A 262,647-nucleotide genomic window follows, 5' to 3' on the forward strand; every position below is an offset into this window, starting at 1 on the left:
CGGGCAGAGAGCGTTCTGTGAACCTCTGTTTCAGGGCTGTGTCTGTGGCCAGATCAATCAGTGACTCTTCTGCTTCAAGAGACAATCCTGCGTTCTTTGCAGAGAAAGGATTCCGTATCCATTCATCTCTTGCTGACACTGCACCGTTTTCAGGAAAGTACTCGCGAAACTGTGTCGTCATTCCATCAAGATGAGCCTGAATGACCACACATATCTCAGCCTTAGCAACTGTGCTGTTGTTCAAAAACTCCTCTAGAGCAGGAAATGCCTCAAAGTTTTCGTTTTCCAGACGAGATTTCCACAAGCACAGTTTTCTGATCCAAGCCTCAAGTTTGTCAGAAAGCGTGAAAACTGATGTGTTTTTCCCCTGCAGTCCTGCATTTAACTCATTGAGCCGTCTGAAAACGTCAGCCAGATAAGCTAACTGTGCAAGCCATTTTTCTTCAGAAAACTTAGCAGCTAGAGGAGAGCCTTTCTCCAATAAAAATGCCCTCACCTCATCGCGGAGCTCGTAAAGGCGACTTAGTACGTTACCCCTGGACAGCCATCGTACCTCGCTATGGTACAGCAGCTGGTGGTGCTCTGATCCCATTTCTTGACAGAGAATTTTGAAAAGTCGTCCACTTGTTGCACTTGCCTTGATGGAATTCACAGCACGAACAGATTCATCCATTACCAGTTTGAGATCAGCGGGCATTCTTTTAGCTGCGAGAGCTTGTCTGTGAATCATACAGTGTGTCCACAATGCAAGCGGGGCAACAGCCCGGACTTTTGTGACTAGCCCACTGTGTTTGCCAGTCATTGCTCGTGCGCCATCTGAGCATATTCCCACACACTTGCTCCAGTTAATGTCATGGTCACGTACGTAAGTATCCAGCAAAACAAAAATCTGTTCGCCAGTGGCTCGTCCGGGAAGGGGGCGACAAAACAGAAAATCCTCGCCAATTTCATTTTCTTCGACAAATCTGGCATAAACAAGCAATTGTGCCTCTCCAGACACATCTGTAGTTTCATCAAGCTGCAAAGCAAAGTACACACTTGACTTTATCTTGCTGATAACCTGCTCCTCGACATCTTTTGCCATACGGCCAATTCGGTTAGCCACTGTATCATTTGAGACTGGTATTAATGCTAGCTGGTCTGCAGCACTTTTTCCACACATTATTGAAACCGTTTCTTTAGCACACGGTAAGAAAAAAGTCTCACCTAGTGTGTGGGGCTTCCCAGTCTTTGCAATCCAGTGTGATATTACAAAAGAAGCCTTCAGAGCCTTTTGGTTAACAGTTGTGGCTTTTTGGAGTAAAGGTTTCTGGCCTCTTAGCTCCTGCAGTTTACGTTCAAAAAACTCCACAGGTTTTGACTGCAACGCTGAGTGCTTCGTCTGCAAATGGCGTAGCAACTTGGACGGCTTGAGACTTTCCTTGGCTAGCACTTCGCCACAAACCACACACTGCGGCCGTGCATCCTCTCCTTCGCTTGTCTGCGTAAATCCATATTCTATGTACTTTTCGTCATATTTTCTCGCTTTCTTAGTCTTTTTTGAAGTTTCTGGAAGCGGGCGTTTTGCCTCTCCACCTCGACCTTCTAAAAACCGCTCCATTTTAATCCAGCCTGGACTTGCAGAGCCACGGTGCGCATGTGTGAACCTGAATCAAGATTGAGATCGAAGAGTCGAGTACAGCGGCGAATGAGTCAGTTTGAATCAGTGAAAAGAAAAAAGTGACCTATTTTACGCATGCGGTACCTTGAATCATGAGTTGAATCAATGAGTTGTATTTACTCTTTTTTTTATCTACTTTTAGTTTGACGCCCAAATCTGATTCGTCGCAAATTTAGCTGAAAAAACGCGACCCCCCTGGAAGTATGTCGCGACCCCCAGGGGGGTCCCGACCCCCAGGTTAAGAACCCCTGATCAAGAGGAAGATGGATGATCATAAGCCGTCAAACCAAGCTGAACTGCTTTAATGCTGCTTTTGCATCAAGAGTGGCATAAAGTTATCCAAAAGCAGTGTGTAAGACTAGTGGAGGAGAACATGCCAAGATGCATAAAAACTGTGAAATAAAAAACAGGGTTATATTGATTTCTTTTTGTTTGTAAGACATGATCTTTAATCTAATTTAAATATTTTTTTTGCTCTTCATATTAAACTATTATAATTAATAGTAATAAATAGTAATGCTAAAGCAGCAGCAGATAGACTTCTTCTCCCCCGTGTCCCACAAGCCAGGTAACATACACATAAAAAAAAAAGTGCCCTTTTCCCCCCCTGAGCACTTGCCCCCCAAAATGTCTGTGCACGCCACTGTTTTTAGTGTTTAGTGAGTCTTAAAACAGTAAGCACTGAACTCTGAAGACCAATGACCCTCGAGGCGGCAGCAGTTCTGCTACCCTGTCAAACCGTGCCACCCTAGTGAATTTTAACTGTAAAAACACAACATGCTGGCAGTAGAAGTGTCGATGTGATATATGAATAACCTAAATCGCTCTGTCAGGATAAAGTTAAGGCAATATAGGTGATCAATAAACATATATATATATATATATATATATATATATATATATATATATATATATATATATATATATATATATATATATATATATATATGATATTTGTATTACTTTTTTACACGGTTGTAACACTTAAGCAAACGATGACTGTGAGTCCAGATTCTACAATGCACCCGGAAAAAAAATTATTATCAGTAAAACTACATAACATAAAACGACATAACCCAGGTCCAGAAAGTAAAAATCCAACACAGGGTTTTGTACCCTGCAGCAGAGCAGCCCAGGCAGTTGGTACAAAACCGTGGGTTGGATTTTTACTTTTTTATTCTCGTAAAAATACAACTTTATGCTTGATATATTTTAACTTTATTCTCTTAATATTACAACTTTATTTTCGTAATTTAAAAAACATGTATAAACAATATTTAAAAACTTTATTCTCATAAAAATACAACTTTATTCTCGTAATATTACAACTTAATTCCTGTAATATTACAACTTTATTCTCATAATATAAAAAAAAATATATATAATTTTTTTTTAAAAACTTTATTCTCATATAATTACTTCATTCTTATAATATTACAACTTAATTCTTGTAATATTGCAACTTTAATCTCGTAATATTACGACTTTATTCTTGGAGTCAACTGTTTTTATTTATTTATATATTGGCTCTAAAGCGCCCTCGTACTGCAGGCCTGTGGAATTTTCCTTTATATTTAATGTAATTATTCTGAGCGGGTTATGGAGCGGGTTGGCCGCTAGATGGCGACACATTTAAAGGCCACATGTGGGGTGATTTAAATGTGACCAAAATAATACGGATTAATCTTTTGTTTATAACTTAACTAACACTCGGTTTATTTATTTATGTATTTGCTTTAACACACTTTCAGACTGAGTTCAACCATAATTCCTGACTGTAGCTCCAAACACGAGCCGAACACATACGAGGTTTTAGCACAACGAGGAAGTTCCAGCTTCTCTAACCGAAACCAGTTTCGTGTGTGTGTGTGTGTGTGTGTGTGTGTGTGTGTGTGTGTGTACACACTGTACAGTAGAGAGAAGTCGACATGCTGGAGCTGCTCGTCGTTGTTTGTGTCTCAGACTGAATTCATTTGGATTAAATTAATCCGGTTTGTTTCTTTGTCTTTTCTATTTATTCAGATACTCAGAGCTCAGGGTGAGAGAGGGAAGTAGGAACAGAGCTGTGTAACATTAGCATTAGCTGTTTACATTGTAAACACTGCTTAAACTGTTTAAACGTGTATTAAAGTTAGATATATTACTGTTATAGGCTGTATTTTAACCCTTATTTAACTGTACTGAGTTAAATGTGTGGTACACATGGTTGAATTACTAGTAAAACACTGTGTCTGAGGTGACTGTGAGTAAGAACTGATGTTATTTACCTTTCTCAGGTCATGAGACCAAGTTTAGCTAACAGTTACTCTAAATACAGTTTCCTCCATCATTCCGAATGAATAGTGAATCACACAGGTGTTACTGAGTCACTAAAACACAGGTACAGTATAATATTACTGCCTGCTGTTCTAGTAAAATAAACCCAGTTTATTCAGTCATTCAGTACAGATAGATTTTTTTTAAATAAACTAAAGTTATATCACTTTTGTACCCTTAATTAACACTGAAATAACACTAGCTGACAGCACTCCTTCATCATATTTAATATACAGCTCTGGAAATAAAATACTTAAAAATTATTAATTTCTCTGATTTAAATATTTATGTTAACTTGTGTTTGTTCCTGAGGCTGGTAACTGATAAACTTATCCTGTGCAACAGAGGTAACACTTGCTCTTCCTTTTCTGAGGCGGCCCTGATGAGTGCCAGTTTTATTATAACATTTTAAAGATTAAACAACTTAAAGATACCTTTAAAGTACTTTTCAGATTTTTTTCAGATTGACTGACCTTCATTTCCTAAAGTTTTTATTTTTTCTTAGATTGTGATAGTTTAAGCTAGCCTAGCTAAAATATTTGTCAGAGCAGGGAAGAGCTTTTTTTTTGCGGTAGTAATATGAATGTAATTTAGCTAACCCTTTAAAATAATAAATATGAATTTAGACCCAATATATTACTGCAACACATTACTTTCTTTACCTCAGAGGCAGCAGACTGCATATACATGGAGGCCGTGAGTAGCCAGAGGTTTTTACACGCGTAACCATATATATATATATATATATATATTGTTTTGGGTCAGACATGTATATGACATGAATTTCTAAATATGTATTTCACATACATATTTTATGGATCAGACATATACTGTGTGTCAATACATGAAGTTGTTTCAATTTCAAACAGGTTTCATGTGTATAATATTCAGCTCTGGAAAAATTTAAGAAACCACTTTAGTTTCTGAATCAGTTTGATTTTGATATTTATAGGTATATGTTTGAGTAAAATTAACATTGTTTTTTATTCTGTAAACTACAGACAGCATTTCTTCCAAATTCAACATAAATATATTGTCATTTAGAGCATTTACTTGCAGAAATAAGAAATGGTCAGATTAACAAAAAAAGATGCAGAGCTTTCAGACCTTAAATAATGCAAAGAAAACAAGTTCATATTCATAAAGTTTTAAGAGTTTAAAAATCAATATTTGGTGGAATAGCCCTGGTTTTTAATCACAGTTTTCATGCATCTTGGCATGTTCTTTCCACCAGTCTTCCACACTGCTTTTGGATAACTTTATGCCACTCCTAGTGAAAAAACTTAAGCAGTTCACCTTGGTTTGATGGCTTGTGGTCCATCTTTCTCTTGAATATATTCCAGAGGTTTTTAAATAGACCTGTAAACTGTAAAAATGTAATGTTTTACCTTTTTTAAATTCACATACTTACTGTTTATATTAATTATATCAAATAACACATTTAAATACTGAATTACTGCATTTTCATCTTCATCACCACTCTGAATGTGTTGTTTAAAAATTTGGCTACACTGTGGGCGGCACTGTGGCTTACTGGTGAGCATGTTTTCCTACCAGTGCTGGGGTCCTGGGTTCAAGTCCCTATCTGGGTTGAGTTTCCATGTTCTTCATGTGTCTTAGTTGGCTTTCATCAGGGACTCTTTTTGCACGGTTTTCTCCAACAGTCCAAAAACTTGAGATTGCCAAATTGCCAAGAATTTTGATTAGATGTGTGAGGGTTTTTGTGTGTATGTGTGTGTATGACGTAATGCTCTGGGACTATGCTATAGGTTAATAATTTGCATTCAAAATGCAAAACAGCTACTAGTTAGCACCATTACTCCACACATTGTTCCTGTTACAGAGCATGAAAAGTGCTGTCAGTCCTGGGTCTGTTTTTCTGTATTAAATTTTTTACTTATTTATTTTTTTGCAGGTGGGCTCACCATGACGGCAAGTACAGCGCATCATCTTTGGTCCCTTGATGACAATCTGGGTCAGGGAGCGACAGCGAACGTCTATAAAGCCCGAAATAAGGTTTCTGTAGTCCTCCAGACTTTGATCTTGAGCTCTCAGACATTGGAGTGGTGTCTTTCTGCAGATGCTTTGACCTAAATACAGAGGCAGAAGATCACACGGTGTATCTGTGACTCCTGTGATGTCAGACTATCTGATGTCGTCTAACCCTTTAATGTCTCTCTGTAGAAAAAAGGTGAGGTGGTTGCGGTGAAGGTGTTCAATGTGGCCAGCTACAGCAGACCGTATGAGGTCCAGATGCGGGAGTTTGATATGTTGAGGCGACTGAATCATGTCAATATCGTCAAACTCTTCGCCGTGGAGGAGGTGGGTGTCTGCAGGGGCTTTGTGACGTTTCTTCTCCCACTCCTCACGCTGTGTGGGTGGGACTTCATGGGTGCTCAAGTTAATTTGCATTAGTGTATGTTTATGTTAGGGTGCTTGTCCTCATTTTTAAAGGTATCTGCACTGAATTGTAGGTACAATCTGTAAAAAAAAAAAACTGAACTGAAATCTCGCTTTATTTGTCTTTTTAAAGATGCACTTGAACCCCAAGCAGAAGGTTCTGGTGATGGAATTCTGTTCAGGGGGAAGTTTGCTGAATGTGCTGGAGGAGCCAAAGAATGCCTTTGGTCTGTGTGAATCAGAATTCCTTATAGTGCTACGGTGTGTGGGTAAGCTTATTATTATTATCATCATTATGAAATATTAAAGTCATTGTAAGCCTGGATAAGTTAAATTTAGTTATAAAATAATTAGAGGTAATGTTTGCCTTTAAAGCCACATTCAGAAGGGATTAGTTTCTCAGGGGGACGTCTGTGAAAAATATTTCACACTTCACTTCTACTCAGTGATAAAACTCTTGCATCCGGACTGCAATTGAAAAAACAGGAGGACCAGTGAGTTTTTTGGCTTTCTCGGTCACATGACGTCGCATTCAGTAGCTCCTCCATTTCCACTTGCTGTTGTGTTTACATGCATTCGCCGTGGAAATAGCTATTTTATTAAATGTGAGGTGACGTAATTAAAATTACCAAAGGACCATGGAGTTCAGCAAAAAACAGTAGATAATTCAGCCTGTAATTTTTTCAGAGGACTTTTCTCTGAGAAAAACATGTACATGGTTGTTCCGGACGGGAATAAAATCACAGAGGACCCCCCCATAAAAGAGAAACTTACCCCAGGACCCCCTGAGAAACTAATCCAAAAATTGGTTAATTAGATCTAAAGTTTTCAGTTATTTTATTTTAGTTTTAAGTTTATATTACATTTAATATATTTTTTTGTTATAGCAATTTCTTGAATAAAAATTATTTGTATTAAGTCTTCTTTTGGAAGTTATCAGCTCAGAAAATGATGCTTGTTCTTTCAGCCTACAACACAGATGCCAGGCAGTTAATAATACTGTAATATATTCTCTACAAGTTTACCCAAGGTAGCCTGGGGGGGGATCACTACACTCTGAAGTTGAGTGTCAGAAACTGGGGGATACACTCAGTATGCAAATAGATTTAAAAAAAAGTGGTAAGCGGCAAAAGACTTTTATTTATTTTTATTACATTGATTTATATCAAAGATCACCTCACTCAAAATAGTTGAATAATGTTTAGAAATATCCAGTTTCTCATATAATAAATGTAATTTATTTGAGTTCATAGAAGTTGTGGGGTTACTATCAGGTATCACTCCAGCTTCCATAATTCAATCTGCATAGCATTAGAGCGGGGTTTTAGAAAAGTTCAGAAAAGTGTATAACATGCCTGTTAGAACTGCAAAGAGGGAAACCGACTCTACATTAACACAGGGTTCATACAGTCATAAAAAACCTGGAGAAGACATGGAATTTGAAAATAGCAATTTCCAGGCCTGAATATGTTTTGGAAAAATATTTTTCTGTATATTGTATTTTCTGTTTATCGATGGACAAAATGTATTTTAAGCTAACAGATACATCAGCTCATAGTTAATTCAATATTTTAGCCCTACATAATGAAGCTCTCAGGATCTGACACATTTTATTATTAAAAATTGTGTGTCAAGATTTCAGCTTCGTTTTAGACCTACTACAATCAATTTTGATTATAGTTTTAGTTGATATTTGATTTTATTGTCCATGTCTGCACTGATGTTTTAAAAATCATATGGTCATGATAATTTGCCTTGAAGGCATGGAAAAGTCATGAAAAAAATCATGGGAAGTTATTGGTAAAACATGTATTGTCCTGTACACCTATGGCTTTAGAATAGTATGTCAGAAAAGCTTTTGTAGAGATTTCCCAATTGATTTTCTATATATTGTACTATATATGGACATCTCAGTTCAGCTGTTGAGTCCATCTGGTCATCTGTTTGGGTTTCCTGCTTCTAGTTCATGGCATAAAACATTTACGTGATAACGGGATGGTCCACCGAGACATCAAGCCAGGAAACATCATGAGACAAGTGGGCGAGGACGGACGCTCCATCTACAAGCTCACAGACTTCGGTGCTGCTCGAGAACTGGAGGACGACGAGACGTTTATGTCCATATACGGCACAGAAGAGTACCTGGTGAGACTGGCATTGGATATAACTACTGTATACAGCTCTGGAAAAAAAATAAGAGAGCACTTAAAAATGAGTTTCTTTGATTTTACCAAATTAAAAACCTCTGGAATATAATCAAGAGTAAGAAGGATGACCACAAGCCATCAAACCAAGCTGCACTGCTTGAATTTTTGCACCAGGAGTGGCATGAAGTTATCTAAAAGCAGTGTGTAAGACTGGTGGAGGAGAACATGCCAAGATGCACGAAAACTGTCCTTAAATAGCAGGGTTATTACACTAAATATTGATTTCTGAACTTTTTGATTATTTGAGGTCTGAAAGCTCTTCATCTTTTTTGTTATTTCAGTCATTTCTCATTTTCTGCAAAAAATGCTCTAAATGGCAATATTTGTATTTGGAATTTGGGAGAAATGTTGTCTGTAGTTTATAGAATAAAACAACAATGTTAATTTTACTCAAACATAAACCTATAAATAGCAAAATAAGGTAAACTGATTTAGAAACTGAAGTGGTCTCTTATTTTTTTTCCAGAGCTGTATATACCTGTTTAAACTGGTTACAATCATGAAAGATCATTCTAACTAGTGCTCTTCACGAGCGATCACAGCAGGCTTTAATTTAATATTCCATTATCTCCTACAGTATTAGGTCTCTTTCTCTCTCTTGTTAAATCCTCTTATTTCTGTATCAGTATGACATCAAAGGCTTCAGATTAAAACTGAGCTAGAAGCAGTTTTTGATTTCTAAATCCTCAGCAGCGTAATCATACAGACAAAACATTGTCCATACCATCCTATATTCTTATTCTGATATGCTGATAATTATGGGCTGGAGACCCTGCTGACTGCAGCTTATCTCCTGTGTGCAGCATCCGGACATGTACGAGCGGGCGGTGCTGAGGAAGCCCCAGCATAAGACCTATGGCGTGACAGTGGATCTGTGGAGCATCGGCGTCACCTTCTACCACGCCGCCACGGGCAGCCTGCCTTTCATACCGTTTGGCGGTCCACGCAGGAACAAGCCTATCATGTAAGCTTTGTGTATGCAGTGTATGCAATGGACATACAGGGGTTGGACAATAAAACTGAAACACCTGTAAAATAATTTATTGTCCTGACGGTCAGTTCTGGTGGAAACAGGAGAGTTGAGGTGCACATTGAATTCTGCCGTGATTTGGGCAGCCGTGGTTTTATGATTTTTGGATACAATCCGGGTTAGCACCCGAACATCCCTTTCAGACAGCTTCCTCTTTTATCCACAGTTAATCCTGTTGGATGTGGTTGGTCCTTCTTGGTGGTATGCTGACATTACCCTGGATACCGTGGCTCTTGATGCATCACAAAGACTTGCTGTCTTGGTCACAGGTGCGCCAGCAAGACGTGGACCAACAATTTGTCCTCTTTTGAACTCTGGCATGTCACCCATAATGTTGTGTGCATTGCAATATTTTGAGTAAAACCGTGCTCTTACCCTGCTAATTGAACCTTCACACTCTGCTCTTACTGGTGCAATGTGCAATTAATGAAGATTGGCCACCAGGCTGCTCCAATTTAGCCATGAATCCTCCCACACTAAAATGACAGGTGTTTCAGTTTCATTGTCCAACCCCTGGAAGTGTTGAGACACATGCTAATTTACTATTTCTTCAGAAATCATTTATATTAAAAAATTTTTTTCTAGCTTTTGGTGGAGTAATTGCCTCTATTGTCCATAAAGAGACTGCACAAGTGGGTTTGGGAGGGCAAAGTATGGGGTTCGCAAAATTTTCTGGGGCCTATAAGGCTAAAGGCTAAAGCGTTGAACAGTCTTTAAAGTTGGGGTGGGATTCCTGAAAGCAAATGCATAATAATAAAGCCATTGTCGTCCAAACCAGCTACTCCTTACAACATTACTCATTACCTCCCACTGTACTGTCCACTGTGGGTGGTAATATTAGTCTTCCATGATCTATTCCCGGTGTACACATTTTGTAATCAATATACAGTACATACTGCTGTTCCACGACTTTTGGAATGACAGTATAAGTGTTGCTCTCTGTTTATATTTAAGGCATAAGATCACGACTGAAAAGCCTGATAAGGTGATAGCAGGAGTGCAGAAGGTGGAGAATGGAGAGATTGAATGGAGCTACCAGTTGCCTGACTTCTGCCAGCTTTCAGAGTGAGTACAGGGTCTAGACAAGCTGTATAGGTGTGTGCATTTATTTGCACATCTGTGTTAACAATGGTGCAACTTACAGTAGCCAGGGTGTCCACAAATATTATGACAAATACAAGTGCATCTCAAAACATAAGAATATCATTGAAGAGTTACTTTATGTCAGTAATTTAGTTCAAAAATCATGAAAAATCAGAATATTATATAAGTCCAATTGGTACCTTTGCCCAACCTTGGCACTTGTGTTCCTGCAAAAAGAAAATGTGCATCTCCATTAAAGTTGTCAGCAGAAGGAATTGTGGTCTTGATAAAACACCGTGGATCAAAATCAGCAGATTACAAGGCTCACCAAACCATCACTGATCATCAGTAAATTTTACATTTCATTTTGAAATCAAGGGAGCGGAGTCTGGAGGAAGAGTGGAGAGACACACAGTCTAAGCTGCTTGAGGGCTAGTGTGAAGTTTTTCACAGTCGGTGATGGTTTGGAGAGCCATGTCTCCGATCCAGATTTCATTTTCCAGCAGGACTTGGCACACTGCCCACACTTCCAAAAGTACCAATTGGTCTTATATAATATTCAAATTTTTGAAGACATTGATTTTTGGGTTTTCATCGGCAGTAAGCCATAATCATCATAATCATCGACAATAAAATAAATAAATGCTTAAAATAGATCAGTCTGTGTGTAATACCTCTATATAATATATGAGTTTCACATTTTGAACTAAATTACTGAAAAAAAGTCATTTTTCAGTGCTATTTTATTTTTTAATGCACTAGTGTGTAGTATAGCTTTACACCAGATTCAGCAAGTAGACAAGTAGATCTTTAGATGTTAAAATTAAACTCTGTATAGGAGATATGGGAGACCTTTGAATAGTACTTCCAGTGAACCCTGCTTCATAACATTGTTATAATAATACGATTACGATTCTGTGATTCTGTGATACTTAATATATTGTAAGACAATTCTCTACGATACTTCGCAGCATCTGTGTTGTAGAAGGATAAAATAGTCCTAAATAGGCAAATACCAGGAATTGTGGGTTTATTGGAGTTAGCTTCACTAAATTTGACGTTCAGTATTCTTCCCAGCAGTTTTATTTATTTTATTCATTTGATTTGCTCAGCAGTATAGAGTAATGAAGCAGTAACTTTAGAAAGTCAATTTGGAGGGCAATATTTAGGTAGTTTACACGAGCTATGTTTCAATAATAAATCGATAGTGTATTGCAAAATGAAAACGGTACGATATATTGTGATATCGATATTTTGTCCCACCCCTAGTAAAAGTATGTCATGGAAAATGTATCAAGCACTAAAAAGTGGGAGTTCTGAGCACATCCATATTGCAATGCTAAATCAATGTATCGTTCAGCCCTAATATTGCTGTGTCCTTATCCTGTAGGGGTTTGAAAATGCAGCTGGTGCCAGTTCTGGCCAACATCCTGGAGGCCAACCAGGAGAAATGCTGGGGTTTTGACCAGTTCTTCGCTGCTACCACAGATATCCTCCAGCGCATCCATATCCATATCTTCTCTCTTCAGCAAGCCACAGCCCACACCATCTACATCCACTTCTACAACACGTTAGTAACCCAAATTCCTCCTGTATAGAAGTTAAAATACAAGTACTGTATGTAAGGATTATGGGACCACTGATATATAGGAGACAACTTGATGTCCTTCAAAATCATGATATTTTTGAGAGCAGTATTTAGACTTATCATAAAGTTTTGCCTCTTGTTCATTTTATCTAGCGCTTCAATCTTCTTTGAAGAAGTCCAGGCTCAGACTGGAATTGTACCAGAAGTCCAGCAGTACTTCTTTCAAGGTCATCCGCTCCCCATGGAGCCCAGCATGAAAGTGGTCAATCTGCCGCCCACCACGCCAGACCGGCCCATTTTCCTGCTTAGCAGACGACCCGAGAAGATGGCGGTACAACCTCCTAAAGAGCGTAAGCCCTGAAATGAGACATAACATAAAAACCACCAACATACTGATTGATTATCTTTATTTACAGTGGAATCTATAGTATTTTTTATTTGTCAAGAGGAAGTATCTACAGGTGCATCTCAAAATTACTTTATTTCAGTTATTCAGTTCAAATGTGAAACTGATATATATTATATAGATGTACTAAACACTGAGTGATCTGTTTTAAGCATTTATTTCTTTTATTGTTGATGATTATGGCTTACAGCCCATAAAAAGCAAAAGTCTGTCATTTTGGCAGTGTGGACAGTGTGCCAAGTCCTGCTGGAAAACGAAATCCGCATCTCCATAAAAGTTGTCAACAGAGGGAAGTATGAAGTGCTGTAAGATTTTCTGGGAAAACACTGCACTGACTTTGGACTTGATAGAACACAGTGGAGCAACACCAGCAGATGACATGTCTCTCCAAACCATCACTGATCATCAGTAAATTTTACATTTTATTTGTAAATCAAGGGAGCAGAGTCTGGAGGAAGAGTGGAGAGACACACAGTCCAAACTGCTTGAGGTCTAGTGTGAAGTTTCCACAATCAGTGATGGTTTGGAGAGACATGTCATCTTCTGGTATTGATCCACTGTGTTCTATCAAGTCCAAAGTCAGCGCAGTGTTTTCCCCGATTTCATTTTCCAGCAAGACTTGGCACACTGCCCACACTGGGTTTTCTTTGGCTGTAATCCATAATCATCAACAATAAAAGTAGTAAATGCTTAAAATGCATCACTCAACTATAATATATATGAGTTTCACTTTTCTAACTGAATTACTGAAATAAAGTAACTTTTCAAAGATATTAACATTTTTTGACATGGACTTGTAATATACAGGTATAACAACAATCAAAATTTTCTTTGATATCTATCTAGAGCCCTAAAAGTTTAGCTGTCAAGATGCAGGAAAACATGCATTGGATCGAAAGCCCTACTAGTAGGAAACAAAAATGGAGGGCATGATAAAAATAATCGTGACCAATCCTCTGTTCAGGAAAATTATCGTCAGATAAGTCGTCTACTAAAATAGTCATTATCGTAGTTGAAGCCCTAATCGTGATTGTATTGGTTTTGTTATTGTATTAACATTACAGAGAGTTTCTTTAAATATCTTTAAATGTCGGGTTATATATATTTTTTTTACCATATTGTCCAGCCCTAATAGTAGTTGTCATTCTCCACTTACTCTCTCACTTTCTCTCCAGCTGAGACACCAGTCATGCCCTCTAGGTTTGATGTGGTGGCAGATTATGCCTTCTCAAAGGTGAGCAACCTACCTTTTACTGACTATTATTGTATTGAAAAAAATGCATGTGTAAACATTTTATTGTGTATCTACTTTAATGTTCCTGATGAAGACCATGGTTCGAGTCATTCAGCAGTTTTTGAGGATTGCACAGATTCTACATAAGCACCGAGACCTCATTCTACAGGGATTCTATAGCTATATGTAAGTAGTGCAGACTGGATGGGTATTCATTTGTATATTGTAGATTTACACTGTGTAGAAAGTAGTCCAGTTATGTTTGCTTGCACATGTACTGTAGACTCATCTTCAGATAAAGTCGATGCACTCAGAAGGAATCATCTATCAGGAAGAAAGATTGGTGGGTAGTCGGGGCAGACTTTCATAAATCTGTGTACCATACAGTCTTTATTACAGGCATGTTGACAGCCCAACGTAACATTAAAGTGGCAGTCTGTATTTTTTGTTTCTAAACTGTAGGCAGAAGCAGGGGAGTGAAGAAGGGAAAAATATTGTGTTTAATGGTACCAGTGTGCTGGCTCAGTTTTACTGAACGTGAGCGGCTGGTGGAGCAATGGAGACTTCAGAAGGGGAAACTCAGAGCTCAGTAGCTCATTTACTCATAGTAAAACCAGAGTGTGTAGCTGAAGTGAAGTTTCTGACTGAGTACGCTCTCTCACTCTCTGAACATAACCTGGAATCTGATTCATCCGTTCTTGTCTTGTTTATGAATAGTTTAGCAATTCGGCACTTCCTTCTGGGTGCAACTAGTTTTGCAGCCTTTTCTTTGACGATGATTGTTCACAGTGAATCTGGTATCTGGTATCTTCTGTTTTTCTTGTCTTCATTTTTAGTGAAAGTGTTCGTATCGAGTGCAGCAACACAGCACACAAGATCGCTATGGTGAACATGAAGCTTATGTCCTGCCTGAGCACAGAAGAGGCACTTCAAACACTGTGAGAACCTACGCAATCTTTCAAACTGCTTTTGGCCTTTTGCAATCAATTGAAGCTGCCCAGGGGCTTCTGCACTAAGAAGTTGATTGTGGAAATAGAATAAGGCTTTTTTTTTGTATGAATGTAATGATTATACAGCTCTGAAAAAAATTAAGAGACCACTTCATTTTCTGAATCTGTTTCTCAGATTTTGCTATTTATAGGTATATGTTTGAGTAAAATGAACATTGTTGTTTTATTCTATAAACTACGAACAACATTTCTCCCAAATTCCAAATAATAATATTGTCATTTAGAGCATTTATTTGCAGAAAATGAGAAATTACAGCTACTGACAGATCATTATTACAGCTAAATTGCATTTACCCTAAACCACAATGTATTTCAAGATGATCAGTTAATTTAAGACAGCCTATCCATTTCAGTTTTACACAGTTTGAGACATGAAAATCTAATGAAATCCATTCCTGCTGAAATAAAAAATAAAGATGCAGAGTTCATATTTATAAAGTTTTAAGAGTTCAGAAATCAATATTTGGTGGAAATACCCTGGTTTTCATCACAGTTTCCATGCATCTTGGCATGTTCTCCTCCATCAGTCTTACACACTGCTTTTGGATAACTTTATGCCTTTACTCCTGGTGCAAAAATTCAAGCAGTTCTGCTTGGTTTGATAACTTGTGATCATCCATCTTCCTCTTGATTATGTTCCTGAAAAATGCCAGTTGGAAGGATGTCTCTTGACAGAGTGTATTTTAGTGTGTTATAAGTGTGCTTTTTAATAGGGCAGTAGGGGAAGCACATTTACGCCCTCTTTTTTTGCTTAGTTCTTATCTGTACATTCTTAAGCATTTTTTTGGGGAGAATAATATTTTGCATAGATTATAGTAGTTATTATGTTACTCTGAGTTGCTATGATCTCATACATCTTCTAAAGATCACTGTCTTTCTCCTCCCTGTTCTTATTTTGACCACCAGAGGCCAGTTTTCACCTGACATTCCAGATTCCTTCGACTGCAAGCAAAAGCTTCGCTTGGTAAGACTGGTGCTGTGGTGGGGAAATGGGACAGTATTGTGGGAAGTGTGTGTGTGTGTGTGTGTGTGTGTCATGGTTATGCTTTTCTCCAGATCCAGGAGAATTTGCCTGTGTATGGCAGCAGCATCAGAGAACACCAGGGCAAACTGCACCACCTGCACGTGGAGCTCGCCAAGCACTCTGAGACTCTGGCTGAGGACAAAAGGTAAACTGACTGAAGGCCATTACAGCTACTGACAGATCATTATTACAGCTAAATTGCATTTACCCTAAACCACAATGTATTTCAAGATGATCAGTTAATTTAAGACAGCCTATCCATTTCAGTTGTACACAGTTTGAGACATGAAAATCTAATGAAATCCATTCGTGCTGACTAATTTCAGTGTACAGAAGATGGAGACTCTTTCGGAGAAGATTGCGGCAATTCATCAGCAATATCGACAAGACAAATTAGCTGACAGTGAGTATATTCTATATTTTCATATTAATAATAATAATAATAAGCATTTGACATGAAGTTTATAGGATTTACATAAAGTGTGCAATAATTCTTTAAACAAAATTAGGCAGGTGCATAAATTTGGGCACCCCAACAGAAAAATGACATCAATATTTAGTAGATCCTCCTTTTGCAGAAATAACAGCCTCTAAATGCTGCCTATAGCTTCCCATGAGAGTCTGGTTGAGCTTCTGGTTGAAGGTATTTTGGATCGTTCTTCTTTACAGAACATCTCCAGTTCCGTCACATTTGATGGTTTCTGAGCACGAACAGCCCACTTTAAATCACACAACAGGTTTTAAATAATATTCAGGTCTGGGCACTGAGATGATCATTCCATTCATGTATTTGTTTTTCTGCATGAATGCCTCAGTAAATTTTTAGCAGTGTTTAGTATTTAGGGCCGTCGTCTTGTTAAAGTATCCAGCCCCAGCACAACTTCAGCTTTGTAGTATAGAGTATAATAGGGAATAAAGGTAAGTATAGAGCAGGGGTCAGCATTAGGCGGCCCACAGGCAAGATGTGTCTCACAAGCATGAAACTTTTGGCCCGTGAGATTGTTTGAACTATAATGAGCGATAATGAAAAAAAAAATATATATATATATAATGCTTCTCTGGCGAGCTTTTGATTATATTCCTCCCCTGTCTCTCTGCCGCGCTTGGCATGAATTTAATTCTCTTTTCTGCCCGTTCTTGGGCTCCCTATCTCCTTACAAGGGCGTTTTTTTTCCTGGTCGTGTCCCAATTCACTAGCCAGGGCAGTGGTAGTGTATTGGACTTAGGTTCGATCTTGCGTGAGGAATGGAGTGTTTATTTATGTATTTTTTCCTTCCTTCTTGGGTTTACCTGTTTTGAATTCAACTATTCTGCAGTTAGGTTCAACAACCCTCTGGGCTGGAGAGCTACTAGTCTGCTCTACTCCGTCCCATTACACTTCGTTTACCAAAACAGAATATTTTTTTTTTGTGGCCCGCCACGTAATGGCTTGGAAAATATCTAATGTATGTAAAAGTAAAGGTAGTGCTATATGTTACAGTAGTTAATAAATGTTTTTGTTTATTTCATTTTTTTTTTTTTTTATTTTCAGCCTTTAATTCTTGGAAAAAGCTGATTTGCTGGAGTTTTGATGTTACTAGCTTTGAGTAACTGACCCTCTTGTGTCAGTGGGAGTGCTGGGAGCCGGGTTTTGATAAGTCGGCTTGGCCTGGTTCTGAGATTAGTTCTGCCAGTTGGTGCCACTGCAGGAAAACTCCTGGACTCAGCCTTATCTAATGATGCGGAAATGGGAAAGCGCAGCCCGGCAGGGAGTCAAGCAGGGAGTCGGGGAGGCAGCAGAATTTCTCTTCCCCATGCTCTGCTCTGCTGATAACATTAGATATGGTGCTCTGGAGAGACCACTCCACAGCTTTGCTGGGATTTGATAGGACAGGACTGAATCCGGGAGAGAGGCATGGCTGGAATTCTGATGTCACAGATTAAAGCTAATACTTGTTCCTCTTCTCTTCTCCTCCAGAGCTTAGTTACAACGACGAGCAGATCCACAAGTTTGAAAAGTGAGTATGGGATCGGCAGCTCGGACGGCCCTGTACTGACCTGTACCGACCTGTATTGACCTATACTGTGGTTGGAAGAGCTAACACTGAGCTGTGCTCTCTGTAGGTTAAACCTGTCATCCCACATTAAGAAGGTGAAGGGGCTGTTTCGAGATGACTGTCTGCAGAGGTATCAGGAAGTCCTGGCTGCAGTGGGGGTGTGGAGCAGGTAAAGAGTGACGATAGCAGATGAGGTCACACTGGATTACATTTAGATATACTGATATACTGTGAACTAAAACCTGATTTCCTTACTTTAGACTTTTTTCATGTTACCTATACCCCATATGAAAGTGGCCCAAAAAAATGTCAGATTTAATGTATTTTCTTTTGCAGTGCACACTGCCACACAGATAACACATCATTATCACATATGATAACAAAAATATCAAGGCCCTGTCAGGACTCTGTCAGTTACAATGTTCAATATTCTTTGTTTGTTTCAAATGTTTACAAAAATGCCTTAAATATATTGTTTTAAATAATATGTTTAATAAGGAATTATCAGAAGCAAAGGCTAGACGAATAGAAGAATTTGTAAAAAAAAAAAAAAAAAAAAAAGTTTATCATGGTTATTGTCAAAAAGTATTGCACACCCCTAGGTGAGACTTTTCTGAAGTTTTATTTTTGAAGTACTAGTGCATCTCAGAAAATCTTTATTTCAGTAATTCAGTTCAAAATGTGAAACTCATATATTATATAGATGTATTACACACAGAGTGATCTATTTTAAACACATATTTATTTTATTGCTGATGATTATGATGTACAGCCAATTAAAACAAAATCAGTGTCTCAGAAATTGTTATATTATATAAGACCAATTGGTACTTTCGGCAGTGTGGGCAGTGTACCAATTCCTGCTGGAAAATGAAAACCGCATCTCCATAAAAGTTGTCAGCAACTTTAGGTCACTGTCTGTAATATATCTATATAATATATATGAGTTTTACATTTTGAACTGAATTACTGAAATAAAGAAACTTTTTCACTGATATACAAATATATTGAGATGCACTTGTACCACTTTGGGGTCCTGACATTTACTTATATACTGCGAAATGTGATTTAGACATTTGTGTGTGTGTTTGTGTGTGTGTGTTTGTGTGTGTGTGTGTGTGTGTGTGTGTGTGTGTGTGTGTGTGTGTGTGTGTTTCCACAGTTCGCTGTATGATGTGCAGGCACGGTTAGAACAGTTCAGCGGTTTCTTTCTGCAACTGATTGGAGATCTGCAGATGTGTGAGAGACATCAGACCAAGGTCAGCCTAACAATTTCTCTGAAACTCACTTAACTTAAACTGTGTACTTTTTAAATGCCAGTTTTACAAAAGAATCTTATCTTTCTGGGGAATTCACTGTTAAAAGTAATTTTGTAGCATTTCTATTGGTCCATTCATCAGGAACTGCACAAATCCTGATGAATGGACCAATAGAAATGCTACAAAATTACTTTTAACAGTGAAAATCCAGTCTGGATTGTTTTGTGTGAATGTTTGTTTGGTAAAGCGAGGTGAGAGGTGACAAACATTCACACAAAGCAATCCAGACTGTTCTCATACAGAGTTTCCCAATGGTGGAACAAACTACCTTCCACTACCAGATCAGGAGAATCTCTCACTATCTTTAATAAACTCCTGAAGACAGAGCTCTTCAAAGAGCACTTACTCTCCTAACACCTCTAACACACTAACTACTTCTAACCCCATTTCCCTCTTCCCCTCCTTCACTCCTCTATCCTATTATTACCCTTTGACCTTCTTTAGGCCTTATCTAAAGATGTTTTTACCTTTAACTTCCATTACTTTTGTACTTCACTATTGTAAGTCGCTTTAGACAAAAGCGTCTGCCAAATGTAATGTAATGTAATGTACACTGACATGCCGAAAGTAATTGGACAACAGTCAGTATGTAAAGAAAATTATGTGAAGTGTTAACTTACCAGGGTATGGCTTGAGAATGCCTATACCTTTATAAGTTTTGAGGTGTTATCTTGTGAGTGAGGCTGAACAGTTGCCAGAATGCTCATGGCAAAACAATGTGAATTACAGGTGCATGTCAAAAAAATAAAATATAATTGAAGAGTTAACCTTTATGGACATGCAGATTTCATTTTCCAGCAGGACTTGCCATACTGCCCACAATTCAAATTTTCTGAGACACTGATTTATTTATTTTTATTGGCTGTAAGCCATAATCATCAACAATAAAAGAAATAAACGCTTAAAATAGATCACTCTGTGTGTAATACATCTATATAACATATGAGTTTCACACTGGAGTGAGGTGTGATAGTGGGTGCCAGACGTATTGGAAATTGTATTTCTGTTTCAAGTTGTGTGAATATTTAACATTCCTCTGTGAACATGGCAAAAGTCATGAGACACGATACCAGTTCCTGCCCAATGACACAAGACATTACCTATATGGCTATTCACAGCCCTGCGGTTCCTCTGTTGATGTTATGAGTTTATGATAATAATTATGAGCAGCAGTCTGAGCTCTGCTGAATAAAGGAGGCTCTGTCTGGTCATTGGATCATTGTGCAGGTTCTGGAGAGAGCGCTGGTAATGGGTCTTCAGAGACCGGCAGGAGCAGAGGCCGGAGACGGACTGAAGAATAAAGACCACATGATTCTCAGGTGGGTTCCTGCCCTGGATGAATAGTCACTCTCAATAGGATGCATTATACGAGGTCCAAAAGCAAACAGAGACCCCTGTGCAATTAGTGAATCCAGCTATTTTATGGTGCCCCCCGTGCTGACGCTGGAATTCAGTAGAGCTTAGAGCTTAGTGGTGAAGCAGGACAGTTATCTGGAGTGAGGAAGCTTGTTTCATCAGGTCCTGAATGGATCCTGGGGTAAAGTAGATTATGTGATCCGAAACTAATCGTACATACTGTATATCACGTACTGCTCTGGAAAAAAATAAGAGATCACATTTAAAAATGATGGGTTTTTTTATTTTACTAAATTGAAAACCTCTGGAATATAATCAAGAGGAAGATGGATGATCACAAGCCATCAAAACAAGCTGAACTGCTTGAATTTTTGCACCAGGAGTGGCATAAAGTTATCCAAAAGCAGTGTGGAAGACTGGTGGAGGAGAACATGCCAAGATGCATGAAAACTGTGATTAAAAAACAGAGTTATTTAACCAAATATTGATTTTTGAACTCTTAAAACTTTTTGAATATGAACTTGTTTTCTTTGCATTATTATTTGAGGTCTGAAAGCTCTGCATCTTTTTTGTTATTTCAGACATTTCTCATTTTCTGCAAATAAATGCTCTAAATGACAATATTTTTGTTTTGGAATTGAGGAGAAATGTTTTTTGTAGTTTATAGAATAAAACAACAATGTTCATTTTACTCAAACATGTACCCATAAATAGCAAAATCAGAGAAACTGATTCAGAAACTGAAGTGGTCTCTTAATTTTTTACAGAGCTGTATATACGTATCATATAATGAATGATTGGTAAAAATGACAATAATATGGTTATTCAAAATTATTTTTTGGGACAATATATCATCAAAGTATGTAAATCCTTCCCAAAAAAGTAGAAACTGTTACCAAGGCAAAAGTTGGACAATCAGAATATTAATACCTCAGATTTTGAACAGACACAAAAAACATAAAACATAAAAACATAAAAATAAAACATAAAAATAATAATCCATAATGTGCCTACTTAAATCTATATTGTGTAATGTTTTGTATTGCAGGATGAAGAGATTAAGAGATGAAATGGAAACAGTTGCAAGAGAGCTGCAGAATAACAACCATATGATAGAAAGGTACGGAGTCTTTAAAATCAGAACCTCATAGATAGAGGCTTCTTCATGTTCTCACTCTTAGAATGAACATGATAAACCTAGTCAATCTGCTCATGTGGGTCTGATATGGGTAGAACGTGAGCTATGTGGGTTCTGCATGAGTTCCCTGTGTGTTTCAAGTGGGCACTGGTTCCTTGAGGGGATTACTACAGGCTTCCCAAATGGAGCCCATCATGATAGGGCCCATCACTGGCCTCCATATGTGGGGCCAACATGGAACCCATGAACAAAAACGATGCAAAGTTGGCCTGAGTAATAAATCGCAAAAACTGAAATATTAAAAAATATTTAATGCAATTTTAAAGGTTGTTTTTTGATTAATTTTAAAATGTCTATTTGTGGTCTCCATTATGAATGAATGCCAGGTGATCCGGTATACTGTAATGGTGCTTTAGTCTAGTGGAGAAGCGGAGGGGGGAAAAACTATAGAATTTCGGCTCTTGCTCATAAATATTCATACATGGAAACATATCACCTCTGTTTGTAACAGTGACAGTTAGAACAAACAGATAGAAAAGTTAGAAACGTTTTAAAATAAAAACATTTTTACACTAATAATAATCTTTGTCTCAATGTCTCAATGTCATATGTTATCTCAGAGTCTCTGTAAAACGCAAAATCCACCGGAGATCCTATGTAAACCTATGTAAACACACAGGTGGGTAGTCCAGGTCTAGAAAGTAAAAATCCAAAAGTAAAGTGAAAGTTTTTTGTCTGAGCTGCAGCAGAGCCGCGCAGGCAGTTGGAACAAAAACCTGGGGTGGATTTTTACTTTTAACTAGTGTAAACAGAACTGTTCTAAACATATACACTTAACTGTCTCAATTGTACTTCGCCGATGGAGCTACATCCAGTACTTTTGGATGGGATGACTTAAGGGGGTAATTGAGGTCGGGTGGTGAACTCTTGTCATCATTGAATGCGAGCAATCAAGCAATCAAATCCTCACAGCTTTTTAAAAGCATTGATTTCAAAAGAAACACTGAATTAGCAGGTATCCTAATATTTTTGTTTATACACTGCACAAAATGCAATGCTAATGTACTATTTTTCTTTTTTCAGTATTAGCGTATTTAACTCAGCACTGGTGGTGGATCCCAGTTTACCCCAACCCCCAAACCGACTGTGACGAACGCCACCTAGCATCCTAGCGACCGAGCTAACAAACTACTACTCTTCCACACTGCAGCTTTAAAAAGGAGATGAACAAGGGAACGAAGAAAAACAAAAAGCAAAAGGTCAACTCAGCACAAGCCTCTGCATCTCCATTTCCTCTTTTATATACGTTTGACTTAAGGATTATCAACGACTCGCACTGATCCACAACTCCAGCCACACCAGCACCTCTGCTAATCTCAGTGCTCTCTGTGTTAAATATTGATGCCTCCGTTTATTTTTCAGCATCACACTGTTCGGACTATTGCACAGCTGTGTGAATAGGTGCTAAATATGTCACACATACGGGTCTAATGGATTTGCTTTGATAGATAACGATGCAGCACAGCTCATTTAATTAATGTATTGATCCACGGAGGAGAAGCTGTGAATAATAAGGAAAGATTAAAACTTGCCTGACTGGGAAAAAATGTGCTGCACAGCTGCAAAAGATGGGAAAACACTGTATGTTGTTGGATCTAAGTGGTTTTAGAAATGTAAATATTGGCAGACAGGCACACAAACGCACATACGGGGCAGTTTCAACCAAAACCCAATTAGCCAATTAGTCTTTGGACTGTGGGAGGAAACCTATGCAGACACAGGGAGAACATGCAAAGTCTACACAAAAAGACCCAGGTCACCCCAGCCGGGAATCAAACCCAGGCCGTCTTGCTGTGAGGCAACAGCGCAACCCACTGCGCCACCATGCCACCATGACATGAACACCATTGTACACTGTTGAGCTGAAATGCTTTTGAGCTCATAAGGTGTAAGCAAGAAAAGATTTGCCTTGTTTTAGGATGTAGATTTTTTAAATAGTATAAAGAGGACAAAAAAAAGGCAGTCTTATTCCAACACGCCCCTCTCCATTCAACCATAGCATTAGGACCACAGATATTGGGCTGTTTTTGGGCAAAGAAATGCTTATTCATTTTTTTATTAATTATTATTATTAATTATTAATAATAAGACCATTGGATGCTGTTGGGCCTAAATGGTTTAAGGTTTAGAAATGGTGTAAAAAGACCAAAAACGTGTTCTTATCTCACATCCAACTTCATGTTTTTCTGCAGTCTTTGATTTTGAAATTCATTTGACATCAGACTTTTTAAGGTGTTTACTCCTCTGTGTCTTTAAAGGCTGTTCTTGTGTCCTTTGTGGTTATTTCGAAACTGTGATAGGGTCTAAAAATAAAAGGTTTAAAATGGTAATTTAACATTCTGTTTTTTTTTTATATAAAACTAAGAAACTAATGTCTCTACTAAAATTGAATATATATATATATATATATATATATATATATATATATATATATATATTCAATTTTATATTTGTAATATATCATTTAAAAAATCTACATTTTGAACAGGATAAACAGTTGGATCTGTATTTTATCACTTGAGTAAAGGTTCTTACAGTAAACAGCAGCTGTCCGGCCTGTGTGAGGGAAAGCACCAGTGGAAAATCACCCCTAAGGACATGAACCGTTTACCACAATAAAGCTGATATATATATATATATTTTTTTTTTTTAGATGAATAATGTATTCTTTTCAGTACATTATTTTTGGGTTGGCCTTGGGTGTGTTTATTGTGGAAATGAAAGACGATGGTGATGGTCTGGGTTCCCTTGAGCCTGGTGCGGGGGAGGCTTTCGAAAGTGATGTGGGGGGAAATCCTGCCTCTCAGGGGAACTACTTCGTGATTGGTGGAGACCAGGCTGTGGTCAGGCAGGGGCTGTCTAATGGAAAGTTTGTCATCTTTCTTTGTGGTTTGATCAGCAATAACAATACAATATTTACTTTAGGACTGATTATCTAGCTGAACAAGAGGCATTTTAATTTTTTAATGGATTTGAACCTTTTAAAACCTTATTTTTAGCTGGTATCAAAGTTTATACAATGGAGCTATTTTCAAGAATCTATGTTAAATGTATTTAGATAAACATTTTCTGGTTTAAGACTTTTTTTGGTTTATATATATATTTTGGTTTTAATGTGAATGTTAACTTTCAATGTAGAGAATAATAACAAATAAAGCAAAACTAAAACTGAAAGAAAATGGGTTTGTAGTAAGGCTGGGTGAAAAAACAGATTTCATTAAACATACAAGTGGTTTTTAATTACAGTGGCTCACCCAGGCTGGGCATAGAAAGGATCTGCTTACTTGCCACGTACAGTAGATACAGATCCCTCTGTCAGACGAACACTGCTGGCTAATCTTGCTCTGTACTGTATGAGGTTCCCGACCAAAATACCTGAAATGGCAGATCTGTGAGAAGTGATGCCAGAGTGGTTATATGTTTTCCTATTGTGACTTCACAATAAGGGATCTATTAAAATGTCTCATAGAAGCATATGATTTCTGACACCATACTCTTTCAACTGATGCATAGAAAACTGATGGATGAATTTTTTCATGTCTCTCCAAACCATCACTGATTGTGTAAACTTCCCACTAGACCTCAAGCAGCTTTGTCGGTGTGCCTCTCCACTCTTCCTCCAGACTCTGGACCCTTAATTTCCAAATTAAATGTAAAATTTACTGATGATCAGTGATGTTTGGAGAGACATGTCTGCTTAAAATAGCTCACTCTGTGTGTAATACATCTATATAATATAGGCGTTTTGCATTTTGAACTGAATTACTTAAGCAAAAAGTAACTTTTTTTCAATAATATTCTAATGTTTTGAGACGCACGCGTGTAAATCTATAGTAGTAAAAGTGAAAGTCTTTTTTACAGCCCCCCCAACCCCCCTTTTTACCCTGCAGTGACGTATATGCAGTGGGCGTGTCCTTCAGTCAGTGTAGTGTGGGGCTTTCCGGGCGCTGTAATAACGGAGGAGGGAGGGAGGCGGGGCTCTGAGTGCTCGCGAGCTCGCCGTTTAAAGCGGTTTGGAGTGGAGTGGCGCGTGGCAGTCTAGTTTACACACACATACACGCTAGCGCGCGCACGCTGAGGATAATATACACATAGCCTACACGTACAGTCGCGCGCAGCATGGCCTCCGCGACAGTGGGGCAGCCCCCCGTTCAGCACCACCTGGAGCCGAGACTCGCGCGCCACGGAGGCGGCAGGCGGCTCACGCGGAAAGTGATCCGGACCCGCAGCGCCGAGTTCGCGGCGCGAGACAACGCCAACGCGAACAACAACGGCGCGGGGCTGCCGGAGGGGCTGCGGCTGCGCGGGGACGTGGTGCGGCGCGCGCGGAGCGAGAGAAACCGCAGGGAGGCGTGGTCCATCTTCAAAACGCCGGAGCCGCGCGCGGGACAGGGCCACCTGTTCAGCACGCACAGCATCGCGAGCCCGGACTGGTGCGACGCGTGCGCCAAAACCATCCGGAGCGAGGCGCGGAGGTGCAAACGTAAGTGAGAAAACGCTCGCGCACAGGCGCGTGGTGGTTCGGGTGGGCTGGAGAGTGTGGGCACGGTGTGTGTGTGTGTGTGTGTGTGTGTGTGTGTGTGTGTGTGTGTGTGTGTGGGACACACTGAGGGCAGTGACGTCACTGACGTCAAGTAGAAATTAATATTCCGATATTAGTCATGTGATCTTCTAATATCAGTTTTCATTTCTGTTGGTGTGTGTGTTTAAAAAAAGTTGGGAGAGTATGAAAAATGACCCAAAAAATCATGCTATTTCTCAAAAAATATTTCATGTTTTGTCTGCTCAACATAATATAATTTTAGATAAAAATATTCTTTATCAGTCTTACATTTGAGAGATGTAAAGAAGAGTACATTCATTTAGATCTTGGACTTGCTGACTTCAAGAACAACACATCTTTTTCAAGGGCATCTGCTCATTTTTTTGTTCAACAAGACAATGCAAAACCATATGCTGCTTTGGTATGATGTTGGAGTGATGCAATATTTGAGATGCCCTTTGTTTGTGGATTGTACATATGTAAAATTGACTGGACTTGCCTGTCTGCAGTCCTGACCTCTCCTCAATAGAGAGAATATGTAGAGAATGTTATACAAAAAATGTGACAGACGTGTCCCTGAACTGTTACACATTTTTAGAGTTATTTACAAGAAGAATGGGACAAAATAACAAAATCTTTTCTCAATCAAAATCAATTTCTGAATTCTAGCCCTGCAACTCATTCCAAACAACAATGAAGGGGTTGTAAATCATTTACTACTTTTTAAAAGTTGTATGTGATCTTTCAGGTGTTTTTTTGTTTCATCCATCCTTCCCTTGATCACCTCTTAAAGTGTGTAACATTACGTGTGTAACATTAGTTCTCATTGTCACGTTTTCACATTGTCAATTCCAAATTCTTCACACATTCTCTATTATGGACAGGTCAGCACTGCAGACCCAGCAGTCCACTAGCCATACCCCCTTCTTCCACAGCCATGCCTTTGTAATGAGTGCAGCACATGGTTTTGCATTGTCTTGATGAAAAATGGATAGATGTGTTTTTGAAGGCAGCATATGTTGTTTTAAGATCTGAATTAATGCACTTTTCTACATTAATGCTGCATTACAGACCCTGGCTGTTGGGCTTGTTGCTGATAACAGTCTGCATGGGCCTTTTCATTTTTTGTTCAGAGCTTACAGAGTCAATTTACACATTTTAAATATGTAATGTTCGGTTCCAGAAGCTTCTGAAACCAGAGAATGCCATTTCTGCACATGGTTAACATATCAGTAATATTTTCACACATTTGTTGACAAATATAAATACTGTCTGCCCTTTGTGGATACTGTTTTTTTAACTCATTACTCATACCTAACTGTTTAAAATTCAGGAATGGATGTAGAGTATATTAATAAATAAGTGTGAAAAGTTGAGCACATAGGACATGAAATAATTTCATGCTGTCCGCAATCAAATAAAAAGCAAAAGAAACACTTTTGTTTTTACATTTTTCATACCGTACCAACTTTTTCTGGTTTGCTGTTGCAGTTCTACACATGAAATGTTGTTTTTGAGTACTGTTTGGAATCCCCCTTTATGGAAACTCCAGTTTTACGGCTCAGCTCAAACTTAATCTCCTGCTTACTGTCCAGCACTGTGGAGAGAGAGAGAGAGCGAGAGGGAGGGCAAGAGAGCTTGTGTTAGACAGTGATTGATTGGATGGGGGCAGGATGGGGTAAGGAGGATCACTGGGTTAAGTCCTGATCACGTGACGGTTTTGTCGTCTCCTCGGTCCGGCTGGTATTTCCTGCTGTCGGGACAGTTTTTGATGGGTTTGGGTTGTGAATCATGTTGTATAATTGTCCCGAGCATTTCATCAGAACACAGCCCTCAGATAAGGGCCGGGGTGGGGGGGTTTACAGAGGGATGCAGGGGGCTCCCCAGCAGAGGTCAATGTTTGTTTTTTCTGTTTTGCTCTGTGTCATATTTGTAATGTGTGTAACTGACAACTTCCCTCTTTCATATGTAAGGGGTCGACAATATGGCCCTAAAATAATATCACAATATTTCAGGATATTTTTGCAATATCATTATTTATTTTTGGCGATGTGAAAAATTGTTTGAGGAATATCTTACTGCAACAAAAAAAAAAAAAGTTTTATTTAGTATAAATATAATATTTTCATAAATAACCATATTTTTCGCACTATAAGGCGCACTTAAATTCATTTCATTTTTCCCAAAAATCATTAGTGCGCCTTTTAATCTGGTGTGTCTTATGTATGAATTCTACCAGTCAGGTTGTAAGGAGCAGTTAATCCACTCCACCAAATTGCAGTGTTTTTACCTGTTCAGAGGGGAGTATCATCGGCCTGTAGCCTGCTGCTAACCCTGGCTGACACTGCTGGAGTAGAATTAGCATTACCCGCTAACCGCTCTCACTATCTCCCCATTCAGAGGGGAGTATCATCGGCCTGTAGCCTGCTGCTAACCCTGGCTGACACTGCTGGAGTAGAATTAGCATTACCCGCTAACCGCTCTCACTATCTCCCCGTTCAGAGGGGAGTATTATCTGCCTGTAACCTGCTCCTTACCCTGGCTAGCCCTGCTGGAGCGGTTAGCCGCTAATGCTACTCTAGCTTCGGTGCTGGAAAACTAAATTGAAACTCTTGAATAACACTGCAATTTACCAGATTTTTTTTGCACTATAAAGCGCACTTAAAATCCTTTAATTTCCCCCAAAATCATCAGTGCACCTTAAAATCTGGTGCGCTTTATGTATGAATTCTGCTAGTCAGGTTGTAAGGAGCAGTAAATCCACTCTGCTGAAGTACAGCTTTATACAGGAGTTTCAGTTTAGTTCTCCAGCAGCATTAGCATTAGCCGCTAACCGTGCTAAGCGCTAGCTCTTTGGCTGTCCAGAGGTGAGTATATCGGACTGTAGTGTGTGTGTTTACCGTGTCAAAACAAGCTACGTGGGATAACCTGCTAGCTAATATTGGCCTGTCTTGACGGAACACTCAGCATTAGCCACTAATGCTCCAGCTTTTGTAGAAATACTGGAATTCTAACCTTCTTGGATATACTCCTTAACAGTTTTCTGGAGAAAAATCTGTTTAGATTAATATCCAGTGCTCGTTTCACTAGTCTGACTCGTTAAATTTATTATTTTTATTTTTAAGAATTATAGTTTTGTTTTCTTAGCTTAGCTTTACATGTTTTGCAACCCAGCAGCGAGTCCTGCTGAATTAGAAGAAAAACATTTCTTACTAGAAAATAGACGTTTATTGATATTGCACCTTATAATCTGGTGCGCCTAATAGTGTGTAAAATACGGTAGTAGTGGAATTTTCACAACTGGACTTTGCAGTGGTAGCATCCTATCATAGAGCTTTTTTTTTTAACTTGTCAAAAATGTTTGCGATATTATTGTATTTGATACTATATGGCCTCCCCCCCTTGAATGCGATTATTATAAGGGGTGTCCACAGACTTTTGGACATATAGTGTAATTAGTATGTATGTGGGTCTGCCATGCTGCCCCTCCTCTATATGGCTAATTAGCCTCAGTGGGTGTAATGGGAGTAATGGGAGGCCTTTGAGCCAGATAAACATCATTAGAAGGGCACAATTACCCTCTCCATCACACACAGCCGATTTAGAAACACTTACTCTTCCTGTCATCCCAACACACACACTCTCACACACCCAGGTCTGTTCTCGATTCTCTATTCTCAGTTCTACTCCAGTGATGTGGCACATAAACATAAGGAGGCACCAAATATTCTGCAACTGATAATTATGTCTGGTTGGGAATGGCAAAAAATAAATAAATAAATAATAATTTATACAGTAATGTAGAGTAATGACTAATTTATTTTAAGTCTCTAAAAGTGTATTTGAACCTGGACTAACTAAACCTACCTCTTTAACCAAACTGCTTTTTTTTATTCAGCTAAAAAGTCTGGTGTTTTACGAGTTGTACTAGTATAGTAATGCTAGTTGAGCTAACTAGCTGTAGCATTTGTTTGTTTACCAAAAGACTGGCTGGCTGCCTTTCACCACTGTGATTAATTTGATGTAGTACTGTCAGAATGCTGCTTGAGGAATCAAAGGGTGCCTGGAGTCATAAAGCTCTAAAATCTGTGTGCTATACTACATTGTGAACTGTAAAGTTAATGTTAGCAGGTTTAATCTACTTTTCTCTCATCTCTCCCCTGTCTGTCTTTCTTTCTCTGTAGAGTTTATAACTGTGATTTTACGATGTCTTGTAACATTCTGAAGCAGTGGTGGGCCAGTTCTACAAAATACTGTAATGTTTCTGCTAGTGCATCTCAAAAAATTTGAACTTAAAAAGTTACTTTATTTTAGTAATTTAGTTCAAAATGTGAAACTCATATTTATATATGCATATAATATATATATATATATATATATATATATATATATATATATATATATATATATATATATATATATATATTTTTTTTTTTATTGTTAATGATTATGGCTTACAGCCAAAGAAAATTTGAATATTAAAAAAAAAAACAATTGGTACCTTTGGCAGTGTGAGCAGTGTACCAACAACAGCAGATAACCATCACTGACCATCAGAACATTTTCCCAGAAATAGTTGCATAAAAATGTCATTTTAAGAAAATTTTAAGCCACTTATATACTGATAATACATTATTATGCTTGTACACATTACTTATAAAGCACAGTTAGACTTTAATTATTAGGAAAATATAAAGTATTAGAAATAACAATGTCAACAAACAAGTTAAATTTTATCACTAAGAAAGTTTATGTTTATATATTGTACCATAAGTCGTTAATGTAATTATAATAGTGTGTTTGTGTGTGTGTGTGTGTGTATGTGAGAGAGTTAGAAAGTGAAAGCTGCGACTCCTCCATCTCCCTATCCTCCTACCCTGACTGTATCAGATCCAGCATTCCTTTATTATGACCGGCTGTCTCCACAATAACAGTAACTGATAGTGAAAGTCTAAAGGTGTTTAATCAGATTTCTCAGAAGCTCAGAGTGTAATATAATAGTCTTGGGTCTCAGGTTTGAGCTAGTGAATCGTGTTTTGGAGTGAATGGATCTGCAGGTTAAAGCACGTTCAGAGAGGAGGGTGCTTTTGGGAAGAGCAGTGGAGAAAGTGATTCCCAGAGCAGCTTTTATATCACAGTGCTAAACAACAACTCTAGTCAGAGTAATCACATCGTGCTACCTTACAAAAAGAGTCCTCAGGTGAGATCAGCGGCATGCAAAAGTTTGGGCACCTCTGGTCAAAATGACTGTTATTGCAAACAGTTAAGAAACACAATCATTTTGTATTTTAATCAAAAAGTTTTTTGTTTTCATCTTTTACACTTTCAAAATAACAAAAAAGTTTATACACCCTTAATATTTCTTACGTAAATTTTATAATATCATATAATATACCACAATACAACACAATACAATTTGATACAGTATTCATATAATACAATACAAAACCATAAATAGTAAAAAAAAACAAAACATTATTTTAAGTGATGAAACAAAGTGATACAGAACAATGTAATACACCTCGATACAAATTTGATATAGTATGATACAATACAATAAGTTTTACAATATGAGAGAACACACCTCCATACAAAACTGATCATTTACAGTACAGCATGATACAATGCGCTACACTCTGGTACAATACAAAACCATGATATAAAGTAATACGATATGATAGAGTACACCACACAATACAAACAATACAATATGATAAAATACAAATGATTCAATACAAAACACTACAGTCTAAGTGTATTGTTGTGTGCAGTTTGTGTATATACAGTATGTTTACATTGTGTGTATAGTGTGTGCATACGTGTAAACAGCATTTGTGTATGTGTACAGTATGTGTGTGTACAATTTATGTGTATACAGTATTTGTGTGTGAGTACAGCATGTATGTGTACAGCATGTATGTGTAAAGTGTGTGCATACAGTATGTGTATGTACAGTATGTATGTGTATACTAGGAGTGTGCCATATCGCATCGTACGCGATCATATCGCCAACATTTTTAAATATCGTGAACGATATTATACCCTAAAAATATCGTGCCATATCACCCACCCTAATTATCAAATCACACTGTTCTCATTTTCCATTATATATCTCCTAGAGACAGATTATATCTGTCCACTATCATTTATTTTACTTTAACCCTGGATATATGGAGATATTTGGAGTGCATTATTAGTATCATGCCATTCTGCATCATTGACCTCTATTACAAATCTGATTCAATTCTTGTACGTTTTAATGTCTCAGGTAGGGGTGTGACACAAATCGTATGCAATAATTAAATAAAATTTTCATTTTGTTGCAGTAGTGTATTCTTGAAAAAAAAAATCATTAATTTATATCGCCAAGAGTACCGTTATCACAAAAATACCATGAAACATTGTGATATTATTTTAGGGCCAAATCGCCCACCCCTAGTGTATACAGTATATGTGTACAGTATATGTACAGTATGTGTATGTGTAGTATGTGTGTGCATACAGTGTGTGTATAAGTGTGTGCATACAGTATATGTACTGTGAGCACATGATTTCTATGTGTACAGTATATGTGTGTGTATGCAGGTGTGTGTGAGTGAACATGAGGCTGCTGGCGGTGTGTGTGCGCAGTATGTGTGTACAGTTTTTTGTGTGTACACAGTATGTGTGTGTGTATACAGTTTGTGTGTGTGCATACAGTATGTGAATGTGTGTGTGTGTGTGTAAGTGAACCTGAGTGTGTGTGTGTGTGTGTGTGTGGTTCCAGTGCTGAGTTGGCAGCGTGTCAGCAGAGCTCTGCAGGGTTGCTGGTTGGTGCAGTGCGCTGCTCCGCTAAGTGTAAGAGGACAGTAAAGTGAGTTTAGAGGAGACTGAGCTGGTCAGGATGTTTAGGGGGGTTTAGGGGGGGTTTAGGGGGGTTACACTCTCTCTGCACACGTTAATCATAAAGAAAGGAGTTTTTTTTTCAGTTTGATACTTACACCAGGCAACACATAGTCTGTTATTAATGACACATTAGATTTTATATTAGCTTCAATAACATTTCTGCTGTATCAAAAAAAAAAAAAAACTGGATATCTTAACATTGATGTAAAACTTCAGTACACAAAGTAAAATAAAGTTCCTACATTAAAATAGGCTTTTAAGGGTTTATTCAGTTCTTGGCTTTACTGCACTCATTTTTTTCAGGCTAAGAAGTAGTTGGGTGTGTGCAAGCACTGTGGACCTCTACCTCACAGTACCTCACTTTGCCTTGCTCTACCTAGCTTCACCTCATGCTACCTCACCCTGTACCTCTCTCTACCTTATTCTACTTTACTCTACCTTGCTGTCCCTCATATTACCTCACTATACCTCACACTGCCTTGCTGGACAGCGCTTTCCCTCAGTCTGCTTTACTGTACCTCACCCTGCCTCACTCTCTTTCACTCTACTTTGCTCTACCCCATTCCTCCTCACTTTATGTTCCTGTTCCTCACTCTGCCTCCAGCATAGTTATGTTAAATGAGCTCAGCCTTCAGTGTAAAGAGCTCCCTCTGTTGCTGCATGCGGGTAATGCAGTTATGACTTTTTCTGTGTGTTTATAAAATCAGGACAATATTACAGCTCTACTGAATGTATAGGACACTGTAGTTATTTTTGTTTTTCTGCATATTATACTCTTTTATCTTCCTTTTAACCTGTTCTTTAATGGTCAGAATCCAAACTCACCACTACAGTGTAGTAATATTATTAGGATGGTGGGGTTCAATACTAAATAAACTAAATAATAACTCATGTATCTGCTAGTTTTTTGCCATTACACAGCCCTGTTGACATTGAATCCTAGTTTATGATCTGCATCCTGATTGGTCTCCTGGTCTGTTAGATCCGGAAATTTTCAGGACAGCAAATTAAGATGCAGTACTGGGTCAGTGTGAACTGGACTCCGCTTTTACAGGCAGTGAGGCAGAACACTGTGCTCTGATCTGCTCCAACTCTCATATAATAAAGTGTGTGTGTGATTAGGATTCTGCTGCTGCTGCCTGGCCCTTCTCTGTACTGCATCTTCATCTTCTAACCTACTTAGTGCTTAGAACAGCCATCTCTGCATGATGGAGCAGTCAGAGAAAGAGAGAGGTGGTGTGTGTGTGTGTGTGTGTACATTATGTGAAGTAAAAAATTAGGACCCCTGCTTATATATTGTTTATCTAACATTTCAGTGATGTAAAGAAGAGTTTATCCTGCTTTTGGTGGAGTAACTGTCTCTGCTGTTTAGAGATAGAAGGCATTTTACTAGATTCTGAAGGGCACTGATGTGAGGATGTGATTGATTGCATTAAGCGACATAAGTTCCCATTTTAATCTATATAGATCGATATGGTTATTTAAGGTATGGATATAAATAGGTATGAATATTGATGAGTATGAGTATACATGGGTATGAATCATGATGGCATGGGTATGGACATGTATCAATATAGATTATATATTATATAGATTAATATTATATAAAACCAGTGGGTACTTTTTGGCAGTGTGCAAAGTTCTGCTAGAAAATGAAAGCTGCATCCCCATTAAAAATGTCAGCATGATTGTTAGCTTGCAATGTTAATTGCAAAGTGAACTGGTCTAATTGAAGAAAATATATTAGCTCTAAATGTTGTTTATCACTGCCAGATGCCAATATAAGACCTGTCAATCAATAGTTAGGCCTGCATGCATGGCATTTTTTGTAATACTTCAAAACTGGATGGGTATGAATGGGAAGGAAGATAGATGGGTTGCAATATAGATGAACATGTGCATGAATGGAAAGTTATAGATCTTTATGAGCTTGGACATGGGAATAAGTTGCTTAACATTGCACATCAATCCATTATGTGTATTACTACACAAACTAGTCTAAATGAAACTGCATCAAGTATCAAATAAACACCATTCCATTCTGCCATTATTTGCAAACTATCAGTGGCTCGATTGTCTAATGTGAATAGAAGGAAAGAGCAAAAACAACCCAAACAGAAAAATGAACACACAGGAAGTGAGCTGTTTATGGTATGAACATAACCGCTGGCCCGGCAGCTCTCTCTCATCCAGCTGTATAATTACAGTAAGGGCTGGGAGTTAAATAGGGATGTTCAGCTCTGCCTACACTGCTTCTTCACCACCACTGCCTCTTAAATACACCATTTCCCAGAATGCCAAGGGAGCAGGCCACTTCAAAACAGTGTCAGTGCTAAATTCAGAACCCAAAACAGAAGAGTTCTATTGTGCTGCAGAATCGGACCCCACAGCAGTGATCTGGGGGAAACCTGAGCGTAACTACAGAGCAATGGGTTCTTGACCCGACACAACCTTGAGCATAACGCTGTTCAGAAAAGTCATGTGATCAGATGTTTAGGTACACAAAGAGCATGGCATTTAAAAAACGACATTAAGCATAAAAGCTTCTGACTGCAAAACACTGCTGGGATTTTCCCAATATGGCCAGTTTCATCTCTGAGGAACCACAACCACAACAACACAAAACAAAGCAGAGCATATGAAAAAAAAGAGAGAAATCCTCACTTCTTTGAAGCGTTGGATTAAATGATCAAGAGAAAAAGGAACTGAGTGTCTTCAGAAAAAAAAAAACAAGATATTCATATTCAGACAGACAACAGAGTAGATTTTGCTTTATTCTTCTGCTTTCTTCTTCTTCTTATTCGGCTCTATCCCTGTTTATTTAACACTGCATTGAAAATCTTTTTTACTGTTTACTAAGTAATTCCATGTGTCCCTTAATTGTTTTCATGCATTTTACTACTAGAAAATTAATTAAATAAAGAAATAAAAAGAAATATTGAATAAGAAGGTGTGTAGTACGTTTGACTGTTTCTGTATCACCTCACAACCTATACAGGTGTGGGACCCAAGCTTTCCTCTGAGGAAAAGAACAGTTCATAATCAGTTTGCATCTTGCTGTTGTATAATTTTTGGCATGTCAATATAATATCTATAATTAACTGAAACTGTAAAAATGTTGAATACTGAATACTGAGTATCGAATATGTCATTGCAGGTTTTTGTTTCCATATTTTTCATTATTGCATTAATTAAATATCCTGACCTGACGTTGTTCTTTCTTAACCTGATGGTAAATCTGCTGATGGGTTTTGATATACTGGTACACTGTGTTTGTATCTGGCTGTGTGCTGAGTCACTGCAGTGCAGGAGTGATGATGAGGAGGGTGAGGAAGGTTTCTCAAGGTGAGAGGCAGGGTAAGTTCAGGCAGTCAGTTCAGACACACACTTTCAGACAGCAGCCGTTGCCACCTGTCGGGTAGCGTGAGCATCAAAACCTTCTAACTAAAGAAAGCCTGTCTCTACCCATCAACCCTAACGGCCCTGAACACTGAACCTCTCTCGCCCTCTCTCTCTCTCTCTCTCTCTCTCTCTCTCTCAAACCCCATCTCTCTCTTTTTTTTCTCTCTATTTCTCTCTCACTCTCTCTCTCTCTCTCTCATACCCTGTTTTTGTATTCCTCTCTCTCCTCTCTGTCTCTCTCTCTCTCTCTCTCTCATACCCCATCTCTCTCTTTTTTTCCTCTATTTCTCTCTCACTCTCTCTCATACCCTGTTTTTTTTATTTCTCTCTCTCCTCTCTGTCTCACTCTAACTCTCTCTCTTATTCACCCTCTCTCTCTATTTCTCTTTTCCTCTCTCTCTTGGTCTCTGTCTATCTCTCATACACACTGTCTTTCTCTCTTTCTTACCCTTTCTCTCTCTATCTCTGTTGCTCTGTCTTTCTCATACACATCTTTCCCATGTATTTTTCTCTCTCTCTCTCTCTCTCTCTCTCTCTCTCTCGCTAATACACATTCTCTCTATCTATTTCTCTGTCTCTTTAACTTACACCTTGTCTTTGTCTTTTTCTCTCTCTCATTCGACTTCTCTCTCTCTATTTCTTTCTTCCTCTCTCTAAGTCTCTAACTCTCTCTCTCATTCAACTTCTCTCTATCCATTTCTTTCTTCCTCTCTCTAAGTCTCTTTCTAACGCTCTCTCTCTCATTCAACTTCTCTCTCTCTATTTCTTCTCTTCCTCTCTCTGTCTCTATCTCTCTCTTACACTCTCTCTTTCTCTCTCTCTCTCTCTCTTACATCTCTATTTCTCTCACTCTGTTTCTCTTTAACTCTCTCATACACCCTTTCTCTCTGTCTCTTTCTCTCTCAATCTCTTCTCATACACTATCTTTTCTCTCTCTCTCTCTCTCTCTCTCTCTCTCTCTCTCTCTCTCTCTCTCTCTCTCTCTCGTTATCAGGCACAGTCTGTCTTTACCCCTCTAATCTGGCTCATTTTAAGCGCAGAGTCCCTCCCCCCTTTCTGCTCATCTTTTTTCTGGATGATGGATGGATGCTGCATGTCTGATCTTGAGCTTAATCCCTGCTGGAGTACGACTGTGTTCATCCCTCCTGCAGATGGATTATGTCTCGTGCATGGCAGTCAGACGTCAGATTAATTTCTGTAATTAAAAGAAATCCAGTAAGACTTAAGCATTAGTGAGACGAGTAAGTGATGTCTGGTCATATCAAATATATAAAATCTACAGATATTATATAATATTGATTACCTTCTTTAATAAACCTGACACTTTGGAAACTTAGTATTGTCTACCATGAGCATCTAAATCCCATAATGAGCACTGTGCCCAGTGTTCAGCTTCACTCACCAGAGATCAACACACAAACATAGCTGTGGTGTATGTTCTTAATGCAGTCCCCTGAAGTAACACTTCATAATCAATTTACATATTGCTGTCCAATGACTTTTGGCATGTCAGTGTATTGTATATGTGCACCAGTAAGTTAAAGCTAAAAATGTGACTCCAGTTGCTGAACAAAAGTCTGTCCTCTGCTTTTCTTCTTAGCTGAGGAGGAAACACCATCTCATATTTCCAGTGTTTTTGACCCCTGTTCACTCATCAATCCAAATATTTAGGATTGCTAAAGATAAAAAAAACAGGAACTCCATTCCAGTTGCATAACTGTACAAAATAGCACTTAGTAAACATAATATAAGTTGTTATGAGGCTCCATTCTGTTACATCTTCATTGACCCATTAAAGACCCCTTTAATTACAAGGGGCCTGTATATGGCCCCCACTTTTCTATGGAATTTCTCTCATCCCTAAGGGCTCCAGGGGGCCTAGATCAAATCATTTAGGAGTAATTGTTAATTATGTTGGTATTTGTGTCTGTAATTAGTAATCAGTGGATTTGTCTTTTGTTAAGCTACAAAAATTGTAGCCTAAAGTATAATACATTTAATATGTGTACAACTTTACATTTAGTCATTGAAGCTACCAGTATGACACAACTCTCACTATATGTTTAATCTGTTGATTAAAATACTTCAATTTAAAAGAGGCTGGTACATTACAGACTTTAATCTAATGAATTGAAAATTAATTAAATCTTCATTTTTTTTATCTTTCATAATACAGACATTAGTTTTTTTTATTATATGTAATGCAGTATAACTAAACACAAATGAAGAAGTTACTTTTAAATATCATTTAAGAAATGTAGATAACATAGATAATATAGGGTAGATAATGTGGACGATGTCCACTCCAGGTTTTAGTTCTTTGCACTATTACCTGTATACACTATTAATACATCATTACATTGTTACATACTGGATATATTATGATTTGTAATATTGGGCATATTGTAGATGATTAATTATAAAATACTGTAAATGACTTGTGTTTTAAAGGTGATTTTAAGACGTTAAAGTCTGTAAAATGCGGTACTATAAATACACAATATTAGCATTTATTGATTGGTACAAGAAATGTTAAATTCTGCAGGAAAAAAATACTAAAAATACCACATCAATTTAATTATATTTGTTTTATTATCTTTTTAATGTGGCAGGTTGAAAACTTTGCAGTAGCACCCAAGAGCCTAGTATTAACAAACTTTAACCTTTTGCTTGGCAAGAAGCATCATTTATTATTTTTTTATTATTTTAAATTAATAATAACGAATAAGATTACAGTATTTTTTATATGTAATGGGCTATTCATTTAATGCAATTAGCAACTCTAATAATACAATTCCAATATTAATAATAATATAAGCCTGTAATTTTAGGGGTCACTTGTCTAATCTGATTGAGTACTCTAAGTGGTTGTTTGAGATGGACTGAGTTTAATTTTAGATTGTGTTGTCTTTGCTGCCCTGTCTCTCTGTGGCTGGATGGAAACAGTGAAGTCACTGCCGAAAAGTGGGTGGGGCTGGTGATGTCATGGGCTCTGCATTGTTTGATATCGCAATATATCTAGTCAAAAAAATAACATTTGCAGTGTAAATTTTTCCAATACCGTGCAGCCCTAATATATTGTCCCAAGAATTATTGCAATTAATGATTTTATTGTCAATTTTAAACAAACATTTGAAAAGAAGTTATAGGTGTCTTTGTATTACATAATTGAACATTGTAAAAGACTACTGCAGCAGTTTAAGCTGTACTGTGTGCCTGCTCATCTGTCAGAGAGCAGAGAAGAACAGAACAGTGCCTGTAACTCTAGTAACTCTAAAGTAATCTCTTCTAAGGTACACAGACAAAATCAAGTGCAGCAAAATATATGTTAATTAAGTCATGATATATGATATTGTGACCGGCCTAGTGCTGAAGTCCGCCTTCCACTCTCACCCATGTCTCGCTCAAACAAACCTCTGTTTCTGGTTTTATTTGGAGTGTGTAGGTTGGATCTTGCCCCACAGGCCCTGTACATATGTTCTGCTGCAGGAGGGACATTTCAGTGGTCAGGAAAGCACAGCCGAACCTTGTTCGGATGCTTATTGAACAGGAGAGATATTGTGTTTGGCTTTTCAAAGCCCCATTCACTCGCCTTGACAGACGCAGGAAGCTGTTCTTCAGTCTGCAGCTCTCTTTAACTGCTCTGAATCAAAGGTAACCAACCATTAGAACCTCAGGACAAGACCTCGACCACATTTAGGACTGAGACTTTACAGGTTTTTTATTATCCATTGTATATTTAATGGTCTTTAACCAATCTTTGAGGGGTACAGGTAGAAGCTGCAGCCCATCTGTTGCCCTGTCATTTTTTGTTAGCAGACTTTGTCCTAACCTTGTGAGGTCAAGTGCTATATTTAGCCTCTATAAAAAATACCTATGTTTGCTAATATACTCCCAGACCAATATTGTGGTCTTACAGACTAACATAAACACATTGAAGGGGCCTAGACAACACAGATTCTGTTGTCGTCTTTTTAGGACCCATTATACTTAATTATTAACACCCTACTTTAGCCATTAGGCTACATTAGAGCATCATATTTTGGATTAATGGATAAGTTTGAAGTATGTTATGTATTAAGTCACGTTATAAAGGCCCCTATAAAGACTTGAGGGGTTATTAAATTACTTAGGGTGGCCTATTTTCCAGAGGTCTCCTGCTGTGTTCATAGGCTCCCTTATATCAATACTCAGTAAGTGAAAACAAAATACTTTAACCATTACTGTACATTAGTGCCATACTAGGGGTCCCTCAAAAATGAAATGTTTTGGGCCAGTCACCACAGATTTATTTTAATCCAGTGTTGCATTCATTTTTAACTAAGATCTTGCATTGGTGATGGTAGAGTCTTCTCCAGCAAACCCCAAAGATTCTCAATGAGGTTAAGGTCTGGACTCTTTGGTGGCCAATCCATGTATGAAAATTATGATCTCATGCTCCCTGAACCACTTTTTCATAATTCCGGCCCCATGAATCCTGCCATTGTCATCTTGGAATATGCCGGAGCCACCAGGAAAGAAAAAATCCATTGATGGAATTACCTGGTCTATATTCAGTATATTCAGGTAGTCAGCTGACCTTATTCTTTCAGCACATACTGTTGCTGAACCTAGATCTGACCAACTGCAGCATCAACCCCACATCATTTACTTAGTTAAATCCAGGTGGCGACTTTTTTTTGGCCAGGCAGTGTATGTTAGTATATGTTGAGTAACTGTGTCTTTCTAGTTTTTGGAGCATTGCTATGAAGATTTGTTTGCATTCAGTGAAGAGCATTGGCTGGGAGCACAGTGCCAATAGAGTCATGTTTTTAATCTGCTCTCGAGACTCTTATTACTAATTTACAGGTACTAGACAATGCATGTGTCTGTTTGCATCAGCTAAGCATTAGAAGCACTGGAATCACAAATATTTGGTTACATATAAGTTAAGTGGATGATGATATGCATGATTATGTAACGCTGTGATTTGGCAGGTCAGGATCGGTGTGTTCTCTCCTGCTTCAGAGTAAGGAATAGCGAATACAGCGCTAACTGTAACAGGACTGTGGGGAGTTATGAGATATAATTAGGTCACCCTTGACTTTCTTACCGTCCTCTCTCCAGTTCTCTGGATCTTCTTTTAGCAGTAGGAAATGAAGCTTCTACGCTTCCTCCTCATAAATCCATAGCATAATAAAGCTGTCTTAATATTTATTTACACATGGATGTTGTTGCTAAGCTTGTGTAATTGAATCTTAATGACTTGTCGAGATGGAGACATGTGGGTGGCGACAGTGGGTGGCAATGGGCTACTGGTGGAGAATGTTGGCTATTTTTGTGTAATTGCCTGTGCCTGTTGTTTAGGATGTGTCTATATCTGAGTGGTGGGGGGGTATATATACACCTTCACTGTCCTCCACTTGCTCATCATCAACATTATTATAATCCAGAGCAGCGCTGCATAACGTTCTTCCTGTCTGCTTGTTTATACATAGTTTATACATCCAGCAGCAATTCATTACCACAATTAATTTGCATTATTTCTGCAGTTTAAAGTCAGGATTGTACATGGTGGAGTCTTACTATCCTGTGATGATGGAGAAAGAGAGAGAGAGAGAGAGAGAGAGACAGAGGCTGAGGGTAAGAGAGTGAGAAAGAGAGAAAGAAAGAGGCTGAGAGAGATGTGGTGTGAGACACCTCTCTATCTACACTGGCTTTCTCCATCTCTGTCTCTCTCTCTTTCTCTCGTTTTGTCTCACTTACAAACTCACTCGAAGGAAGTGGAGCAGGCATAGGTGACGACATAGAGAGAAAGTGTGGAGGACGAGCGAGGGAGGGAGAGAAAAAGCGAGAAAAGGAGAGAGATGGAGGGAGTGAGCAAAAGAGAGAGAGAGAGATTGTGTATCTGTAGCTTTAAGAAGGCTATGAAAAGCGCTCTGCAGAGAGGACGATGTGTGGGTGCTGCATCGGCCTGAGCGCACTCCGCACTGCGTGAGAAAACGAGGATGAGTGCGAGTGAGTGAGTGAGCGAGAGAGACAGAGGGATAGTGCGTGTGGTTGTGGGACCTGGAATATGAGTTAGAAATTGGGGAGAGAGAGAGAGAGACAGTTTGTGGTCAAGCGAGCAAGAGAGTTAGTGATCAGTGAGTGAGGTACGGGGTAACGCATGCATGTGTATGTGTTGAAGTGAGAAGGGATATTGGGCGAGAGTAAGGGTGCAGGGTGGCACAGGGGGCAGGGGTGGGGGGTGTTAAACCGGAGCGCGCCACTAAAAGCCCAGCGCAGCCCTGCGATGGTGGAGGCACAGCAGCAACTGGCACAGGCAGCCCTCAGCGCAGCGCCACGGAGACGCCGGCCCCCAGCCCCGGCCGAGACCGCACCTGGGGCCAGCTGGCGTGGACCTGGAGCTGGGGTCATGGACGCGGCCGGCCACAGATAGCCCCGGCCGGCGGCATGAGGGCAGCCCACGACGATGCGGCGGCCGCCGGAGCCTGCTTCACCCAGGTGTCCCGCCGCATTGGACGCCTCTTCAGGCGCCTGCCCAAATCGCGCTCCTGGTCCGAGGGGCTCCGGCTGCTCCGCAGGTCCAGCAGCAGTGGTGCCCTGGTGCTGGCAGGTGAGAGGCGAGTGGAGTGGAATGTGGCTGTATGTAGTGGTGGAATGTCAGAGTGATCTTGTGTTGGCAGAACTTCATATAGACTGTTTGGATTGGAGAAACTTGTAGAAACTATTTTGAGGTTGCCTTGTCTCGTCCTTCCTTGTCATATCCAGAACTTGTCGAGGTTGCCTTTGGGTTTGTGAAACTTAAAGAGGCTGATTTTGGATTTAAGGAACATCTCCTGGCTGTTTTGAGGTTGGCAGAACTTGTAGAGATTGATGTTGAATTTATCGGAGGAATCTGAAGAGGTTGGCTCTGTGGAAATTGTAGACTGGAACTTCATATAGACTGTTTGGATTGGAGAAACTAGTAGAGGCTAGTTTTGCATTGGAAAAACTTGTAGAGACTATTTTGAGGTTGCCTTGCCTTGTCTTGTCTTGTCTAGAGCTTGTAGAGGTTGGCTTTAAGTTTGGGGAACTTAAAGAGGCTGATTTTGGATTGAAGGAACATCATCTGGCTGTTTTGAGGCTGGCACAACTTGTAGAGATTGATGTTGAATTGATCAGAGAAACCTGTAGATATTGGCTTGTGGAAATTGTTGACTGGATTCAAGTTAGTAGAACTTGTAGAGGCTGGTTTTAAGTTGGAGGCACATCAACTGGTTGTGTTTGATTGGGTTGATTGGACTTGTAGAGGCTAGATTTGAATGGGTACAATGTGTAAAGGCTGGTTTTGAGTTTTTAGTTGTAGGCTGGTTTTGAAAATTTGTACTTCTATAGGTTGGTTTGGGATTGGAGGAACTTGTAGAGGCTGGTTTTGGATTGGAGGAACTTGTCAAGGCTGAATTTGGATTGGAGGATGTGGAGGCTGGTATTAGATCTTGTTTGAGGGTCTGCTGGCTGTTTTGAGCTAGGCAAAACTTGCCTAGAGGCTTGTTTTGTTTTAGAGGGACCTGTATGGACTTCCTTTGGGGTTGTAAAACATTTAGATGCTAGTTTTAGGCTGTGTAGAGAAAGAAACTTGTAGAGAATGGTGGAGGGTATATAAGAAGCTTTTTATCTAAGGATGTGTGGGCAGTGTTGTTTAAAGGTAAATGCAGGTAGATGAAGCTTGTGTATTTCAGACTGTAGGAATGCAGTAAATTCAGTAAATATGGCTTTAACTGAGGGGCTTGGCCGAGACTTCCTAAAATAACCCAGTTTTATTCTATAGGGAGCATCCCCCCTTCATTGTTTTCCGCCCACATGCATTAGGTCTGAATAGGAGTGGAGACGGTCATTGATCCAGTGTGCTGGCGGTATAAAGCCCCTGTGGTTCTCGAATGGTCCGGTAAACAGAGAGCAGGCGGAGAGAATGTGCCAGTGTCAGGAGTATCACTGTTATCACACGGTCAGCCCAATCACGACCGTCCACTCTGCTTCTACACACTGCAGGGCAGGACACTGACCACAGGGCTTCTGATATCAAGATGGCAATAAGTCTGTAATTAAGTTAGTGTTTTTTGCATTAGTGTGACTTCAATAGGCAAGACTGATACTGTTTTGCATAAGATTTATTATTATTATTAATATAGAAAGCCAATTATTGTGGCCAAAATACTCTCATACAAATACGTCTGTAAACTTGTGCCTAAAAATTTAAACTTCTCAAAAGGACACATTTTTTGAGCTGAAAACATAGCAACACCTTTGCCACCACCTTTGTCAACCACCTAGCAAGACCTTTAGCACCTAGCTTCTATATCGTAACACATTTTAAAAGCTGCAACACCATACCAACTTCTTAACATCATAGCAACCAACACCTGTATCATAGTAAAACCTTCACAAACACGGAGTAACATCTTAACAACGGTCTATCAGAACCTTACCAACCACCTTGCAGTATGTTTGCTCAGTTGACCAGTCACAGGTGAGGCATCACCTAGGTGTCTCACCGCATTGGACGTCTCTTCAGGCACCTTCCCTAAATTGCGCTTGTTTCTAGAGTTGCAACTTGTGGAACTACTATGCACAATTTTCGGATTGCTGTACATGTAGGGGCTGATTTTGGATTGTAGAAACTTGATGGTAGAAGATCGTTTTGTAGTGGAGAAAATTGTAGAGACTGTTTTGAGGTTGTCCCGTCTTGTCTTGTCTTGTCTAGAACTTGTAGCGGTTGGCTCTGGGTTTGTGGAACCTATAGACGCCAGCTGCTGCAGTCTCCTTTGCCGTTACATATAGTTAGATTTCTGGGGAGGTGTGCGCCAAGCTATGTCGTAAACTACTAGGCAGCTACACATAGCGTACAGGTCGGCTGTGGAGTAGATTTGACACAGAAATAAACTTGCCTTTGGCAAATATCTAGCAAAACCATAGCAACTACATAGCAACACCTTCACAACCAACTCCCATAAGGAAGCAACACCTTAGGATCCACCTAGAAACACCTCAGCAACCAACACCTATAGCTGCAGTGTTTTTTGTTTGTGCTTAGTCTGGTGTTCTGCTGAAGCTGTGTGCTGTCCTACGCTGACTCCTCACCCATACCTTATCCTCATCATTCTGTGAGGCATTCAGTGCAGCTGCCCCAAAAGCCCTGGCTACTTCAAACAAATCTGATCTCCAGTGCTGACTTTAGCCAGACGCTCCTGACAGCAGGCCAGAGGGAGATGAAAACTGAATTCCGCATCGATCTGGAACAGAGACGTCTCCTCGACTCGACTCAAGAAGAGCAGCGAGGCAGTGAAGGAACCTAATGAATACAAACTGATCTGCTTTAGGGCGTGTTTAGCTTCCTCGCGTCAACTCTCGCAGGACTTGCAGTCGATTATGTAATTTTTTTTTTCTTCTCAAGCGAAAGCTGAACACCTCGAGACGCATCTTGTCCCAGATGCTTCAAGGTCAGACTGAAGGATGGAGGCTGGATAGAGTGTCCCATATTAATGTTGGTTAAGTGAATGAGTTTGAAATATGGTGTGCATATATCTACAAATATCTACTACAAACTAGTATTCCCATGTCTCATGACGTTTGCCATGTGCCGAATAGGAATAGCATTGCAAAATATTGCAGGACAGTTTTCTACAATACTTTACGCCATCTGTGTTACTGAAGAGGATAAAATACTCCTAAATAAAAGCAAATACCAGAAATTAAAGGTTTATTGGTGTCAGTTTCACAGAATTCACAACAAATATTCTTCACTGCAGGTTTACTTCATTCATTATTTATGGCACCATGTGGAGTAATGAAGCTGTAACTTTAATAAGTAAAATTGGGGGGGCAAGTCTTATCTAAAAATATTGATATTTGACCCCTACGTATCGATAACAATAAGATAAATCATACAATATATCATTATACTGATATATTGTCTCACCCCAACTCCCTATGGGAACTAAAGAACATGGTATTAACCTGTGGGATGCCACCAGTCTTGATTATTACCATGAACTGTGGCACTGTTCACTGTGGCTGGTAACATCTAGATTATGTATTGTTTGGGAACAGCCACACTTGTATAAATTGTGAGGTGTTATCTTGTGAGTGAGGTTCAACACTGGCTAGCATGCTCATGGCAAGGCATCAGGAATTACAGTATCTACACTTCAGAATAAAATGACCCAGATAGAAGTTTGGAAATTACATTTTCAAAGTTGCACAATGTGCAGTTAACATTCCTCGATTTGTCTCAATGTGACAAATGTACTGGGAATACACCATAGACTACACACTAATATTACCACCTACAGTGGACAGTGGTGCAGTAGGTAAACAGAGGTAATGGTTGTGACCAGCAACATCTGGTTACAATCATCCATGTGAACAGTTAAGTGACTCTGGCAGAAATTATCATCACCTCCACATTTAAGCCTGTGTTCTTTAGCTTCCATGGGACATGGCAAAAGTCATGGGACACAATGACAATGGTTCTAGTTCCCACATTTTTTGCCATGTCAGTGCTAAGAGCTGTATGAAGTTTCTGCTTAATGTAGCTTTAAATTGATGTGTTTGGTCATATCCTCATAAACAGCAGGGCATATGGGATGACGTTACCGGTTTTCTCACCCTCGCTGGTACAGGACGAGGTTGGCGAGCTGATGTGCTATCCTCCCTCACACTCGCTGAGTCACCACAGACGATGACACATGCAATTTCGCACTGTCAGTGTGAGAGAAGTGAGCACAGGGTGGTTTAGAGAGGCTGTTGAAAGGTCTTGGATGAATACTTTTGTTGAGGAAGGAATATTTTAGTTCTACGAAAGAAGCAAAGATGCATCTCTTATAAATATTAATAAGATGAATCATTTCATATTCATTTAAAACCCTGTGACTCGAACTGTAGCTGTCTAGGTTTAACATTAGCTTTAGCTCTGCAGGTTTAGCTTTAACTTCAGCTCTCCAAGTTTAGGTTTAGCTTTAGCTCCAGATATCGCTTTAATTCTCCAGGTTTAGTTTTAGCTTTAGCTCCAGGTTTAGCTTTAGCCCTCCAGTTTAGCTTTAATTCTAGCCCTCCAGGGTTAGCATCAGCCCCCCTTGTTCATCTGTAGCTCTCCAGTTTAGCTTTAACTTTAGCCTTCCATGTTTAGCTTTAGCTTTTCAGTTTAGCTCTCTAGGTTTAGCTTTAGCTTTCCAGGTTTAGCTTTAGCTTTTCAGTTTAGCTCTCTAGGTTTAGCTTTAGCTTTCCAGGTTTAGCTTTAGCTCTCTATGTTTAGCTATAGTTCTTAAAATAAAGCTTTAGTTCCCAAGGTTTAGCTTTAGCCCTCAAGGTTTAGCTTTAGCTCGTTAGGTTTATTTTTAGCTTAAGTTCCAGGTTTAGTTCTAGCTTTAGCTCGCCAGTTTGGCTTTAGCTATCCAGTTTAGATTTAAATTTAGCCATCCAGGGTTAGCATCAGCCCTCCTTGTTTATCATTAGCTCTCCAGTTGACCTTTAACATAATCCCTTTAGGTTTTGCTTTAACTTTAGCTTTAACTTTAGCCCTCTGAGTTTAGCTACATCTCTCCAGTTTAGCTTTAGCTCTCCAGGTTTAGATTTACCAAGCCACCAATATATTACATTCATTTGAATTTTAATCTCACTAGTACTGTATTTGTTACAAATGATGGCACACTTAGGGCCTTGTTTCAGTCAAAGTGTCACTTTTTAAGCATATGATATATTGCCCCACGTCCTGTAGCCCCATTTACTATTCACAGTAGACCTTTAGAAAGCAGCTGATACAAGCTGTCCATGATGAATGTATATTTGCTTATTTTGCATGTGTGTATTTGTGTGTGTGTGTGTTAAACACTGATAAGGTCCCCAACAAAGACTGAGGTGTTTTCAGACTGTCTACAGTGATCTAGCATACACACTGTCTTTTGTACTGGACTGCACTTAACTCTAATTAGCATCCATTCAGAATGACTGGCTTTGTGTCTGAGGATACTGCTGTATTATACAGCGTATCTTCAACAGAACAGCATTAGCATCCTCTTTGTCTGAGTTATCTGTGCATTTGTTACATTTCCCTTCCAAATGCATACTCTTACTGTGGGGATCTAGTAAAATCAAAATAAATTGGAAGCTTAAGTGCTCCATCAGCAGCATTAGCTTCTGGCATAATGTGGATGTGTCGAGTTAGAAAGCATTTTCTTTCAGAGCTGCTGAATTAATATTAATAATTTTACTTAACTGAGCTGAGTATGGACATTTTATTACAGAGCATGGTTGCACAATTTTAATAAGGCGCAAGTGCCAAGAATCTTAATTTTACTTATTATACTACACACATCATCCATAATATTCATACCACACTTAAAATCCTTGGGAGGAACCCATCCTCCTTTGTGATGATGATATATGTAAGTGACCCTCTTTGGACACCTCTAGCATGAAGTTGTACAGGCTTTGTATGGCATCCTGTGGTACATTTACCAACATATGTTTCAGCTGGGCCTGTAGATCCTGCTGCACACTTGTATGTTGCCTAAATCAGCAATCCAGCTGGTCCCATAAATTCTTGATTGTTGATTAATCTGGTGGAGACATTCATGGGGGAACTCTTGCTATGTGTGGACGAGCATTCTGCTGCTTAAAAAAAAGCTAGTTGGAAGCCCTGCCATAAGAGGCAACACATGTAGCTCCAAGAAGTTCTGCACATATTACTGAACTGTTAGTGTCCTTTGTATCACTACCAGTGGTGAAGAACAACTGTCATATGCAATGGCTCCACAGATTTTTGTTTTGGTTTCTTTTGCACTGAGTGTAGTTTTAGCACTAATGTCAACAATAAAGAAAGTTCTGAAACTTCTGTCAGTGTTGGTCCGAAAGAGAGAGCCAGAAGGTAACATAGACATTAGAGGGCCTTAAAACACTTGTATCCATGTGCCCAATGTCTACAAACTTTTGCAGGATATCAAGAATTGATAAGAAAAGATAAAAAAAAGCTGATGTCCGTAAGTTTTGGGATTTAGGCCCCTCTCTGGAGAGAATAGGTAATTGCACCGAGCAGGTAGAAAAATAATTTTAAATTGGGCGGGTGGGATGCGGTCTCCTTTCAGAGCGGATGAATCTGATTCCAGGTTATGTTCAGTCAGAGAGAGAGAGAGAGAGCGCACTCAGTAAGAAACTTCACTTCAACTACACACTTTATTTTTACTATGAGTGAATGAGCTACTGAGCTCTTGAGTTCCCATTCTGAAGTCTCCATTGCACCACCATCAACTCGCATTCAGTAAAACTGAGCCAGATCCTCTTTTAGAGGCTCTACGTGTGACGTAACTACGTAGAGAAGTGTGACTTGGCCAGAAGAACTCCTACGAAAAGAATTAATATATTAAGCTTAGTTGAAACTAAATAATATGGACTGGCACTTTAATACAGAATAAAACAACAGCTAAATATGTTGGGTTATCCCTCACCCTCCACTTCTTATGCATTTCCATCCAACAGGACAAGCCCTACGAGACTAGGCTGCATTTATCACATGTTAAAAATACTACCCATGGCTTAAGCCTGCCAGTAAAACAGCACAAAGAAGCCAATGGAAAAGACCCAAAAATGCCAGAGTTCCTAAAAATGAATGACAGCTTGTGGGGGCAGGCAGTTACCACTCTGCCTTTACTGCATTTATCCTGTTAACCTGTTAAATTTCAGTCATTATTAGCTGTGTAGAATTAATGGGTGGAAGACAAGTGCAGTAAAGTCCCCTGAGGGAATTCCATTTCCTGTTCCAGACCCAGTGTTTACTGCCTGGACTCTGGGTTGTGTGTTTTATTAGATCTTGTCTTGTGTGTTTTTTTTTTCCTGTCTCACTGGAGACGTTTCTTGGTGTCGGGGTTAAGCCTGTTTTTCCAGTGCCTGCTGGTTGGACTGAGTGAAACAGGGCAAATAGAGGCAAAGACAAGGACAAGGAGACTAACAGAAGTTTAAACAGTAGATGTTTTATGTGAACTGACTAGGCCTGTCACAATAATTTAAATAAATAACTGCTGCGTTGTGATATAGTTTATGGACATGACCTCAAGAATTTTCACTGACCTTACAATTACCAATTACTTGGCGAGAAGAACACATTAACATGAACAAGCTGGTGTGTCTCCTAGATGCGTGAGATATGGCCGTAAAATAATATCACAATGTTTCAGGGTATTTTTGCAGTAACAATATTCCTGTCGATATGACAAAACTGTAAATTAAGAAAAAAAGTGAGAGTGGTCCAGTGGGCTAAGCGCTGCCACTATGATCGTGAGATCGCTGGTTCGAATCCCGGTCATGCAGCTTGCCATCAGCTACCAGTTCCCTGAGAGAGCACACCTTTCTCTCTTTGGGTGGGTAGATGACAACCAAAAGGGTGATGTCAATCAGCACAAGGTGTCTGATGGGGATATACAGCTGAGTAGCAGCTACATAGAAATAATTTCAAGAATACTCTACACTACTGCAACAAAAAGAATTGTACATTTCAATTGGTAATACTGTTGCGTATGATATAATATATGGCACACCCCTTATTGAGATTTTTTACCAGATTGTAACAGAAGTCAGTGATCCAACAGCTACTGATACTAATAATAAACTCCATATATCCAGGATTGAAGTAAAATAAATGATACTGGAGATTAATGTGAATTTTCATTTTTGCTAACATAAATATGACCAGGAGTTATTCATATCAATTTCTATATATTTTTTTCATTTCATTCATTTTTCTCCGAATATCATATATAGTGTCGAATATCATTACAATCCGACACTTCCTTCTATTCTTTTGCAGTTATTTCTTTAACGATGAGTGTATATGATAATTATATATGTGATATTATTAAATTATAGTCATAAGGTTATCTTGGCAATAATATTGTTTATTATTTTTATGACAGCATAGCGTCCAAACAAAAGTAGTTATTGTGATAGACCTCGAGTTAACAGTATGTGTTTATATGAAAGTCCGGGTGAGTTATAGAGAAATGTAAACTGGCCAAGCCAGGGCATGTTTGCCAGTTTGGTGCCAGTAAAACAGAGCACATTGTTGTTTTCGTCTTCAATGTTTGCATTAGAAAAGTGGGATTTCCCCCAGGTGGGTCGCAGAGGTGTAGGGGAAGCTGAATGGGAACAGAGCCGGGTTTGTGTCCTGTAAAGGAGAGGGTGTGGGGGCTGCCCTGCCGGTCTAACAGCCCTCTGAGGTGAAGAGTTTAGTGACAAAGACCAGAATCACCAGGGTGGTTTACAAGCACAAGCAGGATTTTGCAAGATTACCCAGAATGCAGTGATGTTCTAAGAAAGGCTTTTATTTTATTTTATTTTTTTAAGAAACAAAAATGTTTACATTACAAAAAAGGATGGAAGATCTTCCAAATAGGAAATCTTACTCAGTATAGCTTGTATTTTATATGTTTAGACTGGCATTAGAAAATGAATCAGCTTATTTCTAGTAGGCCTCTTACAATGAGATTTTTGTGGACAATATACCGTCCCAGAAATGATTGCCATAAACAATATTTTTCTAATTTTAAGATCATAAAATTGTACAAAAAGTCAAAAAAGTGAAGTGTAATTATCGTGACAGGCCTAATTCCTAGATATATTTTGTATTTGTCATACATAATTGTATTGTCATATACAGCTCTGAAAAAAAAAATAAGAGAGCACTTAAAAATGATGAGTTTCTTTGATTTTACCAAATTGAAAACCTCTGGAATATAATCAAGAGGAAGCTGGATGATCACAAGCCATCAAAACAAGCTGAACTGCTTGAATTTTTTGCACAAGGAGTAGCATAAAGTTATCCAAAAGCAGTGTGTAAGACTGGTGGAGGAGAACATGCCGAGATGCAAATAAATGCTCTAAATGACAATATTTTTATTTAAAATTTGGAAGAAATATTGTCTGTAGTTTATAGAATAAAACAACAATGTTCATTTTACTCAAACATAAACCTATAAATAGCAAAATCAGAGAAACTGATTCAGAAACTAAAGTGGTCTTTTTATTTTTTCCAGAGTTGTATTTGTAATTTGTCATACAATTAGCAGCTAATGCTGTATGTTTCAGGAAATATGCTGAATGCCAGATACAACAACCAGTTTTACAGCAGCACAATGTAAAGTTGTGAAGTATTATTTACGTTTACATTACTGCAGTACCAGCCATGCTTTATTTTCCTTTTATGGACAGCTTTACACATGCATTTGTTGACAAGCTGGGAGATCCAGAAGCAGAAGTATCTAAAGTTAAAAAAAGCTTGTGGACTGAGGTGGTAGAGTAATATTACAGGATTTTACATGTATTTAATATGACTATAGTATAGTTGCAGGATTCCGGCCAACATGCAATAGTCTTAATGCTTTAGCTTTCTGTTCTTGGCTGCTGTTGTGGCTCATCTGCCTTGTTCTTAGTTCTCCATGTTCTTAGTTGAATTTATGCATAGCTCTTCTGGCCTATTATTGGCTGATTTAATAATGGCAGGAATGAGTAGATATATAGTAGTGTTTCTGATAGAGCTTGATGAGTATATTGTATAGGTTAGGCTAAGAAGGAATAATGTTAAATGCTGAGTCAACTCATCTTTCTGAATATTTGATGATTATGAACTTGATGGAAATGCATCAACTGCTGCTCTTTGGAAGTAACCTACTTTAATGAAATTAAGTTGGGCTGATGTTAATTAAAAGGGCATTCTTATTAACAGAGGTCAAGTTAGAGCTATAGATTTTTCTGGACCTGCTAACCCTATTACGGAAACACTTCTTTTTTTTTTTTTACTGATTATCCAGAGCAATTAGTTCAGTGTATACGTTTTTGTATGGGTTTTTGAGAGACAATTCCGAAGTAATTTAACGTTTGACATAAGCGTTTGGCAATGCTGACACAACAGGCCGGGGTAATGTTCTAATTCAGACCTAATTTGGCTTCATTAGTGCCACTGTGGCACATTTATAGGGGTCAATTGCCCAACAAGACCGTGATTCAAGCCGTTCGTCCTTGCGCCACTTCTGCTTGGATTTATGGGAAAGGTTACAGGGTCGGGTTTCTGCACTTGGCAGTGAGAAAAGGGCCAAATATGTTGCTGACACAGGCAGAAACCAAGAGCGAAAGAAAGAAAGAGGGTAGGAGCGAGAGAAAGAGGTGTCAGCGGAAAAGCGCCGGTGCCTGGTGACCATCAGCGTCGGCTCTGATGCGAGAAAACTGCTGATGGAGAGAATGGCCTGAGGAGATCAGAAATGTCAGTGGGTAGGTGGGGGGGCGGTACAAGAGGGGCACAAAGAGGCGTCAGAAATCCAGAATTCTCCTCCCCTACTGGAGTAACCCCCTGCATTCCAGGTGCGTCAGGGGAATTTGGCGAAGCCCTGAGACGTCACAAACAAGTACTGCTTTGTGGTCATCTGACAGACATGGGTGCATGTTGAATTTATAGGGAAGTGACATGTTGGAAAGAGAAGTGGGGCTTAAAGGGACAGACCCAGGGAATGTATCTAACAGTACAAAGATGGGAGTTGACCTTTTAATTCTGAGGAATTTCCACACTAAAGGATAAATATACCATATATATACCACCAGGAAAATGTTGTTGATCTGGCAGGGCTTTTCCTTGGAAGGTCTTCTGACATAATTGGTCCTTAGGGTGCTTTTACACCTACCTTGTTTGGTCTGGAACCTCGTTTCTGATCAATCCAACCATGGTTCAGTTATTTTGCAGAGTCAAAACATTTTTAGAACAATTGCATGAAGTTAAGACAGGATACAATCACACATTACACCTTAGAATGAGACAAATAACCAATGGTGTGCCAATATTTGACTCTAAACAGCCTTACTAAAAGCAGAGAGCCAGATGGTAACTGACATGAGTGCAGCCTGAGACACTGGCATCCATCAATAACCAAGTGCTCTAACCACTGAGCCACCATTATCCCTGAACGTTCACTTTACAGATCCTACTGTTACATTACTTAAGAAAAAAATGAGGAAGGGGGGGTTAAGATGAGCTTACTGTAAATGCAAGACAATGATTCTGCCTGAAATGAACTGTGATTGTTCCAAATAAGACTTTCTAAGCAACCAATTATGGACATCCATGTATTCTATAACAGCCTAACAAAAAGGGCAGAGACGAAAGGTAACATAGACATAAGTGCACCATGAAACACCGGCATCTATTAATAACCCCCAGTCCTCTAACCACTGAGCCACAACGACCCACACACTGCCCTTAATTTCGGAGTAAGATCGTTATGTCAGTGCAGAAAATAGAAAAAACAAAGTAAGGGTGGTTTAGATGATCTCATATCTACTCAGATCTTGATCCAAGCTCTTTGTTCACCCTGAAATAAACTGGCTGTTATCTTTTTTAAAGCAACCAATTCTGGGCATTCACGTTTTCTGAAACAGCCAGAAGGTAACATAGAGACATGAGTGCATCCTGAGACACCGGCATCCATCAATAAGCCACCACTGCTCCCAAAAACCTATATTTTAGCGTAAAATTGTTACGTCAGCAAAAAGATTCTGTCTTTTTCATGGCAATCAGTACTGAGCACTTATGTTTTCTATAAACAGCATAACTAAAAGGAGAAAGTAAGCCAGAAGGTAACATAGACATGATGGACCCTGAAACACTGGCATCCATCAGTAAGCCACCACTGCTCCCAAAAAAACATTTATTTCAGCACAAGTTGTTAAATCAGTCTAAAAAAAAAACAAAAAACAGGGGAAGTGTGGTTTAGCTAAAGTTACTCTAGATTCTGTAGATACTCTTGACCTTTATTCAGCCTGAACCGAATGGTGACTGCTGTCGTTTCACTTCAAAGAAGACTTGGCCTTTTTGTCAGGGCAAACAATTCTGGGCACTCACGTTTTCTTGTGGTTGTGGGAACGTTTACAGCGTAGAGTCATGCCACTTTTCCACCACTCTACCCTTCCCACATGTGCTTTTCAGTCTTTTTAGCCCAAGAAACAAGAAACCGAGACCTTAGCTTTACAGAACATGGAAAGAAACTTTCTTCCAGCTTCTGTATCCTGCTGTAAGCGATTCGGAGCCTTGCCGAAGTCCGAACACCGAACACATCGATTGCTTGAGAGTGCCTTTCCACACCACAGACAGACAAGGTTACCTCTCAGCTTACAATCCCTACGCCTGGCTCTGTCCCGGCAGACAGATTAATGGATTTTCCCCCTGCCTGCATCCTCCCCTGCCTGCATCCTGAAGATCCATGTTTCAAATACAGTCAAAGAGCCATTTCATCCCTGCTCATCTTCTGTATTACCATCTCGTGCCAGTAATTAGCACCATGGAACCGTAGGCCAGGGCTTATTCTGATCCTCTCGACCCCTCCCACCCCCCTCAGCTTATCAGGTTAAAGAGGGCAAGAAGCAGCAGGGAGAGGGTGCATGGACGTGCTTAGTGCGCGTCATGCCCGGGGCAATAAAGGGGTGGGGGTTGAGGGGTGGGTGTTTGTGGGAGGTTTAGTTAATGAAGACCTCAAGACCTCAAGGCTATTATTTAAAATCTGCATGATCCTGTTTGGGGCATTTACCACTTCACCTCCTTGGAGATGGCACTAACTAGCATGTAGGACAAATCAGTTGCACCTTCTAGACACTAAACTAAACCAGTTCCAGAATGTTCTGTATGGGCAAAAGTATTGGAACACCTGCTTATTCGTTGTTAATTTTGACATCAATGGTATTCCATTTTTTTTACATTGGTTTTGTTTGAGTAACTGGCTTAAATGTCCACTGAGGAAAACTTAAATGATGGACAAATCAATGTTGAACACTTCTTAAAGGAGAACTCCAGTGTAAAATGAACTTTTGTTGTAGTAAAACATGATAAAAGGTACTTACCTTTTGTTGAATAGCACACCTCTGTTCTCCCACAGCGTTCTGAGATCCAGAAATTTTAAGTTTGTCTAAACCCCCTTCAGACTGGGTGATAAATTGCTTTTTCCACCGTTATCCAGGCTCAAAGTAGCTCCACACCTCCTTGCTAAACTCCAGAGAGCCCTGACATTTAAAACGAGGCATTGATAACTTAAAAAGTGCACAAGTAGCTTATTAAAAACACTGTTTACATCCTATAACGCAAGCTTCAGCTCCGGGTTCCGCCATTACTGAACTGAAAATGGCATAGACATATATGTACATAGTCTATGTATATATATGCTTGGATAACGGTGGAAAAAGCGTTGTATCAGGGCCAATTATGCCCCGAGTCACCCAGTCTGAAGGGTGTTTGGACAAACTGTTTCAATTTCTTGATCTCTGAACGCTGTGGGAGAACAGAGGTGTGCTATTCATCAAAGGTAAGTACTTTTTATCATGTTTAACTACACATAAAGTCCATTTTACATCAGAGTTCTCAATCAGAGCACCATCAATCTAGAGAACACAGTTCTACAGTTCAATGTTCCACAAAACTCATTACTCTGGGCTTTATACACCTATAATTACCCTATGCTTGGGCTCAGGCATTGTGTGAGTAGGTTATTTAATAGGTTTATCTTCTCTAGAGAATCCTATTGTATATATTCTATTGGCAGTACATCTTTACAGGAAATAGACAAGCAGATAATCATTAACCTATTGGTACCATGTATACTGCCAGGCATGGGCTAGCTAACAAAGCTTTTGGGATGAGCTGAAAATTTGTGTATTAGGTAGGGTGGGTTAAAGGTCATCCAGATCTCACTAACCCTCACAACAATGTTCCAAAAAGTAGTAGAAGTCCGGTAACACCAACTTTTGTTGATTTATGTTTGTTGAGTAATTGTTGCATTAGCCAACAAGTGGCTAATTAGCTGTATTGGTATTAAGCTAAGGTTACTGTAGGCAACAGATGAAGTCCAGAGTTAGCATGAAGCTAACAGTACTTAGTGGTGTTGCTTAACATGCAGCTACTTTACAGTATTGATCTCAGGCTTGTGTTTCACTACATATTGTGGCTGAAGCAAACTGTTGTCTTTAGCCTGAAGCTAACAATGGACACTAGCCCACAGCTGTAAAGCTGTATTGTAGCCCAGCTGGTTTAGACTAAGGTTGCTAAGGTTGAAGGTGGGCTACAGAGCAGGACGGAAGCTCATCTCACCTCCTCCCAGATACGTATTTCCTGATCCAGGACCATGCTGTTTGCTTTGGACTCCCTCTCGAACTCCTTTTCACACCCATTCAGCCCTGCTGATGCGAAGTGTCTTGCCAAAAAAGGTGACCTCTCTTTTCCGTGGGAGCTATCAGTGTTGCTGTAGGCACTCCCGGGCACTCCTGTAGTGTGCTGACCCTGGTGTGTCCAGTACTGATAATCCACTAAGCTGTCCAATCCAAGATACAGTATCATTACCTTAGAGTGATACTTTATATACAAACAAAAGCTCAACAAAAAGCCTAGAAACAGCATATTGTTTCTGTCCAGTTAAAAACAAGTATTTTATTTTTGTTGAATTTCTAGTTTACAAAATAATTACATTACTTTCCTTTACACTGTGTCAAAATGTATTGATGAATGGACTGAAAGAAATGATTCAAAATGACCTGAAAGTAACTCTTAACATTGACTAACACTGAAAGTTAAGGTTTCATCTTTCTCCTACAAAGTTCATGTTTTTGAAATGTGTGTTTTTTATGGAACTTTAAAATTGACCTAAAATAACTTTTTTTTACATTGACTTCTACTAAGAGTTAAGTTGCTGTTTTGGAGATATATAGCTTTGGAAAAAATTAAGAGACCACTTCAGTTTCTGAATCAGTTTCTCTGATTTTGCTATTTATAGGTATTTATTTGAGTCAAATGAACATTGTTGTTTTATTCTATGAACTACAGACATTTCTTCCAAATTCCAAATAAAAATATTGTCATTTAGAGCATTTATTTGCAGAAAATGAGAAATGGCTGAAATAACAAAAAAGATGCAGAGCTTTCAGACCTCAAATAATGCAAAGAAAACAAGTTCATATTCATATAACGTTTTAAGAGTTCAGAAATCAATATTTGGTGGAATAACCCTGTTTATTTTATCACAGTCTTCATGCATCTTGGCATGTTCTCCTCCACCAGTCTTATACACTGCTTTTGGATAACTTTATGCCACTCCTGGTGCATGAATACAAGCAGTTTAGCTTGGTTTGATGGCTTGTGATCATCCATCTTCCTCTTGATTATATTTCAGAGGTTTTTAATTTGGTAAAATGAAAGAAAATAATAATTTTTAGGTGGTCTCCTTTTTTTTTCCAGAGCTGTATGTTCTTCATTGGTTTATCTGCTCTAGATAGTCCTATTCTATGGGCAGTATGTATCCACAAGGAAATTATTGGCACCATGCATACTGCTAGACGTGGGCTAGCTAAACAATATGTTTTGGGGGAGTTGGGCAGTTCACTCTTTTTAATACCCTTGATTTCAGAAGAATTAAACAGGTTAAGATTGAACAGGTGTCCCAATACTTTTTAGGAATATTAGTGAGGTTAGAATATTACACAATTCCAAATGTTGTACATTTCTAGATTACACTTGGCATTTGGCAGGTACTCCCTATGTAGATGATCTTGAAAAAAAAAAATAATTCAAACACATGCATTTATGAGCATTGCTACCACATTGGTAGTAGTTGTGGTAGTGGTAGGGATTCTAAAGCTTAGCACAAAGTGCCAATTCTGAATTCGTAACTGCGTGGCTTTAGTAAACCCAGCTGATTCACTGCAAAGGCTTTTATTTTTTGTAGTCTTGGCCAGCTGTATCTGGAGCGTTTCCATCGCTGCAGAAACTCGTTGCCTGGAAACCTCACAGTTGTAGGTAAAGAGTGAATGAGAGGCTGGGTTGCTGTCGGCCTGGGGTTATGTGTACCATTTGTTTTTGGTGGATCTGAGGGCAGCACACGCTTTTTGTCTGTTTTTTTATTGACATCCTGGTTTCCAGAACAACTCTTGTAATTACAGATGTTCTTTTTGTTCTCAGAAATAGAAATAGTGCCCTAATGGCCAATCCTGGGACAAGTAATGCGACAAGTAATGCGTGGAGATGCTCCACCAGGGTAACCTGATAACCTGAAAAAGTTCATTGGCAGGCTTTGTGGAAGAGCTGACTGCATCAACTGTATTTAATGTTCCTGTTCTGCTGGTGTCTGCTGGTGGGTTTTGGCATTGTTGCGCCATCTAGTGGAATAATCCGAGAACATTTATACTCTGCTGCACCTGATGAGGGAGTTTTAATGAATTGAGGATCTCACGCCATATGAAGCCACCAGAGGGAGCCAGCGCATAGATTTTTCTGGCCTTGTTGCTGAAGTGGAATTCTACAGTTTTTTCCACAGAGCTTCTTCTCAGAACACTAGAGCGGTAAACTCTGTGTATGAGCATATACAGCTCTGGAAAAAATTAGGAGACCACTTCAGTTTCTGAATCGGTTTCTCTGATTCTGCTATTTATAGTTATATGTTTGAGTAAAATGAACATTGTTGTTTTATTCTATAAACTACGGACGGATTTATCATTTAGAGTATTATATATTGTCGTCTAGAGCATTTATTTGCAGAAAATAGAAATGGTTAAAATAAAAAAGAGTTCAGAAATTAATATTTGGTTGAATAACCCTGTTTTTATATCACGGTTTTCATGCATCTTTTCATGTTTTCCTCCACCAGTCACTCACTGCTTTTAGATAACTTTAAGCCACTCCTGGTGCAAAAATTCAAGCAGTTCAGCTTGGATTGATTTTTTTGTCATCATCCATCTTCCTCTTGATTATATTCCAGAGGTTTTCAATTTGATAAAAACAAAGAAACTCATCATTTTTATGTGTTCTCTCCTTTTTTTCCAGAGCTGTATGCCATTTTCCTTCAGTATTTTAAATTTGTTTGATTTGGCGAGTGATAGAACCCTGTGGGACTCCACACAGTCTGATAAGCTTAACAGCTATGCAATAGATTTTGACTAATAGTTAAAGCCTAAGAATAATAACTGTTTAAGAAGCATTTACACTAAATACTGGAATATTGTTGTGAAAAACTGATTATATTTAGTGACAATTACTAGACATTATTCACTTCTTTTCACCTACCGTTTTTTTGTTGTTGTTGTTTTTTTTTTACACTATAAGGCCCACCTAAAAATCCTTTAATTTTCCTAAAAATCTTTAAAGCCTTATGTATGGATTTTAATAGTCAGGTTGTAAGGAGCAGTAAAGCCTCTCCACTGAAGTACAGCGTTATACAGGAGTTTTAGTGAAGCTTCTCCAGCACCAAGTCTGGAGCAGCATTAGCATTAGCTAGTAAGCACGCTTAGTTCTAGCTCTTTCTCCGTTCAGAGCTGAGTATTTCGTACTGTAGCCTGCGTGTTAACCATGTTAAAACAAGGTACATGAGACAAACCAATAGCTAATATCGCCCTGGCTTACCCGAACACTCAGGGTTCCTCAGTGTATCGCTGTTGGGTGCTAAGTGTGAGTGGAAGCGCTTTACTCACCCAAATAAACAGTTTTCAGTAGAGAAATCTGTGTAGATTAAAATCCAGCACTCGTTTGACTTTAAAATATATGTATTTTTAAGAATAACAGTTTTGTTTACTTATTTGTATGCTTATTTTTTCTTTAACTTAGTTACCCCTCCCCACCACCACCCAGCGGTGATACCTGCTGAATTAGAAGGAAAACATGGCGACACCCCTGTTCCTTACTAATGTCACACAATGCGACTTATAATCCAGTGCGCCTTGTGTATAAAAATAGACCAGAAAATAGAAGTATGTTGATAGTTGCGCCTTATAGTGCAAAAAACACGGTCCTAAGGATACTGTATCATTTTTTCACATGGTGGAGCTAATCAAATGAATATTGGTTGTCAAACTCTGTGAAACAGACACCAATAAATACTGTATATATTTCTGGTATGGCGTGAAGTTTAGTAAAGAATTGTCTTGCAATATATTGAGTATCACAGGATCACCGTATTGTGATATCATCATTATTGTGCCCTGAAATTCCCACCTCTATTTAATATTCTGTGAATACACTTTCTGTTCAGTATTAGAAGAATGCTTGGTATTGGGGAAATGGTGCCCTTAGACCACCTTATGCTCCAAAGCTGAGAGCAAGGCAGTGACCTGTGGCTGGATGAGTGTATGAGTGTTTTTATGTTGTGTTAATGAGTCTGTCCTTTGAGGTTGTTTTTTTTGTGTTGCGATGAATCACCATCTCTTTTCTGTGTGTGTGTGTGTGTGTGTGTGTGTTGTTTTGGGCATGACTATCCGTAGCTGCACTCCCAGCCAGATGCCTCAATTGGCCTTTTATCACTTTGAGGCCTTGCTTAAGTGTTTTCCTTTAGGCATCCTACATGACTGCCAACAAAACCCTGCATTTAATGCGTTTTTGTTCTCTATGTGACCTTGCGTTTGTTTATCTCCATCCACCAGACTGCAGCTACACGTGTCACCTGGAGTGCGAGGGCCTAGTTCAGCTGGACTGCAACCAGAAAGATGGGCAGACGGAGGAGACGTCCACCAGCTCCCCCTGCAGGCCGTACTCCATGCCACTGGCAGTGAAGGTAGGTTTATATTAAACAGACATCTGAATATGCAGGTGCATCTCAAATAATTAGAATATCATTTAAAAAGTTGTTTATTTCAGTCATTCAGTACAAAATGTGAAACTCATATATTATATAGATGTATTACAAACAGAGTGATGTATTTTAAATCAGTGTCTCAGAAAATTAGAATATTATATAAGACTAATTGGTTCTTTTAGCAGTGTGGGCAGTGTGCCAAGTCCTGCTGGAAAATGAAATGCTCATCTCCATAAAAGTTAGTTGTCAGCAGAGGGAAGCGTGAAGTGCTGTAAGATTTTCTGGGAAAACACTGCGCCGACTTTGGACTTGATAATAGAACACAGTGGATCAACACCAGCAGATGACATGTCTCTCCAAACCATCACTGATTGTGGAAACTTCACACTAGACCTCAAGCAGTTTGGACTGTGTGTCTCTCCACTCTTTCTCTAGACTCTGCTCCCTTGATTTTCTAAATGAAATGCAAAATTTACTGGTTATCAAATGATGGTTTGGAGAGCCTTGTCATCTGCTGGTGTTGGTCCACTGTTTTATGGAAATTCAGATTTCATTTTCCAGCAGGACCTGGCACACGTGCCACCCTGCCAAAAGTAACAATTGGTCTTATATAATATTCTAATTTTCGGAGAAACTGATTTTTGGGATTTCATTGGCTGTAAAGCCATAATAATCAACAATAATATATTCAAACGCTTAAAATAGATCACACTGTGTGTAATACATCTATATAATATACAAGTTTTACATTTTGAACTGAATTACTGAAATAAAGTAACTTTTCAATGATATTCTATTTTTTTTAAATGCACCTGTAAGGCTGAAAGTTTGATTATAATGATAATTTAATACAGTAGAAGTAAGTTTAGAGTTTGGAACTCCTGCTGGATGTTCTGGACCAGATTAGTTAGTGCATGCTTGAGTATCTCTCAGGGTTGTAGCTGCTGTGAATGGTGGGAGGAACGGGGTCAATCTGGACTGTAGTTGGTCAGGAAGTGACAGCGCCGGTGAGGAGCAGCAGGGGCCTGCCAGGACCCATCTACATCCACAAGCCAGCTAGCGAATTAAACTTGCAATGTACTTGGTCTGTTGCCGTTGGCAACTGTAGAGAGGTAAAGGCCCAGGAGACCAGTTGTAGTGGCTGGATTAAACCACTGTCTTTTTCTATCATTTCTCTATGTGCCATTTTATTTTTATTTTATTTTTTTCAAAAGCACTGGGGCACCAGTGAACTGCCCACTCTTTTTTTTTTTTTAACAAATGATAGATTTGCATATATTTGATGAGAACATTAATGAGGTCAGGATGCTGAGTGATCCACACTTCATCCACCTCATCCCCTACTACCTAACTTAGCCCATCATTTTGTGGATACCCACAAGTCTCAATTTCAGGGTCTATAGAACAGAGGGTTAAGGATCTTTTTTACAATATGACTTGTAGTGAACGCAGCACAGCTCGCACGTGTAAACAGCATGGAGCTGCAGTGACAGCGTTTGTTAATAGCTGTGGAAATGAGCGTTATCTGGCTAATATATCAGATTAAACTGCACCTTATCAGCAGGTTAGCTCAAATAAATGGAGTATATTTGAGAGCTGGGTCAGATCGAGAACGGATCACATTGTCACCACAAGTGAACCACTCCAGAGTTCCTCTAGCAGGTCTTGGTACAGTTGTTTTGATCCGCACCCGAGTGCGATTACTGTTTTCACACCTGTTCAATTGAACCACACTAATGGTACAAACGAACCAAAGTTTGTTTTAACCAGACCAAGTAGTGCTGGTGTAAAACAACAAGATACCTTGACAAGAACCAGATTGTGATGGCTATATGACTGGAAGGTCATAACATCTCCTAATCAGGCAGGTCTTGTTGGGTTTATGTAGTATGCAGTGATCAATACCTACCAATAGTGGTCCATAGAAGAACAACTTGCTATCTGTGGAGGTCTAATTAAACCATACATGGCAATAGTCATATGCTCCAGACAGCACTATTATATTGGCAATATTTCTCTACAGGGACCAGACAAACTGTGTGTGCATCTTTTACCTTCACTTTTATAGACCCTACAGCTAGGCCCTGTGGGTCTTTACAAAATATGCTATGCTCTTACTTTTACTATACAACAATTTATAGTACCTTCTGTGCTATGATGAAGAACATAACAAAAGATTAGGGTTCAAAAGGATTTATCTACCTGCATTCAACAGCGTTTATCTTAATCTTACCCTCCAGTCCATTTCTCAACATTATATTCAGTTGAACAGTTTCAACCTTTTTCTAAACCATCTTTTCCTTATACCAGCATCTCTCCTCTCTCCAGTGCATGTTTCTCATCTGCCTCTCCTGACAGCTTCTATTTCAGCTCTGTCAGTAATGAGAGAGAACCCAGCTGGCCTGGCCTGTCATGGAGACGGAGAGCTGCTGAATGGAGGCCTGTCAGCTTTGGTCATTAGAACCGTTTCTCTTCAGGGCTAAAACCCGCACTAACGTTCCCGTGCAGTGGACGGCATTTCGCGCTATATGCTCTTTCTCACCTCTTTATTTATGTCTCTGCATTAACCACATGACAGATGGGCTGTACAGATCACAAGTGTTTAAGCTGCAGTATCGTAACTCACCTCTAGAGGGAGGCACTGTCTCTGTCTGTCAGTGTTTGGCCTATTTAGGGCCTGTTTATGATAATATTGGATTATTTTAATGGATCTTTCTCCTGTATGGTGATGTAAATGTGAGTACCCTCCATTATATGAGTGAAACCTAATGGATGCCATTCAGAGGAAAGCATCCGAGACATTTTGTAAAGGCGTAACTCAATTAGCGCTACACAAAAGCTTTGAATTGACCATATGCTTTTTAGATTGACATCATTGTGTTGGGGCTTTCAGGTCCAGAGACTTTTCTCTTTTCTCTTTAGCATCGCTGCTCATTAACCTGATCAGACGCATTGAAGCGGAGCCAGTCTGGTCTGAACGGAAGATCTGTCACAAGATAATGACATCACAGGCACTGTCAGTGGTCTGGACAGTCTCAGTGCAGCTCAAGGAGCCTGTATTTAGAGTATAGTAATAGTAAAGCTGAGGGTTTCCACACAAATGCTTGTTAAATCATCATAAAATACGAAAAAAAAAACCCAGAAAATCCAAACCGCCATTTGCTGGATGGAATCGTCAGCGGCAATACAAACAATAGGAACACACTAAATTTGGAAAATGTTTATGCTGTGATAAAAACTATGATCTCAATTATTTTTCATGTAGCATTTTATATGACCCTGCCTGGTTTTGGACTCCAGCCTTAAATGTAGATGAAATATTTATGATTAATACGGCTAATACTGTGTTAGCCGTGATGCTGGACGAGGCTAACACTGCAATAGAGATTCCAATACCACAGTAGCAAGACTGAGCGTATGCTTAGCAAAGCTAATGCTAATGCAGGGGTAGAAATTCTGGCAAAGGCCAGCAGCAGGCATGGTTGTGATTCTAATGGTACAATAGCAATGCTATAGTGATTCTGAGCAATGCTAATGGCTCGGTTGAGAAGCTTATGTCGTGTAATGGTACGAAACCAATGCTAATGGCACACTAGCAGTGCTAAATGCTAATGGCACAGTAGCTATAGTAACTGCAATGCCAACACTGCAGTAGATAGGCTGGGTAAGGTTTGCAGCCGGTTGCCGATGTAGGTACTGTAAATGCCTCACCTCAATAATGCTCTCCTAGTTGTTAAAAGCTATCAAATCCTTACATTACCGTATTTTTTGCACTAAAAGGTGCACTTAAAATCCTTTAATTTTCCAAAAAGCGTCAGTGTGCCTTATGATACCGTGGACCTTATGTATGAATTCTACTAGTCAGGTTTTAAGAAACAGTTAAGCTACTCCACTGAAGTTTGGCGTTATACAGGAGTTTCAGTTTAGTTCTCTTCAGCATTAAGAATTAAGACTGGAGCAACGTTAGCATTAGCTGCTAACCTTGCTAAGCTCTAGCTCTTTCACCATTCAGAGGTGAGTATTATCAGCCTGTAGCCAGCGTGTTTACACTCAGGGTTCTTCAGTGTAGCGCAGTCGGGTGACATTAGCATGTTAATTACCCATTACCTATTTCTTATTAAGAAATAGTGTGTGTATGTATATTACCACAATCACGAAAATAACTTGGATATTTCTAGATTTATTTTCATGCATTTTTGTGTTTTTGCTAGTTATAAAGCCAGCTACTGTGGCTTAGTGGTTAGAGCACTGCTTTAATAATTAGTCACATGGTTGTGGGTTCAAGACCCAGGTCCCTGAGCAAGGCACTTAACCTTTTTGACCCAGGAGCCTCATAGCATGGCTGACTAGCATTCTAAAGGACTTTTATTATAGTGTTCAAGTATTATAACAACACACAGTATGAACAGTCAATGACAAATATACCAATAATAACCAGCCAGTAACCAGTCCTAGCTAATGCTATTATTTTGGACATTCAAATGGATCTTTCTAGGTATAGTAATGACTATACGTAGACACAGGTACTAGCATAGTAATGGAAATTACTAGGCTATTATTCTTCGCTTTTATCTAAAAAATATAATCATGTGATCTGTTTTAGCCCCACTGTGCATTTCTTCACTGCTCCTTCACCCTGATTTATCTCTCTTTCTTTGTTGTTTGGAGAGGATGAGTAATGTTCCCACTGAGCGCTTTGCCCTGATTCCCCTCATATCATGCAAGCACAGTCCTCCACCCTGAACTCCCATGCCCTCAGCAGCAGCACACAGCTCCGCTAGCCAAATTTAGCACATAGCCTCAGCATTAGCATTAGCCCTCATGGCCTCGGAGTCTCTCCTAGAGCCTGTGTGCTCTCCACTGCCATTAGAAACACATTACCAACTTGCTAATTTGGGAATTCCCGAAAGCGTGCATACATAGTGTTCGTCAGTAGAGTGCTGCACCCACTGTTGCATTACTGGAAATTGGAGGCATCAACGATGAGAGGGAAGCAGCTTAAAAAGTGGAGGAACATTATGCGTGCAAGTAATCATGGTACTTAGAGCTCTTATTTATCAGAAAATGATCTAAAAAGCAGAGACAAAGCAGGGAGGAAACCTAGTGCAAACAATACACAAGCAGTATGTTTAAGTTTATCCCAATTTTTACATTTGTTTATAATTTATTTCTAATTTTATCTCATTTTCTACCAATTGCCTATTTGCAGTTCACATTAAAACACCATTATTCGCAATGCCTCTGAAAATAGGAAGGTTAGGACAATTGCATTTTGTTTATTTTTCTGGTCTTTTCATTTATGGTTTTCAAGCTGAACGAAATCTACATTCTATCTACTGCAATGGATGCTGATCATAGAGTAGCTAGCTATGCTAACCCAACATTTCAACTGGCTATTTAATTTTATGTTATTTATATTTGTTTAGCATAGCTTAATAGATATAATTTTTCCAACACAACACAAAAGGTTCAGACTGTCGTAGGACACAGTATTCTGTGACGTACATCCACCAACTTCCAAGGAAGGGAAGCTGAGTCTGTGGCTGTCTATAGGTCTGCGCTTACCCTTCCGTGGAAAGAAACCAACACCAGAACATCTTTACCAAGAGAAATGTCTCAGTTGCACTGGTGAAACAGATGGATTGGGTGCTGTAAAGGTTTTCTTTTTTTTCTTTTTTTTTTCTTTTTTTTTGTAAGAGTTTTATGACTTACGTGAACTACAAGGCCAAGTGCTTTTTGCATTAAACGTCTTGATGTGTAATTGCGTTTTAGCATTTTAAGAATATTGTAACCTTTATGACTCCACCCCATTATTTGTGGCAGTGAAACTGCATAAATGCCAGTTTCAATCATGAAACCCACTCATTTTTGGGGGCAGAGTGAGCCCTGGTTGCACCTGAATCCTGCCACAAAAGGCTCAGTACTTTTGCTGTACAGAAATCAAAACAACATGCATAGATTAAAAGCTCCAGCTTCAGCTTCTGTCGCCTCAGAGTCTTTGTCTTTTCTGGCGGCTCTGTGCTCACTCATTACTGTCAAACGGCAACCTCACACTGTCTGTGACTCCGAGGGGCGAGTTAGGAGATGTCCCCCCGCTGCGGATCTCAGTGTTCAGTCCCTGGAGCATTGTGGCTTGGGCTGTTCCTGGCTTCGTTCAACCCTGTTAGAGCCCACCCCAGGCACACTGTACTCTCTAGCTTATCCAAACCACAGTCTGCCCCCTTAACGTGCCCTTAAAGTCCTCTCTCTGTGCCACTAATAATCAGCTTTCTGCATCTGATGCTGAAGCTCAGAGTTTATATAACCTCTATATTAGAGAGATTTGTTCTTATTTAATGGAGAATAGCTGATTTTATTTGAAGTGTGGGGTACATCCACTGAAAGCACAGTGGATTTTGTAGTCAAACTGGATACGACTGAGAATTGATTTGAGGGATTAGAGTGTAAAAGGTTTTTAGACACTCCCTTACAAAAAAAAGTTGTCTGATTAGATAGAGACAGACATTTGCCACAAGAGGATGTAAAATGCTTCTCCCAATAGATGATAAAAAGTCTCAAAGGCCACATTTGGGTATTATACCTCTTGGTGAGACATTGTTGGCTGCTAGGCATTTTTCCAAGGGCAAATCGTTAGACTGAGAGAAGAAACATTTTAGTTTCAACTAATTTCCCAGCTCTCTAGACTGTCCGTCAGCCAGCCATTGTGATCTTTGTTTGCAGTGGTGTTAAAAATGTGTGAATGAAAATAAAAATCTTGGACTGCCACATCTGGACTTTTATCATCTTTAGAAACAAAACCTGGTTCTCTGGGATCCAACAATGGACAGGTTCAGGTATGGAGGCCAAGGAAGTGTTGAAATATGTCAGAATCATTCCTGGGAAACTGTTTCTGTCTGTGAATGCACAACCACTGCTGCATTACTGGAAAATTGGAGATATCAACAAAAAGAAGGAAGCAGCTTAAAAACTGGTGGAACATCATGCGTGCAAGTAAGCATGATACTTAGAGCTTTGGTCTTTGTTTGCAATGGTGTTAAATTGTGTAAATGAAACTTTAGGGCTGCCACATCTGGACTTTTATCATTTTTAGAAACAAATGCTGGTTCTGTTTGAGATCCAGAAATGGACAGGTTTAGGTATGTAGGCCAATTTTGCAATCTGGCAAAATCATTCCTGGGAAACTCTTGCTGTTAGTGGGTGAGCATTACCCTGCTGAAAAATGCCAGATGGAAGATCTGCCATGAGAGGCAACACATGGTTGCAGGATGTTCTGCACAAATCCCTGAGCTGTTAGTCAACTGTATTAATACTATCGGGTTGTATACAATGCAATGGTCCCCCAGATCATCACACTAGCAGTTAGGGCAATGTGTCGCTCCACATCAAAGACAGGATTAGCTTGGGGATTACATGTTTTATACATAGTTACATAGTTAAGTAGATTTATACGCCATTAACCAACTAAATCTGTGATGTTGTGGAAATATGTGATTTTTTTTATTAACAGAGTGATTAAGTTCTCAAGAACTGTGGGTTAATGTAGTTTAATTCATGGTCAATTCATGATGACTTGTAACATGTTAAATAGTACAATGACTTTCGATATGTCTGCATCAATTTAACGTTTTTGTTTGAGGCTTCATTCTTTCTTTGGCCTTGAATGAGTTCTATTGGCTTCGACTTTAGTCAGCTCCAGTTCAAACAGGCCAATCTCATATCTCATAGACTTCCTTTTTCCTGTCGCTCATGCAAGGGGACCACAAACGTAAACCAGCCTGCTCAAACACACCCAAACAAATGGGCATATTTGCATGCGTTCAAAGTACACACTGTATGTTCGGAGAGAACTTCAGGGAGGTTTCTGAGACAGGGGAGGTTCAGCAGCAGTTCTGCAGAATTTGCTTTATCTTGTTTTATCTGTGTAATTTTTTGTATGTAGGCCGCAGCTTATCGAGCAAGTTAGCCTCCCCGTCACTCCTTCCTGTTTGTGTTCTAATTTCTGTCTTTCATTTCTCGAGACCAAACTGTCTTCCTGGTTCACACTGCATGGCTGCTAACACTCTCACTCGCTCACTCATTCACTTCAGCTCTCTCTATTACCTTCAGACTTTCTGAATCACAAGTCTTTTTCAGTGTGTTTAGCAAGTACCATTGTTTCTGGAATCAGGTTTTAAGTGTGATGGAAGGGCTGGATTATGTGTCTAAAATGAATATCAGAATATATATTTCTTAATTTTGATACGGTAATGATACTGTATAATTTCAAAATCAATATGGATGGTATAAACGATATGTCATTGCCTGTAGTGTTGTCAAGACCACAAGAGCAGAGTCTGAGTCAAGATCAAGCATTTTAGCCGTTGAGTCTGAGTCAAGACCAAAACATCTAGCAGTCAAGTCTGGGTCAAGACTGAGACATGTTGAGTCTGAGTCAAGATGAAAACCTTAAGCAGTCAAATCAGCAGTCGAGTAAGAGGCAAGACCAAGACTTTTAGCATTCGAGTCTGAGTCAAGACCAAGACGTTTAGCAGTCGAGTCTGACGCAAGACCAAGACTTTTAGCACATGTGCTCACATATACTACATGTAGTATACCCTGTTTTCTTTACTGTGTAGAATCATGAGGAAGCCTCTCCTCCTCCTGCTGTCGCTCCCTTTATTTCCAGGAACAAGTTGGCAGGCCAGGCTTGCTCTACACATTGTAGGACTGCCCACAAGATAAAAACCTGTTGCCAGGGTGTCCTCCAATCTGCTCATGAGATTCTACAGCGCTAGCGAGTGGGAGAGCGAGGGAAAAGCCCGGCAAGACCATTCCCTGACCTTGACTTAGCTTACTATTTTGCAATAGTAGAGGAGAGGAGAGGTTCAAGTACATACACATCAGATATTTGGTCTGCAGAAAGTGAATTAACAGGATTGAGTGCACTGGATGTCTTCTCCATTAGACTGAGGCCTCTGAAATGCAACTGGTGACTATAGACAGTGTGAACACTCTCATAGTGGCGGACTTTTGAGCAGTTGAGGGTAGGGCTGCAACGATTAGTCGATATAATGTTGACAATGTGGCATGGTGCCAAGAGGTTCATGTTTATCTACCCTAGAGAATCCTTCCCAACATGTCCAAGACAAAGACATGGAACATTATTTAAAATTTAAACGCACAGGTTCTCATATCAGCTCTTGGATTTACCGGTCATCTGCATAATAAGTGTGTTCCCTAAAGCCACACCTGATATAACTAATTACCAAATGGTTCCTGCGTTGGAATGTGCATGGGCGAAGGTTCTTCAGTACAATGTTAGGAAAAACGGAGCTGTAGGAATGGTTAACTAAAACTAACTAAAATTGTTCATTTCAACAACAGATGGAGATCTGATAAACAAAACATTGTAACTCTACAAGGTGACATAGTGGATGGTAGGCATAATTGTGTCAAGATAAAAAACGACCATGCAAATGTATCTGAGGGCTTGTCACCTCCGTACTGTATGTGTGTGTATGTGGTAGGGAAGGAAATCAGAGCCTCTGTGCATTATTAAAAAGAGATAAAGTAGAGGCAGGGAGGTGTCATGGCTACCGATGAGGGGTATCAAACGCGGGTCATATGGTGGCTCTAACTCCGCGTTTAACACCAGCATGTAAGAGGAGACAAATGCCTTGGAGGGGAGTCAAGTTTCTCTGACACAACTTGACCAAATGAGCTTCAGCCATTTTATGAGTTTGTTTCACTTGTTTGATTGCACGCAGGTCACTGCAGGGAGAACATTGTGTTATCATGGCAAGGTCTGCAGCTCTATTGTGCGGGATATTGGCTTGGTTGGTGATTGTAGAGGTTTCATCACTCTGTAGATATCGATTCCAGTCTGTTTCTTGCAGAACTGTCCATATCCACTTAAGTGTCCAGCTTTTGTTGACTTTCCATCCAGCATTGCTTAGAGCCCAGTTCAAATCCTATATCTGACAGTGACAAATGAGGCTGACTGGGTGTGCATCCATTTTTCTACAGTTTTTGATGAAACTTGGCAGTAAGTAGGTCTTCTCTGGCTAGTCCACTCAATCTGCCCAAGCCTATACCCTCTTGCAGTTTGAATGCACCCCAATGGCAGGGCAATTATTCTTTGATTCAGCCCACTCTTCTTCTATTAGATTGATTACCTTCTTCCCAGCAGTCTGCAAAAAAGCGACCCACCACTAGTTTTTCTAGGGGCCATGATCATTCTCCAGTAGGGTAAAATCAGGATATATCGATGCCTGACGGTTGGGGTAAGAGAGATGGCTGGGGATGGTGGTTCTGCCTTTTTGCCGGTCAATAGCCAAACCCCCTGGAGGGCAATCTTCATCTCTTCCATCTTCTCCCCGTCAACCACCTCATTGATTATGATAATGCAACCCAAGGCCTTTGCTTGCTGTAATTTGCCATACGTTTGTAGACGATGGCTTTTTTTATCTGCTGCCACCCCAATGCACCACCAGCCATCAGCAGTTATGGATGCGTTTGTCACTCATTCCAAGGATCTTGGGGTCTTTGCTGCACCGGCAGAAAACACGAAAGAAAAGTGGTCTGTCTCTGAGGCATTAGCCTTCTGCTCAATGAGAATCGAATGAAGCTCCAACAGAGGAAATCGACAGTGGCTTTCAAGCTTCTGCCATTTAAAGGGGTTATCTGTTCTTGTCCATTTTACAGAAGGTCCGAGAAGTCTTTTCAGCAAGCTCTTTATGGAAGAGTCTGTCTGTTGGAGAAGGTAGGTCTGAACATGGGTAGTGCTTACAAATGTTTCTTGGAGCAAAACCTTGGAAGAAGCATTTTTGCAAGAGATTTGGATTGTAAAGAATCTAGGAATCGATTACATCAAGTGAAGATAATTTTTTGGCACCTCATCAAACCAAAAGCTGATCCTGGAGAAGCCGTTTTTTGTGTTTACCCTCCAGCCCACCCTCTAATTCAGCTAATCAGCTCATTAACTAGCCCTTTCCGAGTTACCAATATAATATGCTGGACAAGGATTTAGCCAGGTCCAAGGTATAGCATCATTCAAAAAGACATTTGTAGCACCTCTATTTTATTTCAGAGTAAATATAAAGATGCTAATGAATTGCTTTGTTTTGAGCAGATCTGTCACTGGAGCCTTTCCTGTAGTCAGAGTTTAGTGCCATCTCACAGACGTATGGAGATCATCAATAAAACCAAATGAGAGGATTTTTCTTCAGTCCAGGTCATGATGTCCTCCTGATATCTGCATGCATTTCAATGCCCTTGCAAAGCCTTGCCGAAGGGGAATAGTTCCAGACTAATGTTTGGAAGCGTTTGCTTTCTCATTATCTTGTACTCAGCTGGTCTTAACCACTCAAGGTCAGGGTTAAAGGTTAAGACCATGAGCCCTGTTTGGTTCCAAGGGGGGGATAAGAGGTCACGTTAATCTATGAGCTGCATCAATATAAAGCCAGTGCAGGTTTTAATTTTGGGACGCTCTTGTATTGATTAGGGTCTTGTGCAGGTCTTGAGTTTGCAAATAACAACATTACAAGGTTTTTACTCCTAACGTTTTTCTCTGGACTGAATAAGTTAAATTAAAGTTGAATAATCTTAGAACAGGGTCCTGTGTTAAAGAAGGTTCTGTGTTCAAGACTAGTGTATATTTTAGTGCAGTTTAGCTTGGAGCAATGGCAGAGATGGCATTTGTCCACAGCTATAGTAATTATACAGGCAGTATAACAGGTTAAACTGCAACAGAACAGCTGCAACTACAACTTGTGAAGTACATATGATTGTTGGGTTGGATCAGGGTTGTTTTGGTCCACACCCAAGTTTGATTACTCTGTTCACACCTGCCCAAACAAATTTCAACTACCTGTAAAGAGATCCAATTTAAGTCAGTATTACTCTGCAATAGATAGTTATACTCTCATCTTATTATGACTAAAAAGCAATGGGCTGATTATTAATTATTAATAGAACTCTTAATAGTGAGCCATACTTTATGAGGGCCATTAAATGGTACCTGTGGCTTTTAAAGGCTCCGTGCTATGAAGTGTTCTTGATTGAAGGTGCTATAACTGTGTTAATGGCTACAGTTCCATTTGGCAACTGCAACTCAGGAGTTACCACCTTGTGCCTTGTTCAGCACTTTGCATATTAGTATAAAGTAGGATATATGGGACTATGTTGCAGGTTGGATCATGCTTTTTTTTACCTTTTCGAGGTCTCTCTCATTTGTTTGCTTATTCACTTACACTCATACAAATACACATTCATTCTCTCTCCACCATTAAGAGGAAGTGGCTACGGTTGAGCAGTTGCATGCAGGAAGAGAGAGAGGGGAGGGAGGAGGGGCAGGAGAGAGAACGATTGTGAGAGCTTGCAGGCAGATAGCAGACTCAACCACAGATGGTAGAGTGAGGCAGCAAGAGAGAGAGAGATAGTGAGGGAGGCAGTGTGCAGGAGGAGCGAGTGAGAGAGCAAGCGAGCGAGTGCGCGGGAGGGAGGTGTAATACGTCAGCTTTCCTCTCTCCAGCTCTGTGAAGCAGGCAGGCAGAAGCAGGTTGATTCCCTCCGAGCGTTCTCAGCGATTGCTTTAGTGTCACTGGATGCAGCACCTCATTTCCTGCAATCTCTGCAAAAGGAGCATTGCAGCACCCAAACGGCATCCTGTGCTGAAGCTTCGGCGCTTTGATCTTGCAGCAGGGCTTGTGTCTGTACGAGCCATTCATGTCATTTCACCAGGACTACATTTCATCTTCCGGCATCTTCATGTTGCCGGTTTCCTTGACCAGTCGAGTCGGCAAGTGACAGGCAATTGCTGAACTGAGAGGGACTCTGGATCTTTAGACGCACTGAGCTTTCAACACCTCTTGTCAGGACCTTGCTTCTGCTAAAGAAACCTTAAAACCTTGGTTTTGCAACCTGCCGAAAACAGGAACTGAGCATATGACACCGGTTTCAGAGTCCGCTCTCGTGTGACCTGAGTGAAGAGCCTGCTGCTAAAGCTTGATAAGCAAATAACAGAAGAAGCAAGCAAGAAGAGCTATCCCTTCCTCCGGTTTCCATATCCGAACCCGCATCCATATCTGTTTCTCTTGAGGTGACCGGAAGCTCTGACCCTTCACCTGAGCCGGCAGTCCTCATTGCCCTCTCCTTCCTTCACTGCCTGGAGCCTGGAATGGTGCCGGGGGCCCCTGAAGGCCCTGGAGCCGCCCAACCTGGACGTGGCCCCGCAAATGACCGGCAGCAATAGCATGAGCAGCGGCTACTGCAGCCTGGATGAGGAGAGCGATGACTTTACCTTCTTCACCGCCAAGACCTCCTTCTTCCGGAGGCCGCATGGAAAGCAGGGGCCCAAGGTAACATAGGGTGGGGGTGACACTAGATGTTCGTGGGAGTAGGGAAACAGGGACTTGGAATGCATGCATCATGCACAACCATTACAAAAAAAAGAGAAGTGCATACGAGTTTAGAGCGGAAATGAGGTTGTGTACTACTTTCTTGAAGTTTCTTAACTGTTTCTCAACCAGCCAGAAGTTTACATCTTTATCAAAGCAGTTTGAGGTGTTTTTCTACACTATGCAGTATACTGCATCCATACTTGAAAAGGTGGAAACTTAAACAGTAATGCTAAAGTACTGAATATAAATCACGGAACATAATATAATGTTTACAGTGTTACTGGTTATGGAAATCTTGCATAACGGAAATTTGAAATTGAGAGAAACACTGTTGTTTTGCTCGAATGAAGGTTAACCTCAAACAGAGCAGAGGAGTTAGTTTTTCCTCTCAGTTTTTTTCTCCTTCTCAGTAATGTATGCTTGATGTCATAGCAACAGCTTCACAGTTTCTTCCTGTATGTATTACCGGTTTCAACGGTCATCCATTTCTTTGCTGTCTTCAGTAATATACTTCTATTTAATGTTGTCCAAACCTTCACTCAAACTTTCCAGTCATTAAATTTGTAGTTTTTTTAGGTTTGATGAGTGAAAAGGGAGCATCGTGAAGCTATGTGCTTGGCTTGGAGATGGTAGTTTGTGGGAGTTGGGTCAACAGTTTGGGCGGGAGGCAAGATAACACAGTTTATCTGGGCTTTCCCCACAAAGGAGATTCTGCAAGACCTTGCAAAAATGTCAAAGGTCAAAAAGAATTTATGAAAATTTACATTATTGCATGATTCTTTTGGTGCAACAATTTGGATTGAACTTGCCTTATTGTCAACATTTTTTTTATTTAAAGTCAAAAGGAAAACATTTTCTATAAGGGAAGCCATAAAGCTGTGTGGCTGGGCTTTAAGATGGTCTCATGTTGTTGTTGATGGATTACAGTTTGGGCGGGAGGCAAGAAAACACTGTATCTGGGTTTTCTTTTTTGCAATGAAGAATGTTCTGCAAAGCTTTTTTTTTTTTTTTTCAACACTGGTCAGGTTTGTTTCCAGCACAAGTTGGGTTGAATTTTCTTCATGATCAACTTGTCATTTAATCTTCAAAGTCAAAAAAACTTTTTTCACAGTAGATGAGCCAAAACGTCTTGTCTATGGCAATGATTTCCAACCCTAATCCTGGTCTCTCATTGAAGCCCACTGCTCAGCACATTTTAGTGTTTGTCCTGCCTAAACTTTAATTCAGTAATGGTGTTTTCATGAGCCGGTTAGTAGGATCAGGTGTGTTGGAAGAGAGGAAAACACTAAAAAAGTGCGAGGCTGTGAGCCTTCAGGACCAGGGTTGAGGGACACTGGTATATGGCATCCCTCCAAAGGCCCTGTTTGACACCTTTATTTTTTACAGTGTACATTTAATTAAAGTCCAGACTAATTTACTTTCTCTAGTCACCACCGTGAGATAAATAGCCTGCACTCAAGTATGCTTCTATATATCACTGTGCAATGCATGTCTTGACCTTCGAGACTCCTTCCCTGACATATGCAGCACAATGGAGAAAATACACTCTCCCCAGGTTTCTCTAAAGTACTGAAGGAAGGAAACGTCTGCCTCTCGTTGTAGAAAAGCCAGTCCCTCCCCGTGTGAAGGCGGTGGTATTTCTTAAAGCTTGAGTTGTGTTCATAATGGCTGCATATTAAACAATACTCACTTCAAGTCAGATTCAGATCTTTTATTATAAAAGGGGAAACCCAGCTGACAAAAAGCAAGTGCTGGAAGAATTAGTGCTTTTCTTTTCTTTTCTTTTTTTTTTAATGTTACAATTAATGACAATAGCAGACCCCTGCAATATTGCGAAAATATTAAATTGGGACAACTTGCCCCCTCCAGCTGTCAATGCAGCCAAAAAGGTTGCACTGATTATTAACAGGGGATGTAAGGAAAAAACAAAAGATTGCAAATGGCAAACTAAACAACAGTGATTGGTGTTTTTGCTACATATACAGCTCTGAAATCCGTTTCTCTGATTTTGCCATTTATAGTTATATGTTTGAGTAAAATAAACATGTTGTTTTTTGATTCTATAAACTACAGACAACATTTCTCCCAAATTCCAATTATTGTCATTTAGAGCATTTATTTGCAGAAAATAAGAAATGGCTGAAATAACAAAAAAAGATGCAGAGCTTTCAGACCTCAAATAATGCAAAGAAAAGTTCATATTCATAACGTTTTAAGAGTTCAGAAACCAATATTTGGTGAATTAATCTTGTTTTTTAATCACAGTTTTCATGCATCTTGGCATGTTCTCCTCCACCAGTCCTACACACTGATTTTTTGATAACTTTTTGCAACTCCTGGTGCAAAAATCAAGCAGTTCATCTTGGTTTGATGGCTTGTGATCATCCATCTTGCTCTTGATTATATTCCAGAGGTTTTAACTTTGGTAAAATCAAAGAAACTAGAAATTATTATTTATATAATTATTTATGTATTACTTATTTATTATATGTTTATTTATGAATTATTATACATTATTATAGTTACTAAATTACTTAAAAATACATTTGCTTCAAAATTGTTTCCACCACTGCGTCAGAATTTTATGAAATGCCATGAAATTGTATGTACAGAACTTTGCAAAACTTGGTTTTATTTTGAAATGATGGATACAGGAAGTGCTGAAAGAGGGACAGAGAAATAAGGAAGTCAGTGGGGAAAGGAAGAGGAAAAGGTGGATGAAACGTGATTAAACTAACATCGAGCTAGTTAAAAAAGAATATTTACAGAGTAAAATAAATCCTGTCACAGTAGATCCGATGTAAGGTGAATTTAGACAGAGAAAGGCAGACGGTTTTGTGGTAAACAAACAAATGCTAAGGCTAAGCTAACTCAGCTAATGTTAAGCTATATAAGCTAGCCCTGTACAGCTTTTACCTTTTAGCTCGAAAAAAGCCAGTATGTGAAGACAAGTATTAACTGACTAAAATGATACTGAGCATAATAAGTGCAGCTAAATGCTTCGGTTCATTTAATCGATGTAAGCAGCATGTAAAAATTAACTTCTTATTGGCACTTTATATAGCAGTTCTAAAATACACAATGCTATGATATGAAGGTGTTGGGGAAGGGAAACTGCAATGCGAACTACAGGTTATTACAGGATATGAAATTAGTTTTATGCCATGACTATTGGATTCAGTCACAGTGTGTATTATTAAATTTATAATAATGAAAGCATCATAGACATCTGAGGTAAAAAAAAAAAAAACTGCTTGATTCAGGAGATGATCAATTAGACGATCCAGGAGTTTCCTGAGAACATTCTTACACTTAAAAAATCTATAGGTTTTACAAAAGGTTTTTTTAAGCGATGCAGCAGAACAGAAGTGTTCAAATCTGTAGCTTGAATCTAGTCTCCATTTTTTTGGCTGGATACTGCATTTAAGATCCAGATTTCATAACCTTGACCACTCGAGAACCACTGTTAGTTCAAACAATCTGTCTGAGTTGTTCCTGTGTTTTACCAGTGGTTCTGTGGATTTTAAGAGCTAACACTAACCCTAAACTTCTGAATGTTTTATAGAACCTTCACTTCATGTAAAGTTCTTCTTTACAAGTTTTAAGATCTAAATAGGTCACAGGTCCAAATATGTATTTTACAAAATGTGATTCTTAAGTTGTTCTTCTATGGCATCAAGAACTTTGAGAAACTGGGTTTAAAGATCTCCAGAACCAGAATTGACTCCCCTGTTTGAATAATTGTAAATTTTCACACCTGAAAGTCAGAACCAAGGGTTTTGTGTTTGTTACACCTGGTCTTTCTGTACTAAACATTGATTGGTTTAAATAGGGGCGTACTGCATCGCTAATCATTAAACTGTCAAATCAGCGAGCTGCCATTCCAGATTTTGCTTCCCTCTCAGATTCTGTCTCCCATTGAGTGCATCCTCTGGTAGAATGAGCATAACAGATTCTTCTCATATTTCTTTTATTTATGTTTATAAATAAGGGTAAATCTACAGTTACAGTAGATACAGGCATCACCAGCGTAATCTGTTTTACCAATACTACTGTGTGAGACGGCTGTATGCCAGGGGAAATCATATTTTAGCACAACACAGCTTCTTTTCTTCTTTTATATTGTTTAATGGGTGGAAATAACCTGTCTTAACTTTCTTTTGATTGGTCTGAACCAACCAAAACAGAATAAAGTCCACCTGTTATGGTCAGACAAAATTTTGCACCTTTGGTTTCACACCTGTTGATTTGGTTCAGACAAACTAAAAAGTGCAAAGGTCTGGACTAATCCAAAGTAGTTGTCATAGAAACCACTAGCCACTAGCTAATTTACCTACTTGCATGTCTGGGGGATTTCAGGTTATTTCAGAACATCACATTTCTCCCATAGACCTACAGCATGTCAAAACTTTCCACCAACCTAAAACATGTCCAAACTTTCAGCCTTATTTTTTGTTTAGTCTGAACCAAAATAGCAGGTGTGAAAAGTGCTGCAGACCATGGTCTTCACCAAAGAACCAAAATTTGTTCCAACCAAAGTAGGTGGCCTTGTTCTGGATCTACTGAATCATAGTTAGATTTGTCTGCAGTTTGTAAGTGCTTTTTTTATATTGTTCAGTCTTTGCACCAAGTACAGAAAATTCTCATTTATTAAACAATAGAAGAAGAAAAAGGACCATTGGTGATTTCTGTATCTACTGTAACTGTAGATTAACATTAGTTGATGAACAGAATTGAAAGGGAGGGGAATCTGAACTCGAAGAAAATCTAATTCTAGCAGGGGCAACTTACCAGCTGAACTGAAAACATGTTGGCGTGCAACACACACCTTTCTACAAACCAATTAGTGTTGAGTACAAGAAGACTCTGCCCACATAGATGATGACAATGGGATATATTGAAGTTCTTTAGTGCTCTCAGTCACTAAACTGCTGTGTGGAACTGATACAAACTGGACCAAAGGTATTGTCTACAATGTACCAAACACATAAACCTTGGTTTAGACCTTGATCCAGTCTTTAAGCTGTGAAAATGTCCCCAAATCTCCTCTCTTCACCTGGACTGACCATGCTTACCTCAGCCTCTGCAGTGTCAAGTTTGGAAATAGCTGTGTTCTTTTGAATTATTCATCCCCTCACTCCCCCTCTCCATCTGGGATCGGCGGTGTGGATGACCAATTTAGGGCACCTGAAGGCCGCAGCTTTGGGTTGCCAAGAAGACAGTGCTTTAGTCCTTTTGTTCCATTGTTCCATTGTTGTCGGATTACTGTAGGTGCTTGGCTATGAATGTTGTTTTAACAACCAGAATGGGAATAGTGTAGATTTGTTTGGGTTACCAGGATGTGGCTTCTCGTGCAGGTCTGGTTGCCAGGATGTGGCTGTCCTACATGCAAGAGTTCCAGTTGCCATTGTTTTTACTATATACAGTGTTCGTTTTTGTTGCCGAACTGGTTTCACCTTTCTTCAGGGTTCTGATAAGGGTTTGTGCTTAGTTTACGTAGCATCATATAATTAAGTGGATTGCTACACCATTTTTCAATGTTCTCTAACAGCAGGTGAAACTATTTTCATGTAGGTTTACCTCATTAAAAATATAGTCCCTTCTGTTTTCAATACAAATATAAACAATTGTGAAAAAAAACAGTCCATGTAAAATAGTAGCATTGCCATCTGAAACACTTTCTCAGTTTCCTTAAATTCTTATCGTCTAATGTTTAAATATGGAAATCTATGCAAATGTAAAGGCTTGTCTTTGGAGTAGTCAGTCTATTCCAGTGTCTAAAAGAGCTTTCAGAAAAAAAATTAACATTTTTTCCCTGGAAAAATATCTGCGCCTGAAAATTTGAGAAAAGTAATTCTAATAAAATTCTATACTGAATTTGTGCACCTAATGTATTACATATATAGTTCTATATGTATCCTAAATAAGTGTTAAAATTGACTATACTCTATAATATCTTTAATGAATAAAAACAAACAAAAAAGTCCTATTTTATTAGCAGGGCACATCTGTGCACATCTGTGTCAGCAATATTTAAGCAGATAAATCTTACAGCTATTTATATCTAACAGCTATTACATACATTTTTATTTTTTTGTCAATATCGTTTCCCCCACTACTATCGAAAGACACTGCGCCCTCTAGTGAACTTTTTTTTTTTTTTTGCCAAACATACCTCTGCCAATTGGTATAGATGGCACAATCAGGTTGGGTTAAATTCAACACCTTCTTCTATAAAATAAAGTGACTCTGGCTAGAACCCTACAGAAAAATTAGACCACAGGAAAGCGAGCAGTACGTTTATCTCACAGGTGTTTCTTTTCCTCCGTCTCTCTCAGCTCATGCCTCGCTCCCACTCTCTCCCTCATTCTTGTGCCAAACACTTGTGTAGCTGCTTGTTTTGGGTAATGTGCTAAGCTCTGTAAATGATTCATAAAAAATCCCCTCCGCCACCCTCGCGGTCTAGAGCTGTGAGCGCCGTCTCTGCTGCCCTGTGGACGGTGGCGTGCCGCTGTAGTGCCACGACCGAGCATCAATAAACATACGACATAATGAGTGCTATTAGCTGCTTCGCACGACGACACCATCAAAGGCTCTGTCTTAATGATGTGTGTATATATATGTATGAGTGTGTGTATGTGTGCTGGGTGTGTTCGTGAAGAGATGTGCTTATCTGTCTGTGATTACGAGTGTGTGTGTGTGTGTGTGTGGTGTCTTGAATGTGGCACAGCTCCTTGCTTTGAGGCTGGCACCGATCCACTTTGCTTATGCGGGCATGCAGATGACTGGGCTTTGCATGTTCGCGGGGCTGTAAAATCTATGACTGCAGAGCGAGCAAGCTTCTCCCACTCAAGACCTAGTAGCAAGAGTGTGTGCGAGTGTGTGCGAGTGTGTGCGAGTGTGTGCGAGTGTGTGAGAGTGTGTGAGAGTGTGTGAGAGTGTGTGAGAGTGTGTGAGAGTGTGTGTGGGTGGTTGGGAGGGGGCTGGACGAATACCGAATATCTCTACACTGCAGCATATTCCTCCATCTCTATCTGAAAAGCAGAAATAGCAGGAAATAGTGAGATAGGATGCTTTGCTTACATTACCGTGCTAATGCATCAATTAGCTCATGCTACTTGTTAGCAGCATTAGCCCTTATAGATTCAATTTGAAGGTAGCATACAAAAATATATTCATTCATTCACTCATTGTCCAAAGATTGCTGCGCCCACAAGCAAGGTTTTCACTTTAGTTGGATGGTCTTATTGTAGACGCCTCTTAGATGCTCAATGGATGTTAAAGCCTGCTGCTAACCACAGCTAGCACTGCTGAAGCAGCAAGTGCAAGCTTTTTTTTTGCTGTTCAGAGCTGAGTATTTCGGACTGTAGCCTGTGTAGTATGTTTACCATGTTAAAACAAGCTACGCTGGATAAACTGCTAGCTAATATTGCCCTGGCTTACTGAAACACACAGGGTTCCTCAGTGTAGTGCTCTCAGGTGGCATCAGATGCAAATTGCGACTTCTCTGTGCTAGCACCAAGGTGGTGGAATGAACTTCCACTTGTTGTCAGAACAGCAGAGTCACTCGCGGTCTTCAAACGTCGACTGAAGACACATCTTTTCAAAGAGTTCCTAAACTAAAAAAAAAAAAAGTTTCTAGGGTTCTAAACATGATGAAGCTCTGTGTATCTCTTGATCCTAGTCAACAAACTAGCTTTGGATATTTGAAGTAACATCGAAGCACTGTTGTAAGTCGCTCTGGATAAGGGCGTCTGCTAAATAAATGTAAATGTAGCGGTTAGCTGCTAATGCTACTGTAGCCTTAGTGGAAATCTGAAAATCTAAGCTTGCTGTAAATAAACAGAAGCGCTTTACTCACCCAAATAAACAGTTTTTAGGAGAGAAATCTGTGTAGATTAACAGCCAGTGCTCGCTTAAATTTAAAAGAAAGTTTTTTTTGTTTTTTTTAAGAACTACAGTTTTGTTTACTTAGCTTGGCTTTACTTAACTTACATAGGTACCACCACCACCACCACCCAGCGACAAGACCTGCTGAATTAGAAGAAAAACATGGCGATAGCCTTGTTTCTTACTAGTGTCACATATATATGCACCTTATAATTCAGTGCGTCTTATGTATGAACAGACCAGAAAATAGATGAACATCAAAAGTGCACCTTATAATACAGTGTACCTTATACTGCGAAAAATACGATAATACAAACGCTTAGCTTCAGCTTAAAGATAGTCTACCTCCATAAATGCAGTCATATGTCAATCAGTTGATATGTAAGGATGCTACATGTCCATTGGGCTCGATTCCATTCCACCATATTCCACCCAAGAAAGAACACAGCATGTTCACTGCGAATTACAGCTTGAAATATGTGTGCCTCAGGTCCACAGCTGTAATAGGAAGTGAGCCATGGTTTCACCGCTTCCGCTCGCAGATAACTGGGCCTCTACCCAGTAACTCAGTTCCTCACCCCAGTGACGGATCATGCCTGACATTGGTGCTGAGAGGTGGAGCATTACAGTACATTAGCAGCAGCGATAACATGCTAGGGAGCTTTCATTTGAAGAGGTCTGGGCTTGAAGCTTCAAGCTTCTTTAGAGCTTTGTTTTGTCAGTTCTTGAACTTTAAAACATCATATCTAGGGTTGTTTAAAACTGTTCAGTATTGTGTAATTACATTGTGTAGCTTGAAAACATGCTTTTCATGTCCTAAAACATCCTGAAAATATGCAACAGTTGATGTTAATGCTTTGTTGGTTTTAAAGTGTTATGTTATGTAAAAATTCTGACAAAATCTTTCATCTTCCGAACCTCATATCAGTTTTAAATTGACATTATAGATTTCCATTGTGCTATAAATGGTAATATACAGTACTATACCATCATTCTGATTTATTATAAATTGGAATATTGTAACAGTTGTGTACCATTGGTGGTGTTATTTGGCTGTGGCTCTGGTTCTTTTACTGCTTTTCCCCCAATCAATGGTGCTAATAAAAGTGTATTGTGCTTTTGTTGGAGTAGCTGTCTCTGCTAGATTTTGGTACATTAGCTTTAGAGCATTGGAGCCAGTACCATTCCAGTGGGTCCAATTAGGTTCAGTTATTGGTCCCACTTTATAAGTGTGATTACATAACCTGTACAACTATAGTTAATCTGTAACATTGCATACTTCACCAATAGTTACACTGTTATTACATGAATGGTTATTGTTTAACTACACAGTTAATAGAGATACTTTACAATAAAGTGAGACCCAATTGTGTACCACAGAGAGTCCTATTATATTGGCAGTACTTCTCTAGAGGGACTAGATAACCTGACAGTAAATGGGTTCAACTTAAAATAGCTGAATCAGGGATCGTAAGGTCATGAAAAACCTGGAAAAGTCCTGGAATCTGAAAACAGCTATTTCCAGGCCTGGATAAGTTTTGAAAAAATAAAAATACTCAAAGTTTTGGAAAAGTCATGGAAATTTGCTCTACAAATCTTTGTGTTTTAGTTTATCGATGGAGAAAATCTACTTTGATCTAACAAATACATCAGCTCAGAGTTTATTCAGTAATTTAGCTATACACAATGGAGCTCTCAGAATCTGAGACACATTTTATTATTATAGATTGTGTGTCAGATTCATTTAGGCCTACTATAATTAATTTCGATGGTAGTTTTAGTTGATTTTTGGTTTTATTGTTCATGTTTGCACTGATGTTTTAAAAACCGTGTGGTCATGAAAATTCCCCTTGAAGGCATGGAAATGTAATGAAAAAATCATGGATTTTTAACATTGGTTAAAAAGTGTATGAAACCTGTGAATGCTCATTCATAATAAGAGGTCTCTGTAAACAGTTAGATATAAAATTAACTTGAAATGAGATAAAACATTACTAAATTACAAATTGTACAAATTGCCTAGCCTACATATTGAAGCCTAAATGCTGATTGCGGCCAAAGGTCATCTACTGAAGAAGGCTTAAGTATCTTCCTCAAGGCCTGAGACTGACACTGCAAGCATTGTGTTACCTAATCAGTAAAAGAGGCCGTGTGCCGGGCTGAAGGACGGCCTGCCTGACAGGCGCTGACGACATCGATGCCACTCCGATAACATAAGGAGGCCTCTTCTCCCTCGGCTCATGCAAAGTAGCACTGTAACATGAGATTCGGGCTGATTGCACGACAGGTGTCCATTGTTCTGCACTGTAGGCTGTAGTTACGCCCTTAGCGCTTGCTACGCTGAGTGTTTGTTTTATAGTAAAACAGGTCGTTGGCTGTTGATTTGAGGAACTTCGAGTGGGTTTGTGGGCTCATACAGTGAAGGTCATTTGTGAATAGAAGAACTGTTGATGTTAAGTGTTTTTGAGAGGCCCTTGCTCATGTAGTGAAGGTTTGGTTTGGTTTTTCTCATTTGTCTCGCTAGCAGGTGATGCCAGGTATTATGGAGTTACGTATATCTTCTTCTAACCGTCTAACTGTTTTGTCATTGTGGTGCTTTGTTGTATACAAGATGAGATACGGTTCAACATGGAGGCATACAGGTTCTTTGTGGAATTCTGCAGCACATTTGCACTCTGATGTTATTAAAATATTTGTTTGTTGCCCTTCAGTGAGAGGATAAACTTGTGAGTGTTAAATGTCCTGCACATATCAATCTGAGATCATAGGGTGTACTCACACTAAGCATGGTTTTGGTTGAATTGTGCTGGAGCAGGGTTCTGCCCCCTCCCCACTCCTTTGGCCTTTCCGTTGGCCGTTCCGCTTGCTGAATGCTGCACCCCCACCATGTAAAGCACCCTCTCTCGGGTGCGCATACACATTGGCTTCTTGATAAAAGCAGAGATAATCCGCTTTAACAGGTTAAATATACGCATCAAAAGTCACAGTTACATGCATAGTGATATAGCTCGCGCTCCCTAGAGGGGGTGCTTCTCCAGGCGGGAGTGCTGAATTCAGCACAACAACGCCATGTTTGTTTACAGGAACCTTGCATCACTGTCATCATCTTGTTGGATAGCGCTCACACTGCTTGCGTGCCGTGCTTAAGTCCAAGTGAACCGAGGCAATCACACTAGTCAAACGAGTCGTGCTTTGAGAGGTAACCTAGTTAGAGGTTACCTTGTGTGAGCACACCCTCATTCATGACACCACTGCAAAAAAAGGTGATGGAGGCTGCTTGACAGAAGAACAGCCATTCTAATAGCAAGCAGTTTAATGAAATCACCATTCTGCTTCTCTCGGTCTAGTGATGTGCCCTCTCTTAAAGTCTGTCAACTGTAACCGCCCTCAGTTGATAAAAAAATGTTCATGAATTTTGTGGTGGTCTCGAGTATGAATTGTGTTTTAGTTCAGCTTGTTTTAGTTCGGTGGAGGAGTGGGCGGGGAAGAGTGACAGTATTTACTCAGCTCTTACTCATGAAATTTCATGACATGGAAAAAAATCACCAAGGTAGGCCAGGTTATGAATCCTAATTTACAGGTTCACGTCAGTGCAGGGGCTTTTTTTCTGATTCATTAGTTTGTTTGTTTTTTTTTTTGTTTTTTTTTACACTATTTTTTTAAATTGGCTAATGCACAACATAGGAGTAGAAAAAATATTTCACATGCAGCATGCATATGCAACACTTAGTGACATATTGCATTTGAAAAAGAACAAGTACTAAATGGTTTCTAGCGAAATTACACCTTTAATATCTTTCAATGCCCCATAGAGATTGCATGTCTAACATCAGCGATCTCTCACCAAGAGGTACACTACCCAAAATAGCCTCTGAGACCCGCTATATAGGGCACTGTGGGTGGCAACTGCATGCCCTCTTGTGGAAAGACCCAGTGTCTTATCAGACCACACCTGTAATCATTTACATACCTGCCTGAGCTAAGTTTTGTAGCAATTCTGCGTAAACTATTTCAATAACTTTTATTGGGTGGTGTGTCGATTGATCTGATTGACTTGTACCATGACAAAATCTGGCTCTGCAGCAGCAACAGCCCATAATAACCCTTAGCGCTGTTGCACCTCAACAGCTTTTTGCACTTTTTGCAACGTTCTTTCACCTGCTGTGGGGCGCCCATAGTACATAGACAGGAAATGGTACATAGACAGCGTTTGATTTTTTTTTGTTTTTCTCACTTTCTCACTGCAGAGATCAGAGAAACGAGTCTCAAGAATCGTACAAGACTCAGCTCTTAAACGACAGAGGAAGTTGATTCTTACGAATGACAAGTTACGAATGATGGTGGTCAGTTCTTTGAAAATGTTGAGAAATGATGATGATGCTGATAAGATGGAGAGATTGCATTGGTTCAGGAAGTGATGCAGGTTATGGTCGTCCACAGTTCTTCTGTATAAGGCAATGTTGGTGCAGCAATTGCAGGTTCTGACCCATTTGCACCACTCACTGTGTTACAAGCGTGCGTAGAGCTGAGCACCATTAGAACATCTTGGCAGTTTTGTCCCGCAGTGATGAGACTTGTCTTTGTCAGGTGGTACGCTTGAGTTGGCATGTGTGTTTATGTGTTTGTGTGTGAGTGTGTGTGTGTCTCAGATGTGGGTCAGCTCCCAGTGTGACATGAGATACAGTAAGCGGGAGAGATATGTAGGAGGCAGGCAGCACAGCGCCCACTCATTCACCCACGCAGACACACACACATTTTCCCATGCCATCCAGACCCATATCTGACTGTAGTCTTATCGTAACATTGCTGGAAAATGTAGCAAAAACTCAGGGAGGGAGCTGGTTGTGTATTCCTTTGTTGGTAGTTTTTTATTATAAATGCATTGACAAAGCTGCAATGACTCCTTAAATAACAGCAAACTCAAACTGCTTTACCTGCAACAACAGGGTGCGCACATGATGTAGCTAGGCTGGAGGTAGTGTGAGGTAGAATGAGGTAGTGTGAGGTAGAGCGATGTAGAACTCAAATCCATGATAATCAAAGTAATTATTGTCTGCTTATACTATTCGTATTCACTGCTACCCACTGATTACGCTGCAGACTGTGCTCACACGACGTAGCTAGGCTAAAGGTAGAGTGAGGTAGTGTCAGGTAGAGTGAGGTAGAGCAATGTTGAACTTAATTATTGTCAGCTTATACTGTTCCTATTCACGGCTACAACTCACTAGGCTGCAGAATGTTACTTACACGAGGGAGGTAGAGTGATGTAGCTACACAGTGTTCTGTGCATCTAAAACCCTTTAATATATAGGGGCACCTAAAACCCTTTAATTGTCCCAAAAATTTTCAGTGTGCCTTATAATCCAGTTTGCCTTATCTATGAATTGTACCTGTCAGGCTGTAATGCTGCTAACAATGTTAACCTTTCCTGTTTAGCGCTGCTAACTGCAGCTGGCTATGCTGCTAACATGGGGCTGGCTAGTGCTGGTAACTGAGGCTGGCTAGTGCTGCTAACAGCGGCTGACTATGCTGCTAACGAGGTCTGAGTAGTGCTGCTAACTGGGGCTGGCTAGCACTGGTAACCGTAGCTGGCTAAGCTTCTAAATGTGGCTGGCTATGCTGCTAACTGCGGCTGGGTAGCGCTGCTCAGAACTGGGCGGCACGGTGACTTAGTGGTTAGCACGTTCGCCTCCCAGCACTGGGGTCTTGGGTTCAAGTCCCTATCTGGGTGGAGTTTCCTCCGGGGACTCTGGTTTCCTCCCTCAGTCCAAAAACATGGAGATCAGGTAAATTGGATACTCTAAATTGCCCAGTGTGTAAAGTGTGTGGTATGTATGTAGGTTTGTGTGTGTGTAAGTGTGTGTGTATGACTGTGCCCAGATATGGATTGGCACTCTGTCCTGGGTAATTGCTGTAGTGCCCGATGCAGTCTTCCAGGTGGACGGTCGTTTCCAGTTGAGAGTACGCTGTGCGCTATTGGCTGCCGCTTCTCACTGGTGTGTGGAATGAGTGTTAATGTGTTATGTGCTTGTGTGTAAAACATGTTAATTGTAAAGCGTCCTTGGGTTTCTAGAAAGGCGCTATATAAGTTAAACTTCATTCATGCATGGCCTCCACATGGCTGGACACGTAATGTAAACGCAGCACTGACAGCCTGTTCAAAGCTGTGCACCTCAGTTCCGCACAGTTTTGCGCAGATATTTCCAGTTACAGCCGGAATCACGCTTTTAATCCCAGAAAAACAATTATATTTACCTTTTTAAAGGCCGTTTAAAGGCTTGATTATTGTTTTTCTGTTTTGAGTGCTCAGCTGACTCTAAAGCACTGACCAAGCTCTCGGTCTGTCGTGAGACAGCACGCGGATGGGGACGGGGCTGGTGCTGTCAGGAGTCCTGCATTGTTTAATATCGCAATATATATCACCAAAAAAAACGATGTGATGTAAATTTTTTCCAATATTGTGCAGCCCTAATTCTAATAATGCATTCCAAATATCTCCATATATCCAGAGTTAAAGTAAAATGAATGATTCTAGACAGATATAATCTGTCTCTAGTAAATATATAACGGGAAATAAGAAAAGTGCAATTTTTTCTTTTGCTAAAAACGTAGTACCCTGATTTGACAATTAGGGAGTGATATGTCACAGTAGTTCAGGGTATAATATTGTTAATGATATTCAAAAATGTTGGCCATTTATTGCATACAATATGATATGGCACACCCCTAAATCCAAGCAATTATTAACAGTTTATAATATTCCTATTCACTGCCCCCCACTGACTACACTGAAGACTGTTCTCACTGTACGTAACTAGGCTGGAGGTAGAGCGAGGTAGTGTGATGTATGAATCTAGCAGGATAAACTACAGACACTAGAAAGTGAGTTCTGCATATAACAAAGATTTCCTATGTTGCAGTGTGTTTTATAGTGCGTGTTGTAGAGTGTGTGCGTGACCATGCCGGCATTCTGTCACCGCCGTGAAGTAACAGCTTGTTGCCTTCAGCATCGCGGCGTTTTCCGTCTTGCGCCATATTTCCCCGTCGCTGATGCTTTCTGCCAGTGCTGCTTCCAACCAGATGAGGCTCTCTACTTACAGAGTGTGATCTAAATACTAATGTATTTTAAGGTTTGAACATAAATATTCTGTCCCAGCACGACTATAATTAAAAATCTGTTAATAACTGTTTAATTTGACAAACAAAATTATGTCAAAAGCAGACTAAACAAGCAAACAACCTGTTAAACTCTAGTTGTAGCCAGACATAATTTTTTTTGTAAATCTGAATAACCTGACAAAATTTAGTTTAAATATGGCTACCCTTAACTAGATCTAGCTGTATCACAGCAAGGTTTTGTCAGAATCTGACTAAGCTGACAAAGTACTGTTAAAAACCAACTGCAACATTCCAAATATTTGTTAAAATCTGACTATCCTGATGACTATCCTAATCTGTCAAAATGTAGCTAAAACCAAACAAAATTGTCTAAATCTTGCAAAAGGTCTGTCAAGATTTTGCTATAACCTTTCAAAATTCTTTTGAAATCTGACTAATAATACAGAATTCTGTAAGAAATTGACTAATTTGCCAAAACCTGTCAAAACCTAGCTGTATTCATACACCCTTCTTCTGAACCTGACTATAAACTAACCCTCACTAACCTGAAAAAGTTCTATGTAAATCTAAATAACCTGACAAAAATTCTTTTCATAATGATATAAGCTCATAAAGTTCTGTCTAAATATAGCTTTATCTGGGCATGATTTTGTAAAAAAAATATTGTTTAAACCAACTGAAGCCTTTCAAAGATTTGTCAAAATCAGACTTTCCTTATAAAATTCTGTCAAAATTTAGCCATAACCAAACAAAATTTGTTTAAATCTTGCCAAAGGTCTATCAAAATTTAGCTATACACCTTCTATTTTATTCTATTTAAATTTAAACAATACACAATTCTTTAAAAAATTGACTAATATGCCAAAAATCTGTCAAAACCTAGCTTCATCCATATATACTTTTGTCTGAAACTGACTATAATCTATAAGCTTTGTCAAAATCTGACTTTCCTGGTGAAATTCTATCTGTAGCCTTTAAATTTAAATCTGACTAACAAAAAATATTTAGTAAAATCTGACTGATTTGCCACAATTATGTCAAAAAGTCTGAACCTCTTTAAACCTGACTGTAACCCTCTTAAAATCTGTTTAAATCTGACCAATATGACAATTTCTTTTTAATCTGATTTTTTCTTTCTAATCTGACAGGTTTGTTCGTACTTAACTGTAATCAGAGAAAAATCCATCCAAACCCAGATATTTTACAGATTTTTATAACAATGCCTACAAACCTAGAAGTTCGAAGAGTCAAATCAAATGTAAACAATAAAGAAATTAACCAGACTGTTCTGTATATTAGCGATGATGTTCAAACTCAACCAAACTTGACTGTTTCAACCAGTCTTACTGTGTTATTCTCCTTCTGTACTTTAATCTGAATGAAAACACTTTAGAGGCCAAAACAGAGGTCTGGACTATACCTCGTCCCCCCATTGTTCTAATCTGCCTCACTTTCTTCAGTTTGTGCGGGTGAAAGGAAGGGTGGGAGGTGGGTATATTTAGCTGCGTTGGGGCCACACAAATGCAGGAATTCCTGAGAGAATTGCTGGAATGTGTGAATATGAGAAAGAAGGAAGAGGATGCTGCAGAAATCCAAACTCACTTGTCTTTGGATGACAATGAGGATGTCTCTGTCATCCACTGCACAGTCGAGAAATGGAGTGAAACGTAGATAACCTGAGTGTAACCCTACTGAACTAAGAGATGTCACTCTTAAAAACAATGGGATGGAACAGTGTTTCTTGTAGCACCATGCCACACCCCCCTCTAATGTGTCACACAACATAACCCTTAATTTATATAATTGTTTAGCAAACTCCCTTTTGCTTACCTTGCTTGTTGTCACTTAAATGAATCAAACAAGTTGACACAAGTGGTGCTCAATATGTACTTATTTGCTTATTATATGTATTATATGCTATATATAACAGGTGCACAATGAGTTAGTCCTCATCATGGATTTGCTATACCAATAAAAGTATGACCCCATGAAACTTACCTCAACATTTGCCCACCATGGGCATTACATGCAGTATTGTTCTTTTCTATTCCCTGAGTTTGAACTTTCTGCCATGAACTGAAGAACTACACTGAACTGATGCACTATGAAAAAAAGGGGTTGAGTGCAAATCCCATTCACAAAGAACCTTGATAGGTCTACTAAGCACAGAGAAAGACCAATCAGGATTATCCTTGTCACACTCTTGCTACACTTGTCATTCTCTGACACAAGCAAGCATAACGTAATGTACATTATACCACTGTTAGTTCCGACCCTGCGATGTGATTGGCTGAGAGGTGTTCTGTAAGTGCCATTATCAGCCGGTAATGCACTGTAACCGAAGCTTTCCATGTATTACTCCATCACGTACAGGTAACCTATTATCGATGCAGCGCTTACAAGCCAAACAGCACAGCTACCTACAGAGCAGCAATGGAACTGTTTTAACTCGCAAAGCAAACAGATTTTCTCGTATTTTCTCATCCTCTTTAACTTAAAATCTTTCAGTAAACAGCGATAATGGAACTGTGGTATAATCACAATAATACACTCGAGGTTCGTGCTATAATAATATAGCACGTGTAATATTGGCACTACTGTGTTGCGGTCATAGGCACGAGTCTCTCGTGTATTATTATTGCTTAAATATGTAATTTGCAGGCATCAGGGAGCCATCAGGGAGTATGCAGGAGAAGTGGGATATCCGGATTTCTGGAAACTTCTGAAAGTATGGCTTGTTCAAAAGACATTTTTGTAAATGAGATGTAACCTTTAAATGTTCTCCACATTATGTGAAGGGTTTTCTTTCAAATAGACATTGCTTTAAAGCTGTAGAGAAATCATATAAGCATTCGCTGGAAGTCATGTGGGAGCACTTCGAAGCAGCAGGGCAAATCCGAGTGCCTGTTACTGCACAGATCACTGCCCAACACGTCACAGGAGATTTTCCCTCTCAGCCAGACAGCGAAAGGTTACGGGAGGATGCGCTGGCTCTGGATTTTACAGCCCAAATGATGGGGAATATTGTTAAGAGGCTGTATGTTAGTATCTTCATAAATTTTCCTCATTACTCTACAATTATTGAGGATGATACATAAGAAAAAGCACATAACTTATAACCAATGCACACACTGTACATTATGTCCAAAAACCTGTAGACACTACTTCACACCAATTGCACCTATTGCTGACTCAGATGTGCAAATGCACAAACTCAGCTAGTCTATTCTAACCCTAACCCTGTAGGACAAAAGTAATGCCTATAGAATAGCACTCTCTGGAGCTTGAAAAACTAGATGAGCCTACTGGCACCAAGTCTAATGTAAGACATGGGCTAGCAGCATTGAGCTGTGGAGCCAAAGAGGAACTGTGTTCTCTGCAATGATGGTAATCCATCCAATACTTTTGAATGAGTTGGTGGTTGTTAAAAGTCAATAGTCATGGGGCAGCAATACATGTATAGAGCATAAAGTGTTCCCTGTATAGGTTCTGAGGTGTTATCCTGTATATGTTCCAGTAAGTGAGGTTAAACATTGGCCATTTCTGAAGTTGTGCAGGCATTTCAAGGTCTCCTTCTGCTAAAATCCACTTTTTCTTGTTGTTTGTGAAATACAAACTGTATCTCTGTAAACATTTTGTCCTTTGAGTTTTAAAGCTGAAAAATTGTCTGTGGGGAAAGGTGGGTAGGGGTTCTCTGCTGCAATGCTATTAGCCAATCAGAGGCATGCATACATGTTTGCATGTATAAATATTCATGAGCAAGAGCTAAAATCCTGTCCTTCTTCAGAGACCACTAATCCAGTGATCTAAAGCAGGGTTATACAGAAACACCAGAGCACTTTTTTTCACAAAAAGAAACGGCTCATATGGCATTCATTCATACTAGAGATTTTAAAATAAAGTAAAAAACAATGAAATGAGATCTTTAACGTTCTCTGTGATCCACAATGTCTACAGTGGACAGAAAGTGCAGTAGATGGTAATGATTGTGACCGGCAGTGTCTGGTTAAATTGTCCTAGTGATCAGAGAGTAGCGAGAGAGTAGTGATTCACCCAATGCAAGAAATCACTCATATACATCCACATTCCACATGCAAGAGGCTTACACACATTTCCTGCAAGTCAGTGCAGAGTTCTATAGAGTCCATGGAATGTGGCAAAAGTCATGGGACACCCAAAACTAGTCCTGGAACCATGATTTTTGTTTTTGTATGTCAATGTATAGCAAAGTGAAAGTGCACCATCCTAATTATTGAGATGAATTCCTTTTGAATGTGTACTCAGGCTCTCAGGCTGTATGTGTGTGTGTGTGAGAGAGAGAGTGTGTGTGAGAGAGTGTGTGTTTGAAGCTTCACTCAGCTCAAATGAGATGAAGAGCGTCCAATGCCCCGAGGATCTCCATGAATAAATGATCCTCCTTTTTTTCATTCTTATTCTTTTGCTCGTTCTTCGATGAGGGAGGGGAAAAAAAACGGAAACACACTTTGCGTGAATTACGGAGGACGTAGCCAGCAGCTAAAAATATCCCACTCAGGATCTTTGTTGCTAAGGCTTGCTCGGTGACGGCTACGATCTGTACACCCCCCACTATTAAACACCCCCTCAGATGTGCACTTCTTCCCGGAAGTGGAATTATGAAAAATCAGGCAGCCAGATTTTTTTTCCCACATATTCTTGTATCTGGCTCCTGATGTGTGGTGGAGGAGAAGAGGAGGAGATGAGCAGTTACGTAATGCTCGTTTCTGAAAGATCTTTTAGGGGAGGTGGGGGTAAAGGTAGAAGAATCCCAAAACAGAAAGAAAGAAAGGAACAGGGATGGAAGAGAGAATGAAAGCTAGGTTTTATCAGGCAGAACTCCTTTACGGAAGGTGTTTTCTTAATGATATGGGTAATATTTCTTAATAAAGGATGCTGGTATGAGTGAGAAGTGGGTCTTGGAAGGGAGTGTGTGTGAGAGAGAGAGAGCAAGATAGAGAGAGAGAGCAAGATAAAGAGAAAAATATTAAAAGATTGAACCAGGATAATGACAGCTACAATACAGTACAGTTGTCCCCACCTGTCATTAAATTTCAGGGAGTCTCCTGCATTTTAACAGGGGCTTCCTGATGCCCGCAAATTATTTAGTTATATACAACATCCCGGAAATTATTTTTTAGCGCAAACGATTGAGAGCCCAATATATATAATATATATTGTATATAATATATACAAGACTGGACAGGCTATACAACACTTAAACACTGGTCAGAGCAGTTCAGCTTGCTAACCAGATTAGCTGTTGACAAGTATAATGTATATTTTAGTTTGAGTTTGAAGGTTTAGCTGGTCTTCACAGGCATGATCTTCAACCTCACCAAGCTAAACACCCAGTATATTTAGCATAATTAATCAAACAGTTGTATGATTTATTTATGTTTATTTAGTGTGTATTTTTATAAAGTATATTACATTAAAATTTAAACATAGTTTTAATGCTTTTAAGTACGTTTCCTTTTCACAAGGGCAGCCATATTTGAAATCCTTTATGTTACAACTCGGTAAGTTCATTCAGTGCTTAAAAATTGGTCCGACTTCAGGTTCCGAGGTTAGAGGGTGCTCACATGGTGTTTCCTGGTGATAAACTTATTTTAAGAGTAAAACTGAAACACATTAATTCAGCTATGTTCGTGTTCACACACAAATCAGTGTCAGATCCACATGCTGATTGTTTTAGTTGATTATAGCCCCCCTATGTCTAATTGTACACACTTGCACTTTTAGTCTAAATAGAGACCCCTGAACACTGATGAGATCTTAGTGAAAGCTGTGTTTGGCACACAAACACACACACACACACACACACACACACACACACACTTACACACATTGTCCCCTGTGGTTTCGATCAATAAAAGCAGCTTACGTAGTCCTGCCAGATCTATCTGTGCCCCAGCAGCCGGGACTACTTTCATGTCGGGCTGATCTGCTTTTAATAGTGGCTAAGACTAATAACCCCCCCAACACACACACACAAACACTGCTGTAATAAAGCTTATGCAGCGGGAATGCAGGGAGAAAACCCTCACTGTGGTCAGATTATAATGCCAGGAGCCTTTTAATGATATTTGTGTGTAATAATATTATAATACGCATTATATAATAATCTCCACATAACTCTAAAATATCTGTTTAATCAGTTTTATTTGATATCATTTGTAAATGCCAATTGCACTTATATGGTGCAAACATCCCCAACATAAATAGACCCATAGAAATGGTCCAAAGTAGATGGACACATTGGCACCAGGCCTAATGCCAGGTGTGGGCTAGCTAGAGGGCCATAAAGGCCTATTCAAGCATCGAGCTTTGGAGCAGTGAAAGATCTGTGTTATCTGTAAACAATTACTGTAGAAAAGCACAGAGGTCAATCAGCACAGTAGAGACCAGACTTGGAGCTAGGTTTGTTTACTCTGTTTACTGCCCAGATGAACCAAACTACTACGGTTCAGTTTAACCCCTGAGCTGCTTTAAAAGAGTCAACATGCGCCGGCGATGATTAAAAGAAGACATAATAAATAAAGTTTTAAAAGATACTTGGAATTGAAGCAAAATTGAGTAAAAATAATGGCTATTGAATCCAGCACAACTTCGAACTACAGTAACATTAGCTGCCTGGCTAACAACTAATTAGATCACACTGACCACACATTTTACGCTAACGTCCGATTTCTCTGTTCAGTTAATGTGACCAACGGTACACAATCACACCACATAATTAATAATAGTATGATTAACTAATGTTAGCTAGTTGCCTGACATCTCAAATACAGTTCAGCTACTCCACGTAAAGCAGACAACTGGTCTATTCCATCCAAACAATGCATGAGAAAGTCTCCCAATACTTTTGTCCATACAGCACATTCAAAACCAGAGACTGTAAAAAAAGATGGACGCCGTGTCGCCGTTCTCATTCATTCAATGAAATTTAAGCCAAAATCTTCTGCCATGTTGGCCATCCTGAAACTCGAGTCTGCGCAGTAGAGACCAGAGGAGGGAGAATGACTGTGGAGAGACAGCCTACTCATTTAAATAACCCCGCCCCTGAGGGCTGCCTTGCGGTCACAGGCTGCAGAGTGAAGAGAAGCTGACGAGCTGTTATTGGCCCCGCCCATAACCAGCCCTTTTACAATAACCACACCTTTTTTGAATAGAGCTGAATAACGTTTTTAAAAAGGAATTCTGTGGGGATATAAAAATTTGACAATATAAGCAGAGCTTACACTAGCTGTTACGTTTATATAATGGAGGTAGAATTACAGTATATTGGAAAAAAACTTGATTGAAAGTTGTCTGTTTTGCCATTGAAACCTATGGGGATGGGTGGGGTTACACAGCTTTCTGAAACCGAACAGCAGTGGGCGCCCAACCTGTGTTGGCTTTACTTTTGAGAGACGATGCTCTGTCCAGCTATACACAGTTTATGTTCAATAACAGCCATTTCAAGAAGACTGTATCAGGTTTTCCTTCCTGGCCCGAGCATTGCTTTCACACCTTGCAGTGTTGTTTAAACGGCCCAGCAGGGAGAGCCATCTCCAGCATCCCATCATAAAAGCACACACTGCGTTTAATGGCCTGGACAGTTATTAGACTGTGGATAACTGTAGCCATCTTGGCCGTCGCATGTAAGTGCTTTCTATTGTCACAAATCTCCCACAGTCCTGCTCTTCACAGCTGCTGAGGAGGCACATTTCTGTTCCCTGTGGAACATGCTGATTAGGTGGGATCTGAAAGGGTGGTCATGTGTGTAAGAACTGTGTTGTGAGTGCAATACTGGTAGCTTTTATTTAACACATTTTTGTCTGTGCATGTCCAATATAGCAAATATGTATGGACCCCTCTTCTAATGAATGCTGCATTTAGCTACTTTAACTTAAAGCCATTACTTACAGTATTTTTCGCACTATAAGGCACACTTAAAATTCTTTAATTTTCTCAAAAATCGTCAACACGCCTTATGATCTGGTGTGTCTTATGTATGAATTTTACCAGTCAGGTTGTAAGGAGCAGTAAAGCCACTCTGCTAAAGTACAGCGTTATACATACGTTTCAGTTTAGTTCTCCAGAAGTGTTCGCATTAGCTGCTAACCGCACGAAGCGCTCACTCTTTGGCCATTTAGAAGTGAGTATTATTGGCTTGTAGCTGGAGCAGCATTAGCATTAGCCACTAACCGCACAAAGTGCTAGCTCTTTTGTTTTTCAGAGGTGAGTATTATCAGACTGTAGCCTGTGTGTTTACCATCCTAAAACAAGCTACTTGAAACAAACTGCTAGCTAAAATCGCCCCTTGCTTACTGGAAGACTCAGGGATCCTCAGTGTAGCTCTGTCGGGTAGCATTAGCCACTAACCGCTAGCAGTTAACTGATAATGCTAATACTAATGCTCCAGCTTTAGTGGAAATCTGTAAACCTAAGCTTATTGTAAACAAACAGAAGCACTTTACTCACCCAAATAAACAGTTTTCAGGGGAGAAATCTGTGTAGATTTACATGCTTGTTTGACTTGTCTGACTTATCTAAAATGTTTACAGTGTACAATTTTGTTTACTGAACTTAGCCGAATTTAGAAGGAAAAGATGGCGACTACCCTGTTTCTACAACTAGGTACTAGTTACTAGTGTCGCATAAAATGCGCCTTATATTCCGGTGCGCCTGATGTATAAAAATAGACCAGTAATAGACGATTATTGATAGTGCGCCTTATAATCCGGAGTGCCTTATAGTGCAAAAAAATAAGATATCTAGTCTTTATCTTGCCTTTCCACTAGCACCCTGACCACTTTTTAGCCTCACTCACAAGATAACACCTCACTACCTATATACAGGTGTGGGTTTTCCCAAGACGACTCCTGGATAACACTTCATGATCAATGATAATTTACTTACTGCTGTCGCATGAGATTTAACCAAGGCCACCAAGTATTGCCTACATTCATACAAGCTAATCCGGTTTCTCTCGGTTTTGAGGATCTGTGTTTTTCATGGTCTGAGACCAAGCTTTGCTCAGTATTGTAGTTTTGTATAATGGATGAGGGGAAACGAGGATAAAATGTGTGTTTGGAAACCTCATAAACCTTATTAAACATCTGCTGAACTGGCCAAACAGGCCAAACAAACGTTCGGTTAGGCTTTGTTTGTTTAGCTTCAGTCAGAGGGGGGTCAGGGGTGGATCTTAGTCTAGCATAGATTTGTCGATGTCTTTGCTCAAACACACCTGCTCCAACAGTTGAAGTCCAGGTGTGATGGGTGTGTCGGGGCTCTGTGTCTGGGCTCACACATCTAGACTGATTTTTTAAATCTCTATTAAAAGATTTTAATAGACAATAATTCCTTCAGAATGAGCCAGTGTGATATATGAACCGAATCAACAGCATTTAAGTTCTGTTTTCTCTATTTGTTTTTTCAGAAGGCCACTAAAGAGGAAGAGGAGGAGAACCCAAAGTCCCTCAGTGAGGAAGAGGTCAAGTCCAAGATAGAGGAGTACAATTCCAAAGTTTCTGAAAATGGAATGAATTTAGTGAGTACACTCTTCTCCCTCCGACATCTAAACCCTTTTATAATTCTATGACATGCCAAGGATCATGTGACAGGACCTAGTATTGTGTCCCATGACTTTTGCCATTGTCCCATGGAAGCCAAAAAACGCTGCACTGACCTGTGGGATATGTGTGTGTAGGGCCTCATGCATTGAATGTGGATGTGATTTCTGACAGAGTTGCTGGTCTGTTTGCATGGTCACTTCTAGCCAAATGCCACAGATCACAAGCATTCCCATCAACTGTGCAAATATCAATAGTGATATTTGTTTAACACACAATTACTTACTAGGGATGCACCAAAATAACCATTTTTGGGCACTATTTTTGGCCAAAAGCCGAATACTAAAGTTTTTTTTTGCAGGTTTTCAAAAATGTTGCCTTTTTTTCACCATTGTATGAGTTATAAAGCCTAAATGTACTTTTATCTTGCTTTTTAAAGAAGACATCATTTTTGGTATAAAATATTCTGTCACTATTCTATTTACAATTCTATTATTAGGGTTCAAGCACCGAAGGTGCGTAGAACCCTATTGTTTTTGCTAAGATTTTTATTATTATTATTATTATTATTATTATTATTATTATTATTATTATTATTATTATTCTTTTTCTCCTGAAAAAACAGTTGTGCAGCCTAAACCGTAAGTCATAGAGAAATGAAACTTGGTAGGTAGATGTAGGATCAGTGCATCTCGGTGGACAACAAAAATGGCACCGATTGGTCAAGTGGTGGCGCTATAAACAAGGAAATTCATTTTTCACAATTTTCTCAATAACTCAAAAACCATAAGACCTACATTCAAAATTCTTTTTTTGATGGATTCCTTGGGTCAATACCAACAACTTTCCAATTTGGACCATGCACTCCCGTCTATATAGATTTTTTGCTAATTTGCATAATATGCAAAACCTACTTTTGCAAACTAGTCCTAGGAATGTTGACCAATCCTGGCATGTTTGGTATCAAAACACTCGTGAGAGCATGCGCTTCAATATTCATTAAGAAAAAGTTGAAATATGTAAACAATATGGCCGCCATATGCAAATTAGTCCTTCCGGATATATGCCCCATTCACTTCAAGAGGTAAATTTGGAGCACTGTTTCTCAGCAACCGTGCAACCTAGCAAGTTGAAACTTTGCATGCAGAATCTATCATACAGCCTCTAAAGGATGTTCAAAGGGCAACTTAATCAATCAACATGGCTGAACACCATCAGCCAATCAGCATTCAGCAGACATTTTGGCAGGCTGAATGTTGCCCAATCTGGATGATATTTGGCAGTTATGTTCAGGTGGAGACACTGTAGTGACCTGCAAAGTGCTGAAACAATCCGCCCACTGGGGGGCGCTGTTCCAAAAAAACGAGTATATGTCAATCATGCTGTACTATTTTGACATCTAATTGTTTTTGCCATATTTAGTACAGTGGCTCTGACAAATTTCTCAATACAACTATGTTTAAAAAGTGCTTCGTTCATTCATAATTGCTAATTGTTTGAAAATAGCTATATTGAAACTACTCTCTGGATATTTGGCCTATCACCTCCATTTCAGTCTTGCTGCACACTGTAGAGTCTCTAGGTAAATGTTCATTAAAAACATTTGTGAAAATTTCACATACAATACTCTCCAGGCATCAAGCAATCTGTGCGTCCTTGGAATTTCTAACCTAAATTGCTGTAACTCTGCAGTATTTGCTGTAATCTCACAATGTTAAAGACCTCTGTACAATATCACTCTGATGAAGCGCCATTTAATACAGAACTAGATTAAGAATAACTTGACATTATATGTCATATCAGAACATTCACTCCTTTGTGCCTCTTCTCAACATTAATAACAGGTGAAAGACTTTTGATCATTTCTAAATGTGACAGAATGTCTCCAATTGTGTTAGACCTTCTTACACATCACCATCCTATGCTCTAGTAGGCACCATTGTGCTAGTTGGTGCTTGATGAAGCACCATTTAATTCAGAACTAGATTTATAATAACTTCGTAATTACATGTCATATCAGAACATTCACTCCTTTGTGTTAATTTAAACTTGTTTGGTCAAACATTTCAGCTTGTTCTGCAAAGGTTCAAAGGTCAATCTGAATACCACTTTGTGAACATTCTGGTTGAAGCCACCTGATCAATACCAATAACATGTAGACACCTTTTGACTAGTTCTAACTCACTTAATGAATATCCTACAAAGTTCACTAGATTTACATGTGAATTTAAGCACTGATCAGGTTGAAAGGCATCTGCTCAACATTAATAACAGGTGAAAAACTTGATAATTTCTAAATGTGACAGGGCATCTCCAATCATATTAGACCTTCTTACACATCACCATTCAATGCTCCAGTAGGCACCATTGTGCAAGTTGGTGCTTGAACCCGACGATTGCCGCTTGCGGCTATATTTCTATTTGTTTTTTGTCGATTTTTGGTCAAATTAATAATAATAATAATAATATTAATAATAATAATGCATTTTATTTTAAGGCGCCTTTCTAGCACCCAAGGACACTGTACAATAATAGAAAAATAAAAATACAACAATAAATTAGAAAAAATATATAAAATAGTAAAAAGAGATTAATCAATGTAATTATATTGGTTGCTGAATATTCAATGCATCCCTATCACTTACTGACACATTTTCCCCATTTCTTTTTCCCTCAGGCTGAAGATGGCACCTACACCGGCTTTATTAAGGTCCATCTGAAGCTGCGGCGGCCCGTCACCATACTGTCCCCGGATGGAAAGGCCCCAGGCTGCAGTCCGGCCGCCGACGTTTCGGACAGACGCACGTCCTTCTACATGCCCAGCGACACGGTCAAGCAGCTGCACATCAGCAGCACCACCACGGTCAACGAGGTCATCCAGGGCCTGCTGAAGAAGTACACAGTGCAGGACAATCCACGCAAATTCGCCCTCTACAGGAGGACCCACAGGGACGGCCAGGGTAAGGGTGTGGGTTCATACTCACGAATCCAGATCTTTTTATAAAAGAGATTTTTGTCTGTTTTTAATCATTATAAACTGAGTTTTTTCAAAAATGCTCTCCAAGCTGGAGATTAGTGAAAGCTTTGTTTTCAGTGTTTTTTTTTTCAGAGCTTTATAAAAATGCTGACATCACAGCACGTGTATATTTCTGTCTGAATCTCAAATATCTCCAAACTCTCTATATAGTGAACAGCTTATGCTCTAAAACTGCAGCTTCTACAACCAGACAGCACTTGTCTGCACATTTCCACATATGAATAAATGTAAATACTAGGCCTGTCGCCAGGGCAGATTTAAGGCATTTGAAGGCCACAAGCAAAATGGGCCTTCCTTCCTTTCTCTTCTTTCTTTTCTGGATTCCTGATGGAAAACTCTGCGTTATGATAGCTGAAGTTTCATATTTTGCCGGGTGCAGGAATGACTAACTTTGTTTGTTTAATTCCAAACTGGTTGTGATCTCGGTGCCCCAGCAATTGATTGGTTTGCTTGCCGTGTTGCAACGGGCCTGCATAAAAATGTGTGGACCAAACCTCAATAATTTTAGCTGACCTCAGTTTTCCATTGTGTTTACCGGTACTAAGCAAGGAGAGCCCAATTTAGATTGATTTTTAAATAAAAAAATTGTGCTTTTATTTATTTATTTTACTATTATTTTTTTAAACATTTTTATATTTCAGTAAATCTAAATATACTTAATAACTATGGTTGCGCATTGCTTTTGATTGCTTCAAATCTCATTTATGCAAATACATTGCCTAGTAACCACCTAGGAACACCTTAGCAACCACTTAGCAACCACCACAGACACCATAGCAATGCCTTAGCAACCACTTAGCAACCACCTAGCAACTGCTTAGCAACACTATAGCAACCACCATGGATGCCATATCAATGCCTTAGCAACCACCTAGCAACACCTTAGCAACCCCCACAGACACAATAGCAGGTGCCTAGCAACGTCATAGCAATGACCATAGCGAACGGTGGGAGCAATTTTAGCTGCGTTTCCTTCTTTAAATGCATTATTATTTCATGCATTATTTCTAAATCAGTGAATTAAAATAGTGTTAATGACAATATTGTCATTAAAGTGGTTATCATGACAGGCCTTGTAAATAGTGTTCCACTGCAGATATATAATCCTCAGATTTAGAATCTGTCTTTTCGTAATTAAGGGAGTAGTGTTTAGAGTGTAATTTGTGCTAAAACCTCAGTGATTTCTCCATTTCCTTCTTCATAGTGCATTGATGCCACTCTTTATGAGGTACTTTCGCCCCCTACAGGGCTAGCATGCTCATGTAGACTGATTGAGGGAGGGAAATTTCTCATTTCTTACAAATATTTCTTACAAACATGTGAATATGTGCCTGGTGTTAATGTACCTGTGTCTTGCATGTGTTAGATCTTATACAGAAGCTGGCCGGCACTGAGCACCCGCTGTTCCTGCGTCTGCTGGCCGGTCCAGATCTGGAGAACCTCTCATTTGTGCTGAAGGAGAACGAGACCGGGGAGGTAGAGGTGAGTTATTATGCAGTGCTGCACTTTTTACATACATACATATGTACTATATGCACATCAGTGGCGGATGCTGGTCTTTCAGGGGGGGGAGCTCAATTTCGGCCTACATCTTAACATATGTAGTTTTATTTATACGTAAATTCTACTCTCCCTGAGATGTTTTTTTTGTAAACAAAAGGCATTATTTTCAAGTTTTCACTACACAACAAAAAGGTACCCATTCTTTACATTGAACAATTACATAAAAAGACGCTATGACATGAATAAACATAAAATGATCAGTAAAAAAAAACATTACGCAAAATCTTTAAAGTTGGTAAAGGAAAAAATGCAGGTAAATTTAGCTCCTTTTTGGACAGTTTTAATTTCCTTAAAATAATCCCTTTATTCATTTAAATTATTTTTAATGATAACACAATACTTATGTCCTGAGATGGTTTCTTTAAGAGGAATGGCCATCAGTACATTTAATTTGTTACAGCACTTCCAGTCAGCCAGCTCACTTTATCATACCAGAACAGCTGAAAATACCTTTTACTTTTCCCCACCTTTTACACCAAATTAATATGAGCAGTTGATCTGCCCTGCTGTTTAACTCTAAGTTTTTCTTTGTAAGGAAAACTATCAAATGGCTTCTCCAAAACGGATTTTTACACAAAAAGATCGCTGATTCGCTCATTTCGCTGTCAATCAAAAAGGGACTCCGTCTCAGACAGATCATCCAATCATCATGCAGAAGCTGAGCGTCCGGGCCGGCCGAGGCCAGCCCACTGCTCCATAGACCCCCAGAGACGCTGAGCGTCCGATGGGCGGGACAAAGCCCAGCATTTATCCAATGGCTCGTCTCGTTTCGCCGCGCGCTTTGCTCCGCTATTACAGTCTGTGGACGCTCAGCGTCCGCACTGTTTAAAGCAGCGCTGTGAAGCTGCGGGAATGAGTGAGAGGAAAGCCGCAGCGTTACCAGTGATAAGAAGCTGATTCTGATCTAAGTTCAGCGCGTTGTAGCCCATATTTACTCAGTGACATGTACACACAACAGTATATATTTAATCACTTATTTTTTTTACATTTTAGGGGACGCTGAGCTTCCCTTGCAGTCCCTTGCAATCGCCACTGATGCACATGCCACTAAAATACTTTTCCAGTCTTGCAGTATGAAACCATACTGAAAATGGAGGACATATTCACAGTGAACCTTGGTTAACTGGCACCACTCAATGAATAAGAGAAGCACTTACACAATATGCACAAATAAATTCTTAATATACCATGAATCTGCCCAATTATTATTTATTAGTGACCAGTCCTTTGCCCATGATGGTTTGCATTCTGCTGGTAAGCTCATTTATTTATACACTACAAAAATATCAGTTTGCAAAAATGAGAAAATGTATATACTAATTAAGATGTATACACTTTTATTAAAGCAAAAATCTGCCAATCCCAAAATCATAAGTAGACTGGTGACTTTTTGTACTTATTTTGAGTTCAAATTACTTAAAAATGTGACAATTGTAAGTGAGACTGATTGATATTATAGGCAAAATAATCGTACACTTACAATGCTTAGTAAGACAAAAATTCTTATCAGAGAAAAGAAACGATTTATTGCCTTAAAATTAGATTATTTCTTTCGCTTAGCATTATGTTTTTTGCCGCGTACACGCAGCAAACCTTTTCATTACACATAGCTGAGTTAATTCAAAACCAGGGCTGGTCATAATGTTCTGATATGACTATATACAGCTCTGGAGTGGCATAAAGTTATCCAAAAGCAGTGTGTAAGACTGGTGGAGGAGAACATGCCAAGATGCAAGAAGTGGTCTCTTAATTTTTTCCAGAGCTGCATACATGGGAACAAAAAGTCTTCCAAGACCAGGGTCTGAGGACTGCCCTAGAACCTGAAATATAATAAATGCATAATGAATTAATCTACTTTACTTTAAGTTGCACCCTCTGCTGACTCAGGTGTGCAAATGCATGAAAACACTGCTTGTCTAGTTGCTATAGAAGAGATGTATTGCCAGTAGAATAGGAATCTCTGCAGCAGATATACATGAACCTACACATTAAAATACTGGCACCATGCTTAATACCAGACATGGGTTTTCTGGATTAATGGTGCTCCATCCAACTCACTGCTCACTTTTTGACAGAATGGAGTAAGGTGTAGTGGTGATCATTTATCATTCTAACATTCTGACCTCAATAAGACAGCCAAGCAAATCCTTAGAGCAATGCTCTCCAAAAGATATGAGAAAGTCTTCACTTCCTGGACAGTAGAGAGAGTTACTCCAAACTCTTTTTAATGCTTGATTTTAGAAAAGAAGCAACGAATGAGCAAGTGTCCCAGCACTTTTGTCCAACCATTTGCTAACTGAATAACTTTTTTTCTGTTTCTCACACAGTGGCACGCGTTCTCTGTTCCTGAGCTGCAGAACTTCCTGACCATCCTGGAGAAGGAGGAGAGGGAGCGGGTGAAGCAGGTGGAGCTGCGCTACACAGCCTACAAAAACAAGCTGATGGAGGCTCTACAGGAGGTCCAGAACAAGCCAGGCTAGAGCAGGAGGTCCGTCTCTGCCCCTCGGTTCAGTCACTGAGCCCGCCTGGAGCCCGACTGCGGACTCTGGACCCTTCAGACCCATCAACAAACTTTCTCAACAGACCTCTCCACTCAGGACTCAAAGGACGTTCTGTTCCGAAAGCCCTCTGCATCATTCTGCACCACAGCGCCCCCTCTGCTAACACGAGCCTGATGAACCTTAACGAGAGGACTGGGGTGAGTGGTGGAGGGGGAGGAGCAGGACGACCAGAGTGGGACACACCGAGAACTGAATCAAGAGACTTTCCAGCACGCTGGTAAATGGAGTGTGTTCCTGACTGACGTGGTTTATTCCGATGTGTGAATGGGAATTCCGAATTGCGTGTGTTTGTTTTGTTGGCTCGGGTCTGTTCACGTTAATTTTTACGATGCTGCTGCTGCTGCTACCGCTGCTACTGCAAGTGTTACTTAAAGCATGACTTTCTGACTTTCTCTTTGGGCCTCACGCTGTATCTTAAGGCCTGAAATGTACTCAGCGCAAGGGAATGAACAGCTATGGTTTCAGCTGCGTTTCGGAATTCTCGAAGGTTCGAATTCTGGTCATGCTGATGGCCATCAGCAGCCAGAGTCAGAGAGAGCACAATTGGCCTTGCTCTCTTTGGGTGGGTAGATGGTGCCCTCTCCCCAGATCACTCCTAGGGTGATGCCGATCAGCACAAGGCGTCTGTGAGCTGATGTATCAGAACCGAGTCGCTGCGCTTTCCTCCGAGTGCGCTGTGATGCTACTCTGTAATGCTGCATCAGCAACTGTTTGAAAAGAGGCGTAGTCTGACTTCACATGTAGCAAAGAGGCATGTGCTAGTCGTCACCCTCCTGATGTTGGGGCATCACTAGTGATGGGGGAGTGGCGCTGATGAAGCTAAATTAGAGGAAAAAACGGGATAAAACAAAAAAAAGAAATCTATATAAAATCTGATTGCTGCCGTTACCTGTTTATTCAAGTATTTATGTAAACAGAAAGACCCATAAGATCCAAAAATCTAAGAAATCTGATAAAAAGAGCTGGATTTTATCTTAGTATTCATATTTCTCAATGCTTGCATACTCTTAACCAGAGTATTCTCCGATTTCTCAGTCCGGGCATGCGTGAAAATGGAAATATTGGCATTTAGGTTCTTGGCCTTGCGTTAACTATATTTCAGGCTTTATCCAGGAAAAGTAAGAACAAGGTGGGAGCTCTCACCTTTGTTTTAATCAGGCTACGAAGAGATGACTGAGGCCAGGGTTGACGTGTAAAAGCTTGAGGGAGCTCCAGATCTGACCCATAGATCCCATAGATTACACAGATCACATGCTGGTTAAAACCTACTGTAAAAAAAAAACACAAAAACGAAAAAAACAAACAAACAAAAAAATCAATACTCTCTCCATTGACTGCACTCACTCACTTGCATTTGACTGCATAATCTATACTCCTGGGACGCTCTTAACTAATAACTTCATTGTGAACAGTGTACTGTACTCAGCTCTTCAGCTGAATCTTCTCTCACCCTCCTCTGCAGAGTCAATAAGCCATTTGGCCACAGCTTTCTCAGATACGCAGATCGCAAGATACACACGGCCTCCAAATCAATAGATACGATCGATACTCTTCCTTATCAAAGATCACAGCCAGCGTGGCTGCTTCCTTAGGAGGCAACATTAGGCCACGTTACAATACTCCCATTACTCTTTTATGCTAGAAGGTAAATGATTAGATGACTGTCACGCCGAATCCGCCGACAACATTATATCATCCATATACATGCATGTGAACTTTCAGAGGAAAAAAAAAAAGAAAAAGATCGAGGATGCTTTTCTTTCCAGCCTGATTAATGTATTATAAGCATGTCCTGACGCTTATAAGAGTTTATGAACCGTTCGCCCTACAGAAATGTGAAGCAGACTATCTTATTAGCGTTTCGTGTAGACTGTTACAAAAGAGCATTTACCGGTAGTGTGTGAGATTAGTCAAAAGAAAGGAATGTTTCATATGTTTTGGTGTGCTATGAAAGCGTATGGAAGCGCCCAGCCTCAGCACTGAACATGCCGCGCCACTCCAGCCTGTTGAATATTAAATGAATATACAGTAATTTATTAAAATAGAAAATAAGAGTGACCGGTTTGAGTTGTAAAGACCCCTATTCGCAGATGACCTCAGAAGTAGGAGTGCTGTTTTTAGACAGATTGGACATTGGACAGATTAGCATATAAAGTAATATACTAGTTGATATAGAGTATATACAGCTCTGAAAATAATTAAGAGACCACTTCAGTTTCTAAATCAGTTTTTTAAGATCTTAGAAAACGCAAAGAAAACAAGTTCATTTTCATAAGTTTTAAGAGATCAGAAATCAATATTTGGTGGAATAACCCTGGTGTTTAATCACAGTTTTCATGCCATCTTGGCATGTTCTCCTCCACCAGTCTTACACACTGCTTTTGGATAACTTTATGCCTTTACTCCTGGTGCAAAAATTCAAGCAGTTCAGCTTGGCTTGATTGCTTGTGATCATCCGTCTTCCTCTTGATAATATTCTAGAGGTATTCAATTTGGTAAAATGAAAGAAACTCATCAGTGGTCTCTTATTTTTGTCCAGAGCTGTAGATGATTTTTTGAGAAGACTTGTTTCTGTACTCACTGTTAATCTGTAAGCACTTTGTAGTTCTATAATTACAGACTGACGTCCACAGCAGTGCTGCTGGAGTTTTTAAACACCTCAGGGTCACTACTGGACTGAGAATAGTCCACCAATCAGACTGCTTTAGGCAGTGTCCTGTGAGCACTGATAAAAGACTAGAGGATGACCAACACAAACTTTGCAGCAGCAGATAACCTTAGGTGGTAGATTTACAAGGTGGTGCAGCTATAGGTAGAAGTCCTAATAGATTGGAGGACAGTGAGTGATTAAACACAGTGTTTAAAAACTCCAGCAGCACTGCTGTGTTTGACCTACTCTATCTACGTCTATAATCCAATATCTGCTCTGGTGGTCCTGTTGGGGTTCTGAGCATTGAAAAACAGGGTAAAAGGAGGATAATGAAAAAGTATGCAGAATTACAGTCTGTAATTATAGAACTGCAAAAGTGTATAATATGTGTAGAAACAAGGAGGTGATCAATATATTCTCATCATAAAATTATACTCTATGCGGTCCAATCTCGGATCAGCACTCCAGCTGTGAGAGAATTGTGAAATATGAGGTTTTTTTGGGCAAACGGAGGCTGGGGTCTGTCTTTCTTAAGCTGAGAAACACCACAGTGGATATTACACCAAAGTTTATCAGGACACATTACCCCTAGTATTTTTTAATGCAGGCAAAAGGGGGATATGTCTGATGATGTAAATCGTGTGTATTGTAGATTTGAGACTTCTATGATTTTGCACACCAACATAGGCCACCAAGTGGTCAGCCAGTATATAAATATATATATTATAATCCTGAATATTCTGACTATTCTGTGATGAGGGCATGAGATGCTTTGTGCTTTTCCCCTTCTTTCTGTTTCTGAAAAAAATGTACTTTATCAAAGGATTTCATGCCGCTTTATTGTGAGTATGCTTCTTAAAGGGCAGGTCCACCAATTTTTCAAAATTTCGTGTTTTTTTTTTTTTGCAGAATTTTGCAGACATTAACGTGTGAACAGCTTTTTTTTTTAGACTGGTCTGGTTCTTCTAAAGCATAACATGAATGCACACTTGATGTCCAAGTATTTGTGGATAGTCCCTTTCAATGAGTGCTGCATTAGCCTACCGTATTTTTTTTAACTTATAAGGCGCACCGGATTATAAGGCTCATTTTATGCAATTCTAGTAAGGACATGTTTTCCTTCTAATTCTGTTTGTTCCAAAGGTGAGACCTGTAAGGCTAAGCTAAGTACACAAAACTGTAATTCCTAAAAAGTCAGAGAAGTCAAACGAATGCTGGATATTAATGGTTTTCTCTCCTGAAAACTGTTTATTTGGATGAATAAGGCACTTCTGTTAATAAGGCACTTATTAACAGTAATCTTAGATTTCCAGATTTCCATTAGCATTAGTTGGTAATCCTAATGCTGCTTCAGCAGTGCTAGATAGGGTTAGCAGCAGGCCACAGGCCGATAATACTCCCCTCTGGACGGCCAATGAGCTAGTGCTTAGCACAGTTAGCGGCTATGGCTAATACTGCTGGAGAACTAAATTGAAACTCCTCTATAACGCTGTACTTTAGCAGAGTGGCTTTTCTGCTCCTTACAACCTGACTAGTAAAATTCACACATTGGTAAAATTAAAGGATTGTAAGTGTGCCTTATAATGCAAAAAATACGGTACGGGACTCTCTGGAGCAGATAAATTAATATGAACCCATTGGCACCAATGGTACGAAATTGGCTAGAATTGTATAAAAGTCCAACCTCAACTGTGTTTTCCATCCAGTGATGGTGCTCCATCTATTAATTTGGAGCGGAATGCAATCAAACTCTCACAGCAATGTTTCAAAATCTAGTAAGTAGAACGCTTCCCTCTCAGGACAGTAGAAACAGGTACTCAAACAGCATAAACTCGTACTGAAGAGTACATCACAACCCTTTCACACCAAACCACTCTAAAAATGTTACTCATTAAGATCTTTTCCAGGCCCATTCATGCATTTTTTCAACAGGATAATGCAAAACCACACGCTGCACACATTACAAAGGCATGGCTGCGCTCCTAGGCCTTTTTTTGATAGAGAATGGAAAGGTTTGAAAAGGCAAAATACATTAACAATTAGTTAATGTCCAGTGATTTTGAAAAATCGGTGGCACTGATGATGTACAGCATACAGTATGATGTGTGTATGTGATTTAATTCTGTCTGCGACACTGTAAGAGTATCATAACTGTGTCTATGGTCATTCTGAAGTTGCTGAAGTTTTACTGGAAAGCACAGAAAAAAGATGATGGGCCAACGAGGGAAGACTAACAAAGTGTGATGTGTACAATCTGATCGCCGTGACAGCCGTGAGATTCAGCCTGTGCTTTATCCCTCTCACCCAACGCTCAAGCACATTCAGGCTCGTTAGAAGCCGGGGACAATCCAAACAGGCTGACGGCCCAGTGTAAATATCACCGTGCTAAGTGTCAGGAAGGCTTTCGGTTCAGGTTTGGATGAGGTTATATTGGGGATTTGTTGCACGGTGGGATTGCCTGTGTTGAATTAAAGGAATAGTTCAGCATTTTTCAACCTGATTCTATAGGCTGTGTTTGTAGTGTACAGTCAATTACCACAGACAATGATTTAATAATGTGTTTCCCTGAAAAACAGAAAACACTTCACCTCACGAAATCCTTCGCCGTTCTCTAATGGTTAACATCAATTTCATAGACCGTTGAATAGAACCCTGTGGGACTTAACAAAGTATGCTAAAATGTTAGCAAATAGGGCTCAGAGTGGCTCAGCAGACTAATACGCTGACACACTGGGACAAAAATTGACTGAGCATTAGCAGCCAGAGTCCGAGAGATGTCAAAAGACAGAAATCAGCCATGGGACAGCATCATGTAAATCAATCATGAGGTGTTATCTAAGAGGACAGCTTATCACCCACACCTGTACAATATATAATGTTGTGAGGTGTTTTTTTCTGAGTTAGGTTGAACACAAGGCTAATATTACCACCTACAGCTGACACTGGACTCATATTTTTAGTGCAAGAGGTCCCACACATATTCCACAGGTCAGTCAGTGCAGTGTGGCAAAGTCTTGGTACAAAAAAAATCCTGTTAAAATCTTAGACTGTCTGTGGTACGCGATAGTATAATACAAACATTGGAATATAGAGATACAGAGGTTGAAAAATGCTGGAATATTTCATTATCTGGCCTCAAATAAACACTGTAACAGTCAATTTAACACTGTAAAAGGCTAGAAATGAAGTCCAGGAAAGTCATTCACCCTGCTCCTTGACCCTGCACTGATCTTTGCCCCTGTGCTGTACTAGTGTTCTGCTTTGGTGCGGTTGTAACGCCTCACGGTGGACAGGAGGAGGCAAAACACCCAACCATAAGCAGACCAACAGCAAAAGAAAAACTAGAGCAGGCCTCTCATCCCTGTGTGCTGAGGTCGATTCTCCTTCATGGCCATGTTCCTGCTGGCAGTGCCTTTTGTCTGTGTGTAGCCTGACCTTAAAGTTTGTATATATAGATATATATATAATATGCTGTGTATGTCTGCCCCAGTAGCCCCACATGTCCAGAGACTATAGAAGATTACAAGCATGGAGGCAGGAACCTGGTGCTTTCCTTTAACGTGGCAGAACTCTCAGCTCCCTGTGGGACTCTGAGGATAAGCGTTAAATGTGTGCAAGAGAGAGAGAGAGAGCGATTGTGTGAATGTGCCGATTGTGCGAGTGTTGTGTTTAACTTATTTTATGATCCACTTTTCTCAGTGTGTGTAAATTTAAGGGTTGTGGGCAAATCAATGCTGTCTGGCAATCTTTTATGTTTTTGAAGATTTAAATCTGTAAAGCGTCTATTAAAGCTGTATAAAGAATGAATAATAATAAAAACTGGTCATCCTTTCACTGGTGTCTGTCTGTCTGTATGTTTCTAGTTCTACTACACTCAATGACAAAATGAGAAATCACCATAACGCACCAAGAAGTTGATTGGTGGAATGAAATGAAGAGCGTTACATGTGTGCATACAGTTCTGGTAAAAAATAAGAGGCCACTTAAAAATGATGAATTTCTTTAATTTTACCAAATTGAAATTGAAAACCTCTGGAACAGGGTATTGCAGAGACTTCTGGAGGGGCAGGTGCTCAAAGTCAAAAGGGGGCACATAGAGCACGAATTTGGAACACCATACAGAAACACAACTTGCAATATAACCGGTTGATTTGTGGTCTAACTGTGGTGTTACTTTAAACTACAAATGAACAGAAGTCACGTTAGAGCAGTGTTTCTCACCCCTGTTCCTGCATATTCTTCTGCATATTTCCACTGTTCTTCATATTCTAGAGTTTTCTCTGCTTCAAAGGCACTTTAAATAATAAAGTACGTGGTGGTATGATGTGTCTAATACTCTGCTGGATATACATAATGATTGATTTATGATCCATAGCGTAGTGAGTGTTTTTTTTTCTACTGTTGGGGGAAGTTCAGTTGGAGTGGAGTAAAGTGGACTACTTTGTACTATTTTCTCGTTTTGTCCTTTAATAAAACCTCCAAGTAACACCGCTCGGTTACATTAACTAGCTGATCATTTAGATCAGGTGGAAAATACACCATTTTAGGGCTGAGACCAGGGTTAAGAAACTGATTTAAAACTACCAATATAAAGTACTGTACTAAATTCTGGCTATCCACAACATCCAGCTTCTAGCTAACTAGTTAGCTAAATGAATTTCCGTTCAAGTCCTGCAATCCTAAATTAATAAACACAATTTTAAATAAAATAGTAATTGGCTAATCAGGCACATCAGAGCAAGTTGAACATTATATATTTTTTTTTTTTTCTCAAACCTTGAATATCTACCTAGCTAATTCCAAAGTTAAGATAACTGACTGGTCATAAGCTGAATTTTATTAAGCACACAGTGGGTTTAATCTGTGTTTTGATTCAGATGTGTAATTTTAACCTACAGTCTTAACACCAATCATTTGATAATCATCAGTTCCACTACCGGTGAGCAGTGTTTACAGACCACAACAACGTTCCGACACCAAGCATCGCTGATGTAAACACAGAGCCCGCCTCCGTCAGCTAGCGCGCGGTCCGCCCGATAGCATGTTAGCCGCTCCAGCTGAACGGCGTGGTCCGGGACGCTGTTGTTGAGCCAGGTTTGAGCCAGGTCTGCTATGCATATAGCAGATCAGAGGCAGTAGCAGATATGACCAGCAGAGGGAACCCCTACTCCATACACAGATGTTGTTCACTGAGTACATAAACAGTGATCATATTAATGTGGTCAAGCATCCTGTTATTAAAAAAATAAATATATCCTCAATATACAGAAACCTCTGGCTTATACAGTAATTTACAGAACATTGATGGTGGACTTATACAGTACAGTCCAAATAAGCCCAGAACCTTAACATACATAACAGTTCAGTTGTGCATCTTAATTCATTCAGACCTGAATTATATCCAGTGCTGTAAAACATGTAAGAATGCTGTTTTCTGTCTGTAATGCACAGAAAAGAAGACACTAATATTTTACTATGAAATCTATATAGCAAATAAATCCAAATAACAAAAAATACATATATTTTTTATTTCCATATATAAAGTGTTTTAATTTTATATATGAAGTGTTCTAAATCACATTGAATTAGAAAACAATTTGCTGTTACTTTGCTGTTACTCAATGGCTCTAGTACTACTGTTTTTCCAGCGGTCTATTCTGATGGAAAACAGCTCTTAAATAGTGTTATGTGCAAAAAAAAATTACAAAAAAATTGTTACAAAGAAAATATGTGATGTCCATTGTAATGGATGCATGGTCTGAATGAGTTAAATAACACTTAGGCTACGTTCACATTACCAGGTTCAAGTGCCTCAAATCTAATTTTTTTGCTCAATGTGTCTCAGATCTGATTTTTTAATGGCTGTGTGAACGAGCCAAATGCAATTTTTTTTTTATCAGATTTGAGTCACTTTCATATGTGGTCCTAACTCGGATACGTATCTGATCCATGGACATGCGACATAAATGTGAACGGTCAAATCGGAACTCATGCATCTTCATGCTACGTGCTTCTCTCTCATTCCCACACATATCTTAATGCAGCTGTGCAGCTAAAGCTGCAAAAACAGCAAAAGCAAACCACCTGGCCTTATTCACTTCCTCTTCCTGAGCGTGTACTTCAGACCAACTGTTTGCTGTTTCTCCACTCTAGAAAAGTTGCTCAACATATGAGCTGCTATAGCATTTATTTTAACCTTTATAAAGCTCTGGCTCATCTCTCAAATATGAGTTTTATGTTGTTGGTGAAGAAGGTGACGTTTATACAAGTATCAATGTGTGCATGTGAGGAGTTTCAGGGACAGATTTGTTCACATTACACACAGATACATGTCAAGATAGCCAAATTCAATCTGAGCAAAAAAATGAATTTAAACAATGAGGCTTATAATGTGAATGTAGCGTTATTTACATACTTTCTGCTAAGTTGCAGTTTCAATAACTGCAGTCATTTTAACAGACCATGTGAATTTCACTCCATTTCACACCAATGTTGCATGATTCCCAAACATGGAAGAAGCATACAGGTTGTCAAAGACACTCAGAGGCTTTTTTTTCAAGCTGCCACAAAAGCCACCAGTTGTAAGTGTCCATCACAACGTCCAGGTCCAAATACAGCACCTAGCAGTCCCAAGCTCCTGTGTTCACCCAAGCTCCTGAGCTCTCAGGGAGTCAGCTGCCAAGGGGTCAACCTGAAAATGGTGTCAATATGTTATTTATGGCAGTAAATATAGAGAGGGCCCTTCTTCCACAGCCAGACTACTGAGAATAGCATCTACTACAGCCGGGCTGATGCAGGCTGACCCGATTTAGCACAACATTCCCCTTAGAGCCAACAAAGTTTGAGCTACAGCCAGGCTGTAAATAGTAATAAACAACACTTAAAGTCAATAAGACATGTTTTGTGCAATAGCTCAGTGCTAATATAGTCCTGTGACATGGGTCAGTGTGTCTTGCCTTGTATCTACACAGCAAAAAGTCAAGTGTTGAATGAACTCCCACAGAGTTGATTTCAACTTTTCTCCAGGGTTAATGAAGCTCCACACTCTTTGGAGTTAGATCAACACTTTTATATAAAATAGTTCCACATTAAACACCTTGGCAGAGTTCCTTTTTAAGTAACATCTGTGTTTGTTAAATCCCTAAAGTATTAAAACTGAAATAGACTGAAAAGAGTTTTAAAAAAAATACATTAGAAGCAGATTCACCAATTAACTAGTCTTGAACTATTATTCAGGAAAAAATTACCTTGCATTTTTGGATTGCCAACACTTTGTAACAATTTACTGTACAGAAGATGCTAACTTGCTCTTATAGCCTATAACATGTTAGCTAGACAAAAAAAATGTAAACAAAAAATAATAAAACACCCAAATGGAAGGTAGCCCCACTGGGCAAGCGTTCACAGTGATGGTGTAAGTTAGGATTGGGGTGAGGGGCACGCCCATTATGCAAATAATGAGTTTAATTGGGTGGAGTTTATTTAAATCTCTGTTGAGTTGGGCAGTATTTATAAGGTTTATTTGGGTTAACACTGAAATATTCCACTTGAAATTCAAATAACTCCAACACTGAACAACATTTAAATCTGAATTAGTTTAAAATTACACTTTCGAGAGTGAAAATCAACTCTTAACCTGTTTAACTCTGAAATTTCAACTCTCCCATTTATGTTGTGTAGGTTTGTAGGCCTGCAGTCCTTTAAATTATGTCATAACAACTTATACTGATTTTGCTAATGCAGATTATGGATTTTACACAAACCTAAAAGGCTCCATTTAGCTGTAGTTTTTTCTAACCATAAAGAGTAAAAAAACACACAAAAAAGTGTTTTTGTTTGTTTGTTTGTTTGATGGTTTAGCTGGTTCATAAGCATTAAAACCTAATCCAGCTACACCAACATGATGACCAAGACATACCATACTGGACAACCAGCATGAATACATAAGCATCATGACCAGCAAAGAGGTCGACCAGCAAGACCAGCTTATATATGATCTAACAATCAGGTGCTGATTGGCTGGCTGAGACACATGACTGAGAGGTGCTCCAGAAGATACAGAACAATATAAACAACTAATACATATTTAAAAATGTAAAGTTTAATACAAACCATACATATAAAACTATAAGAATGAATGAATGTAAAATGGATGCGCACAAATTAATAAATTATCTTTCTTTTCTAATTGTCTCCCATTGTTTCTCCCCAATTTAGTTAGGCTGACTGACTCAGGCAGCTGATGGCAAGCTGCATGACAAGGATTCGAAAGAGCAATCTCCTGGAAGCGCTTAACCCACTGGGACCACTTGGCACACGCTAAAATAAATTAATTCTGACGTTATTGTTTCAATGCATTAGTGATGGAAAAATGAGCATTGATTTAATGTCCTTTTGCTGTCTAGGATAAAAGTAAACAGAACAGGGCTGCGCACTACAACAAAAGTGCAGCTAAGCTAGCTAACTAGGATGGTAGCAGTGGGCTACATGTGTGTGGCTGCAATTATCCAAAGAGCTAGCAGAAGCTGGTTAACTACCACAGCAACAGGAATATCATAAATATAAAAATGACAGTGACTGGTCCTAACTGGTTGTGTATCTTGGAGTCCCTCTTTTATGTGTCTATTTTCAGCCAGTGGAGAAGAAATGTTTGTGGGGTAGTGTCAGACACTGCTACATTTAGCATTTGCACCACTTCGAATCTTCAGTGCTGTAATAAAGAGTGACCTTTTGAGGGGTCATTTAAAAAAACAGAGCTACTGCTTTCATTTGCAAACACACTGTTAAAATAAAATGCTGTTCCAGTTACTTTTAACGTCGAATGTTTTAGAAATGTCCTAGGATGATCACACCTGAGCTGATGGCATATTAGTAGTACATATGTATACACCATATATATGTTCTACATATAAAGCTTGTATAAGCATATGTTTGAGTAAAATGAACAGTTGTTTTATTCTATAAAATACGAACAACATTTCTAAATATTGTCATTTAGAGCATTTATTTGCAGAAAACGAGAAATGGCTGACATAACAAAAAAGATACAGCACTTTTAGACCTCAAATAATGCAAAGAAAACAAGTTCAGAAATCAATATTTGGTGGAATAACCCTGGTTTTTAATCACAGTTTCCATGCATCTTGGCATGTTCTCCTCCCCTAGTCTTGCACACTGCTTTTGGATAACTTTATGCCACACCTGGTGCAAAAAAAAAAATCAAGCAGTTCAGGTTTGATGGCTTGTGATCATCCATCTTCTTCTTAATTATATTCCAGAGGTTTTCAATTTGGTAAAATCAAAGAAACTTTAAGTGGTCTCTTATTTTTTCCAGAGCTGTACAAACAATCATATCCAAGATAAAAAAAAACATACAACCAATAAAGGTTTTATAAACTTAACAAAATGTTTATACTGACAACATATCTCATTCATCAACCAGCAAATTTAACTCCTTCATGTACTATATGATGGACACAGCTTTTTTGTTGTTAAGGCAATTAATAGACTCAATATACAAATTAAATTCAACAAGAAACACATCAGCAAATTTTAATTTGTGCAGATAGTGTTTCCCAAAGAGGATCATCAGATTCAAAATAAAGTTGACATTAGAGACCTTACAGTTAAAACCAAAAAATAACATCTTTACATTTTACATCTATACTGTAATTCACTTTATCAAAAATATATATAGCTAGAGCTTTCCAAAAAATATTCTGAATAAGAACATTTAAAAAATAAATGTTCTAGTTTTTCTGGATGTCTGGAGCAAACTGTACAGTTCTGATCTATTTCTATAAATTTAGCAAGATTATAATTACATGGGTAGATATTATGCAGGATTTTTAAATGTACTTCTCTGATTTTATTATAAATACAAAACTTATAAGGGAGTGACCAAGCTGTCCTTCTAGAGATCTCTGTAAAACAAGAATTCCAATATTATATCCCTCAGGGCCCAATTTTTCTTTTGTTATAGAATACTTCCCTAACATGTTTATCAGAACATTCACTTCTAAAGTCTTGAATTTAGTATAAACTTGAGGCTTGGTCAACAGTGTGTGATGACGTTTTGTAAAGTGGGCGTGTCCTGTAATCTGCAGGGGCGCAGATGCAGATGGGCTGAGTCAGACGAATTCAGCGTGACGCTGTTAGCCCCACCCCCCGCCGCTCCCCTGGCCACGCCTCTTACTTTGTCTGTGGTTGACGCCGCTGTCGCCAAACAGGAGACGCTCTTAGCAACAAGCTAGGAAAACACGGCTGTGTGTGAACGCTGAACGCGGACTCGCACTGCCCCGAACTCCGCGACTTTACTGGACTTTTTACTGCTGTGGGAGATGAAGCGGTTTTAGGGGCTAAAGCTGAGGGGAGACAGTGTGAGGACTGACCGGCTTTAATGAGAAATAAGACTCCGAAACGAGAGTTTCAACGGGAGAGGGACGGTGGTTGGTCTCGGGGTTTCTGTGGAGCGCTAGTTAGCCACGAAGCTAACTAGCGTTAGCAAGCTGTGTAGAAGTCCAGGGCTGTTCTGTGCTCTTCTTTTTGGACTGTTCCCCGTGCTTGGGATGCTCCTTTTGAAATATAAAGGTTTCTACACTGTGAAAAGCTCGAGGAGCGCCCGCGGTGGACTTCAGTGCGGGTTTTGGACTAAAAAAAGCGCTGTTTTTGGGAGCGGCGCTCATGTGGACGGGTGTTTTTGCTCCACTGCACTTTTCGTTTCGAGCCCTTGGTCGAGTAATTTTTAAAAACAGGACGCGGTTGGGAAGACGTTCACCTTTTGATATCTTAACCACTGTTTTAGCACGTAGCAACCAACGTCTGTTTAATGTATATTTAGACTATAGCTACACAGCTTCCCAGGGCTAAAGAAGACTCGACACTAAGCTAACTTGAGCTAGCTAACGTTAGTAAACACTCCACTCCCAGCCAACAAGAGGCTCAGGATCATGCTCCACTCCTTCTGCTCCGAATTCTTCAGTTTTTAGCTCATATTTAAGCTAAATATCCGAGTTTCTTGCAACATTAGACATGGCATGAGGCAGTCTGAAATTTACTGACCCATCCAGAGTCAAACGAGAGGGCTTTTTCGGGTTGGTTCACACGAAAAGAAGAAGGAGCACAAGAAAGTGTTGGATGTTGACTAACGCTACAACTTCTGACCTCCACGATGATGATATTGAGCAGAAAACCAGATGGTCCCATCACAGCAGGTAGTTAATTCACTCACTTAATTATACATTTATGCGGTCTCTATTACATTAGGATAAGAAATGCAATCCCTTGCTGTATTTATTAGTTGGCTGATACTGATCTGGATATCCACTGACAGAATATCTGACTGACTGGTCAGAACAACAACAACAAAAGGCATACATAAGAAAGCTAACTAGTTAGTTAACCTACCTAACATTTCAACTTGCTTACCTAGCTTGATTAGATAGTAACTGCTTATTTTAATTGTTTTGTTCATGCACAGCCTATCAAACATACTGTAACTAACGAAGAAACAAAAGACTACCCATTTCGTTACTAAATGCCAGCACTTTCCACTTTTAAAGGACAATGTTCTGGACATCTAAACTGCATTTCAATCCGGAATCAAAGATAGAGAAAGCTAGGAATAGGAACGTAACCACAGCATAGCAGAGATGGGGCATGGCAAAAATAATCGTGGATCAGCAGATTAGTCGACTACCAAAATAATCATTAGTTGCAGTTTTAGTTCCATCATAGTTTTAATGTCTTCAATGTTAATCTACAATGTTAAAAATAATAATAATAAAAATAATAAAGTTAAAAAAACATTAAATGAGATTGGGTTGTGTCCATATTTTGAATTACTACAATTATAATAAAAATATATCCTCAGTATTAGAGTATTGTTTATCAGCACAGCATTTAAAAAACAGATGGTTGTGACAGGAAGTGGACTTCAGCTATTCTTTTAAGGAGTCCACTTGCTTCCTGTTGCTTGCTGGCCTACAATGCCATGCTGGGATGGACAAGCAAATTCATAGGCATACTTGAAATGCAATGGTCCACACTAAGAGCTTTTCAAGCTTTCAGTACAGTTTAGCTCGGCTTAACCCACCATTCTCAAGATCCGTGGAAGCCGGATTGCTTTTTTCTGTCCCGCACCAAACTTCTACTGGGTGTCTGAACATCGAACAGAGTCGCTCGCAGCACCAACTAAAGACCCGTCTATTCACAGAGTTCCTTCCTAAATAAACACTTACCTGAGTTCAAATCGTTAGCTATATACGTTCTCATCAGGACTGCCTGATATTTGGAAAATTGGTATTGCGATATTCACTCCAGTATAAAGTAAGAAACAGATTTGTCTATAAATTACTTGAAGTCTATGTTTTATCTTTTTTTGTGCCATTGTTGCAGTATGATCTTTCCAGTGTTTGAGTTTCTCATCAACAAGTACACAGATTTCCTGAGTACAAAAGCTATATCTGTAATAATCATGTAGTAATGAATATATTTATACAGGTAATGTTTATTGTTTTCTACAAACCTGTAGAACCTGATCTCGTCATGTATGTTGGTGATACTGATAACACAGACTTCCTTGTAGGCTTTAGCTAGTGCTCCAAGCACTGTGTGCTATTGAATTTGTTTGGATGCGTGTTATAGTTTATTTTTAGTGGTTGTCATTGTGAACATTAGAAACCCATAGAAGGTACCTAAAGTAAAATAGCTTGAGATATTAAAGAAAACAATGGCTTATTTGTTATTGTATTCCATCTAATATGTAATATAGCCCATCCACCCAGAAGCTTATGTAGCCCACTTTACCCAGTGTGTTTCCTAATCAGATTGGTTTAAGATATTAAGAGGCTTTAGTGACATAATAGGACCAAGTTGTGGAAACTGCTGAACTCCCAGTGACTCATAAAAGTGTCCTAATATGTTTCCAAGTGCTTCAACATGAGCCCTAGAGACCATTCGTTGACAAGGCTGTGTGGGAAGCCCGTGTTATGACGCACCTGCGACTTGGATACATGATTCTCTTAGGAGTTTTTTCTTTTCCTGCTGGACCATTTACTCCCCTGCATCGCTTATGTTAATGTTGACTCGTTTTAAGTGACTTGGCGGCTAAACACTTGCATGAATGTTTATGTGCACTCAAGGTAGGAGTGCTTGTTTTTGTTACCTCTGCTTTAGGACATGCTCAGCTGATGTGATATTGTGTTTATTGACTATTGTTCATTTTTGTGTCTCGCAGCTCGACATGGAGACGGTCTGTATGATTCGTACATGCGCACAGACCACATTGTGAATGAAGACGGGGACCTGAACGGACAGAGCCCGTCTGGACTACCTCCCCTGCCTAAGCACACAGTAAGTTCAGACTTCCTCTCCTTCAGGAACAGGACAGAACCAGTACCCCACACATCCTGCGGGTCATCCTCCCATGGCATTCATCCAACACGGGGGACGCAGCTGAGCAGTTTGCGCTTTTGTCTGACCAAGCAGGAAATCGCTCTGGTTTGCTAGGGAACATTGTTAAGAATAAGTGGGCTTGAAAATTTGACCCACTAGCAAAGAGTGCACTACTTTTTTTTTTTTCATCCTCAACTTATTCACCCACTCCCCCCCCTTCTGCACCAAATCGTGTGCTGGCATGGTGGGCAGCCTGTCATACTTGTGGTTCAGTAGCTCAGGCACACACACATTCACAGACGTGTCGCTACCACTCACACCCTTCACACCCTTTGCAGTGTTGTAGATGTAAATGGATCTTGCATACAACAATGTCTCACAACAGTGTGACATTTCCACTTGCAGCAATTTGAAGGTCTTGCTCACTTTCTGAGCAAAGTTTAGGCCTGTAATGGCTTTGTGAAAACACCTAAGCAGCAGCACAATGTGCTTTCAATTGCACAAGCCAGCTAGACTCTATTGATTAAGCCCTCTTAATAAGATCTGCATAGCTTACATCATGATATGTGTCATCATACGTCCTGGACCTGTAATGGTCCAAATCCGATTCTCCTGTCCGAGTCACACAGTTATATAATAACTAATACCTGTTACATATTATTCTGTCGACATACGTATGAGTATACAATTTGTACTTTTTAGACCCTGTAAAAAGACAACTTTTAAACAATTCTTTAAATTGCAGTTAGACTATAACTAAAAAATATAAACCAGTAGCTGAAGTTCTCTTATATTAAGTGTTACTAAGTCTTTAAACAATTTTACGTTTCTGATCCACAGGACTACCTTATTTATTAAACATGTGGTCACATTAAGTCAATTAGTATCTGCTACAGGGTTCCCTGTCTCTGCAAATTTGTGTGCACATTTAGTTGAGAGAAATCTAGAGTAAAAAAAGGTATTATATGTGAGTGATATATGAGTTTTAGTTGCAAGTTATGTTAATGTTATTGTGTCTTATTTTTGTGAAATATCGATAAATTGCGCTATATAAATGACTTCTGTTTCAAATGGAAGACTCTCTGCAGTGAGCTGACCATTAAATAGTTTTCCTCAGAAACTCAATAAACAATTTAAGCCATGTGTGAATTGGAGCAGCAACAGATCCTATTTTTTTTTTTTGGCCATGTGGACTCGCAGCCCTGTGTCACCCATACAGGCAAGCCTATCACCCAATATCCACTACTTAATGCTAAATAAAAACAAAAACATTTTACAAGTAGATATATTTTTGCAGTAGGCTATGCTGTGTGATCACTGCTGTCTGGGAATAGACGTGATTTATGTGGCCTGGTCCCTGTGGTATCTGTTCGTCCGTCCTCCATGCATTTGGTTCTATTTTAAGTTCTGTTCTCGTCAGAAATGAGGTTCCAACCCCCTCTCAGCAGCCGTATTTGACAGTCATGTCTTGACTGTTTTTTGAGTCTCACATTTTTCTATATGACCTAATTTCCTTCTAATGTGCTCTTTCAAGTTGTTTTCCCCTTTATGCAGTAAAGATTTGTCCACAGACAGGACAGTCTTTTATAGCAGAACCTGAAATAGAAATTGGACAAATGTTTTATGGACTGTTGAACATCCTGAAAATGGGGAAAAATCACAGCTGTGTTATCAGAACATACTTTCTGTATTTCTGTTTAGTCCAGATTTTATTCTAATCTACATTTGATGGTAGAGAAGGTGGAGCATCCAACTACACCTATTTATCTACATACTTAGTCAGATCTTTGACTGAACATTCTGTGTTTGAGTTTGGATTAAAAACCAAAACATCAGGATGGAAGTGCTCATTATAATTGTTAGTAACAGCCTGAAGCCTCATATGTTTGCCTTTTGTCCTCCATAACGATGAACATCCTGCTCCACTGGTTTCACCGTCACCTCCTCTCATTGTTGGGACTGTTTATCAGGTTCCCCCCCCCCCTGTTCAGCTGTGAAGATCACACGTGCACCCTTGCAGACCTTATGACATTTCCAATAATGCTACTGGCTGCTTGTTTAGTGCTGCACGTTTGCACTATTGATTATATAACTCTGTCCCAGTTACCCTATGTTTGAAGAGCAGCAGCAGAGAGTCCTGTGTTTTGTTGAAATAGGCCTTCTTTTTTGGTAGGGATGCACCAATAGTTTGACAACTGAAAAAAATTGTACAGAAATGGCCTTGTTAAAAAAAAACCTTGTTATACTGAACTGTTCTCTCTAACATTAACATTTTTAACTCCTGAATATTATATATATTGCTATCTGGCATTGCTGTAATACATATCTTTCTCTTCTATTCTAAAGGGTGTGAACAAGGCAACAATGAAAGATCACCTGGGAGTCCGAGGAGGACAGATGAAGGTCAAGTACCTGTATGAGGACTCGTACAACCGCAAGCCCAATGGTATGACCCAGCACAACGGGATTAGCTCCAGCCAAGCTCCTGCCAAACCCCAGCCCGCTCTCTCCAAAGAGAGGAGCATGGATAGCAACAGTTCTGCCAAGTCTTCCGAGAGCTCGGTCACCAAGCCCATCAAACCAGGAGGTCCTCTTGGCGCAGAGCAGGCCCTAAAGCAGTACAGGCAACAGTTGACCGCAATGGAGCAACAGGAGGTCCACAACTATTCTGAGATCTTCTTTGTGGGACCAAATGCGAAGAAGAGGCAGGCAGTGGCAGGGGGCTCTAATAACTGTGGATATGATGACGACCAAGGAGGTTATATCCATGTGCCTCATGACCACATTGCCTATCGTTATGAGTTCCTCAAGGTAATCGGTAAAGGTAGTTTTGGTCAAGTGGCGAAGGTCTACGACCACAAGCTGCACCAGCATCTGGCCCTCAAGATGGTGCGAAATGAGAAACGCTTCCACCGGCAAGCTGCAGAAGAAATCCGAATTCTGGAGCACCTGAAGAAACAGGATAAGACGGGCAGCATGAATGTTGTTCACATGCTGGAGAACTTCACCTTCCGCAATCACATATGTATGACCTTCGAGCTTCTTAGCATGAACCTTTATGAACTCATCAAGCGCAATAAGTTCCAGGGATTCAGCCTGCCTCTGGTGCGCAAGTTCGCCCACTCTATCCTGCAGTGCCTGGAAGCTCTGCAACGCCATAAGATCATCCACTGTGATTTAAAACCAGAGAATATTTTGCTCAAGCAACAAGGACGGAGTGGCATCAAGGTCATTGACTTTGGCTCCAGCTGCTTCGACCACCAGCGAGTCTACACCTACATCCAGTCCCGATTCTACCGGGCTCCAGAGGTCATCCTCGGCTCACGCTATGGCATGCCCATAGACATGTGGAGCTTCGGCTGCATTCTGGCAGAGCTCCTTACGGGTTACCCACTCTTCCCTGGTGAGGACGAGGGAGACCAGCTGGCATGCATGATGGAGCTGTTGGGTATGCCTCCTCAGAAACTGTTGGAACAGGCCAAGCGTGCCAAGAACTTCATCAACTCCAAAGGCCACCCTCGTTACTGCACAGTCACCACACTCAGTAACGGCACCTTGGTGCTAAACGGGAGTCGCTCTCGGCGAGGCAAAATGCGAGGTCCTCCAGGCAGCAAGGAGTGGGTGACGGCCCTCAAGGGCTGTGATGACCCGACTTTTATTGACTTTCTCAGGAAATGTCTGGACTGGGAACCTAGCACACGCATGACCCCTGTCTCTGCCTTGCGACACCCCTGGCTCTACAAAAGACTGCCTAAGCCTGTGCCTAGTGGGGAGAAGACCATGGTGCCCAAGCGGATTACAGAACACAGCACATCCTTCCCCAGTATCATCTCAAAGGTGCCCCCTGTCGTGGGCCAAACAAACAACAAACTGCGGACCAACATGATGGGGGACTCCAGTGGGAGTATACCTTTGCGTACAGTGTTGCCGAAGCTCGTTCCGTAGAGCTGATCCCCCCCCCCAGTTCAGGAAAAAAGATAAACTTTGTAGCATCATTTTAGAGGTGGATTTTATTTGTTTTTTAAATAATGAGTGTCAATACTCAGTGTTTTGACTTTGATCTTTTGATTTTTAAAGAAGTAAGCAAAAAAAGATTTTATATGACTTTTAAAACACTCTTTTCTTCTGAATAGCTTTCGAGAAGGTATTTGAAAAATTGAAAAAAAAAAAAAACTTTTAACACTTGTCTGGAGTGGAATACTATTGAAGTGAGTGCACATGTGGGTGAAATATAGTGCTGTTTTTCTTTCGGGGGTTTACACTAACTGTCGTCCTTTCTGCTAAGACAAACTTGAACTTTTGCAAGTCTAAGGGCTGCCTTGTAGAGGTGAACTTTTATTATTAAGGGCTAAGAAATGTGCTGGGCTTAGGAAAAACACTCTAGACACTCTAGTCTAGAATTATCCTAATAATTTGAGTCTCATGGGATGTTTGAGTTAACAGCAAGGAGTGCTGTGCTCATTTGGGGTCTTGGTCCATTAGAGGTCTTTGCCACTTTGCCAACAATTGGTCGAGTGAATGAAAATGTTCCAACAATTCAAAACATTTTACCTTTGTTGTCTTTTATTTTCTATCTGCTCCGCATCTGGCATTGCTGAGTCATGAGGAAGTAATGGCCTCGTTGGCTGCTTCAGGCCAAAACACTGTGCATGGCCCGAAAGCTTGGGGATTAGGGGCAATCCGAGCAGCACCTTGTCCGTAACTCTGAGGTTTTTAATTTCCGTCTTTTCTCGTTAAAGCTGTTGCACAAGAGAAAGCTGATACCCTGTAGATCGACAATAAGAAAGTTAGATTGAGCGTTGTAGAATGTGGCACTCAAACTAGAGTTTCATTGAACTGTGTTCGAAGCTGGCGGCCATAGTGGCACTCTTTTAGGAAAGATCACTTTTAGCCTGAATTTGGTGAAGGATCTGCCTAGATCAGGGGTCTCAAACCTGTTCACATTGGGTTGGTGTGGCTGCAGGCTTTATTTAAAAAAAAAATCCAGCCACACAATTCTTTCCTTTACACTTTTTTTTTTGTCAGAGGTTAGTCTTCAAACTGGCATGAAAACCTGCAACCACATCGGCCTAAAATGAAAGGATTTGACACTACACCTAGATAGTTCTGCACAGGTGCTGCAGGAACTTCTTTGGCATTTGGTAAAGGATGTCAGTCAGGTTCGCCTTGGTCTATAAGTGGAAACACATTCTTCCAAGCAGTGTTTATGGGGTACGTCAGACCTTGTCCTATCTGGGGGCTCAGTGAGAATGAGAGAGCAAGAGCCAGAGAGCGAGAGAATAACAACCCCCACTCTCCACATTCACTGGGTAATTCCCAGTGACTGCTCACTGATTCAGCTTGGAAGCGTTCGTACATAGCTATTGCTGTTGTTGTCTGACACAGCTCTGTCTACACTGTGACCTATTTTCCTCTGCCTGCTATGCACTCTCTTCTTCCAGGTTCTAGCACTAGAAGCTTCCTCTCCTTACACCCAAGCTCTTGACAGTACGTTGCCGAGCCCACGTTGCCACTCAATCTGTGTCGAGTTGAAGCTGCACTTAACGTGCATCTGTGAGCCGGCCATTTCCTGTCCAAGAAGCTTCTGTGGGCCATTCTGCCTGCTCTATTCTCTGGTCGAATCCAGTGTTGGAACTGACAGCTTCGTAAAGATGGATGCATTTGTTGTACACACACGTTTTATGCTGCGGTAAAGGGCTTTGATGGAACGTTATTGCAGGAGAGGTAAAAGAAGTTTGCAGAAGATGTTTGTTGACACTGCCATCATTTTCTGACAATTCTAATGATTAAAGACAAGCTGTTTGTTATGAGACAAAGACACTATTTTTGAGAATGCGAAAGGTGCTAACCCTATGGCCATGCATGGGTGTTTCCTCAGGACCAAGGTTTGGGTAGAAATGGAAATGTGAAAATCACTGCCATTGAGCTTTCTCTTTTAGATTACTCTGAAGGATAATTTTTGCTTCTGTGCTGCCTAGCTGACATGACGTAGCCTATGGCGTAGCCTGTCATGGATCTCCCCAGAAAAGAGACTATGAATCACAGCGATGTAGATCATGTTTCTTGTTTTTAAACGGCAGAGTGACGCAGACACCCACAAACACAAGTATAAACACTAAGATGTTGTAGCTCACTGGTGTAAAATACACTGTTGACTCTGTTGGCATCGACTTAAACTTTTGCGTCAAGTCAGTGTAGAGTCTATGTTGTAGCCTGTGCAAGTGCTCTACACCATCATGAGCATTTATATTTGTGCATTGGTGTGTATGCATCGCTCTGCAAATACAAAGGTTTAATTTATATGGAATATAATGTAGTGCTTTGACGCATACCTACATTTCTGGGGTGGTGCACATCAGACTACGACATAGGATGCATTTCTACACGTAATGTGTGCATGTATATCCGTGACATAGATTCAGTGTAGAAACATAAGTTGGCCATTAGGGGATCTTACTGATGCTGTACGAGTAGTGTAGGTAATACCTCTTTCTCAGGTCTTAACCCCCTTTCGAGGGAAGGATAATATGCACCTCTTAGGCACACATGATTCCACATTTTACTTCAGCTGGTACGAACAATCAGCCTGAGACCACTTGAGAAGAAACTGGTGGTGGTTGGCTCCGGCTAGCTACGTAGCTCTCACTGTTCTGAGTAGCAGCAAGGAAGAACTATTAGGCTGCGTTCACATTGCAAGTCTTGTTGATCAATTTAGATTTTTTGCTCAGATCGAATATTGGGCTTTTCAGAATCTGTTGTTCCTACTGTGCTGCTTGTTGCAACTGGAAGCGGCAGGGTTCTGGCAGGGAGTATGAATTCGACACCATTCTAAATTTAAGCAAAAAAAAAGACTAAAAATGCAAAGTAAACTTGAAATTCCACTCTGACCTTCAGCATTCATCTTTCAAGCCCACAATTCTGATGTGTATTTAATCTTGAAAAGAAAATGATTAAAATCCATTTGAATCTAATTCAGCATGGTAATGTGAACATAGCTATACCCATTGCTTCATCTGTCTTTGACAGGGAAGCAAGACCAATCTAATTGAGTGTTTTCTGTCAACAACAAAATGAGCTGCTGAGTCAGTGCCCTACTTGATCAGTTCATCTCAACTCTTGTCCAGCTGGCAACCTACTCTGCACATGTAGTGCTTTCCCTTCTCTGAACACTGAGTTGCAGTGGGTGTGTTAGGGAAGGAAACCCACTAAAATGTGCAGGGTTCAGCTTCAGGACCAGGGTTGAAACGCACTGTACTAGATGACATCAGGTGAAAATGGAGATGTGGAGATGGTATCTGAAGAAAACACCCAGAGTTTTTCTAGTCTACCTCTTCTTTCCAAAGCATCGTTCGCTTCTGACGAACTCCGAGTCAAGTGGCGGTACATCTCCCCCTCTGCCTCTTTGCCCTCCGCGTCCCTGCCTGTTAGATTAAGCATGAATATTTCACCAGCGCCCTCGTTGACCCATTCAGTTCAGTCTCTTCCACTTGTAGCGGTGCACAGCCCTCTCTCGTCGGAGGGAACTCTACTCCTGTGCCTTCAGCCGAGCACCTGAGTAATTCACCTAGGCTCAGCATGGGCTTGCTTACTTACTGTGGTCTCTCTTCCAGCTTCTACAGTCAGGGTTTTGTACTTGTTGTATTTTGTTTTCCCTTTTTTAGAGTTGAAATTTGTACTACTTTTACAAAAAAATGAAGAGTTTTCAATGAAGTCGGAAAACTGTGAACCGCACGACAGAGCGGTGGCGTTTTTCCTCCTGTGTCGTGTGTCTTTGTATGGACTGTTGGCAATGATGTTCTTAGCATGAAAAGCGGCGCGTAAATGGACTAATGGAGTAATGAAATGACACAAACTGTGTATGTAAAGTAACCAAATGAGCTTGTATTAGTTTCTTTTTTGTTTGTTTTTTCAAGACAAATAAGAGGAATTAAAAATGTTATTAAATGAAATGCTTTTGTTTATTAAGTTCTGTCCTGTCCTGCGCTTGCTGGCTTTTTAATGACTGCATCAAGAAAGCAGGTAAAAGTGACCCACAAATCCGACAAGCTTACCTGTGTGGACATGTGAATTGCTAAAAATATAATCATGCTACTGCTGTGTATTGGAAAGAATTTGGCAATACAATATGTATCACGATACAAGGGCTTACGATTCTGTGTGTAATTCGTGATGTGTTGCAGTCCTGTAAGCAAGGCGATATATTGTTAAAACCACCATTGAGCCACTGTGACACCAATCTTTAATTGAAACAAATAATTAACTAATAATCGATAATAATGTGTTTTGCAGATACAATTGATTTAGGGCACTCTGACGTGGAATGGAAATCAGATACATCTGATATGGAGCAATTTTTCGAGCTTGGTTGCAGGAGTCCAATTTTCAAACACTGGATAGTTTTCTGCCCCGGACGTGAAGCTCACACCAGATTGGTACACAGTGGCAAGCGATGACTAGTCTTACTCTACAGCTAATCAGTGAATTTATATCCAAAGTTTCAATATCCAAAATGCCTGACTCTACTACGCTACTGGTGGTGGTAAATTACCCAGATAAGATTAGCAATCTTACTGAAGATCAGTGATTACCTATTCAGCAGAAAAATAATAGCCAGTTCACTCGTTTCCATGGCTTCAGTACACTGTTAGCGTGCTGTTGTCTATACCTGGCAAGCTGGGGTATGGAAATGGGAGTGGGGCAATGCTGGTGGTAGGCAGATACGGAGGCCAGAACCTGCACAGATTTTAATAGCTAATGATGATGCGTTGATAAGTTACTACAGAAAATGTAATCTTAGTGGTCCTTTTAAGGACATTTGTTTAGAGAAAGGAAAATAGATGACAGCAGTGAGGGAACATATACCAGACTTCACTTATGTTTGAAAGGATGTCTGTGTTCAAACAAAAGTAAAAGGCACAAAATAATTGCAACCGCTTTGTGTTTATTATGTTTATATTATGTCTAAAATGCCACATGAGGGCGTGGCGCCAACCTAAAGGGAAAGTAAAATGCTAGAGACCAAGGAGGCAAACCAAAAAAAGTGGTTGTGGCCAGATATTGCACCACAAAAAAGCACTGTTTAAATCTGAATGTTGGGAGCCGAAGGTCAGATATAGGTGGCATTTAAAAAAATGTAACAGTGTGTACAGCTTAAAACCATCAGATTTCGTAAGAACGTTGGATTTGGACCAGCTGATATTGACATGTCTCCCATGTGTAACAGCTGGAGGAATCCTTTTACACTAACAAATATTTGATTAATACTGGACGCCGCAGTCTGTACATAAACAGAGCAAGTTGCTATGAACACAGATTTGTCTCTGTTGACAGGACAGAGACGGGAACATTAAGTTTCTCTTGGTGATTGCTCTCACACCACATATACTGTACCTGTCAGACACACCCACAGCAGCGATACTGCTGATCATTTTGGGCTGATGTTCAAACCGAAAGCCTTCTGGAATATGTGGACAGGTGCATACTTATCATACCTTGTGTATGACAGCAGACCTTAAAGGAGAACTGTGGTGTAAAATGGACTTTTGGTGTAGTAAAACATGAAAAAAAGTATTTGATCTGAGATCCTTTGATGAATAGCACACCTATTTTTTTTCCCTCAGCGTTCCAAGATCCAGAAATTTTAACAGTTTGTCTAAACACCCATCAGACTGGGTGACACAGGGCATAATTTGCCCCCAATAAATCGCTTTTTCCACCATTATTCAGGCTCAAATTAGCTCCACACCTCTTTGCTATAATCCGGAGAGCCCTGACATTTAAAATGACTCGCCGCCATCTTTGAACTGATACTAACATAGACATATATACATAGACTCCGCATAGCGTAGAAGCCGGCACCAGGAGGCAGGCTATGCAGAATCTATGAATATATGTCCCTCATAATCAGTACAAAGATGGCGACGCAAAGAGGTGAAGCTAGCGTTATAGGATGTAAACAGTAGGTTTTAATAAGCTTCTTTTGCTTTTTTAAGTTATTAATGCCTTGTTTTAAATGTCAGGGCTCTCCGGATTCTAGCAAAGACGTCTGGAGCTACTTTGAGCCTGAATAATGGTGGAAAAAGTTTATTTATTTGGGCAAATTATGCCCTGTCACCCAGTCTGAAGGGTGTTTAGACAAACTGTTAAAATTTCTGGATCTCGGAACACTGTAAGAGAACGGAGGTGTGCTATTCATCAAAGGCAAGTACTTTTATCATGTTTTACTACAACAAATTTTACACAGAAGTTCTCCTTTAAGGCATTTACTGTATTGTATGTCAAAGCAGAAATCAAAGCAAAAGTTCCTGTTGTGCTCTATTCAACATACAGTACTTAAATGAATAAGGTCTATTAATACAATTTACAAAGTAGCTGCACGTTTAAGGATTACTCCAGTTTGAGAATTATCCAACCTCTTTCATAATAAGCGTATTTAGTGCTTAGTAGTGCACATGTTGCTGTTGTGACCAGCTGCATACCTGATGCATTGTTTCTAGGAAATCTACAGCCATTTCAGAATCTTCTAGGGCTTCTTCTGAAACCAAGCATAGTTGAATTTTAAAGCTATGCTTGGGATGGATAATGATCCTGTTTGAAGGTCCAAAAAGGTGCCCAAGCTTCGATTACCACAGCTTTGAAGATCCACATACCAGACACCAGCTTCTTGCAGTGTCTCTGTGGAATCTTTTCCTATTTCTTGTTCCTCGTAGCCAGTGGCTTCTGCTTCTACTTCACTTACGTTCTTTTGCATATTGCAACCACTTTCTTTGAATCCCACCAAAGATGTTAAGTTTGGTAGATGGCCACTCTGGAATATTCCAGGACTTCTGAAACCAAGCCATGGTGACTTATCAGCCTTTGATGTAGGCTTAAGATAGGTCGTTGTCTTGTTGGAAGGTCCACAGCCGCCCAGGCTTCACCTTCTTTACAGGTCAGACACCTGAGCCACAGACCTTATCTAAAGTCTGAAAATTTCTATTTGTGTTCTATTTTTTGTTCTACAGAATTTCAGAATTTTAAAACTTATATTGAACAAGGAAACAAAACCAAAACTTCCAGGCCAAAGGACAAAGGAATGTAACATGCTCTTTTGGTTCATAACCCAAATCTTCCCAAGTTCTCCAAATATGTGGCCGTATGTTCCTCGGGCCCCCGAGTTAACATCATTAAGCAGTTTTCCATTCATCTCCTTTATAGGAGCCTGTTAGCGTTTTATCGCTGATGCAGAGCGCCTGTAAATGACCGATCTTTGTGTTTACGAGCTACATCTACAGCACGTGCTTCCACGACCAGACTGCTCTGAGACTGATCTCGCTCTGAGTGGGGGGGTGTGTATGTGCGCAAGATGTGGAATCAAATCAGCGAGAAAGGCGGGCGGCTCCTGTGACCTGCAGGTCGTAATCCATTTCATGTGGATTTGGTTAGGCCTGTGCTGATTTCAATGGCTCTATTTATAGATGCCAGCTGCCTTCATTCTGTGTTCTTTTCTGCTTTTCGGACTAATTGTGAACCGATAACTTTGGCGCCAGGTAGTGCAAACTAGTGAAGCTAAGTAAGAAGGACAATCATGTAATGGAACACATCATTTACTGTTTCCACCTGAATCAAGGGTTCACCACTATTGCAAAACTATTGGATCCTTAGAGAACACAGTTCCACTGCTCTGCAGCCCAATACTGGGTGACCGTATACCATACCTTCTTTCAATATGCATTTAGTGCTAATAGGTTCATGTTTATTTATCTGCTTCAGTGAGTCCTATTTTATGTGGCAGTCAGAGGTTTAAAGGTGCTGAGTAAATTGTAAAATAATTTGACTTGAGTTCCCAGGAAGGGTGAGAGAGTGATAATAGAAGACGCAGAATCATTTAAATTCAAATCAGACACACAAACCTATTATGTTCTTGGAGACATGTGTGTTACTTTCACTTTTCAGCAGATTTTTACATATTTGTTTTAGCCATTATCTTGGCTAATTCAAAAAGCTAAAAGTGGAAAGGTACACAAAACGCAGTAGGCAGTTTGTAGGCCATCTGCACACACTAAGCAATGGAATCCTATCATTTATTTTCACCTTATTCTCTCAGCTAGCTTTCCTCACAGTGGCTGTTAGTCTGCAGTATTGGCTTACTAAATTTAAAAAAATGTTTAAAAAAAGTCACATGATAACAGTATAGATAGTACAGAGTATATATAGTATAGATAGATAGAGATGTTTGATTGTTCATGTGATCGAATCATTTGCACAGTGTTTTTTCTTTCTTAAAAAATTCTGTTTAATGATATTCTTTCTACAATGTTAATTTTTTTTTAGATTATCAGAGATAAAAAAAATAACCTAAACAAAACTTTTTGCTTTTACATTTAGGGGACTGGGACACATTTTAGGAGTGCTTGAGCAACCCTAAAAGAGGGTTAAGCTATGCCTCTCTTTAGGGATTACACAGGTTGTGTCAGCAGCAACAGGTACAGCTTAAAGTAGCTCAAGGCATTAATTAGAAGCTCAAGGTCTGTCCACAAACATCTGGACATACACGTATAGTATAACATTTAAGTTATATAAAAGTTACATGCAGTCTTCATCTCTAAATGTTTTTCAGACTGCTGCTTAATGGAAACCAATGGAAAGTTTTGATGACAACCCTGAAACTAGCACAGAAGCAGAGAACCGGTTGGTTTAGGTGTCTCTACCTGGCAGTGAGACATATACAAACAGATCCATCCTCCCATTTGACTCACAACTTCAGAACAGCTTGAGAAAAAAATTCTGTTTTGGAAAATGAAGTGTAATGGGATGGAGTGCTACAGACTAGTAGCTCTCCGGCCCAGAAGTTTGTTGAACCCATTTGCACTGTTAAAAAAATTAAACTCAAGAAGAAAGGAAAAAATGATTAAATAAACACACCGCTCCTCACTCTGAATCAAACTCGTGTCGTCAGGGTCGTGGTCCAATACAGCACCACAGCCTTGGCTAGTGAATTGGGACACGACTTGGAAAAAGAGGGGGATGTAAACAAAAGCTCTCCAGAGAAGCATTTTATTTATTTATTTTTTTCAATATAGCTCATTACAGTTTAACAACCTCACGGGCCAGATGTTTCATGCTTGTGGGCCGCCTATTGCCGAACCCTGCTTTAAAGGGTTCCTCCACAGTTTCAAATAGTGGAATCCCTAAAGGTTCCTACTTTTACCAGTAAAAACATACTGAATTTGAATCCAGAATCACAGAGAGGTACAACAGCCTGGCAAAGACTCTTTATCCTCACAGGCCTCTCTCTATATTGGGCTCGGTAAACGGGCCAAGTCTGTCAAGGTTCTGCCCCGTCCCATCTGTCCATATTCAGCTCCCTCAGATAGTGTGCAGGGCAGGGTAGTCGTAAAAGCACCCTCATGGAGGAGAGCAGATTAAGGCAATCCCATTATGGGTCCAACACACTGAACGCAACGCCCATATGGGCCCCTGGATGCACAGAGAGACAGAGAGTGGACAGCCTTGTGCTGCCCTCCTATCCCATCCCAACCCATCCCCCACGTACTCACAGCATCAGGGGCAAGGCCTGGAGGCTGAGGGCTTTACAAAGACTTAGTCCTGCGGCCATATGGAGCCTTCAGATGGGATTGTGGGCCGCCTGTTGTGACCCATGTGTGTGTTTGAGTGGTGTGAGTGACTGCTCATTAGTGTTCATCAAGTATATTATGAGGAGATGAAGTGATGCTCCCTGACAAGACACTGATAAAGTGTGACCTGTCAGACCTGTCAGGTTCCATCTTAATTCTTGGGTTACAGTCTTGAGTTTAACCAAGTAGAGTAGAGTTATAATTCACAGTACATTAAACATAAAAAGTATATCTCAATTATTACTGCAACTATTCTGAGTTTTGTAGTACAGTACAGGCCTAAAGTTTGGACACACCTTCTCATTCAATGCTTTTCTTTATTTTCATGACTATTTACCTTGTAGATTCTCACTGAAGGAATCATACCTCACACCCGTGTAGGTTGTGAGGTGTTTTACTGTAGAAATTTTGAGAAAGGTTGAACACAATTCAACCAGTTGGCCAGTGTGCTCAAGGTAAGGTGATGTGAATTATGTTAGCATTTAGCATTACTCCATCGCCAGTGTCATGTATGTACTGGGTAAATGTCCTACGCTTTCACAGTTGCAGTAGGTAGTCATGATCGTGACCGGCAGCATCTGGTTAGAACGGTCCTTGTAAACTTCAACTAGCGATAAGCAACTGGCAGAAACTTCAATACATCCACATTCAATGTTGGACAGCCCACATACATATCCCATAGGTCAGTGCAGAGTTCTTTAGCTTCCTCAGGACATTTTCAAAAGTTATGGGACATGCTACTAGTTTGTAAACAGTATAAAAAGCAGCTGATGCTCCTGAGAGCAATGTGTTTTCACTTATTCTGCATTAAACTGGCCATGTGGGCACCACTGCTGAGCAAGGAACGTGACCCCAGATGTTCTCCATGTCTCGAGTAACTGAAAATACAGGTCTCGTGAATCTGGACAAAGAAAATAAAGTAGGTCAGAATGAAAACACCATGTGGAAGTTGTTTTCTGTTGGTGACATTCACCTAACAGGTTACAATGTTTCTAAAAAAAAAACGTCCTATTTGAAATGCTGTTAGCAGCATGTGCTTTAGTGTCGCTGATCATTCCTCTTCTCTGCTTCTGTGTGTATTTTTATCTTGTTTATGAGACGCATGTATGACGCTAATAGCATCGATGAGGCATCCTTAAATTCACATACTGGCTGATGATCCAGTCGCATATTTACATTTCTTTCTTTCTATGCTGACAGCTCTGTAAATCTTAGTCTATGAAGGTCTATGAAGGTGACCTGATGTCTGGGCAACACCAGCTGATGATGCAAGCCCACCACCATAGCAACACTGAGCTTAAAAATGTGCTGATGCCCACAGTGTCATGCAACGTGGGGCAGTAAGTAATTTTTACCCCATCACTGGGCAGCTTGTGTGTCCGGTAAGACTTTATTCAATAGCCGCCTATATAGGGACTTCAAAACATACAGTTCTGGAAAAAAATAAGAGACCACTTTAGTTTCTCAATCAGTTTCTCTGATTTTGCTATTTATAAGTAGGACAACATTTCTCCCAAATTCCAAATAAAAATAGTCATTTAGAGCATTTATTTTCAGAAAATGAGAAATGGCTGAAATAACAAAAAAGATGCAGAGCTTACAGACTTCAAATAATGCAAAGAAAACAAGATCATATTTATAAAGCTTTAAGAGTTCAGAAATCAATATATGGTGGAATAACATTGTTTTTTATTCACAGTATTCATGCATCTAGGCATGTTCTCATCCACCAGTCTTACACACTGCTTTTGGATAACTTTTTTGCCACTTACTCCTGGTGCACAAATTCAAGCAGTTCAGCTTGTTGGCTTGATGGCTTGTGATCATCCATCCTCTTCTTGATTACATTCCGGAGGTTTTCAGTTTGGTAAAATCATAGAAGCTCATCTTTTTCAAGTGGTGTCTTATTTTTTTCAGAGCTTTATAAACAGCCTATATATCAGTTATTAAGTAATACTGGTAAACCTTGTTCAATGGCTGTCTACACAGGAACTTCATAACACATAATAGTGCTGCAAATTAAGTCTAGATTTTAGAGCTTTATAAACAGCCTATATATCAGTTATTAAGTAATACTGGTAAACCTTATTCAATGGCTGTCTACATAGGAACTTCATAACACATAATAGTGCTGCAGATTAAGTCTAGATTCCAGAAGCATCGTTCACTTTGTTGTACAAGCACCAAATGAACCATGAATAATTCCTGGGACCTACATTATCAGAAAAGCATGTTAGCCACTAGAAAATCCAAGATGGCGGCCATTTTTCAAAAGCATAACTAGTCTCACAGTTTGAGATCAACATTGATTCAACTACAGATTGTTCGGTCCGATGGTCTGATGCTTGCTTATATACACATTTTTGACTGGATGCACGGTTTCACAGTTTTGAATGGGGAGCAAAAGTGCATGTCTATCTGTGCATGACTGATTGGCAACATTGTTCGCACAATTCCCTTACTTAAATTGTTTTAACCGCACTATTTTTCTTTTTTTTCATCCCTTGTTCCTTCTACTGACTCCTCCCTGACACGCAAACCAAATCCCAGTCTTCCTTTCGCCCAACAACCACCAAACTACACTCATCTACTTGTCGATTTTTCATCCCTCGTTGCCCCCATTCAGTCCCATGCAGTTTCAAATACACTTAAGCCACTTAAGAGTTTTTGTGTCCCAACAGCAAAGATGGAAATAATGGCCTTCTACAAATAGATGTCACAATAGTACTGAATAACACGTTCCGAAAGTAATGGTGGCTGAACTTGATTTGATGGCTGGTTGCATATGGACTTAATAACACAGTAAAACTTTTTTGATGGCTATGTATAGTTAGTATCATGAGCCAAGACTTTTGCCATGTCCCTTGGAAGCTGACCTGTGGGTAATTGTAGCCAGATACCACCGGTCACGATCATTATCATCCATGCAGGGCCGCTGCTAAGGTTTTGGAGGCCCTAAGCATAAGTGGTCAGGGAGCCCCCCCCCCCAAAAAAAAAAAAAAAAAACACCCACACACACAAACACAAAAGGTTTATGCAAAATTTTACTATTTATTAAAATTACACATGTAACTGTGAATATTTACAACGTTATAAGTAAGGCCAATAACAGTGAAGAACAGCACAAGAGTACTATTTATAATGTATAAATAATAAATGAAACGATGCATGTCTATTTTAAGCAGTGGACACGTCATTTACACAAGCCAGCCTTAAAGGTTATGAAATTATCGTTTATATTCGTGGTGTATTTATATCAGCCTGTCAAAATCTATAGAGCTGTCTGATCCTGCTGTCATACAGACCATTTGGATAGTGCACTGACGGCATTAGTCAATAGGTAGGCTACTCTGTTTATTAATTTTTTATTAAAGTCACTAAAAATCTTCAAACTACACTACTACTATTTGCAAACGTGCCACGTGCCTTGCAATACCCAGATTAGTTTCTAGTTAAGCGTTTAAACCTACCAAATCAGCAAAGCCAACGTAACTAGCTCAGGCAACACCACTGAACATGAAGTAATCAAAACTATTTAAACCTTTATCATTTACTCACCAGAAAGGGATGCATGGGCCTCATCTTTCTGATTCTTTTTCTTCTTCTCAGCTCCAGACTCAAACCGTCGCTTCATAGTTGAATTACCATTTAGTAGCAACTTCGCGCGGTGAACTTGTCTCCTGCCAAACTCAAGTAGCATTGCTACTTTAGTTAGGACTAAGGTTGCCAGATAAGTTACGATTTTTCATCCTATTTGTTTATTTTATTTTAAGTTTTTAACTTACACAAATATTGCACTGGACAAGTTTTTGTATAAAATGGCCACATACACTTTAAAAATGGTTAAACATGCGCAAGATTTAGCGCCTCCATGCATTTTTTGATTATTTATTTGACTGGAAAATGTCACATCTGGCAACATCCAACAGAGCAAACCGAGCCGTGCCATTTCAGGCAATAGGGGTGGGGGCATTATATTATGCACAAAAATAATAACGTGCCGCTTTTAAGTAGTAGAGTAGGTGCCCCATGCAATGTTTAAAGACAAAAAAGATGAGCGTATCATAAATAATTCACATTGGGTTTTAAATTTAATAATGTCATAATTTCAACACATTTCATTCTCAGTCAATTTGGCTCCCTGCAACTGCAAAATGGTTGAGGCCTAACGCTGGCTGCGTTGTCTGCGTATGCAGAGCGGCGGCCCTGCATCCATGACACTGTCCAATGTTGGTGCTAATGCCTTCTATTATGTATTCCTGCGGATGTCCCATCCGTCTCGCACCCTATAACAGGCCAGGGTTTAATCTGTCCCCTGAGGTAACAGTGTTATTAACAGTCTTATAAAATAAAACAACCCTTCAAAGTAATATACAGAGGCCAGAAGTTAATAAAACCACACCTTAGTATGGTGAAAGCTGTCTGTGATGATCAAACTATAGTGATTTCATACCATGCATCATGTATATATACACACATTGTGTCAACTTCCACTGAACTAATATTAAGGAGGCCTCTGCCTCATAAGCTCTAGTACTTGGAAATGATGCGTCATAATGGTGTAAATAAAGGAACACATTTCCTACCCTTAGCTAAAGGGTCCTTGTAAATTATTTAGGTCTACTTTTGATCTTATAAATTCTGCCAAAAGCTGTTCATTAATACTACAGTGCCATGGCATTTTAATATATTATTTAATGCTTATCCAATCTGAAAAATGGTGAAGGTGAACATGAGTGTTTGCTAATAGCTGGGGTTAAGGAGGGTTGGATGACCACAGGGTGTAGAGTTTTGGGGGGGTTCACAAAATATATTAATTCCTTAAAAGTGGTTGCAAAGTAAAAAAAGGTTAAAAACAACAGCTAATTTGTTATTAATTGGTCAACATATAAGTCATATAAGATGCTTTAATTTTTTAACTGACTTGCACAAGGTCATTTTAAAAAGTACATTTTTGACTTTACAAATGCACTCGAGTAAAAAATCAATGTACTGTTTAAAAAAAAACAACTCTTAAAAGTACAGTTTGTTCAAAATGTCACTTAAAAAGACAATCTGGTGTGAAATGGAATTGGCGTGTAGTGAAACCTAAAAATGAGTAAGAACTTTTGTTGAATAGCCCACCTCCATTCACCCCCCCAGCATTCAAAAATACAGCACTTTTAGCTAATGCTCCCAAAAGACTTACAATGCTGAAGATAGGGGCGTAGTGTTGCCCATGTAAAAAATGGCTATTTTTACACTATTAACAAACTCAAAGTAGCTTTATTGGTAGTATTCTGAGAGCCCTGACACTCAAAACGAGGCACTGAGAATTTTAAAAGTACACAGATTATACATACAGTGCATTGAGGTAATTCTCCAGACACTGCCATTTGGAATTCAGCCACAACAAAATAAACTGATAGGTAGGATAGGGGAACGGAATGCAAAATTAATTCTGTAAAAAATAAATGAATTCTAGCAGTTACTGAAAATATCTCTTTAATATCCATGCATTTGTATAGAATTATTTTAGCAATCTGTTCCCCTAAAATAGTGATTTCTTTGCTTTGCAAATGCAAAGCCTTGTTGGCAGCATCGGCTAAAAGCGCTGTATTTCAGAATGCTGCGGGTGATTTCAACTAAATCTGGGCTATTCAACAAAGGTTCGTACTCATTATCATTTTTCACTTCAACCCAAATCCATTTCTCCTTTAAGAAAATAAATATTGCAGAGTACATGTAGCACTTTACTAACCACTAGTGCAGCAGTGAGTATGTGTCAAAATCCTTATGTATGCATGCTCTAAAAATAAAATATTACCAATACAGTTTAACCCTCATCCTCGCTTTGTGGCTTTTGTTTAGATCTTCCTAAGCAGCCTAGACATCAGATCACCTTCAGAGTCTGAGATTTACAGGGTAACATGAGTACACAAAAGGTAAATAGTGGTCTGTGATGGTGATCACGTCAGCTGTCCTATCACATGGCTCTCATATGAAGCACACCTGGATGTAAGTTTACAGTCACACGGCTCAAGACTATCCTCAGTCTAACAGTGACAACAGTGAGGTGTTTAAAAACACCAGCAGCACTGCTGTGTCTCATCAATGCTGGGTTACCGACCATTGAAAAACAGGGCGAAAGAAGGTTAATAAAGCAAGCAGAGAAACAGATACAGGACTACAGTCTGTAATTATAGAACTATCACGTCAGCTGTCCAATCACACGGCTCTCGTTTGAAGAACACCTGGATGGGAGTTTATAGTCACATGGCTTGGGCTCATGCTGATACTCCTAATGCGTCAGTGTGGCTGACAGCTCGTCTGAATAGGACATGAGTAATCGTGTTGTTGATGTCACTTCTGCAAAGCTGTCTGTCTGCTCCATGTACTTCCTCATACCAGCTGAAGAGAAGCTCCTCATATCTACAGTAAATAATTAACTCCTTATGACTAAATTACCGCTAAAATGTGAATTATAATGTGAATCATTATGCAATACACCAACAAATCATAACATTTCTCTTTGCTTTCTATACAGTCACCTCCTTGTTTTACACCCATTATCCAATTTTATCAGCTTCAGTGATCATATAGGTTCACTTTGTAGTTCTATAATTACAGACTGTGGTCCTGTATGTGTTTCTTTGCATACTTTATTATATTATCCTCCTTTGGTCCTGTTCTTCAATGATCAGGAGCCCACATGAAAGACCACCACAGAGCAGGTATTGATTATTTGGGTGGGGGAGGTCATTTTTTAACACTGCAGTAACTGCACCGGAAGGTGGTGGTATGTTAGAAAGATGTGTTGTGCTGGTACTAGTACAAGTGGATCAATTACAGCAGTGCTGCTGGAGTTCTTAAACACTGTCCATTCTATTGAACACTTACCTAGCAGCTCAAACTTTTAGATGTCAGAAGTCAGAGACAGAATCTCTGAATTTGTTTCTACATAGTTTGTATTGGACATCCTCTAGTTTCTTAATTAATAGGCACAGAACGCTGCCAACAGGACAATGTTGTTGGACTATTTTCAGTTCAACAGTGACACTGTGGTGTTTACAAACTCCAGCAGCACTGCTGCATCTGATTGCTGCTGGAGTCCTGTCCACTGAATAACATTTTCTTCTTTCCCTTCTTTCCTACTCTATCCTCTCTATTTCCCTTTGGCCTCCTTTAGGCCCTATCTTAAATGTTTTTTTTTTTTTTACTTTGAACTTCTATTACTAAATGTACATAATTATTGCAAGTCGCTTTAGACAAAAGTGTCTTCCATATGTAACCTAATGTAATGTAATATAATAATACAGATACAGAACTACAGTCGCTTGTATCTGTATCTGCAACTAGATCGGTGTTTGTCCTGGATTAAAGAGAAAGTAAAAAGACCAACGGTCATGCAAATACAGAGCCTTTCACTGATGTTTATTATAGATAAATGGTGTCTGGCGCCAGGATGATCAGTCGTTTAGGATGGTTCAATGTTTCACATTAGAAGACCTGGGTATTTGGCTTTCAATTCTACTAGAGTTGTGGTCACAAGTTGGCAATACTTGGCTTTTGAAACTTCTTTTATTTTTATTTAATATAAAATAAGACAAGAATTTGGTGAAGTTTGATTTGTTGTTGTGTTCCAAAATTAAACCCATAATTTAAAATATACTTAACCCAACTTAAATTGTTAAATGGATACTAAAATTTCATAATCTCTATTAAAAGTGCCAACATGTCTACAGCTGGACATCCTACAATGGTTGCTAATGGTGCCAATAGTTTCATGTTTATCTCCTTCGCAGAGTCCTATTTTGGAGTATTTTGGCAATACTTTGCTATAGGAACTAGTCAACATGTGTCAATCTTTGTCAGCAATAGACACAGTGTGAAGTAGCCGAATGCATTCATTATAAGCAGTGTCCACAAACATTAGGATATATTGTGAGTCATAGTTCAGAATGCCTATAGGCTCTTTCACAGTAAATGTGTCATAGTTTTACTGCAGTGATGGATTTTCTTGCCAACTTGATATACGCGTCTTGTTTCTGATGCAGGTGCTTTGTGGGCGGACCAGGTCTGCTCATACTGATGATAGATACAGCACATATGTGTCATTCAAAATGTGACCCATTACAGATGAGATGTACGTAAAAACGACGTAAAATTTGAATATTGAATAAAAAAATAAATTAAGAATTTAGCCTTTCGTTGTTTCATAATCAGTAGATGTGTCTGGCCTGCTTCAGTATTTCTCTCCATTCTACTAATGCTTTCTTAACCCCACACCCCCGCCTGCACCATAACAATTATTCCCAACCACACAAGTGTGCACACGCACAGGCCGCACTGGTGTTACGCATGCATGTGCCATTTAGAGATGCGCACAGCTGCAGTGCCAAATGTCTTCAAAGGTGGGGCTGTGTTTTCAGCAGCATTTGTCCCACCAGTCCCAGCATTCCACATTCCAGCGCAATAACCCCAAGCTCGTGGAGGCAGAAGAAGCTGTTGTTGTGGAGGACTTAAGGCCTGAAGGCGTGCCAGCAGCAGCACAGCACATATGACAAAGGCACACAGAGTTATGAGTTGGCCTTGTAATAAAGAAACTTACTCCTGTTACTGGAACTCATTCCTGTTACTTTTTATGTTTTGATTAACAGAAATAAAAGTAACAGGAATGAGTTTTTAGCACAGAATTTGCAAAAACATGAAAAATCATTAAATGGCGGCTATGTTAATAGCTTGATCAAATCAAATCAAATCAAATTTATTTGTATAGCGCTTTTTACAACAGGTGTTGGCACAAAGCAGCTTTACAGAAACATGATTACAGGACAAAGAATCAGGCAAAACATTAAACATAGAAAATACAGAATACAGAACCCCCAGTGAGCGCGGAGGCAAGGAAAAACTCCCTCAGAGCTGCAGGAGGAGGAAGAAACCTTGGGAGGACCAAGACTCACATTTGAGGGGGGACCATCCTACCACTGGTCAAACGGCTTTTAAATTAAAATTTAAAAAGTCTTTTATACATCCATATAGGTTTTATATATTCAGGAGTACAATAGCGCCACTAATGGCTTGGATGTAATCAGTAGTGGAGAATAAGATGGACGATGAGCAGCTGATCTGTGGTGGTGGTGGAGAAGAGCTGACTTCAGAAACTTCCATCAGTCTGGCCGGACAGGAGATGCGAGAGCCTGAGGGTCCAACATCGGTATCGGGTCAGACAGGTGGGCAGTCAGTAACTCGGAGGAAAGCAGAGAGATGGAATTAGTTTTGACTGGATTTATGCAAAACTGAGAATATTAAAACATTATCAGAGTGTGGCAAATGACTCCGGCAGAACTGAACAAAACAGCCTAACTAAAGGCAGAGAGCCAGAAGGTAACATAGACATGGAGGCTCCCTGAAACACTGGCATCCACCCACTCCACCGTCCACAAACCTGAGTGACCGTGTGCAGTGAGAGAACAACAGCACCAGCATCTCAGTTTACCACAATTCCCTCTGTCCATGAACCCCTGAATCTGCAGCCTTATCTAAAGGAAAAAACATTAATTACCAAAAGCTAAACTAAACAAGTAAGTTTTCAGTCTAGACTTAAAGATTGAGACTGTGTCTGAGTCCCGAACATATTCGGGGAGATTATTCCAGAGTTGAGGCGCTTTATAAGAGAAAGCTCTTCCTCCTGCAGAGCTCCTCTGAATTTTAGGGACTACTAAGAAACCAGCACCCTGAGATCTAAGTAATCGTGGTGGTTCATAATAGGAGATGAGGTCTCGTTAATACTCAGGAGCGAGCCCGTGTAGGGCTTTATACGTTAACAGGAGAATTTTATAGTCTATGCGGAATTTGACTGGCAGCCAGTGCAGTGCTGACAGGACTGGACTAATATGGTCAAATTTTCTAGTTTTATTTAAGTGACTGCAGTAACATCCAGACAGTAGTGCATTACAATAATCTAGCCTTGAGGTAATGAAGGCATGGACTAATTTTTCTGCGTCATGCAGTGATAGGGCATTTCTTAGCTTGGCGATGTTATGTAGGTGTAGAAAAGCTGTTCTAGTAACATTAGATATGTGTTTATCGAATGCTAGATCTGAATCTATAATAACTCCAAGGTTTTTAGCTGCTGAACCAGGTGTGACTGAGAAGTCAGCCAGATTTAGCATTAAGTCTGATAATTTATTTCTAGCAGCTTTGGGGCCTAATAGGAGAACTTCTGTTTTTTTCTGATAGCGATCGGTTAAGTATGATTTAAACCATGATAATGCAGTTCCAGTTACACCAACCATGTTTTCTAGTCTTTCTAAAAGGATAGTATGATCTATTGTATCAAAGGCTGCGCTCAGATCGAGAAGTACCAGTAGGCAAACACAGCCTTGGTCGGCGGCCGTAAGTAGATCGTTTGTTATTTTAACTAAAGCTGTCTCAGTGCTGTGATGAGGCCTAAATCCAGATTGAAATTTCTCATAGATTTGGTTTCTTTGCAGGTAAGAGCAAAGTTGTTGGGCCACAGCTTTTTCTAAAATCTTAGAAATAAAGGGTAAGTTTGAAATAGGTCTATAGTTAGACAGTACACTAGGATCAAGATTTGGTTTCTTGATCAGAGGTTTTATTACAGCTGTTTTAAAGGCTTTGGGTACATGGCCCAGGGCGAGCGATGAGTTTACTATCATTAACAGAGGTTTAATTATATCTGGCAGTACCTGTTTTAGTAATTTTGTGGGAACTGCATCAAGTGTGCAGGTTGTGCTGTTTGAAGAGGAGATAATTTTCTCTAGTTCTAGCTGTGGAAGTGGGTTAAAGACTTCCAACCTAACTTCAGTAATAGGGTTTTGTTCTAGATCAGCCAGACCAGATGACAGAGAGGATGTAATATTTATCTGTTTAATTTTATCCCGAATGTTTTCAATTTTACTATCTAAGAAGTCCATAAAATCATTGCTGGTGTGAATGGCTGGAATCTGAGGTTCAGTACCTGCCTGGCTTTTAGTTAATTTGGAAATAACACTAAAGAGAACTCTAGGATTATTTTTATTTATCTCGATCTGTGAGGCCAGATATGCTGAGCGGGCTTTATTAAGTTCTTTTCTATATTTAACAAGACTGTCTTTCCACGCAGAGTGAAACACTTCCAGTTTAGTTGACCGATATTTACGCTCTAAATTTCGTACTAACTGCTTTAAGGTATGAGTTTGATCATTGTACCACGGTGCGAGCTTTTTCTGTCTCTCTATTTTATGTTTAAGGGGTGCTACAACATCTAAGGTAGAGCGAAAGGTATTTTCTAAACCTTCGGTTAGTTTGTCTAGTTCTACTGGGTCTATAGGAAAGTACATTATAGATGATAAATCGGGAAGCTTATCTGTAAATTGTTGGGCTGTAAAAGGCGTAATTGAACGTTTTACAGAGTAGCTAGGGGATGTACGTATATTATGACTAAGATGTAATTTAAATGAAAGAAGGTAATGATCTGAAATTGCGGAGGTTTGAGAACGAATATTCGGGTTATCTATGCTCACACCCAGGGTCAAAACTAAATCCAGAGTATGATTACAGTAATGAGTAGGTCCTGTTATATTTTGAATAATACCAACTGAGTCTAAAATCGATGTGAATGCCTTTTTTTGAGCACATTCTATGTGAATGACACTGAGCACATTCTAGAGATTTTCCCAAAATTTGTATTTTAGAATCTAAGAATTATATTTCAAGAATTAATTTAGGTAACAGGAATGAGTGTTGAGATTGATCTCTTCAGTCATAGATACAATAAAATCAAATATGCAGAAAAACAAATGAGGGAACTTAATTTTGGTCTCCCCATGGTCTTCAAAAGAACACACTGATGTAACTTCCTGTTGTAGATGTGACTTGTAGAATGATGGGGTAATGTTTTACGGTAACATGAATGAGTGAAACCCAGGGACTGGGTTAAATATTTATGAATTTATTATGAAAAAATATTTTTAAAGCATAGATGGGATTTGGACTCCCACAACAATGAACAAATACATCTCTGAAAGATTTTAATAATTATAATTTACGTGGTAAAGTTTATAGTTAGAGAGTGGGAACAGGTAACAAATGCTAATTATATATATATATATATATATATATATATATATATATATATATATATATATATATTGTTTTTTTTTTAAATAATATATTTAATATATATATTTATATTTACAGTCACATGGGGAAAAATACATACAGCATGTTGGCCAAGGCCAGCCCTATAATTTTAAACAATCTGCCAAATTAATGAAAATCCAGGTTGTTTTAAAAAGGTTTGTTTTTATTTTTATAGTTTGAACTGACACAAAACGCTACTCCACTAAACCAGCCATAAAGCGGTAAATTACCCCCACGCACTGGTTTTATCAAATCATCATTACACTGTAAAATATACGTACATTTACAGTAAGAGAATCTGTTTTTTTATATAAAAACTGTCCTGTATTCTTGCCTCATTAAAAAAGTCCTTTTTTACTAAGCAACTTTGCATAATGGGTGCAAAAAAGTCCTGTATTTTTTACACTATAAGGCGCAGTTAAATTCCTTTAATTTTTCCAAAAATCTTTAGAACACCTTATAATCTGGTTGTTTACTTAACTTAGCTTTACTTAACTTAGTTAGCTACAGCCTTCCCCCACCACTACCCTTACATTTTAATAAAAGAAGGTTAAGACCAAAACTAGCTAGCTAGATAGCATAGCCATGTATACCAGTAAGTTTTAACATTAGTTAATTTATTAGCTAGCTAGTTAGCAAGCTAATATCATCACCTATCAACTAGTAGTTAAACAAGTTAGTAGCTGATAGCTAAGCTAGTAGCTAAGGTTCAGGTACACTGTGAAAATTAATACTTTTTACTTATTTTCAGGCTTTTACAAGCCTAACTAATGACAGAAGTAAGTTTGGTGGGTTTTTGATATCCGCTAAACAGTTAGCAAGTGAGCTAACAAGCTAGCTTAGCTATAAACTCACCTTAAGCAGTCATTACTTCATTTAATTATACAAAGATTTTTTTTCAAAAATAGGGGGATTCAAATTTTTAAAGTTTGACCTGAATTTTCTATGTAAAATGTACTTACAGCAGATGGCTTGAAGTAGTCACATTTTGATTAAATGTAATAAAAAAAATACATTTGTAAAATGTGGTTACATAGTTAAATCATGTAGCTTTAGTTCAGGCAGTATGGGGGAGGGCCCCTTCTAATATGCAAATATATGGTGCCATGAGCCTATGGTAAAGCTGTATGATCCAACACTGCCTTGGTGCATGTGTAATACACTTAGAGTATTTATTGGATTATCAGACATTAAATTTTCAGAATCTTATTTTATTGAGTTTTACTGGCTGAAATGTTCACTAAAATTAATGAAATTAGTTAATTTGACTAAAACACACAATCAGTTAAAGAAACCTCACCAATCAGTTTTGCAGAACTTTTCAGCAAATGATGTTCATGCACATGACCATGTACTGTTTATTCTAATCCTTGTCCTCCTTGTTCTTTTCTGCTTTCTGCTGATTTGTTTACTCCTCAGATCCACGTGCCTGAGCTGGCTCTGAGATAGCACATGACTGCTGTGTTTCACGGCAGAGATAAAAAAACGTTTCTCTTCTCTGGCCGTTAGAAGATCTGTCTGGGAAAGCTGCTGGCAGCAGAGTGTGGAGTAAAGGGGTTTTTCTTCCATGTGTTTTAGTGGCTTCCTCAGGGATCTCCATAAATAAACCACTCGCTCTGCTCTCGCTTTTCCTGCCTCGTCTTTGCCTGGTTTTCTAAAGCATATTATGTGTTTTCTTTCCATCAGAACTCTAGCTCTGCTAGCTCTAGTCATTGTTGCACAGCATATCCTGTCAAAATTCAACCGCAGTGGAAGCTCCAGGGAAGCCGCAGAGAAAATGGAAGGATCCTTAATTTGGGCTCCCTGGAGAACTCTGGGAAAAGAGGAATGGACAATGTGTTATCCTGTTTTCATTAAAAAAAAAAAAAAATTAAAAAAAAATTCAGCAGTAGTTTTGCCAGAATTTTTTCTTGAAAAAGTGGTAATTTTATATTAATGTTTTTATTTTTCTTATTTCCTTACTTATTTTTTTTAGCGGCAAATTGTACTTGTAATATTATTATCATCTTGCATTCACTTAGCAACGCCAGAGCAACACCATAGGAACTGCTAAGCAACACGTTAGAAACCAACATATAGAAGCCGCATAGTGGTAAAAATTGGTAATTTTATATATATACACACACAGTACACACAGTTTGGACACACCTTAAACTTAGGTTTTTTCATTATTTTAAAATGTTGTACATTGTAGATTAATAATAAAGTCATCCAAACTATGAAGAAAAAACATATGCAATTATTTAGTAAACAAAAAAAGTATTACACGAACAGAATATGTTTTATACTTTAGATATACTAGGCACCTCCTGCCTAGATAGAGAAAGCATCTCAGTCATCTTTTTGAGGTAGAGTCACCTGGAATGGCTTTTAGTTAACAGCAGTGCTAAACTTGTCAAGAGTCAATTATTAGATTTTTTTGCCCTCTTAATGTGTTTGAGAGCATAAGTGGTAAAGTTGTAAAGAGGTAGAATGTAAAATGTTCTAATCCATATTATGGCAAGAACTACTTACCTATTAAATAAAAAAAATGAAAAAGAAATGAAGTTTTCTTAAAGAACTTTGAAAGTATCTTAAAGTATAGTCACAAAGACCATCAAAAACGTTATGATGAAACTGGCACTCATCAGGATTGGTCCAGGAAAGTAAGAGCAAGAGTTAACAGCCCCCCAGATCAGAACCCACCTAAATGTTTTACAGACTATTTTGGTTTGTTTAGCACTTTTAAATTCACTGTATGATCCCTTATGTGTTCCTTCATAGTCTGGAAGACTTCAGTATTCATTTACAATTTACAGAAAAAAATTTAATAAAAACACTGAATACGTTTGTCCACACATTTTTGTTACTGTATATTACTTTCTTACATATTTTATTGCAGTGGTACATGGTATTGGTCATATAACCTAGCAACCACTTTGCAATACTTAAGCAACTCCCTAGAAACTGCTTAGCAACATCTTAGCAACCACCAGCTATACCATAACAACACCTTAGTAACCAACAAATGAACATAGCAGCCACCTTACCAACCAGCTCTTTACACCATATAGAATCTAGCACTTACAATAGCAACACCAAAGAAATCACATGGTATACCATAGTGACCACCTAGCAGCCAACTATAGCTTAGTACCAAGCAGCAACACCATTTCAGCCAACAGTTATAGTGGTTCGTAATTAAAGGGTGGGGTATTTGGCCTTCCAAATTGGGGTGAAGAGATACAGAGGGGAAAAAAATAAGGCATATTGGTTAAACATGTTATATTATAAGGCTTTATCTAACACCACTAGCCCTACAGTTATCTGAATAAGGCTGATGGTCATTCATGGATGTCTGCTGCTTCTTCTTTTATTCAAATGTGATGTCAAGACACAAACGGAGCAGACGCTGTTGGCAACCATCATGCCACCCGCGCCCCCAAACAAAGCCTCCTCCTGAGAGCAGAACTAAACTGAACACGGCTCCACTCCAATAAGCCCTCAATAAACATTTTTTTCAGTGCACAGAGAGGTCAGCCATAACTCTCAGGACACGTGTGTGTTCATACTCTCCCAAGATCTGTTCTCCGTCACGGCAAAGAAGCCTGGGATTCGTCTTCCTGCTGGATACATGACCTGAAACCCCCTCTCTCCACCTGCCCATAAACACTGCGGTTCAGCTTTATTTGTGTCACAATAAAACCGATAAAATATCAGCTGGGAAAAAGTGCTGATGGAAGATGCTGCAACAGATCTTCAGGCAGAAGACTCCAGCGCCTGAACCTGAAGCTGTTTACACAGCCTGAAATATGACACCATGGGAAGGCAACCCTGCAGCGAGTTAAGGCTTCCTTTTGGTGTCACTTCGGCATTAGGAGGAGACTCCGGTCTCTGCTGTTTTAACGACCTTGCCAAGCTTTTTTTAGTATTCACTCAGCTGACTAGAACACCTCCAAGTCTCTATTTGACCAATTTGGACACAAAAATAAAACATTGAGAAAATGTTTGGCCTGCTTCAGGACAAAGCTCACAGCTTCATCATATACATACATTAACTTTCACAAGCTCCTTTTTTTTGGCACCTTAGATATAATAACAACCACCTAGCAACACCATAGAATTCATGTGCTCTCCTGTTCTGATTGGCTGTGGTGTGTCAATCTGAGACTGAAACATTCCTTATAATAACGTGTTGTTTTTTTGTGACATCACAAAACACACTTAATCTTTGTATTATCTTGGGGGTCAATTTGACCCCTTTCAATGTTAAAAGTCTCTGAAAAAAGGTTTACATATTTGATTAAATTTGATGAGGACACTATGTAAAAAATAAAATGTTTCAAATATTTACATGTTTACTGTTTTATTAAAGCTGTGACCATATAATCTCGTTCGTAGCTAAATTAATTTAATACAGAGTCAAACTTTCTGTTTTTCGGTTTCTGATGTATAATTATGTACGGATGGTGCTGCTGAGGTAGAATAACGCTGTGCTCCTTTGTTAAGAATGAGAGCAGACCACGTTAGATTGTTGTAGCATGACACTGTTAGCCTGCACTAGTCTGGATCACTTTACCTATCTCAAACACTCACTGCCTTGATAACTCAGCTCAGCACACAAACCACAAGAACTAGAACACTGAAAGAAATTAAAAGCAACATAAGTACTAGTGGTTGTGCCAAATAATTATTAGGTAACCTTAGTAATCGAAGCACAGTGCTTACCAGATCAGGAGATTGTAAGCAGCTCAGCAAACATTTTATCGTTGTTCTAGTCGCCTCATGTTTTAGCTACACATCTGTTAAGTTGCAGTTTTACCTGATTTACTTCCCAGATCATTACTAAAGCTATGCAAAATGTGTTTAAAAGCACAGCTGCGGTTTGTTAGGGCTCATTTTGGTGCGATTAGATCTGTGCCTGTGTGAAAACAAACCAAACCAAGGGAAAAATGCTCTGAATATAAACTCCCAACTGATTCAGAACAAATAAACAAACTAAAGATGTGAAAATGCCCTTACTTTAGACCCAACCTCCACTGATTTGTTATTGTACTCTGTGCTGGCACTGTTGACTATCCTGTAAAAATCTGGCCACAGTAAAAGCATATACTGCTTGGCAAATGTCTAGAAAATGGAAGCTCCTTAATTCCCATTCCTTGGAAAGTGTTGGGACACTTGGCTCTGAATCACTTTAGGCCACAACTAGCATTTATATTATGAGGCATACTCTGTGATTCACCCAAGGATGTGTACCAGTGTAACAAAGTTCCAGGGTTTATCTGGAGGGGCACTGTCTCAGGGATATTGCAGCAGTGAATGCTTGTTACCGGGGCATCTCAGTTGCTAGGAAAACAGTTTATTTCTGGCCAGTGTCAGGTTTTGTTGTGGGGGGAGTCGTGCAGGAAGACCCTCTTGGGCAGATTACAGGTGTCATTCAGCCATGCCTACCTCAGCAATGCCTACCTCCAGGATAAGCTACTGCTCATACCCACACAGATACACGTACGCACAGGTGTGGCTTGTTCTGAGAACATTTTGGACAATAGTGCCAATAGTGCCACCACTATTGGCACATTGTAAACATATACACCTGTTTTAGACTTTGTTTGTTTTTTTGTATTTTTTTGTTGGTTTCAAGCTTCCGAGAGTGACGTTGGTTTACCGAATGGCTGACTCAAGAAAATTATAAACTAAACCATGTGATCACTGAGAGGCGGGGCTGAGATGTAGAATGGATACAGGATTTCATGCTTTCAGATTACACAATACAAACAACAAGCAATTTGAAAGAAATGGACACCATTTGCTCTGTACTAAAGACAAAAAAATTATTTGCAACAAGTCCAAAAGACTGTTAGAGTCTGTCATCATACATGTTTGAGATCTTAGAGCAACATATTCTGCTAATTTCCAGGAACAGCTATGCATTTTTAACAAGACAATACAAAACCACACACATTACAAAGCTGTAATGTGGAAAACTATGGTATGGGGGTACTGGATTGGACAGAACTAAAATGACAATACCAGAGGTTTCCCCACATTATCAGCCTTATCAGGATGTGTTTTAAATGTATTCTTTTGATTACACTTTGGCCCAATCCCATTTTACCCTCTTGGACCTAACACTTAGCTCTACCGCTCTGTTATGTGCATTCGTGTCTAGGGGTAGGGTGTCACAATTCTTGTTAGGCTGGAGGGAAAGGAGGAATTGGTAGGGATTAGGGCTGCATGATATTGGCAAAATTTTACATCGCAAATGTTCTTTTTTCGCCGATACATATCACAATATTAAACAATGCAGGGCCCATGATGTCAACAGCCCCGCCCCCACCCGTGCGCTGTATCGCATTCGGACCAATCAAGAGCTGAGTCAGCGCCAAGCTGAGGAAAATAGCAAAACAACAGTAATCGGCCCTTTAATCAGGCATTTAAATGGCTTTTTAAAAAGGTAAATAAGAACAAATTCAGCTGTAAGCTGTGCAAAACTGTGCTGGACTCTGAGGTGCACAGATTTGACATGTGAGTTTACTAGCACGTGAAGCGAGGTGACCGCCTGGCAGTGCAGCCCTAGTAGGGATTAATTTTTTAGAGGCACACTTTAAACAGAGGGCTTTGAAAATTACTGGCAAGATGGCAAAGGCACAAACGACAAAAAGTAACCCACAAATCTGAGTAATTTCCTTGTTAAAATTTCTGATGACAACTATATTACCGTAGTTTAATGTGTATATTTAATGTTTTATGGCAATTTTCTTCATAACAAGCCTAAAAAATATAGCTAAAAGATTGTGTCAATATCTAGCTAGCTAGCTAACTTCTCCCATTCCACCTTATATGGTGCAACAGATGGCAGATGCTGCAGTATTTAAGGTGGAACAGAAAAATAAAATAAAAGCTCATTTCAGCTCCACATCACAGAGAAATTAAGAAATAGTCGATTATAATTAATTGCTGCACCACCTGTCACTTTTCTGAAGACACACCCTAAAGTTTACTAGATAACCAGCAGCAGCTAGGTTGCTGAGCTTTAGTGCTTTATTGCTATAGCTATAACTGTATTGGGTACAAGTTGTAGAAAGCCAAGATACAAGCAAGACTGAGTGAGCTCTTATTAGACTCAGGTACACTGTGTTCACACAAAAAGTACCCATAGAAACTCTACTGAAGACATCAAGAACAGAATATTCAGCATTTCAGTCATTCCTACTGATTCAATGTGTTCTACCCAAATATGCTGACAGCATAGAAGTTATAGAGCCAAAATGCAGATTGACTAAAAGTATATTTCCCTCAGGTACAGTGTGTTCATTCAACAAACACCCGCAGAAACCTCGTTACAGTCTGATGGAGGCAGTGTATGTTTTTATGGCGTGTGTATGTTTTGGCTGGGCAACCCAATTACCTGGAAATTCAACTGTACTTTCCTTTAACAGAGTAATCAACATTAAACTTGTGACACATTAACTAGAGTTATTGATGTTTATATGAACTGGAATCGACTGATAAGACCTGAATGAACAACCTGAAGAACACTACTTACTTAAGCAGAAATGTTGGTTATCTATGCTTTACTGAAGTAATTATTTTCCAGTTGCCTTTTACTTCTACTTCTTACATTTTCACACAATTATCTGAACTTTCTACTGCTTACATTTTAAAAATAGCCTTGTTACTCTTATTTCACTAAAGCTTATTTTCATTCCGGCTTCTCGCCGTTCAATAAAACCCCTATCCAGAAAAATCTCTCCATCCAGATACAGTGAATCTGATTGTGGTTGGGTGAGAAGTATAAACATATACTATTCTGAAACCCTATTGGTTTATACAGTTGCAAGAAAAAGTGTGTGAACCCTTTGGGATTACTTGGATTATTGCATAAATTAATCATTAAATGTGTTCTGATCTTTATCGAAGTCACAACAATAGACAAACACAGTCTGCTTAAACGAATACCACACAAATATATGTTTGCATGGTTTTATTGAACACAACATGTTAACATTCACTTTTATTATTTTTCTCTCTACTACTCTTTTTTTCTTTCTACTTTTTCTCTCTTCCTGTCTCCATCTTTTTCAATCGTTTTCTCTACTTGTCTCTCACACTCTCCATTGCTCCCCTTTTCTATCTTTCTCTCTACTTGTCTCTCAAACTCTCTCTCTTTCTCTTTAATCCAAACTTATTTGCATTCCACTATTTAGCCAAATGTTTTTTGGCTCTACAGAACTTCAACCCCTATTATTAAACGTAAGAACTATTGCTATTTATGAAGTTAACGCAGCAGTTAAATTAAGATAGCATTGGGTTTAAGATGGCCACTTATTTCAAGTGTTTTAGTTTTTAAACCTACTTATACAGTTTTCTAACTGTTTCTAAACTTTTTTCAATGGTATTGGTGAGCTTTTTCAAGCCAACTCAACTTTCCTTTTAGAATTAAAAGACTGTTCTTCTGACATAAATTTGAAAAAAAAAAGAAGATAAATGTAAGATAGAAGCTCATTAAAGAGTTAAAAATATACAAAACTGTCTTCTGATCAGGCTTACCAAATCTCTTTGGCCTAAGAATGTGTGCATATATGTTTGTGAGTGTCTGTATGTGTGTGTATCTTCTGCTGCTAGCTTTACTGAGTTTATGTTGGATAGTGGGACAGGTGGGCCAGAGACAGGGCCAGACCTCCTCCCGAGCAGCTGCTGGCCTGCTGAGGGTCGAGTCCAAGCTTTGTTTTCCATCCTCGCTGACCACTGAGTGCTTTTCCATGTCAGCGGGAGCCGCCCGATATCCCATCTGCACGTGACAGGGGCAGGAGTTCCCCGTCCAGGGTAATCAGTTTTACCGTTGCTCTTACAGGTTTTTTTTGTTGTGAGAGTTCCAGTAAGGTAAGCTGGTCTCAGGTCAGTGCAATAGGGCAGTATGCTGGAGTGGGTTAGCGTGCCCTACTAAACTCGGCAAGGCATGGTGGCCTCGGACACCTGATCAGGGATTAAACACCCACTGAACAGCCATGTCTGTCTGTATGACATTCAGCACTGAATGCTGATGGATCCCTTTTTAAATGCATGGATTAGAACAATCACAACGGAATTCAATTAGGGTCAATGAGAGCAAGCGTATTTTAGGTGTATGATATTTATATCATAAGAAACTGCACATACAAGTCCATGGAATGTTGAAAACTGACTGTACAAAATGGCAACTGTACAAAATCAATAAACGTCAATGGAAAAAGATTTTTTGCAATGTGTGCAGCAGCATGTGGTATTGAATTGTCTTGTTGAATAAAAACATGAACATCCACATAAAGGCACAAGCTAATGACAGATCCTGACATAACCTTGGACTCCTATGCTGATCTCAGTCTGGATGATCCTTTTTTTTATCTTTGATAGAAAACACACTGCATCCATTTTCTTTCAAGGAATGTTGGAAGCTGTACAAAATGGTAACTTTATAAATAAAAAAGGCATTTTTTTAGTCAGTCAGTGTTTTACAATATGAATGTTATAAATCAAATTTTTACATTTTATCTGCTCAACATCATTTAATTGATTTAATATACATCCATTCCTGCATTTCAGGCATATGACACATTCATAAAATTGGCCAGTTAATTACTTAACACTTGTAAAGTATATAGTATATACTATACTAGTATACTACTCTCTTCTGCTTCAGTCATGTCTTTGTTATGTGTGCAGCATTGGCTTTGCTTGGTCTTGTTGAGAAAAGGATGGACATCCCTGGAAAAGATGTGGTCTTGATTTGGCAGCAAATGTTGCTCTAAGATCTCAATTAGTTTTTTTTTTTTTTGCAATAATGCTGCATTACCCCTATACCATGCCAGACTCTACCTTTTGGACTCCTTGCTGATCACAGTCTGGATTCTTTAATTTTCCCAAAAAATGACAGAGCACCTTATAATCCAGTGCACTTTATGCATGAATTCTACCAGTCAGATTGTAAGGAGCAGTAAAGCCACTCCACTGAAGTACAGCGTTATAAAGGAGTTTTAGTAAAGTTTCTTCAGTGCCAAGACTGGAGCAGTATTAGCAATAGTCACTAACTGCTTTTGCCATTCAGAGGTGAGTATAATCGGAATGTAGCCTGCATGTCTACCATGTTAAAACAAGCTACGTGGGACGAACCACTAGCTGATAGTGTCCTGGCTCTGTCAGACAACGTTTACTAGAGCTAACCGCTGCTAACACCGGCTAACGCTGCTGCTAACAACCGCCAGCGCCACTGCGAATCGCGGAGCTAACTGAGGCAATTTACTCACCCAAATAAACTGTTTTCAGGAGAGAAATCTGTGTAGAATAAACACCCTGCACTTGTGAATAATTAGGCGCCACCCGAGTGGTAAGACCTTCTCAATTAGAAAGGAAGCATGGTGTCATCCTTGTTCCTTACTATTGTCACTTAAAATGTGCCTTAAAATGCAGTGCACCTCATGTATGAAAAGAGACCAGAAAATAGACGTTCATTAATAGTGTGCCTTATAATACAGTGCACCTTCCAAAAAGGAAAGAATGTATTGGAATACTGATTCGTCTGGCCAATGATACACATTTGCACTCTGAGCCTAGAGAAGTTGACGCCGCTTCTGGACATGGTGAACATAAAGCTTCTTTAAGGCATTTGTGAATTTAACTCCATATTGTAGTGCTTGACAAAGGGTTGCCAAAGTAATTCCTTTTCCACATGGTTCTATTAGTTAATACTGAATGAGTGGCATCCATGAGAAATCTTGAACTTAGCTTTGCTTTTTAAATTGTCCCACAAGATCTCAACTATTATCTCCAAAATAAGACAGACATTCTTGTTTAAGAAAATCAAGGAAAGCAGCCAGGAAAGGACTGCTTAAGAAACTATTTGGGTTCAGCCACAGACACGCAGTAGTCAGAAAAGTTTATGTTGAGATTATTTCGAGCTCTTGTGTGGTATGCAGTGGGTTAAAACTTTAAACATGCCAAAGAATGCTTTTACCGTGCATTTAAGTTGCTCTTTGATGTATATATAGTAAGTATGTGACTGGTTCGGTTGAACAATGCTGAGATGCAGTTTATGAGCCTATTTACCACCCTGTTATTTTGCCTGAATGTAACACACTGTTTTTCCTTTCATGGAGGGCCTTGTGGGAAAAAAACAATTACAAGCTCTGCTTTTATTGGCTAGTTTACAGCAACACAACAGCCCACAGATGCATAGTGTAGTCTAGCCTAGCCTAGCATAGATTTGAACACGTTATTAAAAAGAAGTATATATACATATACAGTACCAGTGAATGGTTTGAACACACCTTCTTATTCAATGTTTTTATTTTTTCCTACATTGTAAATTAATACTGAAGTCATCCAGACTATGAAGGAAAACATAAGGAATCATAAAGTAACTTAAAAGTGTTAAACAAACCAGAATACTCTGTAAAGCATTTAGGTGCTCTCATCTGGGGTTCTGTTAACTTGTGTTTTTGAGGCTGGTAACACTGATGAACTTATCCTGTGTAACAGAGGAAAGAATTTCTGTTAGAATTTCTTTCCCAGGGCAGTCCTGATAAGAGCCAGTTTCATTTTAACGTTTTTGATGGTCTTTGTGACAGCATTTACTACTTTCAAAGTTCTTGAAATGTTTGGGATTGACTTAACCATAATTTCCTAAGGTTTTTTTTTCTTTCATTTTATTGAATAATGTAATAATATATATATTTTTTATGTTTTCATGACATTAGTATACAGCTCTGGGAAAAATAATCTCCTCCACCAGTTTTACACACTGCTTTTGGATAAATGTATGCCACTCCTGGTGCAAAAATTCAAGTTACAGTTCAGCTTGGTTTTTTATGGCTTGTGATCATCTATCTTCCTCTTGATTATATTCCAGGGGTTTTCAATTTGGTAAAATCAAAGAAACTTATTATTTTTAAGTGGTCTCTTATTTGTTTCCAGAGCTCTATATTTAGCGGTGATGTATTATGTTGTTTTTTTTACAATCCTGGAACTTTATTTCTATATCGTTACAGGCTAACCTTCCTGCAACCTTTAAAAAATGTTGCAAATCTTTCTTATAACATTCTCTGTTAGCTGTTTTTTTTCTTTACCTGTCTTTATAATGTTTATTTGTATATGTATTCTTTTTTTACAGGCAAAACATACCTAGTATGATGAGATCAGCTGTTTTAACTAAAACACAGATTTGACTGGCACAACTTTAACTGTTCAGATGCCAGATGTTTTCCGCCATGTCAAATCATATAAAACTACCACATCACAGGGCGAAACAGGACACAGCCAGGAAGTGCCCTGATTCAGGAAAGTGAAACAGGAAACAGTGGAGACCCATAAACAGAGATCTTATAAAGAATTTATCTTTCATAAAGATGTCCATGAAGGAACTGACCTAGCTGGCAAATAGCCCATGCAGTAAGATAAAACAGTGAGCTATTTTAAGACACGAGATATGCGGCACCAGAAGAGGCAGCTATTCCCAGAGGACCTGCATCTTTAATGATAATGGGAACGTTAACATTTTATTTATTCAGGTTATACTCTACGTTTGCTTTTCTTTTATAGCCACTGAACCCAACTCCTTTAATTCCCAATTTCCCCATATATACAGCAGGCCTGTATGTACATTTTGTTTTCTTGCTGAGATACAGTACACATGGACAAATGTATAAAGACCAGTAAAAAGATATACTGGAGAGATAAAATCTGTTTCTACCCAACCAAACCCACCCACCTACCCAAACACCTAACACACCACCCAAATACCCACCCACCTACCCAAACACCCAACACACCACCCAAATACCCAACAACCCACCCAAATACCCAACCTCCCCATTCACCCACCCACATACCCAACTCGCCCACCCACCCACATACCCAACTCGCCCACCCACCCACATACCCAACCCACCCACCCACCCAAATACCCAACCGACCCAAATACCCAACCTCCCCATTCACTCACCCAAATAGCCAACCTACCCACTCACTCACCCAAATACCAAACCTACCCACTCACTCACCCAAATACCAAACCTACCCACTCACTCACCCAAATATCAAACCTACTCACCCAAATACAAAACCTACCCACTCACTCACCCAAATACCAAACCAAATACCCAATCCACCCACATACCCAACCTGCCCACCCACATAGACACCCACCAACCCAAATACCCACCCACCATCCCAAATATATCCGCAAGGAAATCTCAAGCTCAAAAATTATAATTTTCTCCCTAAAAATATTATTATTTGAGTGTATGAAAAGAGGGAGTTTATCCTGCTTTTGTTGAAGTAACTGTCTCTACTGCCTAGAGAAGACTTTCTACTTGACTTTTTTGTGCACAACATCACTGAGGAGTTGTGTTAATTTTCAGTGTTAGCGTGGCCAGTGTTAGCGAGAATGTTGGAGTCATATATCCCAAAGGTGTCATTACAGAGAACACAGATGCACTGCTCCACAACTCAATGCTAGGGAGCTTTATACATCTGGCCCATACCAAACATTCAGCACGCTGCCACTAGATTCATGTTACTTGAACTCCACAGAGTCCTATTCTTTTGGCAACACTTCTAGTCTGTTCTACGGTTACTAGACAAGCTGTGTGCATTTGCACGTGTGTACAAATATTTGGACATATAGTGTACAGTGGATCGAGCTGCTTTACTGACTGGAACATTTGCAAGACTGAAATGTTAATATGCACTCTATGAAGAGTTCTATCCCTCTGTCCTCTCATTACTTACACGCTAACATCCACATAAGCGCTTAGCATTAGCTTTTAAACAAATAACAACCAAGTCAATTGGTTTATTTTGGCTGAGTGCACTGGGTGTAATGGGTACACTGTATTCTGGCTGAAGGTTAACCTAAATCGAGGGCAGTGTGTGCATATCCTCGCCATGATCACATGCTGCTTCCCTGATGCGGAAAACCTGGGAGACATCTGCCCGTGCTATTTGAGGTGAACTCTTAATTGGCCAAGAGTCCTTGAGAGGGGGAGGGGCATGGAGGGTAAAGGGGGGGCTAATTCATCTAGGCTAATCCTATTAGGCAGTGAAATTTACACTGGAAACGTGAGGCCAGTCCAGAGCAATATCGGAAAGAGTTGGCGACAGGACTTGAGCAGCCCTGGCAGTTTATTTATACTTTCTCTCTTCTAGAAAGACATGAGGAGGGATTAGCCCACTCCCCCTGAGTCCCCGCCCACCACCAGTTGCAGAGGATGGGGAAAGGGAATGGACCAGTTGGCATTTCCCTACTCCCAACCCAGCGATCATATATCCCAACATGGTCACGGAGCAGACGTGGATACAGAGGGCTGCTGAAGCTGCAGCAGCCTTGTGCGCTGTGGCTAATGGGGTTGGGGGGCAACCGTTGCCAACTGGTTGGGCTACAAATAGTTTGGGATGCAGGGCATGCAAAATGCTCCAAGTTCAATTAAACTGTTCAGTTTTGGAGCTTGGATTTATGGATACAAAATATGAAGATAAAAGTAGTTAGCTAGACTAAGCTAAGTCAAACTTTGCATAAAGCCAATGTTCTGTTGTGGAATGATGGTACGAGGATAAACGGTCTTAAGAGGTTAATTTTTAGTTTTGTGAATGGTACTTTTAACATTTCTGTAACAGTAAGTTAGTTATTTGTTTTGCTGGAAACATTACATGAGAGATACAAACCATTATTATGTCATGTTTTAAGAACAGTCCTGAAATATTATTTCTGTAATATAACAGGCTAAACGTTCTTGTAACATGTTCTGTTAGCTGAGTAGGCTGTTTAATTAATTAATTAATTTTTTTGTGCTTAAAATTTAAACATTTACATTTACATTTACATTTCCTCCTTCCGACACTCAGGTTTCATCCCGCATCTCAGCATGTCTCAATGATGTCTCGATGTGGATGAGTTCTCATCACCTAAAACTCAACCCCAGCAAGACTGACCTTCTGTTCATCCCAGGAACTACAAGCCCTCACAACAATCTCTCCATCTCTTTCGAGAACTCACTGGTCACTCCATCGGCAGAAGCAAGAAGCCTCGGTGTAGTAATGGATGACCAGTTATCGTTCTCGAGCCATATTGCAAATCTGACTCGGTCATGCAGATTTCTCCTGTACAACATCCGAAGAATTCGACCGTTTCTGTCTCAGGATGCCACTCAGGTGCTTGTGCAGTCTCTTGTCATCTCAAGACTTGACTACTGCAACTCTCTACTGGCTGGTCTTCCACTGCGAGCCATCAAACCACTACAGTTAATTCAGAACGCGGCAGCACGACTCGTCTTCAATCTTCCGAAGTTCAGTCATGTGACTCCTTTGATGCGTTCCCTCCACTGGCTTCCTGTTGCCGCCCGCATCAGATTCAAAACCCTGACGCTGGCCTACAAGGCAAAAAACGGACCAGCACCTTCATACCTGATGGCGATGGTCAAAGCCAGATCTGCACCAAGAGCTCTTAGAGCTTCCAGTACGGCTCGGCTCGAACCTCCATCACTCAAAACACACAGAAAACAGACATCCAGACTCTTCTCTGTGCTGGCACCAAGGTGGTGGAATGAACTTCCACTGGATGTCAGAACAGCAGAGTCACTCACGGTCTTCAAACGTCGACTGAAGACACATCTTTTCAAAGAGTTCCTAAACTAATAAAAAAAAAAAAAAAAAAAAGGTTCCAAGGGTTCTTAACATGATTAAGTTCTATGTATCTCTTGATCCTAGTCTACAAACTAGCTTTGGATATCTTAAGTAACTTTGAAGCACTGTTGTAAGTCGCTCTGGATAAGGGCGTCTGCTAAATAAATTTTTTTCTGAAGAAATAATGAATTAGCCTGTGTCCCAATACTTTCCTCTATACATTTGTCCAGTATATGTTAGCAAGAACAAAAGGATAGGAGAATTGGGATATGAAGAGAATTGGGTTCAATGGCTATGCATTTGGGGTAGCATAACAGAAGCTAGCTTGCTAGCATGCATTTTTCAATGACTAGGCTAGGATAGTCTAGCTTAGATTTGCATGGAAGCTAAAGGAACATGCAAATAACACTGTTATCACTGAAAAGGAAGTGTTATGTGGGGCACTAGGCTGTGTTGTGGCAGCCGAGCACCAGAAGCGTTGAAACATGACAGGGATCAGACAAGCCAGGGGATTAGCGAGCTACTGCGCTGACGTAGCCACTCAGAGTGCAGAACTAGCTACAGTAGACCACCAGTGAAGAGTGGAGATAAGAACCAGACAGGCTCCCTTTAGCTTTGGGTGACACCATTCAGCAGTATCATTTACACTATGTCCAAAAGTTAGTGGACACCCCTTCTACTGAATTAGCATTTAGCCTTTAGAGAAAAGCTGCCAAGAGAATAACAATAAAACAATAGAACTGGAATCTCTGGAGGACCACATAAACATTATCCTAGTGTGACCTACCGACACCATGCTTAACAGTTTTTTTCTAGGTGTGGGCTAGGAGGAGGGGTTAAATTTTTGCGCCAGGAGTGGCATAAAGTTATCCAAAAGCAGTGTGTAAGACTGGTGTAGGAGAACATGCCAAGATGCATGAAAACTATGATTAAAAAGCAGGGTTATTCCACCAAATACTGATTTCTGAACTTGTGTACTTTACATTATTTAAGGTCTGAAATCTCTGTATCTTTTTTGTTATTTCAGCCATTTCTCATTTTCTGCAAATAAATGCTCTAAATACATATTTTTATTTGGAATTTCGTAGAAATGTTGTCTGTAGTATATAGAATGAAACAACAATGTTCATTTTACTCAAACATAAACCTTTAAATAGGAAAATCAGAGAAACTGATTCAGAAACTGAAGTGGTCTTTTTTTTCCAGAGCTGTATATAACATAAATAAATTATGCAGGTCCAAAGTTAGTAACTGTCTTGCCTCACCTCATGCCTTTAGCCTTGTGCCTCATACCTCACGTCTCATGTCTCATAAAACACCATTTGAACTTAGGGTAAGAGTTATATGCCAGCTAGGTCAATTTTACCAAGGATATCTTTATTAAACAATGAACTTGTTCATCCTTTTTATCATTTTTAAGCCTAAAGATAAACAATTACTCAAAAAAAAAACAAAGATGGTCCTTCAATTAGGCCTTGTTCTTCCTGGAACGACTCCAGCCTGACTTACCCCACAGTGCCATATGTGGGTGACTTATGTTTCGGGGGTAATCTCGCTCACAAAGTGGCTCTTTCACCTCCAGTAATCTAAAGGCAGGATCAGGAGGTTTAGGCGGATTTAGCTTCTGTGCTCAGACGCCCGGGGGCCTAGCGCTCGGACCGAGGTGGAGCGAGCAGCTCGTGTTACCCTTCTCCTGCACCTGGCGGGGCCTCGCCTGGGACGGCTGGGTGGCTGGGGCGGTGGGTGGCTGTAGGGGAGGGAGAGACGACAGCAGGTGTGTGGGTCTGCAATGCGTCAAAGCTGACACGTCACTGACCGTACAGAAAAGGGATGGTGCCAGCTGGCCTGCACTGCGTCACATGCTGAGTTGCGTATCTTAGTTACATTAACGTAAACACTGCACACGTATGACATGTGCGACAGTCTTGGTAGCCTAGCCTTTTTAAAGGTTAAAGCTTGCTGGACAAACATGAGCCCTTTCATGAATTGGCTCATATAGGCTGAAACTCTCAGCGAGTTTTGTGATTGGAACACGAAGCAAGAGGAAGAAAGAGGTCTTCTGTAGTTGCTTGCTGAAGAGTCACATGGGAAAGATATTAGAAAGAAATATTGCTTTTGGGAAGCATTTTAAATTGGAGTTACATTAACAAATACCATTTAAAACTGTGCTAAACAGAAACCTTATGTCAATCATGTCCAGAAGTGTCGTTGACCTCTCTTGGTTCGGAGGCTTCTCGGTTAGAGCAACAAACAGTGGAAACATGTATTATGGTCAGACACGTTGCCAGTATTCTAGCACTCTTGAGATATGTCACATGAGGCCCTGCATAGCCTACCTTAATTAGGTTAACGCCAATACCACACACACAATACATGTGACAATCATCATACAGAGATGTAGATTTTTATTTTGTTTCTAGAGGACGAGGCCAAGCCTTTTTAAAGGTCTTCCTGGACAAGCATGGACCCACTTATAAATCATTTCATAGGTTTGTGATTTAAACATGATAAAAGAAGCCAAAAAGAGAAGAACCTGGACTGGATGCGTTTAGTGAGTAAGTGTAAGGATGTCTAAATAGATGTCTTTTCCAAAAATTGGCATGTCACCTGACTGATCTGGATAGGGCCCCTGCAATAGGAAAACTTCAAGCTGGGGTTTCACAAAACCAAGTTGTGGCATTATTTGGAGTTAAACACCAAACGAGTCAATGGCAGAATAAGCAGTTTAGCATTGGCGGTAATTACTTTCATGGGTGAAACCCATATTCTTAGATCTGCTGTTCATCCCACAAATTAATGGTTCTTACAACTGTGGCTACATTTAAAAGGGTATAAGATTTATAGCCAAAATGCATTTTTACAACAACTAAATAATCTACCAAACCCAAGTTTTCTCACTTATTGGGCTATATTTTTTTTATTTATCTGTGATGCCCACTACATCTATATGACGAGGCCTAGCCTTTTCAAAGGTCTTACTGGAAAAACATGGGTCCATTCATGACTCACCTCGTAGAGGTTGAAATTGTCAGAGCGGGTTTTGTGATTTGAACGCGATGAAAGATGCGAAGAGGACCTTCTGTGATTGCTCGATGACCAGACACGTCAAGTTTGATCTTGTTTGTATGGCCAGGCCTGTTTTGCTTCAGCTGGACCTGCTTGGGTCTGTCCAGAGTATTGGGTTACAGCGGGCAGGTTGGTGGGTTGGGTGGGGGTGGGATGGCATGGTTTAACCGGGTGGGGATGAATGTTATGATTGTTGGGAGTGACTCTCTTGGGCCGTATTAGTTGTATGCGACAACTGGGGCATCTTAGCTATGTCGTCAGAGCACTCCGGAGCGACTGAGCAGTCCGGGTTAAAGTGGGGCAGCTCTTCCACTCGAGTGGGACCCAAAATGACCTGGCACTGAGAAGTAGGCTACACAGACATCCACCATGAGGCCTCTTGTTGTTTATGGGGACAGCAGAGGGACAGGACAGGACGACAGGAATTCCCATGTGACTCAAACGTGCCAGCACTGTGGTGCCCTACTAACCTACCATTTCTCTGGAGCGTTTGGTCAGTGCCACCATTGTGGGACCCCTGGGAACATGGCAGTAATTGCTGGTTCAGGCTTTGCTTAAACAGATATGAGTTCTAATGAAGTGGTCTGACTTGTTTTTGATCATAAAAGTCATCAAAATGTGGAGGTGGAGGAAGTAACAGATAAGCAATCAGATAAGCACATTTCTACTGTGGTGTTTTTACTGTGGAGTCATAAAAGCACATGGTTTAACATGTTGAACCTTCTGCTCCTGTTTGTGTAGAAGGAAACTGCATACATGCAAATCAGAAAATGTTGGGACAGTATTAAAAAAAAGCATATTTATCATAAACTTTTGATTTGATTGCATACCAAAATGTGATGTATCTTCTTAACTGCTATTAGCTAACAAATGTCATTTGTTAATATTTTTTAAGCCTGCAACACATTCCAAAAAGTTGGGAGGGGGCAAATAGGTGATGTCAACATGCGTCTGTAATTATGATTTGGTGCAAAAGCAGTATCCACGAAAGTCATTGTTGTTGAGGAGTAAAGATGGACACAGAATCAAAACTTGTTCAAAACTGGCGTTGACTACTCTGGTCTCTGAGGCATCTGGGATTGATTATCACACAGTGCAAATACATATTGTCGTTGAACAAATCGGTCTAGACCAAAGACAAAAAAGCACCATCCAAGCTGTTATCAGCAAAAGATTGCTTGTTTTTCATGTATGTACATGCACTTTTCAACAACGCATATAAAACCACATGCTGCACACAATACAAAAGACACGGCTATGAGAGAAGAGGGTAGGCCTATTGGACTGGCCTGCCTGCTGTCCTGACTTGTCCTCAGTAGACTACGTGTGGAAGTAGGACAGCATACAAAATTAACTCAAATCTGATTGACTGAATTTACCATGTCCACACTGCCATTTAAAAATGTAATTAAATTGCACAAAAATAAGTCCCATTAAACAATGCCTGTAATCACTGATAATCAATGATCAAAGACTTCCACATGGGCTTTCCTTTAGCCTGGCCCACGCTAAATTTCTCTTCAGGCTACATCAAACTGAAATTGGCTCTGATTTGCTAATGTGTGTGTTTTTTTCACTGTGCATTCTGGGAAGGTGACATTCTTCTTCTTCTTCTTGACTTCCCCTACTCTTCCCATCTCCCTTCTATCTTTAGTTCAGGCCTGCGACAATATGGCCAGCACACTGGGAATCACAATGCCTCGCTTCCCCCCGGCCTGTGGTGACCATCATCACAGGGAAATTCCACAAACATGATCACATGACCATCCTGCAGCTTTATGGATGAGGAACCTCTTCAGTGCTTCTTTCTGTGGTTTAATGCTAAATGGCAATTGCTGCGGGGGTTGTGGAGGCTTGTCCTTGCTTTATCTTGCTCTTTTTTGCCTCTCCCTTTCTCACTTTCTCTCACTGTCCCTTGCTTTTTTCTCTTGCCCTCTCCCTTTTACTCTACGTCTTTTCCTCTCGCTCTCTCTCTTACCCTATCGCTCTTCTCCCCACATTCCCTTTCTCTCTGTCTTTTTCTCTATCCTTTAATTTCACTGTTCCTCTCTTTTTTCTCTCACTCTTTCTCTTATCCTTTCTCTCTTTTATTGCCTCTCTGGCTCTATACTGCTTTATCTTTTTTCCTCCTCTTATCCTTTCACTCTTTTTCTCTCTCATTCCCTCTCTTGATAAATAAATTAATTAATTAATTAACTATTTGCATTCACATGATCAAATATAATGTCTCCCAAAAGATGTAACTGCAATGCCTCATGCCTCCTAAAACTTTAAAATTAACACTATTTTCACTGCATGGCTTATTAGCCAGCTTGGTCAATTTCACCATCGACATCTTTAAGAAACAATGAACGAGTGAGCTTCCCAATACTTTTGTCCATTCTGGTTTATATCTAACCCTTCTTTCTGAGTTTGTATCACATGTGTGGCTTAATTCTAAAAGACCATTTCTGGGGGGGGTGGGAAGACCTTTTATGGCTCTCTCTCTTTTGTGTGCATGGCATAGTGGCACTATTTCTGCATGCTGCTGGAATAAGCGCTAGGCTTTTAAAGGATTTATGGAGTTGTACAGAAAGACATACAGAGAGCCTCGATTAGCAAGAAATCAGTAGTGAGTAATGTACAACTGCTTGTATGCTACTGAACATGCCCTGTTGGAAAAAGCATTAGCACGATGAATAAATTATGATCACTTGGAACTGGCCTGCACTGTCACGCAGCAGCTCCCAGCATTTCACAAGGAAATATTCCACGCTAACAAGAAAAAATAGGCAGGCCTAGCTCTATGTGGCCAGCGGATCACCGCTGGCCACATAGAATCGTCTATGGCATTTCAACAAAAGGGATGAGCTTTATTTGAAAAATAAAAAAAATAAAAAAATGATGACCTCTTATTTTGTGTAGCATGTCACAAGACCCTGCCTGGTAAAGAACACAAGCCTTGCTCTCAGGGCCTTTAAATGTAGATTGTATATTTTTTATTATGCCACTAATATTTTTTATTAGTTTCAATCCTGCATTATGATTGGATGAGAGGTGTACTATGAGTGCCGTTATCAGCCGATAATGCACTGTAATTGAAGCTCTCCATGTATTACTCCACCAAAAACAGGTAACCTAGCAACGATGCAGCGCTTACAAGCCAAACAACACAGCTACAAACATAGCAGCAATGGATCTAACGGATTGAGTTTATAACAGAACAGACTTTATTTTCCTCGTCCTTTTAAACTAAAAAATCTTTCAATAAACAGCAATAATGGAACTGTGGTAAAATTGCAATAATACACTCGAGGGTCATGCTAATATGTGTAATATTGGCACTGCTGTGCTACAGTCATAAGCACGAGGCAGAAGGCCGAGAATTATTGTATTACTGTGAGCAATGCTAATACTGGTGGTGTGGCAAAATGCATTTATGTAACGGAAAGACATTAAAAAGGACCTAGTTCTGCTGTTTCGGATCATTCTGAACTTCAAGACAAACAGGTAAAGTGCCTAATTGCCCAGCAGATGTCACTGTGGGGGTTGATAATGTTAAACTCTTATGAGGGTGCTTTCACACCTAAATTTCCAGATCTGTGGTCCGAACCAAGGTTCATGTGTTTGCTACATTGTATATATTTGATCCGCTTATTTTTGTTTTCACACTGCAGTTTAAGGAGCGCACCAAAGAACTTTGTGTGATACTCCTACATCCTTTCGTCATCACTTACGTATCGATGCGTTTTCCTTAACTAGACGCTGATTGGTTTTAGAAGGATATGCGTCTGACGTTGACGTGTTGACAATTCAACACATTCGGGGAAGTCTTTCCAGGACAAAGGATAAAATTATTAATTTCTTGTCCGTAGTAGTGCCGCTATTGTGGTTTTTATACCAGCAGCAGCAACTTCAGGCACAGTACCCTAGGTTAGTTCAAATTCGCCAAACGAACGAGCTTGTCCTGAAGCAACTGTATCCTGTATAACTGTAACTGTATCATTTTTCCGGTTATTTTTCTTCTTCTGCTGCCGTTGTTAAGGAACGCCTGCTCAGCTTCCTGTAATTGGTCCGAAAATTCGAACCATCCAGAAAAGCGCTTTCACACTGCAGGCGAACCGGACCATGGTTCAGAATATCCGGACTGAGACCACCTCTCTTGGTCAGACCAAAATCTGGTCCTTTGGTCTGGACCATGGTTCGCGGCCCCTTTCACACCTTTCACATCTTTTTTCCCCGAAGCAATTGGTTCATTTAATATGATATCCCAAAAGTACAATTATAAATTATAAAGTAAAGCGAACGAAAATACATCTGATTGTAGAACAGCCTGACTGCAGGATATCTTAAGCATGGCACTTAAAACGGAAAGAACCTGACAGCTACGTCACCTGTCAACCCACAAATGTAGCAATGATTTATGGGCGAATTCTTCAAAACAAGCCTAAAAAGATTGCTAGTAGTCCATCTCTGTAGCTAGCTAACTTCCCCGTTCCACCTTAAAATGGTGCAACAGACGGCAGGGGCTGCACCATTAAAAACTAACATAAAATAAAAGCTGATTAAAGCTAATATCAGCTCCCTATCACAGAGGAATTAAGGAATGGACAATAATAATTCATTTCTGCACCACCTAGCCCCTTTCTGAAGACATATATATTGCTCTAAAGTTAACTAGTTAACCAGCAGCTAGTTTTTTTGTTTATTTGTTTGTTTACTGAACTTACCTGAACTTTAGCGCTCTAGCTATATCTGTACCGAGTGCTTCAAGGGTTGTCCCAAATCGTAGGGGGAAGATTTTAGTTCTTTTCCTTTGTAACTATATATATTTTTTGTTAAAGTGTGGGTTGAACAGTGCACTCCTGATCGTAGAATATATTTTATTAAATATATTTTTGATTCAACATGAGCAAGAGAAGAGCTCGAGACAGAGGGGCCCTGCCCCTGGATTGGACCGAACACACAGCAAAGCACTGTAGCCACTGTGTAGAGAGACTACCCACTCTAACGTTACCCACTCCCTATCTCCGCCTTTATATCAGAAAATGACCGCAACCGCTAGAGGGAGCCCTCGAGTGAGTCAAAAATGAATATGGATAAATGGAGCTAAACGGCTAAAATCTCAAATTAAACATAGTAACCAACGTCTTAACCAGTATATTCCTTTAATTTTGGAAAGTATAATGATGTATTTTCCTCAAAAAGGGAAGAAAACCTACCTGTATACTTCAGTTTTTCTACAGTAAACGGGTTTTAGGCAGTGAAGCCGCTAGCATCACTGCTACTGTGAGCTGAGTGACTGTTTGGTCACTGCACATTTTAGAGTGGCCTTTTCGTGTGGCCAGCCCAAGATACACCTGTGTAATAATCACTGTGTCTAATTTGTATCTTGATATGCCACACCTGTGACTGGTGGATGGTTTCTCACAGCAGAGGAGACACGACAGATTTACAGACAGATTTAGACCCTGAAGAACAATCACAGGCGGTTCTTTAATTAGGCAAACCTAGGCATTTGCCTAGGGCCTCGACCAAATCTGTCCTCCATAGGGGCCCCCAAATATGACCATCCTAGCTACAGTAAATACGCCAAAAACAATGTTAATTTGTTACTTATTAAAGTAAAGAAAACATATTTGTATTAAACAAACAACAGAAATATCAGTAGAATACCGAATTAATGTCTAAATACTAATTGTCCAAACACTCATACCCCCCTGCGTTGCTTGCATTGAACTAGTCCATAATATGATGACGTAGCAATGTGCCACACGACGTGACAAACCAAAACAGCGGGACCTGTACTCGACTAGAGTGACAGCTGTTACAGTGAAAATGAAGCGGAGTTATGAAAGTGGTTCTGCTAAACGAAAGAAACGTGCCGAAAGCAAAAGAATAGCAGATGCACTGCCAAAAGTGACCTCCTTTTTTACACCTCCTGGACCGATCTGTGTTTTTGGGGCCGATTCCGATCGTCTTTCACCACGATCGGCCGATCGCCGATACCGATATTGGGCGGGGCCAAATGCCACATTAATGCCACACAGGTGCCAGACAAACCTGGTACAGATTCTCCTAATTACATCCACGCCAAAGCAAACACTGGTAATTTACGCTGCTAGTAAATAAACACGTTACTGACCAAAATAAACGCTTTTTAGGAGAGATATAAGTTATGTGTAAATATTTATGACAATACCTGACAAAATCTGTTTTAACAATGTTAATAAACATCACTGTGACAGCGCTAGTCGCAGTTTCACCGCAGCAAAGGACGAGGACGTGAATCACTTATCTAACCAGCCTTTACTGATTTCTTCCCCCAATAACCCTTTCAGTAACCTCCAATAGCCTTCAGTAGCCTTCAACAGTCTAACCTTGCAGCCGTGGTGTGTCCACTAAACTCCGTAGTTATAAACATCATGAGGTTAGCAGCGCGCTAACTGACCTGTTTATAATGTAATCCCAGCAGTGACTCCGTGACGGTCTGGTTAGTGAGACCTACACCTTTATTTCCTACACAGATAAACTGAAAACTGTAAAAAAATAAATAAATAAAAAAAAAACGCTCCAGACTGGCTCAGCTGAGCCCTGTAGCCCGTGGCTGGGCTGTAGCTCTGACTGAGTAAAGACAGCGGGGTTCCTGCTGCTGCTGCAGCTCCGGCTAGTGGTTGGATGAGGAACTGCAGCTTTCTGTTAGCGAGCAGTTTCACCAGTTTCATCCACACACAGCTCTGATAAACTGCTTAACCCTAAACTCCTGAATCAGATCGGCTAAAATCAGAAGAATATCTGCCGATCGCCGATACCAGATTTTGGCAGAAAATTGGCCAAAATGGCTAGATCCGCCCCTGAAAACAATTTAAGCCTTTTGTGCACATAGGAAAGGTTCAGCTTGTTAAAATGTTTATATTTTTGTTCAGTGTATTTATTTATTTTGGCAGTAGCATTGATATTGGGCTGGTGGTGGCATGACAGGGGTTGAAAAGTGAAGCCACTACATCTCTTACGACCTCTGGTGTCTGGCTCCAGTACAACTTTTAACCCTGCCTATTTCCATTCAACTGAATGTGAGATGGCGGAATCTTTAATCTAAAATTACACATCCAGGATTTTTTGGAAATTGGGTTTTGTACATTCTGCAAGCCCTCCTCCTGTGTTAATAATCCTCTGTGTTTTTATTAGTGTTAATAGTTTTATAGGAGTTATTTAGTGATATTTAAAGGGGTGTGGCGATGTGGTGATTGACAGCTGAGGGAAAGTTGATTGACAGGTCGCCTGAAAGCGTGAAACACGCACCGCCACTGTGGTTCAGTCGCGGAGCTCACAGTCAGATCTTTCTGACCTTTGGATTTTACTGTTAAAAATGACACTTCTGAAGTAAAGCAATAACGTTCTCTGCAGTTTTTTCGGTAAGTGGATGATTAAACTTTAATTTAATTTAAGTAACTTGTTTGGTGAAAATGACGTTGAAACGCAAAGGGTAATTGAGAGGGAGGGCGGGGTTTGGGCAGTCACACGGCTCCACCTCCTACCTCTGCCACGCCAGTTCTGGCTCCAATTGCCTCTACTGCGTAAGCGCATGCAAGATGGCAGCTTCCATTAAAACGCAGTAATGAGAGTGAATGGGGGTGTCTTGTCCATATTTATATACAGTCTATGGTCCATACAGCAGCATTTAAGGTGGAATGCTAAATAAGCAGTTTGAACAATATGCCATCTTCATGTAAGTGATTTACTTAAGGCAAATAGCATGTATTTAAGAAAGCTAGCGTTAGATAAATGTTACTTACATATAGTATATACTTTGTTCATATTTCAAACAAAGGCACAAACACAACACAACATTACCTCTTATCACTGCAGCAGCCAATCCTGTACAGCATACTTTCAACAACTGTCCACCTGGAGGACTGCAAATGGCACTATGGCTTTTACTTAGGACAGAGTGCCAATCCGTGTCTGGGCATACATTCAAACACACATAGACACACATCAGGGCAATTTGGGATACGTTTACATTACCTAGACTAAAGTGACTAAAGTGAAGGAGATGTTCATACATGTATCATTTGCGTGTGAGGCGTTTCAGGGACTGATTCACTCACATTAAACACAGATACAGGTCACTTACATTTGTGAATGTGAACCATTAAGATAGCCAAATCCATTCTAAGCAAAAAAACGGATTTGTGCAATTTGGCTTGTAATGTGAACCTTAGAGTATACAGTTCACCTGATCTCCGAGTTTTGGGACTGTGGGAGTGCCTGGAAGATAGGTACTTGAACCCAGGACTCCAGCACTGGGAGGGGAATGCGCAAACCACTGAGCCACCATGCTTTCTTTTTCTGTGAGTTTTTGGCTCAGATTATTGCCTGACTCATGTGAACTCAAATTTTCCCTTTATCTGATGACCCAAGGTCACATAAAGGCATTAGTTGCATTACTGACACACTCTGATGTTCTGCAGTAATCAGATTATGAGGTGTGTAAATACACCCACTTAGTTAGTTAGTAAAGGAAAACAGACTGTTCTAAGATGGCCTGCTGTGTGGTCTGACAAAAATTACCCCGTATGCATGTATTGCAGGGCTGAAAGCAGGCCCTATACAGTTTTACACCAAGCATATAATATAAAACTTTTTTTGCCTATTTATTGCTGGCTAATGGTGTAGTGTCTCATGGCTATGCTGCTATTCTGTCTCTTTTGTCCTTTAATGCTAATATGTCCCTGCCTCTGATGCCACCAGGCCTAAATTCCTCAGTCTCCGGAGAAATCGGAACATGCTGAACTCAAACTCATCACTCAAACTGTTCCTGTACTGTGATTGGTGGAGCCGCTCTGCCCTCTGGCCCCTAGGTGGTACCGGGGTGGCTGTGGCATGCAGACAGGCAATGTCTGGATTCCCTGGCAAAGCTGCTGCATAAACAAAGCAAACAGGGGACACAGTCTAAATTACAAGTGTTGCTGTAGCCGCTGGTAACAAAGTACATATTTGAGACTATTCACATCTGATTAACAACCTTACCAGAAATGCAAGTTCTATGTTTAAAGAGCCTATATTAGACTACTTAATAAATGATTGAGTTGATTCATTACATTACATTACATAACATTACATTTGGCAGACGCTTTTGTCCAAAGCGACTTACAATAGTGAAATACAAAAGTAATAGAAGTTAAAGGTAAACACATCTTCAGATAGGGCCTAAAGGAGGTTAACAGGGAATTATGGGATAGAGGAGTGAGCGAGGGAAGAAGGAAATGAGGTTAGAAGTAGTTCATATTAATTCCTATTAATATTCCTATCCGACACTATTCACAATAAAGTGTATATATGAAATCATTCACAATAAATTACCATTATGAGACTATCCACATTCTAGTGCTGGTATAGTACTATTCACATTAAAGTGTTTATATGAGAATATTCACATTAATTTATCTGTATACACTTACTCATTCTAAAATGCCTATATAATACTACTGTTTTTATTATTAAATGCCTATATGAGACTGATCACATTAAAGTGCAGATGTGATTAAACTGTCCCTATTAAAGCGCCTGTATGAGAATATAAACATTAAAATGCTTTGTCTGTATGAGTCCATCCACAATGAAGTGCTGGTATGAAATATATATATGGAAATATATACATAAAGTGCCTTCCTTTTCTGAATCAGTTTCTCAGATTTTTTTTGCTATTTATAGGTATGTGTTTGAATAAAATGAACATTGTTGTTTTATACTATAAACTACGGACAACATTTCTCCCCATTGCAAAATAAAATATTCTTATTCAGAGCATTTATTTACAGAAAATGAGAAATGGCTAAAATAACAAAAAAGAGTTTTCAGACCTCACATAATGCAAAGAAAACACTTCATATTCAAAAAGTTTTAAAGAGTTTTTAGAGTTCAGAAATCAATATTTGGTGCAATAACCCTGGTTAGTATTTAGGACTATTCACATTAAAGGGCCTGTATGAGTGTGCTGAGTGGGGAGAAAATGTTATCATTCTGAGGGTTACTAGATTATTTTAGTGTAACCTCGTTATGCAAGCCCCCTAGTGAACAATGGAATTGTTGATCATTGTTTGTGCAGTTTGTAAAAGTATTATTTTTACGTTAGATGTTTTTAGCCCTTTGATGCTGCTACAAAGAGAATGAGATATGATGAGGTCAGGTGACCGCGGGTGCAGTGGGTTCACAATGGTCTGTCCACACGAGCTGGTCTGCTCCCTGCATAGACTACACATGAAATCAGATCTCCGGCTCGATATAGGCCCGAGCCTGCAGCCAGCTGGGCATGTTTCAGGCTGTTGGGAAGCGAGCGAGCCTGGACTGAACTGGCCATAAATAGATGCTGCAGACTAGGCCGGGAGGGCGCTGGGGCAGCGGAGCATTTCCCCCACGTGCCAAGTGATCACATCTGAAATAACAGAACGAGTGCCGCCCCCTGGGGTTCCTTTATATTTGGAGAGGTTGTTTACACTTTTGAGACACATTGTAATGAGAGACGTGGGGAGGGCATTAGAGGATAGGGCGAGTATTAAGGGAAAGACAGGTAAACAAGCAGGTGCCTGAGGTAGTGAGCTAGTGAAGACAGGTCATGGAAGGAAATATAATTTGGTGGCCGAGTGGGAGTATTAGATTTAGCTCAGAACTAAAAACAAACTGTGCTGATATTATACTGTTAATTTATGCTAGCCCTTCTATGGGATTTTAATAATATGTTAGCATTAAACTAATGCTAATTTACTTGAAATTTTGTTTGGCTGTTCTAAATAAAAAAAATTACCTAGCATGCCAAGTCATGGGACAAGAACTACTATCATATCCTGCAACTTTTGTCCCATGAAAGCAAAAAAATGATGCACTGACCTGTGGGCTATGCATGTGCGGTCGGTTTTCTACATTGAATGCAAATATGATTACTGCTCGAGTCTCTTCGCACTGACATTTCTAGCCAGAAGCTGCTGATCACAATCATCATTACCACCCACTGGACTCCTGTCTGTCCAGAGTGGGTCATAATATTAGCTTCTATGACGTATTTCTCCTGGTACATATGTTTGTCACGTTTGTGGATCACAAAGGAATGTTTAATACCTACACAACTTTAGAAATAGAATGTCCCATCCATCTGGAATCCACTATCAGGCCTCACTTCAACTCCCATAATTGACATCTCTTTACCATGAGCACGCTGGCCAGTGTTTGACCTCACTCACAAGATAACACCTCACAACTGATACAGATGTGGGCATTCCCAAGCCGCTCCCAAAGAGTGTATATCGTCGCTGTTTAATGAAAAACAGCAACTTTACAGTAGAAAGACAAAATCTTTGTAGTTTTCAATGGAAATTGAAGAAAAATTGTTTATTTCAGGTAATTTTGGAGAATTTGTATTGGTCAATTAATTGCAAATTTTGACACGGTGTAACAGACAGTTTGTCTGTTAAAACTGAGCAATAAAATGAACCAAAAAAGTATTTTTATAGAATGTGTATATAAATATTTATATATTTATGCACACACTTGTTGTGGCTGGGCATTGGGGGTTGAAGGAGACTGTCAAGGTGGGAGCAGCAAAGACGAGAAAAAGAGCGGATGCAATTGCGAGTATTTAATGAAAACACAAGAACAAACAAACAAAGAACCAAAAAACAAAACAAAAAGAAACTTGGATAACATGGAGAATACTGGAACACAAAACCTGACTGATATTAGAACATACAACCACGACAAGGGACACTGAAACAAAGGGGACTATATATATATATAAACACACGGACAGGGACAGGAAACAGAAAACACCTGGGACCAGGTAACAAGGGGGCAGAGCTACAAATGAACAGGTGAGTACAGAAGACAGGGAATAGACACAGGAAGAACACACAAGGCATGTGCAGGGTAAAAAAACACAGAGACAGACGAGAGAGACACAAAACAGAAAAAAAACTACCTCCTGGAAATGAGTGTTTGCAGGGTGGCAGGCACCTTTGACCCTGTAGCTAAAAAAATCACAACTTAAATCTGCTTTAGTTTAATGGCATGTAATTTCTACAGCTCAGTAAATATGACATTCTGAAAGAAGTACTTTGTGTGTGCCTGAATGGGTTAAACATTATTATATCTTAATGTCCAAAATAGTAATAAAAACAAAACCAAAAAAAACGAGAAAGTGTGTGTGTGTGTGTGTTTTAAGACTTGAGCTGAATGTTCAGTGAAGCATGTGAGGCCTGGTTACATAATTGCCATCATAACACTTAAATCTGTCCAACAGGGGGTACACCGTGAAAGCACAGTGTGATTCTGGGTAATCTCGAAGGGTTACCGTCTAGTTTTTTTTTTTCACATCAGCTTTTTACCTCAGGTGCTCTTTCTATCTCTCTTAATGCACTTTCTTTCTGCAGTGATATGCCCTTATGCCAGGAGTCATTGTATTCACTGTATTCAGTGTATTTGGCAGATGGCTGTGTCACAAAAGGTGGATCTGAAAAGACCTTAAATACTGGTACAGTTCACTTGGGAATTACGCAACACTGTCCTTAGTTGTACATGCTTAGAAATAACTGGTAAACATGGGGTCGATTTCTCGGATTTAGCTAAGTCCCAGACTAATTTTTTTTTTCAAAATACTCTATAGTTCAAGACTGAATCCCTGTCATTGGCCTTGCCTACTTTAAGCTATATATAAGTGCATAAAACAGTCTATATTGAAATCACATAAACAGACCAGAAAAAGAACAGAACAGAACAAGCGTGACAGTTAGTAGCAGATAAACTGGATGACTGGGCTAGCTAGAGCAGACGCCGCTGTGGAGCATTGGAAGAACTGTGTTCTCTGTATTCATGGTGCACCATTCAGTACTTCTAAGATAAGTAACTAACACACCGACAAATTCTATTGTCACTGAAAGCAACCAAATTCTTACAACAATGCTCCAAATCTAGTGGAAAGTCTCTCTGCTGGGACAGTAGTGAAAGTTACTCCAACAAAAAAAAGCAGAATGAACTGCAGATTAGACCTTTTTTGTTTACCTACAACTTGTTGCGCACATGCTAAGGAAAAAAACTGTACTGTACCAAAGAAAATGTTGGAAAATGATGCCTCAAAACTGAACTATTTTTAATTTGCTAAATTTATGTGCACCAGAATTCATTAGTGTAAAATGATTTATTAACTAAAGCACTGGTCCATATTTCCTATTTTAATTTGACTTATATATACAGGATACAGTATTTAGTGTAAAGGTGCCAATATGCCTGTTGGCATATTAGCATTTTACTATACAAATTGCTACCCAAAATAGCGTACACTTTACTTAAGTTTAAGTTTACTTATTACTATATAAATAATATATATTATACAGCTCTGGACAAAATAAGAGACCACTTAAAAATTATGAGTTTCTTTGATTTTACCAAATTGAAAACCTCTGGAATATAATCAAGAGGAATATGGATGATCACAAGTCATCAAACCAAACTGAACTGCTTCAATTTTTGCACCAGGAGTGGCATAAATTTATCCAAAAGCAGTGTGTTAGACTGGTGGAGGAGAACATGCCAAGATGCAAAGTGTGATTTAAAACCAGGGTTATTCCACCAAATATTAATTTCGGAACTCTTAAAACTGTATGAATATAAACATGTTTTCTTTGCATTATTTGAGGTCTGAAAGCTCTGTATCTTTTTTGTTATTTTACATCAATTCTCATTTTCTGCAAATAAATGCTCTAAATGATAATATTTTATTTGGGAGAAATGTTGTCCGTACTTTATAGAATAAAACAACAATGTTCATTTTACTCAAACGTATACTTATAAATAGCAAAATCAGTGAATCATTTCACACTCTTACACAATATACAAGAACATAAGTTACATCTTAACATATACTTAAGATTTCACACCTAAACCAATTAAAAAGACGTCCTAAAACAATACCAGCAGTCTGAGTAAACAAACTGCAATCAGATTTAAAAGATTTCTTAATACAGAACAACAGACTGCTTGTCCCGGTTAACGCCAGTGCTGATCGGCTAATGCTTTTATACGCACAACACTTTTGTCACCCTCTAATAACTGTGTTTCATAACAAGAGGTATGGATGGAAGCCTAATACCTTATTCAAGGAAAGCTTTTACGTCTGTGAAGAACTGAACCAAGTGAAAGTAAAAGTACATGTACAGTTTAGAAGGTGCAAAAGTAGTAGGAAAGAAAATAAGGGGGGACACATTAGGTGCATTTCCTCATGATTGGCCTAGGTTTTTAGGCCTAAAATAAAAAATAGGTGTAACAAATCAAGAAACAAGAGAATCCACACCCAACTCTCTATATACAAAGGCAATATGGGCTGAAATTCACAAATCTTAGTGTTTGAAATGTGCCCAAAGTAACCAAATGTTTGTGGACAACCTTCCTTATGTACTATGTATTCAGGTACTTTAACCCAGGCTACATTGGCTTATGCCAGCCACAGGCTAGAAGGGTTTAAAGCCCCCCAGCATTGAGCTGTGGAGCAGTAGAACTATGTTCTCTTTTTTTGGGATTTCTGTTTGGGATATTATGCTTCTGACAAACAAAAAGGAAACAATTTGATTAACACGCTGAGTGTTTAAGCTAAGGCCTGGTGTAAAGCTCCCTCTAGTGTCTGAGTCAGGAGCTGTACAGATATTTTACTGGTTCTACTGAATATACTGGAGTAAATCAGTAAAATCAGGCGAGCAAATCTTACATAAATCGAATTGTTATTAATTTTAAAAAATCTATCTATTTATTTATTATCTTATTTATAATTCTTAATTTGTTATGCGTTTTTGTGTTATCTCTCCGAGTCTCAGCTATATTTTTTATTGAGGGTCTACCGCTATGTAAACCTGTGTTGAAATAATACAGCAATACTGTAGAATCAAGAGGGCAAATCTTATGTACATCTCATTGATATATCTTTAATATATTTTTGGTGTGTAGATTTAGTGAGTGAAAAGGACTTTTTAGCTCTGATTTACTTTGATGATTTATTTATCTTTGTCTATCTAAATCTATACAGATTTTCTTTTTACTCATATTTTTTTATTTTACCAATATATATATATATATATATATATATATATATATATATATATATATATATACCTATATATATATATATATATATATATATATATATATATATATATATATACATATATATATATATATATATATATATATATATATATATATATATATAGGTATATATATATATATATATATATATATATATATATATATACAGAGAGAGAGAGAGAGAAAGAGAAAGAGAGAGATTTTGTTGTTTATTTTATAAAATTGTTTTTGAATATATAATACTTAATTTTGTTACTTTTTTTTATATGGATCTGGCTCTCAACTATATTTTTAATGAAGGCCTCCCACTATGTAAACTTGTGCTGAAATAAAGAATGGTGTTGACTATAATTATTATAAGCATTGATTATATAGCCAAACCAGGCCTTTCTTAAATTATATATATTATATTAAATATTATATTTTATAATAAATGGCAGACCAACACCAGCAGATGACATGTCTCTCTAAGTCGTCACTGATTATATGGAGATTTATGGAGATGCGGATTTCATTTTCCAGCAAGACTTGGCCCACTGTCCATACTGCCAATATGCCATAATCTTGAACAATAAAGTATATATATATATTTCTAACCGATATGTCATAAATATTATTATTTGTTATTATAATATCTCCTTACTGCACTGCCAACTAACACACATGGAAAAATGTACTGGACGCAGATCAGAGAACCTGTCCCATATAAATCTGCAGGGATAATTCTGAGGGAAAATGGTGCAGCATGAATCTGTGGCTCATGTGAATGTAGGTCACTGGGAAAATGATTAGAAAATGATTTGTGATGAAAAATGTATGCATGTGTACAGCGCCATCGTGTGGTACACAGCACGTTACTGCTATACGAGATGAGGGCCAGAGACAGACACCTGTTCATATATTATGGGACAGTTTCCCAGAAAGGGATTAAGTCTAGTCATGGACAGTATTATTCTTTCATTAGACTATTTCCATTCAGAATGCTGTGCAGTCTGAGACTGGGCTCCATCACTGTCTGGGAAACCAACCTATTATGTCCAAAAGTATCTGGACATGTCTTCAGAGGCGTAGACGCAGAGCTAGAATAAAATCACTAGAAAAGTTGTGCCAGTAGAATGGGTATGATATGGAGCTGCCAGGTTGTTCCATGTTACTTTACGCAACACCCACCATACATCAAATTCACTGAAATGCCGAATGTCTTGGGACAGCAGTATGGAAATTGATCTTGAGGTTTTACTTCAGGGTATGGCTTGGGAACACCCACACCTTGCCAGTGTGCTCATGGCAAGATGACATGATGAAATTAAGTTTTGGAGTGAGGTCTGATAGTGTGTGCCAGATGGATTCCGAAGTTTAACATTTGTCAATCCACAGAGTCACGTGTGTACTGGGAATATGTCACAGAAACATTACCACCCATAGGGGACTGGGGATTAAAGAGCGCAATGAGTGTTAATAATCATGGTGAGCAGCATCTTGCAAGAACTGTCTCATGTCCCATGAATTTTGGCATACATTACACAACCACTGAGAATCCCCCTGACAGTGATATAAAAAAATCCACTGATGTAGATCTGAAGTTTGTATTTTTAGCAGCAATATCGGGTTTTCCTTCTGCAGTTGTGAATAAACAGTAAATGTCAACCTCCTATCGACTTTTTCACTGCTATTAGATTTAAGTGGGACAATCCCTTTAACTTGTTCTTAAGTACAATTATTTAGTCATTTATTCAGTGAAACAGTCCCTTATATATTAAAAATATCTTCTTTAGAAAGGAGGTAAATCAGATCATCATTAAATCAGTGCAGAAACTGACCTTTAGCAGGTATTTTTTTTATTATGACTATGTTGTAATTCTGTTTCCATTTTATTCTTATTTTTCCTTACTTTTGTCCACTAACTTGAACATATTGACATTGTTCCATTTGCCATTTGGCATTTATAAAATTGGTAATGAATATTTTGTTAAATATATATATATTTTTTTACAAAACATTCACTATATGGAAAATAATCAGTATTCAAAGATTATAATTTATCATGGACATGTAGCCTGACCATTAGATAATTGATACATTTTGTATTTTAAAATAACAAATGTATTTTAAAATACATACATACAGCTCTGGAAAAAAAATAAGAGACCACTTCAGTTTCTGAATCAGTTTATTTGATTTTGCTATTTATAGGTATATGTTTAAGTAAAATAAACATTGTTATTTTATTCTATAAACTACGGACAACATTTCTCCCAAATTCCAAATAAAAATATTTATTTAGAGCATTTATTTGTAGAAAATATGAAATGTCTAAAATAACAAAAAAGATGCAGAGCTTTTAGGCCTCAAATAATGCCAAGAAAAGAATTTAATATTCATAAAGTTTTAAGAGTTCAGAAATCAATAATTGGTGAAATAACCCTGGTTTTTAATCACAGTTTTCATGCATCCTGGCATGTTCTCCTCCACCAGTCTTACACACTGCTTTTGGATAACATTAAGCCACTCCTGGTGCAAAAATTTAAGCAGTTTAGCTTGGTTTGATGGTTTGTGATCATCCAGAGCTTTATATTTACTAATTTTTCATGCCAAATATTTGTTTAAAATGAATTAGATTTTTTTTTTTCAACATTTAATTTATATATTTATACATATACATTTCATACTTCATCATGAGAAAATGATTTAGGTAAAACTATAAATTTTGCTTAAAAAAATACTTATGACTTATTTTAGGGAGGTGATGCTTTTCCCATATTGGGTGACTTTTTGTGAAGGGAGGTAACAATTTATTTTGTTACAAAAATCTTTACTATATTTAAAGGAGAAATCCTTTTTTAGGCACCTCCATTTAATGCATGCAATCTGCAATCTGTTCCCCTATCCTACTAATTCGTTCATTTTTGTCAGTTGACTTATCATGACCTAATTTGAAGATGCCAGAACCTGGAGAACTAACTTAAGGTACATTGTGTATCTGTGCACTTTCAAAGCTTTCAGTGCCTCGTTTGAAATGTCAGGGTTCTCAGAAATCTACTAAACAAAGTTTGGAGCTACTTTGTGCCTATTAATGGTGTAAAAAATGCGATTTATTTGAATGGTCAATGCTATACCTCTATATCACTAGCATTATAAGCCTATTGGGAACATCGGCTAAAAACATTGTATTTGGCAATTCTGGGGGTGAACCGAGGTGGGTTATTCGACAAAAGTTCTCTCGTACTCGTTTTCATGTTTCAGAACACCGAAAGTTCAGATTTCTCCTTTAAATCGGTGTATTTCGTGTGTTCACACTTCTCCTTTAAGACCGGAGCGTCTTCGGCCGTCGGCCTGACGTCAGCAGGGGGAAGCGCTCGAGGCAGAGAGCCACTGGTGGAAAGTAGCGAGAGGGCAGAGCGAGCGCTGCTGCTCCCATCGCCATTGTCGTTGTTTCTCACAGTGTAGTTCGCGTTTTAACGCTGTTTATCGAGTATTATGAGTGTTTTACAGGAGCTGGGAGCTTACTGACCTTGAAAAGTTTGAGTCCTGCTTCTTTCTCGGGTTGTTTTTAGGCGGGAATCGGCGGTTTCGCTGTGGAAATGGATGTTAGCTAACCGGCTAGCTCACGAGACGCCTTAGTTACCCAGAAACCGAGCAGCGGCAAGTTGGCTGAACCGGGCTGAGGAGTCGCTTTACTGCCTGTTTTCTACTCGAGTTGAGTTAATGAGTGGATAAAGTGAGTTTTTTATGCTTTTATCCTGGGCTTTCTCGCTTTATCTTTGTATCCCCGCGGTTCTGTGGATCGTAAACTTTGAGAAAGAGCCGTGTTAGCCTGTTAGCTTCGCGGTCTCCGCCTCGGCGAAGCGGGAAGGAGCGGCTCCTGCTCGGCTCTCTCTCTCTGCGGCCACAATGTCCAACTCCCAGAACCAGCCGGTGTTCCCCAACCAGCAACAACAGCAGCAGCAACAACAGCAGCAGAACCCGGCCCAGTTCCTACAGTTTCACGGACAGAAACCTTCGCTCCAGATAAAGAAAAATGCCATAACGGACGACTACAAGGTCACCAGCCAGGTTCTGGGCTTGGGGATCAACGGGAAGGTTTTGGAGGTGTTTCACAAGAAGACCCAAGCCAAGTATGCTCTAAAGGTAAGAGGAGTAACGTTAACGTTAGCTTGGCTATGAAACTGTTTATTGTGGGAAAATGTTAACTAACTAATTTCACATCTTTTGAGTAATTCGCTAATTATTTCTTACTTGTACAGACCAATATGTTTAAGTTGAATTAACTTTTTTTTTTGTTGAGGAAACCGGTTGCCGTAAGATTTTTGAGCTAGAGTATACACTTTTGTTATTATGGCTTAATTGTAGTTAAATTCATAATTTTGGTAAGGTTGTTTTTTTATTACATGAATTGCTTTACATAGTAATTCTACATTGGGTTCTTTTACCATAAATAATTTTATTTTTAATAAAATAGAATCGGATTCAGTCTTCACCTTAATTTAAACATAATACATACAGCTCTGGAAAATGAAGAGACCACTTTAGTCTCTGAATGAGTTTCTCTGATTTTACTAGGTATACACGCAATATGCAAATGGATGTGCCATAGAAGTTAAGATGCCAATGGCAACAGACTAAACTCAGTTATTATAAGTTGATTCGTTTAATCTGTTTGAATGTTTATGTACCCACAAATGTCATAAAACACACTTAATTAATTTGAGCTTAAACTAGTTTTGGGTTTATAATGTAGAAATGAATGAGTTTCTGGATAATATTAGGTTAGCCTGTCAGGTTCCTCCATTGTTGATTAAAGCAGCTGGCAGAAGGTATGTTTGTTTTCAGTCGAGTGTACCATTTATATCTTAATAAAAACTAATTCATCCAGGCCACAGGCAATTCAATACTGAGGCAGACATGGTTCTAAATTATCTTGTGTTTTACATAATCTTACATTGGCTCATATTTAAGGAAAGATTGAGCAAAGTTTCTGAGCAGCGTGCCAGAAGGTAACACAGGCAGGAGTGTACCCAGATATTCATATTGTCATCATTTAACAGGTGAGCCTGTGGAGAGAAAAATTATGAACTGAAGAATGTCTCAGGGAGGACAGCCAAGCGGCCCTCTCTCTGGCAATCTTCTGTGGATTTGATTGGGTGGAAAGTCATAATCATTCATTTAAGGATGACAGATTCTTCCATCTTCAGTCAATAATTTGCTGCTCTTTCATTTCACTTCTGTGTAGATATGACCAAGGATTAGCAGCTTCCAGCTCCTCACTGACACGCTGTCAGACTGTAATGAATTGCAGCCTTAGGAACGACGTTTATTTGTTTTAAAGTGACGCAGATCTGTTCAGACTTGCGTAACTGGAAAACGATTCAGATTGTTGGAACACTGACAGACAGACTACAGACTTCAGTCCATGTGCTCCAAAAGAGAAAAGCTTTATGCCTTCATTTTTTTTGCATTGTGCTTTCCAGCCACCTTTCACTGGGGCTGCTGCAATCTCATCCCTATTAAAATAATAACAGCTGCAGCACTCTGCACTCCATTTGAAAATGAGTCAGGTGCTTCCACCTGTGGGTGTTTTTGAATAATCAAAGGTCAGTCAGCTGGATTGAGGACACAATTTGTTTATTTGTCGCAAAGGTCAAAGCACTTGCACTCTGTGGTCTGCCTCCTCCCACTGGCTGTCTGCTCCGCAACGTGGATTGAGAAGAGCAGAGGCGTTCATTCACTTCTTCGCTTCTAAATAAAACAAAGTGTTGGCAGACAAATGTGGTTTGATGAAAGCACTTGAAGAAAGGTGCTTGTTTGTTATAGAGAAAGAATTTCTTTACTCAGGCCTCATCTGTAAAACTTAAGACTAAAACTTAGGGTGTGACTAGGAATGTTATGGCTGAAAAAATAGCTGGTTAATTTACTTTCCTTTGTCAACAGCAGGCGGGCAACTAGCTAATAAATTTAACACTTTTTTTTTTTAAACAGCTTTATGTAGCAATTAGACCAAGAACAAATCGATTGGAAGAAGTGCAGAAGGGAAGTGCAGCAGACCTAGCACTGGCCCTCCTTGTTGTTTGGCACTGTGAGTCCTATCTCTAAAGGGATACCCTGTTGCTTTAACAGTGACAGTGATGATGTCAGGGACCTGGCTCAGTTTCTGTCATCGTGTGGGAGCTTTCTGCTCTCCGGTGTCAGATCTGGCTCCTCACCACATTCATCACCTCCTCCAAGCCTGGCTGTTTTTAGCTGCAGAGAGGCAAGCACTGCATACCACAGTGTGTATGTATGTGAGTGTGTGTTGGGGCAGGGGGAAAAACACAGAACAAGTGAGGGAGAGATTAGGGAGAAAGATAGAAGGAGAATGTGGATAGTGAGGCTTTTGGACAACATGTGAACATTAGTATAACTAGAAGGAAGTAAGATTTAGTGTACACATCCTGGTGTGCTTGTAGTTCTTTAATCACGATGTGCTTAAGGACAAATAATTAGCAAATTAAGTACATCTAGTTTGAAATACAAAGCCCACTTTGGCCTTGGGAGACCTCTGACTATCTGCATAAACATGACTGCAACATTGAGAAACACTTGAGGACACACGTTTGCAAACAACATACAATAACAACCATGAGTAGCTGTTGGCTTTTTTTATTGTTTTTTGGATTTTATTGATTGTAATGTGTCTTGAATTTCTCAAATTAAGATATAATTTAGTACCGTAGGATATCTTGAAAATAACGTATGGTGGGAATAATTGTGTCTTGTGAATTCTTAGGAATTTATAGGCTATCAATCATCCCACAAAATTGGCCTAGGGTTCCAGGAGATAATTGCCATTTACAGCATCCATCACTGGCATTCAGTGCAGGACACTCAGTTCACTGCATTCAAGTTGAGCAGAAAGAGCAGAACACTGTATGCTTCTGTATCCTGGCATCGTCAGTGTAATGACACACAACTCAGGCTTTTTATATGGTTTATAGCAATCTAGAAAAATTATATTGTATTGGTCAAAGGTAAGAAATCTATTTGTAATATTCATTTCTTCCTGGTTGTCAAGAGTCAAGTCAAGGCTATTTATTGTCCAGCCCTAGGCAGAAAAAATGAGGAAGACATTATATAACTTAAATAACTTGAAGGAGGCAAGTTTATCAATCCTGGTGTGCTCTACAGTAATTATTTAATCACTATGTGATTAAGGTAACATGAGTTCCTGCTTGTTTGAGGCTAATTTGTAAATTAAGTAAATCAAGTTTGAACCGAAGAGCCCACCATGGCCTTAAGAGACCTCTGAGCATCACTGAGACACACTGTTTGTAAACAACCAGGGGTGGATTTTGATTTGTGGTGCCCCAAGCCAAACAATCCCTTTTTTTAATTTTATTTGGACTATTTATTTTGACTATATCCAAGTTTTTTTCTATTGTGATACATTTTCCTACCGTACCAACTATACTTTTTAAGCGTATTGAGAATACCATTAAGTAAACTCTCATTACAATAACATTTAGCTTCAATGACCGTTTCCTATATATTTTTTTTATTTTAATATTACACTTGAGTTGCATCAACCAGAATTAATTGTCTTTTAATTGTGATTAAAAGTTTTGCAGATTGTCCTAACCTAAGCAGAACAAGTAAAAAAAATATAGAAAGTGTTTGTGGATATTGTGGCTTTTGAAGAGTTTGGATGGCCTTGAGAGACCTCTGAGTATGTTCGAAAAACCATGTGCATGACCATGTGCATCATTGAGAAACACTAGAGAACATAGATCTTTGCAGACAACCCACAAAAACAACCAGAGGTAGATATTGGTTATTGCGTGGTGCCCCAGGCCACAGCATTTCACATTTTGGTTGCTTCAAATGCCCAGCCTGTTGCCTGAGTGACCTTTTGATTTAGTTCCCCTTTTGTCAGATTACAAGACCAGTTTAATGATTACAGATTCATAAAAATCCACTTTTATTAGCAGAAAAAGTTTCGCCTCCTACACAGAATCTTACTACACGTCAAGTTTATCAGGGTGCCAACTCTAACAATTTAACAGTTCAGTTTCTTCAACTCTTTGCGCTTCCTCTATGTGAAGCTTGCTGAAATAGTTAGGTTATGAAAATATGGTTGTATTGTCATTGGCAGTGCTGGCAGTTCTGTTAATTAACAATATTTAAAACATTTATTAATTTCGACCCTATAATTCTTTGGCTTTTTGGCCCTGATGGCCTGGGCAAAATGAAGTATGTTGACCTATTGCTGGGTTACTTGGTATATTGAGTTATTGTCTAAATGCATGACACTTCACCAAGTAAAACTGGACTAATTTCACTCTCTAATGCAGTGGTGCTCAAACTTTTTCTATCATTCTTCACCTCGAAAGAAGGGGAAATTCTACGCAAAATAGTAATAAAATACAGTGAGTTGTTTAAGATACAGAACACACGTGGGTCGCTCCTCATCCCCCATATCAGCTAAAGTGAATTCAAAACCAAGAGTCGCCAAGTATTGTGGTCCTTGTAACAATTTTTTTCCATTTTATTACTTTAACATTGTACACACCTCTGTTTTGTGTTTTTCTGTTAGCGTGGTACTGTTTACACTGTTCTGCCGACATTTTAAACATCCAGGGCGTATGCCCGCCGCCCCCTCGCCCCTGTCTGGCAAAACAGGCTTAAAAATGTTCAATTCTTCCTGCCCCACACTTTCAGAAACGTTGCCCTAATGAGATGCACAGTTGGTCAGTGTTTTTATCAGCATCATGCTCAAACGTATGTTGCGTATAACAATAACCAGATTTATCAAAGTAAAAAAGGCTCTACAGATTTTAATTAGTTAAGCAAAATGGGTTTACTGAAAATATATGTTTTTATTTGTAATGGTGTGAAATCTTGATAAGATGAACCTTTATTAATTTAACATTGGGGAAATGTACAGTTATTATACTGTTAATATAGAACATTTCAGTTTTTCACACATCACTAGAACTCTTTAACCAGTCAGAAAGAGACTGTAAAAAAAATTCTTTCTAATCGCAGTGTCAACTTTAAATTGTTAGTAGTCTACATTATTTCAGTCTTTTGTCTCAAGAGTCACCAGGGCAGTGCTGCTGAGGAAGCTACAAAAAATCTGAGTTACATTAGGCTATGTGTGTGTCTGCATGTGGCGCCTTGTTTAGACTTGCAAAGAAAGTTAGTTGTGAGCTTTCACATGAAGGCTTTCTTGACGGAAATGAAGGGCTTGTCTGAATTGAGGCCTTACAGGAAACCACAGAAAAGGATGGATACGTAAAGCCCCTGAACTTGGACATGGCTGCTGTGGGCGTATAATGTTTGGGGGTGGTGGAGTGGGGGTGATGTGCTCTTCAGATGGCAGGTTGTGACCTGACTTGTGCTCGCCCATCCTGATGGGCGTTAAACCCCAATGAATACCTTTCTCTCTTCCGCCCGCTGGCCAGCCAGATGAACTGGTTGTTTCGCTCCATACATTCCAGACAAGGTCATGATTTTTGTGTACTGTATCGAGTATTGTTTTGAAATGTGACATACAGTAAAGTCATCTAAGCTTCTGTTTACTCCACAGATCCCTCAGAAGTGTGAGTCAAGCCTCTGATCTGTTGAGCTGATTAGGGAAGGGTATTAAGAAGCCATGTGGTGTCTGTTTTACGGCGGTTTTAGCTTGTGTGTGGTCATCAATATGGGTCTTGATTATCTGCAATTAGGGCAATCCAGTGATACTCAGCTTTGAACTTCAGCTGTGAGAGATCATGTCCTCTAATCCTAAGCCTTGTTACTCGCTGTGGCTTATTGCCATGGAAAACAGATGCTGACTAGGATTTCTCATTAAGTGTTCTTTATGTCCATAATTCTGTATTCCATCCTGCCCTTAAGAGATATTTACAATAATGTACTAGAAAGGACAGTATGGTGTATGAGAAAAGACAATTGGCTGAAATTAAAAACAGTTTTACCACATAACAATGGGCTTACAATATGGCAGGACAGTTTGGTATAAATAGTCAAAATAGTACAAAACCTTCAAGACCAAAAAGAAGCAGTGTTGGATTTTACCTACTTACAGTGGTTCAGTTTTATCACTTTTTGCTTTTTACATTTCTCAACCTGACTAGAGATGGGACCGATCCGATACAGTATTGGTATTGGGGCTGATATTGACGTAATTTAACGTACCACGGCCGATCCGCTTACCAATCCATATTCCAACTCGCAGCTTGAGCTGGACAATAAACCCCCCCATGATGTTAACACGAAACACATTACTGATCCGGATCCCAATGCCACAGTTTACCCTGAACCCCCAGCAGCTTCAGTCTGAGGCTGACTGAGTAAACTTTAGCTGACAACTGCATTCTGGTGTTGTAAAGGTATTAACTACTTGCTGGAGTAAACTATGGTCATAATCCACATATCGTATAACACAACAAGGTCTACAAACACTAACCAGCACAAACACACCTATCTGTTGGAAAAAACAGTGATTCATTTAGTTCGGAAATACAGTTAGCGTCGCTAGTTAGCCGCTAGCCATCTCCATTAATAAAAAAAAAAATAGTGTTTTAAATGAATGTCTCTGGAATGCATTAAATGCACTTGTGTATACTCTTCAAAGGGCTGTGTGGTCTGTTTATAATAGTAGTAATAATACTTTGTTTATTACTAAAATTATCTTTTATTTGTATCGGTGTCGGCAGTTTCATATCAGTTTTACATCGAAATCGGATCTGAGCTGAAAAAAGTGGATCGTCCCATCACTAAACCTGACCCCCTCTCAAGCAGATCAGAATCACCTCCAACCCCCCACCTGGACATTTTGTTTTCAGTCGTGAAAGTTTGTCAGGGTAAAAAATATGTCTAAAATTGACTAGTGTCTGCATGACTGAACTCTGACTCTGACTGATCATTCTAAAAACAAACTTTGTTAATATTAGTTTGTGCACAGGAGCATATTGTCATTCTGAAACGGAAGAAGGAAGTTCTTTAAGTTGGAAGAGCACAGTTCACCGTTTATTTAACACAAACATTTAAGACAAAACAGTAGTAGTTGTTCTTCTTTTATTAAACTTTGCAGTTACCACTTGTTGTTGGGCAGGAAGTGTTCTCTTGGCATCGGCCAAAAATGTAATTCATTTGTTAGCCGGACAGATGGTGAAGCGTGATTCATCACACATTTTCACTTCTGCAGTGGTGGTGTCATTTCCACCACTTCAGCCAGTGCTTGGCATTGGGATTAGTTATATTTTAATATTCATTAGAATTAGTATTTGTGTTTGTGCCTGCATTGTGTTTCTGGCCTCTGAATTGTGTGCTTGAGATGTGAGGGTATTTCCGTTCTTGTGATCATGCTTGTTTATTTGTCCCTGCTTGGGGTCCCTCACTTGCTTGGGACCTGCCAATGACTGGGATGGCAAGCCTTATTAATACAGTGAGTAATATTTCTTAGTCTTCTATCTGCTTGATTTTTATTCTGTGGTTTTAGAAAAAAAAGAAAATCTATTGATGTTTTGTGCTAAAGGGAGCCTTATTCCTTATTGCACTTTCCTCAACACAAGGTCTCTGTGTTTGTAGATCTGTAAGTCTTTTTCCTTCAAAGCAGGTGGTGCTAATGTTATGGCCGGTATGTGAGTATGTTTACTTTTGGATAAAAAGAAACATTTGTATTTTATTATATTTATATTCTCTGTGTGCCAATATGAACCTGTTGCACTCAACAGCTGAGTGGGTAGATTTGGCTGACTTTGACCTGACACAATCTTTTTTTTTTTTTTCCCCCCTCCCCCTTTAGCCTCCCCTCATGCATCCAGTTGTCCACAGGTTTTGAAGCAGTACTGATCTTTAGTGTTCTTTTCGAAGCTTAAATAATCATTATCTGAATACTTTTTATAGTTATACATATTTGCGATAAACCATGTTACTGTCATTTTTAAGAACATTTTATTTTTCTGATTTAGAGATTTTCTGATTTTATTGCATCTTCAAATATTCTTATCGTTTCACGAGTGCTTAAAAACAATGACCCAGCTGTACATTTAATTACAGAAATTATATTTAGTCCAGGTAAATTCAATAAATTGTTTGGTGTTTTGAATAAAAGTCACTGTACTGAGTTTGGTAAAGCATGTAAATAGTATTTAAGTACCTGTCACTACTAATGCACTTTAATTGGATCACATTATCTTGGTTAATATTATTGCATTATAATTATTATTTTACCATGTCCCCTATTCTTACTGCTGATAATGATAATGGGCTCACGTTAATGTGCTTACATTGCTACTTGAACACAATGGGCAATGTTGAGATTATATTTGTGTATTGTTTTTTATTAATAATGTTTAGTGCAATATTCTGGCCTTAGTGACCTGAACTGTCATTTGTTAGGTTTTTTTTTTTTATAGCTTTTAACTGTGGTATTCTTGTTGGTGTGTGTAACAGTGGTCGATGGATGATTATTTTTAATTTTCAGATAAAATGTCTTTCCTGTCAATGCCAGCATTCTGAGTCATATTCTTAGCCACATGTAGATTGTTAGACTGCAGCATCATCCTGGTTTATGTATTGCTTAAGGAAGTGGTGAGTGTCCGCACTGATGAATAGCATTTAGCTTGACACATTCTTACAGGTGTCATTTGGTTGTGTGCTGCTATGTTAAGTGGATTGGAAAGGCTCAGGTTTAGGGCTAAGTTTATTCATGTGCGATTAGTGATATCTTTCTTGAATCAACTTAACACTTCAGTCACTTGTGCAGCTCTTTTATTTGCATAATGTTTCCTGTTTCAGACTGAGGTTAGTTGCACTCAGTTCACTCAGTCTTGGCGAGTGGTGATGGAGCATTTTTAACCCATCTTTCAAAATGTGTTTATGCACATCATTGTCATGCATAAACCTTTAATGTATAATTGAAGTCAATGTAAAATTATTTAATACCAAAAAATGTTAGAGCATTTCAATTTAGGGCTGTTTCTCATGAAAGTTGGAAACATGAAGAACTGTCGTATTCACATTTAGTCAAAGGCTGTGTTCACACAGCAGGTACAATGGCCCAGATTTTCATCCAATTTTCCTACTAGAACCAATGTTTTTATTCTGTTTACACTTATCTTGCATATTTTTATGTGACCTCCAACTGGCATTCGTTTGAGCAGTTTATCATTCTAAAGCTTTTGAAATCCTCTCTAACTGCATTTCTTCTTCTCTTTATCAGATGTCAGGTTTTTTTTTATGTGTAAAAAAAAATGTTTACACTGTCAAACAAATAACACAACATTTGCCTCATAAAATGAAAAGCATTGAGTTTGGCCACTTTAAATGCTGTTTAAATGAACCGAAATGAACAGAACACCTGAGACGTTTGGAACAATATGTAAATAGTTTTGGACTTGAATAAATTTACTCATATATGAACTAAATGCTGTTTCACTGTTGTCAGGCTGGAAATGTGATGAGCAAGCCAGACTTTGGGGCACATCTGGTTGGTGAGGTGACTTCATTCAATGAAGTGATTATTGTGTGGTTTGAGAGGGTTTGGGCTTCTGGAGTGCCTTGGGCTATAGGTAGCACTCCTTTTTGTGGTTATGCTGGCAAATGTTTTGTAGACTACACTGGTGACTGTTCTGTTTCATCAGCTTAAAGGCAACCTGTAAAACTGGGGCACACATGAGAAGAACTCAGGTTTGAACTTGTGTGGATAGTTCAATGCTGAAAATTGGATATTAAGGATGACCCAGTCCAACCTGAAGGATCACGAAGGATACTCATTTAATGGGTCAGCATTTGCAATTAAAATGTATTGAGAGATAATATTGAAACACACTTCAGATATTTTAGTATGCATTATTTACAGCATATCTTACATGCAGAATATGTAAATTTAATTTAAAATAGATTTGATTAAAAAAAAAAAGTTTGCAGGTAAAGATCTGTTATGAGTGTTGGAAAATATTTGTCTCTATTGCATTAAAATGCAAATTCTGTGCGTTTTATAATTTTAGTTTTCAGGGTTATTTTCGTACATTCGGAGCTCCAGATTTAGTAGTTTTCTAATGTTGAAAAAGTTAATTTGCGTAAGTCATTTTGTTAGCGAATAATATCACTCAGGAAATATAAAATATTAATTTTTATCTGAATAGGTGTAGTTTGTTTGTTTGTTTGTTTTTTTGGGGGGGGTCATGGCATAGCTAATAGACATTGAAGACCTGTATGGTATCGTACTGTCTGTTGGTTTCAACCGTTGAACATTACACTAAGGAAGTATAACTTTCACTTTTTTTTGAAGACCCACTTGATTGTGGTATTGATAATGAGCCTGTTCTCACAGTCTAAGTAGGAAGAGGATGGAGCAGTCATTAATTTGACAGATTCTTCCCTTTGTCTTCTGTACTGGTATAGGTTTCTAATTTCATTGTTTGGTCAGTGAATCAAGAAGTAATAGTTAAGCAGTATTAAAATGTCTACTTCACCACTTTTTTTTTTTTGTATAAGCTCTACTTTTATGAGCTTGTTTTAAAAAGTGGTGTAATTTCAGTGTATGTAAATTTCCATGGACCTGACCTTGCTAAATGAGATTTGAATGAGGGCTGTGGTTAATGCAATATGACCACATCCCAAAATCTCAAATATTAATGACAGCTGAAAGGAAGTGCTCGTGTGTTTTTATGTGGGAGTATGTTCACAGAATTCTCAGCTCAAATGTCTGGGAAGTTTTTGTTATCATGGAATGTTCAGTATCTTATCATGGGCGAGGTGGTGCAGCGTGTGTGTGGCTAATGTGGAATATTTACATAAACAAGAAGGGTCTTAGACTCTGAATAGCACAGGGATAAAAATTAGGCATTGTTAAATATTGCATTACTTAATAAATTATTCTATAGAAAATAACAAAGATGTAATGAAATGAATTAAATTCTAAACTAGCTGAAGCTTCAGTGGCAGCTTCAGACCACTCCAGACTGAAAACTTTTACTAGTTATCTGGTGAATAACAATTTGTTTTTAAGTAATTATTTCTAAAATAGTAATTTTCTTAGAACTTTTCCCCTTCACTCTGTGGCTTCTTAAACTCAGTTACCTTGGTGTTCTTATAGTGAGATTAATTCAAGAATCTATACTTGAATCTACGGCTTGGGCATCCTCCAAGGTCCCGATTATGATTTTTTGATATTGATCCATTAGAGATATTTCAGTTACAGTTAAAGGTTTTGCTTGAATAGGACAAAAAGATTTTGATAGAACTAATAAATATGTCATTAAAAATGATAGTTAGTACTTTAGGGTATTTTCTAGATATTTGCACATCTTTTTAAATTTGCCCTAAACACTTGCCTATACCCATGCATTTTATATCAAAACGGTCTCAGCTCTCTTGATAATGAGGTCTCATGTGACTTAGATTAAGTGTGATTAGATATTTGGGCCCTAAACATAACGAGTATATAAATGTGTTAAATCGCTTATTAAGCAGAAGTGCATAATTTTACAAAGTTTGACTAGACAATCACAAATTAATTGTGTAGACACAACATTTAGCCAATGTCTCATTTATATATAAAAATGGCCAATGTCCCTGAGATTCAGCAAAACAAAGTTTTGTAAATTCAGATACCATCCAAATAGTTCCTTTTACTTCCATATTTTCTTATCTTGTGAATCAAACTGCCTTCAAATTTCTGTTATTCTCATTGCTGATTTTTTAAGGATGCTGCTGAAAAGCAGTGTCCTTTTAATGAAGACTGGCAAGTTCTGAGGTGATGTGCATGTCCTTTGTTCTCAGTTTCACACAATATGCGCAGAATCCACCAATTACAGTGGAGAGGCTAATCCCAGTCTTTATTCATAGGCTCTCCAGCTGTGAGTCATTTGCTGTTTCAGGATTGGGTGCAGTGAAAATTCAGACTCTTGATTCAGGAACTGTTTGAATTGTATTTCTGTGCTGTGTTGTCTTAAAGCTGCATAAAGAAAAGAGGGAGAGAGAGAGTTTGGTGTGCTGGCTTGTCCATCAACCAAGTTTATTATTAATCAATATCAGAACATTTTAAATAAAGATTGATTTAAACCCACCCTACTTGATTCACAAATGATGAATCAAATAATTTTCTAGTTTGTAGCCTAGATATCATTGAGCTACTTGTGAAGTGATTGTTCTGAAGTGTACATGTGGACAGGCAGAAATCTGACGTCAACAGGCCCTGCTACATATCCACACACACACACACACACACACACACACTCATTTGAGTACTCTACCTACGTTTTAGTGAAAGCACCAAGTAGACTAGGTCTGACATTATACCACTGAGATAATATGTAATAATATCCAGATGGGTCAGATCACAGTATGATTTAAATGTAATGACCCATGCCCAGACAGTACCAATTTAAGCTTGTACTCAACTTCTAATACATTAGGAAAGGGAAACTAGAGAATGAGACTAAGACAAATTATCAATGCCTCTGCAGTTTTGCAGAAGTTAAATCAATGGTGTCATTTTGTTTGTAAAATGTTGCAAGCCTGGAATTTTCACATGAATGTAATTATTTTTGTTTTCTCTGTTGCTCTATTGTCATTGGTTGCTGTTAGAATAAAAACTGTAAGACACTAAAGAGAAAGACGTATGGGTGTTTCAGATTCTTGGGAAATTGGATTGATATGATTTGCTTGACAATTTAATCTATAAGTGTTTTTAGTCACATCCCTTTTATCCTGCTTTTGTTGGAGTACCTGCCTTTACGGTTTAGGTATGACATTCTAATAGATTTGTTTTACTAGATATCTGTGAGAATTTGTTTGCTTTAATCAACAAAACAGTTAGTGAGAGAATTATGTCTGCTGCTCAAATCCTAGACCACACCTGGCATTAGATATTGTACCAGTAGGTTCATGTCTAACTGCTTGAGATTTTATGCAGTTTTGTAGGCAGTCCTTCCCTACAGACACTTTATAGAGCCTTTTTTGTTTGTGTATTTGCACATCTTTGTCAGCAATGGGTGCATCTTAAAATAGCGTAGTTTATTAAGTTGGATGTAAGCCTGTCACATTATCAACTTTTTGTACAATACACATACATGAGCTCAATAAAGTCTCTGATCAAGATATTGCCCATTTATATTCACTTACTGAGCAGAGTCAATTAGCGTGAATAAGCTGCTTTTTGACTCTCTAATGTTTTAATTTATGTATTTAAATAAATTAAAATATTAATTTAGAATTTCACAAACAATAATTAAAAGTTTTTTATCAATGACACAATTTTTTTTGTGACCGTTCTAATTGGACTATTTTATTGATTATATCAGTAATAATTATTGAATTATTCTCATATTTCAGGTACTACTGAAAATTAATGGCATTAAATGTGAGGTTTCTGTAGGCTGAAAGTGAACATGTTTTACTGAAAAGAGGAACAGTTTCCTTCTGGTTGCTTTTGGTTTGAGGCGACTAGGCGAGAGAAGCACTTCCTCTTTCTCAAGGTTAAATTTGTACTGCCGAGTGTGTTTTTCCACCCCCCCTGATGTGACATACATTTTTTTTTCACGCAGACACGTTTTTGTGAATGACTGGCTTGTCTGGCAACATTTCTTAGAACTGTTAAAGGTGAAATCTGGCTTTTGTGATTTCTTGATATTTTTTGCAACATGTTTGGTAATGTGGTCATTTTAGTTGTTTGTTTGGAATCGCACTAAACAATCATTTTAGAGCTTATACCATGCTGATGAGTGTTATGTAGTTAAAGTTGTGTGGTGGTGTGTACCAGTTTAGGAGAGAAAAGAAATGCACAATAAAACAAAAAAATGAAAGCAGTTCAGTCATGATGACTTAAGTTCAATTCATGAATTAGGCACTATCATACTGAAACTTGAAATGTACAAATGAAACAAATATTGTCCCCACATGCTTACTGGGTGGGATTGACTTTTAAGGGAACAGTACATGAACGCAAACAAGTGTTTTTAAAAATGCCTGGTGGTTTAAGAGAAACCCCTATTCAGAAACTACAAAAACTAAAAGAAATCTCAGCCATAATCACACATAATTGTGTTTTTGCTGTCTGCAGGTTATAATAGCATGTGAATCAAGAATACTACATTGTTATAATTTTAGTACTTCATGAGAAAAGTAGAAAACGGAACTGATCAGAAGAACAGTAGTCAGTCCTATGAGGAACCAGGACTCACACCTGAAGCACATACGTTGTCTGTGAATATATACAGTTTAAAACTTTGATACCCTTTTTTTTTTGGCTATTTTTTTCCCACCAAACCCGTACTCCTAACACCTATGGCATTGTTTTGTGAACTTAATGTTTCAAGCTGAGATCCTGGAAACAAGCTAAACCTTCCGTAAGGGAAATACCCTGAGCCTTCTTCTGTTTCACCAATTCATTCACATTGAGTTTCCCTGCTGTAAACCCAATAAGTTACATACAGCAAACGATAGTTAAATCAAGTTAAATTTAAGTTCATGTATTTTCTTTTTAAAGTAAACAACGATTAAAAAGAAATCTGTCTTTGGCAACCTGTTATGTGAATCTACCACCAGAAAAGACCATCTTTGTTCTGAAATATATGAAGTAGGGATTTAAGATTTTCACCGTACATCTCATACAAAATCACAGTATCAGTGTATTTTACAGTTGTCCTGGATAATGATGATTTATAAACAGAATTGTTCTATTGCATGTGGGCTCCAGAGGTAGAAGAAGTGTTCATAGCCTACACATAGGTAAATGTAGTAGTGCCACACTATAACTGCACTCTGAACATTTTTAAATGGTAGCCCAAGCATTACTTACAACCCTCTTTCTATCTCTCTCTCTCTCTCTCTCTCTCTCTCTCTCTCTCTCTCATTTAAAATGATCCGTTCACTTTTTTATTATTATTATTATTATTATTATTATTATTATTATTATTATTATTATTATTATTATTATTATTATTAATTATTTAAAATAACCAGTCACTGCAGACAGAAACTTATAGTGGAGATGTTGATCACATGCATTCAGATTGGTTATTGTTTTGGGGTCCCAGCTCCAAACCTGGTCTACTCCTACTTGCTTCCCTGGGGTATAGGCATGGTGGTCTGTCGAGATCTCGGGGTAAAGATGAAGAACATGTTGATCGTAACGGCAGGAGTAGTGCAGCAGAGAATTTCTATTTGGCCTTGCTCTGTACACACACATCATGGTCTTATGTGTGTGTTTAATATCATTTTAATATCCGTCCTCAAGAACAAGCCTGTGTTAATTTAGGGTATCTAAGTAACCCTCACTGTTGATGTTAGTTTCATTTTTGACAGGTGTGTTGAGTAGTACATAGGATTTTATGCTAGGAATGTTATGCCCTCCTGGTCTTCTATATTTCCCTCTTCTTCTGGTCATGGTGATAGAAATGCTGGGTTGTACATCATTACATGTCTTCACTTCCTATATAAGCCAATTAAAATGAAAAACCCTGTGCATCATTGTTGCGATTTCTTTGCAATGCATTAGAACTAGACAATATATTGATATTTTATCTTGCTCAATTTTCTAATCATATTGGCACTATGCATTTTGTTGATCATCACTACTTGAAGAAAACTGACCCAACTGTACATTTCATTACAGAAAGTGTAAATAAAAATAAATAAATAAATCATGTGCAGCAAAAAACTAATATAAATCACTGTGCAATGCATGAAAGATTGTGTATAACATAGGTATTTTTTAAGAATCTGCCACACCTGATGCATCTTGTCTGCAAATTAAAACACGCTAAATACTGTGTATCATAAGAACATCTCTAAAAACTGTGATATAATATTTTGCCATATTACTCAGCTCTGTTAGTGTGTGATTGCGTACACCAAGGGCAGTGGCTTTTATACTGTTTATGTCAATATCGGACTTCTAACGTATCAACCAAAATATTGTCCAGCACTACAGTGCACATAATTCCGAAGCATTGGTGGAAATAATTTTGCAGATAGCTTGATTTGACCATGTCCATTGAGGAATTTCCCACCCCTCTATCACAGAGTTGGGTGGAAAAACCCTAGGAAAATCAAATGACTCAGCCAATGAGGAAGAGAGGTTGTAGAATTGGTCACTATCTTTGACTCAGTTTGTCCTCTGCAGTTCAGTTCCATCTGATTACATTCAGGGGAAAACACAGCTTTTGATATAGAGCAAATATAAAGTAAGGTGTTGTATCAGTTGTAAAGAGTAGTGGAAAAACATGGTGGGTTAGCACAGGAACAGGCCGTCTGTCTGTAGTACTCTGTGGGTGAATAGTCAAAGCGAAACCTTTGATGTGCTGTCTTTTAATTTTTTTGTGTTTATAGGACATCTGGTGGATAAATTATATATTGCTTCAAGGGCTGCATATTCCAGGTGTTTTAATTACAATATATATATATATATATATTAATTTTAAACTAAAATACTTTAATATTAGCTATTTTTAGTTGAAGCACTGTGTGCAAGTCAAGTGACTAAAACGAGGCTAAACCACACACACTCTGCTACCTCACAGGAAGAAACACACTGCTAACATGACGTGACATGCACTGGTTCAAGCTAAGCTTGTTTTACAGTTGAATCAGGGTCATTCTTTTTTTTTTTTTTTCTTCTCGTGTGAATTCCAGCATTTTGTAGATCTTAATACATTGCATCAGATCTCTCATATTTACAACTGTCTGATATAACTAAACAACTTTACAGTATTGGCATTTTTATGCCTTGTATAATAGTTTCTAAAATATTAATATTTATGACAACAATTTGCCTGCGCTACCCATATCAATTACTTACTAGTAGAGGTGTGCCAAAAAATCGATTCACATAAGAATCTTGATTCTCATTTACTACGATTCAGAATCGATTTAAAATGTCCCAAAATCGATTCTGAGGGGCGGGTTTTAGACTGATTTTGGGCTGGGTATTTTTGTTGGACCTGGCAACCCTGGGGATAGGGCTTGTCCCTTCAAACGGAGATCTTCCAGACACACACAGAGCGTAGGTGTTTGAGAATCACCGGTAAGATGGCAGAACAAGCACTATATTACCTTAGATTAACGTGTAGTTTCAATGTTTTATGGCAGAATGCTTCATAACAAGCATAAAAAAGATCGCTAGTAGTTAGTTTCAGTAACTGTTAGCTAGCTAACTAGCTAACTTTCCAGTTCCACCTTAAATAACGCTACAGGTGGCAGCGGGCTGCAGCATTTAAGGCGGAACGGAAAAATAACAATAAGCTAATCAGAGCTAATTTCAGCTCCTCATCACAGAGGAATTAAGGAATGGACAATATGAATTAATTTCTCCACCTCCTGCCCCCTTTCTGAAGAAATACAACGACCTTAAAGTTAACTAGTTAATCAGCAGCTGCTCCTGAACTTTAGCGCTTCACTGCTATCATCACATCAGCCCAGCAGCGTCACCTACACACCACCGCTAGTAGCCTGGTAATAAAGCAGTGTTATTTATTATTTATTTATTGTTCATTAACGTCATTGTGATATCCCAGTGATTCCTCTGTCACTGAGGACCCACATTCCTGCACATTTTATTGTTTTTGTAACACATTACTTGCTCCAGGACCAGTGTATATTATGGAGGGTTTTTTTTCAATAAGATTCATAAGCCAGAAGCAGAAATTTTTATAATTCAAATCGTTTTGAATCAAAAATCGATTTTGAATCGAATCGTGGCCCCCAAAATCGGAATCGAATCGAATCGTGAGATAGTAAACGATTCCCACCCCTACTTACTAGTTCTGAAAATGTTACAGATTGATAATGGCAAATAAACAAGCTATTTATTTACTTTGTCTACTTTGTTTTGTATGGTTTTGGGATGCAGCCCACTAACCATGTTGTAGTCTTTGCTGTAGTTCTACACTACACTGCTTCACTTGCACAGTGATCTGATGGAATGCTCCATTTAAATTTAATATATATAGTCACCTCTTCTATGAGATTCCTTAAGAATAAAATGTCTGCATTCGAGAGAGAATAATAATAATAAGTTCTGTTTATATAGCACCTAAAAATTTTAAGATGTTTTCAAGAAAATATGAACTATAATTACCTCAGTTAAATAGGTCCAATTAAATATTTGTGTTTTATTGTTTACATCTTGGGTTGAATAAACCTATTAATCTTAATAACATGCTTTTCAAAATACTGTTCACTAGTTATTAACTAGTTTATCTAATTTAATTTTTCGTATGGTCTTGTGCAGTTAAGCTTTGCTGACTTTGGAATAAAGCATTAGACATATGCCCCCCTTTTGTCTTTAGGGTCAGTCTGGTGCCCTGATGGCTATAATGACAAAGGCCTGGATAATCTGGCAGGCAGGGGTGTGAGGAGCTCTGAGGTTTTGGAAGTAAAAAAATTGAATACTGACCTCAGACTGAGGTCTGGTGATTACGCTCCAGCCACCTGAAAGACCATTTAATTGATTTTCTATGTGCTCCTTATGTTTATTTTTTAGTTCCTTTCCTATGGGGCAGCTCACTCCACATGTATTTGTTTCTTTCTGTAGGGTGTCTTATCGTAATTGAAAAATAAACTTCATTTGCAATTTAAGTTGCATTATTGGAAAAAAACAAAAACAACTATCCTTAAGTTTCCAAGAGTCCGTGGTCCAAACTGTCATAATTTAAATACAGCGCATGCTGAAGTTTGCACACCTGTGAATGTCACCTTTTTTTCTAATCTAAAAAAAATGTCTATAGTAAATTTAAATAATGACAATGAAAACGTACAATATAAAAAAGGCTTTAAAGCTTAATTAAACGTATTGTGATTTAGAGTGCATAAGCAGCCCTTTTAATCCATTGCTTTCTGTCCCCAGCACTGTGTTTAATGTGTTAAATTTAGAAACGATTAGAACTTAAATATTTTTAATCATCAATTTTTTATTTGCCGATTATGTTATGTTGACTAATTTTTGCAGCCTTAGGTTTTTGTAGATAGAGACATTATGGAAAATAAAAAATAGTGTTAACCCTACGTTTGTATCAAGTAGCAGTTCATCGCAATGGAAAAATGGGAAACACTGTTTAAACACCAGAGGTCGCACAGTAGTTTGTTTATGCTTTAAACACTATAGAGAGAATTTCACAAGGTGCCAAGAATAAAAAAAAAAAGTCATCAACATGGGTTAAGGAATCTTTAAATGAACTTTAAAAGAAACATGCAGCAGATGTAATACTGCTGGAATGAGTGTGTATTTCTCTCTTCTGAAGGCTCTCATGTGGACATGCTTTATGACGTAGTCATGTAAACCTACTAAGCCTCCTCACCTATTTAACATTTAATTTAATTTGTGTCTGACCTGCAGCAAGGAGAGTTGCGTTTGCTTGGTTAAGCTTAAGTAAAAAGCACAGCTGTCTTTACTGCTGTTCTTACTAAGCATAAGACACACGGCCCGGATCTGACCTTGGATCACAGGAAGCGGCCCATTTGTAGCGGACAGTCTGACCTGATTCTGAGAATCACTTTGTCCTTTCTGTTGATGAAGTGGGATTAAAAATGCAGAGTCACCATGTCAAATAAGCCCACTGCAAAGTGGAGGGAGCTGTTGGAATGTCCCTTATTAGGCTTCATGGCTCACAACTTCCGGTTCTGTTTGGCTGGTTTATTGGGTTGTATGGTCTTCTGCAACGTGTTAGGGGGAAAAAAATGCTTAGTCACAACCCTACCAAGAGATGGATGGATGCCCCTTGTTGTGATTAGGTTCCACAGCTAATGACCCCCTGTTGTTGCTGCCGGTAGTAGGTTAAGCAGGGGTTTGCCTGGCAGATGTCTTTAATCAGATCAAGACACTTGCCTACACATAAACATGTTTGCCATGATGTGACTATGACCAGCTATTTGGTTATTATGAACAAAAATCTCATCTAGGGGTGGGTGATGTGCCGTAAAATATCACAATATTTAAGGGTATTTGTGCAACAACAGCACTCTTGGCACTATGATAAAACATGAAAAGTATTAAGCTAATTTCTTATTAATATTGAAGTTTTATTTATAGTTTATGTAACTTGATAAGAACAATTTTGTATAAAAATGACCTGAAATAAATAACTTAAAACATTAAACCTATTACAGTACTGAAGTGAAATTTGCTTTTGGAATACTGTTTTGATTTTCAAATACACAGTATTAATGATTAATTATTAGTTTAGATGTAGAGATTGGTGTCAAACAGTGGCTCAATTTGTGTAGAGTTTAAACCCTGACTGCTAGATTGCAGTGCTGATTATATCACTTTGTTAATACAAAAAGTAAACCTTTCTTTTATTCAATTTTTGTTGTTTTTATACTGTTTTTATACTAAGACAGTTTGATTTAAATAATCACAATATGTATATAGCTTTGCTTATATATAGCTTAATAACCTTAACATTTCTGCATATATTGTCAATACACACACATTAGACTGTTTTCCAGACATAATACCGCCATTATCACTGTGTTTTTGTTTATTGTTAAAATGATGCAGCCGTTAATGAATACGATAGGATATGATCACCATCTATTATGTTGGGCAAATAAACAATGTTTTGAACAAAGGGCTCATCTCATCGTCTCTCCACGCACAAGCTGATGCCAAATAAGGTTTTTGGGGGTGTTTTTTGACACCCAGCTCTATAGAATCAGTATAAGAAGCTTTGCTCGCCTGCCCCAGCCTCCAGCCTGTTGTCTCCCAGTTCTGTAAACAGAAGCAGGTGGGAGATGCTGTGTCCACCCCCTCCTGGTCCTCCGGCAGCCCCTCACCCTGTCTCTTTGTGCTGGCCTCGAGGGCTTCCTTTGTGCGAGGCCTCTGGAAGGTGAATGGCCACATCTGCCATCCTCCCACTGAGCGCATGATGGCCCTGCCTGAAAGGACTTGGGCAGCAGATGGGGCATGATTGCCTGCAGATCTGCTGGCATTTACGTAAAGAAAAGCACCTTTTTGGTTGGTTAAGATTTTGTATTAACCGTCGGTGTAAATGCTGCATTAAGGGTGCTTGTGAATTTTTTTTTGAGTGTATTCACTTTTCACCTACAAACAACCTGATTCACAGATGCTGTCAGTTGGTCAGAAGTTACGTCAATAGTGCTAATATTTGAATGGGGGAGCATCTCATTTAGCTTAGGCTGAAAAACACACAAGCTCAAATTGACTGATTTTGCCTTTCAGATAGGGATGGTATATAAAAGGCAGTAGGGCTGCAATGATTATAATGCGATTATTTTTTCGACTAGTCAACAAACATTTCTGCCAGCTTGTGGGTATGACTACTGTTTATAGCTTTCTCTCTCTTTGCTTCCAACTGATAGAAACTCCTGTATGTGGGATATTAATTGCCCTTCAAATGTACAGAACATTGCCCTTTTAAATGTAGAAAGTGCTGATATTTAGTTATTTGTTGTTTGGGCACTTTTGTAGATGCCCAAGGCCAATATGAGTGTAAACTGTTAGTGTCCCGAGTACTTTGTGTATTGATATGAATTAAAAATTAGTTAACAATAAACATTTGGAGTTGGCAAACTTTTATAATTCTTTGTCTATTATATGGAATAATCATTGCATCCCTTGTAGGCATTAATGGCTCTGAAATTGGAAGAATAGGGAACTGCAGAATTCAGGCATAAATAGATTAGATGTAGAGCCATAAATGCACAACATTAAAACGACAAGGGGAGTCAAAAGTTGCAGAACGCCCTTTTATTTTAGAAATTAAAAGGAAAACGAAAAAAAAGGGTAAAATTACATATCTGAATAGCCCACCAAGTAATTGATGAGGGGGCATATATTTTAGGAACAAGGCCTCCATGTTTAAAACAGCCATGTTTTGTTTCTAAAATAAAAGCTTTCCTTCCAATTTTGACTCACCCTGCCTATTAAAACATCTGTAAATTATCTTAGTTCACAGCATCATGGTGTAATGGCATAATTCATAATCTGTACATTTTGCACCACATGGTTCCGTTGATCAGAAAGCAGAGTTGCAGGTAAAACCGACTTAGCTTTTGTCTTATGTCTAAAAACTGATAGTATTCAAATAAGTTACTAATATAAATGTCGTAACAAGTACTTTTAAACAAAATGCCAAAACTTGTCACATTTAAAAATTGTCTGTATTGTTTAATTGTTTTTTTATTGTAGTTGTTTGTACATAACTGAAACCACATTATGGCAAAAAATAAAACTGATTTCATACAGGTCTTCAGGCAGAATTGGGTGGCTTGGCACACAAACAGATTAAATCACAATGAGATTGTTGGAGTGGATCATCTCAATCTTTTTGGTCTCAGCAAATCCTTTAGCAACATTTATTAGACTTTGATTAGATGTTTTTGTTGTTCCTGCTGTGTTGTGAATTATGTGAGTAAAAAGGGGCATTATTTTGTTGTTCACAACGTTGACTGCATTATAGACATGGCACAGTTTTGTCTGGAAGAAGGGAGGGTCTCCAGACACCACCACTCATTTCATAGGAGATGGCTCTGTGCCAGCTTCACTCCCCTCCACATACCCATGCTGTGTGTGATACCACCTTCCCATTTACTTCTGACTGCCTCTTTTTTTGCAAGGTCAGTGAAAGCCTTGCCCGCTTTTTTTTTATTATTATTATTATTTGTTTAGTAGTATTAGTCTTTCTCTAAAAAAAGATATTGATTTTATTAAAATTAACTTCTCACGGTTGGTCAGGCTTTCATGGCTGCCCTTTAAATCTGTGTGCCTCTGTTGGAAGCATGTGTGTCGTTGCACTCTGAGAACTTCTATGACGCACTTGTTTGAAGGGCAGCCTTGTATGCCCAGCAATTGTGTGCCTATTCCTTAACCCTACTCACCCCAGAACAACAAACAGCAAACAACATCTGGATAACAGGGAATGAAGTAATGGGTAAGATCAGCTCTGAGCCCCATAGCTGTCTACAGGATTGTATCTCACCTAAACCATATACCTTTTCAAGCTTGGTCATGCTTCACAATTTTTAAATTAATATTAACCTTGTTTTTGCCCTTATTTACACATTTTTCTAAGTTCCCCAATTTCCTAAACTGGAGTTAATTGGAAGTGAATGTTGTGCAAATAATCTGGTAGTATGAAACAGGGGTGGAAATCTCTAAGCACCTTTCGAGTCGATTCTGATTCAGAAGTCTGCAATGCGATTATAAGTTATAATCTTTTTTTCTATACTTCTATATTTCTTTTTCCTCATTGCACATGACTACTTGGTACTTACTAATAATCCAGATTGAATCCTGCTATTTAATAAGTATTAAAACTATTTATATTTATTTGAAACAATAAAATAAATAATTAAATAATTATTGTAAAAATCTACGGTTAAAGGATAATTGTTAGACAAGCTTTAGCCGCAATATTTAAACCAGCTACAATGAAAGTAGAAACAAGAAGGAGATTTATAATGTTATGGTTGACCAGTGTGTGTAATGTATATACAAAGCTGGTTTTAATGTTTAGGCTGATCTGTGTTTAATTAGCGTATAAATAAAATATTTCTACCTTTTGTGTTTAGTCAGCATTACGGTTTTAGTTATAGCTAACATCTAGAAAATTGATTTTTGTCTTTTATGAATTGATTTGGAATCATTGCATCTGAGAATCTCTCTCTCTCTCTCACACACACACACACACACACACACACACACAGTTATTGTGAGGAGAGGTGGCCAGTTATCACTCGGTGGCCGGTAAGCAGCGAGGGTTAGTGGTAAGACCCCAAATCGGGTATTGAACCCATAACCCCGTCATCAACAACTTTGTCCTCTTACTGATGAGCCACGTCTGCCTAGAGTGACCATTATGTAGTTGTGGTGATCTGGCCTACGTATTACCTATAAAGCAAAATGTATCTTTAATTGCAGTCAAGTTTGTTTTCATGCATCAGTTTTTTCCAACCACAAAATGAACCACTAACCAACCATACTTTTGGGTCTTAAAGCCAGACCCAGTTTCAGTTCGTCATTAAAAAGCAGAGATCCGAATGCATGTTAAAAGGACGTTTTGGCCATAACACACACACACATATATATAATTTTTTTCCACTTATTTCTGTATTTATTTTTCAATTTGTTTTAAACTTTACCTGCAGTTTTAAGCACTTGGTCTCAGACCTATCAGACCTTCTCATATAACAAGTAAATATCATCAGTGTGAGTACAATGCAGATCATTACACTTCAACAAAAAGGCAATTATCAGAAGAGAATGGGTATGCACAAAGTCTTCCCAAATACAGAAAAAAAGAAATGTCTCCTGCTCATCGATTCCTGTGGAGCTGTTTCAGCTGTTACTGTTAGTCATTATGTTCACTTTGCCAAGCACAGGTACAGCACAGGTGTCCACAGGAGCTGGCATCTCGCTGAGCTGCGTTGGCTTGGCAACCTGGTTTTCATTAGTGGGCCGAGAATGTAATTATGTGTGTGGCTTAAACAATAGGACATATTTCCTTACCAGTCTGCTACACAATGCTTTTAGTTCTTTCCTCCCAGGCTTAAGTTGCTACAGCACTAAGTTTTTATCTTGCTGGGCTTTTATAGAAGCTTGTCATGTCTTGTTTTGTGAGGCTGCAGAATATTTGAGAGGATGCCAAAGAATTTGAGTGTTAGAGATTTGATGTTTATGTACTGTAACGCTTGGGTTGTAATCCATAGAAGGGTAGAAACCCCACTCCTTTATGTGGGCAATGTAATCCTTACTCTGAATAATATAGTCCACGTTATTGAATCTTCTCCCCTTTAAATATTTAAGTTATAGAAAGGAGTTGCTGAGACTAAGGGCGTATTCACACCTGAAAGTTTGGACCAGAGTATTTTTCTACATCCTGTTGTCATCACCCATGTGGGCCGTGTCTTGTTATACTTGATACTGATTGGTTTGTTGAACGGTGTATGTATTTTGGACGTCTGCTTGTTGCCAGTTCTGCCAGTTGTGTTTCCATGCTGAATTTTGCCTCCCTGAGATAATTTGTCTTCTGTTCTTGTCTCTTGCACATAAATACATTTACACATGCACACATTCACTCTCTGCTCGTATGTCATTATAGGTTAATGCATAATACAGATGACTGAGTCTCTTGTTATGAAAATAAACATTGCTGTATCCATTATTTCCAGTCCTTACAGTAAAGACGCTACCAAAGGCCTACTCACCCTGATATGAGTGCGTTACAGATGATCTGAGTTCATAAGAAATTAGCCCACATAAATTGTTAATGATGTTCCTAGAATTTGTACTCGTAGTGTAGTCTCATTCATTGAGTGTCTATCAGTTATTATAAGTGCATTAACATAGTTTTATTTCCTGCTACAAGGAGACTGAAAAGATTTGTTGTATTTTCTGGCCAGAGAGCTCTCTGTAGGACTCTTTATTGTTTGAGCACCCCCTGTAGGCTGTAGCTGATTCATTAGGTTTGGCCCCCACATGGACAGTGGTGGGCAGGGAGAGGAATCCTGAGTCCTCCATGCTGGCAAGCGAGAGAGAGTGTCTCCCTGCGAAAGCCACAGTCATGAGATTCTTTCCACTGGCTGTCATGCATAACTGTGTGGTGCAGCGTACCTTGCCTGTGTGTACATGCGTCAATAAATGAGAACATTTTTGTCTTTATGGTTGAGTCTAAGTTACAAAGGCTACTGTAGTAAATGTGCTGTACTACTGAAACTCTAAACATGAGCTGTATTTCATCATACAAGTGTATTCTTAACACAGCGAGTCTTGCAAATTTGAATTTATCTAAAAAAAAAAACAAATTTTGGTGCTTCTGGTGCTTTCTTGTAGGAACATAGATGGACATACTGGATGTTTGCAAGTGCTTAACAGTGTTGGGAGATATATTAATTGGATAAATAATGAATCTTATGTAGGGTTGTGTGTTAATGATAATGATGATTTAATTATGTTATGTTCTTGTAGTCCTAAGGTACATTGATGGTGATTTGATGCATTTCCAATAGAGCAAAGCTGCTAAAATAATGGTTGGAAAATGAAAAAAAGGAATTTATAGGATACATATAGGATCAGTTTTAGTTAAAAGCTAATGCTACCAAAATCATATTAAAATGTTAACTAAAATCCCATTAAACATTATCAGGCTATGGGAGCATGGTTGGAGACTTAAAGTTTAGGCTGAAATCACATTATACAAGTTTAGGTTTTGGCAGTTAAAAGTGACTCAGATCTGATTTAAAAATAGATTTGACAACACAAATAAAAAAAATAGACCTATGTCACATTTAGACAAAAAAAATCTGATTTAAGCTCAGGATAGTAGTGTGAACATACCCCTGCAGGCAGCTCTGCTCTGCTTTCTTAGCATAATTTTTTGAGCATCAGTTCTGATGGGAAGGTAAAGCTTGGAAATAAAAATGCCTTTTAATGCACCAGTATATGTCTGCAGTCACTACAGTAGTCAGATCTCCCCTGCTATTTTTGTCTGTCCTATGAGCCTCAAAGAGTGTGCTGTGTGTATTACACAGTAGTATCTCCTTGAAACTGCCTCTGTTTGTTTGTTTATTTATTTATTTATTTATTTGGTTGGTTGGTTGCTTGGCTGCGTAGTCAGGAGGGTGACTGCTTGAGCTTCTTGTGATAGTTGGGAAGTAACACTGAGTATGTTCTCTTCTAGGCCCAAACTAGAGTACATGTAGATCCTGTACAGCTTTATTTCACAGTGTAAATGTGATATGAGGACACTGGAGGCGTTTGTACTACAGATGGGATGTGAATTTCACAAAGTTCTTTGAGAACTGGCTGTCCAATGTTCAATGTCTTCTGACCCTCTTTACCACTCTGATTTACAAGCAGGCCTACCATTTTAAAAGGCTGAGCATATATTATTTCAGTGTATTATTTCCAAAGTAAATAACAGAGGCAAACAAAGCAGGTGATGGGAGGGGTCTACCAGTTAAACTTTTATTATTATTATTTTTATTTTATTTTATTTTTTTATGTTTGTTTTTGTATCTATGTTAACTTAGCGGTAGTGCTGGGAGTTAAGCAAATTAATTTAATGAATCGAATAACTTTTTAATTCAATTTCATAGATTGTACATATATACTGGGAGAGTTCCTAATATCAGAATGTGTCTTTGAGAAACAGATGTTTTTACACTCATATAATGTCTTAATGTGGGTCGGACCACTTCCTGAAGTGGTTTGAGTAATCAGATTAGTAGTGTGTTTACATTTGTATCTGAATATAATCCTGATACTCGGGATGCTTGAAGTGACCAGGTTTAAACAGGGTTTAATTGTGCAGAGTGTAATCCTCAGAAATTAAAAAAAAATAATAACTTGCTAGAACTCTTTAAATCATGTGCTGCCTGTTTTGTTTGCTTTTTTGTTTTGGCATCTCATATCATTAATCACCCTAATCAACATTTTATACATTACAATATATCAATAATAAATAAATAATTACCTTATTTGTCATTAGTTTAGCTAATAGTTGCAATTGCAATAGTAAACAATTTAATTCTCTTAACTTTATCTGCTTTCAAATGAATTAAACTAGAGCACAGGTTGATATTGTATTTTGCCTCAAGTTTTGTGTTGCTGAGAAAAGAAGAATGACTGTTGGACTAGTTTTGTCTAAACCTGTTTACAAAGAGATTTGTACATATTGCGCATTGGTGGTCTAGATTTGTTGTATGTCTTTTTGTTTTATGTAATTAGCCTTTTTTTCATTTGAATTTAGTTAACTGTGCAATTCCACAGAGATGTTAGAAGCACATGGGAAGTGAAATTGGTTTGTTGAGTTCATCACGAGTGTCTGCCATAAATCCCAGAGATAAAGGGAGTTTGCCATGGCAGCTTTTTAAAAAGGCTCATAAACAGTCCTGCAGCAGCTGTGCTCCTTTTACTGTCTTTATGGGCTTCTCTGTCGTGGTTGATTAATTACATTGGAGCACTAATGAAGGAACATTGAGACACAGGCTGAGTTACTGAACTGCAGTGTGGAAGTGTTACTGATTAGTTTTTCCTGCAGAGGGAGCCAAAGCTCCAGAAAATGATCTTGCCACCAGTCATTTGTATGAGTCAAAACATTTCCTTCATAAAAGCGCTACTTCATCTTAATGCTCATGGTGGCATTGTTGCAGTGTCTAACAGTATTGCAGAGACCAATCATTCAATTAACTTTGAATTATTAATATTAAAATTATTTTAATTATAATATTATTTGGCTATTTTTGCCTGTTAAGTTCAGCCTACTCAACTGGCTGAAATAATTTTAATGTTCATTCTTAGGTAAACAATCATAAGTTAACACAATAGGCAGAAATATAGACAGTATAAATTATTGTACTATGTATGGAAACTACCTCAATAAATTGATTGTACAAAATGTTGTAGTGTTTTGATGAATTAATATTTTTACTCTTATTAATTTAAATAATGTGGGGCTATTAACATAAATGAGCCAGTATGCTGATTTTGTGTTTATATGTATTTAAGATATTTAAACTTATTCATAATAATTAAAAGGCATTGCTCTGTTAAAGGTTTAATTGCATTATTATGCTACTATATTAAATTTATTTCAGTGGCATAACAGATGTCTGTAAATTGTTTAGTTCAGTGTGTTTGATTTGTTTTGGAAAGGAGCCATAGGTCAGCGACAGATGTATGCAAATATAAACAATGCTAATATGTTTGGATCTGAGCTTGCAGTGTAATATTTTAGTATAGTTTGCAAGCTCTACTGCCATCCAGTGCATTGATAATTCATGGACAGTGTTGGGAAGTAACGGATTACATGTAACGGCGTTACGTAATCAGATTACAAATTATAAGTAACTGTAATCCGTTACAGTTACTGCTTCAGTAAGTGGTAATCAGATTACAGTTACTCTGCTAAAATAAAAGGATTACATTGCGGTACTTTCCTATTTTTGCTCTTCCAACACTGACAAAACGCAAATAACATTTTGCGGTGAATACGCTCTGATATGACAGGGAAGGAGGGGCAGCGGCTCACAGCGGCTCCACGCTCACACAACGAGACGAAATTAACTGACATTTTGGTCAACGAATAAAAACGAGACGAAAATGTTTGGCAGGGACGAAATCCAATCAGACTGATTTAGGTCTGTGAAAGGTAGGGACCAGTTAGGAAGAGATCCAATCACTGCTACTTTAGCGAAGGTGGAGTACCCGCCTCTCCTGCAGCAGCGCCGCGCGGAATTAAACTGTCGATACGGAGCTCGACTGGAAGTTAACTCGACAGAGTTCAGCAGGGAGAGAGGGAGAGAGAGAGGGGAGAGGTGATATATTTCTCTTTTGACGTCGCGAAAAACAAGATAACGTGTAAACCGCGTGGAGCGACTCCATCTCCGGTAAAAACACCACTAATCTTTCAGCTTCTGCAGACCAGAGTAACACAGATCTCCATGCAGAGATCAGCGTTTTAATGCTGATGTTATTTCATGAGCTGATAGTGTGTTTAACTCAGCAGTGCACTAAAACACAGAACTGATACAGAACCCTAACTCATTAAGATCCGATCATCTGTTTAGTCTCACAGTGGGAAAGATATAGCTAGTGTTAAAGGAACAGGTCAGAAAGGAACTCAATAATATAACGAAAATAAAACAATAAAATAAGTGAATCTATGAACCCAAAAGTCTGTGTAAAGTTCCTTACAGCACTTTCTCATAAGTTTCTCACTTTAACTCATGAAGTCTCTCTGTACATCCTGAGAGCATCTCTACAGGACAGTGTGTGAATGTGTGTTCATTTATAGACTGTAGCTCCATTAGGTGTGCTGGGTTACTGCTGGAGATAAAACTAGATCCTTTAAAAGTTTTTGCATCTACAGCTCTGTTCAAACTATAATTTAACTATTCAGATGTTTTATGACCTGATTTCTAGAGCAAAATTTTAAATGTAAAATATGTATAGTCACACACCTACAATAATAATAGTAATAATAATAATAATATACATTAAATCATATATAAATATATTTCACTTTCAAACATGAACAATATTACTCAAGTGGTTATTAAACGTTTCATTTTGTATACATGTAGAGTTAATAATTCAAGGGAACTGATGAAAAAGCATTTATATTTACACCCTTTACATTTTAGTCGACTAAATTTACTGTAATTTTAGTAGACTATATTCTTATGACATTAAGTCGACTAAAACTAAAAACATTTCAGATGACTAAATTGTGACTAAAACTAAATACTATTTTCGTCACAAGACTATGACTAAGACTAAATCACAATTTGTTGTCAAAATTACACTGGAGGCAAACCTGCAAATAGATAGCTTACGGTTGTTGTTACATTGTTTGGTTTTAAATGGTTTTATCATCAATTTATAGAAGTGTTTTATAAAATTGTTTGATGAAATGGTTTCATAAGTATTTTTATAGAGTGAGTGAAAAGGCTGTTTTATTTGTTTATCTATTTGTTACATTCATTCAGGCTTAAAAAAATGACAATATTTAAAGTAATCCAAAGTAATCAGATTACGTTACTCACTTGAAGTAATGTAACTGATTACGTTACAAATTACATTTTGAGTGATGTAATCAGTAATCTGTAAGGGATTACATTTTAAAAGTAACCTTCCCAACACTGTTCATGGATGGCCCACCTGCCTGTAATGTCAGTAATATTTATTAATTGTTTAGAAAAGATTATTCCAGTTGTAGTGGCGGAAGCATCATGGTTTGGGCTGTGCTGTTGCTAGGCCTCAGTGGCTTGTGGCCATTAAAGGAACAATGAAATTTAAGCTATGAATACATTTTTAATATTAAAATATTTTACAAGAATATGTAATCTGTGCAGTCTGTGACCTCTTTTGAAACTTCTGAAAATTATATAAGATATACCTAAAACAGAGGTTCCCTGTCTTGTACAACTTGTGGCCAACTAAACCCACCAGCACAACAAGCAATGTGGCCTCAGATTGATTTATATGCTCATATTTGGTGGTGAAGGACCCTGTTTTAACCATTTACCCACATACAATATGGTAGAAATGTAATTTAAACTTGCAATAATATTGACCTGTACTGACTGTACAATGCCTGAATAATCTGTAAACTTGTCCTAAATATGTTTTTATTTTTGCAAATAATTTGCATCTTAAATGGTGTTCTATATGTAATGGATGGATTTTTACTTGAACATAAAGATTTTCTTTTAAGCAAACAACCCTCTAGCAGTACCACTGCAGTCCACTGGGGGGCTCCACAGATTAAACACCACTGACCTAAAGCACAGAAGTAAATCATCTAATGATGCTTGAAATAGGATGCGTTTTGAATGTTTTGAAAGAGATCTGATCATAATTTAACTTAGATGTTGTGGCATGCCCTGAAGAGGGTCTCCCAGACATGTGGATGATCTGAAACACATTAGCAGGGAGGAATTGTCCTGAATTTGTCCTTCGTGTTGTGCAAGATCTTAATTACACCTATAGGAAATGTTCGGGGGCGTTTTCTAGAAATCCTCTGGTTATTTAAATTTCAGGGTTAACTTTTTCGAACCTGCATTGTAAGTGTTGAATCCATGTGCTCAATAAAAGCCATAAAAGTACAACAGTTTTTGTTTTAATGAATTATTAATTTAGGTGTCATTAGCACTATAGTATTAGTATTAACTGCTATGTGGTGCCCTTTGTCCACAGATGTTGCAAGACTGTCCGAAAGCCAAACGAGAGGTAGAACTCCACTGGCGAGCGTCCCCCTGTTCTCACATCGTCCGCATCATTGATGTATACGAGAATCTTTACCAAGGACGCAAGTGCTTACTCATCGTCATGGAGTGGTGAGTCATTTATTTACCCTATGTCAGTGGTGCATTACCATCATACTCGTCTATATTGTAATGTGTGAATTTACTTACAGCGTGCATCCCCAGAACGTGCACTATATGTCTAAACGGTTGTGGACCCCGTACTATGAATACATTTAACTACTTTATGCTGTTTTGTGGTAGAGTGTAGTGTATATTCGTCTCAAGTTATGGTAAACCTATATAGAGTGGTTGGCACATAAGGTTAAATGAGACAGTTTAGCTGTAGTAGGTTTATTTTCTTGCATGCAAATGTTTTTGCTGAGCATTACAAAAACAATCAAGATTAAAATCTTCGGTATGCATTTGCCATTTTTTCCATTAATGGCAAAAAAGCTCAAACAATCTGTCAACCTTAATTTACAGTACATATGCTCATTAGATACTTATGTACAAATATGCATATACTCTCACATGCATTAAATTGTACTGCAATTTACTACCATATATTTTTTTTTTTGCCTTTTTATGAATTATGTTAAAAGTGTATTATACAGTCATGGCTGCAATCGTAGGCACCCCTGAAGTATTTCTCCCAGAAAATAATTGCAATTACACGTTTTGTTATACACACATTTATGTCCAGTATGAGTGTTGGAACTACACAAAAAAGCTGGGTGCAAACCCAGCTTTCTAAAATTTGGCCATACATTATGACCCAAAACCCTTTAAGTAATCTTCAGATTTCATGATGCAAGTCAAGAAAACCCAAAACAATTCCATCTTTGAACCTTTGCTTTACCAAAAGATCAATCTCATTTCCAAGAAGAAATGTTTTGACTCACGAACATTCTGGCAAACTGAAGTCTAGCTTTGGTTCTGTGTAAGCAGTGGGGTCCTCCATAGACTCTATAGACTGCTATAGCGCTTTATTTTATTCAAATATTGACACAGTTCGTGGGTGACACTGATGCACCCTGAGCCTGCAGGACAGCTTGAATTTCTTTTGAACATGATTTTTGTGGCTGCTTATCCACCATCTGGAGTATCCTGTGTTGCAACCTTTCATCTGTTATACTTTTCTTTCCATGTCGAGGGAGATAAGCTAATGGGTTGTAAACTTATTGATTATATTGGACAAAGAAACATTAAGATCTCTGGAGATGGAGTTAAGATTTAAGTTTTGTATTGTTTCAATATACACAAAGAAAATAAACGTGTGTGTTACAAATAAATGGGTAACTGCAATATTTTTCTTAAATTTCAGGGGTGCCAACACATTTGGCTATGACTGTATTAAATTTAAATAGTGTATTATCAGTTACACTATAGATCTTTATATAAAACTCCTGTATACATGAGCTGGTTATGTTCATTTTCATAGGGGTTCATATATTTAATTTTTTTTTATAATGGTCACCATATGAATCCTAAACCAGTTCTTCTCCAGTATTGCAATGTTGTTGGGAGGTTCCAAGGATTCAAGGAGATTTTATTGTCATTCGCATCACATGTGGTACATGAGGTGGAACGAAATTGTGATCTCACGATCCAGTTTTACACCCAAAGAGCTGTTATTAATAGATATATAGATAAAAAAAGAACACAATAAAAGAAATAGAATATACAAAATAGATAGATAAATATCCCAAGAATTAAAAAAAAATAGAGAGTAGAAAGGTTCAGCAACATGAAGTCCAGAGTGCAAGTGTGCTATAGCAGCAGATGTGAATTAGAGCAGTGGAGATAAAGTGTCTCAGTGCAAGTAAAGTGACCATGTTGGTAAACAGCAAACAGTAATTTGTCCTTGGTGTCAGTGCAGTGTGTTTGTTAAGTGGAGTTTAAGAGTCTTACAGCTTCCGGAATGAAGCTGTTTCTGAGTCTTGTTGTTTTGCACTTAATGCTCCACAGCCTCCGGCCTGAGGGGAGTGGGACAAAAAGTGCGTGTGCTGGGTGGGTGGGATCCTTCCTGATGCAGGTGGCCCTTTTCCTGCACCTGGAGGTGTAAATGTCTGTGGTGCTGGGGAAGCTAACTCCAACAATCCTCTGTGCAGCCTTCACCACCCTCTGCAGTGTGCACCTCCGCTGTGCTTTCTGTGTAAAATAAGTACTAGCAGGTGTCTGCAACTTCAGATTATGGTAATTGCACGGCTAGTAACTACTGCTGGCTTCAGTGATCGGAAAAATCACTTTAGAAAAGCACGCATCTTGAGACTGTGACCTCTAGTCCATATAATACACATACTGAGCAGGATTATTCTTAGTCACGTACACCCATTTCACATTAGTTAGACGTTAGACGCAACTCGCATTGGCCCACTTTTTTGCCTTTATTTAAGCCATTGCACCTTCAATGCTCAAGATGCGTCGTTTTGATAAGGTGGAAATTGTCGGTTCTGGCTTTGCTGGTGCCTGGATGATGAAATTGTCACTCTCTAACTCGTATTCCAATCTCATGCATGGTTTCAACTTGACATTTGCAACGGACCTTTTGGCTTTAGGTGTTTCGCACTTCTACACACAGGCTCTTTTTGTTCTTTCGGTATTACCTGACTTTCCTTTAAAGCTGTTCACACCTTTTCTTTCTCTTCCACCCAAAGCTGAGAGCTGAAAGAGAAATCAGATATCATACATTTCTGTTGCACTTGTTTACTTTTTAAAAGCAGATGTTCTGTTGCATCTGCAGATCTTTACTAAAGATAAGAACACTTAAGTGGTAGGATTGACCTTTAATGATACATTTGTAGGGAAACCTCCTGAATTTTTCAAATAATGGGTATACAGCTTACGACAATGTATTTTCTGTATTCACTAAGAGTGGGAACCTCTAGGCACCTTACGATTATAAATTATTACGATTATAAGAAAATAATTTTTAAAGTATTTTGATGCATCTTTTTTTTCTACACAGGATATTGTTCTTTACTGCATGACTGTTTGATATTCTTAAAGTAAAGTATCTGTAATGATCAATAATGAATCCTGCTATTTAATAGTTAATTCTATTTACATGAGAAAATTCATAGTTATTTCAATTTATGAAATGATTAATATATAAATCTTAAAATTAATGTTGTTAGGGTTATATTAAAACCAGCTACAAGGAAAACAGAAGAAAGGGATTAAAATATTATAATGTTATGGCTAACCAGTGATAAGTGTATACGGAGCTGGTTTTAACGGTGTGGCTAATTTTAACTGTTACAATATTAAGAAAAAATATTACAGTTTATGAATCGATTCAGAATCATCCACAAATTAATTGAGATGCATCTCAGAATCGCAAATTTCCCCCACCTCTACTGTTCACAAATCTCTGAGAATAACTGCCCATAGCAGAAGTTCTCAATCTGCAAGCTGTATGTAGTCACTTTTATGGTTTTTCTGTTAATTATTTTCTCCATTTTTTTTTTCTTCATAATATTTGTTAATCTCTGAAAATAGTAAATTGTTTTAATTATTTTCTTGATGCGTTGGCTTTCAATATTTATATTGGGAAAATGTACACTGTAACAATAATAACAATCAACATGAAAGTTAGTTTTAAAGAATTTGAAGAAAAATCAATTTAAGGCACAGCAAATATTTTTGCTTTAAAATCTTCTAGTACTTTTTTTATTGTCTTATTTTGGTTGTGCTTATTTTTTGGGCAAGAGCCAGAGTCAGCAAATTAATCGTAGTCTTTCACAACTTTATATTGTTGCGGGGTTCCTCAGAACCTTTATACAAGAAGCTGAGGGATATCCTGCCTCAAGATGACGCATCGACTTCACATGATGGGGAAGTAACCGTAAATCGATACTGGGGAAAGCAGGGGACCAGTGAGATCTCCCCCATTCGTGCTTTCTGTGGTCAACCCCATTGCATTAGGCACGCATCGCATCTGACTCATCACATACTGACTGATTAATGAGAAAAGTGGGAACAAAAAAAAAAAACATAATTACAAACTGCAGTTCTTATAGTGAGCTTCAGTGCCCTCTGCAAAGAACTTTAAGGGGGCAAGGTGGTGAGCAGTGATTGTAATTTTGGGTCACCACCCACCACCCGTCCAGTTTAATTGATTATATATATATATATATATATATATATATATATATATATATATATATATATTTATATATATATATATATATATATATATATATATATATATATATTGATATATATTTATATATATTTATATATTGAAATACAGTATCTTAATAAAGCAGTGGCACATTACTGCAAAAGTGCGATAAACATTTTCAATATGTAGACAGTGTAATATAAACATTTTTAAATATCATACATAAAATGTATCCGCTGTCAACATACTGGCTCGTTCTTAATGTTAATGTGCTGTTCTCGCCTAGAAAACTCATTAGGCAGAAAAGTTATTGAGGCTGTGCCTGTATGTTAATCGATAAGGGGAAAATTATTATGACTGGTCTAGCAACCACTGAACAAAATAGGGCTACAAGGCTACATATGTTGTGGTATGTCACAATAATTACCACAATAGTTACCGACTTGACGTACAATCTATAGACATGGCTTCAGTGACCTCAATATTTCCTATTGTGTTTACTTTGTGAGGAGAACCTATTTAAATGAGTAAGGGAAGTTAAGTCAAGATATGTAAATATGTTAACATTGTGCTATTTGCTTCAGGAAAATGATAATAAATAAACTTATTTGCCTAAAATCTTATACATTTATCATATTGGACAAAAACACCATAATATTGCCCACCTCAAATGGTTGTAAAACGGCTGTCATTTTAAACAAACATTCTCGGACAATATGTTGGCAAAAAAGTAATAATTGTGAGGATGTGATACCTGTGGCTAAAAGCCACCAGTTTCATAAAAATAATTTTCATATGACTCGTCATTTTTCTCTCTCGCAGCAAAAATGCAGATTGGAGCGTGAGTGATCAATTCTGTGGTTAGCAAAGTCTTACAGGCTTCCATGAGGCCATATACTACAGGCTGAATCAGATTACAAGAAATCAAAGCAGAATCAAACACTCAGCAAGCGCCTGAGGTGAGACAGGAAACTCAGTCAAGGTCTTGCACGTTAAACAGGGCAGGTAGAAATGGAAACTGCAAGCATAGTCTTTCTAATTTAGCTTGAAGTTCTTTTTCCCTCTTGGAGCTTCTTGTAGTTGTTATTATAAAATGTGCTGAACAAAATGTCATGATCAACTGGAAAATGACAGTTTTGACTTAAAAGTATGGAATTAGTCAGTTTAGCACTGATCAAAATAAGCTTGTTCATGTGTGTGAGAGATTAATCGGATAAAACATGATACAAAACAGTAGTGTGGACGTAACAGCTGGACGTTGCTGCATTTCAATATGCTTAATTGGTTCTACAGGAATTAGCTAGATATACTTTGCTCTAGTTTATATTTACTTAACTTGGCTAAGCTTATGAAGGCAGCATTTCAAGAGTTGACTGAATGAAACAGGTCTGTCAATATGAGTGTTTTTGTTTGATACTCTGATATGATACCGGTTCATATGGTATACCGGAGGGTAATTTAGAACCAGTATGCATTTTTCCCAAACCGCTAGAGGTGCTACAGAGCGTAGTGTAGAAACACACAGGTTAGAGTGCCGTCAAAGAAGCCCACAACTCGTTAGATAACGCTAACCAGTTAGCATAACAAACTACTTAGAGGAAAATAAGTGAACACCATGCGACACCTGTCCACCCCACCCAATCAGTAAGACTCCAACTACTAACATGGCAAAGACCAAAGAGCTGTCCAAAGACACCAGAGACAAAATTGCAAGATCTCACGTCGTGGTGTGTCAATGATCCTAAGAAAGGTGAGGCATCAGCCCAGAACTACACGGGAGGAGCTGCTCAATGACCTAAAGAGAGCTGGCAGCACTGTTTCCAAGGTTACTCTGGGTGTAATACATTAAGACGTTAAAGTTTTAAAATCATGCATGGCAAAGAAGTTTCCCCTGCTTAAATCAGCCCACGTCCAGGCCCGTCTTAAGTTTGCCCATGAGCATTTGGCTGATCCAGAGGAGTCATGAGAGAACGTTCTGTGGTCAGATGAGACCGAAATAGGAATTTTCCGTCTTAATTCCACTCGCCGTGTTTGGAGGACGAACAATCCCAAAAACACCATCCCCTTCTGTGAAGCATGGGGGTGGACGCATCATCCTTTGGGGGTGTTTTTCTGCACATGGGACAGGACGGCTGCACTGTATTAAGGACAGGACAGGACAGGATGACAGTTCAGTTTAAAAGTACACACACACGTACTTCCATGCTTGTAGATTAGCTCTTCAGCCAGCATTATCTGTTTTGCCGAAGCTTTGTAACAGTTTTTATGGATGTTTAGGTGGATTTTTTTATAAATGTAGCTCCTTCAACCACAGACGCAGCACCACTCTGGAAGACAGTGGCTATACGTTGAGCTAGCTATGATCTAAATAGCAGTAAACAGCATAAAATGGGGTTGTTGAACGGTCTACTTCATTTTTAGCTACTTTATGATCGGTGTCAAACAGCAGTAGCTAGGGTGGATAGCATAAAAAAATTTGGTTGCATTAAATTATCTTAAAATAACAATGGTATTGTTTACCACAACCATTTCTGGGAAGGGAAAGTATATTGTTGCATAATGGATATTAACAAGAAAAGAGCATAGAGACGCCCTGATTAGAACTGTTGCTTGTTGCAAATGTTTTTTGAGTATTTTTCAGTTTATTAGGAGTTTGTTTGCTGAGATATGAGCCACAAAGCCAGTTTTCATTTCTTTAGTCTGGCTTAGCAGGAGCTGACTGACTAAAGGCTGACTAAAGTCGCAGCGTTTGAGTGATACTGAAAGTGGTGAAACGTGCTGTGGCTTTTTCTTATCATAAGGTCTACTCTAGTGCTGAAGAATGTCTGTGTTCACGCACCTTTTTTCTTTTATGTTGGCTGCCTGAGGATTTCACTGGAAATTTCTATAACATAAGTAAAAAAAAAAAAAAGAAAGAAAGAGGAAGAAAAAAAACTTGCCGAAGTAAGTTGAATGAAAAGCTGTGGTTTCAAATTTTGGGTATTCAATTTTTTTTTTTCAATTCAATTTTTTTCACCTATTTTCATGGTATATTAAAATGGAAGGCATTAAAACTACCTTTAAACGTGTATTAAATGAAATTTTGTTATATACTTGTCAAAATTACTGTTACTGTTAACAAGTTGAGCAAATTGAAAATAAAAAGATATCCAAAAGGCATAAAGATTTAATTTAATAGTTTAAAAATGTGTATTGCAAAAGGATTTTGAACACATCCTTTTGACCAAGGTCTCAGACCATAATTGACGTTAGTTATGGCTTGTTTTTTTATTGATCGGAAAGTCCAGGTGATGCTAATTCCTCTAAGCAGCTGCCCTAGCACTCTGAAAGTGAAAATGTTTCAGACCCACAACGCAGGAAAAGGCTAATAAAAAGTTTCAGCTGTTTTTTTTTTTTTTTCTTTTTTCAGGTTTCCTCAGCTCAAAATATAATTTGAAAATTGCAGTTAGCAGGAACAGTTGCGGTCAAGATAAGGTGACAAATCAGAACCTTACTTGACTGCAAAAAAACTTCAGGAAGGTTAAGCAGACTCTAAGGTTGTGGTACGTTGATTTTCCGTTTAGCAACACCTGCAAAAATGATGCATTCAAAAAAAAACAAAAAAAAAACGCATTCAAATGTAAACTTCTCCTGTGTCCTCACTTTAAACCTCAGAATCAGAAGTTTGCAAATGAACTGTGGACTGATTAGGTTAAATAGAACTCATTGGCCACAATGAGCAATGCACAGAATTTAAAGGATAAAAGAAACATCTCTACAATTATTAAGGATGGGGTGGATTACCATTGCAAGAACCAATGGATCACGATTCCTCAATTTGAAGCACTGAACAAATCTTTGTTTGATACAAATGTGTTCACAAGATGTGATCTTTGCCAAAGGAGGGCTACTAAATACTAACCACAAGACTGCTCAAACTGTTGCTTTGGCGTCTTTTCTTTTCTGTTATTTTTAACTGTGAATGCTGACAAAAATAATGTATATATATATTTTTTATTACAATACTTAAACTTGTGTAGAGAAGCTTAAACATTTATACAAGCTTGATTAAAGACTCACATTATGCTATAGCCAGCAGCATCTTCAGACCTGTCTAGGATGCTGTTGGACAAGTTATCAACACTCCACCCCTACCGCAATAACTGCGAAAGTATTTAAGGTGCATGGTATGGAGATTCCGAAAAACAGCAGCCAGGGGTTTGTTTCTCTAAGAAGCTGCCTGAAAGGGCACTCTAAAAATTATTTCAGGACGCCATTAGGAACCTCTACAATCCATACAGAGACGTCTTTCACGTTGCTTTACTCATGTAACACACTACTTCTGTATGTGTAGCTCAATAAATATGACAATCATGTATTGTTCCTGGTAACCTTTATTTTCCATTTGAATAGCAATGATGTCTGACCCCTTCTTTAGGAGCCAGCTATTTTTGAACAAGCAAGGGAGAGTTTTTAGTGAAAAAAATACTAAATTAATGAATCAGCCGTGCGGTGCTGAGTGCAGGATTGGAATCCCGTATCTGTTTCTAGCTGTTTCTTTACCTGCCTCTATGAATGAGCTATCAAAGCATGATGACCCAATTCGATTCTTCTCAACTGGCAGACTTCCAAGAAGGACAACCCACCCAGCCAGGCCTAGGCTCACACTTCTGCTAGTGAAAACCACAGTGATAAAAGGGGGCATGTTGGTTTTAGCATATGCAGACAAGCCCCTTCATGTGGTTTTGGTTGATCTTAAGTGTTACCTATGAGATATTTTAGTCACTTGTGAACAGCACATTCAGCAGGCTTATGGTACAGATCATCTAGTTTCTTTAAGCCATTAACAGTAACAGGCAGGACTGTGTTAGGAGGTGACTGCTGTGGTACTTGGTGTAGACCAAGATCTCTTGTCTCTAGAGCACACACCCGTTTAGATTCTTATAAACAGTCATATCTCTTTTCTGTGAAAAATGAGAAGAAAATATGCTGACTAGGGCACAAATGTGTTGAAAATGATTCTTAACTTGGCTTGCTTGATTGAATAAGATGAAATATTTTTGATGTTTTTTCAGTTTGAATTGAATATTCTTTGTCTATACTTTTGTATGTATTTTGTACATCAAATCCAATAATTTTTTTTCTACATTATAAAAATATATATATATATATATATATATTTTGCTTTGTCAGTGTAAAATATGCTACAAATGTATTTTGTTTATATTTGAACTGCAAAATACTTTGAGCTGCATTCTTAATGTGTTAAAAAAGTACTATAGTTATCTCATTATTAGTTTTATTATAATTATTATTTTTGAAATTGTTGCATAGTAATGTAAACACAATTATAAAAGATTCCAAAAGTGATTAAATGAGTGACGCATGATTACAAGAAAAGGTTTTGGTTGTAATACACATTATGATGTATCATGCTTAATATGACTAAGCACATGCACTCACAAAAAGGGAGAAATCCCACAGGTTTCAGTTTTTTTATTTGTAACCGATTAAGAAGAATTCTCACTCTTTTACAGTACCTACTAAGAGAAATCAAAAGAAACTGTGTTTACAAACAAATACTGATCATTTAAAGTGAATGTCTACCTAGCCAACACCCCTATCAATTTCATTGGTTTGTGATGTTGAATGAATGCATGTCTGTGTAATCATACGTTCTTATTCATCCTCAGAATTGTATCTCAGCATGCTGATATTTTATTTGTTTTATTTTAGTATGGAAGGAGGGGAGTTGTTCAGTCGGATTCAGGACCGAGGGGACCAGGCATTCACTGAAAGAGGTAAAAATATTGCTTTGCTTAAATAGTTCTACTTTTAGCATTGATTGATGATACTAATCACTTTCTTTCCAATTGTTATAGAGGCCTCAGATATTATGAAGAGCATAGGGGAAGCCATCCAGTTTCTTCACGGCATTAACATCGCACACAGAGACGTCAAGGTAAGAGCTTTCACCTAGCCTTGGAGATCAGGTGATTTAGAATGAACTTCACATATTGCTGGACATTGGTAATATATGATTTTAAAACCTTTCTGAGGTCCTACCCCTTTGCCGTACTCGTCTGTTTTGCGTGTTCATTCCTAGGAGTTGGGGTATTCCGATTCTTGTTAGGCTGAACAGATAGGACAAGTGTTTGGGCTACATGGCTCTTCAAACAGAGGCACACCCAAAACAGAGGGCTACTAAAAAAATAAAGTATTTTCCTTAAAATTTACGATAACCATTATTTTACTGTAGTTTAATGTGTAGTTTCAAGATTTTATGGCTTTTTTCTTCAGAAAAAGCCTAAAAAAGTACTGCTAGTTGGTTTTTGCTGCTTCACGTGCCCCTACGATTTCCTGAAGGTAATTAGTTAATAATTAACTAATTAGTAATTAGTTAACCAGCCGCTGGGTTGCTAAACTTTAGCACTCCACTGCTATTTTTATATATCTTTATCGGGTGCTTGAAGGGTTGCCTCGATTGTTAGCGGGAGAATTTCACCCCTTCACTCAAAAAGAAGGAGTAGGACAACACAAAATAAATTGGATTGGGCCGAAAAACCTATTAGGAACTTAAACTAATTTAGGGGCTTAATTCATTGGGTTTCCCAACGATATCGGGATATCCAACATCGCTATCACACATCGCGTTTTTATTCATACTGTACACCCCTAATTTACACCACTTGCCATTGATTAACTTTCATTTCAGGGTACGTTATATGAACGAGCAACCTAATTTCTCAGTTTATGGTTATATTCAAATTGTGTGGATGCCAGTTTTCCTGTTTTTTTTTATTGGCTTTTATATTCATATTGATAACAGAATTACAAAAATTGCATTCAATGTGATATAGATTTTGGCCCGATTGTTTTTTTTAACAGACCACTGAAATTAGGTAGTAAAAATTTGATTGGGTTGTGTAATGGGAAAATAGAAAAATAAATACATCAGACACTAATAACTGCTTATTTGCGCTGCTGTAAGCTTCTCTTTTTATCCATATGACGGGAGATGTATGTATTTTTTAATTTTTGTTTTTCAGCCAGAGAACCTCTTGTTTAGCACAAAAAGGCCGAATGCTCTTCTCAAACTGACAGACTTTGGATTTGCCAAGGAAACAACCACACATAATTCGCTGGCCACGCCATGCTACACTCCCTATTATGTCGGTAAGAGTCATTCCTGATCTCAAAAAGCTCACAGTGTACAGCCCACTGTTCCATTCATGTGCATTGTTTGCGGTGTTCGCATTTTCTCACTTTTTTATGTGTAACTGTTCTCTTTTCATGTTGTAGCCCCTGAGGTTCTCGGTCCAGAAAAGTATGACAAGTCCTGTGACATGTGGTCTTTGGGTGTCATCATGTATATTCTGTAAGTGAGTCTCTCATCAGCTGTCTCCCATCAGCTTTTGGTGTCTTCTCTCTGACAGAAGTATCTGTTTTTATTTGAACTTAATGGAGATTTGAGGTGATTTGGTTTAATACTTCTTGTTTGTGCTTTCAGGCTTTGTGGGTACCCACCTTTCTATTCTAACCATGGGTTGGCTATATCACCTGGGATGAAGAGGAGAATTCGCATGGGACAGTATGAGTTTCCCAATCCTGAATGGTCTGAAGTCTCAGAAGAAGGTGGGTTATTTTCTATTACATATTTTGTCATAATAATAATTAGTAAGTAGGGTAGTGATGCACCAAAATTAATGAAATTAAACGTTTGTTTAAATATTGGATACAATATTTGTAGTTTAAATATACATAAATGTATTTTTGTCTTGCAAACTAAACATATTTTAAAAGAGCAAAATATGTACCACCATATGTACCACAAGCACATAGACATGCAGACTGCTTCTACAAACATGAGTGAAATAATGGGTCACTCTCAGGAGCTCAATGAATTCTAGCGTGGTACCGCAATATGATGCCACCTGTGTAAGAAGTCCACTTGTGATATTTCCTCACTACTACTAAATATTCTACAGCCAACTGTCAGTGGTATAAAGAAAGCAACTCGCTCTGTCAGTATAAAATTAGTGGGTCAACGGATGTGAAAGAGCATAGTGCACAGAGGTCTCCAACTTTCTGCAGAGTCCAACACTACAGACCTCCAGATTAGATTAAGAACAGTAGAGAGTAGAGAGCATCATGGAATGGGTTTTCATGACCGAGCAGCTCCATTCAAACCTCACATCACTATAAGCAATGCAGGCAAGCGAGTTAATGACCCTCATGCCAAATTTAAGTTCAGTACATTGCAAAAGGGTGCCCAATATGATATAAAGTAAAGGAGTCCTTTATTAAGTGTAATTTTAATGTCTTTACTTTCTTGGTGATTTTTTTTCTGATATGCCAAATATTCTGTGCATCCCTAAATAAGAATCATACTAACTGTACTCTTTTTGGTTTGCAATTTTGCAGCCAAGCAGCTTATCAGGACGTTGCTGAAGACAGAGCCCACGCAGAGGATGACTATCACAGAGTTCATGAACCATCCCTGGATCAATGTAAGAACAGTCATCTGAGGACTTAACTACATATAGATTAATCAATTCAGACTAGCACTGTTTTTATTAGTTTCTCCATCCAAATGAATGGCCTATTCAATGATTGTCTTGTTGCAGCAGTCGATGGAAGTGCCACAGACCCCTCTTCACACAAGTCGTGTGCTGAAAGAGGAGAAAGATACCTGGGAGGATGTCAAGGTGAGGATCTTCCTCTTAAAGTTGAGCTGTTTGTTGTTTTGTGTGTTCTTTTTTGTGGGTTATTGCTAATGGGAAACCATACCTTTTTCTCGTATGTTCAAGGGTTTTGAGCTTAGTCATCAGTTGAAACTTCACCCTTTAGGCTGAACTCTTTTAATCTGAGCTTTGCTTGAACTGCACTAATAGAAATGTTAGTGGTCAACTAAGCGTATTTTTATTTTTTTTTCCTCAAATTCCACCTTGGAGAGGGGTGTGTGTGTGTGCGTGCAGATGTAATCAGTGATCCAAATCTTTTCCACACTTTTATCACCCAATTTCCTAAGTCTTCTTATGACTTTTCTGCTTTTCTGTGCGTCACAGGAGGAAATGACTAGTGCCTTGGCCACAATGAGAGTGGACTACGAGATGATCAAAATCAAGACCATTGAGGACTCCTCTAATCCGTTACTGATGAAGAGGAGGAAGAAAGCAAACTTGGCTGCTGAAAATGAGACACCTGCCTGCTGAGGACAGTGTTTGCCCACCTTCTTTTCATACATACTTCATACAGATTATATATATATATATATACATGTACACACACACTCTCAAGTGCACACATCCAAAAAGAAGTACATGGATACAAACATTCAAAAGGTTGTAATAAAGGAAGCAATAATTAATGAAAATGGGAAAGTGGTATGAATGGAATTTTCTTAAAAAAAAAAGCAAAGTTTGTCTGATTCTAATCTTTTATCTATTTTACTACTTTTTTTTTTTTTTTTTTAAAGAAGCCTTTGTTTTTATTACTCAGACTTTGTAACTAATCAACCACTCTGCACGACCCTGCACCACCTCCCCACCACGCCTATGAGCAGGGGTTATGAAATTTGGAGAAAGCGAAGAGATTATGAATACGACGGAAAGCCAATGTCTGTAAAATGCTCGTTTGTGCATTTTTGTGATGTCAATTACTTTTCTTTCTCACATGGTATTTGGTATTTTGGGTTATCTAATGGACATTTTTTTTTTTTTATCCTTTTTTTTTTTTTTTTTTTAAGCAAAGCCATTGGTCATGTGCACGTTGTCACTGCAATTTAATGTCCTACTACGCTCTTTTATTTTTATTTTTAGTTTTTTGTCATGGGATGAACTTGCAAACAAACTAATTGCACTGTATTGATAGGGATTTCCCAGCTTTCATAGGTATTAAGTGTTTCTTGTCAGAAAAGCGAGAAACTTGAATATTGAGCCTTATGCAAGTTTTTTTTTTTCTTCTCAAGAAGTGCGTCCCCCACCTCCCCCACCATTTCTCAGAAACACCCCTGCACTGTGTGTGTGTTGTCTAAATGGCTAGTTCCAAACACCTTAATGTTATCATCACCACCACCACCACCGTGCAGATAGAGCATGAGACGGATTTCTGAAATGACTGGTCGAATGTAGACGAACATTACTGTGTTACCTTACTGTGAAGCCTTTCGAGAACATCTGTCTTACGCTGTCTCTCAGAGCTTCAGATTTCGTTATTAGTGGGCTGTGCATTGCTGAGGGTTTGACTGGCGTAGGCACTCCCAGTAGAGTTTCCCAGTCAATCACTTCCAGACCTTTTTTTAAAAAACACGTATGTTCATCGCCTATTTCACAGTTGATTTTATGCTTCTACTTTCTGCTTTACGCACCAAACACCTTGTTTGGTTGTACCTTACTTTCATTCGCCTTGAAATGAAACCTTGCTATGCATATCTTTTTCTCAGCCTCACCTTTCTCCCCAAAGGTATTTTAAAAAAATGTTTCAGTCAGTGTTTATTTTGAAATGTCTGAATTGATTGTACATGAACTGCTGATTTTAATGTTTTATGGCCCTCTTTAGTGAATCGCAAAGCCATTTTAGAAGAACCCAAGTTCTCAGGCCTCTCGAGGCCTCCAAGCCCCCAAGGGAATACCACGCTGTTTCTGGACTTGGTTAACATCAGGCAGCATTAACCTAGTTCTCTTTCATTTTTCTAAATGTGGCGCAGAGGTTTTTAAAAGAAATAGATAGAGAGAGAAAAAGAGAGAGGGCCCCACACACCACGCAGCATGTCGTCTACTGGCTGGTTGGATGGTAGGAAGCATCTCGTTTTATGAAAGGTGTATGAGATATCTTCCAGCTGACAAGGATTGCTGTTGTCTGTAGCACTGATGAGTGTGTGGCGGTGTCTCATTTATGTATCATATAAAATTTTTGAACACACTTCACTGTGTTAAAACGTCCAGAGTGGAAGCAGTGGACTCCTAACCCTAGATTTCCCAAAGGATTTATGTAGTACATTTTTTTTGTTTGTTTCTTGTATGTAAATTGAAAAAGAAATGTTCTTTGGTATTCACATGTTCATTTATAAGCCGTTTGATTTTTCTTTTTTGTCAACACAAATATTGCTTTTTTTCTCTATTGTCCTAGCACAGATTTGACAAAAAAGGTGTAGCGATTGTTGCCTAAGCCCCAGGTTAACTTGCAGGGGTCTCACAGATGTATTTCCTGTTCTAGTTCAGCTGCTGTATCTAAGTCTTGGTCTGCTTCAACTTTGGATTAAAACACATGAAAATGATTATTTTCTTTTCCTGTCGTTCTTTTTTTTTTTTTTTTTTATTAAATTTATGTTCATGCTTGGTTTGTTTACTTAAGATGATTAATTGATTCATGCCTGATAAATCTAAAAAAGGGGTTATAATGTGCCTAAATTTAGTTTTCTTTTTTCTTTTATTTTTTTGTTGTATTCAACATGTTTCATTCAAACAAGTTTACAGCCCCAAAAAAGAAAAAGAATTTTCACTATTTAAAGAATCAGTCTTTTGTGCATTTTTTTTTGTACAGAATCATGATTACCATGGCCTGTTGACATTTTTTGTACATTACCATTTATCATCACATTATATATATTTTTTTACATTGCTATTCCTGAATTGCCCCTTATACCAAAATGTTGCCAGCTTGAAATTTACAAATGAAGTACAAATGAAACTTGACCAGGCAATCCATGAAAAAGCTTGAGCAAATCTGGTCCTGGACAGCTGGATTATGGCTTCATGCTCATATGGCTTCAGACTAATTTGCTTAGGCACACCTGAGTAGTCACCTGTAATTGCCAAGTTTACAGCAGGGAAAACTATAAGCTGCTGGACTGTGCCCCCCCCCCTTTTCCCCACACCCACACTGTACTGCAGTCTTGATGTTTTACATCGTTCTACCCACCATGGCCAGCACCAGTTGTCTGGAAGTGATGAAGATAACCTGAGGTGTCTTGCGGTTTTGTGAGTAAACTGAGTTGAGGTTTTTGGGTTTGGCATTTTTGCAACTCAACCTGAGATATTGGCAGTTTGTCAAAGTGTGTCATTGTCTTGATCTGATGAGACTCATAATGCAGGCGGTGAGGATGCACTTTAGGGGACCTGTATGTGTGTGAACCCATCTCGAAACACTTGTTTTGCAGGAGAATAGTGTGTAAAATTGTAGATGGAGAACATCTTGGCTGGCAAAGTGTAAAAATGTAATAGCAGTTGGCTGGTGGAGACTCAGTTTAGAAACTTAGTAAAACCTTGCAGGTAAAAATCTACCTTCTTGTACAATTTAGCTCCAAGTTTTGTGCACTACATTGATTGGAAAAGATTGGACACACCTTCTCATTCAATGCATTTTCTTTATTTTCATTTACATTTACATTTACAGTGTAGATTCTCCCTGAAGGCATCAAAACTATGCATGAACACGGGGAGTTTTACGTATTTAACAAAAATGACCTGGCCTCCACAGTCACCAGACCTGAATCCAATCCAGATGGTTTGGGGTGAGCTGGATCACAGAGTGAAGGCAAAGGGGCCAACAAGTGCTAATAAACACCTCTGAGATGCCAAGAGTGTGCAAAGCAGTAATCAGAGCAAAGAAGTTTGAAGAAACTAGAATATAAAAAAATATATATGTATTTTTTTTAAGTACATAACTGCACATGTGTTCATTAATAGTTTTGATGCCTTCAGTGAGAATCTACAATGTCATGAAAATAAAGAAAGTATTGAAAAACAGAAGGTGTGTCCAAACTTTTGGACTGTATACTGCACTGTATATATATTTTTTTCTTACAACAAATTAAATTTAGAGGGTATATTGACAGGGTATGTTGGCGTACGAACATCCAATAATTTTAAGTCAAATTTGATTCACTATAACCCCTTTTACACCTCATTACTTCATGTGGCTTGATTAGTCTAAAATCAGATTTTGTCTTTCCTTCCTCCCCTTTCCTTTCTGGCTTTTCTTGGCTGCAGAAATCATGAACCTGGCTGGCTGGCTAATGTCAGCAACTAGTGGGAGGAGCCCCTTTGAGTGGAACTCCAAAAACCTTGTACTTTTTTTGGATTTACAGTCACAAGGTTTTGCCTTCAATTCATAACCAGTCATTGTTTAAGGCCCTAAGCAATTGATTGGTTTGCTTGACTTGCAGTAGGCCTATATGCAACACAAACGTGAATGGTCAGATTAGATGTCATGCACATTTTGCATGCGCTTAGTGCTTATTATCACTCTGTGGTACAGGTGATGTGAGTGTCAGTGTGTACATGTGTTTAATTTTAGGGACTAATTAATTTACATTACAGACTATAATGGTTCCTCAAATTTGTAAATGTGAACTGTAAAGATGGTAAAATCTGATTTTAGTAAAAATAAAGAAATAAGTCTGAATTGATTTATGAGATTTGTAATATAGGTATGGAACAGGTAAGTTTTACGTGATGGGTAAATGTACAGATGGGTGAACCTACAACGACAGAAGTAGTGACTGCTGACTTGTTACATAGTTTTTGCAGGGCAGCTGTGAGGCTATTGCTGGTTTTCTCTGAATGAGGAATGGCGATGAGCTTCTCAGAACCCGGCAGATGCAGTAGTTACTGTCTTCATTGTGCAAAGTTCACAAGACTGCTGATAATCTTAATTAATGGAGTGGCCTCTTCCTTCTGCTTCTTTCTCACTAGGACCATATATAATCTGGCCTCCCATTTTTATTAATTTGCGTAGAAAAGAGAGGTAATTTCTGCGATTTGGAATGTGGCTCTGATAGTAACTTCCTCTGGCATTGCTTCAGTATGTGTGAATTTGCAGAAACGAGCCAGTGCAGATGGGCGGGCTCGTATTTCTTACAGTGAAATTTACATTAATTCTCAGCAGCTCTTAAGCTGTAAAAAAAACCGTGCTCTGAAGGAAAAAAAAAGCAGAAGCACTTACTACTGCAAATACTGTTCTTGCATAACATGCGTGTTGTCTTTTAGTAGGTGTTCCACAGTGGGGTGAAAAGAAGTGAAGTCAGCATTGTTTGAATGTGAGGAGATTGCCTAAATGAAGTACATGAACGTTTTTTTTTTTGCCCTAATCTGATTTGAGTATCCTAATGCCTATCCAGTTTTTGTGTTTCTTTAAATTATGTAAAACGTACAGATGTCATGTTTGATAAGATTAGCATAATAGTATAAATATGATTAATCACTTTTTTTCAGAAGATGTAAGCTTTTAATTAAGAAATAATACTCTAGAGGGAGTGCCTTAACATGTAATATTGCCTGCCGCCTCTTGCCTATGACCACAGCACAGCAGTGCCAATATTACTTTATAACACGAACCTTGAGTGTATAAATGCGAGTATACCACAGTTCCATTATTGCATTGCTGAAAGGTTTTGAGTTAAGGAGGACACGAAAATACGATCTTTTTGGTTATAAACACTACACGAGTTAAAATAGTTCCATTGCTGCTCTGTTTGTAGCTGCACTGTAAGTGCGGCATTGTTGCTAGGTTTGCCTGCGCCACCTATTGGAGACATGCCATTTCTGCAATGTGTCTATGGGATCCAGTGGTGTCATGACATCGCATTTGGTTTTTATTTGGTTTGTAAGTGCTGCGTTGTTGCTAGGTCACCTGTATGTGGTTGAGTAATACATGGAATTTACATAAATACATACATTTTGGGCTAAATGTTTTGAGTATTTGCTAATGCTGGCTGTATAGCCTGATTGGATTTTTCTACTCAAACTAAATGCTTTTTCCCCCACTTTGCCTGAACTTCTATGGCTAGGAGTGTCGTTTCCAGCCCACCACGGATTACTGCCTCCACCTGAGGATGGGCCTGTGGACCACTAGAGGGTGCATCATGCCACAATTTAAGAAAGCCTGTTAAGAGAGTTTTGCTCCAACCCAAAGCTAGCACCTTTTCCAGTTCAGGTTAAGTTCATCAGGAAGCATAATTATTATAACAAAGGTTAATACAGTAGAGCGGTGGTGTGATTGTAGGTTTTCATTCCAGCCAATCAGAAGCTTGTGTAATCAGCTATTTGAGGAGCGGCCAACTGATTGCAAGTGTGAAAGCAGGTTACACTGCTGGTTTTTAGAATGAAATCCACTGAGGAGATCTTTTGTCCCCAGAACGATCTGATTATTTTATTCCTCCCATCAGGAGGACATCAGTTCACACCAATCTACTTGTGGTGTTTCAAGCTACTGGATGCCGTATCTTTACTTGGGATCAGTAAAGTATCCAGCCCTTCAGACAACCAGCCATTTATATCAGCCACAGCAGCCCTTCACAGATAAGACTGGAAAGCCCTGCTGTAGAATGGTAAATCTGCTGTACTAACCACCCCTGGCCTAGTTCCCAAGTTGCTTCTGCTGTCACTTCAGACTGAAAAAGAAAAAGTGCTTCAAAGCCACCTCTTAGCCCTTTTACCTTGTTCACAGGTCTTAGCTTGACTGGAAACCATCTCCTCCTGTACTTTCATTGTTGTTAAACACAACGTAATCATAATTTACTACCAGCCAGTGTTCCCTTGAACGGAAATTGCTGCCAACCTGTGAAATGAAAACTCGTGACATGGCAGAAATTCTGTCTGATGCCTGTGCTCCACTTTTCTTCCCTTGTCAGATTGTTCTCTGAGGCTTATTGACGGGTTCATGGTGTACCATTTTTTGCTCTGTGATGTAATACCACACCAGCGTTATATGCATGTGACAGAAAAGAGGACAGTAGATGTAAAGATCTGAACTTTCAGTTCTTTGAGAGTCATTTCTGTTTGTTTGTAATAGTTTCCAGTATCTTTGGGATCCTGGACCACCAGATTAACCCCTTTAGGGCACAGAGGTCACTGTAAGAAGCCTACTATTTTTTTCTCCTATTTCCCCCCTTTCATTATTCACATCAAACAAGTAATTTTTTAAAAAGGATATATATACAATGTCTTATTTAATGTCTATACAGGAAGTGATGTAAGAACTTTAGTTTGTCTGCAGAGCTAGGTTTGGGCCTGACCACTAAAAGTTTTATGTGTATATATTTGATGAGGATATTTTTAAAATTGATGAATAAGTTATATAGTCCACTAGGGCAGGAAGTTGGCTATATAATACAAACAGGAATAATGTATGATTCAATATTTCGTAATACCATAAGCAAGGCAATATATTGTAATAGTTTAAATGAAACCAGTGGGATTTAATGAAACTATCTAGTGAGTCAAAATGAGTCAACGTCTGCCATCAATATTTACATTTGAACTAATAATGTACATTTGAACTAAAATGTATACTATGTTTTTTAAAAATCAATACAGTATTGCAAAACAAAATATTGTGATGGCGTATAATTTTGATATTTCCTAACACCCCTTTAGTCTACAGTGCAATATTCACACAGAGCAACCACTTTAGACATTCTTCTTTAGTCCCTGTCCGTACAAATTTGGTTATTTAAAAAAAAAAGGCACTTCTCTGTGTTTTAAATGTATCTTCGTGTACACTAGTACATTCTTGGAAGACGTTTATTTAAAAAAAAAAAGTTTTCTAGTGGATGACGGGCCAAAATGAAGACAGATTTTTAAAAAATAAATTCTGCGCCTGTCTGAAGAAATGTACAGGTCATTGGCTTTGGAAATCCTGCAAGTGATCTCAGTGCAAAATATGGAACTGTGTAGTTAAGCATACTTCCGAATTCTATGAATGCTGGATTTTTGATTGTCTGATTGGATTTCAGCGTGTATTTTGTGTCAATCACTCACAACGTGACAAACAATGAATCTCAACAATTGAGGAACAGCAAAAAGAGCGTCAAAGACTAGTTACTGACAACGACCTCCATACTACAGGAACCCCTGCAGATACGTTTGCGATTGTATCTCGACACAAATCCAATCTGATCACTTTCAAATAATAGAGCAGGCAATCATTTTAACAGATCTGATTTAAGAAACAGATCTAATTGTTCTGAAGTGGGAATATACAGTTGCAAGAATTTATACATAATTCACAACAATAGACAAACACAGTCTGCTTAAACTAATACCACACAAAATTATATGCTTACATGGTTTTATTGAACACAACATGTTAACATTCACAGTGAGGGTGGAAAAAGTATGTAAACCTTTGAATTTTATAACTGGTTAACCCTCCTTTGGCACCAAAAAAAAAATGTAAACAAAATGTTTCCTTCACATCGCTCTCTTGAGGTCATGCCACAGCATCTCTATAGGGTTGAGGAGGTCAGGACTCTCCAGAAGGCGTATTTTCTTCTGTTAAAGCCATTCGGTTGTTGATTTACTTCTATGTTTTGGGTCGTTTATGTAGAAATCCAAATATAATCCCAAAGGGTTCACATACTTTTGCTTGCAACTGTAGCCCTTGTAGCCTTTAGGAAGTAGTTTCACATGTTGAACTGACTGTAGGGAAGTTGGTAAAGTATGATTCAGGGAGACTGGGCCTTACCCTGGTGATCTTTTCTGCAGAGTTTAGTTTCAACTCCAATCTAAAAACACTAATAAAGTAAAACTTGAAAATAAAGTTAATCTCAAGTTCATTGGCGTTAGAAATCCTGCAAGTGATCCCAGTGCAAAGCATGAAACTGCGTAGTTGTGCATACTTCCAAATTCCGTGAATGTTGCTTGCTCAATCAAAATTGAGTCCATCTACTCAGAAAGATCATTATCAGGCTTCTGAATGCGAGATACTGAGAACTACGCCTTTGTGTGCAGTTTCTGAATTTCTTTAATTCCCGGCAGTTTCTCCAGATTCTTGCTTGCTTCTGTAGTGTGAAGTGCACACGCCTCGCTAAAAGATACAAACCGGCATCAAGCAGCATTTGCACACTTTCTATAAGTTGGAGTGGCTGATGCAGCTATTTTTATATCTGCTGTGTCATTTTATGAGTGAGAGTAGATAATGTACGAGCAGGCGTGGTAAAGGCGTTGCTACATGTGCGCATGTGTAAATTGTTTTGAAGATTTAATCTTTGAGGGCTAAAGCATTGCTGAAACTAAAACCTTGTAGTTTTTGTAATTTATTAATTTTACCTCACTTTAATTTGTAAGACCTATAAAGTACTCGTTACAGATATCAAAAACACAGTCTAAATCGTATTATTGTAAATTAAAACTGCTTATATTTTGTTGTGTTAAGGCTAGCATCCTACATTAGTCAGCAAAGAAAAAATCCACTCACCACATAGATTTAACTTAGCAAATATTTAAAAAAGCCTCCCATTGGATAATTACTGCATGGATTCAGCTGGGAAAAGGTTAACTGATGCTTTGTGTAGCTTTGCTTTTTTTAAACAACCATGTGAAAACCATGTGGTTCTTACACATCAGCTCACAGATGCCTCGTGCTGAGTGACATCACCCTTTGGAGTGATGTGGGGAGAAAGCGCTCTCTACCCACCCAGAGCGACCAAAGCAAATTGTGCTCCTTCAGGGCTCCCAGAGCCGATAGCAAGCTATATAAACAGGATTCGAATCAGCAATCTGGAAAAGAATTTAAATAATGGTCATCAGAGATCAGTGAAATAAGCTGATAGAAAAACAGTACTAGCACTGAGGAATATGTTAAATATGATAGTCAGAGCATTTGCATGTGTAAAATGTGAAGGGAACTCAAGGGTTTGGGAGTAGACGGCTGTGTAGCTGTAAGAAAACCACTTATCAGTGGGGTTATCCGGCAAAAACGGCTTCTACTAGATCGGGAACATAAAGACTGGACTCTGGAGCAATGGAAGATGTGGTCTGATAAGTTCAGTTCTAAAGTAATTCTGAGTGCTGGAGCATCAGTGTAAGAAGTGTGCCTAGTGCTTACTCTACAAACCTTGGAGGGGCAGTGCCATGATCTGCGTGCTGTAGTTGGTCAGGTCTAGGTTTAGCAACGTTATGTGCTTAAAAAAATGAGGTCAGCTGACTACCTGATTGTGAAGCTGATGTTTTAATACTGTACAATTGATACATAGTGCTGCCTAAATGTTCTGATTTCCTAAGCTCTTCAGAGCTTTGTGATCTCTATTCTGTGTAGGTTACTCGTTTTCAATAAAAGCCTGTTTTCTCTGTAGAACGACAAAAATGCAAAATTAGAGATTTTAAAGTTTAATCCTATTGGGCAAGTTTCTCTGAAGGGCAAGGGAAGAAAAGTCCGTGACCGCAACCAACACGCCAGCTTTTCCTCTTTGGTGAGAAGACAATGACACAGATGATGTACAGATGTGGACTTGAGGAAGGATGTGGCAGTATGCACTTCCTGCTCGAGGCAATACCATCTACCTTTGACTTGTGTGTGTGCCACAGAGGAAATTGGTAACGTTGCTTATGCAAAGTATATTCTCTTAAGTGCCATCTTTTATCAGCTTCACTCTGTTCACCCTATTGTTTCTCCCTGTCCTTTAGTGCTCAGGACCCCACAGGACCACCACAGAGCAGGTATTATTGGGGTGGTGGGTCATTCTCAGCACTGACTGCCCTGACATTGACATGGTAGTGGTGTGTTAGTATGTGCTGTGCTAATAAATTTGGAATTTGAACACCTCAGTGTCATTGCTGGTCTAAGAACGGTTCACAAATAGCATCCTGAGGACAGTGTCCTGTGACCACTAATAAAGGACTAGAAGATGATTAACATAAACTGTGCAGCAACATATTAGGTGGGAGTGTCTAATAGAGTGGACAATGAGTGAACACAGTGTTTAAAAACTCCAGCAGCACTGCTGGGTCTTATCTAATCTCACACTACTAACACATGACCACCATGCCAGTGATCTACCACTCAAATAATACATTCCCTGTGGTGGTCCTGTGAGGTCCTGCCCATTGAAGAACAGGGTGAAAGGAGATTATTGTATATCAAGCATATTGAGAAACCGATACAGTAGTACAGTTTGTAATCATAGAACTACTTAAAATTAAATTTGGTCTGATCAGTTTTGGTTTCACACTGCAGTTTAATGAGTGAGTGCAAAAGAACCGTACCCTGTCCTGTCGTCATTATATAAATAGATCATACATACATAGGCTGACTGTTGGTAATCCAGCGAGTTTTCTTTCCAGGTGTTGTGCCGATTCTGTGTTCCTCTCCAGGTGTGCAATGAGCATAACAGATTCCCCTCGGCTTCCTTTTATTTCTGTGTATAAATAAGGGTTAATCTACAGTTACCAGCATTATCCCATGCTGCTGCATTATGCCTTGCACGCAAAAGCAAGTCACATTTTGGCACTACACCGCTTCTGTTTTTTTTTTCTGTTGTTTAATGAGGGATGGCAGTATAAATCAGTTTTCTGTAATTGATCGGAAAGTCTGAAACAACTTTCAACTAACTAAACCATGGTTTAACTAGTTGATCCAGAAATTTTGCACCGTGATTCGCTGCACTTTTCACACCTGCTATCTTGGTTCATTTTAAACTAAAATCCAGACCAAACAAAGTAGGTGTGAAAGAACCCTGAGCGGAGTTGGGTGGTGCCCCATTAGAGAGGTCAGGTCTTTGATACTGTCATTGCCAACTTCACAAATTTGTCAGCCTTGAGAGGTCCTCCACGGGCTTGGGGACCCAAGCAGTTGCCTGCCTTGCCTGACTGCAAGCGAGACGACTGCATGTGACTGAAATCGAGCTTTATTTTGTTGCAGAAAGCTTTCGTTTTCCAGCACTTCAGCATAACGCTAACCAACAGCAGCTCTGAGCTTTACTCAGCACTGTCAGAACTGAAACCGTTTTTTCTGTGTTTTTGCTGAGACAGCGACCAGCATGCTGGAGCTGCATGGCAGTTAGAGGTTTGCATTCTTATACAGTCTGTGAACTGAGACTCGCTGCCTGAGTTTACTGTAAAGAGGTGACAGCTCCGTTGCTGGAAATTGCCCTATTTAGGTCACTACTGAGGTTAGAGCAGTCATTTTCTAACACTGCATACACTCACAACTGACACACCCTGTTTTCACCTTATGTTTGCAGATGTTTGTGTATGATAAAGTGCTTATAGTGCAGGTGGTGCTGTTTTAGTGCCTCAAACTCTTGGCGAATTTTGGTTGTGGTGTGTCTTGCAGTTTCATTGAAGAAAGCAAACACCCAGTCAATGATCCACTCAGCCCAAGATCTGATTCATTGTTCTTATGATACCCTGAACCAAATTTGGATGATTCAAAGATAAATAATGACTATATTCCGTTGTTGCATAATCAAAACAAGCTCTTGATTATGGTGGGAGGTGGGAGTAGTGTGACGCGTGATATGAGTTTGCTTGAGTGGGTTGTTGATTGACGAGTTGCAAATGGTTGTTTACAAACTTTGGCCTGTTATGTATAATTGTCGTAGTACTGCGATATCTATGGATCTGTTCACACCTGGCATTAATATGTGTCCTGGATGATTCTATTAAAAACTATTTTTGACGCCTGGCATTTTGTGATTTCTATACTTTAGCTAGTTATTGTAGCATCAAATCAAATCAAATCAAATTTATTTGTATAGTGCTTTTTACAACAGGTGTTGGCACAAAGCAGCTTTACAGAAACATGATTACAGGACAAAGAATCAGGCAAAACATTAAACATAGAAAATAGCATGCACAGCTAACCCCTGCGGACAGTGGACGGTGTGGTCTCTTGGTTACTATCTACTGTATGTTCTGGTTGGAGCATTGATGCGGTTACCTCTGGCAGTACTTTGCTGCTGGGGAATCACTACAATAATAATGTGATCATATGTGTTTCTGAGCACTTCCGAATGAGGTTCCTTGAAACGCATCGTCCCAGTTACATCTGTACTTTGTGCTGGAAACTGGTTCACCCAAGACACATGTAAATGTCAAGTGTGAACAGGCGTAAAGTTTGAATGCATTGGTACAAAGGCTGTATCTCAATATACTTAACAAAACTTTGCAAAATGCACTGTTTACAAGCTTTCTATTGCACAATTCATGCAAAAGTTTCCTCTGTTGTTTAATGTTCCAGAAACCAACCCATTTCCACACAAAAATCATCCTTGCACATAAATAAAAAGGGTAATTGCACAAAGATGGTAACCTGTGTAGCAGGAGTCATATTAGAAATATGGTACATTTGTAACATCTTGTTTAGAATAATTTTGAATATATCAATATGTACAATATATTGCCCACCCCAAATTGGTATATCACTTCTAGTCAAATTAAAAAAGAAAATATACACTTCAGCAGTATTATCTTTGACAGTTTTAATAATAATAATAATAAACATGCATAAAACTAGACATATAATATACAACAAAAGACAAAATAATAACAACAATAATAAATAAATTACAATACAAACATTATAAAACAAACTTCTGTATGTATAAGTTATCTGCTGCTTCAGTTGACTTAATTTATAAATAAATAGTAAATTAACACAAAATTACAAGCTGAAATATAACCCTCAATTGTAAAAAGCAGCAATTACTAAAATCAATACTTAATCTGGTCAATGTGACTTATTAATATTCTAAGTACTGACGTTCTTCTAGGAACAATTATTACTGCGACAACATTTCTAGACAATAAATCTAGAAAACAAATTAAGCTCAGTGCAATCGAAGCAATCAAGTAGTGTGGCCTCAAAACAGAGAGGCAACCTCAGAAAATTAAATTAAATTAAACAGACATTTGTTTAATCCAGCACATATGTACTGTGTGTTATTGTTCATTTGTTCCTTCGATTGTCCATTCACTTCAATTTAAATAAGCCATTTGGGGGTTATCTAGTTGTTTCTCCAGCTTTATCCTGTCCTGTATCCTGAATCTTCTCAGTTCTTCAGTCGCTTTGACGCCAGATAATCTTCAATGTAGTTGAACAACATATCGAGCTCCCCCATGGCTTTGTACAGTCCTTTCTCCTTCATCTAATTAGGCAAGAAAAAAGGAGAAAACATTAAATTATAGCTTTCATTTGATATGAATTTTAGAGAGCTGTAGTCATTTTATATTTATTCACATTATGCCAAAACCTTGCTTTAAACCACTGGAACATATAAGTGTTAGTTTATCTTAGTTGTATAGTATGTAGCACTAAATCACACATATTGTTTAAAAGATAGCCTTTTAGATAGCAAGTTAGTTTGTTTTTAAGCTGATATATAGCCTTTCATTTATAAAACAAGCCAACTTACTTGAGAATATGACTTTTGGATGCTGGAAATTTCAAAGGGCTTCTTGCAGGAGAAGTAGGATTTCTGTAACAGAAAGGGAATACAGTGTTAATAGGTGTTTTTTATGGTTATAATCATTGTTTTTATTGGAGTCTGGAGTCATGTTGAAACTGTAAATGAAACTGCTATTTTTAAAATGTGCATTGTAAGCATTGCAAATCCTGGTTGATAACTCAACCACTTGAATCATTTCGTACTGCAACATTCCAAAAATCTGATTTTCTATGTTTTTAGAAAGTTTAGAGAACATTTGTGGATGTTTTTTCTGGTAATATAAAATATATTCTGGTAATTTCATATATAATATGCAAAATACTGCATATTATGACGCTACCAACTGGTAGCGCTAACAAAGCTAACCTGAGACGATGGTTATAATGCTAGATTTGGCATTTGTAAAATACTGTCAAAACAGTGGTAAGTTTTTTCCTTTAAAAAGTGTATAAAAGTGTTATGTATCCTGTGTTCCGACATCCAATTTCTGAGGTAAATTTAATTATGTAGCATTACATAGCTAGCTAGGTCAGTGTAACATTTATCCGTTTAATTTTTTTGTCTCTTTGAGGCTAAATTTGAAACAATAGCGTTGGGTGTAAAACTTTATTATTTCATATTTTCCAATTGATATAGTAAAAATATATATATATATATATTTTTTTTTATATAGAAATACAGGAAATACAAAAAATGATTGCTATTCAGTTTTCATAAAATCTTATGATATAATACAACCTATTAAAAATGGAAAAACTTAAATATTTTTTTTATCATTTTTTTTATTCAGATCCTGAGGGCGGATATGAAAAAGAATGCCACAAACAAACTGCAATAATTAGGTATTACAACCTAATTTCTATTTTCAGATGAGTCTCAAACAATTACTGTGTGTGTAGCCTATGTAGGCAGCTAGGGGTAGAGAAGGGCACAAGGGCGCTCACTTCTGAATGAAACGCGCCCACTATCCTATACATCTCATGTGAACCGTAACTAGGCTACTAGCTGGGTGGTTAACCTAGCTAACCTAGCTGGGTTAATGACTTACAACTGTAACCTCGTTTTTTTTTTACGATCACTGGAAGATGTAAGTACGAGCTAGCTTGATAAATTCTCGACTTTTACCCACATAATTATTTATTTAACCCTTAAATACTTGTACATTTAGTAGGTAACTTATAGTTATTAGCTTACTAAGCCACGCGTCGTGCGGGTAAGCAGTTAGCTAACTTGCTAACATAGCAAACATTAACTTAGCTAGTTTCCCAAGTTAGATAACATTAGCTTGTTTTAAAACTGAAGTGAAGCTCCCATAAAGCCTAAAAACAAGCTAGACTTCTATCTAATTCCCTTCTGCCACTCGTTTAGCCTGTATTTCCTTACACTTTCCCTTTTTAACGCATTTGTAGACGTTTAGCGTATATACATATATTATGTAACTAAGATATCTAGGTTATATGTTCAGAGTAATGCAGTTTAATACTTACGCATTTGACAATGTCCCTCTTGATGCTATTGAAGATATTTCCAATATAGTCTATAGATGTTTTGAAGTTTTGGGTCTCCTGTGTGATCGCTGTTGGCAGAACTGTGTCCAGATAGAAGCGCAAAACCTCGTTCATTACATGGCAGAAGTAAGGACCCTGCAAACCAAATCAGATCAGATATGATATGAGATAATATGAGGTTATCAGACTTGCCTGCAAGCTCGCTAACGTTACTCTTCGACACTAGGTTGGTGTCTATGCGATTTTTCTCTTTTTTGAGTTCTGAGCACTCCAGTTTCGATATGATGATGACTGTCGTTATTACGGGGCAGGTTTGTTTTTGGAAAAAGCTGTAGTAGTAGTAGTATAATATGCTGTAGTAGAAACAAGAATACTACTATGAAAATCAGTTCAGCCTAAATTAAAGTTTTTTTTTTAGGGGGGAAAACTGTAGTAGTAGTAGTAGTAGTAGTAATGTGGTATATGCAGTAGTAGAAACTAGGCCACTACTATGTACTCTACTATGGGCTCCAACGAATGTAGATTATTTAAATTTGTCGACTACATATTTAATTGTTGACTAATCAATAATTGATAACAGTACTGAATTACACAATGTGCTGGAGACAGAAATGCAATGGGATATGAGTAAAAGGCTTACTCACAGTTTATTTACACACTCAACTTAGTCTGTGTCTTCAAAAGTTCCCAAACACAACAGATCACATATTTTATCACTAAATATCAGAACTTTCCACGTTTAAACAACGTCTAGACATTTAAATGCCTTTTTTAAACCTGATATTCAGATGTTTCTATCGTTTTTTAGCCATGGAGGACTAACAAAATACTCATTAGTTACAGCCCTACTACTATGCAAAGCATTTCACCTTAAATTGACACCAGCGATACAACATTTCATAGCAATCAGTTCAAATCATCAGATCACCTTGCTGAAAAGAACAGCAAGGTCAATTTAAGATGGTTAAGCTGGTTATAACCCTCTATGGCATAGGTTATATTTTTGCGGGAATATATTTTAATTTTTGCAAGCCTGGGAGTCCCTATAAATATAACAAACTTAAATGTACATTTTTGATTACAAACTGATCATTTGATTCATTTGTTTTAGAGCAAGGCAGCACCCAATACATGCAGGGTAGGAGGAGTAGGTTTCCACCAGGAGCAGAGATGAGATTAGATTAATATAACAAAAGTGGTCTAACTGCGCAAGCCACACATATAAAAGCACTATTTTAGATTACAAGTTTACAACAATATAAACAGCCAATATACTTCTTTACATTCCCGTGCACAAATACATACTTTTATTTATGACTCACTTGTACACCTCATTGTATTAGGTATTGGTATGCCATATAACATTATATTAAAGATAAGTAAGTAAAAGAGGTGTAATATCCAAAAAATTGGTTTGTTGCCTGAGGGCAACACTGTGCCATATAGGGTTAAACAGTTTAACCAGCATATCCAAGCATGACCAACATCAACATTCTAGGTTTTGATATCAATAATATTATAAACACTTAAAATTCATTAAAACTCATCAAAACTAAATTTCTATATATCTATAGATATACTCCATAGATGACATCTATCATGATCTAACATTTTATAAGCACTTGTACCACTAGTGTGCTTTTAGCCCAAAGCAGCCAGTAGTAGGGCTTGCTTGTGATTAATCTTTATGTCTTACAATGTACTCACTTTGAGATTCTCAAGGACTGTCCTGTTGAAAAGTGCAAACCCCAGGTCATCATTATTTACCTGCATCAAAAAAAGCAAAAAGAAAAAGCTCAGCCTCAAGCATCATAGAAACTGAAATCAAACCACTGCAACTTTACAAGTTAGCTAGTTCCCTCCAAACAGCTGGAACTCAACCGTCTTGTAATCCAGTTTCTAGAATGTCTGCACCGTCCATTGCATCAAAAATCAGCCCTTAATTCTGCACCAGGTCATACCAGTGTGAATGAAAAAAGAGCAGTTGTCGGTAATACTCACATAGTAGTTTCTCATCTCATCGTAAGATGTGCGCAGCTTTCTCAGTTTGACTGGAAAGCTCTCCACAAACGAGCAGCAGCTGTCTTTGCAGATGACTCTTTTGCACTGAGCGTCCTCCGCCAGCAGCGCCACCGCCAGAAGGAAAGCAAGGAAGAGGAACCTGACAAGGTGCATCCTGGATGTCGGAGGTCTTTAACCCTTTTTTTTCTGTGTTTTCCAGCTGAGGAGCCCCTTGAAGAGCAGAAGTGCAGAAGATGGGCTGAAGGTGTCATATTTATACCGACGATATGAAAAATTCCTCTGTTTCCTGGGGGAGGTGGGTTTACTAGAAATGAATCCAAGCTTGTGTCATCAAGCCTGATGATGTCTGTCACACCCTCACGTAGATTGTCAGTTTTTTTTTTTTATTCGTTACATGAGTGGAAATGTTTTATTAATGAATTTACACCTCATCAATTTTTTCCCCTTGTATAATCTTTTATCCAGAATGCTGATAATAAACGTTCAGAGATTTCCATTTTTTAACAGAGCAGGAAAATGCATATTGATTGAAATTAGTTTCCAGGCTTGTTTAAATGTTGATTATTTGATTAAATCTAAGAGTGGTACAACTACATTTGGCAGATATTATAGGTAGTTTAATTTATTTATCTGATCATCTGGAATCCAAAACAGGGAGCTATGAAAATGTTAGTGTTGGCAAGGGGTGGATTACTGTGATATTGAAAGAATTATATTTTCACAGTACATTATAATTTTAGTGTTATATAATGACATGCAGACTTAACACAATGATTTTTATATATATATTTGCTGCATTGTTATCTAATATTGAACAGGATCCTCTAATTACACTCCTTGTAATTACATTCAAACAACTGGTCGATATCAAATATTATCATAGCATGTGCATTCTTTTACCATCATGTAACCTGTTTAAACTTTTTAAATATTATAGGAAGTTAAGTTTTTTTATATGATGTAGGTATATGCTAGAGGTGGGTGATATGGTAAAAAATAGTGTAGCATTATTTTTTAAGATTTAATAGAAAAAAAATGGGAGTTCATATATCAGTGGGATGTCTATGATCATTAATTGAAGATCACATTTTCTTCTTTAGCACTGAGAGGCTTACAGTAATCTAAGCCAAAGCCCTGAACCATGTGAGATGTGTGGTTTTTTTCACCTAACCTCAACACATTTCTGAAGTAAGAGCAGAGATAGAGGTAGAGTATAAGCATCATGGGTTCGAGCACATCATTTTCTCACTGGTAGGCAGGGTCTGTTTATCATTATGTCATGGAACAGCATGTTATTCACACTTGCTTTGTTTACCAATCTAAAAAAAAATGCATTGTATAAATATGTACCCTCATTTACTCATTTCTTATATTTCTAACCTAGAATTAAAACATGATTATTTTTCAAAACTGATTATTTGTAAACATCAAAAAAGTACTTTTGGCTAACCCAATATTTAAGGCATTATAATAAGAGTCAAAAGTCTTCAAGCCAGATATCATTAATACTAGATAGATAGATTAACAAATATTAAATGCCATCTAGTTTTACATTATATTAGATTCTGTTATTATTTATCTCAATTCAAGTATAAACCTATTTTAGTAGTGTAGAATCTCTTTAGAATAGTATCTCGCGTAAATAGAGGTGCATGAAACAATCAAAACATCCCACAAAATTGGCACTTGGTTCTAAGAGATGTACAATATTTTCAGCACCTGTCACTGATTGACGTTCATTACAGGGAGCTGCCATCAGTTCAATGTATTCAAGCTGAGCAAAAATTGCAGAACATCATACTGTTCCGTAGCCTGGCAACAATGTCAGTGTGTGATGATGTGCACCACAGGCGGTGGCTTTATATTGTTTGCATTGATATCAGAATTTGGGTAGATGGCGCTCTCTTCCCACATTACTCCCATTGTGATGCTGGCCAACACAGGCATCTGTGGGCTGATGTATTATAGCTGGGGATTTAGCTCATTCCTTTGAGTACGCTGGCAACCCACTGATGCTTTTGCCTTAGAAGCTGCTGTTGGAAAAGTGGTGGAGTCTGACTTTATTTGTATTGGATGGGTAATGCGCTTGTCTTTACCCCTTTTAGTTTTGAGGATAATACAAATGATAGAGGGAGTATCTGAACAGGGATTGGGTAATTGGCCTTACAGACTGAGGTGAAAATTCATATGAAAATAAAAGTAGCATCACACTAAAATCTCAGTATTTAAAGGTTTTACTAGATTTTTCATATATCAGTGGGTTATCATTGATCATTGATTGATGTTCACATGTACCCCTATGCCTTCAGTGGCTTACAGTAATATAAACCAAAGCCTTAAACCTTGCAAGGTATGAGGTTTCTCACCTAACCTCAGCAATTTCTGAGGGGAGTGAGAGGAGAGAAGATATGTGCATCATGGGCCGGGCCACATCCCTCAGCTCTCTCACACGGAACACACACATTCACACATTCACATTTACCACTTCCATTTTCTGTGAAATCACCTGGACTGAACAGAATGAATATGAATTATTGGCAGCAAACCGAAAGAGTGAAGCTAATGATGAGTAACAGCCCAGTAATAGAAGTCCCCTGTTAAATAATACATGTTATCCAAGCCCTCTAAATTAGAGTGTATACATCTAAACTACATCTAAAGGCCAGCTATAAAAATAGTTTCATTCAGCTGCAAAGATGAAAATGGGCTAGTCTAACCTCCTGAGCTCCCTGTTATAGATTCCAAGACCTAAACATCAATATTTGTTTATGAGAAAATGTTATTACTCCTGGATGTTATCAAGTAATCAGTAATGCAGTAGTGAGGACAGGTACTTATGTTCGATGCTTAGATCTGCTATTGGTATCTGATGGAGCTCCGTCACTCTAGAAAACCCCACAGGCCAATTGTGAGGGCTTTAAAGCCCTCTAGCTCACTGTCCCTATTAGTAAAGGTGACCTAAATCTCCGGCTGAAGTGCGTGACTTGTCCAGAGTTCCAATTCTAGCAGTCTTGTGCTATTTGTTATTGCAAAGCAGTCACCATTTTTATCCCCAAATATTTTTGATATTAAAAGTACCAGGACTGAGAACCATTGGCTTTATTGCCCAGCATTGTAATTGTAAATATATAAACTTGGGAGGAAACCCAGTGGCAATGTGATGTCAATCCATACATCCTATTTACATAATAGATAGAGTTTATATAACTGAGGAAATAACTTTTAAATATTTTAAGTTGTGCAATATAATGAACAAAAATGTACTTTTTTGTGAGGAAGGAGTTTGGACACCCTGTTCTCTGGTATTTCCCCATTGACTGAAATAACCTCAGATAGACATTTTTATAACCGTCTTCTGGTCTCATCTCAGAGAACGATTTTTCTACTCCTTCATGCAGAATTTTTTCAGCTGAGTGATGTTAAAATTGGATTCGTGCAAGCACAGCCCTATTCAAACCACCCCACAGCGTATCAATAGGGTTAACATCCGGGTTGTTTGGGTTGTTGTCATGTTGCATGACCCACCTGCGCTTCAGCTACAGTTTCAGTTTTTGGACAGGTGGTCTCATATTTTCCTCAAGCAGTTTCTCTAATACAGTAAAGAAAACTGACTGCCATTTCCAAGGAGTTCCAGCAGGGTATCTGTAGATCCTTCAAAGATCCTAAAATGTCTTAAATTTGTTTATCTAGAAAAAAGGCCTTTAATTTGTCTTAAAAGATCTTAAATCCAACTCACAGAGGTCTAAAAAAATCAATGATTGTTTTTATTGTCACACATTGCAATTTGCAGTTTACAAATTTAATATAATTAGGATTACTGATTTAATGAGTGGAGTATTTTTGGAATTACGTTACTTGCTTTTACTTAGTGTAGACACTTGGAAAAGGTGTAGATATGGGGGTAGATAATCCCAATTTTGCATTTCAGTGTACAAACATTTACATTTTTGTTTTTTTGCTAAACTATTAATTTATGTTTGCTTGATATATGAGACTATACAGAACTCCTAAGCTTATTGTAACTTTAATATTGTTAGCTCAAAATTTTTGTATTTTCTTTTTGCTAGTTTGTTCTTGCAAAAGGGCTTTTTCCTTTTTTTATAAGTGGTATTAAAATGTGTTAAACTTAATTTCCTCATACCAGCAGATAAACTGTCGAGGAATTCCAAGGAATTTATCGGTAATTTGTCAGTCCTATGCCTGTTCCCATCATCGATGAGATTTACATCAGATAAACATCTTTCTGTTATCTTGTCTGATCAGCTATTGTTCATGAATGAATATTTCCTGTGAGGTAACATGAGACATTAACTGAGAGTTTAGAGATTAGTCTAAGTTCTGACTTACGTTTTGTTTTGACCATAAAACTTGTTGCTGAGACTTTTTAACAGGCCTGATAAAATCTGAAGCGTTTGTCACCTTGCCTAGAAAGATGACAAGGAGTTGCGTTATGAAGTTTAAAAGGACACTTTTTCTTGTTTACAGACGTTCGAAACTACAGATGCTTTCGAAGATGGGGCAATGAAGAGGAGATCTTTATTTTTCACTAATGACAACATCACTGCTCGAGTATGTCGTTATTCTTGGGACGGATGCTGTGGATTTACTTGAGTTACTCACTCAACGTCTTTCGAGGATATTCTTTGAGATTGCGTCGGCAGGATGAAGATGGACGGCCGGATGGATGGATAGATGGACAGCTGACTCAATCAGCTTCTGTAGAATCTGACTCCCACTTTTACACATGTCTTACACAAATGCGTGCGTTACGAAAAAAACTAAACACGTCATCGAAGATGCTGAGTGTGTTGCCTAGTTTAAAACGTTTTCCTTTGAGTCAGGTGGCATGACCTCAATCGATCATGTCCTCTTGAGAGATGTGGTTTTTATATCTGTTATATCTGTAATTTGACAGACAGTGCTGAAGAGTAATAATATAATTGAAGTATGCGTTTTATTAATGCCAGCTGCTTTATGTTAGATCCTCTTTCTGTGTATTAATGAAGTAAATGACACGTCATATGCTGACTTTACACTTTGGCTTAATGAGCAATGGTGGAGTTTCATCTCGCAGCTTTGCTGTTGTTTACTGGAACTAGCCAATTGAGGACTGCCCGTACTCAATGGTTAGTTTGCCTTCAGCAAAATGTAAATTACACATATGTAAAGTTGCCCGTGTTAAAACTTCTCAGGTTTCTTTAAATAGTTTTGAAAATACTCACTGTAACTTATTTAAAGGCTTTAGACATTATGGTACATAGGGTATTTTATTATATACATACATAATATACATATTAAATATGCATATTAATATATAATATACAGTTATGTATGGTACATACTAGTGCTGGGCGGTATGACCAAAAATGCATATCACAGTATTTTACAAGATTCTGGCGGTTTCACGGTATATCACAGTATTTTTATTATTATTTGTTTATCGTTTTTTGCATGACTGGGCTTCAATATAGAGTTGTGACTTACTGTACTGTTAGGATTATATAATAATATAATATCAAACATTAAGGCATTCAATTAAGGCTTTTTCTATTGTGTTTACTTTCTCCCATTACACAATATTTGAAGAAATTAGACTTTATTTGCAGGAAAAAACAGCTGAAGAGTGTAAACAATAGACTTTAAAACGAGATACACCAACCTTTTTTTTTTTTACAAAATTAAATAATATTAATAGTTCCATAAACACTATGAATTAACCTAAAATACTTAACATGTAAGTATTCAAAATATAGATTTTTCAAAAGCTTTATTGCACAAGAAAACACAAGTTCATTAAAAAAATACAGTGTGTTATTACTGAAGCCATTAGAGACATTACAATATTTAAGCAGCTGTTTATCAGTTTATCACAATTCCCTTGGTTCTTCAGTTAATAAATACATTTAGTTCAGTGTACATTAATATTATCCTTTAAGCTACAGTATTAATATATTTAAACAGGGCTATAGTTACTCATATTGTAAGGAATAACAGCAGAGGCTGCAGGAGTTTTATTCTCATGTTTCTGCTGCTGGCAGATCAGCGCAAGGCTACACAGAGTGGCCATTAGCTTCTTTGATGGCGCTCTACGCTTCTACATGACGATCCGTAGCGCCTCCTAGCGGTATGGCGGTATGGAAAAATGCATACTGGTTCAAGTTTCCCCCACGGTATAAATTTTGAACTGGTACTAGTACATACGTGTTATATTTACATAATAAGTGTGATACATACTTGCGTAACATCCGTGTTATATGATAAGTTAACTATTAATAGATTTTTAGTCATAATAGGGTGGGAATTTATGTGGAATCGAGACAAAAGTTATTTTGGGAGATGAAGAAACATAGTTGCTCATAATGAATGACGAAATCACGCAAAATGATGAAAAAGACAAAATCGTGGCCAGTCATAAAGCATTGGATGAAATTAAGAGAATTAATAAAATGTTTAATACATTAAAAAACCTTCTAAATGTTCAGTATAAATAGGTCTGTCAATTAGGCCTGGCTTATCATACAATATTTTAACGTGATTTTAAGTAATGTTTGCTGATCTCAGTATTGCCCATCATGTATTTGTTCGCCCATAAACAGCAGCATTTGTTTTTTAAATGTGTATGAACTGGTATGTTGTATTTGTTTAAAATCTAAAGGTTTTTTTTTATGTTATTTAGTGTGTTATTGCTATTCATTTTTACATTTCAGTTCCAATATTAATAATTAAAAGTGAATTGCTGTTGTGTAAATGCTTTATTATGCTATTATATCCTATTATCTTTATAATTGTAACATAAATAGTTAGTCATCATTCCAGTAATATCTTGAAATCATTTATCAATATATTGTTAAATAATTGGTAATTGTGCTTCTGATGGACCACTAGAAATGCTCCAAAATGAATTAAGACCACTAAGAGTGTTTAATCTTGTTTTATCTTTATAAAAGAGAAATCTGAAGTTTCAGTACTTTTGATTTTGCATAAAGCCTCATTTCTGGCTTATCTCTGAGACTGAAGTCCCACATTTCTCTCTACAGGGAGTAGAGTTTCTGTTAAGCAAGACTTGGTTTCGGGTGAGAATGCTCCATGAAGAACATGCGCCTAAAGCCACAAATCTGCTTTGTAATTTCGGAAACCTGGAGTTCTCTCTATTTGTCAGCCATTCTCTGATATATGTTAATACTGGATTTGCATTAAACTGAGCTTTTTAGATGATTCAGCTCATCAGGTAATCAGTTAGGTCTTTCAGATTTGACCCATGTTGTAGCAGTCTTTTAATTACGAATATTCAGACATTATATAAAATGTAAAATAGGAAAAAATACTAAACAAAATGAATAAACACAATGGGCAATATCGAGGTCAGCACAAATTATTGAGGTCATATTCATATTGCCGTATATCTCCAAATAAATAACTTTGCTGGAGAAGGAAAAACTTCTTAACTTTCTGTGGAAAAACAAGTACATTGAAACAAACTATGAAGTGTACTAGTTTGTTTTTTTTATACACTGATCATGTATAACATTAACTCCCTTTTGAGGAGTCATTAACTCAATTTGAGCATACTAAAGCACTTTGTAGTCCTTAAATAGACCATTTTCACAATATAAAGCATAAATAGTTGTGTTACACAGTTGTGTTGTAATGAATGGTTGAGACTACTTTCCATTCCTAAATACACTAATAATTCAGTTAAACACTCACCAGATTTTCCACTCCGTCAAGGATAAAATATCCAGCTTCATCATTTGTCATCATCATGTGTTGTGTTCTGGTATGGATGGATCAGACAGGAGTGCTACTGGAGTTTTTAAACGCCTCAGTGTCACTGCTGGACTGGGTGTAGTCCACCAAATAGAAATGTCCAGCCGTCAGCGTCCGTTTGGGAAGGGTCTTATAGGCAGCGTCCTGTGACACAGCATCCTGTGTCCTGTGACCACTGATGAAAAACTAGAGGATGCGATGAGTTGCTGGCAGCAGGCGGACTGCTTGTTTGACCAATGAAGTCATTGTGCTGAACTGAGCTGTGTGACAAAAAGCTTTTATATACATGTTAAGTGCTTTTAATTTGCATAAACTGTTAATCTTTTTTAAAGGGAAATCTTCTAGTAAATAATGTAATTATTGCACTTTAGATATGAGCGAGAATAACTTTTTAGCTGTCTGTTGTTAGGCTTTACCAGTGGTGAAATTGCCATTAATTTTGTTTAGTGAAGGTGGAATGTGCTAGTCTTCACCCTCCTGGTGTTGGGGCATCACTGATAAGAGGAGTCCTACTGAGTGTGTGTGGTAATTTGCTTTGTAAATTGGGGAAGAAATGGGATAAACCTTTAAAATAAATAAAAAAAAATACATATTGTGTTTAGTGAAAGGAACAGATATTCTGTATAAGCCAAAGTCAGTGGAGTGGTTTCAAGAGAACTGTTTTACCTGCTTGTGATGTGCACGCACAGTAATAGAGTGGACAGTGAGTGGACACAGTGTTTAAAAAAGCCAGCAGCACTGCTGTGTCTAATCCATTCAATCGTTCTAGCAAAACACACACTGCTAACAATACTAACCAAAACCAGTCCCTACAGTGCTGAGATTGACCCACCACTCAAATAATAGCCACTATGTGGGGGTCCTGTGGGGTCCTGATCATTTAAAGAATGTGGGGAAAGGAGAATAAAAAAGTAAGTAGAGAAGCAGAAGAATGAAATGGTCAGTGTGTAGAAAAAAGAGATGGTATTAATGCTTTGGCTGGAAAAATCTTTAGGGAACTAAAATAACAGTGCTTATTCAGAAGCAAGGAAATTTGCACTTTAAAACTCCTGTGCAACGCAGCTCTGTTATACTGTACAATTCAGCAGACGTCAGTCAAAATACAGTGGACATCACACTCCAGCGCAATGCTGGAAATAATGCTAGAAGATGGCAAAGGGGAAAATACCCTGTTTGGCATGTGTGTCTGGACCTTTTTTTTTTTGAATGCATGAATCACCAGCATTTTCAAAAAAGTGTAGATAAGAGTTTTTTTCCCCTACAAAAGACTCAACTGCCCAACCATTTTGAAACTGAACAAAATAGTTTTGGACCTCATATAAGAACTGCTTGACCCAGAATTGAGTCTATTGGGGCCTCTCTGGGGCCCTAGTAATGGTACAGACTTGGATCCCTTACCGTCTTTAAAGGAAACAATCTTTTAGAACAATAATGCACACCACATCGCTCTCTGCGGTGGTTTTAGTTTCACAAGTCGTCTTTGTCTTTTCATCTTCTTTTTTTTTTCCCTGCTCTGTTCTTCGCCAAGCTCTCAGATGTTGGGTGTCAAGACTACGGTTTGTGCATAGCCGCTAGTGACGCAGAGAAAGCGATCGCATTGCTAGCGGACGTGCCGGTCCGTGTAAAGCTGTGGGGGCTGCCCGTGCCTTTTGCGGCGAGTGGTGAATGTGGTAAATGCACATGATTTGGCCCTTGGCTCTTGTGCAAAAGGAAAAGAAAAAGAAAAAAAAGACTTCCTCAGTGTACCATAACATACGTGCAGGGCTTGCATGCTGGAGAAAAACATGTATGTTTCTGTAACGTTTTTCTGTTTTCTGCACAGATAGGTCTTCAGGCTTCCTGTCTTTGGAAACCCAGCGTGCCTTTGCATACTCGTTGTTTTTCCGTGCATATTCGCCTCATGTGATGAACCTCAGATGGCATATTTGTGTCAAGAACTTTGCACAAGTCATCACTTCACGCCATCAGTGGCCACTCAACTCGATAGCTTGGGCAGCCGATGTGTCAGCAAAAGTCGCCCTGCGCCTTCCTCTTGCAGGCGTACCAGTGAGGCACACTCGATTCGTTTGCCACCAGCTGCCACTACTGTCATTTGATGTGGTTTGTAGCAAAGGTTTTCGTGTCAAACGCCCATCAACGCCAGCATCTCACCAGACGTCCCTCTGGGCTCAGTCAGAGGCCCTTCTAGTTTCTAAACAAATGAGGGCTGGCTGGAGGGTGGGGGATGCCTAGGGGACTTAGCACAGTAGAGTCATTTCACGTATGTATATTTTTTCTGTATAATAATGTATGTCATGATGTGTCATGGTTCACCACAGTGATTCCCCAACCCCTCCCCCGAGAGGTACTCTCTCTTTGTGACCAATAGTAGTTCATTAGAAGTTGCTGACCTCCGTACAGTAGCTTACGTTTTCTTACGTAGCTTAATCTAAAATAGAAGTGGCCGCTTTTTTTGTTCAAGCAGTTTTCAGGCAGAAGTCTGGTCAGTACTACAACTGACGAGTCAGGAACCCTGGAATCCCACATTTTTCCTCATTCCCCCATTCAGTCTTATCCAATGACAGAGCTGTCCAGCATTCGTCACAGTCCAAAGACCTGACATTGCAATATTCAGACTAAGCGGATACAGTACAAGTTTCATTCATCATAGTCTGACCTTGGTGGCCTGGGAATTTTCCCTTGTGCAATATGCAATAGTTGTAATATTTGCACAAGGAAGGCTGTTTCCTTTGGGTGCTTCATTTACAAGCGCACCACACACTAGCAAGACATGTCAAAAGCTTTGTTGACAGCAGTGTGTAAATCAGTTGATCATGAAGTGTTACCTTAGGATTCAGCTTGGGAATGCCCACAGCTGTATAAGTTGTGAATGAGGTTAAACACTAGCCAAGGGAGAATAGCCATATTATACAAAACCCACCATTTATTTTCTGTGAATCACTTGGAAAATATTGGTGCCAGAAATCATGAGTCGTCTGGATGGCTCTCCTGTTCTGACGTCACAATAAGGAAATGTGCGTAGAACCACCCTGGCAAAGGACTTTACGAACACCTATTTTAACTTGTGTAACGATAACATTACCTCTAACAAATTCTTACATCGTTCAGGTATGACGCATCTTTTTTTTTAAGCACGAAAACAGAAATGATCTCTCTCACTTTTGTATGTAGTTTCGGCACACTGATCGTGTTAACCACACTTATCTGTATGATGACAAAAATGCACCAAATTTCCATTATGCAGAAGCAAATTCACTCACCAAGCGGAAATATTGTGAATCATAAAATCCATGCAAAGGCAGCAAAATTTCATCTTTTGATCACATATATCTTATCGTCTATGACTATTTTATGCCTACGTTCACAAAACAGCTGCTGAAAGGTGTGAAATGTGCTGTTAGTTTTTAAGCATGCAATGTCTGCCAGTGCTTCAGACCTGCTGCTGCTGATTAGTGCCCTCTAGATCTAGTTCCTACAGTTTTAACCCTCTATGCACAGTTTTAGGTTTTTCCTGCTGGTACAAAAAACATCTCTGTATATTGCATTCTGTGACTTATGTCATGTTCCATGGAAGCTAAAAATGCTGCACCGACCCGAGGGTTAGGTGTGTAGGGTCTCCTACATCGAATGTTGTACACACAAGATCTGTTTAAATCATCACTTGCAGCAACAGCAGCAGCAGCATTAGCTTAGCACAAACTAGTAGCCAGCCAAGGTGCACTCGCCTGCAGCCCGCTGTGCTGGCTCGGCTTTTGTGGAAAAAATGAAAAGAAAGAAAATCCATCAGATCATTCGGCCGCAGTCTGATAGCCATGACGGTAACTAGCCGGGCTAAGCTAAGCTAATGCTGCAGGCGCAGCTAGCCTGCCAGCTAACTAACCAGCACCACCCAGCAAACAGGCAGAAATGCTCGCAAACATGCAGCTTTCACATGAAGACGACTCTGTGGAACAGGAGAGGAGAGTTTTAGCATTATTTCACAGTCCTAATGTTTACCAACTCACTTAATTCCCAATTTTGAATTCAAGCTAACGCTGTGGTGTTAGCCTGTATAAACCATGCGTCGTTTTGTAGTTACAGTTCTGTTACAGTTCACTTGTTGTGGACCTACTTTTTGGCGGAAGGCACAGTCCGTCTTAAAGCATATTCATTATTAATTTTTTCAGGGTCTTTTAATTTTCTTTATTAATTTTGTACAAAAAATCTAAACTGTTGTATAAAAGCAATAGAACACACTAATAATACCTTTTTTTAATGTTAAAATGCCCTTTCAGTTTTGTAAATGGAATGTTCCAGTCATCTGGCACCAATGAGACTTTGCTCTTATTATCTCTGATAATTCCCATCGCCTTGAAATGGGCATGCTGGCCAGTATCCAACACCTCACTCGAAGGATACAACCTCCCAACTCACAAAATATTTTTAAATGCAATAAAAGTGTTTAAAAGTGTTGTTTTACTTATAATGAATAGACTTGTTGACCTGTATTTGAGCCCATGGTACCATCATTGTCCACTAGAGGCCAGTAGAGACATCATTATCATGATTCTTTTTCTCTTAAAGGGGACCACCTCAGTGGTTCTGAAACTGTGGTACCACATGTACCGCTGGTGGGATTCAAAGTTTTCCAAGATACACCAAATTACCAAATAATAATAGCATATAATGATTTGCTGCATGAACATATAATAACAATATTTTTTACAATTTATTTTACAATGAAATACTTTACATAATGTGCTCTAAGGAAGTGTGCAGCATGTGCCTTGTGTAAAACTGTGTATACAATGTTATTGTTATCTCTTTACTAACAGGAAAAAACTATGGATGAATGTTTAACTGGTAGAACCACAATCACTTGTTCATATTTGCGCTGGAATTTATACACTGAAATATTATTTTTCTGGTCTATTTTCTTACACAGGGCACACTGGATTATAAGGCACACTTTAAGAGACACTATAAGCAACTTCTAATTCAGCAGGTCTCACCGCTGGCTGATGGTGGGGGTAGTTCATTAAGTAAAGTAAACAAAACTGTAATAAAAAAGACTTTCTTTTAAATTGAAATTTAAATCTACACAGATTTCTATGCCAAAAACTGTTTATTTGGGTGAGTAAAGCACTTCCATTTATTTGCAGTAAGCTTGGATTCCTGAATTTCTACATCACTAATCCTGAAGCATTAGCATTAGCAGCTAACTGCTAGCACTGTACTGAGGAACCCTGAGTGCTCCGGTAAGGCAAGGCAATATTTGCTAGCTGTTCGTCCCACCTAGCTTGTTTTAACACAGTCAATGTGCAGATTACAGTCCGATATACTCACCTTTGAACAGTGAAATAGCGATTAGCGGCTAATGCTAATATCTCACGATCACATC

General features: G+C 38.7%; 5 protein-coding genes and 1 long non-coding RNA gene across 11 annotated transcripts; 5 read left to right on the forward strand and 1 right to left on the reverse strand.

Moving 5' to 3' along the window:
- The first annotated feature begins 3,535 nt into the window (after window positions 1–3,535).
- Window positions 3,536–24,197, forward strand: ikbke (inhibitor of nuclear factor kappa B kinase subunit epsilon). Its single transcript, XM_049471862.1, has 21 exons — window positions 3,536–3,651; window positions 5,892–5,992; window positions 6,161–6,298; window positions 6,510–6,645; window positions 8,340–8,521; window positions 9,387–9,547; window positions 10,568–10,678; window positions 12,087–12,266; window positions 12,438–12,634; window positions 13,866–13,924; window positions 14,019–14,110; window positions 14,761–14,862; window positions 15,841–15,898; window positions 15,991–16,103; window positions 16,285–16,361; window positions 17,916–17,955; window positions 18,062–18,163; window positions 19,157–19,253; window positions 20,541–20,632; window positions 21,718–21,789; window positions 22,891–24,197. The coding sequence occupies exons 2-21, from the start codon at window positions 5,903–5,905 to the stop codon at window positions 22,955–22,957; spliced, it is 2,166 nt and encodes a 721-aa protein (XP_049327819.1). The 5' UTR covers window positions 3,536–3,651; window positions 5,892–5,902; the 3' UTR covers window positions 22,958–24,197.
- A 1,679-nt stretch (window positions 24,198–25,876) lies between these two features.
- On the forward strand, window positions 25,877–113,894 carry rassf5 (Ras association domain family member 5). 3 transcript variants are annotated; one of them, XM_022682719.2, is made up of 6 exons: window positions 25,877–26,350; window positions 62,135–62,265; window positions 100,117–100,227; window positions 102,927–103,209; window positions 104,653–104,768; window positions 107,177–113,894. In XM_022682719.2, exons 1-6 carry the CDS (start codon window positions 25,987–25,989, stop codon window positions 107,327–107,329), a joined length of 1,158 nt encoding a protein of 385 aa, XP_022538440.2. In that variant the 5' UTR covers window positions 25,877–25,986; the 3' UTR covers window positions 107,330–113,894. The 3 variants fall into 3 exon arrangements, with proteins under 3 accessions (XP_022538440.2, XP_022538441.1, XP_007247809.2); XM_022682720.2 differs by lacking the exon at window positions 25,877–26,350 and adding an exon at window positions 42,616–43,295; XM_007247747.4 differs by lacking the exons at window positions 25,877–26,350; window positions 62,135–62,265 and adding an exon at window positions 74,692–75,623.
- Window positions 113,895–120,266: 6,372 nt separating this feature from the next.
- On the forward strand, window positions 120,267–131,404 carry dyrk3 (dual specificity tyrosine phosphorylation regulated kinase 3). 3 transcript variants are annotated; one of them, XM_015605476.3, is made up of 3 exons: window positions 120,267–121,273; window positions 123,298–123,413; window positions 125,802–131,404. In XM_015605476.3, exons 1-3 carry the CDS (start codon window positions 121,231–121,233, stop codon window positions 127,398–127,400), a joined length of 1,758 nt encoding a protein of 585 aa, XP_015460962.1. In that variant the 5' UTR covers window positions 120,267–121,230; the 3' UTR covers window positions 127,401–131,404. The 3 variants fall into 3 exon arrangements, with proteins under 3 accessions (XP_015460962.1, XP_022538444.1, XP_022538443.1); XM_022682723.2 differs by lacking the exon at window positions 120,267–121,273 and adding an exon at window positions 121,329–121,452; XM_022682722.2 differs by lacking the exon at window positions 120,267–121,273 and adding an exon at window positions 122,892–123,202.
- A 54,955-nt stretch (window positions 131,405–186,359) lies between these two features.
- On the forward strand, window positions 186,360–234,078 carry mapkapk2a (MAPK activated protein kinase 2a). 2 transcript variants are annotated; one of them, XM_007247744.4, is made up of 10 exons: window positions 186,360–187,129; window positions 218,646–218,785; window positions 228,537–228,601; window positions 228,683–228,762; window positions 229,850–229,976; window positions 230,103–230,178; window positions 230,311–230,435; window positions 231,225–231,310; window positions 231,428–231,508; window positions 231,869–234,078. In XM_007247744.4, the coding sequence occupies exons 1-10, from the start codon at window positions 186,893–186,895 to the stop codon at window positions 232,013–232,015; spliced, it is 1,164 nt and encodes a 387-aa protein (XP_007247806.2). In that variant the 5' UTR covers window positions 186,360–186,892; the 3' UTR covers window positions 232,016–234,078. The 2 variants fall into 2 exon arrangements, with proteins under 2 accessions (XP_007247806.2, XP_007247807.2); XM_007247745.4 differs by having other exon boundaries at window positions 231,431–231,508.
- A 10,830-nt stretch (window positions 234,079–244,908) lies between these two features.
- il10 (interleukin 10) lies at window positions 244,909–249,693 on the reverse strand. Its single transcript, XM_007247743.4, has 5 exons — window positions 249,480–249,693; window positions 249,186–249,245; window positions 247,458–247,613; window positions 245,938–246,000; window positions 244,909–245,670 (listed from the first exon to the last, which is right to left on the reverse strand). Exons 1-5 carry the CDS (start codon window positions 249,651–249,653, stop codon window positions 245,575–245,577), a joined length of 549 nt encoding a protein of 182 aa, XP_007247805.2. The 5' UTR covers window positions 249,654–249,693; the 3' UTR covers window positions 244,909–245,574.
- On the forward strand, window positions 246,911–254,540 carry LOC103033059 (uncharacterized). Its single transcript, XR_454658.4, has 3 exons — window positions 246,911–247,057; window positions 249,700–249,795; window positions 253,986–254,540. It is a non-coding gene; the product is annotated as an uncharacterized LOC103033059 (long non-coding RNA).
- Window positions 254,541–262,647: the final 8,107 nt, after the last annotated feature.

Source organism: Astyanax mexicanus, chromosome 24, assembly GCF_023375975.1.
Source record: "Astyanax mexicanus isolate ESR-SI-001 chromosome 24, AstMex3_surface, whole genome shotgun sequence".
In the NCBI taxonomy this organism is placed as follows: Eukaryota; Metazoa; Chordata; class Actinopteri; order Characiformes; family Acestrorhamphidae; genus Astyanax; species Astyanax mexicanus.

Excerpts from the sequence above, each read along its gene's own strand:
- dyrk3 (XM_015605476.3), top strand. The coding sequence starts at position 121,231 with ATGATGATATTGAGCAGAAAACCAGATGGTCCCATCACAGCAG. Across the intron at positions 121,274-123,297 it reads AGATGGTCCCATCACAGCAG|CTCGACATGGAGACGGTCTG; the intron begins GTAGTTAATTCA and ends TGTGTCTCGCAG. Across the intron at positions 123,414-125,801 it reads CTCCCCTGCCTAAGCACACA|GGTGTGAACAAGGCAACAAT; the intron begins GTAAGTTCAGAC and ends TCTATTCTAAAG.
- mapkapk2a (XM_007247744.4), top strand. The coding sequence starts at position 186,893 with ATGTCCAACTCCCAGAACCAGCCGGTGTTCCCCAACCAGCAACAACAG. Across the intron at positions 187,130-218,645 it reads AAGCCAAGTATGCTCTAAAG|ATGTTGCAAGACTGTCCGAA; the intron begins GTAAGAGGAGTA and ends CTTTGTCCACAG. Across the intron at positions 218,786-228,536 it reads TTACTCATCGTCATGGAGTG|TATGGAAGGAGGGGAGTTGT; the intron begins GTGAGTCATTTA and ends GTTTTATTTTAG.
- ikbke (XM_049471862.1), top strand. The coding sequence starts at position 5,903 with ATGACGGCAAGTACAGCGCATCATCTTTGGTCCCTTGATGACAATCTG. Across the intron at positions 8,522-9,386 it reads ACGGCACAGAAGAGTACCTG|CATCCGGACATGTACGAGCG; the intron begins GTGAGACTGGCA and ends TCCTGTGTGCAG. Across the intron at positions 18,164-19,156 it reads GCAGTGGGGGTGTGGAGCAG|TTCGCTGTATGATGTGCAGG; the intron begins GTAAAGAGTGAC and ends GTGTTTCCACAG.
- il10 (XM_007247743.4), bottom strand. The coding sequence starts at position 249,653 with ATGCACCTTGTCAGGTTCCTCTTCCTTGCTTTCCTTCTGGCGGTGGCG. Across the intron at positions 247,614-249,185 it reads CAGTCCTTGAGAATCTCAAA|GGTCCTTACTTCTGCCATGT; the intron begins GTGAGTACATTG and ends TTTGGTTTGCAG. Across the intron at positions 246,001-247,457 it reads AGAGGGACATTGTCAAATGC|AAATCCTACTTCTCCTGCAA; the intron begins GTAAGTATTAAA and ends TTTCTGTTACAG.
- rassf5 (XM_022682719.2), top strand. The coding sequence starts at position 25,987 with ATGGCCTCCGCGACAGTGGGGCAGCCCCCCGTTCAGCACCACCTGGAG. Across the intron at positions 26,351-62,134 it reads CGAGGCGCGGAGGTGCAAAC|ACTGCAGCTACACGTGTCAC; the intron begins GTAAGTGAGAAA and ends TCCATCCACCAG. Across the intron at positions 103,210-104,652 it reads GACCCACAGGGACGGCCAGG|ATCTTATACAGAAGCTGGCC; the intron begins GTAAGGGTGTGG and ends TGCATGTGTTAG.